We start from the raw sequence: 284,421 nt of genomic DNA, 5'->3' as shown, positions 1-284,421 counted from the left end.
TTCCACTGTCGCTCAGAAGTGGCGGTGGATTTCATGATGATGATGCTGCTGCTGCGTTTGTGTAGCGGGATGCATTTCCAAATGATTGGAGCAGCCACAGGGAAAAAAGCATTTTTCCAGGACAGTTTGTAGAGGTATATACACAGTGGACATTGGTGTGTGCGTGTACGTGTTATACGCAGTTCGATTCCCGCTCACGACCAAAACCAGTGACAATTATCTGAACTGGTCTTGGGCCTCACCTAGGTTGGCTCAGACTTAAACGAGTACCTGGTGCGGTGTGTAAACATCCGCCACCAGGGAGACAAAGGCAACCTGGCGTGGTGCTGGCCACCCGCCCTCTCGTGTGCCGTGCCGGCATTCATAGGGTGCTCTCTAACAGCACTTGCTAAATGGGGTGTCTTTGTATTTGTTATACACAGACTGCCCTGGAACAAGCAGCGAGCAGGCCGGGAAGGTGTCGGCCTGCCAAGGATGCCCCAACCAGACACTGTGTGCATCTGGCGTGACGAAGGCTCCAGATCCAGGTACCCGGAATTAATTTATACACGTCTTTTGGACAATATGTATTTGAAGGTATTATACTGAATCTGAAGCTTTTTTCCCATTGGATTTCATCATTTTAAGAATAATACTGTGTATTTTAACACTTTTTTAACTAACTTAATAGCGCCAATACGTTTAAATATATACAATATGCATTTGGTGGATATCTTGGGCAAAAATGTAATGGTGAAAGATATAATGTGTGATGTTTGTATGGATGGAGATGAGAAGATGGGTTTTTAATGAAGGTGTGAGTCATGATAATGGGGTTTTCTTTAGATCCTAGTCTTTCTTTAGATCCTAGTCTCAAACAGTGTTAGACCAGAGGACGCCAAAAGGTGAACAGCACAAAGACAATGCCACTATCAGGACATTGAGAGCTCGGGGTGAGCGTCCTCTGGTCTAACACTGTTTGAGACTCGGCTCTAAAGAAAGCTGTCTCTAGTGTGGACCAATCAGTTTCAAAGACAATGCACCATATACTGTCAGAGCATGTTTTTTGTTTGCATGTTCACCACAAGTATATGTGGTAAATGCAGACATGATTCCTTGCAAAGGTTTCAGTTTGGTGTTTTAACATCTTAACACTTGTTGTATTATATTCTTGGTTCTTTCGGTAAAGTCACGTAGAAGTGAAATAATAAAATAATTAAAATATTAAACAATAAAAATTCTCACGACGTTTCGACTGCAACACAAGCAATCATCATCAGCAATCATCATCAGGTGTGAAATCACACCTGATGATGATTGCTTGTGTTGCAGTCGAAACGTCGTGAGAATTTTGATTGTTTTATATTTAGATTATTTTATTATTTCACTTCTACGTGACTTTACCGAAAGAACCAAGAATATGAATCCCTGCAGTCACGAAAGCTTTAAATCAAAATTTAACCTGTTGTATTGCCAGAAAGGGGAAAACCCTATCATAATTAAATACTGGCAAAGGAGGTCTCAAAAGGTGTGAGTCCTTCATGGTTGTGCAGTGTTTCCTTATAATGCTGTTTCTTTATATTTGTGAATGTAATGTGAAGCAAACACAAAGACCGGATTATTTCTTTCACGAAGGAGAGGCATGTTTGGTAATAGAAGCATGCACAGGAAATTCAATATGCCAACAGAGTGACAGCAAAACCTAATTCCCTATGGTTAACAGACTCAAGCCATGATAAGCATTATAAGAATTCAAGTTTAGAACTGTAAGAAAACAAGTTTACATCACGAAGGTATCTGTCCAAAGATAAAACTGCTTCATATTTTGTAATAACTCCAGTCTGCCTAAACATAATATCTTTATCCTCCATCAGTATTTAGCCTGACTAGTGCCAAAAAGCTCAGTTGTTCATGTATCCCTGCTTAGGTTGAAACAACTTTACTGAACTCTTTAAATTCCTAATCACAGCACCATGGGGTGACCGTACAGAGGCGGGCGGGGTGGAGACTTTGCCTGATACACAAAGGACATGGGTTCAATTCGCTGCCTCGGATTACAATGTACTCTCTGGAATTTGGAGCCAATGGAGGGATTGGTGGAGTCGGCGGTGTGGTCTCCTTCACGGACGTGGAAGAGAAGTCTGGTTGTGGCATTTTGGACCATCTGGACTGTTTAAACAAATCTAATAGTACTTCACTTCCGATTAGCACCGTTGGCTACGTATGATGGGAAAGAAGTTATCCATACATACGAGAGCGTTGCAGTCATTAGTTGAGCTGTGATGAAAGCATGGATGAGGGTTTGAGCAGCGGCTCGTGCAAACATTGTATTCGTATTCTTTGGTTCTTTCGGTAAAGTCACGTAGAACAAAATAATTTACAAAAAACTACGACGTTTCGATCGCAACACAAGCAATCGTCAAGGATTTGTTGTGTCCTACCTGTCATCTACATTGTATCTCCACATAGCCACACTCTTTTTAACCTGACAAATACAGAAGACCTTTATTTTTAATGTATTATTACATTTTTTTTTAATGGTCAGAATTGGCCGTTTGGCTCTCACTACCCTGCCTGCCATCCATCGTAGCCAAGGGGATGTTTCGTGGGGGTTTTGTTGTGTATTGTGTGCCACCCCTCTCCCTGCCAATGTACCAGGTTTGCCATAACCCCCTGTGGCACCTTCGCCCAGGAGATAATGTTGTCTAGAAGGCTGCTGCCAACGTAATCACTCCAAATCACAAATGGGACCATATTAAACCTGTCATTAAGTGCATTTCCCGGCTTCCTATTGAATTGCATATCAGCTACATGATCTCTGTAAATATACAGAAATAATGTATGGCTTTTCTCTTACCATTATTGTGACCTCATTACCCTCCACGTCCTCTGTCTCTCGTCTGTCCTCTTCTCACAACGATAGGTCATTTGTCCTCCTCTTCCGTCTTCTGGTCTCCTTTGACCTTCACCTCACTGTCAGTTCAGTAGACTTGATTAACTGTGCTTCAATGAACCGCACGTGCTCAATTGCGTACGCGCACTGGTTAATCTATTTTTGACTGAGGGGTGTGGGGAGGACTCATGCATTGATGATTGACACGGGCATCTGTAACAGAACTCACCAAAGTCCTTGCTTCCTCTCTCCCTGCCAATTGGGCCTCCTCGAGCATGTCTAAGGGTTGGATGGTCTGAAGTAGGCGAAGCAACTTGTCTAGCAGGGATACTGAACTTAGTGTGCTAACTTGGGCCCCCCCAGGTTAAGGGGTATAGCGGGCTGGTTGGGAGACCCTGCAGTTTTATACAGGGGCCCCTACAAGCTGGCGAAGAGGCTCAGAAAGCTGAGGTAGGCCTCCAAAGTGGCCTACAAAGTGGTGTAATTGTCACACTTATTAAAATGAGCAGTGATGAAACACCCTTGCAAACATGATGCTCCGTCTTACGGGATTTTTCCACGTTAAATGCTTTAACCATTGAAGACGGTGACAATGGTGAGGGGCTATCGGCCCGGATCACCTGGTGCCATTGTATCCTCCCAAGTCTTCTCCTGGCACCCCCCCATCTCTGGTCGCTTCATGGTTCTCTCTTCACATGCGCGCTGTAATCCTACCTCACGCTGCCTATCAGTTGTCAATGACCAATCGTCGATTTGATTTTGTTTTGCCATTTTAATGCTTTTTTACGCGAATAAGGGCATTGATATAAATGAGCAAAGCAATTTATGACGGCTGATGAAGAAAGTAACAAGATGCAAAGCGGAAGAGGTGTCGGGCAAGGAGATGTGCTCCCTCAAAAAGGTGTTGACAGCAATGTTAGAAAACATTTTGTGAAAATTGGGATTGGAGAAATCAATATAAGTGGAGAAAAATACGAACCGTCTCAGATTTGCCGATGACAGTTGTTGTGGCAACGATTGGAAATGAATGATGGAAAGTGATTGGAGAACTTCAGAAATGAAGGCTGCAAGATTGAGCTCTAAGATAAATTCAGTGAACCCTTGTTAATTCGAGACACATGGAGCTCTGGCCTTGCCGAATTAGCCAATATTCCGAATTATGTACAATGCCTCCTGCCCTAATATAAAAATAAAAATTTGCTTTCCAATAATTATTCTCCAAAAAAAGTAACACTTACCAACAGTAACCAGATAAGAAAATACGCATTGATACGCCTGCACCAATTCTATCCTAAACTTTGGATTCGTCTCGCAGGCTAAGGGATGTATACTTCAGTCCCTTTCTATTCTTGATGTAGGTGAAGACGACATTTCTGAGAGGGTTAGCTTGCACAGAGTGCATATCAACAAGGTAAAGTCCAAAGCAACAGGTCTGCACAAATGCTCACCACGCGCGCCGCCATGAGACCAAGTCATTGTTTTGGTCGTGACGCGCGGTATCGCTCCACGCGCCATGCCGAAATTGGACCATTCGGCATGGCAATTCGGCTCATGGCGAATTACCAATATCCAGTATATGCCGAATTATCCCCAATTACGAATGATCAAATACCGAAATAACGAGGTTTATTGTATAAAAAAATAACAAAAGTCACGTACAACAAGGTTACTAAATATACGTTGGAGGGAATGACACCGAGGGAAATTGTTGGAAGGCGAATCTGGATCAGAAAAATTAATTAAATAGGTGAGCAAGAACATGAGGAAGCGCTTTTGATGTATTCAATCATTTGAAAATGAAAAGCTACGTACCACAGTGCTTGAATTAGAACGGTTTTAATGAGTGCAATGTGACCTGCCATGGCACCTCTTGCAAACATGGACACTTACTAAGCAAATGGAGTAAAACCCAAGAAGTGGTGTACGAGGAAGCACAGAGAGATTCATGCTTGGGATGACACTCGAGATTAGCACCGGCGATTAGCACGGTTGGCTAAGAGCGGTGCGAAAAAGAAGTTCAACACGAATACAAGAGACATCAAGAGAAACACGTTGATCAGAGAACGATCACAAGTGAGCGACGCCTCACTGTCAGGAAAAAAAAATGCTTGGGCAGGACACATCCCTGGAAAGATGCGTGGCGAACGGATGAAGCTGGGGAATGGAAGGACAGCGCAAGGAGGGAACACATCGACTTCATCTCTCGGTGGTCTGCTGTGGAGATGGAGCAATGAAATTGGCTCGGGTGCAGGAACTAGATTGGACCGTCGCTTCCCGAGACCGCGAGGAACGCGACGACTCGGGCATGAGGCTTTCTTCCAGAAGGTTGTAGTTCATGGCTGATGATGATGATGATAATGATCCCTGCAGCCACTCGAGGCGCTACGTTTGCCATAATGTAAAATTGTTTTCGATCCTGGAATCGAATCATAACACTGAACCGAGTAGATGTATTGAATCGTGAGGTGGGGAGAGGCGGGATCATTACAGGTCTAAGTTACATCAAACATTTGTTACCCGCGCGACAATTTCCCCAAGTGATGATGTTTGATAAATCCACAGAGCAGTGTGGAAAAGCTCAGTTCCATCATAGGAATGTGCAATTTCCACTTCCCGCTGTTGACTGCCACTCGAGATCAGTCCTGTCCAGCGTTTTAACGTCGTTACACCTGGATTATTGTGGACAGCAGGAAAGGACAATGTTGCAAATGCATAGTTGTACTGTACTACATGGCAATGTCTATGCTCGCTGTCTTCACCACCACCCCCATTGACCAGCATGGTGAAGTATGGGCAAATAACCCCCATGAACCCACGTGAAGTGGGGAGGCCCTCATTCAGCAGTGGATTGACAGAATAGCTCTACACACTAAGTACACACAACCTCCGACTTGACCTTCTGTCGGGCGGCTTCGTCCTTTCAATGTTTAATGCTGTAACATTTGTGCAGCGATGAGATATGTTTTTGTTTAAAGCGAAATTGATTTGCGGTAACGTTGCATTAGTATGCTGCACACTGGCTCAGGGTGTTGCCCAGACCACGGGTTTTTCGCCGCGCTGCGATCGGTACTCCTTTGAGCTCCACTAATGGGTTGATTGTGTGTTGTTGTTGCAGCGATTAAAGAAATAAAGGAGAGGTTGGCTTCTGTGAAGTACAAGGTGCTGGTGCTGTCGGGAAAAGGCGGCGTGGGAAAGAGCACCTTCAGCACTCAGCTGGCTCGTGGCATTGCGGAGGACAAAACCAAACAGGTGGGCAACATCTCGTTGTGCTAATGGACTTTTCACGAGCTTTTAAAAACAAAACGGGCGCTGAAGCTTTTTGCTATGGCAAGCCTTGCGGCGCTTGCCGTGGCATGTTTATCTTAATCACCTCTCAAAAAGCCTCCGTTGGCTAAAACGAATTTTGTTTTGTAGCGGGAGTCGTTTATAATACTGTTTTCGTCAACGAGTTCGGCCCTAGCAAAGTAAATAGAAAATATACTTTGAGACTCTACGTCTGTAGATGTAGGCACATGAAGGGTAACCATTCCTTTGCCGTGAAAGGTACACGATGTGTATGTATGTCGAACTTCTTTCGCGCCGTACGTAGCTAATCGGAGGTGCGGGACGTATGAAATGGAACACAGTACAGTACAACCACATCTCAAGACATTGGCCAAAAAAGAGTGTGACATGTGCATCATGTAGACAGTGATATGTAGAGTGTATATGCGAACATACTCGAGAAAAGGAGTGTAAATACTCGAGAGCTCCCTTGAGTGGTGGGGCTTCCACCAGCAGTGGCAGGAGAAGACGTGGTTATAGGCTGAAGAGTTTAGGAATGTCATTGAGCCTGGACTTGGAACAGGGGCAGGGAATATATGGCACGGGTGGCTAGGGTGTGGCATTTTCATATTGTGCAGGCAGTATTGGCTGACTGTAATGGAATATCAGACTCAGAATCCTTATTTATACTGGGGGAATCCGGATGAGTTGTGAAGCTCTTTTTTATCCCAGTAAGGTGAAATGTGTCATCCCTGGTATATGTGCAGGGCTGAGGAACGGCAAGTTGCTAATGATGGGCGTTGGTTGTTGTTCGTTGTTGGCACCCAGAAGCCTGCTGCCAAGTTGAAGGCCGAATGCCAGATGGCACTGTGGCAGAGCGATTAACAATTCCACGGCCTTGCGTTAAATGGCTACTTGCTGGTTTGACTCAGCCCATCGGCTCCTCAGGGGCAATATTACGAGCAGCACCCCTGTGAGCCGTCCACAGTAGCCATACGAAAGACGGGCTTATCTCTGCCATCGTAATGTGGATTTTCCACCACTTGCCAACAAAGATGGGCATTGCTCCACACTCTCTCGTGAGCGGGATGGAATTTTTTTTATTAATTGGAGTTGTTGATGAGTTGTTGATGAGTAGGTCGATCGCCTTGCGACATTAGGTTTCCCAGAGATCAATGCGGATAATAGGCTTATATTGCATATGCGCCTCTATAATCCCAGTGTCACTCACTCAAGCTATTTACTCTCCTTAGCCATGACAGTTTATTACACCCAATTGTGAAATGTTTCAAGTCTATTTAAAAATGCGTGTAAGCATTACTGAAGGGAATGGAATTCCTTTATTTCATTTGACTCGTACACTCTAATGAAAGTCCTGGAATTAGTTATGTATGCAAGTATGCTCGTCTGTTCTTTATGTTGGAAGAGCTGCTAATGGAAGTGAAGGTGTATTGGCTCTATATATATCATATAAATTCGTATAAACTCGAAACCAGAGCCACGTGTTTCATGATTTCCATAGTAACCGTTCTGTTGAAACATGTACTCTTCAGGTAACTTATTGCATAATCTGTAAATGCAACATCTCATAACAATTTCGAAAAGCAAAGTGTAAATCTATTCTTTTGCCCATTCTAGTCATTTGAACAATCTGCACAAAGTGACCGCAACTCATTTTCCCTGAGCATTCTTCCCTTGATTCTTTTACCGCGATCGTACATCAAAAAAGCTGACAGTATCTCCTCTAATTTGCAAATTTGTCTTGTGCAATTTGGTGCTTCAAATATGTAAATCCACCCATTGCCAACGTTACCTTGTGAAACCGTCTTCTCTGTTAATTGTTATAGCCACTCTTTTTCTTTGCCAGTGCTTCGAAAATCTCAATAAATAAATCCCCCATGTCTTGATGACATTACGGCCTTTGGCCTGGAGAAGCTCCACATTTAAACTGGCTTCCCCATTGCAATACATTGTCCGTATCGACCATATTGAAACTCCCATACCGTTCTATCGTATTGGAAATTAAATTCATTTGGAGGCAAACATTTATCTAAACGCCAATCCACTGCTGGCTGAAGGCTTTCCCATGCTGTGTCAGTCATGGACATTTGGAGGCTGTTTGACCATACTTCACCACACAGGTCATTGTGGGTTGTAAAGGGGTGCGGGGGTAGGTCCATTACCAGTTCAATGCAGTTCAGATGTCACGTTAGACATGGCCAGTGATCAAACTCGGGTGTTTGGGTGCATAGTGCAGTGTGCTAACCACTGCGCCAATGCAGTGTTCAACTCCCAACGCTGTCATCGTATGCTGTTAACTCCGTGATGAATTGGCAACTTTTTGTGCGTTTTGGGAACACCTTCTGTAATGGCAGTGAGTGCTGTTGGCCCCATTAAAGGATGTTCACTGGTGGATGTGATCGCTTTAACATATCTTCTGTAGAACCCTGTTCTCAACGTCCTCTGCAAATTAGGAGTTGTAGCTCCCAAGGGAATCTGGACTGCTTTTAAAGCTTTTCTCTATTGGCATCCAGCATGACATTTTCTATCTTTTTTATGTTGTTATCAGGTTGCACTAATTTCAGTGTTCGTTAATGGTTTTCGTTCCGAGCTATTTCCAATTAACCGTAGCGTACCTCTGGGCTTGACTCACTGGTTGGCATCGCAGTGTGTGAAGTCAGTACTTTGGAGGTTAATGATGCAAATAACCCGTAAGGGGCCATTTGAGTACAATGTCAATTTAATTTGAATTACTTCACATTTCAATCTTAAAATATTATCACATTACATATTAGGCACATAATGATTCACTCTCGTGGCCATTTGAAGAGCTGGTTGTGATTCAGGGTGTCTCAATTTGATTGAGGAATCAGTTATTATTGTCGGTTTTTATTTCCTCGTTTATATGTTATGTTTCGTTTGCCCTGTCTTGTTCACTCCATTAGCCTCCAGGTGTATTTAGCGTGCAATTTACATATATATCTCAATCCGTTCTCACACGTTCAATTTGCTGCGTTTATCATGAGCGTTTGAATCAATACACGGGTGGTTTTGCACATTCCTAGTGTGTGTGTGTCTTTTAAAACGTTGTGTTTATAGTGCTGTTATTTACAGATGCTTCAAAGGTTTATCGTGATATTAGGGTTAGTGAATTCATGATCTAATTTTGATTGATGTCATTATGCTATACAACGCAGCATGATGCGTTCTAAATCTTTCTATCTTCACACATGACAGTGAAACATTTGTAGTTCTAAGTTTTCACTTTTTTTTTCCAGAGTATTTTTTTTATAAAGGGGCGAAATTTGAATGTGAATATAAGTTTTCATTTGTTCACTGATAAACAGTACAGTATATCCATTCAAAATATTTAAAAAATGTGTTTTCAGGTTGCTCTGTTGGACATTGACATCTGCGGTCCATCTATTCCAAGAATCATGGGGCTGCAAGGCCATCAGGTGAGAAGTTCTCTCCTGCCTTCACTGTATGAGAAAGAACATTGTTGTGGACAACGGAGAGGGATCATGAATGATTCCGAGCGCACATCAACAGAGGCACCGTTGGAAAGCAAGTAATTGCAGTGAACGGCAAGGGCCGGCAATGTTTTACTCTCACCGCAGTGAGGTCTGAGACAAAAAAAACCCTGAGACGACTTGGGAGGCGTTGGAGAAAAGTGCCGGGGGTCTGGAGACTTGAATGCGGAGCGATGCCGACTAGAATGAGAAGCTTTCCAAACGTGACGGGGTGTCAACAGACTTGATGGGTCTGGCTTAGAAACTGAAAGAGGGAATATTTTACAATTACTACCCAGGGCGTGATGGCTGCCACTGGGGCCTGGATACATTCTGTTGATTTCAGGCAAAGGGGCCATCTGTGTCATCTTAGATTCATGAATTAAAACTTCGCTTTTCTGAAGTAACTCGTGCTCCCTCATATACGACAAGAGACGTTTCCCTGAGGGATGATTTGAACTGAACACTATCTAATTGTTTTGTAGAACTTTCATTGTTTTTATGTGATATTACTGTGCTTGTGATGATGGTGTTGGTAATGATATTGCTGTGGATGATGAAGGCGATGTCGAATATATATGTGTTGAATTACTCTGTAACGTAAAGGTAAGTGCGAGTGCTTATACTGCACCTTAAAGACAGAGAAGATGCGCTGGGTTGCCACTTCCTGTCCTTCTGTCTGGTGACGGCACCCAGTACCGCCATGGCTACAAACATGGCTACTGGAGAAATGGAGACACTCGTCCCCATTTCCATTTTAACAGAATAGACCATGTGACTTCCCGAATCAGTTGGGAGCCACCTTCTCGACACACTTGGGTGACTGACTCATGTTTTGGGTTGCAGTTGTGTTTTTTATTAGGCATGTTTAGTGATAAGGCCTCACGGTCCCACAATGCACCAATCTCGCTTCTGCACATGAGCTGATCTCATCCCTCCACATCCGTGGTGCTCATCCCCTGGGGTGTGTACTCCCCCAGTGCCCATTCTCTCTCCGTGATGTGTCCTGCCCATGTACACCCACTTGCTTCCCAGTCAATTAGCAGACTAATTTGCATTTGTTCTGTGATCCGAGTTTTTGCTCTTACTATATTTTTTAGGAGTGTCATTCCAGGCATGTATCTCTCTCTGCTTCTTTGTACACGTTTTTTTTAGCATGGTTGGCTACGTATGGTGCAAAAGAAGTAAAAAAAACATACATAGAAGTGCATTTTGCGAAACATGTTAAACTCGGATGATTTTGTTTTGTATAATGTAGGCAAATTTAAAACAACCCCAAGGATTGTTCCCCGATTTATGCTTCTGTTTTCTGCATTATGTTTTGGTCCATTGAGGTGCTATTTGGTGTTTTTCCATGCAAACAACACCGTGCTAGTGGTTATGAATACGCTGTGAAAGGGTGAAAAAATGTGAACATCTATGAAAAAAAACTAAATGACAGTTAAACGCTGCAAAGACAAGTTTCTGAGACACATGCACAGTAAAAAAGTGTTTTTTGATACATGTGGAAATTATTTACTGCTTTACACGTGAGAGAACATACTCCAGATTAAGAATGCGCGGCCGTGTGTGAAATGGTTGGATTTGTGAACATCTGTACAAAGCCAAAGTTACTCCATGTGCAGATGTTACACTGGGTGAGGAGGTAATTGGCCAGGGTGGATATGTGATGGTCGGATACATGACGTACTGTATAGTACTGTACTATATATATGGTACCTAATGTAATACTGCCATATATACATTATTATACCATGGTTTATGTGTGCTCTTCGTTACTTTTTTTATCCAGTTGTTAGCCTTGTATATTTTTTAAAACAAACATTTTTAATTAAAAGTCATTAACAATTTTTTGTTGTTGCCATTTTCCCCTCTACGAAATGTAGTTATTTAACAGTTATGTTATGAGTCAATTTAACACGTGGGCTTTCGCAACCAATGCAATGTGTCACGTGACAAACTTTACCAATTGGCTGTGTCGTGTGGAGGTGGGTGTACGACACGTTTACATTTTCGCGATCTAACCCACAAAACCTTATCATGTGCATCTTTATCATGTGCACCTCCGATTAGCACGGTTGGCTACGTACGGTACATACATATGAGCCGCATAACAAGGATTTTTTTTTATTTCAAAACCCCTTTAAGCAATCCCGGCAAGCATCCAGTTTGGAAATGACCTGGAAGTTATACCGCATAGCAGGCCTATGCCAAATTTCGATATTTCTACGGCATCTCTGTTATGGATGCTTCGCCGCCTGCAAATGAACGGGTGAGTGTTCACTCTGTGCGAGTGGAATGAATGAATGCCTCACAGCTGCCAAGGTGAAAACCTGACTTTGAGGGTTGGGCCTTGAAATGAGGCCCTCCGTGCGGTTGCTGCCTCAGTGCTCAGCCGTGCGTGTGGCGTTACCCTTTGTAGGCGCCCGTCCACCTGAATGACAAAAGCATTTTCCCTTGACAGTTTTCACGGCGTAAACCTATTTGAGCAGTTCATTACTTTGAATAATTTCAAAGCCGGTAAATCTCGAAGTTGTGTGATAACGTACTCCTTTTGCATTTTCATTCAGCAGCATGACAGCTTCTGTAATGGTCCTAAATGAACCGATTGTGCTTGCCCACGGGCCCCGCACAGAAGCACGGCCACAGTACAAGATGCCACTGTTGCTCGCGAGTATTCTTGTCACGCACAAGCAAAGTGGCCGTGTTTATCAGCGGAACTGCTTCGAGTAGAAGTTGCACGAGCGCTCTCTGTCCGTGTGTGTGTGTCTTCTGGCGGCATTCGCAGTACAAAGGAATTGTTGTACATGGGTTCAAATCAATGCATTGATGTAGCAAAGTGCATGAAAGTCACTCTTTGTTGATAGGGCGTAGCTTCTCTGGCATGCCGAAAAGAGCATCCAATGTAAACATACATTACGTGAGACTGCTTTGAATCATTCATTTTACTCGTTGGCAAAATATAAATCGGATAGATTATTTCATCGTCTTTGAGTCAGTATTCTGCATACTTTTGCAGCATGGCTGCTTGTAGGTTTACTTTATATATGTATACATATATAAAATCAGGCACGTCAAATTCAAATTCCAAGTGTCCTAACTGTGCTTGTATTAGTGGACATGAGTAATGGAGCTGTGTATACTGCAGGGGAAATGAAGTCTCTGTAGCAGCAGTAGAAGCAGCTGCACAAAACGGTGCGTAGGGCATTCTCCAAATTCTCTGCGGTGTCAGTTTTTGCACGGTACCAACTTCATTTTAATCGTTTGAAGCGGTTCAAAAAGACCAAAGGACCGAGTGCTATAGGATTATATTGTAGTACACGACTGAAGCCCTGCCTGGGTTGTTTTTCTTATCGCAAATGTTATGTTTGTCCTCCATTATATCTCATTTCAGAGGTTAAATGAAGACAAGTTTAATTATGTCATCCCCAAATGTGATTCTTGCAATTCTGCAATTGTTTTTGTAAACCAGTGTTATTCTCTGATATCCCATCCTCCGGTGTCATCACATATAGTAGCAGCTTCATACCAGGCCCAAACATAAATATAATATTTATACAAACCAACATTATTTTGTTTGTTGATATGTTTTAAATTATTGATGGTTTTGTTTTTCTCTCTTTTTAGGTTCATCAGAGTGGCGCGGGCTGGTCTCTTGTGGTAAGCGACTTGACAATCCACCACAAAACAACATGCAACAGATCATTGGTCGCTACTTCACAGTACACGTATAAATCAACGCACGCTTAAATAAAGAGCAGTGCATGACATGTTGGGAGCAGTGGGGGACGCATTGCTCTGAACCCTGCGAGCTGAGTTTTGATTCCCACCCATGGCTAGCATCAGGAGTGAGCTTCATCCAAACCGATCCTGGGTGCACCCCATTCACCAATTGACCAAACTACCCCCATGACGGACACGGCATGGGGAGTCTTTTCTCCAGAAAGTAGATTGACAAAGGGCTGGAAGTTATTGCAATGTTATATGCAATGTAGAATTTGTTGTAAATTAGGACACTATTTGTTATTCCACCCTTTATCGCTTGATCCGCTTATGTGTCGTCTCTAAGCTGTTAGGGCACAGATATTTCAGACTTTATTATTTAAACGCTTCCCTTCCTGGGCCCAGCAGAAGGGGGTGGTGTGATTGACGGTACCGTGTCCATTGCCACACGACTGCCTCTGCTGCAGCCCTTGTACCAGATTATGGAATTGGTCGATTCAATGGCTGACTGTCACAGTGGTAGGCAGGATCCAATTTGTGCTTCCGTGCCCATGTCAATCTGTGAAATTTCCAATCTAGCATATTCCAAAAATACTCTGTGCTTTCCTAAAGTCTGTATGGCCACAGATTGTCTAAAGTCTGTATGACCACATGTTTGGCTTATTTATTTAAACAACAAAATGTATGTTGAAGGCACTAACCCAACATTTTCTGTCCGTTATCATTTTTTTCTGGGCAGTTTTCACGAGACCATGGTATAACCAGTGTTCATGGTCTCGAGGAACAATCGGAAGAAATGTACAAAAGACACAGTTATTTTCGTGTGAGGGTTTTTTCATGGTTTTATAATTGTTATGCCAGAAAAATGTTCTTTAACTTAACTAGAATGTTTCAAAATGTTATAATACATTACCTGTATTGGTTGACTATTAAACTTGTTGTGATGGGTCATGGTTATTTTTTTATTGTCGTTTGACGATACAGTATTTTTTATTTACCTTCAGTAATTGGATTTCTCATGCATTGATCATGTCTATAAAAAGAAAGTCATGACTCGCTGTGCGCAAATCTCGGCTAACCAACGCAATTACAATCCAGCGCTGCTGTGCCAACTCTGCATTGTCATGCTGCAGCCTACAGAAAACCGCGGCGCGTGGCGTTGTAGATTCTGGAGAGAGAGCCGTCGTAACGTGGGCACGGTGAATGTTCGCCGTCGCCTCACAGCCTCCTCCAAACTGAGGATTAGCCCAGCTTCGCACCCAGAGGGTGACACAGCACTCACAGATAATCTCCGGGCCCCCCCCCGATAACACAACAAATGGGCGGTGTTTATGAGTTCACTCCCCCCGCAATACAAAAGTGGCACGCGAAGTCATCCATAAGCTTCTGCGTTGGTTGCTCCTGGCTTTGTAGCATGCGAACAACAAAAATACAAAATTCAATGTCTGATATCCTCTTTGGTGCTCTGCCTTGACAGCAGGGTCCTTGGTTGTCAACTTCTCCATCCTCCTCCGCTCCTTGCCCTCCTCTTCATTTCCACGAATGCCCCATTCCGCCAGCTCCTCCTCCACCGTCCAAATCCTTGGCCTTCCTCTCCTACTTTTCCCTTTCCAGTCTTCTATATCGTCCTTCACATAACAACAAGGAAACCCCATGCATATGCATGGCTTCTGTAACACTTTCCAAAGTATTTGTCCTTGGAAATATTGAATTTTGTTTAAAGAAGGTGTATATATGGCCCCAGGGTGGCGAAATGTTAACGGTATACAGGTGGTCGTGGGTTCGATTCCGACCCTGATGCCTGTACATTTGAAGTTTGCATGTTCTCCCCGTGGTCGTGTGGATTTTTCTCCGGGCCCTCCGGTTTTTCCCTCCACATTTAGAATCAGCATACAGAAACATGGACATTAACAATGGAAGTGGAAAGTGCAAATGATGGAAAGTGTGCAAAGTTCAAAGGAGCGTAGATAGGTGGATGTTTGGAATTACATTGAGAGACAACAACAGGACAATTTAAAGTATATTTTCAATCGGTGAGAACTCAAGAGACAAGGATAGTCTCAATTGCAAAGGGTGCCCTTGGTCACCAACATGGTAAAAGCAATAACGTAAATACAAGTACAGAGATGAAGCTAACAGAAATCGGAGCAAAAATAACCAAATAGAAATTGGAACAAAAAACAGCTGCAATACACGGAAGAAATCAAAATCTTGTACAAATGCAAACGATATTAAATAAAATAAATTGCCCTATAACACAGGTTGGCTTGGACAAATAACTTTTGAAAACCATTCCAATTAAAATTAAGTTTTAGAAACACATTTATACTGACTATACGTTTATTGCACTGGTATGTGACGTCAAATACGGCTGCAAGTGAAGTCATCACACGGAATCGACAGCTTCGCATCAAATTCTGAATTATATGGGAAAGTAAACCAGGATATTTTGGAAGCAATGACACTCCAGGTGTTTGGGCCATTAATAGAGTATTTGTTTTGTCCCGGGTACAGTCCACTTCAGTGCTCTGGGGGGCATCAACGACTTTGAGGGTTTTGGTCCTGAATAATCACCTTGTGTCGATAAGAGACTGAGTTATGGGTGTATGCATTTAAGATGAACTTCGTCCAGTGAATCTCACTCTGGAGTTGAAAAGAGCGAGGTGATAGCCAGTCTTGAAGTAGAGATGGCAGTGATGAGTGGATTAGCTCGTTTGTGAGATAAAGCATGAGGTGGAATGAAAGATAAAATTGAGCGAATCCTAGGTGATTTTCGAGGTTAATTTGTATTTGATGTGAGCATGGCCTTGGACAGACATAAAAGCAGCAGCTTCCAAAGGTTTCTACGCCGAAGATGAGAAGCAGGAATTCGTTTTCGATACAAAGTCCCCAACTTCATTTTCACATTTTTAAATTCAGATTTTCCATGAGATTTCAAGTAAAACATTTGTAACTGTTGAGAAAATTAAATGGCTGATAGCATGCATTTGAATTCCTACCGCAATAATTCTAATAATGACATAAAAAAAAAATATTTAAAAAATTATATAAAATACCGATTTTTCAGCCGTTTTGTCAATCCACTGCTGGATGAAGGCCTAACTCCACCAACTGTGTTATAGTCATGGGGATTGGTTGACCGTACTTGAACACGCTGGCCACTGCGAGTTGGTGAAGTCCAAGGGGCCATTTCATTTGTCACTGGCTGCCGATTTGGCCGCCGATGTTTGCCCGTGGCCAGCGATCGAGTTCAGATAAGGCGGCATCAGCGCAGTGCTCGATCCAACGCGCCACTGCCCTCTCAAACCTCCCCATGTCGCCTATGCTAATCATAATGGACTAAATACCTCAACCCTATAATGGATTTCTGGGTCTCCATGTGCAGCTTCATATACGCAATGCTCACCGCAGTGACTCATCACTGGACTGCGAATAGAGTAATCAGCCGTTAAATCTGTCCGCAGGCTGGTTTGTAAAAAAATGTTTTGTTACTTTGGACTTAATTTGCAGACTATGATTACGCAACCAGAATAAACACAGGTTAGGGATACCGATTCTTATATATTGTGGGCTTAAATAACGGTGTCTCTAAACAAATAAGAACTGCAGAAACACCGCGTGGAAAAACAGTTGTGAGAGGGGTAAACAACCAAACGAACGAACAAGAATCAACAAACGTAGGACAACACTGGAGCAAAGGAACCACGAAAACCCCCCGCTAGGGTTGCCACCCATCCTGTTTTCACTGAATCGTCCTCTTTTTGAAGTAGCTGTCCTGGGAAATCTGCAAGTCTTCCCGGGCACGATTAAAGGTCCCGTTGTTTTTGTTAGTTGTGTAATTATGAATGCACCACATGTAGTTCTCCTTTCTTCCGGTATTACCGGAAATCATTATTCTTTTTACCATGATATGCCGCGGATTTCCTCCCTGCCGCCCCCCCCCCCCCAGAGGTAGTAACCATAACCCTCCTAGCATTCACAAATTGTGGTTGAACCGCCATCGCATGCGGGTGAAGCGATGACCGGTAGAGGCAGGGAGGCGGGGAGAGTGGGCAGACATACGCAGTGGCTATCTCACTCAGCCCCTCCGCTTTGAGGTCGACAGGCATTTTCTATTTTGAGGTTACCAGCGAAATGCTAATTTTTTGTTCTTGCAAATATCAACACGTCCTGCAAACTCTCACGTTTAATCTTATATGTATGCACTCTGACATTTAGATGAGTTATGTAATGTGCTGCAAAATGTTGCCGTTCCCCCAACTATGGAAATGCACGTTAAAAAAATAATTGACTCTAATTGATAACTTGATTCCTTATAGTTTCAACATTGAATTCATTAAAGATAATTATTAAATGTAAAATTACATTCACGAATTGAATAAAACGATCTATTGATGCATATGTACATAGTGAATTGTAATTAAACCAATTTTATCGCAGTCTGCTAACCTGATATTATGACAGACTTGTTGAGCCATCGTTTGAAACCCGGCAGCGTCATTGCACGATGGATCACTTGCTCTGGGGCCGTCTTTGGTAAAATTAAAAATCCAGTGCATTTAAAAAAATATATTAGCAAACCAGTTGAGGCAAAATATATCCTGAAGCCTTTTTTTTCTTCCAAAGACCGATATTGAAATCTCCGTGTGAGGTGATAAAATCAGGAGTCCTTCACGGCCGTTCCGTTCTGAGCGACAGCGGCATAAACACACGCGGGAAGCGGAAAAGGAGTTGTTCTCATCCTGAAGACATTATTTGTAACCTTGGCTGGAATCCTTTGGCTTTGTGTCCATTGGACGTTTGTGCAGTGGTGCAGTGCGGATTTAATTTGTCTGGTAATGAAAATAACTTGCATTCACTTTCAACTTTTAAATGGATTCATGATACCTTCATTTGTTTTTTCCCCCCTCAATACTGTGGTGGTGGTGGTGGAGGAGATATGTTTATTAAAAAAAGGGGCATTGCAATGGTCTCTGACCTCTTCCAAATAATACATTTGGTTGTTTCCACTAATTGTGTTTTATTGGTATGACATGCGATAATTTACTCGTGCTGATAATGTACTATTAAAAATAATTAGAGTATAGATTTCGTACCTTGTATCAAAGGTCACGAGTGAGTTATGTAAATGCTAACGCTGTTCTAGAAGGGCTTCAAGTCAAAATTTGGCTCGTACGTCAAGTCAAGTCTATGCTTACAACGACAGAAATCCCCACAATTTTAACGGCGTTGTTTTAGAACCTGGGTTTAGGGAGGTTTGCATCTGGAGGTTTTGAAGGGCACTGAATCCTCACTCGACATTAGTTATTCGACAATGCTTTTTTCTTTTTGAAATAGTGTGATACTGACGCTGATGGAAAGCTGTTGCAAGCATAAACATACGACACAACGGCTGTAGAGAAGTAATTGAAATTCTTATTTAAGGAAATATATTTATTTATTTACAAACTTCATAATGTGTTTTTCCATTCGCAGTATGTTCAGGAGAATTTAGGTGTCATGTCGGTGGGGTTCCTGCTCAGCAGCCCCAATGATGCTGTGATATGGCGCGGACCAAAAAAGAATGGTATGTACAAATCTATTTGCAAGCGCATACTGTACACCGTGAGCGATTTGCAGCAATAGTTATTCATTTGATTTTTTTCCCGGCCCCTGCTCTCTTCGGCCGACGTACTATTTGGGTGGGAGGCACGCATGAGAAGCGTGTTGGGTTACGAGCACCGCACGAGTTTCCATCCACATCGGCAGGATTTTCTTTTTCAGATTCAAATTCCCAGAGGTGCTTGAGCCGATTTGATCGCACGTTAAAAAGGTCACGGTGCGTTTTGTAAGTAATTTACCGTGAGCTGTGAATTCTTCCAAATTAATTGTATCAGTGGTGATAGTCTGCACATTAAAGGCACGTTTTATCCCGGCTCTTTTTTTTTTCATTGGTTTATATTGCACGGCACGGTAGGCTGGCCGGCTGTGGTCGGTAAGGAGGAGGATGATGGAGTCAGAATGTGGATTTATTTCTTGTCGCGCGAAAAGTAAATATCGCAAGTACAAGTACATCCGCGTTCGAGTACATCTGCGTGCATAGCCATCAAGATTAAACACTATATTTACCCCCGTAGATAAAGTGTCCCCATCTTGGAAAGTGATCTACTCCCCGCAGTGGATGTTAGTGAGCCCGAAGATGAGCACACTTCATTTTTGGTAGCAGCTCTTGCACATGTGGGAGGGGGAGCGTAGTATTATCTAACAAGTATGCGAGACAGTCCAGGCAGCCAGGCACGGTGTCCCAGAATAATGCCAGGAACGAAAGCAATGCGTGCTGCCTTGCCAGCTAAATGTGCCCGATCTGAAAATAGCGGAAACGCCACGCATGCTGCAAGTCTGCTCCCTACCTATAATAAAGGGAACAGCACTTCAAATAACGCACCGCGCTAATGGCACCGTACGCGTATAAATAGCATGCCACATCGCAACGCTAGGCGTTGCGTGAAACTTATTTTAAACCTGTTGGGATTCTCCACGCTGATCAACCGAAGTTTGCATTTGAACGTTTTGTCGCGCGACTTTGTTAAGAGCGTTGTCGTGCACGTTTCAGCCTTGGCCATGACAGTCAATCTATTCAGAGAATATGAAATACCCTCCTGAAGGTGACACATTTATATGTACGTATGCGTGAAGTCTATATACAGGAGGCTTCTGTACGTACACCAATAGGTATGGTGCCGTCTTTTTTGCGATACAATTTAAACGATTGCTGCTTTCACGTCTCCGTAGAAGGCGATGCATTGCGGTCACCAAATGTGTGTCTTGTGGGCGTGTGCAGCCAATGCATACTGAGGAGTACTAAAATACTTGAGCCTACAATCGCAGATCGCTACAATGCCTACCGCATGCCTTTCCGAGCCCAGTGTTTAGAACGCCCGTGTTTTTAATGAGATTACCGCAGACAAGAACTGAACATCTCAAAAGTGAGGACGAGAGAGAGACCTGTTGGTACTAACGAAATGTATCAGGTGTCAGGACAGTTAGGGGTGTAACAACATGACGACTCACCGGTTCATTTCCATTCGTAAGCTCACGATACACCCGTTCAAATCGCGTGTATCATGAGAATCGATGTTATTTCAAATCATAGACGTATATAATGGTTTCACGTGACTCCGTCCTAGCCACTAGGTGCTGCTACATTCACTGCAATGTTAAAAATATAATCAATTATTGAATAGAATCGCGACTCTGAATCGTGACCTTGCGAGGCGAGTGAATCATTACAGTACACCCATAATATCAATGCAGGCCTTTAAGGTAGAATCGCTCCCTGATTGAGTGGTTAAATAGCGATATTAATGATACACAATTATCATGTTAATAAAGAAATGCATGTCATAATCATCAGCCCTGTGTTAAACCTACCACTGGATGAAGGCATCCCCATGCAATGTTGGTCATGGAGGAGTGGGGGGAGGTTGACCATACTTCACCATGCTGGTCAGTGTGTGCTTGTAAATTTCGGCGGCTCAGGACTGGTTCAGATGTCACTTGCTACTGATGTTTAGCCGTGACGAGGAATCAAATTCAGGTCCTCGGGTTCATAATTTAACCCCACTGCACCATCACTGTTCCATTGTACACGTATTCATAATCGCATGCTGTAAACATTTCCAATTAATCTTCTTATGGAGTAATAACTAGGCGTTTAAAACGGTAACGGAAGATAATTGAAATATGTTGGTGAGAGAGTCCTCTTTTTGGACCTGTTCCAGTTGGCATCTGCTACGTTGTCCCGGATAAGAAATCAGCTTGTTTCTGATTACGCGGAAGAAGGCTTCCGTGGAATAGAATTAAAAGTACAAAGGAATTCAACCGTGATTGGCTTCCCCCCCCTCCATTCCAGATCGCCGAGTTCTCAATGCGTTGAAAGAAGAAAAAAGCGCATTCGTGATACACACAACAATTGTGGGCACGAGTAGCTTTAAACAGTTGGGACATACATCTAATGAGGAGACGTGGCAAGAATTTAGCCGACTTTACTCACTGTGAGCCCTGGAGTCTCTCATTTGTTTGACAAGCGGATAAGCTGCTTGGCCAGGTGATTGAGCTATTGGAGTCATGGTTCACTTCAGCCAACTCTAAAGGTTTGCAGGCAGCATGCTAAGGCTCGGCCGGTGGTGCTGGCTTGGAGGGAGGCAGGGAGAAGGGCGGGTGCTGCGTTTCTGTGCCGGCCACCCGCTTGCACCAGACCTTCACCTCCCGGTTGGCACGGTTGGCTACGTAGGGTGCGAAAGAAGTTCAACATACATACAGTCCGTGGCCACAGGCAGGGCCGTCCATACATCTGACACCGTGATGTCGAAGCGCGGGGCCTGGGGCGGTCGCCCCCCTTCGCCCGTACCCAAGGGACGGATGTGCCCGCAGTAGTCGGCACGTTATCCCGGGCGGGCGCCACAAATTCCCCGCTGGGCCGCAAGCATCCTCCCTACGTGTGCTATGTGTTGCACTTCTCCCGTGAAAACTGTTAGCGATTTCTCAGCAGTGCTTTTCCCATTAACTCTGTTGGCTCTTTTAACAAATATACGCTCAATGAAAGCAGCAGTGGTTCCCGGCTTAACTTCGTTCAGTCTGTGGGTGGTGTTCACAAAGTGTTATCAATGTAGTCCATTGGCCCAGACCAAATATATTACTTGTTGGTACCAGCTGGGATGGAAACACTTGAGTTGTACCAACAGGTTTAAGTTGCCAATTAAAGTGAATTGTGCATTCACCATGTTTAATGAAGTATTTTATCACAGAATCCGCTTTTAATAGCCATATACAGAAACTGGTTTCATTAAATATTGGCCCCCTTAGATGGTGACTAAATTCCGCTCTGGCCCACGGGCCAATGAGACGGCTCGCTCCTTCGGTATGTGCGTACGTATATGTATGTATGTACGTACATACATATACCCTACATAGCCAACCGTACTAATCGGAGGTGAAGTTGGCTTTCAGGCGACCCCTCCCCTACCCTTGTGTTATCTCTGTTGTTATCTTCTGCTCTGCTGATAGGCCTCATCAAGCAGTTCCTGCGGGACGTGAACTGGGGCACCGTAGACTACCTCGTGGTGGACACTCCGCCGGGCACCTCGGATGAGCACCTGTCCATCGTCCAGTATCTGAGTGAAACGAACCTCGACGGGGCAGTGATCATCACCACGCCACAGGTTCGTGCGTACGTTACGCGCGTGGTGTTGAGCTCCTTCGCACCGTACGTAGCCGACCGTGCTAGTCGTGAACGTACACTCGTGCACAACTCTGTGTACTTTATATATCTTTTATTTCCTAAAATGTACCAGCTGTGGTGTTGCTTCAGAATTCGCAGCCAACTCTTTTTTTTATTGTAAAGTTTACGTTAAACGTGTTAAATGCAGTTTTTTTTGTAAGATCTTCGTATCAAAGTTTTATTCAACTGTAATTACGCTAAGGGTTACACTATTATTTTCACAGTGACACGTTTCAACAAAAGACATGGTATTTATATACACTGAATGTTAAGTAATGTAAAAAAATGTATTTATACCTAGGCGATAGCCCATTGACATTAAACGTTTCCTTTCACAGCACATTCTCTTTAATGGCAGCCCTGCTTTAAACAAAGATCAAAGCAGCAATTATAATCTTGATTTGAAGCTTTCGTGACTGCAGGAATCTATACTCTTTGGTTCTTTCGGTAAAGTCACGTAGATAGAGAAATAATCGATCACGACGTTTCGATCGCCACACAAGCAATCTTCTTCTTAATTCTAGATTTGAAGCTTTCATGACTGCAAGGATTCATACTCTTAGGTTTTTTCGGTAAAGTCACGTAGGTAAAAAATAAAATTACCTGCTTTTCTGCTTCTACCATTTACATAACAAAGGCTCAGTCCCATTAGCAGCAGCTGCACCTTAACAACTCTGGCACCTCCCAGCTCAACCAGTCTACATAACAAAGGCTCATTCCTAGCAGCAGCCTCAGCCGCACCAACCTTACCATAATAAAAAACTCCGATCCAGGGGCCTACCCTGGCTCTTCCCCCCTCAACCAGTATATATACAAGGTCAGGTCTCTTGGAATTTCTCTTTACTTGATACAGAAATCGTGCTGTGACGGTTCCACCTGAAGACGGAAGCTTGTGTTGCCTCCGAAACGTCGTGATTTTTTATTGTTATTTTACTTTTATTAATTTTAATTTTATTTTTTACCTACGTGACTATACCGAAAAAACCTAAGAGTATCAATCTTCTTCTCTCCCACCTGAAGACGATTGCTTGTTTGGCAATAGAAACGTCGTGATCTATTATTTTTCTACCTACGTGCCTTTACTAAAAGAACCAAAGAGTACAGCAATTATAAATCACATTTACTCAAAAGCACACCAAGTTATGTAGTACATCACATAATGTACACGGTTAACCTTGGAACACCAAAGTAGCAAACGATATTAAATTAACAGAAAACAAGATGAAATTCAACTGAAAGTACAATTCCAGTGTTCAACACGAGAGACTAGAGAGAAGACAAAGGTGGTCATGGTGCGTGACACTAATGAGGTATTGTTAGTTTGCATGAAATGTTAATCCCCAGGTGACACCTTTGTCAAGGGCAATGCAAAACCTCCTACCTGTTGAAAGCTGACATGGTCGGCATTGTTGCTGAGCGCAATGTTGTGCGCAAGATTCCTTAACCCTTTCATGTTCCGAGACTTCTACAAGTTGCAGGGTGGTGGGTCCCGTTCACCGCCGAATTCCGGAACGTGCCAGCGGTTAGCGTTCATTTTATTTAGAGAGGCGTAGCCTCCGCTGTTTTAAAGACATTGTTACCCACCGCAGATAACCATAGTGACAGGACGGCACTCTGTGATAGCTGGTGCCAAACTGTGCCACACGCCCTCATACACAGCCTTGTGGGAGCCTTGGTACAGATGAAGTTATTTTATTTTAGTTTTCCTTCCTGTTTCGTTTTCATCTTCTTGGTTCTTTCGGTAAAGTCACGTAGAACGGAAATAATAAAATAATAAAAATAAAACAATAATAAAATAAAATTCTCACGACGTTTCGGCCACAACGCAAGCAGCCGTCCTCAGGTGAAGAACAGGGCTGTCGGAAAGACAGCGTCCGAAGCTTTAAATCGAAATTTGTTTCGTTTTCATTATGTACACGTACGTCATGGGAACGGAATCTGAAGAAAAAAATGATGACGTACAGCTACACGTGCGTCATCGGAGCGGGAAATGGTTCAGAATCCTGTATTCGTTCTCTGCAATGTAGATGTTTTTGTTGTTGTTGCTGCACTAACACACCACGGAACTCCCTTACGATATAGCCGGCCAGCTGGCTAAACGGGACCATCTGTGTGGCAAATCTAAATTAAATCAACGCTTAAATGACACAAATAAACTCACCAAATGTTGTATTTGCGAGTAAATGTAAATCTTCGCGAACGTGAAGTGTCATGCGGAAACGCTGGTGCCATCGCTGTTGGACAAACATCCCATCAAATACAGCAGGAGCCTCCAGACTCAGCCTGACTCTCCGGGGTTATCATTGTTATTTTTGTCTGTTGAGTTAATACGTTACCTATCTGCAAGGGTTACGTCTTAGAGAGAGTATTTACATTCAAACTTTGACCATTGTATTATATTTTTGAGATGGTAAGATATTCGGGTACATTATATTAACAAAATAGATTAGCAGGTAATGTCTCCCTCTCACCATACATTTGTCTCTTTAAACATCAAATGTAAAGTACTGTCCCTATAATCCATTGGCTCTCGCAGCCTCCATGGAGTAAATTCAATACAAGCAAACTGGGCCGGTTTTGACATATGTCGTCTTATCAGCGGGCTTGCTTGATTCAATGCTGGTGAACTGCCAGATGTTACAGGCAAGGACTCTCTCTTGAAGATATATAGAGTTGGCCATGATGGACAACGTAACTCTTACGAGAGGTGAAATTCCAGGGCTGGGTGGAAGACCGACATGGTCTAGCTCATTTCAGGCTGTGGCTTCAGTGTATTTTTATCCCACATGACCAGAGTCAATTATCATCGGGAAGGAAATGAGAATACGTTGATTAGAGCTGGATATAAAAAAAGAGATTTTAAACACCTTGGTAACGTTTTGTCTATATGTCTTAAGGTATAGATGATTATGCAACCAAATGCCCAGATATTTTTAGGATGTGATATTTTTCAGCCGTAGGCATACACAATGTGTGTTATGTTAATTCACAGTGATTAAACCTTTAAGAGCTTTTTAGGGCTCGTGAAATTCAGTCAACTATTTTTTTTTTTAAATTTCATTTCAACTCAACACGAGCCCCGGTGCACAGCACCAGTTACAGAACAGGAAGGGGGGGGGGGTGGGGGGGGCATAATTTCTGGAAATTCTTAACACAGAACGAAACCATGTAAATCACACGCCTTGAAAGCTATTTGCCCCACACACCCCCCCATTCCTATCCATACCAATTAATCACCAAACCACACTGTTCGGAGTGGTGAGCATTAGAACTCCCCACTCCTCCATCCCCTATTCCCACCATCCTGTCCTCTCCGTCCTCCTCCTCCACCCTCCCCCTGTGCCCTCCCCTCGTTCCCCCTTTCCCACGCAAATACCTACATCTCCCCCACCGCCGCACCTCACGATAAATCAGCAGAGCAGACATTCCACTCTCCAGCACTCTTCAGCCCCACATATCCCCGTGCCCAGTTCTCTCAAATTGGAATCTGCGATCGCAGATAATCAATGAACCCAAAGGCTTTGCCGTGTTGGCATGTCCCCGCCCCGTCTTGTTTTGCTAAATAAAGTTAAAACAGAATTCAAGGTAACAATATTTTCAAACAAAACACTGCTCTATCTCACCATGTAAATAGTGTAATTTTCCTAACCTTCCATCACCACCATCATCATCAACAATTGTCTGTCCACTGCTGGAGGAAGGCCTTTCCACGTCTTCACCATCCCCTACCGTCCTGCGATGCCACAACGCATCTCACTCCTGCATATGGACAGATCTCATCGCTCCGTCTCTGCTGTGGGGTTGTCCTCTCAGGGCAATGTTCTCTACCATTCCGTCATCAGTCACATCCATCAACCATGTGACTGTTTTCCTTTTGGCGTTGTTCTCTGGTCTGCCACTGGTAAGATTAGTGTAGGCCAATCAGTTTCAAAGACAATGCAGATATTATCAGAGCATGTTTGTTTGCATGTTCACCACAAGTACGTGTGGCTATTGCAGACTTGATTCCTTGCAAAAGGTGTCTATTTGGTGTTTGAACATCTTAACACAACTATTTATTGCCAGAAAGGGTAAAACCTATTCTTATTTTTCATCGTCCCTTCTCACGACATATTCTTCCCAAGCCCTCTTACTCGCCTTGATGGTCAGTGTGATGTCCCTGACTTGCATTTGTTCCCTGCTCTAAGTGTTCCTCTTTCTGTGTCGGTGTAATTCCAAACATGAATGTCTCCATACCTTACGTGTGCACTTTTCAGCTCTTTTTCCATTTTTTTTGTAAGTCATAGCAGGTAATTTTCACCGATTGTAAACTTTAATTCCACTTGGCTGCACAATTAGCACGGGTTTTAATCCACATATCCAGTTATAGTCTCAAATTTTCAATTAAATCATAATTGTGTACTTTTCCTTTGCCGTTACTTGCGTTGAGTTGAACACCCCTGGAGTTTGCGAGGAACATTCCTTGCGTTCATTGCCCTACTTATGGCATGGTTGCAGCAATTGACATTTGACAAGGGGTCAATTGGCCACTCGTGACACTTAAGCCATTATAGGAATTGCAGTTCATCCTCCGCAAAAAAATCTGTCTGTTTACCGCTTTGAGTGAAAACCTCGCTCTCGTTGCTGATCGTTGTGTCGACAGATAAAGCCGCACATTGGCGACTTCATGCATCCGCGTTGTGTTGCGCTATCGCCATGCCACTGCTTTCTCGTAAAACTGATCCAGATTACACAACATTGTCGACAGTTGTGTTCGGTTTACTATCGAGTCTTGTTGTGATCTTGATTTGATTATGGCCGATTACATAACGGTCGGGCGTCACCCCCACACAAAATGGTTGGGGGCGTTGAATCATGAAACAAGATGGACACCCTGTACTCTGGTGAAGCAAGATGGAGGAGGCTGCCTGGTGTGCTGGGTTTGGGAGATGCTGCTCTTATCCGTGGATGACCTTGCCGTAGATTCTGGTGCAAGAGACCATCGAGGCGTGTACATTATGTTACCAGCATTGTTATTAAAATATGATAATTACTTATATTTTGCATTTTACACTTTACACAAGTATCTTATAATCCAGAGAATACAGTATGTTTACAACAAGAGCACTTGGTATATGTTGGTGCAGCATTGCCTCAACATCTCTTACAGATAATCGTGAAACTCATCTAAATTTGTTACGTAAAAAATAGATATTATTTTGGTTTCTTAACAACTTGATATAACACACAGAGGCTAAGAGTATCATGTGTCCCGATGGGCCTATGTTTCATCTCTTAGTTAAATAAAGAATACTAGATTTGCATTCTCAATTTATTTCTGACCAAGAAATGTACCAGGACGTCACGGAGACGGCGGACTCGTGCTGAACTGTGTCCTTCACTCTTCATGTTCAATTTTAATGTAAAATTTTATTGAGGGACTATTTGTTGTTGTCTTGATGTAGTCTGGGACAGTTTTTTTTGCTGTTGTTTTGCTGCCTTGCCCAAGCTTGGAAATTGATGTACTTACACAATTTTAACTTATTTATTTATTGCTATGTGCTTAACTTTCCAATAATTTGCACTCCTATCGTTTTTGTTGCATTTTTGTTGTTGTAACTTTATGTCCCGCCCCCCCTTACTGGACATATGTGAAAAAGAGCTTCATGGCCCGTCGGACTTCTCCAGGCTAAATCCAGATTCTGATTCTGATTCAGGAGGTGTCTTTGCAAGATGTGCGCAAGGAGATCAACTTCTGCAGGAAAGTGAACCTCCCAATCATCGGCGTCGTAGAGAACATGAGTGGCTTCATCTGCCCAAAGTGCAAGGTATAACTGCGTAAAACATCGCTCGGCAACACTTCGTGATATCCTGTTGAATTTGGGTATGGACGTACGAGTAACACGGGGGACGGTTTATGTACGTACCTATGTACGTTGAACTTCTCCCGCACTTTACATAGCCAACTGTGCTAATCGGGAGGTATGGGAGAAGGACGACAAACTAAACTAAACACAAGCAGTTTATATGAGCGTTATCTTGCCGCCTTCTTCAGAACGAGTCGCAGATTTTCCCGCCCAGCACGGGAGGCGCCGTGGAAATGTGCCGCAGCATGAACGTGCCTTTCCTGGCGAAGCTTCCCCTCGACCCAAGGCTAGGTGAGAATATTTTCACAACTATATTGCTTCCTTCCTTTCTACTCGAGCCAAGTCGTGTGGAGTAGGGAACCCAGCATTAAATATAGGTCGGTTTAAGATTTCCTATTCATGTTTTTTTGTTAAATACATAAATGACCAAATAAAACACATGACGAGAATCGGTTATATTTCTTCATCATCGCAATCATAAGCAAGCTGTGGTCAGTCCGCTGCTGGACGAAGACTTCCCCTAATCTGCCGGGAAATCTCTCACGGCCCTGCGATCTGAAGAATCCACCAGGCAGCTACATGTGGGCTGATTTTATCACTCCATCTCCAAGCTGGACGTGCTCTCCAGCACATTCCCTTCATTGGGTGCAACGCTTTAAATTTTCTCGCCCAGCGGCAATGTGTCTGCATACGTCCTCACATCCACGTGTTTTTCTTTATGTTTCTCAGTGTAATTTCACATTGCCAATCCACGTGTTTCAAAGCAGCTATTTTACGCTTCTTCACAGACGTCGGCATGTTGCTCTTCATTTTCAAGTTTTAGCTTTCCAAAAGCACTCGCAGTATTTTGCCGGAGCATATGGGGCAATTGGTTCAGAGTTGAGCAACGATGAAAGGCGTCTTATTCTCGAGTGGAGAATTCACACAGCCCACTGTGCCCTCAGAATATGCGCCGACCTTTTGAGTCGGCGAACAAATTATTCGCACACGGCACAGGCTATGTTTGTACTTGTTTGCTGAACAGCTGTCACATGATCCCTGCGCGAAGGGGCAATGAGGAATGGAACAGGCGGGCACACCCAGGGCCCAGAATGAATGAGGCACAGCTGCTGGCGTGTGGCAGTGTCTCCCGTAATTTGTTGGACACTGTCCCGAAGTCAGGACTCTGGACATGCCAAACCCGTAAGCGAATTAATGAACGCCTACTCAGTGGCCGATGAAGAGAGAGAGAGAGAGAATAGACAACCTTCAAGGGTTGTGGTTGTTGTTCGTGCATTTGGTCTCTCCAAATGCCGTCCGTCCTCTTCGCACAAGAGGGTCGAGTGAACTGTGCCGTGTGCCACAGCAGTACTCCTCAATCTTTCTGCACCCGCTCACTGCCGTCAACCCCCCAGGACGATCTTCACCGGCCCACCGCGCACACCAACACAATTTTTATCAATTAAAACGACCTTGAATCGTAGTATCAATACCGGTCCCGCGGAGCGCTTCCCACGGTTTTTGCAGACCCACGAGTGGCCTGCGGATCGCAGGTCTGGGAGCCACAGCACTCGCCTACGCGGCCAACACCTTTGCCTTTTTGCGTAGACCTAGGACTCGCCTACCTTTGCCTTTGTGCGTAGGCCTAGGATTTCGTTGTGATGAAGCAACGCTTTTGGATCTTGTCCGTCGGCACTGTCATATTTCGGAAATCGTTGCTTTTTTTTTTGCTGGAAAATGTATTGTTTTAATAAATGTACTGCATTGAAAAGATGCAGTTTTCCCCCAGTGGGATCTGTGTCAGCAACACCCATTGTGCATGCAAAGGCACGTTTCCCTTCCAAGGAAGAAGCAGCCCAGAAAAAAAACATTTGCCTCTTTTCCTGCAAATACCTTCCTGGGTTGCATGCTCTCGTGCAGCACGAGATTGAAGCTTTGCTAATGAGAAAGATAAAAGACCTTTCAGTTACGGACAGACAAACCATTAGGTCAGATGAGTCACTCTCGTGACATCCCTGCGACATCACCTCGTGTTTTTCTAAACTGCAATTTGATGTGACTCGAGCACTGTAATGGCACGCCTGACCTAAATCTAAAGTCCTTTTTTTCTTCTTCTCACGAATGAAGCTTCAGCCTCACGCCAATGGCTCTGCACACACACGGCGGGTGTAGGAGTGTGTGTCTACAAAGATGAGCTGTTTGCATTGCATCTTCACTCCAGGAAGCTCACGCATGTCACAGCTCAATTTTTTTACGATCAGTGACTGTGTGCGATGTTGTCAAGAGGTCATCATGACCAATGCCCGGTTGATGCCACAACACCTTGCCATCGCTTCCTTCCGCTAGATCCTGCAGTTTTAATGTCAGCACCTCTTCTTCGAGAGGATGACGGATAGGTATTGGAGTGAGATGAGTAACGGTCAACTTAGGTAACCAATCACATAACCACGAGAACAAGTTGTATTTTCTAAACTTTTTTTTCTACCAGTTGAAGTAACCTCTTAATTGAATATCAATGAAACTCACGAGTAAATCTAATAGGGAAAAGTTAACGTCCCACAGTTCCACGTCCATTCACCTTAGACTACGATGCACCATAACACGTTCAATGCGGCGGTAATTAATAATAGGTCGCGCTCGGTGTATTCTCTCTCTCTGTCGTCGCCGCTCTAGGGCGGTGCTGCGATGAGGGAAAGTCTTTTGTCACAGAGGTCCCCGACTCAGCGGCGGCGTTGGCTTTCCGAGAGATAATCCAAAGTAAGTTCGCTGCACTGGTGCAGCCGCGGGCACCCAATTTATTATTGCTTTGCACAACATCCACAACACACGTGCTTCAGTGCCTTGTCGTGGCCCTCGCCCAAATGTCCGTGGCCTCGTCCCCAACATTTTGGTGGGCCTAACCCAAACGTGACTTTTGAATTTAACGGCAGTTTTTCTTGCCTCTAAAATCGTGTCAGCCTGTGTGCATTAAGTGCAGCTTCGATTCGATATACAACGTGCGTTTGTGTTTCTGCGTCCATTTTTGTAAAGAGGTTCATGGCTATAAAGTCAAAAGCGTGGTGTAAAAATAATAAAATATTGCGAATCCAGTGACATAAATAAAAAAACGTCACTCCCTCTGCTCTTCACATTTGTTAATGCAGCTAACATTGCCCCTCTAGCATTCAATCCATCTCTTGGCACTGTAGTCAAGTACTGTATCCTTGTGCTTCCGGTCCACTTGAAAAATATAATTGCTTAAAATATAAAGGATAATCTTGAAGTTAATGATTCCTGACTTCGCCGAGCTAATTGAATAAAGTTCATGATGCGCATCATGGATTTCTCCATCAGATTTTCCCCGTGTACACGCAGTATGTAATTGGTAAAAAAAATATTCACCTTACCATGAGGACATGCATACGGGACGCGCGTAACATCCACATCGGAGTTATACAGCATGTGAGCTTTTACGTTTAAAAAAATATATATATTTCCAACTGTGTCATTCCAATTTCTATTTTTGTTTAGCTTTTTTTTAGGCAAGGGCATTATTTAAAAAAATGCATTCCAGGATGAAAATGTATGCCGGGAATTACACCGGGAGACAGAATGTGGAATACATGAATAAAAGGACAAACTCAAAACTCCCACAAGCTTTTCGTTGCCCAAACATCACCTCCATGTAATCCACCAACTCCATCTCCTATTTTTATCAATGTGTGTCATAACTCCCAGCCAGTTTAAAATAATAATAATAATAATAGAACATCATAATAAATGACGACAATAGTAATGTTCCCTGGTTTATGGAATAAAGCCTCACTGCGTCTGAAGAATCCCTTGAAGGAGAGACCAAGGATCCTTTTTATTCTCTGGGAGCAGCACAATTCCCCAATGAGCCTCTGTATACAGGCCACATATCACCTCTAAATCGTTGGGATGATCTCTCCCCGCCTCTCAGTAGCTTCCAGCTGTTCATCTGCCCCTGGCTTTGTGATAGGTGGAAATGAGGTCCCATGGGTGTGATCGTATAAATGTTGCGATGGCAATACACGGAGCCACCATGTGTCTTGCGTATTTCATACGTGAACGTAGGCACATTCCCCCTCTCTCTCACCCCCCCCTGCATCCCACTCCTTCATTATTCCCAGGCTCCATCATTCAACACAGCTCTCCATTGCGGCACCACGAGGCAATCCGATAGGATAGTTAATCCACTACCTCCACCTGCCCATTGGCCAGGTGTTGGATGATGGCGGGGGGGGGGGGGGTTGCTGATGGTAGGCGAGTGTAGGGTGTGCGTTCAGGTAGAAGGTGTAACCTTATAGGAACTACACGGTAACATCTTGCAGTCACGTTCTAGTACCGTGGCATTTATATTTATAAAACATGTAAAAATAGTTTATTGCAAGACACAGTGTAGCTTGGGTCAAATCTGACACATGTTTAGTAGGGTATTGTGGGTGGTAGGCAAGTGTGCACATCAGGGCTATAAGGATAATATATATAGCAAGTGAGTGGGTGAGAGTAGAAAACTGTGCTCTGAATAAGGAATGGAGTGGTGACGCAGTGGTGAGCCTGACCTAGAATCCTGGTAACGGATAACGTTCGTGTCGAGTGATATCAGCAGTAACGAGCGTGGCGAAGTATGGTCAAAAAACCCTCTTGACCAGTACAACGTGGGAAGAGATCTGTGAATTGATCAAGGATTAACCTATAATATGGTTATTAATCATAGATGAAGAAAATGGGGAGAGTGCTTCGTTGTGATTTGAATGAGGGAAGCCAGTAATGAACACACCCCATTGTATGGGAGCTCCAGACAGCAGAGATTAAGGAATGATCTCCCATGGTCAGGAGCTGATGGGAGGATTTGAGAGAGGACTTGGAGCGGCTTAGCATCAGAGAAAAGAGAGCGAGTTGAGATAAGATCAGAGAGTTAAGTGGGAGCATTGCCGTGGAGTAACCAGAAAATAATGGCATTGATCTTGTGGTAGATTTGGATTGGAAATCTATACGGAAACCAGTGGAATGATCTCAGAATCACGGAGAATCGGTCGTATTGACATGTGAGGAGTTTGGCAGTGTTTGCCAGGATCATCTGGCGTTTAGAGGGACTTAACGTGGAGCGTAGAGTTGGGAGTTTAGAGTAGTCGGGGTACCAGGTAAAGATTGATCAGAGGCTTTGGCGACAGCAGGGTTCGGAATGTGCCACATGGACGCACGTGAGAGATGTCTGTACGTTGAACTTCTTTTCCCAATGTACAGAGCCGACCGTGCTAATCGGGGATGAGGCGTGTGTGGGTATATGGGGCCCCGCGGAGTTGTGAGCTTGCGGTTGGAGGAACACCGCTCGCAATCGACGATGGCGCCCCAACGTAGGCCTCGGGGAGAGCTTGAGGCTCGGGTTCAGAAGTAGCACAGAGGTGGATAGACCTTATCTTAACGTAATTGATATAGCGCCTTAACCAAGGTGCTTTACAGAGAGTTAAGAACGATACAACATCTGAATGTAATGGTGGAGATGAGGTGAATCAAATAGATGAGAGGAAGCAATGGGCAAGTCTGTGATGCGTGAATTCGGTGAAAACGAAATTGATGATAGTAAACGATGATGAATGGAGTGAATGAATGGGCAATGAGTGACCGCCGCATAATGAGAATATGAAGAAGGAGCAGTAACGGCGGTGGTTATTCAGGGGAGATTAAGGGGTTGTGGGGTGAGCTAGGGAAAATAAGTTGGTTTTGAGTGAGGAAACTAGTGAGCGAAGGTGACTCTTTAATGTGGAGGGGAAGTTTTTTCCTCTTAGATTTTCTTGCCGTATAGGAATGGAGGTGAAAATGTCCCGGACGCATTTTCTTTCCTGTCAGGCCTTTGTCCAGTGACCCCCGTTTTTACAGAGGGCTGCAGGATACAAGGGTGTGAAGGGGAAAAAAAAATCGGTTTTGTTTTCATAGGAGTGAGGTCTAAACAACTGTGATTGGTGAATGGAGGCTCAACTCAAACCCGTCATTCTTCCAGCATCCATCAACATGTTTACCACCAATGTAGGAAAGTCAACAGGAGTAATTTCATCATTCTCGTCCCCCGCCACGGGAAGGTGGAATTTCCACCGCTGGCTCAAGTTGACCAATGAGAGATTAGTTAGGCTGGCCCAGTTAGTTGTTGGAGACTTGATGGAGCGATACTCGTGGAAAATATGCGAGTGGTGGGAAGGGAAGGAAGAGCCGCCACGGTGGTGTGACGTCATCTTCCTCGCCTGGTACGCAGGAGGTTGGAGGTTCCATCCCAACCCTGACTCCTGCTGCTGTATATTTGGAGTTTGCATGTTCTCCCCTTGGCTTTTTTTTCTCCGGGTCCTCCGGTTTTCCTCTCCACAATTCAGAAACATGCGTTAAGATGATTTAGATTATTTTATCGCTATTAATGTCTAGATGATGGGCCACTTTGTTGAGCTATCATTTGTGGCCAGGTCGCTTCTGAAAAATAAGTTGATACCTCAGTGGGCTTTGCCTGGCGGATGGGGATGGTTTAGTTTCGTTTGTACGTGTTTGGGTGATTTGTTTACCTTTCTTATACTCTGCACTACTATCGTGTTATAATTGGTTCTTTACCCTTCTATCTGGCAACAAAACTGACACCTTTTTACAAGGAGTCATGTTTGAATAGACCGCAATACCTGCAGTCATAAAACAAACAAAAGAACATAACTCTGATAATGTGCACTGTCCTTGAAGTTGATTGGTCCACACCCGAGACAGCTTTCCTTAGAGCCTAGTCTCACATGGGTTGGACCAGATGACGCCTTTTGGCGTCATCTGGTCCAACCCATGTGAGACTAGGCTAGACCAGATGACGCCTTTTGGCGTCATCTGGTCCAACCCATGTGAGACTAGGCTCTAAGGAAAGCTGTCTCGGGTGTGGACCAATCAACTTCAAGGACAGTGCACATTATCAGAGTTATGTTCTTTTGTTTGTTTTATGACTGCAGGTATTGCGGTCTATTCAAACATGACTCCTTGTAAAAAGGTGTCAGTTTTGTTGCCAGATAGAAGGGTAAAGAACCAATTATCATATTTTTACTGGCAAATGAGGTTCCCATAGTACTATCGTGTTTTTGTACTGATTCTTGTTGTAACCTTCTTAACCGCCCCTACTGGACATCTGTAAAAAAAAGAGCTTCATAGCTCATAGGATTCCTCCAGTATAAATAAATATTCTGATTCTGTTCGGAGGGTGATCTCACCAGGGAGGGATTAAACCGACAAACGTGTGAATTATCTCTCTTGCATTGCTTTGTGTTGCGTCGATCTGCATTGCAGATTATTGAATCCTATCGGATTTCTGCTGCGTGATGTTGCACATCGTGACCCACGTCCTGCTTGCGATATTGGCTGAGTGCATCGTGCACCGCATTGGCTTGGTGAGCCACACTCGCGACACCGAAGCGTCAGGGGATCGGGGGGGGGGGGGGCTGGAGGGGGCTGAGCCCCCCACCCCTCCCTGCTGTAGGAAGGCTCGGCGCTCCCTTAAAAAATCTTGACAGTGATTTAAAAAAAAATAGTCGGTGAAATATTTAACACCAGGGATGACAGCTTTCCCTCATGTACGATAGGTAAATGGCAGAACGTACTCTTGCTCATGTTTAACGTTTGTTTAAAGTTTGTTTAACACTGACCGTGTGCGTGCTCCCCTGAGATTCTCTATGCGTCTGCCCCCCCCCACCCCGCCTCTTTTAAAACAAGGTCACGCTGTAGGGTTGCACATCCCTGTTTACACGAAGTTCACATCGCGAAATGCAAACAGCAAAAATGGCATTAAATTTACATGTCCCATGTGACCTCCGCCGCGATTGGGATTTCACGAAAAAGTTCAAATTTTCCTTGGGATAAAAAAAAAAACCTTAGAGAATCCCGTTGAAAAACACCCTTGCGACGTTTTGCATCCTTAACCTTGCCGTGCTCTCCCTGCATCCATTAGCGCAAGGTTGTAAAGTGGATAACGCCGAGGTAAAAAAATAATAATGTCGCACGGTGGATACGGGGGAATGAACTCGGCGGGTCGGTTAATGAGGAAGGTGGAGTGACAAAATGAGGCCACGGGACAAGCAAGACAGATTACAGCCGTACAGATGCTGATTCCGTAATGGGGAGCACGCAGTTCAGTGAAGCGTATAAAATGGATGCTGATATATATTTTAAATACGTGCTCAACGCTACACACTTTGTAATTGAAGTAATATGCTCAAGTGTTACGCAAAAAAGAATGCCGTTATTTTCACTACCTTAAAGAAGCGTATTATTTCTGTTGCGATGCACAGCGACCAATTCATATTCGTCAATCGGTCAGCTAAAAGACGTGCATACGATATTTATTTGGAATTGTAACCATTAGAGCCCCCATAAAATAATTTTTGCCCAACAGTTCGCTGCAAATACGTTCAATGTAAAACTCTTTATGACTGGCAGGTGGGGTGGGGGCGTTGTTGTGCGTAAAAGAATCGTCGTGGTGGTTTCCTGCTCAAATTAGCACCGAAGCTGTGGTCATCTCCCATTTAGAGCCCTGAGCTGGGAGCGGAAATTCTACATTCCTAGAGTGTTGGCGAGTCCATCCAAAGGACAAACCACTGTTGATTTCCCCACAAAGTGGTACCGCATTGTATCGACCCCGGAGGGATGATGAGCCGAGTCCAAACCCGCAACCAGGACTTGAACTCACTGGGTTCCAATTGCGAGCCGCTCGCTGCACGCGCTGAGCCACGGAGTGCTTTTCTGGTGTGTTTATGTTTTCGTAAAATATCGTGTGCACGTCTAATTACATGCCTTATGATGTACTCCCAATTTGTGTCCATCTACGAGCGTATAAAATGTGTCCATCTAGATGGACACGCGATGAGATTCACACTATGCTGTATGTGTGCATGTGCACGGATGTTGGTGCTGGCTAAAATCCTGCTATTTTACTCGTATTGGCATTTTATACTCGAGGACTTTTGGATACCACCCAGAATCCTTTTTTTTATATGCCCATGCCCTTAATCTAACGCGCGTTGTCATGAATTCATAAATGTACGTCATCTGCTATTTTTGTTACAGCCGAGGGGTTAAAAAAAAATTCAGCCGACAGAGGGAGAAAAAAAAGAAATATTTTTAGTGGACTCTTTGCATCTATTGTCTTAAAGATTGTTCTCCGTTCATGCCCATTTTCCCCTCGATTTATATTTTTAGACCATCATAACTACGGAACCGATACGTAATTACCATACAGTGTATCAATTTTTTTTTAAGTACCCCATCACTCAAACGCCACCATTCCATCTCCGTCCTATAAACAGCCACTGCCCCTTGCCTGGTCGTCATTGGCTTTCATAAAAGGAAAAGGGAGATGTAACTGATGTTGTCATTAATATTTAAAGAGTGTTGCAGTAGGTGCCGTGTATACATAAGCCCCCTCGTGTCCCCCGGGGCATGTGTGGGAAGAACAGAAATCCATTTTACTGTACATGTCAGACGCTATTCTTGACTCACCTTTCAGCAAGACACATGCCACTTGTGTATGAAACCTTGAATAATAATGCTTATATTACCCATATATGCAAAACTAGAATTTGAACGGTTAGATGACCTATGGTAAGTTATGATTTACAGCCCTGTCAATCCACCGCTTGGACGAAAGTATCCTCATGCTGTGCTGTCACGGAGGTCGTGTGACCGCAATTAATCAAATTGTACATTTGGACGAGATGCAAGGGATGGATTCATAGGAGAGTGATGTAGTCGTGAGAGGATGGGTCGGAGACGGCCGAGGCGTTTAGACGAAATAGACGAGACATGCAAGAAATGTGTTCAGGTGACAGGAGAGAGAGAGAGATGGACTCAGAAGAAGACGGGAGGGAGAGATGTGTAGAGAAAAGCATGTGAATACTGTACGCACCATACCGTTCGATGTTTGACGGTCTAAGCCCTGACCCTCACTGACCCCTACCCCTGGTGGAGCACATGTCGGGTCGCCTACATGTGACCTTTCCACAGAGCCAAACCCGGATATGTTTCTCAGGCAGCCGAGATCGATCAAAACGGTAGTGTACCGTGAGACAGTTCAACACAGCAATTCCGGTACCAGGTCTCAGTACAAATCGATTCCCGCTGCATGTACAAACATATGCTGAATAATACAATACAATAAAACATATCTTTCATTGTCGCATTAGAATTATTATCTTTTTATACATATTAGGATTTGAATTCAAGCTGTTTGGCACACCCATATATATTTTTGATGAATATCATCCCCCTTTGGAGATCTACTGAACATCTACTGAACATCTGTGAAAAAGAGCTTTATAGCTCATCGGATTTCTCCAGTATGAATATTCAGATTATTTCGCTGCGTGGGGCCCTACGCCTTTGTCGAGTTTGCCTCTATGCCGCCAAGCGCCACGGCTGAACGCACTTCATTACAAGAGCATGTCCTGTTTCTATTTGTTTGCAATGTCTTTTATAGATATTAAATTCTGAATGGACTGCTGTGATGGTATACTTTCTTTCATAGTCTCTCCTCTTCCATTTTACTTGCGAACGAGCGAAAGCAAATACACCAGTATTGGCATCTTGATACGGAGCAGACCTGTGTAGCCATGAGGTAAGCGTTCACCCACTGAGATGCCGACCTGTTTTTTGTGACAGCTCAACACATTCGTCAACAGCACTGCCCTAAAAGTGTATAATCCGTGACGTTTCGGGCAATGGACCTTCATAGGCATGTACATGAGTTGTGTGCTTTGAACAAGGTCCATTTTAAGGCCCACGGTGTGATTGACTAATTAATGTAATTTTTTGTTATTTGTGCTTGTGCGTCACTGCCAAACAACTCGTATTTTGTCGCTGATATGTCTGTAAGCCTTTCTGCTGCAAATTGCGGTAAGATATAAAATGTGTCGCAATCCTGCGTGAGAAATCTCTGGAACACTGCATTGTATTTTAGTCCAACAGGAAAGCTGATGTCACAAATTTCGGTGCAATAACCTATCTGGTCTTTGCGCTGATGTTTGGGAGACATAAAAATGGAAATATGGTTACATTGAACATTTGTATTTAACAAATGAGAAATATAACTAGTGAAAGGGAGTCTAATAAAGAATTTGCATGCAAAATTAACGGCACACAATCTGACGTTTGTATTTATATACAGTACTTATTTTATCCAGTAAAGCTTCAGCGAGGGTTAAAACTCATTTTAGAGACAGTTTCCCTTTGGGATATTTAGCAAATTCCTTTCAATTATGCGAGTACTCTGGCATGGAGAGGAACACTGCCGTTTCAATACACAGGATATAAATATAATAAACATCGCTCAAGTACTGCAAACCTACTTGCTGTACCGCCGAATGCAAGGCAAATCACTGCCCTGCACCATCTTATCTTATTTAGATGTATATAGCGCATTGTTCCAAGGCGTTATGAAATTGTGCATACGATGATAGGGTGGCGCTATTGTTTAAATTGGCGGTGTTAGTTATGGTGACGTTGAGCAGAACAGGTGGGAGAGGTTAAGGAGAGGTTAGGGTAGGCGCCATATGCTAATAATTGGCCTTCACAGTGTAACACTAATAACATGATCATTTACAACGTTACAATGCGAAATGTATAAAAATGAATATTTGCGGGCGGGAAAATTTGCTGCGATGACGTCACCGCGCACGTCTGCGTAATGACGTCACCCACATTCCACAGCGTGGAGCTGCGTCGGTGCGTGCTGACGTCACGCACCACGCACCCCCCCCCCCATCCTCCACCCGGGATGTGCATGCGTGGGCAGTTGTGAGTTCGTATTTTGTGAAAATGAATGTTAAATTGCTCATCGTTATCGTCATCATCGGACAATGTCAGTTCACTGCTGGATGAAGGCCTCGCCATGCTGTCACCATACCTCAAGAGCCCCTGGGATGCCACAATCCAAGTTGCGCCCGCACACGAACTGACCTCATCTCAATAACAACACCAATGGCCCTTCTTCACAGCGCGCAAATTAGTCATCTCCACGGTGGTCATCCTCTCGGATGCCACCACTTCTTCGCCCAAGCACGCGTGCGTACATTCGCAGTCCGATTAGCACGGCTGGCTACGTACGGTGCGAAATAAGTTCAACATACACATCATACATACAGTCGACATGATGCGTCTAATTTGCGTTTCATCAGCGGTCCATGAATTTTCGTTCGTGCGTCTCATTGTAATTCCATGCATGCACCCCTTCACGACATATGATAAATTAACAACACCGTCTCTCACATTTTTCTGGGCATGTCTCAGTGGCTGCTTATGCCAGGGTAATGAGGAAGCTTCGCTTAGATATTCATGCCTTGGATCAGATACGTCCAAATTGGCACGAACCATTCATAGCAAAATAGGCGTTAAAAGTTTGATGATCTCAGCAGAGTCAATAAAAATTGCACACTCAAAATACTGTTCTGAAATGTTAATGGTATACCCAAATCCTGCAGATGCAGAAAATGACAGCAGGTATAAAACACAGGGCTTCACAGATAAAGCTAAATTGGTATCATTTATCTCGTTATTTACTCCGAGAGCAGTTCCCTCTGTGTCTCATTACTACGTGTTTTTTATATGGATGTCTGCTATTGGTATGGATTTAAAAATAATTTATTTAAATCTGCAACATACCAGTGTGGAGGTGATCCTTCGGGACTCTTACATTATCTTATCCTTGTGTTCTAATGTATACAGAGGCTAGGGACAATCGTAATTTAAATGAATTAATCTTTTTCAGAAAATCTGATGCATGGTTTTGGCCGATGGTAGAGAAATCTTTCTTAAACCTCGCTTGCGCCCCGTGCATGAAGTACGTTTCATTTGAAGAAAAAAAAAACTACTCTGCAATAGCCGTAGACGTTCGGTAAAAAAAACATCGACGCCCTTCTTCAGATTAAGCGCACTACGGCCAGCTACACAATGAAACACAATGTGGTATTATACTTTTTTTTAACAAGGCATGGTCATATTTTTGTGACGGCATCAACCAGCCTTGTCCCCCACACGCTGTGCTTGCTCCATCACTCTCTTCCTCAGCCTCCTCCCCCCGCTGCCCCCCCCCCCTCCTCGCCCTCCACGGCTAAACTTGTTTTTAATGGAGCCCAAGGTTAAGTTCTTACGAGCGAGCGCTCGGATTTTTCTCTTTTTTCACGGCCAAACATCCGTCCGTCCATCCGTCCGTCCGCAGACAACGCCGACATTTTCAATTGAACTGAAAAACCCCGGAGCCAGTCGCTACCGGACTGAATGCTCGGCTCGCCCAATGTCCAGTTCTCTGTCGATGTTTGGGTAAATATAGGCAATACATCACATCAACGATTAAAAGCGATTTTCAAAATCGAAAAAAATGTTTACTTAACCTTTTGCTGCTCAAAGAGGCAGAAGTTTGGTGCTGTGGATGAGGAGGGAAGGGATGGGGGGATGAGTGCATTGTAGAGGGAAGGGGGGCTCTCAGGAGCGGACCTCCCCCCAGCGTGCAGCACGTGCCCTGTGACAGCATTGTGCTGTGCAGCACGTGCCCTGTGACAGCATTGTGCTGTGCAGCACGTGTCCTGTGACAGCATTGTGCTGTGCAGCACGTGCCCTGTTACAGCATTGTGCCGTGCAGCACGTGCCCTGTGACAGCATTGTGCTGTGCAGCACGTGCCCTGTGACAGCATTGTGCCGTGCAGCACGTGCCCTGTGACAGCATTGTGCCGTACAGCACGTGCCCTGTGACAGCATTGTGCTGTGCAGCACGTGCCCTGTCACAGCATTGTGCCGTACAGCACGTGCCCTGTGACAGCATTGTGCTGTGCAGCACGTGCCCTGTGACAGCATTGTGCTGTGCAGCACGTGCCCTGTGACAGCATTGTGCTGTGCAGCACGTGCCCTGTGACAGCATTGTGCTGTGCAGCACGTGCCCTGTGACAGCATTGTGCCGTACAGCACGTGCCCTGTGACAGCATTGTGCTGTGCAGCACGTGCCCTGTCACAGCATTGTGCCGTACAGCACGTGCCCTGTGACAGCATTGTGCTGTGCAGCACGTGCCCTGTGACAGCATTGTGCTGTGCAGCACGTGCCCTGTCACAGCATTGTGCTGTGCAGCACGTGCCCTGTGACAGCATTGTGCTGTGCAGCACGTGCCCTGTCACAGCATTTTGCTGTTTTAAGCTGTAGCCGAAGAATTGCCCTCATGAAGCAGTGGGCAGGCATGCCAGCCTCTTAACGTTTGTATGCAAAATGCGCCCCTCCATATGGTTTCTGCTGCAGTTTATCTTACGATGTACATTACTATGTATATATTTTGGCCTTGCCAAATTTTTTATAAAGGGATAACTCCTAAAATTGCATTTTTTTTGTAGATTTGTGGAGTCGTGTGACTGAAAACTCGTACATTTTGCAACAATTCGCCAATTTTCGATTTTTCCCGTGGTGTATTGCGGATTATAGGATCCGCCAATCGGTTCCCCCACATCAACGACGTGGATTAAAGGAGTTGCACTCCTTCGTGACCCCACACTAGACGGACGCGGCTAATGCATTAACGCGTTCCTAGCCCACGCTAATAAGCGTGGTGAAGTAGTGAAATAAACCCCACAACCTGCATGGCGTGGGAAGCCTCTCATCCAACAGTGGATTGACAAAAGGGCTTGTACGGTCATGTCAATGCACATCGATCATATTCTTGGTTTTTGAAGGCCAGCCTGATGAGTTTGTACTGCAGTTAATTCCACCAGTTTGTAAAGAACATTCCAGAGCCCTCCTTCCTTTGTAACCAAGTCTACAGATCTGATAAGAAACAGAAAATGGCATGGCAATGATATGTAAAAAAAATCCTCAATGTACCCTTCCAGAAGAAACTATTTCCAAAATCATAATTATGGGATTTTGAATGTGTGAAATTTCCTGACCATTCCATGAGCTTTCAAAGTGAGGTTCGTGCATGTGAATCGTTTAAGATTCGATTCACATGGTTCGCCCACTCGTGCAATGGATAAGGGCACACTTGACAAGGGCATGCAATAGCAAGCATTTTCCTCGTGGCGTTCGGTTGATGCTCACGGTGTTTTAAATAGCCTTGGCTGGGCGCTGTAAAAAGTGTCCCGGATAATGTGAGGACCATTCATTGGATTTCACGTTTAAGAAAATTACGTACAATTTTTGTTAACACTATAGTTGTTCGTTTCTCATTTGTGACTCTTCAAGATATTTGTTAAGTTTTAACATTAGGTTAGTAACACTTCGTCTGTGCTCTCCAGTTGCCTGGGTGAAAAGGTGGGCCAGGTGTTGCCCAATGCTGGCCCAGCTGGCTACTTTGTTGAGCTATCATTTGTGGCCAGGCCGCTTTTGGAAAAATAAGTTAATACCTCAGTGGGCTTTGTCTGGTAGGATGGGGACGGTTTAGTTGTATTTGTTTGTTTGGTTGATTTGTTTACCTTTCCTGTACTTTCCACTACTATCATGTTCTTGTATTGTTTGATGTAACGTTCTTACCCAGTGCCCCTAATGAACATATGTGAGCTGTATAGCTCACTGAATTCCTCCAGTCTAGATACATATTCTGATTATAATGCATGAAATGAAATGAGCAGCTGAACGAGCGAGCACAGCGAATGGCCTGCACTTTGTCCATGGTCGTCCGCTGGCGTGTCCCGTCTCTGCGCCCACGCCAGCTTGGTGTTGCGGAGGTGCGATGGGTAGGATTCCCACCATGGGTGGTGGGGAGGATGAATGTTGAGAATCTTTATATAGCATGAAGCCGGTTTGTACCAGCGCGCGTCCCTCCCTACCCTCAATTTCCACGGCTGCCTCGCTGCCAGAGTATACAATAGGGCCCCGCACTTCCGATTAGCATGGTTGGTTACGTATGTACATTGAACTTCTTTCACGCCGTACATAGCCAACCGAGCTAATCGCAGATGCTACGTGTGATGCGAAAGAAGTTCAAACATATACACACACACGGGGTATTTTAAAGGTTTGTTTCCAAAATAAGGTGAACTGGCGGCCGCATGCAAGAGAGCAGAGCGTTCGTCAGTGGGTCAAACAACGGCAAAGGTCTTTTGCATCTCGTTTCACTGTAATGCGTGGCAAGAAATAGCTGGGATTATGTTGCGTTACACTTTGCGAAATATTCCTATGGCCTGCTGCTAAGCCTTATATAGGCAGTTATAAATACATGTGTGCAGCTTTATTGTAATAGAACTCAACATTTAAAGGTGTACTTGAAGAGATAGAACATTTTTTTTATCTAAATAAATCAAAATGGCTCAGTCGACAAAAGCCAGGCATAGAGTTATTTGATATTATGTTTTTCATCAATGGTAGAAAATGTTTTCCATATCGATCTGGCTAGCTTGGTTGGTCAGCTTCCAAATTGTGCGTTCTTCTATTCCCTATGATATTCGTAAACACTTAATGTAGGTGTTTAATAAGCAAACAGCTCTGGAGTAATTTAAATGAGAAATCAGTTTCGTCTCCTTTTTTTAATATATAAAGGATCGCGGCATCTGCCCACGATTGAAGTATTTAATTTCTGTGTTAGGCACTTAGCTTCTATTAATCCAACAACTGGTCCCACTTCTTTGATGATACCACTTTGTTGATGGCGACGGAATGACAGCCAGTAGGGGAAGCACCCGAGAGAGGACGCCGGCCGTAGAAAACAGAGCGTTGGGTTCAGTTTATGTACGGCAGCAAAGCGGCTCGTCATCACGTGGATCATCAGGATGGCAACAATGTGGGGAGGCCTCCATCCAACAGTGGATTGATCATGGCTGTCGATGATGTTGGTCGATGACGATATCCCAGCCACGATTTAGCTCAGTCGGTACACCAGCGTGCTCCCAGTTGAGACCACTATTGATATTCTATATTGATATTCTATCCAGTTAGGAGGTTGCTAATAATTCCATACTGGTCCACTGAATCAACAGTCATCCCATGGGGGACTGCTACACCACTGCCCCAGTGCCACCTATGGGGACGAGTCCTGTAAACAACATGTTTGAGCATGGGGACACCATTATTTTGCAAGCATCATGCATATTCATGGGGTTTTACATTTTTAGAACGTATTCAGCCCGTGTTTTTTTCAGCTGTTTTCTACTTGGCAAAGAAATTTTATTTTTTTCTGGGCAGTACACATTCTGCCCCCCCCTCCTCTCTCTGCTGACTTCCAGCTCTCTCACTCTGATCTGCAGCTGCACCAAAGCAGCCAAAGCAAGCAAGACACAAGCCAGCTCTTTCCATTCACCACACACCCAAGGATTTTTGCCATAAATAGCATTCCCATTGTGAAGCCACTTCCCCAGCCATAAAACAAATGCTGGCACGTGTCTCTTCACTCCACCAACATTCTCGCGTCAAAGATGAAGAGGAAATCAATGACATTTTTTAACACCTACAAGTGACCGTTAGAACTTAAGTAATCAACTCTGAATTATTTTGTGCAAAATGTACCCGTGCATTATATTTACCAATCTGGCAACATGAAATGTATTAAATCTATTGAATGGAATATTATTTTTTACAAACTAGACGGATACTTGCATTATCCAAACACAGATGGAATAAGTTAATTCTATACTCGGTTGATTAGCCATGAGAGTAAGTCTTTGGTACATTTTTGGAGCATATTAAAGCCGTACTTATCCAAACATTAAGCAAATAATAACAAACACCAGAGGTGCGATGGACATTGTTATGAACACATGTCATAATTGAGTGTTGTGCAACCTCAACGCATGACAATACTTTTTTATCGTCTTGTTTTTCAGAGATTCAGGAATATTGCACATCCATCAAAATGAATAACGACTGAAGCAAGAACTCTGCACCGTGTGCGAAGCCAGTGATAGCTGCTGTTGAAGACACGTGGATTTTTTTTCCCCTCACAGAAAATGTGTTTATTGCAAATGGTAACATTCCAAAATTACAAGAATGCAAATGTTTATTTTATAATCGTCACGTCTTTGAAAAATTGTTGCATAGATGCAATAAATTATTTCTGATTCTGCAGTCGCAGTTTCAAAATACATGTTAAGATTTTTTCGTTTTCCTAAGCCAACAACAAGCACATCTCAACTTGGTCAGGTAATGATATGTGGGGGTGAACAAACCAAAAACCTTGGGCTCTCAAAATCTGAGCCGTTTCACGAGCGAGTGTTTGATGTTCACGTCTGCTAGGCGAGTTCTACAGGATACTTACAGAGAAAATAAACCTGTGATATGCCAGTATGATATTTCTGAAAATTACATGCAATGCAAATAATGTAATGTACCTCTTGATTTAATTTTAAAAAACAGCATGGTCCTGCACCTAAACATTAACAATAAACATAATATACTTCCCCTCGGAATGTATCACCTCTAAATTGCGTCAATGGCACTTCATTGTTATTAATCCAACCAGGAGATTAGAGCCCCCATCTTGACGTGTTTAATTTACGAGAAAAAAGCAAATACATTTTGAGTAGCTCATTGCATTTCTATTCAAGAGAAGAAAAAAACCCCGGAATATTCTAAATGATTGACAAGTGGTATATGTTAAATTTTAATGCACCAAGATTCCCGGCTTTAATACAAATGAGAAAAAAAAATTGAAGTTCTCACAAGTGTTTGTGAAAAAGTGTTCATTGCACGATTCGTAGGATGAGACCCGATTGATGTGTCGGAATATATAGCGATTCCACCAATATTTGGTGCATGGATTAACTGCTAAATTACCACAGATTTTTGCAGATCTGTTTTAAGTTTCAATTAAATAAAAATCAGAAGGAAATTCTGTCACACCAACGTTGTGATCGAGTCAATTTGCTATCTTATAATGCGCTCCGATTAAAGATGATTCCTTACAGCGTTTATTGATTAAAGTTGTCGATGTATTTAACAGCTTCTACAAAGTTAAAGTGCACCTTTACATGAAGCTATGGAAATGCCCACAGTTGAACCCGTAAATATACACCCACGTTTACAAAGCACTGGAGCTGCCAGCCGCAGTATCAAGACCCCTCGTAAGCCCAAAGCAACACCACACCATTCTCCCACAATCACCAAGTAACACCAAACCATTCTCCCACAATCACCGTGCGGCCACCTTATGTCACTTCTCAGCATTTGGGTCCGCCGTCTTCCCAAACGCCTGTAACACAGCACAGAGTTTGTTGTCATTTCACATTCTGAAGTGAGTGAAGGAAAATTATTGTTCGATGAAGAATGGCAACAGTTCTGTTATTAAGCGTGGAGCAAATTGCAGGTAATTTACCAGGAACATAATTTAGATGAATTAGTATGGGGGTGTTTTCGCAATGTCTCTTTATGATACTTCAATTACTTTATTTAATGAGAAAATACATATTCCATGATTTTTTTTACGTGTTTTCAGTTGCTACAGGAGCGTAATTGGGTTGTCACGTAATGAAAGCAACGCCATTTAATCAATATTCTGAATCATAAATACTTCATAACCAACTTGAGCCGACTAAAAGAGTACATACAGCAACATTGAGCAAAGCGTCATCAACTTAAAGGTACAACTGAGCTCATGACCACATCACAATGACTGCCCAGCCTCATCCGATCTCAGAAGCTGAGGAGAGGGGGATTCAACACTGGTTGGTGTTTGGGTTTGGGGACCATCGGTGCATACCAGGTGTTACAGGTGAGGCAGCGGCGAGGATGTGAGGTGCCTAATAGCAGTACAGCACGGATGGATTTGATCCACTCCACTGGATTGTCTGTTGCTTGACTCCACCTGTGCGGGTCTTTGAGTCTCTCAGCCTGATACTTGTAAATGTGACTGACCAAACATCCCAATGAAGAACCTTCCTTAAAAAAAAGTCATAAGGAGGTTTTCCTTGGTAAATAATTGCCATTGTTTCACGAGTTATAAAGATGCCTCTTACCACCTCAATGTACAAACATTTCGCAGCAACGTCCATCGAAACGAGAGCACGAGCGAACCTATTCCCGAATGTAATCGTGAAGATTCATTGAATCACTTTGGGGAGGAGGAGGAGGGGGTGAATCATCAGAGGCAGTTATTTTTCCAGCAAGTTCCCCCCTCTGGCGAGAAAAAAATCTGGCAGGAAGACGGCGATGAAAAGAATTGGCCTGTTTTGCAAACAAATAGCCGCGCGGAGTTAAATCCACCCGAGGACAGATTTGTTGTGAATAACCTCCCTCGCGTAAGACAAGCCAATGGCCGGAGCGACCACTGCTCCGGTTACCGTTGAGAATTCTTCAGCCGCTGGTGTTGTGGCGTTTGCTATTTATGCCCTAATTATATATTTTTTCCTTTGGATAGTTTTCTTTGCCCCGTTCACCTATATATTTGATTCTCACAAGCACAATCGGATGCGTGTGCCGCAAGTGTAAGAATCTGTTTTATTCGATGCGTCGTCTATACGCGCTTGGACCATAACCTTGCTGATTTTACGTAAGGTCAAGTACCACCATGGTGCTCATGACACGCACAACATTGATATCACCCTGACCTATATCTCTCCCACCTGTGAAAAAGGTCAGTGCTTTGTGTTTCTGTAAGTACACAAATATTGATGGCCCTATTCTTGTGTTGCCATAAACAAATTTGGCAGGTTTTTAAGAGAAAAAAAACCTGCTAAATACCCAGATCGTGGAAAGCCATTTCCACGAAACACCGCTTGAATTTGTCCTTTCACCAACCATATAATCAGACCCGCAACTTTCCCTTTCAGCGATGGACCATGTATTCAATTATATTTTATTCGACAGCAAATGAAGATCACTTGGAGAAGTTAATCGGGTGGGAGGTAACTTCCCATTGAAGCTCGCCGTAGTTTCAAGTTAAAAAAACTGGCAGCCATCTGCCTGGGTTTGAACAGAACGGGAATGCTGCTCCAGCATTCAATGCAACCTGCTGCCCACATGCCATGCCTGTTCGCCTCGCCACACGTGGAGTGAAGAGGCTATTTTCCCATTCGACAGCGGTCTCGTCTGGATAAAAGAGGACACTGCATCCGGCTCGCTCTAAATCCAGCAGCGACATCTGGAGAGGATGACAAGGCACCCGCTATCGGGAAGCTCGGCTACACCATCTTCAACTACTGGATGTGGTGGGAGAGCTCCACTCCACATTTAGCAAGAGACTCTCTGCTTGCCTGTGAATGTGCAGGGAAATACACGTGGACCGATGGAGGACGGGAGGGAAACAGATCGGACCGAGTGGCAATAGTTGGGAGAGGCGGTGGGCCACTAATAGTTAATTGCGAGTGTATGACGTGAACATTGCAGGGCCTCGTATTAACCCGATGCATGGTTAACGTAAAGGAAGAATGGGCCTGTTACTGATAACAGCAGTCACTTCTCCTTGTCAGCACTACTCTCTGCATGATTTCTTAGCTGTTGCAGCCAACGGCACCCCTTCAAAGCCCTGGCTTACCATATCGCCATCTGCTTTTAGCCTTTTCCTTGATTGGATTTCTGACCTTTAGGCGCTCATTGCAATGAGCAAGTTGACCTTGCACGTCACCTGATGTGCTTTTATGAATGACGATGCATTCTTCCAAAAAAATGTCAAGGTATGCAATGGTTTCAGGCCTTGAGTTCCTAAAGATTACTGTACTAATAATTTGCAGTCCTTTGTCAATCCACCGCGGCATGAAGCCTTGCCCATGTCAAGGTTAGTGTAATAGTCAATATAGTGAAGAAAAAAATGTATGTACTTATAACATATAAAAGATATATACGTCAATACAAAACTAAATAATTAGTATACAAGCTATTTGCACCAGTTTTACAGCACAAAGGATTTCAGAGGTGTTTTGTTTATACATTTGAGCATACACTGCCAGGAGGGGACAATGTTGCTATGCAGTTTTACCAAATGTAGTCCTTTGCAAATATAAAAAAAATTGGACCATAACGCCGGCACACACGCCTCTTTTTTTTAGATGACATCATGGGATCCATAAAACCACTGAAGATGGCATATATTTTAATTTTACCAACGCGATGTAATATATCAGTACCAATAAAAGGTACATTTTTTTACATACTCGCAGCATGAACCAAGGCAGCCGCTGGACTCGAATCACGACCCTCTTACAGCAATCGGCAAATGTTCTACAACTTCTTTGCCCTATCACTGAAAATCCCACGTTAAATCATGTGGTTGAGTAATGGAGCGGTGATGCAGTGGTTAGCATATTGTGCTCTAAACCAAACAAGAGTTCCATTCTTGGCCACAGCTATCATCAACGGTAAGCACTATCTGAAGCTGGAGTGCCTCTCTTCACCAACCCACACTAACCGGTGTGGTGAAGTATGGTCAAACAACTCATACGCAAACGATTTGTGAAATGGCATGCGCTTTTTAAATAATTGAAAAGGCACACGTTCAAGACAAGTATTTTAATAATATACATCAAACGTGTTATCCCCATGGAGGTAAGTCCATGTGTTTAAGACGTTCCACAGCGAGATTTTGCTGCTGAATTTAAACCGAGAAACGTGACTCATCCTCGTACATGTCAAAGCCCCGCCACGATTAGATTGTTAAAAATATAACACTACATTCATACTACAGTTCAGCTCATTAAATGAATTGCCATGCTTTTCTAGCCGTAATACTATTTATTTAAAAAAAGAAAATAAAAAGGCAACCATATAACCAGTTTTTTTTTCAATGAATATATTTCCTGCACAGAAGTTAATTTTAGACGTGCAGCTTATTCAGCCACATTTCCATAACACGAGGGAGCAGTGAAGTCACCATCTACTTTCTCATCTAATTACCAGGTGGTATACCACAACAATTAGCGCGACTTCTCAATGAAAGGAGGCATTCCAAATTGGATAAGGAAAATAAAATCTCACGTGACAGTAACCGGGTGATAATGGTGTGAATGTACCGTTTTAGTTTGTACATCACAGTACGATCACATGGCCACATTTTTACTTTCATGCTGCGTCTTACTTTGGGGTAAAGCAACACATGAGAATTCGGCAATACTGAATTGTAGTGATCACATTCACGTTTATTTAATTGGTCCGAAGAAGCAAAACAACTATTATAATACAAGCAGCTTCATGTGACCGTGCAAGTTGCCAGCAAACGTCAGAAAATCCTGCCCCGATTTCAGGGGTGCCATGGTGGTGAGATGTCATCTTCCTCGTCTGGTATGCAGGAGGTTGGGGGGGGGGGGTTCAATCCCAACCCTGGCGTCTATAGATTTGGAGTGTGCACGTTCATCTCATGGTCGCATGGAAGTTTTTTCTCCGGGTCCTCCGGTTTTTCCCTCCACATTTAGAAACGTGCGTTAAAGCTATTTAGATTATTTTGCTGCTATAAATGTCCACATAAGCCACTTTGTTAAGCCATCATTTGCGGCCAGGTCGCTTTTGATCAATAAGTTAATACCTGAGTGCGCTTTGTCTAGTAGGATGGGGATTGTTTAGTTTTATTTGTGTTTTGGCGATTTGTTTACCTTTCTTGTACTTTGCATTACTATGTTTTTGTACTGTTTCTTGCCGTAACGTTGTTACCCACCCCTACTGGACATCTACCCACCCCTACTGGACCAGTGCAAATAAATATTCGGATTCTAACTCGCCAACAGCAGCCATCTTTAAAGCGAAAAACAAAGCACACCCAGAAATTTGCATAACTACACACTATTACGTTTTTTTTATTACTCAACTAATCAATATGCTTAGAATACACCGTCATTTAGTTTACTTCCCAAAACCTACAGATTTACAATTACTTTTAACAACGCAGCATTATGGCTATGCGCAAAAAGCAATCACATTTGGAATATAATTAAATATTTCCCATTGACAAAAAATGTGCTGATCGATTCAAAACACGAGGCGCCTCCTCTCATGCGTAGCTCGTCGAATAAGCTGTAACGTTAAAGCCGCACTCATTAAAGTTGTAAATCATCATTAAACCCTTGCCATCCATATCCGAATTAGCGAAACCGTTATTTATTCGTGACAGGCTGTTATAAAGCGTGTGGATAACATCTCGTTATCCACCGATAAGTACTTCCAATTATCTGCGAATTTAGAGATATGAGGAAGGTCGCGAAGAGACAAGGTGTTATCCATTTTTAAGATCAAAAAGTTCAGAAGCATTTTTGCCAAGTAAGCCAATTGAGCAATACCACTTTTTCTCAAGGCCAACTTGGCCAGTAAATATTATTTTCCAGGATAAAAACTAATCTGCAAGATGTTTCTGTTTTCTATGATGTCCGGTGAACTGTGCAACACAGCACCTGCACACCATGCACTTTCTTCACAAAATAGCCCAGTGCAATACAATCTTTGCATGCAGACTCGGCATTGTCTTTGGGTATCTACAGCCTCAATTAGATGGGGTAAAATACCTTAAATTCCATCTCAAAATAAGAAAAACTGTCCGCTGAAATCCTGTCAGTTATCTGTAATTTTCCACAGATAACTGGATTTAAGGTAAGCACTCGGATGTTTGTTTTCGGTGTTCCGTCCATTAAGACTGTAAAGTACAGTCATCTCGTCAAATGGGAGTTTGGCAGCGGCAATTGTTTTTGTAGCGTAATCCTTTATATCTAGTGCACATACATACTCCTGTAAGGCCGTGGGGCTGATGGGTTGTGTCAAAATCTCTCACCTTTCGTCTCGTGTAAATGTAGTGTGCCCATATTTGGACAACAGCACACGCGTGCACACAAATGTGATCGATTTTAACGTACGTACAAGATCACGTACACATGCGCACACAGGCAAAAACCACTAATCATGGTCTAACCAACAGTGAAGGGTAATTCTATTTGCGCTGTCTCAGCCCTCATCAAATTTACTAATATTACTGGCAAGCCGAGGTTTGGTGGCAAACGGCAATGGCCGTGTTGATCTCTTGACCTTGATATGCTGGTGTGAATACAGATGCACTACCAGCTTTTTCCACCACTGAAGTAAGAGTCAGCCTTGAATGCTCCAGGCTGCAACACATTTGAAGAAGCCAAGCAACACAATTTAAAAAATGATTGCATGATTTTCACAGAAATTCCTATACTTATTGACTTCAATGTCCAGTTACAATTAGATGCAGATAAAAGCAGTATATGCCATTGTTGGAGTGAACATGTTCATGTTTTCTGATCTTGATAACAGTAGAACCCTAAGAATTAATCAGATACAACTGGGTGGGGCTCATAAGGGACATGTGCCCATATCAAAATATCGAGTTTGCATCACTGAAATTGTAGTGATCTGAGCCACCACCCACAATTAAACCAGATACTTAATTTTACTGGTAGGAACCTCCTGGTTCCACCAGCCCACAGGGGATTATTGTGTCCGTCTGTCGTGCATCAAAAAATGGGAGGGGTAGGGCTGGGTGGAGAGGGGAGGGTGGGGAGGTTGGGGAGGGTGGGGCTGGGTGGGGGGTGGGAGGGGTGGAGCTGGGTGGGGAGAGGCTGGTCACCCCGTGGTGCCCTTATAAACCTCAACGTTTAACCTACTCACGCCGGCTTGTGCCCGCCCTCACAGTCGGCCATATTTGTGGAATACACCACGCCGTCGTTGACCCTGGCCATTGACTGAGCAACCCAATGTTCCTACCAGCTCCCTCCGCAGGAATGTGTTACGGACTCACTATGGTCACCAACTGCTGTATATGAACACCATTTGCAATTATTTTGCACTCTATTTGGACCGTCCCAGATCGTGAAAGCATATTCAGCACAGACCCAAATGAACTAACTGCTCAGCAAAAGAATGTCATCCAGTGGGTGTGGTAATACAACATGTAGGTAATACGAATGTAATTTAAAAGCCTGTGGTGTTACATCCAGGTAATATTCCAACATGAATGATGGTTACGATCTTTATTTAAATTCTGATATCCCCTACTGGGATGTGATCCTTAAAAAGATAGGAGTGCTTTACAACAATACCTCAAGCATCGTGTATCAGCGATGGACATTCAAGGGCTCAACATTCCTCCTTGTCGACAATTTCTACACGACTAGCACATATGCGCAACTTACCACTCATCTGCAATGGGCGAGGGCATATTTGCCCACCGAGGCAGAGATATGGGGGGGGGGGGATTTCGCTTAGCTGCATATTCTGCATTGAAGTTTTGCGCTTTGGGAAACTGGGCATGTTTTCAAATTTTCTAATGCGCACGTACAACTAGATATGTCAAAAATATCTAAGGACCGCTTTTGTTCACCGCCACATTCATTCTATTCTTAAGATGATAAAATCAAAGGGGCATTAAATCACCATCTTGTCTCAAGTGCCGCTGCACTTTTTTGCTGATAAAACTTTTTTGTCAGTGGCTCTTGTTCACCTGACAAACACAAGAGAAATAAGGAACACGTGTACGGGTCTTTGCAGAAGGTAAATCCATTGTGCTGCATAGACTACACAACAAACCTCATCTATTCCTCTACACAAATTGATTCTTTAATGGGGGTGGAGGAGGGCTGACAACCATTCAATGGTTCCCAAAATTAAGGAATAAATCTTTAGTTAATTTGTCTTGTGTAATGTGCTGAGGAATAAGCATCTTCATCCTCCTCCTTTGATTTTTAAGGATTCTTGCCATCTAGCGTGTTGTAAAACATCATGCATAAATTTTCTCTCACTTATGGGCTGTCTATTTTCATTTGGGGGCCTCAAGAGAAGGACCATGTCAGCGGAATGTATAGGCTTCATAGAACTAATAGCAAGAGGAAGGTTCACAGGGGCTCTATGAACTGCAGCACGTATGACTCCATGGTTTTAGCATGACTGAAGTAGCACTTCAACCACCAGGGACCAGACCCCAAGGAAATGGAGTGAAGTTGTCCAGTTTGACTTGCATTTGGGGGTTAGAACCACTAAAAAGAACTAGGATGGGAGTAAAAAGATTTCAAGCTTTGCTCAATGGATTTCTTTCAATTTCAGCACCAAGCGCTGTCAACTATGTAGACTGGATAAACTTCTAACCGGCAGAATTTCAATGAAGGGCGATGTAAACTTCTGCCTGCACTGTTGGCCTTTGAAGACTATCTTGACACCTCATTCATCAATGTTGACAGCACACATCGCTGCCAAACACCCACGAGCTTCGCTTTTTGAAAAAAACATTTAAGTAACCGGAACATTTTGATGCATGATGTTGCAGTCCGCGAGGCATGCCCAACACCTTTCATTGATTTTTTTTTCACCTTCAGTGGCCTGTTGCACTTTTGTAGTGACATAAATGGGTCATGGTGCTTATTTGGTATTCACAACTGCTCGTCATCACTCTGTACCATGTAATCTGTATGGGCCACAGAAGTATCCGTATTCAGAACATTGGTTTTTCAATACTGCCGTCATGGAGGCTGTCATTCTAAGAACATTGATATTTCATCGTAAATATCTTATGTGCAGTCAGAAAGAGTGTGCCACCTTCGGTGTTTTTCAAGACCTAGCAGCTTTTCTTAAAGAAAATTTTTCATTTTGCACATCTTATTCAAACTCCACAACTCTGTCTTGATGAGTCTTACACCTTAACCTCTGGAAGTAAGACATATATTCCAGTCCAAAATTCAAAGTAACCCCCAGAAATTCAATTATGCCAGATGGAACAAAAGAACATTTCGATCTGTTCAGAAGATATTTAAAGCTGAAAACTGATGGCTGGATGTGATTGTCCTAATGGAGGAGTTTAGAGAATTGATGGGGGTGCGTGAAAGCTCAATTAAAGGCATACGAATTCCTCACAATAATCTGAAGGGCGCATAATGCAATGTGATCAGTAATTAAAGGCATGGATGATGAAGTAAGAGTCAGAGTTTCTTGAATTGAACAAGGCTTTACAGGAACTTGGGGAGGGAGCTATTGGGAATGCGTTCCCAAGTCGAGCATTTTGAGGAAAATACATTCCTGCGGAGGGAGCTGGTAGGAACGTTGGGTTGCTCGGTCAATGGCGGCCTGGTGTATTCCGCAAATATGGCCGAATGCGAGGGCGGGCACAAGCCGGCGTGAATAGGTTAAACTTTGAGTTTTATAAGGGCACCACGGGGTGACCAGCCCCTCCCCACCCAGCCCCACCCCTCCCACCCCCCAACCAGCCACACCCAGCCCCTCCCCACCCAGCCCCACGCTCCCCACCCCCCACCCAGCCCCACCCTCCCCACCCAGCCCCTCCCCACCCTCCCCACCCCTCCCATTTTTGGATGCACGACGGACGGACACAATAATCCCCTGTGGGCTGGTGTAACCAGGAGGTTCCTACCAGTATAAGATGAACGTGTCCCTACAATATGGTGGTCGAGCACGGGTCCCGAACGTCGGTCAGTTACAACGGTTGTGTATTTGGTGATAGAAGCATAAGGGGTGACTGAACGATGGCCCAGTGAGACTGGAGTGAACCAGTAAGCACCGGGACAATCAATCGACTAATTTTACATTTGATTCTATCAATTACAGCAGGGTAATAACAAGGAGCCTCACTCACCCAAGATGACAACGGCACTAACACTGGTGCACCCATTAACACGGCGGCCAAAGCAGCCGCGTTTTTTCGGAGGTGCAGCATTTCCATAAACCGTGTGTGCCACAAGATAAACATGAATATATAAATATTGGAGCTCCGCATGTGCCCGAGTCGTGGCACCTAATCACCCCCTCGTTTCATCCCCCTCGAGTGCCCATGAAAGAGATGAGGCAGACTTTTAAAATACCATCCAGCAGCGCGCCTCTGTACATCCTCCACAGCAGGTATTTGCGAACACCTACTGTGTAGGCCTACCAACCATATGGCAGCGTTCGTTAAACTGTCACACCAAGCCCACAGCTAACCTCCTTAACACCTTGCCAATTAGTCACACTTTGAAGCCTAATTAAACTCGAATGAGACAAATATAGCCGAAAGCGACCACCCTTCCACCATCACCCCTCGCCCTCGACTTACAATTAGTGCTTTATCAACAGTGTTAACGCAACTAAAGCCAATGCCTGCAGGATATTTAAGTCTATTAATCGAAGCCTCGGTAAAGGTAATTTTTCTTAACATTGAGAGCTTCTTAACAACAGAAAAGCTAAGTTATTTTTGAACATGTTTATTTATACAATACAGTACGCACCCTTAATACTCACGGGGACACGTTCCTTGAAAATATGAAATCCGTGATTAATAAATAAAGCTTGAGGAGAATAGGGTTAGGCGGCATTAACATATACTAGGTTTAAACATACAAACTGTATTATCTATCAATTAATACATATATTGTATAGTATTATTCTTATTTAACTTACCTTTAATCATGATTAATATAAACATTTAACCCTTTCCCATTCTGAGACCACTGCAAGTTGAAGGGTGGGTGTCTCGTTCACCTCTGATCTCACAACGCACAAGCGGCTCAGCATTAATATTCTTTAAGAGAGAAGTAGCGCCTTTGTTTTTAACGACATTGTACTCACCGCAGAGAACTGTAGCGACACAACCGCACTATGATAACTGGCGCCAAACTGTGCCACATACCCTCCTGCTTGGCTTTGTGGGAACCTTGGTATCGCAAGTTATTTTATTTGTACTTCCGGTTTCGTGTTGATGATGCAAGCGTACGTCATTGGAAGGGAATCGGAAGAAAAAACTATGACGTACACATACGTACGTACACATATACGTACGTCATCGGAACGTGAAAGGGTTAAGAGCGCAAATATCAAAGAATATAAAATGTGTCAAGAGAGGCAGACAGAGGTTAGAGTGACGTCGCGTGGGCAAGGCAATTATCACGCTCCAGCGATCCACGCCGCTCCCACGCGTCACATACTTCTTGTCGGGTAGTCGCGAGATACGGCCGCGAACAATTAAAATACAACCCCTTGAATTTAAAATATCCATGACGATAAACTTGTCGTGAAATACTGAAAAGCACAATCAGAAAACCCACGAATGTAAAGGGTCAACTGTATTTGGGCTGACATTACTATGGGAGTCGGTGTGATACTTTTTTGTATTAAAAGTGAAGCATATATAATTAATAAATGCTTCAGTAGCTCTGTAAGGTGCAGATGGAGAAATATCTCAAGACTTACCCTTTGTAGAAATTGCTGGCCTAGGTATGTAGAAGCTAAGGTGGTCAAATTGCGCTTGCCTCCAAGTTTACAGCGCACATAGCCATACAAGTTGGCTCCCTGTAGGACCACTCCAAGTATCACCAATGCCTATAAAAACAGACGTGCAAGCCATGATCGTGTGCATAAAAATAATGCAAAACTAATGTATACATTGCTTATGAAACATGCATGTTCCCGTAAAGATGCTGACCCATATTTTTGCTCAACAGAGCACAGGGGACATACTTTTCACAGGCACATGTCTCTAAGTGCATGCAGTGACCTGTTTTTGTTACTTTACAAGAACATTTAATATTTCTAACCATTTTATGTTTCTAACCATTCCTAACACCCAACGCCTAAATTATGATTTACCCAACTGACAATGTGATTAACTGTCACAATTCAGGATCTGGAATTTTTTTTGTTAATGTATTATTTTTTTGTAATGTTTTTACAACCCCGTTTGTATTTTCTCACTTTTTCTGTAGTTTCAACAGTAACTATCACTCGTTTCTGTTGATACTGTGGGTGTAAGAATGTATTTTTATCAGTAAATATTTGCATATATTACGTACTAATACAAGGCATACATCTACAAAATATAAAATGTATGCGAATGTATTAGACATCACCGTAAAAAGCTAACTTTTGTACACAACTTTACTTGAAAATCCATATTTTCAGTATGGACAGTGCACCACTGTTTTAAAAGCATGTATATGTAAAACTTGTAACATGCAGCCATTACCCTTACCATCCACCTCAGCTTTAGAGAAAAGAGTGTGCTGAAGAAGAATATGGACCAGATGAGAGGAGTGATGATCAGGCCCAACCAAAATATTCTGGCTTCTGCTTCTGTCGAGTTAAGTTTGTTTCGTGAAGACGCCTGAAAAAAATAACACGAGGTACGAAACATTATTAAACTTTTAACCAAACATTGCTTCATACCTCAGGTGGTGCATCTGCCAGCCATCTCAGTCAGTGTAAATAAAGGTGTCATCCATTATTAAACGATTAGAATTCGCAGATTAAGCGAGGTTAATAACACTACACACACACCTGGTAGTGTCAATATATTATGATCAGTTTCATCTCTTTAAACCTCCACATGTCTGCTATGGCATTAATCACAGCATCCCATGGAGATGAGTCCCAGCTGTTCCTGCAGTTGTTCGCCAACATGTCATGTGTAATCGTTTTAAATGCTGCTGAATATTCAAGCTCTTTTGGTTTTTCATCATACACTTTATCTTTCAACAGAACCCCAACGTTCAACCAAGCAATTTAAACTGCTGTTTAATTTAATTACTCGATATATGATTATAACTTTATGGACACTGTATTTCAGTCTGCATTTGACACCTACATATCTTTTCATGTGAAAACAAGTGACAAAACATATGTTTTACGCAATTGGCTAGCGTATAGTTTTGAGAAACTCGTCCAAACTAAATAACGGCCCTAATGAAACAATTCACTTATTTAAATACTGGACAGCGACATGAAAGTGTAAAACTAAATTAAAAGGTGTGGCCCTTCCATTGAACATGTTAATTATGTGATTATCAATTCCTTAATATTTGGTTCATGTAAAAATGGAATGCAATGTCTATATTTAAAATAAATATATATTTGAAATACGAACATTGGCCTTCCTCCACACCGACACATCTCCCATTGGGCATCATGACAACTTGTGTACTTCAAACTATGATGTAAATGAGGCATGTACAATTTAGGTAGAGCTCAAAATGTGCCATCCAGTGAACCCATAACATTCAAAGATCAAATCCTGACCATGAACAATAACAAGACATTTTTAACAAGACTCAAAACTTTGATTCAAAGCTTTCGTGACTGCAGGGATTCATATTCTTGGTTCTTTCGGTAAAGTCACGTAGAAGGGAAATAATATTGTTTGATATTTTTACTATTTTATTATTTCCCTTCTACGTGACTATACCCAAAGAACCAAGTATAAGGCTCAAAACCTCTATTAAATAAGAAAGCTGCCGTATAAATGCTGGTTTTCAGGTTATGTTAAATGCGACCAAACCTTTCTGGCTTCAAACACCCAGTGGCCCTTTCCATCTTCATCGATCTGGTTCCACCAACGCAATCCCACCATCAATCTTCCAGTGACATTCTAGTGAAATATATATTATTTTACAATTATGTTTTGTTATGCAACATATTGCATTATTTTTTGACAGAAAGAGATCTTAATTTCAAATCAAAATGCGAGATGTATTTCGTACCTTCACAGTCCAGAAGTCGAAGGAAAGAAATAAGATGATGATGACAAAGTTGGCAATGAAACTGCCGATGAACCACTCGCAAATTAAGTAAAAGATAATTGCAGAAACACGGAAAAATAGGTGGAAAAACGTCGCCAATGGGTGTCTGAAACACATGGAAACCATCGATAGGGTTAGGGTAGAAAACTAACCCTGGGTTAATAATAACTGTCCCCGTCTTTACGAATTCCCTGTCTGTAATACAACTAAGGAAAAACAAATGTTTTGACCATTCCACTACATCAGCACTGTGGCGGTCCTCTCTAAAAAGTCCCAACGTACGGTGCGAAAGAAGTTCAACATACTGTTCATACATACAACTCCACAACTACTGCAACATCACAAAGTACTGTTTGACAATCCTCTGCGAGAAACTCTTTCTCCAAGGCCACTGCATAAGTGAACACTACCCGCACTACAGCACTGTATACAATAGTGAATAGTTGAGGCATATTATGAAGTGTTCAATTAGCTCATTAAGCCACCGATTGTAGCCAACCTACGCGCAAAAGCGCTGTGACATCGCAGGATCGTGAGTGATGGCGGTGGCTTGGGGAGGCCTTAATCCAGCAGCGGATTGACCATGGCTGGTGATATTTTAGATTGTTTAATGTCTAATAAGACGTCTCTAACACCGCTAAACGCACTCTAATGCGATGCAAAGTGGGATTCAGTCATATGCAAGATGTTCCCCTCCGAGACTGTTTAATAAAAGCTACACAACCCTGTAGTTTTAATTTATCATTGATAGAGCGCCTTCGCTCAAGTTGAGAGTTGTTTGACGGTCCTGGTCTCTAAGAATATATAGTTTTAAAATCCACCACGTAAAGCCACGAACTGCGCGAGCAAAGCCCACGCGCGGCCTAGCCCGCCTCGGGCCCCCCCGTCTCGCCTGGGCGCGCAACCCACCCGACGCGCCGCCTCGCCCGGCCAGACGCCCCCTCATCGTCGTCGCCGAACTCGAGAGCCACGTCCTCCGTGTCGTCGTCCGACGCCTTGGTGAGGAGGGAGAGATACAAAGACGTCCGCGGGTTAAGCACAGCCGCAGTGAGAGAGATAAGGAGAGAGACAGAGAGGGGAGGCACTACGGACGTACCGCTCTCATGACGCCCACGGAAATCGGCAGTCGCTCTCGGACGTGGCGATGGAGAATCGCCGCGGTGGGAATTCGATTCGACTCCCGCGATTCCTGCGATCGTCACGATTCAAAGTGATCCCAGTACACGTGGACTAACGATTTTATTAATCTATGCAAAGCGCGAGAATCGATGTCCGTTGTTGTTGTTTGCTTAGTGTGGGGCACAGGTGGAGTGAGTGCATCTGCCAGCCGTCTCAGTCAACCCATGGCACCACCTGGGTCTGTCCCGTGACCTCCCGCACCTCGCCTGGCACAGGTGGTGCATCTGCCAGTCATCTCAGTCAGTCAACCCATTGCACCACCTGGGTCTGTCCCGTGACCTCCTGCACCTCGCCTGGCACAGGTGGTGCATCTGCCAGTCATCTCAGTCAACCCATGTCACCACCTGGGTCTGTCCCGTGACCTCCTGCACCTAGCCTGGCACAGGTGGTGTATCTGCCAGTCATCTCAGTCAGTCAACTCATGGCACCACCTGGGTCTGCCCCGTGACCTCCTGCCAGCAGCGAGCCTTCGACACTTCACGTGGCCTCAAAGTGCACCTAGCATGGCACAGGTGCCGTGAAGACGTCACCGCAACTTAGTGGTGAATGGCGGTTGTTGTTGTTGTTTGTGTTGTCACCCTAAACCCTGTACCCTGACCCCGGGACATGTGGCCACCTCCTATTACCACCACTTACATAGTCTTACAGTTTTGCTGCTATAACCGTGCTATTGTTATATCTTCAAAATTATCACACAGGGTGTTTAAATAATATTTACCATCATTTAAAAATGCTATGGCTTATAATAATGTAAGAATCTACCACGACAATTCTTTTTTTTGTTTCCCAATTAAGCAAATACATTTGGTGGTGCAATTGTGTTTTGTTATTTGTAATTATAATATCTAAACAATTATGGGAAAAGGAAAAACATCACCAAGATGATGCTTCTCCAACCTCAGTAATGTCATCGCAGAAATTACTGACATCACCGCCACTTATTTGGAAAAGGCGGCTGTTGTTGTTTGTCTGACAAAACAACCGCCACCTCATCATCGCTGGTGTCACAAAGGGCAACACTGTGTATCTATGCCACTGTGGTGAGGGGAAGGCGAAGAGTGTGCTGATGCATGCTTATGAGCTGTTATCATCATAGCATGCACATGACCACCGCAGTAGCCAACGGGGACTCTGCATTTGGTACAAAGAGCTGCTGTCCCCTCCACCTTCAATAAAATAACTAAAACAAACAAAAAACACGAATATACTTTTTCTTTTTTAACCAGGTAAGGCCCGCTAAGCTATATAGCTCTCTTTCAGAAGCGACCTTGCCACAAATGATAGCTCAACGAAGTGGCTTATCGCGTGGAAATCTATGGCAGCCAAATACGCTAAACGCACCCTGATTCTAAATTTGGAAGCAAACACCCGGAGAAAAGTTTAACACGTAGGCTTTCGCGACCAATCATTTTTTAAAGGTTTTTTTTGGGTTAGATCGCGTTATTTATAAAGGTGTCATAACCCTCCACCACCCGACAACCGATGTGTTGAAGAGTGAATCAACATCATTTAAAATTTTGAGTACGACGTTTCGGAGAAAAATCCACACGACCACGGGGAGAGAGACTTGCAAGCTCCAAATATCTAGAGGGCGTCACAGGGTCGGGATCGAACCCACAACCTCCTGTATACCAAGCGAGGTAGTTAACATCTTGCAACCGTGGCATCCAAGACCTCTCAGATACTAGAGGTTTTGGGGATATGGTGAGGGATTTCGCTGGCTCAAATGCTCATGTTTTGTATTTCTGCCTTGCCGGCTGGCTCCAGTAAGATAAAAAAAAGTACGGCTCATCACTACAGCACAGTGATTGGGGATTTGCTCTCCACAAAGCTCTGCACACACTGCCACCTCTTGCTCAAGTGTCAATCTGCTGTCCGGCGTGTGGCGAGGCTGACGTCAAGCCGGGCCTGACGACCGTTTTGGATCACGCCGTTGCTGTGCGATCCGTTTATTGGTAAACGCGTTTGCCGTGACAGCTTTTATACTTTAGAAGTTACCGAACGCTCATGTGGTGGCAACATCGCTGAAATACCCTGGACTGTATATCAATGATTTAATCCGTGATGCAAACAATGTTTACTACGTATATGTGTGTAGTACTCAAATATTGAATGTCATTAATTTTTCTGTGGGTCCTCTATTGAAACAGGTTTTTATCACATCTTTGTTAAATAAAGATGACGCACACTGTAACCTGAGCAGAGAGTATGGCATCTTAAACAGGTATCGTAAGAGTGTTTTATTTTGGGGGTTGTGCAATGGTTATCACACTGTGATATGAGCCCCGGCCGGTAACCTGAGTTTGATTCTCATCCACGGCTAACAGCAGCAGCTGTGAATTCTATGATAACTGGTCTTGGTCAGCGCGGTGAAGCCAAAATCTGTATCTCTCCTGGAGGAATCCGATGAGCTTGTGAAGCTTTTTTTCATAGATGTCCAGTAAGTACGGTCATACAACCCCCATGGCTGACAAGGCGTGGGGAGGCTTTCATATCCAGCAGTCTTTTCATATCGGAGTGCCATACGCTCACTCGCCAGGAGAAAGCGGTACAGCACAGTGTGGACAAATATGATCTGTCCCTTCTGTGTCGGATGGAGTATTTTCCCACTCGCACGCGTGGCTTTTCTTTGGGTGCTTTGGATTCCTCCCACATGGATAAACATTCACATTAATTGACTGAAAACATATTCGTATCTAGATGTCTGCAGAGGTTGGGAAATTGCTCGTACCGGCTCGTTGCCTGGCTGCTTTCCAGCTTTTCTGTCGTTCATCAGCGATTGTGAGACGCACATTTGCTTGAGCGATGCTATATGAAACTAAACATCCTTAGTACTCTTAGTTTTTTCGGTAAAGTCACGTAGGTAATAAATGCAATTAATAAAAATAAATAATAATAAAAGTGATTTTATTATTATTTTACTTTTTATTAAAACTAAGAGTATGAATCCCTGCAGTCACGAAAGCGTCAAATCTAGAATAAACATCATTATATTTTTTATTGTTGTGAAACAAGACGTTGCATCACATGTCACGATCCGGTACTGCTGGAGAAAAGTGGAAAACTTTCCTCCTTGCAGAGCCATTCTGTTTGCAGTGTGTGCATCAGATATTGTCTGCACCTTACGCTGTTTTCTAGTGAGCAGAAACCAGCTTCTGCAAACACATAAATTATTCCCTCGAACATTGCAACAGAAACTGCTGCTTTTCGCCAGCAGTTGATTTATCGGTCGCAGACTGCCATCGCCTGGCATAGGAACGAGAGTATTTTTAAGATCTGAAAGGTTTATGGAACAAAAAGCTATAGTCCTGCACATAAATGTGATGGGCAACCGTAAATTCTATGTTAATAAAGACTTAATTCTGAAAGCATGAAATTTGTAAGTCTTTTTATGGTTACTGCTTGTATTTTTATTTTACTTTACAATTGTTGTATGCTGCAAAAAGAGAATAAAGCATATAATGCCTGAATTAAGATTAAAAACTCAACACATTCATCAAGAACACTACCCTAAAACATCGTCTCTTCCTTTTTTGGCCTTTAAGGGCACAGTGTTACTGATGAATGTTTTTGTCTTTTTATTTGTGCAGCATTGCCAACACTTTAAGATTATATAACTGTGGTTGTATTAATGTTTCTAGCGCCACATCAACTGCAGATGATTCATACAGTACCGTAGCAGCACAAATACTTGTTTATTAAGGTCAATGGTAGGTAGGCATCCAGCTGTACGGTACAAGAGAATGAGATTTGCACATAAACATTTTAATTGCAAGGAATGTTTTATTTCCAAAAGAATGTTCACAGTATTGCAAATACTTCGACATTGATTGGGTTTCGCACAACGTTCCGTTAAACTTGGCGTTGTTGATCTCATGCGAAATTATATATCAGAGATGTTCATGGAACCTGTTGGAAGCATGCACACCTTTTAAAATCACGTGACATAAGAGATAACCCGTCCGCCGTCTCGAGATTGATTAACGTCGCGTGCTGCCAATCACAGTGAAGACCAAACCCCAAATCTTAATTTGCAACTTTAGTGCATTCATTTGAGAACTATTTATTTAACATTTACTTAAACGAAAACAGGGGAGGGGATGGTGGCACTAATGGTCAAGCGCTCTGCGCTATCAACCCGGCGACCCGAGTTCGATTTCTGGCCACGGGTAACGTCGGTGGTGATATCTGAACTGGTCCTGCACCCCACCCCGTTTGCCAACCCACGCTAGCCAGCGTGGTGAAGTATGGTCAAACAATCCCCATGACCGACACGACGTGGGGGAGGCTTCGTGAACACTGGATTAACAAAGAGCTGTAAATTATTCTGATTGTAATAATAATTTAAAATATATATTTGTTTGATGTTATTGTGTTTTGTTTCATATCATGGAGGTTTTCCTCGCATGGCAATTGGTTTTATGCCTTTAACATAGAGAATCATTATCACTATGGTAACATATTATACTCCACAAATCCAATGTGTGCTATTTCAAAACGCTTAATGGTGCAAAATGTCAGTGTTATGGAGAACATTGAAAGCCCTTTGGAAACCCAGCATGCAATCTTAACCAAATCACTCCCTATCGGAAAAATAACTATCTTGGAATCAGTCAGTTCCCAAAATCGGTGTTTAACATAGGTCTATTCCTAACCATAAACTAACTATTATAACTATTCCCATACCAGTCAGAGTCTAAATCCCTTAATAGTTGTAAAAATCGCAATCTTGTAATATTTCAATTTAGTCATTTTTTTATTATCATTCGAGCACCAATCGGACGACAAACACTCCTACGCCTAATTCCCATGCCTCGCACTCTCAACGCAATCGCTTTGGTCAGTTTCACACGGCTGAGATGAAGCAAAGTAGAACGTTTAAGGTTTGATAATATAATATTCTAAAATCAAAGTAACATTGTGCAATAAGAAACGTCAAACTACTTCATAAAGTAGAGTAATATGCTTTGATGAAACTGCACCGTAATTCAATGCAAGCTCATTCTGATTTTGGGGAATTGTTAATTGTTCATTCGGTTTTCTAATTGTAGGAGATGTACAGTGGTTAATTAATTGACAACGTATTTTGAGCAATGTATTATGCATCATGATAATTTTTTTTTTTACCCTTTTATCTGGCAACAAAACTGACACCGTTTTTACAAGGAGTCATGTTTGCATTGACCACAATACCTGCGGTCGGAATGCAAACAAAAAACACAACTCTGATAATTTATGCACTGTCCTTAAAATTGATTGGCACACACCCGAGACAGCTTTTCTGAGAGCCTAGTCTCGGGTGTGTACCAATCAATTTCAAGGACAGTGCATACATTATCAGAGTTGTGTTTTTTGTTTGCATTCCGGCCGCAGGTATTGTGGTCAATGCAAACATGACTCCTTGTAAAAAAGGTGTCAGTTTTGTTGCCAGATAAAAGGGTAAAAAAACAATTATCATATTTTGCTACTGGCAAAGGAGGTTCCAATGGTATTATGCATCAGTTAACGTATTATCCGACTTATCGTTCCATATGTAGCCACTTATTTGTGACAAAACTGTTTTGTAATATCGGTAAAACATTACCTTCCTTCAGACACATTTTCATCTCGTTCAGTAGTATCTTCCAGAATAAATCTCTCCTCATTTTAGGGTAAGGGTTGGCAACCAAAATAACGAGAAGAGCCACATGTTTGCGAATTCGAAAAAAAACCCCATCAATATTTCAAGAGCCGCAATTCACGTGAATACGAGATGGTGGTCCTGAATAAATAACAGCCACGAAGCAGTCTTTAAAGAGCCGCATGCGGCTCCGGATTTTGCGTGTGTTCCGACTCCTGTTTTAAAGCAATTATCTTGTGGAAGACGTCTTTTCATCATATCACGGTATTCTCCACAGCGTCCACACTTTATTTCCTAACGTTATGTGCGTGTATTTGTACCCTTACGTCTTTAATTCCCGGGATGTCGTCTTTTTTTTGGGTGAGATCACGTAAATATAAATGTGTCGTTAAACCCACCAACACCCGACACAGCCAAAACGACCCCAACATTTTGGGTGCATCTTCCTTTCCAGAGCAACTCATAATCTGGCTAATACGGTAATTAAAAGCTGTATATGCACAGGTGCATAATACGTTGCCCTTTTTAAGTCCCTTGAAATGGCTATGTAGTTCCTTTCTTGTTAACGTGACGTGCAGAGATGCCACCGCACTTGGAGGCCGTCCATAAATGACGTCACGCGATTTTGGACCATTTTAGACCTCCCCCTCGTCACTCGGCGTCACAAAAAGTCAGACCCCCCCCCTCAAATATGACGTCACAAAGCTCTGCCCCCCCCCCCCCCAAAACCATATTTCCATTTGGAAAATAAAACATGCTTCAAATCGCTTTAAACTATTGTCATTGTAGTGCGTATTTAATGTGCCGCTGCACTCTGATGTTGTAGGAGAAAACGTTTATTTAAAAGTCTATTTAATTAAGTAGAACGTTGTCTATATTTATTTAAAGATGCGCATTTTGATGTGACGTCACATTTCTCAAACCCCCCTCCTCGTCACACATCGTCACAAATGTCTGACCCCCCCCCCCTAGGTGCGTGACGTCATTTATGGACGGCCCCTTGATCTCCAATGAGGATGCGTAGATTTAAATGTCGTCAATCCAGAGGCGATGATTCCAGCTCTCAAACTCAAGTCGTGCGCCGCCGCTGCAACTCAAACTCTGCCACGTACAGCCCAGCAGCCCACCTTCTGTACTGTATCACACAGGTGGGCATCACACCTCCGTGGGGTTCACCAGCCCCACGTCTTAAACTACAGGTGTGGGCCACCACTCCCGGCAGAACGTTGTGCTCTTGCTTCGTATATTTAGGTCTACATTTTAAAACAAATGCAGAGTTGTTTTAAAAAAAATATTTAAAGTTATAAATAGAGTTTCCGCAAAATATGTACGAGGTGACACTTTACAATAATTTAACAAAATATTTCAGAATATTGAGCAATGGTATATATTACTTTTCTTTCATAAAATAGCTAATAGAGTTTGAATCTGAATAACTTATTTCATAGCATGCGTTCCCTGCTTGCAACAAGCTTCTACTGCTACAGTCATGATCAGACATTGACGAATGGGGTCACATTGGGACCAAATTGGCCGTAGGAATGTTGTAAAAACAATGACAGTGCGTGCTTGAGAAATAAAAATACAAGAAATGGCATGAGTTCACTGCAAAAAAAATTACGTGTACGCTTTTGCACACTTATAGTGCCACAGTTTTAAGCCGCGTCGCGATCACCGTTAACGGCTTGAGTTCTGTCAACTGTGCCTTTTCCCATCGTGATTCAGGCCTTTTGACAGTACTCGTATTTTAGACGAGAGAGGTCTCGTGCAATGGTGGTGTCCAGAATAAGAATGCACTGTGTTTAAAAGGTTTGAAAGACAATTAATCGCCTCAAATCTCGCTATTGCTAAGGTCTTCCTGGCCATAGTAAGATGCAGTCGTACCTTGATTCAGTGTAAAATTGTTACGAATAAAGGTGATAGCCGCTTCCTGATTTTTTGCAAAAATAACTTGGAAGCTCCACGCAAAACCCACTTCATTGGGTTCTGCCTCCAATGGTTTTTCCACGTGTGGCATACATAAAAAAAATGGCGCAAAGTCTATACCTGCAAATACGCCATCCCTAAGGGCTTAAACAGTTGCTTGGGCCAACTCAGCAGCTTATTCCTCTGGAGTCGATGAAATGAGGACCACTTCGTAAGTACTGCTTGGGGGTATCAATGCTGGCAGCATCTGATTGGCTTTGCTCCCAGCCATTTTATTGTATTGCCCTGTGTAGCATAACGGATGCTCGATGCAGATGTGCAGATGTATAGCCACAGCATGTTGCCATATTCCAATCAGCAGTATCATCACCGCAGAGATGGAGCGTCGAAATCGGCTGGCGTGGAGTTGTCAAACCAACGTAACAATACATGGAGTGGAATTGGATTGGGGAGGTCTTGATCCAGCGGTAGATAGAGCATAGCTGATGACAACGAAACACATCTACACATTTTCATTAGAAAATGTGTTTTTTTTACAAATCTGTTGGTATAATACAAGGAAGTGAAATAGTTTGTTGTTACAAAAAAATGTCATGAACATCAAAACGGACACCAAATTGATGTTGGGAGAGCCTTGTTTCTTTCTATCAATCTCCCGTTTTTGCAGTGGCGATACGGGTTTTCCAATCTCAGGTGATGCAATGCAGGTGGATTAAATGATCATTGAAAAGTACAAGCAGCGTCCAAGGGTAACGCGGCAGTGGCAAAAGCAGCCACGATACCAGTTCTGGAAAGCTGCACGGACTCTGAATGTGTCCATCCGGTGGTGGAGAAACTCTGGGGGAAGCTCCTGCCAACGCGTTACACTTTCTCAATCGACCCGCACACATTTTCCTGACAATGGAAAACGCGAGGTGAGTTTCATAGCCTCCCGAACCCAGAGCTCTGTGCCGCCACTGCTGTGCGGCCGGGCTAATGTCTGATGGTGCCATTCAACTGGACAGGTCCAAGTTCAGATTTTGGATCAGGATAATGGGAGCTCCACACCGATTTTCTGCAGGGAGGCAACGATTGGCAACCCAGTCGGACAGAGCTCTCAGAAACAGAGCAAGTGTCGGCCAGCACCCAAAATCGCGAAATGAGGTTCTCAATCCAGGCCCAGAGGGCCTTGTCTGTGAGTAAGGCATGTTCGTTAGCTTCCTGTTGCCCTGTGTTTTCGACTGGAAGTTTCAGCACTCTTCTGAGACCTTGGAAGCTCTGCTCCAAATACTTGTTCTGCGGAGGGCCCATGTGCGCATAGGCAGCTTTCTCTGCAGATAAAGAATTGTTAAGAAGTCAGCACAATGCAAATACTGTTCAACTTCAAACGCCAGTTTGTGTCGCAAAATTACATCCTTTACACAAGGGGGCCAGAACTAGAGCCGAATGCACGATCGACAACAGCAGATCAATTGTTAGGCACTGCACGTCCCTGCCAACTACTGCGGCACAACTCCACTCAATGTGCAGCGGTAGAGGCGTCGCCGCTTGTTGCAGAAGTTCGCGGTTCAAATCCATAGGCAGCCCTAGTCACTACCGTGGGTATATTAGCCGTAAAAATACGCGCCGTCTGCTTCACAGTAGATGATACAAATCGCGTGGTGTCATTCGCAAAATAATGACGTAGCTAACCGTGCTAATTGGAGGTGCGGTGGAAAGACAACGAACTAAACACAAAAAGCAGTGCTAAAGAAATTCGTTTTCAATCATGGCCCCCTCCTGTAAACATTTGGCGGGACCCTCCTGAAACAGAGTCGCGAGACTCGGCGAGGCTCACCTTTGGTTAACAACCGTAAGAAAAAAAGGCGTAGTTAAAAATACGTGGCAAAAAATAATGGACGAAATACCTCACCTTTCGTCATCGGTTGCCCGTCCAAGAAAGCCAACGGGCAAACCATGAACGACACCTCCGCCACGGGGCGCCAGCGAACGAGCAGGCGGACGGACCAGGCCCCTGGTCGGAGAGGCAGCCGCAGCGGGGGTCGGTACAGGGTCACGAGCAGGTCCCCGCGCACGGGAGCGTCGTACGAAGCGGCGATCACGCCGGCGGGGTCCAGCCACACCACCGTCACGGTGACGTTAGCCCCCGGCACCCAGTGCTGCACGGCCACGGGCTGCTCCCACGGGCCCAGCAGCCCCCCGAAGTTTCTGAAAACCCTTTCCTTGGGGTCCCAGTCTGTCCCCACCTGCGGAAAACAACGTATAAGTAATTTCCCACTCAAACCAGCTCGTGACGGTGGCGCAAGTCCCCCCCATCTCAGAATCAGTTCGCAGGCTTTCCACCATCACACCGTCGTCAATAATGGCCCCTTCTGCGTAGCACATGAAGAAGGGTCATTGCCCAAAACGTCACCTAACATATATTTCCCTTTAAAGGCCACAGTGCTAATGACAAATGTGTCGAGTTTTTAGCCTTGGTGGTGAGTGTATTTTCACCTCCATCTTCTGCAGCCGGGGTAACAGAGTGGAGTTGTACACTTTGTGGTGGTTGCTTGGGTACGCCCAGGTTTCCAGAACTTCCTCGTGGCGGGAGGCTGAGTGTGACGCTCTCTGCTGCACCAAGATACCCTGGAATCGGTCGGCTGAGAAGTAAACGTGGGCAGCTGTGGGATGCCCCACTGGCTCGTAGCTGCGGACACAAGAGCAGTGAAAACAAGAGGAAATAAAAACATCTTGAAGTAAAACATAAATGTTGTCATCACATTATTATTTATTAATAAGAACTCAATAATACATAGAGTGTAAGTGTGTGTAAACGTATTCAAAGCAGCTATTGTCCGTGCTCACAGAGGTTGGTGGTCCTGAGAATTTAGCGGAAATTCCACGCACTAAATCTCCTATGGCCGACAGAGTGACCATCGTGGAGAAGGAGCAATGGGATCGCCTCACGTGCGCAAGCCAGACGGACATTGCGACATTGCGGCATTGCGGGACCGTGACGGATGCCGATGACCCCGTGGCGGCCCTCATCCAGCGTGGCTGCCGATGACGACGACGACGAGAATGATCTCACCTGCACAGGCTGCTGCCGGACCGTGGCGTTTGGTGCGCGTTTTGAGCGAGGCCGAGGCGGAAGAGGCCCTGGTAGATCGTGAGGGCGGCGTCGCCGAGCGATGCCGACGAGTCCGTCCTCTCATCGTACGCATTTTCCCAATAGGCCTGCAGAGACGGTCCGCTGGGCGGCGTCGGCCCTCCGAACAGAGCCGCGTCCAAACCCGTGAGCACCCCTTGGCTCACCACTGCCTCAAATTTACGGGCAAAAAATGTCGGGCGTGTAAGTTGCTGCGAATGCAAACAAAAGGAAAGGAAAGACACGGTGCACAAGCTTAATATTCAGCAAGTAATTAGACGAATCGTTTAAGAGTTAAAAACACGTGACACATTTGACAAGAGAATAGACCAATGTTGATTGCTGATGTAATAAAAAATAATGATGTTTAGTGCTAAATCGTGTCGTAGTTCATGCAAATTTTATCTCACAATCGCTTCGGAACCAGAGACGAGCTGGAAGGCAGCCAAGCGATGAGCCCACGCCAACAATTGCACAAAGCTCTGCAGCCCTCTACGTATGAATTTACTTTCAGCCAAAAAATAAATGTGATGGTCAAATGTGTCTGCGAATTGAGACTAAAATGTATTACTTTAATCTAGAAGGCAGCATGACACTGCTTTCTCTGCATGCTTAGAGTGCATGTACCTTTAGAAGCACATTCATTTTTTTTGTAAAGGTAATAAACACACTTTGTGATTTTAAAGGAAGCTGCAACCCATAAAACTGCTCTCAATTCTCAGATACACACCTGGGCTGCAAGCCCTGGGCTGTCTGACAAAAGCTTCGTTATTGGGATATAAAAAAGTTAAGTAATGGTCAAGCTTTGCTACTATAGCTCACTCGAAAGACGTCACCACATTGGCACTGCATCAGAATGAAGGGGGTCGACATCACGGGGGCGCAGTGCTTAAACTTGCCGCTGGGCAGACCAGGACAATGCTGGCTCGCTGAATGTCTACAATAGCTTTCCGTTTCCGAGCCACGTGTCCCTCTCCAATCACGTGGAAGATGTATGTACGTAGAACTTATTTTGCATCGTACGTAGCCAACCGTGCCGATCGGGAGGTGTGGGGAAAAAAACTTACTTTGAGATGCAGCTTCGATTATTTAGGTGGTACGAGAGATTCAAAATCCTTATCTTTGTGAGCACGGGACATCAATAGCCTCCGTCTAAATTGAATGGCACGTACCTGGAATCTTGGCAAGTCGTGCATCTTGAAATCGTTTGGGGAACAGCCACACCAGTCCACGATGTGCTTGTACTGGCACTTGCAGCCCAACTTTCTATTCCAGTTGGTCATGCGCAGGTTGTTGTCAACCAGTGTGGCACAGTGCTCGCTGTTCACCAGCAAGGTGTGGAAGAACGACTGCAGACGGCAACATAAATCACGGTGGTCGTCGTATCATTGGCTCGCACTACAGCCAACAAATAACGTTTATTCAACAGAGCTGTTGTTCGTCTATAGCGCGCACGGTGCTTCTCAAACTTTTTTGGCCCGCGAACCGCTCCGCTCAGCCGATGCAAACATTTCCGCGGACCACCCAACCCACCGACCCCTGGTGACAAAACGCATTCGCTTCTCTCTCTCAATGCCAGTAAGACAAAATGATTCATATTACTGGAACATAAACACATTTTCTTTTTTAACGCAGCTATGAGGTTTTTTTTTAGGGGAGACATTTAGATCTTAGGGTTTAGGGCAGTTTAATCAGGGTTGCTTACTTAACTTTATTTTTAAATTAAATGTCATAAGTGAAATGTTAATTAATGTTTGAAACAAAACGTATAGACATTGTCATTATTGTCCGGATCAACCTGCATGTGCATCATAGCCCCGCGGATCACCTGGAGGACTGTCGCGGACCACTGCTGGTCACTTTGAGAACCACTGGTCTCTCGCAAAATAACCACACAGAGGAGGGCGCAAGTCACCGTGCCATTGTTACCTCGAATTAAATAACAAATGTCTTAAAAGGAGTACGTGCACGAAATGTAATATGCTGTAGACGTGATCGCGCATTACCTCTGCCGGTAACAGGGCGAAAGCGTAGAACTGTTTGAGCTGAGACACCAGGCGGGATTTGGAGTGAATGATGTAGGACACAAATTGGCGGGTGACTGCAAACCAGTCCGAGCCGCCATCGATGGCAATCCCTGCCGGCATTTTGCGTTCTCCTACGCGCCACATGTGCTCATCGCATTCGTGGAACACTTTGTTTAGGCCCTGTTTTTTAATGAACCTGTGGAGCAAATCAGCAAGTTTACATGTCCGTACCTAGCCACTGAGAGTGTATGTGTGTTCTTTCAGCATGCTGTATTCTTTCAACATGAATCATAACATTTATTTACAAAACTTCATCTCTAAAATGGACATCAAACAAATATGCCACTGCTAATAAATATGTAGGTATAGCTACACTTCAATATCACATTAAATCTCTGTCATTAATATAAAGTACGTACAGACATTACAATTAACCAGTGTAAGCTCTAGATTGCTACGTAATTACATTGCAAAAAAGTATCCATCAACATGTCTTGAGAGAGAATTGGGCCTTCTTAGATTTTCTGATGACATCATCTGCAACCAATGAAATTTAATGACAGGAAATTATTCCATATTGCCAGCTATGTACATGGCCCAAGCACTTACGTGTTGTGTTTTTGTAATTTGTGCTTTTGCGCCACTGCCAATCCAGTATATCACACAACAGATTTGTTTATAATATCCACAATATTGCACATTATGAAGAAACCTAATCTTCAGTCAAAGGGCCCATTCAAATTTGTCTTGGCAACAGATGACAAAGGGATTTTAAAAAGTTTAATTAATATGTACAAAACAAGATCATACCTGGCAACCCCCTATCAGTGCCTACCGTATTACAGACCAATTCAGACCTTATTGGTCACCCCGTGCCCTTACAAATCTCAACATTCATCCTACAAAGTCCCATCACAAGGGAGAAACACAAACAAATAGACACAAACAATTGTTTGCCCATATTGAAACGTCTGTACGCCGTATGGACCTAAAAACTCAATTTCTCTATATAAGAATACGGGCAAACCGTATAGGTTGACAAGTATGCAATATACTCTACTATGTGAAGTGTAAGGTGTTTGACCAAAGGAATAGTTTTATGAATAATGATCATCAACACACTTACTTTTCAGTTTCTCGACCATGAGATTTTAGGAAATTCTTGTCTTTGTATTTGGTGAGGAAGGCGACCAGTTCATTATTGCTTCTAAAAATAATGTAAAAAAAGCAGCATAAAACATTCGTCATATTTTAAAACATAAGCAGACTGATTCAATGTATAACATTTGATATTTACACGATTTCAAATCAACGGTTGATGCGCATCATTCAGCACTGCTACAAATGCCTCCTTCACTTACTCAATGTCTGTTCATTCTCCCACAATCCACCAAGACAGTTCGTCATAGTATTTTGTTGTACTGTACTGTGTTGCCTCACCTTTTACACACGAGAGCTGAAGCTCGGGCATTTTGCCTACAGGCCGAGAGTGCTTTGTGCTGTCTACAGACTGAGATGTAACATGGATACATTTTACCCTCATAGGCCTGTTCAGCTATGGACCACAACGGGCATAGAGTGGTGGCCAGCCAACAGGAGTGGACATACTGAACTGTGGGAGAAGAGAATGCAAGTCTGTTCATGAGAAGTCAAAAGAGACTGCCTGCCATACTAGGTAGGAGGCACCATTCCCTTTTGTTCAAATGTAATTATGTCCGATACAAAAAAGAGGTTAAACTCCTATTCGCAAACCACTCGGAGAACAATGAAAGCCATCCACTGATCGTTCTACAGTTATACATTACACACTGGATTTTAATGCAGTAAACAGACCACCCGACACAGCCAATTAGCAGAGGTGGGACAAAGTCATTGTTATGCAAGTCCAAGTCGAGTCGCAAGTCATCAAATTCATGACTCGAGTCTGACTCGAGTCCAAGTCACATGACTCGAGTCCACATCTCATAGGTGGGACAAAGTCATTGTTATGCAAGTCCAAGTCGAGTCGCAAGTCATCAAATTCATGACTCGAGTCTGACTCGAGTCCAAGTCACATGACTCGAGTCCACACCTCTGCCAATTAGTAACAACATTCATATTTACAATCGTAAATGTTGTGGGTTTGCTCCCTAACACACCGGTGTGCTGGACTAGTAAGGAATTGGCATGTTTCGGTTACGTGACAAACCTGACTAATTGGTTGTGTCGAGTGGACGCGGGTTTAACGACACATTTATATTTACACACTCTAACCCATAAACCTCTATTATAGGCATAAAAACCTAAGTAAATGCACCTATACCTTACCAAGCATAATACACTGCAGGCAAGTTTCTGTATATAAACAAATGGCAAGCCTTACTGTCATCATAACTATAAACATTAATGATGTGTGCCTGGGATTCAGACTCAACATCTAAACAATCGTCGATCAGGAAAGATCTCAACGAGAAGATGTTTCACGAACCGTAGTTCTGCTCACAAAAATACAAACCTCAAGTTGATAAAAAAAAAATGTAATCACGTATCAACAAAAAAACCCTGTCCCCTATGCGCCGTATAAAGTAAACGACTCCCAAATGTGCTGGTATAGTCAGAGCACCGTAATAACGCTGGCGTCTACGGCATCCTGTGAACTAAAACTTGCGCTCGGGACAACAATGGCCTCCAGTGGACAATAAAACACACACGGTTCAAATTCTCCCTTGGGCTCAGACTCAACACATTAAGTCCCACGTGGGCTGCTCCCCTGGTTTCCCCAAGATATCTAACAATCAAATGTTGGCCTCTAAATGGGGCTGTTTTGGATTAGGCTTTTGAACCTCAAACTCTGAATGTTGTTAGCCTTGGCCTGGATTTAAACTCGGGTTGGTAATTCGCTTGTGTAACGTGAGATTGAGGTCCACCATGTCAAAGTTTACTACTACTACTACTGCATCAATGTACATTGTTCACATGAAGAAATGTGTTACACTCTTATCTTTTACAACTTTGATCGCGCTGTTTATTGCTGGCCGTTTGACATGTGGTGCCTTTTTGGCCTGTGCTCAGCATCTGTGTTTAACATATCAAAAACAAAAATCAATCCATTGATTTAAAACTGGCTTTTTGCTGGCCTCTTGACATTTCAGAGTTACATTACGCAACCACGGGACAGATGCGCGTGCGCGTGTGCCGCTCAAGACGAGACGACGCACGGCGCCGTACGAACCGAATCGGGTAGTCGGAGCCACTGAGGTTGATGAAAAAGTCCCACGGCCAGTCGTCCATGGCCATCAGATCAGACATGGCACGAAGGTACATGGTGAGGAGGCTGGCGCCCCCCCAGATGGTCGACATGCGCCAGGACGTCACGCGGACGTTCTCGTAGCGCTGGGCAAGTCCCAGCACCTGCTTGTAGAGGTAATTCGAACGCTGCAACAAACAGTAACACCTCCCGTTATGTTTCACGGAAAAATATATTTTGCGTAATTTTTTTTTACGTACAAATGTTGAACTTCTTTCGCACCATTCGTAAACCAACCGCGCTTCAAAGGACATAATTTATTTATAGCACATAAACGTGCAAATAAATAAATAAATGCTGTGCTGTGATGAAAGGTCATTACCCCAAAACGCTGTATGTAATGCCACATAGTGTTTGCGACGGTTGCGTGTTGAGAGTTTGTCACGGTAATTTGTGCTCGCGCGCCACGCTGCCAACACAGCAGCGTCGCCAACCCGTCTCTGTACCACGGAGGACAGGGGGCCGTGCATTGTGAGTGAGAGAGAGACAACAAAAAAACACCCCAGAGCAGCGCTCGGCTCGCCTTGTCCACGTGGATGTAGTAGAAGTGCGACGCGTGGTAGATCGCGCGGAACATCTGCAGCAGCTGCCGGGAGGCGCGTCCGTGCACCGCGAGCACGAAGGCGACGCGGACCAGGGATGAGGAGGCTGCCTCCCCCGCCGCTGCCGGCCTCGTCCTCTTCGCCTGGAGCGCCGCGCGAGCCGCCTCCTCCTGCAGCCACTGCACGCTGACCCCAGGCTTCTTCTCTACACGGACACCGCAGACGGGGGGACAGCACAGAGACAACACGCAGCCGTGGAGACCGCACAGAGACGGAGCGGTGAAGATAGGGGACTTCACACGGACATGGACGTGAAGACAGGGGGACATTGTGCTGGGTGGTTTAGATGTCTTGTGACCCCCAATTGATTGACCCCTAACATTTTTTTCCTTTGCATTATTCATTTATGTTTTAAATAAACCTTACTTTTAGAAAATATTGAATTTTAGAGAATGACAGGGTGGTCCAAGACATCTGGGCCACTCTGTGCACAAGAGATAACACAGCCATGAAGACAACACAGAGGCACAACTGTGAAGACAACAGAGACACAGAGCCATGAAGACTGCACAGAGACAGCGAAGAAAAGCCAAGAGACGTTCAACAAATATGAACTCATCTCATGCAGAGCGCGAACGTTCATCAACGATGTAGCCGGTGCGAATCTAACCGCTACAGACAATCCAACTAAATTGCAGTACTCTACTCGCTGAGGTTTGTACACGTATGAACAGTAACACAGTTAATCTAAAAAGAAACCAACTGGTGATGTTTCCTATTTTGCGTTACCCTCCTGAGCCCCACTGGATTTCATATTTCAAATAAGTGACATTGGGGTGGGGGGAATGGCTCAGCTACATGTGGCTGTGATTATTATCATAACGCATTAAAACAATCCGTCGATCCGGAGGGCTTTTGTGGCATTGCCGTGAGAGCCCATTTATCATTTCACGAGTTATTTTCACAGCTACGCCTACCGCAACGAGTGAAACGGCATGTTGGCAGTCCGTCGGGGGTTAGGTGACTTGCCGCACGAACGCAACATTCACATGTGGCACAGCCGAAAGCACTGTCCTGTATTTACACAAGTCTGCTCAACTTGTCACATGTGGGGCTCGGGGCAAAAACGAAAATGTTGACTCATGGCTTATGCTTCGGAACTGTATTTAAAACTTTTCACCGCCAATGCTTTGTTTCAGCTGCTACTACGACTGTGCATGGAGTTGATATACGAACAGCTTTAGAAGTTTGGGTATAAAACAAACCCGTGGACGCTAAAAAGTGAAAAATTTGAGAAAATGCACCAAATTGAACCTTAGAACCGCACCAGGCCTCATCATACTTGGCCTGATCACACCTGGCCCTGTCACCTGGCTGCGTCACACCTGGCATCACACCTGGCCACATCACACATGGCCCTGTCACCTGGCTGCATCACACCTGGCATCACACCTGGCCACATCACACATGGCCCTGTCACCTGGCTGCGTCACACCTGGCATCACACCTGGCCACATCACACATGGCCCTGTCACCTGGCTGCGTCACACCTGGCATCACACCTGGCCACATCACACATGGCCCTGTCACCTGGCTGCGTCACACCTGGCATCACACCTGGCCACATCACGCCTGGCCCTGCCACCTGGCCTCATCACACCTGTGCTCATAAAATCTGGCCTCATAAAACCTGTGCGCATCACACCTGACTGCGTCACACCTGGCCGTGTCACAGCAGGCCGCGCCAGATCGAGATGTTACACGTGCCTCTTGCTGCAGAGGCAGCGCAGCCAAACGCTGCGACTGCGGCAAGTGAGCTGCCACGGTGGAGGGCACTACGACTCCTTGACCAGTCGGGCGCAGCAGTGGCAGCATGCGCAGCGGTGGCGTGCAGCAGCCTCTCTTGCCTACCTTTAAGAGGACACGTTCGCGGCAACTCCTCGGGCATAAGACGTCGTTGTTGGTGGAGGCAGACGACAGCGGCCAGCTCCTCCTTGCACTGACGGCTCTGTGCCCGGGACATGGCCGACAGGGCGTCTGCTTCCACGATCTTGCACGGAGTGGCGGAGATTGGCTGCGGGAAAGCCTGAGACTCTTCAGTTGAAGCCTTGGTTTTAGCCCTGTTTTGTCGCAGCGAATTTCCGCCGACCATTACCGCTTTGATATTGTTCGACGTCAAGCCGCCGTGAGTCTTGATATCCTTTTGTACAAATTTCGAAGCTTTGATGCCGTGTATGCTGCCAAGGCTTTTCTGATGGTGCTGACTCCACAGCTTGCTCGAGATGTTCCCCTTGCGCGCGATGCCGTTTGCTGCTCTAGCGTTCCACAATATTTTCTTTTCAATTTCACTTTTCACTGCAATCTCATTTCCCAGGTTTTTCCACGAGGAGTACTTTGTCTCCAACGAAGACATGTTGTCTAACTGTTTAACGTTTTCTTTGATATTGCTCTTGAAACGTTCACTTGGTAGATACAAAGCGTTGTAGTCCTACAAAAACAAAATTGTTGAACTGTTACAAAACATGATAACAGCACACTTTCATGAAAGTATAAAGTTTAACGTGTTCCACATTAATATCTGAATCCTGTTCTTAGTGCCATACAATGCAACTCTGTACGTAATTTTTTAAAATTTCTATAATCGCTATCTTCCCGACCTCTGATCAGCATGGTTGGCAACGTATGGTGCCAATGAAGTCCAACGTACACACATGCGCACATACATCTTCGCGAGCATTCCAACTGCAGGAAATGGAAACACTGAGCAAAGTTTGCCTTCGCTCCCAAAAAAAAGCAATTTGGCAAGTGGAATCCTGGGATGCCAGGCTCCTCTGGCAAGCCCAAAGCACTGTGCTGTACTGGAGCGATATGCCGGAAAAAACCCATCGACGACATTGGAGACGACCCCTGGGCGGGCCCCCGGTTGACACGGACCACGCTACTCTCAGCGTGGTGGCGGGAGCGGGATATAGGATCGCCTACCGGCGTCTCGTTGGGGACCGCTACGCTCCGAGGCGTCTGCGGCCGTCTGGAACGTTCTTCCTTTCGATATTAGGAAAGCCGCTGGAGCTGTCCACTTTTAAATCTAGATTGAAAACTAATTTCTTTAGAACTGATTTTGGTATTTAGTAGTTCCCCCCCCCGCCACACCTCTGATTAGCACGGTCGGCTACGTACCGTGCGACAGAAGAATAACGTACCGTACATACATGATATGCCGGGCAGATGGGAACACCATGACAAGTGTCTCTTACAAGTCCCACCATTGCTAACTCATTCGCTGATTTTCAAAACGAGCTTAAGCCATGCAATGCCCCACCTTGAAAATCCCAATACACAACACAAATCAGTGGTCTAAATGGGGCGGGTTTATGATGGCGCGCCACACCGGCACTTGTCAAAACGGTTCATATTCCTACACCACGATGTTTCCGCAGACGGCAATGAAATGGCATTGAACATGGGCTGCAGGAAGAGTAGGTTTATAGTGGCACTTCCACATTTATATTTTGACCACATTCTAGAGTGTAATATATATACACACTGGATATTGTAAACAAGTATATTTAATCTACAGCTCTTTAAATTTCGATTTAAAGCTTTCGTGACTGCAGGGATTCATCTTCTTGGTTCTTTCGGTAAAGTCACGTAGAAGGGAAGTAATAAAATAATAAAAATAAAACATAATAAAACAATTCTCACGACGTTTCGGCCACAACGCAAGCAGCCATCCTCAGGCGAAGAATGAAACACTCCAAGCTTGGAGCGTATATTTAAGCTGGGTTAGAGGGGGGGGAGGTGGGAAGAAGAGCGCCTAAACAAAATAATTTGCATATCAAGAGGAATTCAGCATATGGAAAATGCGTAGGAGGTGGGCGGGGGGGGTTCCAAATCAATACTGTGCCCGTGCATTATGCAGGATTAGCAGCATCAAAGGGGGGGGGGGGGAAGGGGGGGAGCATTAACAAAGGAAAGGAATGTTAATAGTATGTAGCTGTAGTTACTAAACAACCACGTAAAAAACTACAGTATAAACTGCATGACAAACTAAAGCATAAACTACATAGCATCATCAGTAAACTTACTATACTCTACAATAAGCTGAGTTACTAACAGTAAGTAATACATGAAAAATTCTACGTTGTAAAAAATTATATAATATGCTTCCATCTAAACTTTATTATCTTACATCACACGCGTCTATACCGTACTATATACTTCCATAGGCAAAACCAACATTAAATTACATACTGTATTGCTATAAACCACCCTATACCTTATACATTTTTAATATAACACTATGTATTATTCTACCCACCCTAATGTGTATCAAAATGGTTTATTACGTCCTTCCAGTGATTGCTAAGCCAGAATCCATCTTCTCGGTTAAAATTGTCTCTGTGTTTGTAAATGTGGATCGCCTCATGTACGAATCTCTCATGATAGCCAGATGGCTTGCAGAGAACCTCTGTCTTGGAGAAGTCAATGTCATGTGAGCCCACTGAGTTGTAACAGTGATCTGCCACGGCTGAGGTGTTTGTCCTACAGTGTTTCAGGTCAGCTTTATGTTCACGGATGCGGTCCGAGACATGTCGTTTGGTTTCCCCAATGTAACTGCTACCACAGAGGCAACTTAGTTTGTAGACACCAGGGTACTGTATGTCTGGAACCACATCTTTTACAGACGGTACCAGATCACGGATTTTATGTACTGTGTTGAATCGGACCTGGATCTTGTGTTTAATCAGGATTTTGGAGATCTTTTTTGTGACCCCAGCAATGTAGGGTAAGGTGATGGTCTTGAAAGGCTCCTCAACAGGATCCTTCTTGGTGGTTGGAGTGATGGCTTTGCGGATTGTGTAGTCGGAGTAACCATTAGCCTTAAGAGCTTGGCGTACGTGTTTGAGTTCACTGGAAATGTGTTCATGGTCGGAGATGCATTGGGCTCTATGATATAGAGTCTTGATGAGGGAATTCTTCTGGGATGGATGGTGGTGGGAATCCGGTTTTAGATAAGCATCCGTGTGGGTGGCTTTCCTGTAGACAGAGTGGCTCATTGGTTCATCAAGGACTGAATGCTGGGGTACCCCCCCTGGTGAGACACTGCTTAACCAATACATACTTCACCTGGAATGGAACCTTCTACAAGCAAATTGAGGGCACCCCAATGGGCTCCCCCTTATCTCCGGTTGTAGCCAACATCTTCATGGAGAAATTTGAGACGGACGCCATCCAGACTGCCACTCTACGCCCGACCTTATGGAAGAGGTACGTAGACGACACTTTTGTCATCTGGCCACATGGCCGGCCTGCTCTAGACCAATTTCTCGACCATATCAATTCCATACACCCAGCCATCAGATTCACCATGGAAGTCGAAAATGATGGCAAGCTACCCTTTTTGGATGTCCTAATCAAAAGGAGACCTGATGGTTCAATGAGCCACTCTGTCTACAGGAAAGCCACCCACACGGATGCTTATCTAAAACCGGATTCCCACCACCATCCATCCCAGAAGAATTCCCTCATCAAGACTCTATATCATAGAGCCCAATGCATCTCCGACCATGAACACATTTCCAGTGAACTCAAACACGTACGCCAAGCTCTTAAGGCTAATGGTTACTCCGACTACACAATCCGCAAAGCCATCACTCCAACCACCAAGAAGGATCCTGTTGAGGAGCCTTTCAAGACCATCACCTTACCCTACATTGCTGGGGTCACAAAAAAGATCTCCAAAATCCTGATTAAACACAAGATCCAGGTCCGATTCAACACAGTACATAAAATCCGTGATCTGGTACCGTCTGTAAAAGATGTGGTTCCAGACATACAGTACCCTGGTGTCTACAAACTAAGTTGCCTCTGTGGTAGCAGTTACATTGGGGAAACCAAACGACATGTCTCGGACCGCATCCGTGAACATAAAGCTGACCTGAAACACTGTAGGACAAACACCTCAGCCGTGGCAGATCACTGTTACAACTCAGTGGGCTCACATGACATTGACTTCTCCAAGACAGAGGTTCTCTGCAAGCCATCTGGCTATCATGAGAGATTCGTACATGAGGCGATCCACATTTACAAACACAGAGACAATTTTAACCGAGAAGATGGATTCTGGCTTAGCAATCACTGGAAGGACGTAATAAACCATTTTGATACACATTAGGGTGGGTAGAATAATACATAGTGTTATATTAAAAATGTATAAGGTATAGGGTGGTTTATAGCAATACAGTATGTAATTTAATGTTGGTTTTGCCTATGGAAGTATATAGTACGGTATAGACGCGTGTGATGTAAGATAATAAAGTTTAGATGGAAGCATATTATATAATTTTTTACAACGTAGAATTTTTCATGTATTACTTACTGTTAGTAACTCAGCTTATTGTAGAGTATAGTAAGTTTACTGATGATGCTATGTAGTTTATGCTTTAGTTTGTCATGCAGTTTATACTGTAGTTTTTTACGTGGTTGTTTAGTAACTACAGCTACATACTATTAACATTCCTTTCCTTTGTTAATGCTCCCCCCCTTCCCCCCCCCCCCCTTTGATGCTGCTAATCCTGCATAATGCACGGGCACAGTATTGATTTGGAACCCCCCCCGCCCACCTCCTACGCATTTTCCATATGCTGAATTCCTCTTGATATGCAAATTATTTTGTTTAGGCGCTCTTCTTCCCACCTCCCCCCCCTCTAACCCAGCTTAAATATACGCTCCAAGCTTGGAGTGTTTCATTCTTCGCCTGAGGATGGCTGCTTGCGTTGTGGCCGAAACGTCGTGAGAATTGTTTTATTATGTTTTATTTTTATTATTTTATTACTTCCCTTCTACGTGACTTTACCGAAAGAACCAAGAAGATGACTACAGCTCTTTGTTTGGGTCATGGGGGTTATTTGACCATACTTCACCACGCTGGTCTGTGTAAGTTGGCAAAGGCGGGGAACATAGGTGTGGGAGCATAGACGTAGAGTATAACTCTAGATTTTTCTGTACTGCCCGATGTGCGTGTTTGTTAAGTGGGTCCCAAGACCAGCTCAGATATCAGTCGCCACTGAAAATAGCCATACCCGGGAATTGAACCCGGCTTGCATGGTATGCTAACTGCTGCACCACCACTCTAACCCCATGCACAACGCATTGCATACAAAATTCTCGGTGCTCATTGTTAATGTCACAATTTTTTGGTGGCAACAAGCCAGAGGCAGAACCGAGACGGGTGGTGCCGGGTTTAACGGCACCATTTATATTTACGCGATCTAACCCCAAAAAAATACCTCGTTTAAGGCCTTCTTGTGCAAGCGTGCGAAGCCGCAAGTGCGTGTTCGAGCTGCCCGTCGCTGTCACCTCATCTCGACTGTGTGGCAGAACTACGAACGTGATGATTAAGTGACCAGGATCACAGGCCTGACCCTAACCCTGTCCCTACACCCCTAATCCTAACCCTGAACCTCCACGTAAAAATAGAAAGTCTTTTAACACATACCACATCAGCCACACGGCAATTTGGAGAGTGCGTAAATTGTACGGCATTGGTTCAGCGAGGTTTGTTTCTCGAGTACAAGTTCTCTCTCTCGGCGAGGCAATGACAGCCAGCTGCTAAACCCCTAATGCTAGTTAAAATACAAGTTTGCAATGTGAACTGATTTTTATGTTTCTTCAACTACGCCATTACGCAGATGAGAGGAATGACCCAAAAGAGGTGAACGATCCATCGTATTATCTGACCCTTCGTGCTGATAAGAAGAGCGATCCATAAAGTTGCGCCAACTCATCCTATTGTCAGGACAGTACGGCTCCTTGTGGCCGTGGTTACTAATTGACGTGACGGGCACTGACAGGGTCGCGTAAGGTGGTCGTAAACAATAATTGAGACAGGGACAGACAGGCCCAGATGAGGTGAGAGAGTGTTCGGGAAATGGGGCGTGGCCGGGTCGGGGAGTGGATAAAAGGCGGCGTGGAATGGGGCTCTGGGCTGTTGTGGGAGAATCAAGAAACTGTCCTCGCCGCCGTCGTCATCTTGGAGTAGGTCGTCTTCATCATCTTGGATCGGGCACCTTGTAGTCTTGGAAGGCGAGAGTTAATATTGTCTCCGTGACTACTACGCGTCCGCTCCTGTCTAGCCAGCTGACTTCATGGGGAGCGTCGCATAGAGTCACAGAAGTTACCCAGCTGAAAATAGTCAACTCGCAGTTACTCGTTTCATTATCAGTGAGTCGGCGGACTTTATTCACAATAAATATACAGGTAACTGAACAAAACGGTGTCTCTGAGAGTTACATTACACTATTATCCTCTTAGAGGCCTGATTAAAACCGGAGGTTTGTTTGTGGGTGAACACGGATGATAGGATCCGTTGCAAACGCTCCATGCATCTGCTCAGATAAAAGGGTGTCCACTATATGGCATAGGTTAGCTAGTTACTGTGCATAAGAAGTTCAACACACATACGCAAACTCTCAATGGCACAACCATTGCGGATTTCCCAAAGAGCGGTAAAAAAAGCCTTTTTTATCGACGTAAAAAGTGATGATTGGTCACATTTTTTAATCCTTTATATTAAGTTCACTTGCTTGCGCGCTTACGACCGTGCAAATCTTTCGGTCGTTTTTTACCACACTTCCCGTGATCCAATCGAGCTGACATTTTGCCCCCAGACTCGTTGTGCGTGACAATTTATTTTCGTAAATTTTTTTTTCCAAAATTTTACACTTTTTAGGAAAAAAATAATTATATTTAATTACCAATTGCTTAATGGTGGCAGGCAATCATCTGACCCATAGGTGGTAGCCATCTCAAGCCAGAGGACGAGAGGACTTTAGCCGCCACGCATATAAAGGATTTATAGTGAAAAACTTTGTTTTTACGGGTTAATTTTTTTTTACCTCTCGCCCATCCCCATTGAGAGCCTCTACTGTAGCCTCGATCTCAGTGGGGGCCACTGCCCACGCCTCTCTGCGCTGATTAATGCGGTCGTGAGCCGCGGGACTACCTCCACTGGGGTCCCAATTAGGAGGAGAAAAAAAAACAACTTCACTCAAGAGGATACAATGTTTTCCCTTCTCATTCACTCTAACATTCATCTATTTGTTCTACCTCATTTGAAATAATCTTTTAAAACAGGTTTTATATATATTTTTTGTATATCTTACATAGTGAGTAATCTTTGTTGGGGGGTGGGGGGTGGGTGAGAATAATGGCACTTAAATATTTGAGTTGTTCCTGGAGGTTCCAGTTATTTCGCACACTCACAAAGACCCCCGTGTAGTCATTCAGACTGCTGGGGCAAGCCCTGTTAACGAGCACCACTTGGGGCCAGTTTACGCAACAATGGGGCGTTGTGGCCAGGACTGCACCCGGCTGCCTTTGTCTGCACACTGCTGGTGTTGATTGTACAGCGCACCAGGTACTCGTTTGAGGCTGAGTCGACCTCGGAGAGGCACTCGACGGGGTTCACATATCACTCGTCACTGACGTCAGGTGTGTGAGCGGGGAATTGAACTCGCACTGCCTGATCCCTGGTGCATAACGCAGTGCGCGACAATCACAGCAGTTCCCGGCGAGCTCAGAGCACGAGACTCTTAACCTCAGGGTACGTGGGTTCAAGCCCCACTTTGGGCATGCATATCGTGACACACAAAGACAAAGATCACCCGTATAGCCTTAACAGAGTTTAGGGGCAAGTGCTATTAGCGAGTAGGACCTATGAAGGCCGGCATGGCACACGAGGGGGTGGGTGGGTGGCCGGCACCACGCCCGGCCGCCTTTGTCTCCCCAGTGGCGACGCTTAAACATCGCACCAGGTACTTATTTGAGGCTGAGTCGACCTAGAGGAGGCCCAGGACCGGCCCAGAAAATCGCCACCGGTGTTGGCCGTGAGCGAGAATCGAACTCGGATCACCGGATTCTTAGCGCTAACCGCTACACCACCGCTCCCCACGGTGACACACACAGTGACACACACACACAGTGACACACACACAGTGACACACACACACACAGTGACACACACACACACAGTGACACACACACACAGTGACACACACACACACACAGTGACACACACACACGCGCGCACGTACGTGGCTACGTGGAAGCAGCTCGTCGGCGTCGGGCAGCTGCGCTCGACTGCGCCGCCCGCCCCTGCCCCCCCACGGCGTCTCCGGGTGCCCCAGCTCCTGCACGCTGCCGAACCTCCACACGGCCACGCTCTGCGCCACGAGGATGAGCAGGGTGACGGCCGCCGCCGAGCGGTACCGCCTGAGCAGCTTCACTACGCGCCGCACCACGGGGCCTCGGGTGGTGGACGGCGAGGGCGGAGAGGACAGGTGACCCGTCATCTCTCACGTCTTCTTCCTGCCTCACGGCCACTGCGGGAATTTGGCCGATGAAATGTCGAGGTTGCAGTCTCGGTGGTCGTGGTCCTTTGGGCACGCAGAAAAAACCAAAACCCACAGCGGTGGAGGGATGCGTCACGAAATACTTAGTTCACTCCTCGAGGCGGAGTGATTGACGGTGTAGGCGATATCCGTCGTTTGAGATGTTGACGCGGCTCGGTCTTTCGCCTTGATGGCAGGTGACAATCGCAGCAGTGCCCTCCAACCTCACTTTACAAATTACACAAGAAACTCCCCACAGAACATCAGGTGATGCGTCTCTTACGCAAGCGAAGGGCTATAAGCGTTGGATCTTTTTAGGGTTTTTTTAAAATAAATATCCCGGTGCTCTGAGACTGTGCAACTGGTGTCAACGCGAGCGTGGAAAACTTCTCTTCGAATTTGGCAGAATGAGCCGGCGTCAGGGAGTTAGCAGCGAGAGCCCTGCACGCGAGGCTGGGGACCTCCCCAACTCCACCTCAACTGCCGCCAGGGCAGCCAGATGCGAGCCAATGGAACTTTAGCAAGCATTAAGCAGCCGCTGGAAAGAGAGGCGAAACCCCAAGATGAACAGCATAATATTGGGGCTCACAGTGAGGTAGTGCAAACTATAGGGGTGGGTGGGTGGGGGGTGTAGGCCATTCTGGGAAGTCTCAGTTGAAATCATTGGACGTCTGTGTTGTATAAGCTTAAATGAACGTGCTGTTCGTTTCTCAGTCCGCTTATCCTGGTGACAAGCGGACTGATAGGTTTTGTGGGATTTTATTATATATAAAATATATGACATGTCTATTGAACCTCGTGGGGATTTTAGGAGATTAGTTTAGAAAGTGAAGAATAAAAATCCTAAGGGTACGGAAGCGTGCCTCTCAAAGCCTCCGCATTTGTAATTTTCACTCAATTTGGCCCTTGGCATAGTAATGAAAGAGCAGAGAGTATAACTGCTCTCCCCTAACATTCGTTCATTATTCCCAACCGATCTCAATTATCCACCACCACACCAGACCGCGTAATCCTGCATTAAACACAGGGGTGTTGGTCGTGCATTGCCCTTCCACTCTATAGCCCTCAGAACTTCTTACACAAAGTTGCAGGACATTGTGCGTTCCAAGAAAAAAGTCAAAAGTCCAACTAGCTGCATGAAAAGAAATATGTTCCCCCCCCCCCCCCCCTTTATTTATCAGCTCATGGACCTTCCAGACCAATGTTTCATAACAGAGTTTGTTTAAGCAGGCAAATGCTGGAATGGTCTTACCGTCTGGGTCTCATATCAGCAGTGAGGCTTGCTTACACACACGCCGTTATACAACACGAGTCTGCAAGGAGATTAGCTTGGTGAACTAGAAAACAAAACGTATACAGTACTGCACTTCATGCGGACAAACTTTTACGTTTTTAGTCCCTTAGACGAGCCCGCTTAAGTGAACACTGTGAGGTTATTGGTAACCAGACAGACACTATGAGTTCACTACACATGAGATCACCCATTACACAATCCTCTGAACTCAACACTGACTGCACAGAGCACTCTGACACACGCCACCAGAATGTAGTTATACATTCTTTATATATTTATAGAGCGTCTTGAGCTAAGGAGCTCTGTAAACACAGAACACGATAAGATAGCTACAAAAATGCTCAGTCAGCCCATTTAACTCGCCTGAATGTTTTGGTGTGAGTTCGCATTGAAAAGCACGCAACACAGCAGCTCACGTTGCTCATGACATTGTGAAACCAAAGAGCTCACAGGTTTCAGGCCTCACATCAACCCTTGTGGCTAGCAGCTCAACATGAGCAACACCTCAACGCAGCGTTGTTGATAATATTGCACGCACAATTATCAACAATACTAATGTACAGCCCCGCCCACTTCGTTCTGAGACCAGGACGCTTGTGCCACGCCCATTTTTAAACCTTTAAAACAGCTTGCCTTCAGTGGCCTGCCCCCCCCCACACTTTTCCTCCTGATGACGATCGCTTGTGTTGTGATCGAAACGTCGTAGTTTTTATTTTGTTTACTTTTATTTTTTCTATCTACGTGACTTTACCGAAATATCAAAGAATATGAAGTCCTGCAGCTGTGTCGGTCGTGACGGTCGTTTGACCATACTTCACCACGCCGGTCAGTGCGGGTTGATGAAGGTTGGAGAGAGCCCAGGACCGGTTCAGATATCGCTCACCACTGATATTCGCCATAGGCCAGGACACAAATCAGGTCGCTGGTTTCAGAGCGTAGGGGCCCTAACCACCGTGCCACCGCTCCCACACACGCGGCACACGTAAGGGGCACCTTTTAATTTGGCGTAAAACTATTACCAGAAATGCACCTACAAATATTGCTTAACTATAGTAAGCCTTTAATTGAGCACTTCAACTACAACGCGTATTAACTATAAATATCTATTAACAATAGCTGTTGAAAACGAGTCTTATATGGATATCAATACAACAAACCTATGAGCAACTGATGCATATTGATAGGGGATGGGGGGGCAACCTAGTGAATGCTAAATGCACAGACACACCCACAGCAGCAGACATGAGACATATTTCTTAAACGAGTCGTGTGTGTTCGTTGGCAGCCTCGGAGGGCGTGTTCGCGTTTCTTGCCCCACCCCTATCTGGGCCAGCAACGCCACAGTGGGTTCATTCTGCTTGGGCCAAACATCCCGGAATAAATTGCCATTTATGAGTTTGAAGTCACAGTGTGTTTGGAGAGTAATAAATAAACATCGGACTGTGGCGTCCTTGTGGCTCGGTCCAGCTGTGGGCACACCGAGGCGGGCAGTATTCACGACTCAAAGGGGCACTATATTTGTATAAAGACACGCTGTTAACTTATTTACTAAAACGCGTAATCGTAGTGCTTTGATATTTTTTTTACAGGTTAAGACATCCACCGGCTTTGCAGCGCGTTGCATGTTTAGGGGCTTTCTTTGATAAATAATGATATACTAAATGTGCATTTATTTTCAAATGTATACCATTCTTTGTTTTAAAAAAATGCGTTTGTGTTTTTTCCCCAGATATTTATAATATTTCCAACATTGCAAATGTGCTACCAGGCATACAAAAAAAAGTGTTTCCCGCCTTCACCAACCCCATTGACCAGCGTGGTGAAGTATGGTCAAATAACCCCCCCCCAAATGACCCGCCCAACCTGGAGAGCGGGAGGGGGGGCTTCATCCAGCAATCGATGGACAAAAGAAGCTGTACGTGTACGAACTACACTTGCAAGCCCCACAGCAAATGATCTGCAACTCAGTGGTAGAAATCGTCTCTTCAACCACGCCATCGCGAAGGCGTCACGGACACTGAGACACGTCAGCCACAATGGCAACGGTTTTGTTTTTGCAGAATGATGTGATCAAGCCCAATTGTCGAGGCACAATCGTGTTTCCTTCCACACATGTGTTGAAGCCTTCTTATCCTGGGGGGTGGGGGGGGAAACATGGAAGTTAATTGGATCCAGAGGCCACGAGTCACAGCCCAACCCTCTTACCTCTTCCCCAAAGCGCCAAGTGGGCTGCAGATTTATCGAGTCGTTGATTTACAACTATTTTGCCATAACACACAAAAAAAATGCACCGTTTAATTAGCAGAAGCGTTCATGTCATACCCTTTTAACTTGGCCTCACGAGCAGCCATAGTCCAGTTTGGAACAGTTTTCACAAAAGATTGCACTTTAGAAGAAGAAAAAACGTTCAGGAATTTAGCTGCCGGGAATTGGCTGGCTATTAGGAAATCACTTTGCCATACACGGCATCATGTAGAGTCCCATTCCATATGGCGCGGGTCCACAAGAGCTGTGTAAACAAGTTGGACATACAAGCCCGATGCTATGGGCGAGTTTCTTTCACTTACACAACATGATTTGTACATTGCGTATACACACAGACGCATGCTTAGAATTATAGCGAGAGACGGGGAGAAGAGCACGCGGGTTCAACAACGTGCGATGGCCATTGTCACTGACATCGTTCGAACTGCGAAGAAAAGTCGGCGCTGGCTTGGGCAGGGCGCGTAGCGGCTGGAAGGAGACGATGGTCAAAGTTAATTAAGGAGTGGCAGCCAACGAACGGAACGCAATCTGAAAGGCCACCCACCGTAGAGACGGAGCCATGAAATCGGATCGGATGCAGGTGCTGGGCGGATCATTCACATCGCGGGATCGTGGGAGGTGGTGGTGGCTTGGGGAGGTCTTCATCTAGCAGTGGATTGAACATGGCTGACGATTATTTGTATTCAGCAGTTTTTTTTAAATTTTTCTATCAGTCATCCTCTTATCTCTGAAGACCAGGGAATCTACAATTATTCTCTTTGTCTGTGGATCTCAAAGGAATTGTAAGACAGTTAATGATGGAAAATAAATATTTTTGTCGCTTACAATATCAACATGACACCTGGTTTGTAGATTTGTAAGGGCATTGGCCAAGCTCACTTGAGACGTGGATCTAGCCAAAATAAGAATACATAAATAAACTGTTAACATTGTCAGCTGTTATTGTAATTGCTTATTGAAACGGCGTGTTGTTGTTCATTACTTTTCAGTGAGAGAAATTATATGGAGCAATCATCGTGCGTAAAGGCAATTTGCTGTGGATCGTTACGAGCTACGTTTGCTGTGTACCTCATGCATGTGGCCAGAACCGGCCCTAGACCTTTGGGGGCCCTAAGCAAAATTTGGTTGGAGGCCCCTTTGATGTATGATTTTTTTCACCCACTAGCTAGCAGTGACTCTAGGGGGCGCTCTGCTGGCCACGGGGCCCTTTGCAATTGCAAGGGTCGCTTAGTGGCTGGGCCGGCTCTGCATGTGGCGCGTTTTGTGCTAGATCTATCACGCGCGCGTGTGTGTCTGTGCGCAAGAGAAGGACCTCCGGATTTTTTTCTTTCATACAATTTCCTTCTAAGGAGATGCGGCGGAGAACATACAAATCCTGTCTCGCTATGGCTTCACGCAGCCAGACAGCAAAGGGTGCTTGCTGATCGTTTCTCTGTTCTCAAATGTCGACAACTTATTTTCAAGCTGCTCATTAACGTCAAGGGCTCTTCATTACTCCCTGTGAAGCAGGTGCGTTTTTATGGTCGATACATCCGCGGTATTTACCAGGGCTGCCGTGCGTTCGAACTGCGAAGCTCTGCAACGATGCTTCATGTCACGTGTGTATTTTATAAAAGATGTCAATTGCAACTTAAATAGGAGTATGGGAGTAGTTTGAACGTTTCAATGTGAACTGTATAGGTATAAACCCCAGCATTCTACATTCCAAAAGTAAAACGTGATTTTCAGGATTCAGAGTTTTGTATATTCGCGTGAGCACCACATTGTGCATCTGGATCTAAGGTCTACATTGTCGCGCGGATGCAGGGATCCAGAGCTCGACAGAGAGAGGCGGTACGTTCGAAATCTGGAATGCGGATTTTGCTTCCTCCGTGTGAAAATTCAAAATAGGGTGACAGTTTTATTTTTATGCCAGATTTTAAAATTTTTGATTTCCACCCAGTACAAGTAAAAAAACGTCTTCTTGCATGAGATATATTTTTTGGGACCTGTGATGGAATTAAAATAAATGTTCCTACTGTAATGCCATTGTGTAACATCGTTTTATATTTGTTTCAAGATTCAGGAATTCCCAGACAAAACTGCTCGAATATGATGTTCCAATAATCGTGTAACAGTATTTTTTTAGCTCTCCACACGATCCAGCGAGTGCGTGGCTTCATCCACATGTAGTGTTGTTCACCAACACGAAGGCACACGCTCTGGACTGGGAGGCAACACTTTCATTTAACTTCCCTAGCGAATAACACTGATCGTAACTCGGGTTTTATATGGTACATGTTGTTTATGTCGTTTATTGTGAAAATTCGGTCACAGGTCCTATGATCACTGTTACATTGCTTTTATGGCTTTATTTTGGTGATTTCGAAAAGTTTTTTGGTTTGGCCATGTTTATTTGTTGTAGTACGGTGTTAGACTGATGGCCTTAATCTAAGTTGTCTTGTGGTTGTTGTTTGACTTGCATCCCACTGGGATTTTTGCAAACAGCGTTGGTGTACGGTGCTTTTTTCTGGAATGTTTGCAGTTTTTTTCCTGGATTTTCAGTTTACACGTAGTCACAGTCACTTTTAGCTGTTTTCTTGTTCATGTTTTTGTTTTTTGTTTGTTGCGGTTGCACCCGATTCAAGAGCCGAATGGCTCACAGGGCTATACCTAATAAATGAACTTGAACTATAGCAGGTGATGTGGCTATGTGAGTAGCGAGTTAACTCTGGACGAAGACCCGGAGACGACGAGACGCGGGACCCAGGCTTGATTCCACAGACGAGCCAAGCTCTCTCTCCCTTTATGCTCCTGGGCGTGGCCTCGCTCCGCCTTCGGCCACGCCCCCTTCGAGACCTTTCCCGGAGGATCTCGGCCGAGCATCACGTTCCCCCTATGGCTGGCTGGCTGACATGCCGTACCCACTCTGGTGCTAGAGAGAAGCTCCAGACGCACAGCTGCACTCCTGTAACAGCAGCTGGCGCGAACACAGACACCATACTCATCCTACGAGTGATCACTGAGTTGTTATTGTGGGAAGGAGACGAGACGAAAAAAAATCCCTTCCAGCTGCTACAAAAATGCAATAAAGCAGAGATTACTTCAACAAATACGTCAGACATTAATGTCCAATATCGATTAGAAGCTTTCGTGACTGCAGGAGTTCACTCTTAGGTTATTTCGGTAAAGTCACGTAGATAGGAAAATAAATACATAATAGATCACGGCGTTTTGATCGCAACAACACGCGATCGTCCTCAGCTGAAAGAGAGGCATTATATAGAGGGGGAGGGGAGGCCGCAAAGGGGCGAGAGGGTGGGGATACAATTCAAAGAGGGCTCGGGTGAAAGAGAGAAAATAAATGTGACAAGGAAGCTGAGATATCAAACTTAACAAAATTGAAAAATGTAATGCAACTCAGAGAGTCGGCTAGCACAGCAGTTAACACTTTAGCTGGTTGATCCAGTCCTTCCAAAGATTGCAAAATGTTGCATCCTCCCCCACTCCCCCCTCTATATAATGCCTTGTCACAGAGGCATGTTTCTCTTTCACCTGAGGACGATCGCTTGTTGTTTCGATCGAAACGTCGTGATGTATTCTCTATTTATTTTCCTATCTACGCGACTTTACAGAAAGAACCTAAGAGTATAATGTCAAATATGTTTGGAATAGCAATGCGCACGTTGCTTAGGATTCACAGAAAATTAAAGTTTCAATGATTTTATTTTTCACTGATGAATTTACTTTTTTGTGATATTTCATGGGATATGTTACATTGATATTTATGTACACTCTATACACAAAAGTAGTTTTTTTTAAATTTGACGTATAAGCTCACTCATCCTGCTGGAAACACAAAATTCCTGTACGTGTTGAATTCTAAATATTGAATGTAAATGTTTAACCAAGAGACAACCACGGGGTTGTGTTTACATATATGAAAATGCATTTCACTGCACTGACAACTCATAACTCACTTATCCATCACGACTGCCACCATTGCATCATCAGATGTAATATATTCTTGGTTCTTTCGGTAAAGTCACGTAGAAGGGAAATAAGAATTTTATTGTTTGATTTTTATTATTTTATTATTTCCCTTCTACGTGACTTTACCGAAAGAACCAAGAATATGAATCCCTGCAGTCACGAAAGCTTTAAATCGAAAAGATGTAATATAATTGGATTAAGCTGTGCGCTGTGGCTCGCCACTATTTGCTCGTGAATTAAAAAAAAACAATTGCAGCATTTGGTCAGTGAACTGAAGCGTTTGCTTCTGTTCTACTGTTCAGCCAGCAGTGTGTCAACCTGCAGAGCGAGTTTAACATCGTTTGGACTCTCTAAACAACAAGATTTTGACAAACTGCCACGATGGCCGTTCAGAGGTGGGGGGGGGGGTTTGGCGTGGGTTTTGTTTTGATCACTGGAGCGTGGCTCATCGCATGCAGTTTTGGGTGATGCACCACGGCCGTCACCATACAGCACGAGCAAGGAAAACACGTGCCACTATTTATGGGTCCATTGACAAAGGCAAAAAAAAACACCCGCCACATAAATCTGCTGGCCCTGATATTTAAAAGATGTTATTTATAAGGATGGTGCGCACGGCTTGCTGTTGTATGTTCCTCCAAAAAACAACGTATGCTTTGTTAATTTACGGATGGATGAAGAACTCACCATGCCGTGTCGGTCATCGGTGGTGTCGGACCATACTTCACCACGCTGGTAATGCAGTGGTCGTGGCAGAACCTTGGATTATACATAGCCGGGAATGGAATGCAGGTCACCAGGTTCATAGATGAGTATGGTAACCAGTGCACCACCTCTCATCCCATCTTCTTTTACTGCCATAATAATACAGTAGTTCTTATATTGCTTCAAAAAAAAGATTGTCTGGCTGGCACACGAGTGCGCGGTTGCGACGTCACCTCCATCCCACAGCGCCGGACCGGGTTCGTGTGTCGCGCAGGCTTGAGATCTGAGCTGCTCAGTGTTCTTTCCATGTACAAGTATCCCTTTATTTCTCCAGTCCAAAATTGAGGACGGGGGGAGGAGGAAATATCTCCCAAAGTCACAATAAATGAAACCAAAGCGTGTCAGCTTGCCCGACTCCAGGATTCCTCCAATGTAAATACATTTTGATTCTGAATATATATTTGTGCTTTGCTCATGTCATCTCAGAGTAATTGGTCAATTAATAATACATATATGCCCCGGTCTGACAGCATCAAATTCTTCCGAGTCTATAAAGGCTAAGCACAATGATCATTTAAATGCAATTCTTCTTCTCCAGAACGCGATCGTATTTAGTTAATGGCAGGAAACTTTCCATAGACGGTGCCTGCTCACTTGGTCGGTTGGTTGACCTGTTTCTCCTAATTCTGTTCCTGGTCATCTTCATGAACAATTCATGTGAGATAAGAGAATATTGCGTCTGTAAACCTTAACTGTCTTTAAGTATCATCGTTTTTATGAGTGATTTGGGCATCATGCCATCAGGAAGGTGTTAAATGACTGAACATTGAATGTTCCAACAATGGGTTCCACCTCTGATGTTCAGCCCTTTACATCCGGTCCATGAGCTTTTCCTTTTTTCACACTGTGAAGGGCAGAGTTTCCTTCAAATGTGACATCTGGAACACTCATCTTTATCTGAGAAAATGTCTTATCCCCGGATGATTTTTGTTTTGTTAGAGTCAACATTAATTAGGGAAAGGTGGGATTCTTCGTCTCTCGGGATCACATTTAGGGTTCAAGAGTTCATCAGGGAGAGTTCCCCTGTTCACAAAGCGCGTGAAGAACTACAAATTAAAGGTTGATCAATATATGCTCCAATAACCCACGATTAAGTAGACGAAAAATATATTAAAAAATTATCCAACTACTAAATAGAATAAAATGCATTACACCGTAAAAGGTGATTTTAATGCAAAAGTCAGTCAAAGATGCAGACGGGAAAATTATCAGTAAGTTTGCATAGCAGTGAGGAATTAAAAGTTGCAACATTTGATCATTCTCGGCCGACAAAAAAAACAAACATAAATTAAATGAATACCTTATCCCAAAAAGCTATTTAGGATTTTTTTCGTGAAGATGCCCAAACGGTGAAATTAAGAGCAAGACTGAGCTGGTGCTGACGGACCCCCCCCCCCCCCGCGTCGTGCTGGAGGCGTCTCTGTGCTCAACACAATCGACAGAGCAAAGCGATCACAGATGAGCGCTGTTCGGCGCCGATGCAGAGGGCGCAAAGCTAATAACACCAACGAATCTATACCAGCAGGTGGCAGATTTTGAACTCTAAAACATATTCCAATACCTGGAGAAAACAATAAAATCGTTATCACCCTTTTGAATTATGCATTTACTGGAAAAGTTATAGTGCATAGTGCAGTGAGTGGGGTGGGGGTGTTAGAAAAAGAGAAGAAACGCAACGGTCTGAAACCACAAAATATGTTGAGGAAGAGAAGTTTCAATAAGAGATGCTAACCAAATGTTTATGAAGAACGATTTCAGATTAGTGAAAATAATAAAACAATCAGAAACACAACGCTAACACATCATAGCAAGCAGTTAAGAGTATCAAAAGCCGGGAAAATGATTAATTGTAGCCCTTATGAACAGAGATGGAAGCACACATGATAGAGGATCTTAAAATGAGTTTAGAAATGTAGAGATCAATAATGAACATAGCATCAATACATAAAATGACAGCCCTTGAGAGGTGCAGTTCTCAACCTGTGGGTCACACCCCCGAGAGGGTGTAACCACCTCTTCAGGGAAGGGAGGGGGGAGGCAGGCAGCGGCATGGACACCGTGCAGGCGAAATTGTGTGTGCAGTAAACAGCACCACGTCGCATCTACAAAACAAAAAGACATTATCCCTTGTCCACTGGCACATCCGGTCCAAGCCAGCATCGGGCCTTCACAGAACGAGCGATTTTCCCCAAAAATTTACCAAGCTGAGCTTTTTGCGTTTAGTTTGTTGTCCTTCCCCAGGCACCTCCGATTAGCACGGTTGGCAATGTACGGTGCGAAAGATCAACATACATTACGTACATCCAAAGCGTGCTATGCTAGCTTGGGAAGGCATAGGAATTTGAATTGGGGCAATGGTTAGGGGCATCGATCATAACGTTCATATTGTGACGTTACTACACCTTAAGATCAATATATATCGAAAAGACAAAACCTGAATCGAGTGCGTGTGTAACGTGCAACAAGCACACAATGAACGTGTCTCGACTCGTTCGTTGTGCATGATGCGAACGGCATGACTTGGGATTCTGGCTCGGGACTGCCCCGGCATGGCTCAGTTGTGCCAGTGGTAAAAGAAAAGGTGCAATACACGACAAACAAATGCCCAAGCACCACGTTGACTCGAGGCTTGGACATGTGATCACTATCTTGTGGCCTAAGTAGCTATGTGGGAGGGGGGCAGGGACCAGTGGTGTTAATTAGGAACCATTCCAAAAAGGTTGAGAGCCTCTTGCCTTCGGGAGAATGATGGAACCACAACATGATATAATCGTAAAATGTTAGGAATTTTATGCAGATCTCTAAAGCAAAAAAGAGGATTGTGTCAATGCAAGTTTATTCGGTTTTATATAAAATTATATTAACAGGCAGATTTTTAGTAATGCCATTGTATTTTATTGAGCTGAATTATGTTAACTAAACAAAACTTTAACATTAAACAATGTTGATGAAATTTTTATTTACTTCTCACTGTAGTGCATATGTAACCAGGTGAAAACCTAGCTGCAGGTTGAGCATATGAAACGGGACAATATTTAACAAAATTAAGACTACAGTGGCCAAAACATGGCTAATTTGATGTACAGGTCATATGCATATGAACACATTGCCAATGTCGTGAAAAATTAATGGTTATGAAGATAAACATGTTAAATCCACAACAAAAGTTAAATTGGACCTATGATATAAATAAATAAGATTGTATGCACCCTTTCCAGTGTATAAAACCATAAACAGTTAACACTGCGGCAAATAAAAATCCACAATTATAGGGTCTGCAAACACACCACACACACTGAATAACTAAACTTTAATACATTATATGACATTACTAACTAGGTCAGTTCTATGGCTATATGATAGAAGAGGGTATATTGGACATATTGTAAGAGATTCTAATTTAGAAATGTGTGGGGAGGACAAAGACAATTTTGAGATGTCGAGACAATTCCCCCCCCCCTCCCCATTGTAGAGGCATGAGTGTAGAAAACCCAAATGGTCTGGGCTATGCATCTTAAACCTGGCAAATGTCTCCACCTGTGTAGTTAACATCATGTGTAGTACCACACTTCATTGAAACAAACTCTCATCATTGGTGGTAGCTAAAATGCATTTGATGCTAGATCAACCGGGTTATCACAAGGTGCTTTTCAACACCACGGGCAGGTGGTTGAGCCACCATCAGCACACCACCCAAACACACGGCTATTATAATGCCATGGTTTACTTACACAATGAAATGTAAAATGCCAATTTCTCGATCACAAATGGCACTCAATGTTAAAATTTCGAAATGGGGGCAACCTACAAAAATGTGATCCAGAGCATCTCAATTGAATAAGTTAACACATTTCCCATCACCATCCAAGGAGCATTAGATGTTACATTTTAAATGAATGTCATGATGCAAGGTTAAATATCCTGAATAAGGCTTTTCAAATTATAATTGAAAAATTAAATCCAACATGTTAAAATTTACCATGTTTTGTAAAGCAACCCATACCAGTTTAGTGGATGTACACTCAACCTGTCTTACTACCTGCATTTCATGGTTTTGTAAAAGGATCAGCAATGTGAACAACAAAAATAACTAAGCATTGAAAATTATCAGTTGAAGAATCCAATCAACCCCAGATATAATGCATGCGGTTATGACAGCTGAAGAAAATAAACAACCCATAAACATCTGCTGTCAAAAAAATTGAATAACTTTATTCAAATCTGAAAAGAATCAAGATAGATTTCTGTACACATAATTACAGTCTGGAGCAGCTTTCACCTACAGCATGGCTATATGCAGCTCTCCTCGTGTGAATCAGACCAAGTCTTGTTCTGTCAAAGCGAAGCAAAGCAGTCTGAGAAAACGAACGGCCAAATCATCCACCGGTAAAGTGTGAGGTGCAGCTGGGTAGGGCCACTGCTGTGTTTAAACAGCTGACAAACGTCCCGCACACGGAACGCCAGCACACCCTTACGACTTGCCAAAACCTTCCGGTTCATTGCAGCAATTCTGTGAAAAGGGAAACAGAGTGACATTAACATAATTAGTATTTTGTTTTTTACAACTTAAAACCCACAGCATGGCAATAAACGGCTCTCTCCACTTGTGCAAAAACTGACCAAGTCTTGTTTTGAAAAAAAGGAAGCGGTTCGGGAAAATACCTTACAAACTTCCAATTCATCAAGACTCGCCAGTTTTAGCTGCAATTTTAAACATTCTGGAGAACCTGTGGGGAATCTTAAAATACGCACCATTTATTTATCAAAGATTTCCAATTTGATCACTCAGCACTGCTTTTAAGTATTCTATCAGATTTTTATGCTAAGGTTAAAACAGAAAGACGCTATCTACTGCATCACTCCTGAGTCAAAGTAATCAAGAATGAAGCTGGCACTAGTGTTGGGTCCCGAGCACCCAATAAATCAAGGCTTGACTTTGGGTGCCTCTAGTGGTATCTCACTAGCAACGCATTTCAAATGCAATGACACCGAGTTGTTAAATATTTGGACATCTGCCTTGAAGCTAACTTTATCTGTGCTACCCATATGTGGGAATAGGGGAACTACCTCATAAACGTCCAGTTTTAGATGCCTTATTTCATACGCTTATACAGATGAAAGCATCACTTAACTCGGAATTACATAATCATCAACTATCCTTTCTACTGTTGTAAATGTTGTTGAACAAATCAACGACAAAGCACGCTTACCAGATTACAGGGAGCAGTGTGCAGAGGGTGACAGTCAGCTGAATTGGTTACATCTTCTAAGTGTATTTTCTGTATTTTTAATTGCGTATTTTGAACAAGTTCATTTGATTTGCTGTCCTGGTCACAATCGATGCCAGTAGGGCTCCATGCATTCTGGAAAAACACAGCTTCAGAATTGTTCAAGGTTTGTCTGCCGAACAGATTCTGATGGCAGCTTTCTTGGTTATCTTGGGGCTGTTCTTCTTTGTGTGGTGACGCAAAGGGGTTAAAGTCAGGCTGTACCGCTGAGTGCTGAGCAGAAAGCTCCGCTCCAAACGTAGACAGCTGTTGTGTTACTCCAAGAACTCCTCCAACTTCCACGGAGATGATCACCCAAATGACATCTACAACAAACCAGAGACACACACACACAATGAGAACATAAACATGAAATTAGGAAATACACTCATCAGAAGCTGCAACTTTTTACTATACATCTGTGAACAAAAGCTTCCAAGATAAAATAAAAATTCTGATTCTGAACTTTCAGTAGAGAGCACAATCGATACCTCTACCTTATTTCCTGTGGACCCCCAATAGTACAGAGAGAGACTTCAGCATAGATTGTGTTGTCATGACCATGGTGAAGCATTAACACTGTGGTGTCGAGTCCCCTTGCTTCAATTTTACATCCACATATTTCTTACATATTCCCATATCCTCCGCATTATACGACGAGGCATTTTTCGCCTGTATTTGAAAGCAAAGCTTGGGATGTGTCTTATCATCTGGTAGGTTGTGTGACCAGATCAATTAAACTTTATTGACACGGTTCACAAGTTTAGGTTGTGTGTTAATTTCATTCGCATCTTATAATTAGATGAATATGGTATATGTCAGGGTATGGATAATTCCAATTCTAAAAGTAATCAAATATCCTGGCTATGGGGCTCACTTTTGCCCAAGGCTTGAAACACAATTTGAATCAACCATATTTCCACAAAATGTCAGTGATGAAAGTTCCTTCTAGTTTGTGCAGTTGGCTGAAAACATCCTCGTCATTTCGTGATACAAAAATCCATCTATCTCCTGCAACATGAGTTGATTTAATTGCCCAATCTTTCCAGTGATTATACTCTCAGCTGTATTTTCAGCTATGTTCACCCCTTTGACTGCCACTCCATTATCAGTTGGCCATCGTACCTCGATGTCGAGCCTAAACCCACTTAAATGTTCTTATCAGTTAATGTCTTTAACTCGTGTATTTTCTCAGATCCATCCATGTATTCCTATTTTTTCGTCTCTCAGTGTAATTCCAAGCAGGCAGATTGAAATTCTCCCCTGACTATTCTCTTGTACTGGAATGTTTGTATTGCTTTGTCTCATTTGCAATCTCGGTCTTCAGATGATTTTTTTTATAATTATGTGTTCACTTTGTTTGACATTTGACACTTTTTTTATCTCTGTCTTCACTTTGATGTTTGTGGTTTCAGACAGCTGATTCTCACATTGCTTATTAACTTTTCCTTTTCTATTCTCGTGCTCTCCACGAGAATGCTAGTTTTTTTCCACTGTTTAAAACGATACCCTGTTAATAATTTTGTGTGGGGATATCAATCTTTTGCTTAGAATAAGTCAATATTCTCCCAGTCCTGACCGAGACATTTGATGGCAACTGCCGTACTCTTGCACACGATGTCAAAGGGTACTTCAATAACCTCTTAGCAGTGGATCATGACTCTGCAAACGCTTTACAGAAATACTGTCCAGAAGCAGAAATTTAAAGAGCAATTTGCGCACTCATCAGTGTAGCTCTCCGATGACGGCTTTTCGGGTTGTGCCGTACATATTTTGTTCGGCATGACGTGCAACATCTCCTTTCATGTGCCAAAAGCTTTTCCAGGAACTGAATATTAAATTCCAGTCGGACAACACGCCAAACACCCGTCGGACACAGCTGCACGGGCACAACCGTGAAACTCTTAAGCAGCAATATTGACTTTAAAGTGATAAGCTCACCTCCAAAGAAGAGCCCGTTGGCAGTGCACATCCTCCACTGGCCTTGGTACATGGCAGGTGGGCCAGGGCTCGTCATGTCCACACTCACGTCCGCCATGTGCTGCGGCTCCAGCGCCTGTACCGGCACACAGCTTACCGGCCCAAACTGGTGCCCGTTCACAAATTTGAGCACGACACCAGCAGGCCAACACTCCGTCCCTGCGCACGCAATGAAAAAAAGGGGCTGGTGGTTGCATTTTGCACTACCAGAAGTGCCAAGGAGAAGACTAAATGTGATGCGAATAGAAGGAAACAATGCCTCTATATGTTTTAGTTTTTGTTGCTTCTTAAAATAATAATAAAGCCTGGACCTCAGAGATGTTATTTCAGTGACACTAAGTAATTCAAATATATAGGCTACATTTTTCTTATTTTGGAAACAAAAGTTGTTGGCTAACATTAGTAAAACCAATAAAACATTAACTACATATTTCATGACTTCAGAATGTTGTCCAAGGATTATAAACATCTTTAGCATTTCAAAAATTATTAGGAATACATGCAAATTCCTAAGCCTTCAGGAGGCAAACTAGGATTCGTAGGTTTTGTGACACCGAGTCTTCGGTCACTACCCAAGTCTCAGTGTCAGACAAGGTATTTATAGAACTATTAGGTTTCACTCTAGCTTCCAAAAAGCATCCGAGCCAAAATTAAGCAAGTTTGGAATTCTTAACGAGTTACACACAGCCAAAGGGAGGACTTCTTCAGATTCTTAAGAGTCATTTGAAATTCCTAAGATTAAAAAAGCCACATGAAACTTATTGAACAAATTATTTTGGTGATCCTTGGTTGATAGTTGTGCACAAGCAGTGAACAAACTTGACGTTTTTGGCAATATCCATTTCTCATTGCACATAGAGGCCAGTGACAGAGTGGATAATACGGGTTGGAGACTGCACTGGAGACTCCACTTAACAGACTAATTAAACAAATGTTTATATTACAAGTCCAATTATAAAATGTTGCTGCCGCATTGCATTGTGGGAAAATGTGTTCTTGTGAGCACATCGTATGATCCATGTAGTAATTCATCCCGAAGCCCAATCACTATCTCATTACTTGAATGTAATTGTATTGTATTTGTACGTTACAATTATGTTGTAAATTAATACACCTTATATAGTACCTTTATTAAGATTAAAGAACATTGCTGTACAAAATCACCTATAATATATTTCTCCTGTAAGAGTAGTGTTAGACTTGAGGTCTTTTAAATACCTTATTCAGGATTATTCGGTTTCAGTTTAAGAAATCCTATACTCAACAAACCGAATCAAGGTGACCTATTGAGACTACCAAACAAAAAAAACACAATTTGAAATACCTTGTTTGAATGCTTAGACCCTGCCTGACAAAATTTGAGCATCCACCCTATGTGAATGATTAAAGATTAAGTTGGGATAGAGATTGACTCTGGGCTCACTTGGCTGTCTAAGGAGGTGATTACAGTCTTGTGCCCCACCCTCCCATGAAACTATAAAAAGATAGCCTTCTACAGTGCACTGGGGAGCTCGCAAGCTCTGACTCATGTGTTGCTGGGACCTGGGAGGAGCAAAACGACATATATGCTGTCTCTGACCCAACCAGAACAGTAGAGGTTTTAAGTTGTACTTTTGACTTGAGCGTTTGAGTGAATAAATAAAATAGATTTTGCTGAGCTTGATAGGGAATGTTTCCACCACAACATACTGACATTTAAATGACCATATGAGATAGACCTTCCTTGATCCAGGTTTTGGCATGATCAGCAGTGTTGAGAATTTCATCTCAAGCCAATGACTTTGGACACCTGTACCCTTCACTTCATCGAACTGGAATGAAATCTTGGGTTGACTTAGCACATGGCTCCGAGGCAAATGGCCAGAATTATTACGTCAGGAACAACACTGATGGTCTAGACATGTTCTGCTGGTTTGTGGGCTTCTTAAACAGTGCTTGATAGTATCCACGCTCTCTGCAAGACCTCTCAATGTCAGAAAGTAGCTGTAGCAAGGCTTGCACGCTAATCTTGGTTATTAATGAAAGAAACCAGGCTTTGTCAGTATATTGTAGCCCTCTTAAAATTGAGTAGCATTCACAGTAACCTGAACAATTGTATTGGCTTGAAGTCCACGATGTGATACTCGTGCAGAACCGTGCACTGCATGTTCACAATTACAAACAAAGCAAAGGAGCAAAGTTAATAAATGTTTTGCAGTCATGGCTAATCTTTAAATATATTTGTCAGAGGTCAGAGCTTCACTGAAAACATACGAAAAAAAAGCTAAACATTAACAAGTACAGTGCTCGTTTTTATTTTTATTTTGAGTAATGTGAAGAAGAAATCAGTGGGTGGGGTGGAAGAACTTTGGCCAGAGAATGGTGGGAAACAGGTCAGGAAGAGTAACACCACAATGCGGGGGCAGAGGAATGAGAGACTTCGTGCTGCCACTAAGTAGAGTAAGATGCTGTGGAAAGTCATGTTACATACTTTTACAATGAAAAACACTATTAGATTAAACGTTAATGTATAACTCCTGGATTGTAAATGTAACTTCTCCCTGCACAGCTTAGATAATAGGGGGGTATTCTGTATATACTAAGTGGTGACATTACGAACTGGCCATGTCACAGTGGTTACAATGAGGTCAGAAAATTGTGATTTCAATTCCTCGTCAAGGGTAACTCAGCTAATCATCTCAGTTGTCAAGATAACTTTTACCAATTAGTGATGAGCCAACAGTGGTCATGCTTTGGATAGACTGGCCCAAACCACAGGAATGTGGACATCCATAACGGCAGCATTCCAATGTGCTCCAGTCCATGAATATTTCATGTTGCCTTTCAGTTAATAATAAAATGCGTACCCAATTAAAAAAGTTACTCATGACTGCTTCTTTTATTGAGTATTGATAACTAAGGGTACCCTTATGTGCTGCGGCCTGACAGTGCACACATAATTTTTTAATCTGGCCAGAGTTGAAGCCATGCATTAGACCTCTTGTTGTCTTTCGTGATCATATGGGGGGATTAGCCAAAGACAACCGAGTTCCAGAGAAAAGTAATTCACTATGGATCTCACACAGCAATGTGTGGGTTGTCTTTGTCATTCGCCTGATGGGAGGTGAGTCAGGAGGGTCAATAGGTAAGAAGACAGGACGTAACATTACATGAGGATTGAAAACGGTCTTAAATTCCCAAGTCATCACTGCCCGTGTATTCAGTACGATGTGCATGTTGCTGTGCAAGATACCTGAGTTCTGTATTCTCCACGTCTTTGTAAAAATTGTGTTGGGAGGGATGGACTCCCCTTCGCCAATCGTGACGTCTTTGATGAACGACATGCACGGCGTCACGATGTTGGGAGTTTCAAAGTCGTAATAAGCGCCAATGGCTGCCTGGAGATTCCTGTAATAAAACAGTGTCAACAGGACACAAGAGCCCACTTTAAAATAAACCACAAAACATGTGTTCCACTCGATAATGGAATGCTCAACGTTTCAGGTAGACTTTGTAATCAGCATAATTTTCCACTTTTGTTACTGTATAATGTATGTGTTAACTTATTTTGGGCCTGGTTTTCTAATATCAATTGTCACTGGTTAAGTATTCATTTAATAATTATCATTCCAGGGTGTTTGCTGGTTTCATAAAAGGTTTTTTGTGGGTCGTGAAAGCAGAATAGACATTATTATAACGCAGACAGAGCACAAGTAACCCTGCGATCATTATTTTCACTGGACAATTTTAAGATTAAACATTCACATTAGGAAATGTGAAAGTCAAACACAAGACAAAACATATAATAAACATGTATATAATCTTCAACAAGATCTTACAGGTTAATTTAAGCAGAATAGTGACACCGCATCTGTAATTGTGTTCATCACCAGTAACTAATCTATCTTCATTTCTGATATGGCAGGGTTAATGTACAGCATTAACATATGAAGGGTAGTTATGGAGGGAAGAGAAAAAATTGGATTGGGAGGAAATAGGAAAACAGAGGAAAGAGTTGAGAGGATCTAGACAATGGCCACAAGTGGAGGTGTGGCTCTCCATACTCTGCTCTCCCTTTGTTATAACTTCCGTAATACGTTCCAGAACATGGAAATGGATTTTGTCCGGCACAAAAGACTTGAAATTGAAGCTTTATTTTTTCTAAAAAAAGATCACTCATGAGTGGCTGCTCATGGTCATGTTGGACGTCACTCACAGATCCTCGAAACCAAAGTCGCCATACATGTTTTTTACAAGTTTTTTTTTACTGTGTGGGCATCATACATTGTGTTATGCATATGTGGTTACTGCACAAAGAAGCATGGCGATACCATGCTATTGATGAAGGTTATGAGGTCAACAGTGACCAATTTTGCTAATGCTACCACTCGACCGTGCATCTGCTTGCATGTGATGCTCCAGTTGTTGTTAACTTGGTATTAGGGCTTCAAGGTTCACTATTACAGTATCCCACCATCTTGCTTTGGTCCTCTTCGTGCCCAATTTAATGCCTAGCTTTAGAAACATACTACAGGTAAATTGACTAAACCTGGCTTTAAGACAATCTCAAATTAACTCCTGTTGTGTGCCATTTATTTTTCTCTACACAACATCAATTTAAGACTGTTTTAAACAGTACATTTTCTCTCTCCTACTAAAATACCGAAACAAATTCCAAAAGTGGATGAAAAAAAAACTTGTTAGATTTATTGTTATTGCCAATGCAATGTTGCAAAAACGTTCCAAGCTTGGCAAGCGTTCATGTGTTGGACGAACGTGATTCGGTGAGAAACCACGAGAAGAGACAAAATGATTACTGTAAACTTCCTCTGTACCGCGATATTGTGGACCAAAGATGCGTTATACCACCAACTACATGGCACGAAGAATGGCATATGTGTCTGTGCCAGAATTTCCTCTTGTCTGCAAAATCATGGACCTCAGAAAGTTTAGTACTCACCTTATTTTACCTGTGGAAGCAGGCAGGGCCTCTATGCTAAAAGCAATGCTCTTCATTGCTCATAGGCGTCACATGCGGCATGTGACGCAGACATCTCCAAAGAAATTAACAATATTACATTGTTGCTGTTAAACCAGAATATATGCATATATTTTAATAAACAATCATATGCATGTTTTCTTACCCTTGCCTAAACCTGTGCACTTGGCACTTATTTTTCTTGTATCAAATTGGTGCTGTCTCAATTAGCTCCAATATTTTTTTGATTGATGAAATGTGTTAAGGCCTTATACATCCACACCACTTGACTTCATTGCCGTGGCAGACAATGCATGATTTCAAATTCACATCAACAGACCTGTCACTTTAATGCGACTCAATAAGAGTTGGTCTTTCCACTTCATCACGTGACTTTGCAGTCTGTGAAATGTGATTGTCACAGAACTGGCAAAGTCTTCTCTCATCCTAAGTTAAGCTCTTGCCTTACATCCATCCTCGAGGGATCGTAACTACATGAGAATCAAATCCCAGTCACTTTCACACCATGGGGTTGATAAAAACAGGTGCCACTCAGTGGGAAGTCAACAGTGGTCGTCCTTTGTAAAATTTATCCCGCCATGGGAATGTGGAATTGTCATCACTGGCTCAATGCTCTTAAACAGGTGGCAAGCTACGTTCGAGAGGAGACATACAATTATTTTTGCCAACAACACAAGGGGAAAACTTCAGCTCTTGATGTCACATACTTTGTAGTTGAAACACACCATCACACGCATTCCTATTGTGATGTGGCCAATTTCATAACAGGGCTTAATGGTCTCCCTTTAAAGTTATTTAAATAAAAAACTCCATCAATGTAAATTCACGCTTAGATAAGCGCGGGCCAGAGCTCACCTCATGATTACGATGGGCCAATGGTGAAAATTCGATATTTCTAGATTGAGGTGACTTACACGGCAGGTTAAAGGCGAATTTCCCACAAAGTAGAACTTCTATTTCACACACCAGATCAAGGCAACGAAGCGAGCCGTGTGCTTCGAGGACTGGTATCAGAAATATCAGATAAATCTTCATCCTCACCCATCGATAGTTAAATTTTATTGAGGGACTGTGTATATTGTCTTGGTGTGGTCTGGGACTGTTTTTGTTGTTTACTGTTTTTGTAGTTTTGCTGCCTTGCCCAAGCTTGGGAAATGGTGTACTTATGCAATTTGAACTTATACACTTAATCTATTGTATTTATTGTTGAAACTTTCTGACCCGCCTCTACCGGAAATCCGTGAAAAAAAAGCTTCGTTGCTCATCAGATTTCCTCCACAATAAATAAAGATTCTGATATGGCAAAGCCACAGCCGTGACACCACAATAGGGATCCCACACACGGGTAAAGCCGAGTGTAAACAACAACCAGAATTAGCGGTGCCGACGTCAGGAGTGGGATGACGAGGTCTTTGTGCCAACTCGATTTAAAAAAAAAAACATCACAAACCGGGGGGGGGGTGCAGTAACGCGATGGGTGTAGCAAACAAAACATTTAATTACCGAACCAACACGACGTAACCATGTAAGGCTTCGCGTCACCACGTAAACACAACAAAACACGCCGTGTCGGTCCATCAATCCCTCTGCTGGCCCCATATATCTGGCAGCGTCAGTACGCGTGTAAGCAGGGATTTAAACCTGGCTGGGGTTTCGCGTTGTTACGGCACTCATCAGCACGCCACTCATCAGCACGGCTCCCCCCCCCCCCCGTGCTCATCACTTTGTTGTGCCCGGGCAGGCCCAGGGAGACCCCCCCACCACCACCACCACCCACAATGACGTAGGGAGTAGGCCGCGTCAGGGCCAGGCCTCTCTCAAGCTCGCGACTCTCCCCTCGCGTCTCTCGCCCCGCTGAGGAGCCGAGCACGGGGGGCGACGCGAGGCGAGCACGGGGAGAAGGCGAGCGAGGCGAGCGAGGCGAGCGAGGCGGCTACGCGCGGGGATTCGCGGCGCCTGAGCGCTGTGAGTGAGGCCTAGTGCCAGGCCTAGCCTAGCCCCGCGCGTCCCCCACCCCCCTCACCAGTTGGCCATGTCCAGGAAGAAGGCGCAGCCCGCGGGGTTGAGCTGGAAGCCCAGCAGCTTCTGGAACTCGGAGATGAGCACGTCCTTGTCCGTCGTGCCCATGCAGCTAAACTTCTGCATGAGCTCCTGGTCGACATCCATATCGCAGTCCATGGCCGGCCCGTGCCGCCGCGGCCCGGCAGCACCGAGGGGCGGGGGGGACAGGGTGACGTCACCGACAGGCCGGTGGGGGGGGGGTGACGGAATGACGTTACCAAGTGGCGGGTGTACGGGAAGACGTCACCGAGGCAAGTTTTGTGGGATGACGTCCGGGCGGGGAGGGAGCGGCCATTTTTGTTTGTTGTAGTACGGACTACGGAGTTAGACTGATGGCCTTAATCTAAGTTGTCTTGTGGTTGTTTTTGTTGTTTGACGTTGCATCCCAATGGGATTTTTGCACACAGCGTTGGTGTACGGTGTTTTTCTGTAATATTTTGCTGTCTTGTATTTTCTGTTTACACATAGTCACATTAAGATGTTTTCTTGTTTTTTGTTTGTTGCGGTTGCACCCGATTCGAGAGCCGAATGGCTCACAGGGCTATACCTAATAAATGAACTTGAACTTGTTTAGCGCAGGAAAAAGCCAGGCGCGGACGTTATTCGTCGCGATGGTTACTGCGTTGTGACGTCATCCGGCAATAGATGAAAACGTCTCGCAAACGTGATCTCATCGTGCTGCGCGACTGCCCGCGTGACGTCACGCGTGGATGGGGCCGTTTGACGTCGACGCGTGCGGTGGCGTCATCACTCGGGTCGGAGAAAAGGGGCAGGGGTCGCATGTTGACGTCACCGCGCCCACAAAGGAACCACGTGACCTCACGCGCGGGGTGGGGGGCGTCACGACGCACGAGGGCGGGTCGCGTGACCCACGCCGAGGGCCAAGCTCCCATGACGCCTCGCGCGCGATCCGAGGAATCGAAGGTTCTCATTGGAAGGGCAACGCTCGATTCTTAGGCGGAACAACTTTGACTGTCAAGGTCAGCAGGTCATGGCCTATTGACCTTGACCAGCTCCCCAACCTCGCCGTGCCAGGTGTACGACACTGGTCGTATTAAGGTGGGAGCTTAACGGGGTATATATTCCAAGACTGGACATGTCCCCAAGTCGCTGCCATCCCTCCGTGTCGTGAAGCCACAATCCACATGCCACCAACTCAAGTTCGAATTCCCCTTCTGGGATCACGCTGTCACAATCCTAGAATCTTACACAAATCCAGAATAACGCTGGCATAGTGTGGAAAAATGCGTACAAAATAAATGTGTACAGAATAAACGCCTCATTCCAGACCCAAACACTGCATCTCCTGGCTTTGACAATCCTCGCAAACACTGGTGTAACCATCAACAACATCAGAACATCAACAGGCCGCTGCGTACTTCATAAATGGAAATTTTAAGACAAAATAACAGTGCAAATGTGGCAATGCAACCTAGATTATAGACCATATAGTAACACCACTGTAGTATGCCCTCCAATGGAATAGCGAAACTACTTTAACTCTCCTGAAGCCCTCGTGTCGAGCAGTCCTCGACATTGGCATTTAGCTCTTACAAATATTGCTATGCGCTAGAATATAATTTAAACACATTACGCTGACAGGTGTACATTAATACAAGTAATTTTACAAACTAACATAGGATGCTGTTAGCGTGAAGACCCGATCATGGGTTTTTGTGGCTCTAGACGGGGCTGCTGGAACCAGCATGGAGCGGAGGCTGAAGCGCAGCTATTGGAGATACTCTGGATCCAGAACCAGCAAAGCCAGAACACTGCCAACCGTTTTCGTAACTTATCTTTACAAAAAAAGGCACAATTTCCATCATGCCTAGCACGCATGTCACTTGACCACGTTGCATGAAGAATGCACTCAGTCTTGTCTAAGCCGCCACCTTGGAAGCTGAAACGTGTGGCCGTTTTGTTTGTTTAGGCCACAACTCAAAAGTTCTGATTAATAAAACACAAGGGACGTGCCATAGAGGCAGATCCTCAAGTGTAAAGGTGAACGTAAAACTCATGTGAACGTTAACTTATATCATCTTTATTTACACAAGTTACCCACGTTGTACAAAATAAACACCTTTCGATAACTAACTACATGAACAAGCAAGGCGTCAGTCAGCCAACACATCTGCATCGCCTTCACAAATCCTGCCCTTTCAAAGTCATGTAAGGCAATATTGACACGTTTTTTTCCTGCAGGGAAAACTGTAAGTCTTTTAGCGTCATCAAATATGCAGAGGGGTTTGCATTTCTGCATCAGCTGGTTCTTTATGCAGACCTGTTAGCAATAATTCTGCAGCTTTCTCCATTCCTCTTCTGGACTGCACCTAATACATGGACGAGATGAAGTCACTTAGAATTATCAAATATGCAGAGGGTTTTGTATTTCTGCAGCAGCTGGTTCTTTATGTGGACTTGTTCACGGAGGTGCTGCAGTCTTCTCTGTTGCTCCTCTGGGCTCAGGTCGATCCCTGGCATCACAGCGACAGTCTCGCGCAGCTCCTGAATCCGCGATTTCAGCCGACTCAGCTCCTGCTGCACCTCTTGGTTGTCTCTCTCCATGCTACCAAAACAACAACAAAGTACTGTATATAAACAGACGCAAAGGCTTTCAATAAATGCCTCTTCAAACCACATTCCTTCCGATCAAGACCACTTAGACGTTAACCCCCCCCCCCTACATCTATTCTCCGTTCTCAATGTCCGTGTTTCCAATCCCGCATTTTCAACGTTTTTCAACAGTTTTATTCAAAGTTTTTACTTAACTTGACTCCCCTGTGTCGTGGTCAAATCTTTTAATCTACATTTCGTCCACTTCCCGTTGTCCAATCAATCCTTAATTTTGCACACATATTCAGATCCGGTGACAATGCATGCCTGTATCAAATAATCAATTACCTCCTTTCAAGCAATTAAAATGTTTGCATGGACGGCTTATTAATTATATATTTTAGTGTAGGTCAAAAACTCCGCGGTCCCTAAACTGTGGAATCGGCTCGCACATAAAAGCAGGCGCCAACGTGTCTCAGGCGCCATTTATGTTGTTGATAACCCCGTTGTTTAAAAAAAAGATACTTTTTTTTAACACTCCACGCGACGCTTTCACGGATAAACACAGTACGATATTATTTTAAAACGTAGGCTTTCGCGGCCAAATATAATCCATAAAAAATTGTTTGCTGGGTTACATCTCGTGAATGTGTCGTTTATAACCCACCACCAACAAAGCCAGCGAGTAAGGCTTTTACTACTGTGACTTTACCCTCCAACATCCCGGGCGTGCTGAAGTAGCAACTGGCACGTTAGCGTGACAAAGCGTACTAATTGGCCGTGTCGGGTGGTGGATTTAACGACTCGTTTATATTTACGCGATCATACCCAAAAAAAACTTGCATTAAGCGCGACATTATTGTTGCTATTCTTTACGTAGAGTCCACAGTAATCTGTTACATGAGCCCCGCGGCCTACTAAAATGTGAATGCACAGCCTGCGTCGCGGCTAGCGCGCCCCCTCCCTCAAACACCGGGGCCCCGCACCTCTTCATGATGTCGTGGATTAGCGGGACGAAGGCGGTGTTCTCCTCTTTGATCTGCGTGGTCGACATCTTCGCAAGCCTCCAACCTCCTGGTCGTCGTAGTCGTCGTCGTGTCCGAAGCCACCAACGACCCCGTTCCAGATGGGGCCTGCGGGCCCCAGAACCAGCACTGAGCCTACCACGTGGGAAGAATCGATTCCCGTCTCACTAAATCTCGAGTCGATTCTTGCCGATTCGTTGCGGTGTTAGACTCGCGTAACGATCTAGGATCGATTCGCGGTGTTAATCGATGCTCGATAATCGATTAACGCGTGTTAAACAACATTGCTTTTCATACTTTTTGGGTCTTTCGGTAAAGTCACGTAGATAGAAAAATAATAGATCACGATGTTTCGATCGCAAGAGTATGAATTCCTGCAGTCACGAAAGCTTTAAATCAACAATGGTTTTGTAATATACATGTATTTTTTGTTATTGTTGAGAATTTCTCTCCAAATCTGGCTGTCTCCTGATGCCGATTGTAATTACTGGCGAAACGTCGTACTCCGATTGTAAATGTTGTGGATTTGCTCTCCAACACACAACCGGTGTGCTGTACTCGTGACGAATTGGCGACCTGGCTATCACAAATGACAGCTCAACAAAGTGGCTCATCGTCATGTCGATATTTATAGCAGCCAAATACAATAAAAAAATATATATACAGCAGGCATCGGGGTCGGGATCAAACCCACCAGCTGTCGACCCAGCGAGGTAGTTAACATCTCGCCGTCATCGTAATGTTAGTCGGGTACAATAAATTAAACATATGGGTGGGATTGTTACTTAAGACGACTAGTGGACAGTAATTAGCACACTGCATGTGGACTCCGACAACCTGAGTAAAATTCCTGGTCACGGCTATCATAAGTGGCGAGTTGCAATCCTTCAAGCCACACTTGACCGACAATGGTCAAAGCTCACGACCGACATGGAGTGGGAAGGCCTTCATCCAGCAGCACATTGCGAAACTAATTTTAAGACTCGTCTCCACCACGCTTCATTAAATTGAGCTTTGTGTATGTTTTTGCACATGAACAAACCCTAAAGCAAGATTCTAGATTTGAAGCTTTCGTGACTGCAATGATTCATATTCTCAGATTTTTTCGGTAAAGTCACGTAGGTAAAAACATTAAAATTAATGAAAGTAAAATAAAACAAAACAAAATAAAATTCATATTTACTTTCATTAATTTTAATGTTTTTACCTACGTGACTTTACCGAAAAAATCTGAGAATATAAACCTAAAGCAAGAATTATGTAACTAGCAAAGCATGCACAATATACAGATTCATCCATGTTTTGAGAATGACATGCAGATGCATTTCACAGCCTGCTGCAATGTTTTATTTACACACATGGCAAATTCTGCAGCATTAAATTAAATGCCCTCGAGTGTAGTTAACTGGTGCAGCATACCCATCCATTCCCACACCTACGTTTTAGCACGGTTGCATACCCTGTGAATCCATATGGTTTACCGGTATTCTTGCACAGGTCCATTCAGCCGTTTCAATGCGGACATTTGTTTTGTCTTTCTCCCTTGTGATGCGACTTTGTTGGGTGAACATTTGACATTTATAAGGGCAAGGGGTGACCAATAAGGTCTGAATTGGTCTCTAATAAGGCACTGATAAGGTGTTGACAGGTATGCAGTTGGCTAGTACGGTGTTAAAGAAGTTCACACATTCATACATTCCTCGTAAAACACTTTCACAGCAGCTGAAGGAACGACGTGGGACACTTATAACCATTTAATATTTTTTTGCAAACTTTAAATATAGTGCATAATACATTTTTGGTCAGTTTTTAAAACCTATGTCAAAGTTCATAAGTTGTACATAGTGACATCACTACTATGTTCCTTTTGGTCAAAATTACCACTTAAGTTTCATTGTATTTGTACATACATTACCATTGCCATTTAAAACCTCATTAATATTTGAACACAGCATTGAAAATATATTACGTTTAAAATATTAAAGGCAAGATAATTATTTTTGAATAAAATACAAAACCTACATTATGCCCTTCAATTATGTTTCTTGTAAACATCAGGGTTGGAAGAAAGTCCATTTTCAGCAGTTTCAATTTCACTGTCTTCTTGTGCAGGACTTGATGATGAAATGACATTGCAAGGTTTGCGTGCCTGTTTGAGTTTTCGATATCTTCGCATTACATATTTAGAAATGTTGACCATGAACAGCCAGGAAATGGTGTACATTCCCACACCGCTGATCTTCATCACGAGTATAGGTGTGGGGGATCGCAGCACACAGACAAGAAGGATAGTGCCAACTCCCATTCGGACGCAAAAGAACAACGTCACAAACGTGGCGTCCAGGCACAAGCCAAGGTTGGTGTCCTCATACCTGCATACACACAATGGCAACAGTTCATAAAATAACAATGAATTCCAGTGAAAATGCTTTATAAATGAATAGTACTTGTACATGTCAACGTTTCTATATGAAATTAATTTAACATTTTGCAGGCTTTGTGGAACATGTTTCTCTCTCTCGAGACACAGTTTGTGGATTACACGTTTCCTTATATGTGCTAGGCTTTTAACCTGAAGAGATAAGGAATGCCAGTTGATAAACCAGTTGGTGAAGTGGCGGCCCCAGTATCTGCTGATGTAATGCTTGAAACAGATGTTACCCATGGCTGGGAATCGAACATGCGTAGCCAGATTGATAACACAGGTTGTGAACCACTGCATCACGACTCCCCCTCAGACAAGGTACTTAGATAGACGTTCTACCTACATAACTGGTCAGTTTGTGTCCACGGACTTAGTTGGAGGCTAAGAGCTTAATCCATAACTGTCCCTAGCCAAATGTACCCCCCTGCTAACGCAACCTCTAGACTCTAAACATAGGGGGAAATTTAGTTCCACAGGAACCGTTTGGGAAAAAATGTGGAAAAAAACAACATGGCTTTCATCATTATTTTACCAACTCTTATGAAAATAATTTCACGACACTATACGTACCGTCCCATTTTACGAAGAAACCAGCGGAGTTGGAGTAGAGGGTTGGTAATTTCACTCCCAAATATAACACCGTTTGTCTCTGTTGCAGATACACCCAGGAACAGGCATCCTACCAGTCCTAAAATGCTTATTATGTGGTGTGCAAGCATTACGATGCTTTCATTTCCATATGAGACACACCACAATAAATCAAATATGAAGTATCCCAGACAAAAAGACAAGGCAAAAACTTGCAGCTCTGAATTAGGGCCACCTGAAAAAAACAAAAAATACACATGCAAGTCAGATTCCATACAGGACGTTCAAAATATTACCGTATTCTCCATATTATATAATATGTATAACAAACGTGTGCCACTGTCAATAAGTGTACAAATACGTCACATGGGAACACCTACCGGATTCTAAATTACACTATCATCTGGAGAATACAGTTACAACTGCATCATACACTTGATACAATATTCAAAATTAACAATCAATGCCACTCTTACATACCTGGTTCATTGTGAAATATTCTTAAATTCTTTACATTAATATGGCAATATGTACACACATTCCATTGGTGGTAATGCACTGTCCAAGTAAATTACATTATGTTATGTAACTGTATACTGTACTTTAAATAAAGTTAAAATAAAATGCAATCACATTTCATGGCGACTTTGTTGTTAACAATGACACATGCACGTTCATACATGATGGAAGACCCCTAGTTACAATTCACTTACTAACCCAACCCAATCTGTGATATGATGATTAATATCAGTAATGTAAAATGTCTGTGTGGCAGTGTTAATCTCTACCAGGGATCCTGAGCCAGTGATGGAAATTCCACATTTCTATGGCAAGGATACATATTTCCATAGGGCCATCGGAATTAACTTCCTACCAAGTGGTATTAATTTCACTGAGACCAGGAGGTCAGTGGGCCAAGCTGAACCCCAGATAGACATGTAAGTCAAAACCTTCCCATATTTGGCTGTCCTACTACAGCACAGCTGGAACAACTTTGTAAATGTTATGAAAGTAAAGCACACTTTGTATCGAATTTAGATGGAATCCCAAAACAAAAAAATGTGAAAAAAATCGAAATAACCATAAGCATGGCATAGTGTCTGAGGATCACAAGATAGTCCAAAGGTCTCTCAGATCTATCATTGTATTAATAAAACATCATAACAATAACAACCTCCATTCGACACTAAGTGGCGGTGACGTCACCACAGTGCTTGTGCCAGGCTATGTGCACTTTACGGCCATGTAAATATCACACATCAGTGCCCACAATATATGTAAGTTACGTGTTAAACACGGTACCATAATTGCACATATATGCAGTATTACTGAACACACGAGTTTGGATTAATAGATGATATATTGGCAACTGCATCTCGAGATACCTTAGAAAAATGTCGATGTGCATTATGGGGAAAACGGAAGTGGCTATACTTAAATGTTTTAGAGAAAAGCAGTAAGTCATTGGCAGAGGAGGGCAAGAAGGTCTTCATCCGGAGTTTGAACATGGGTAGCAAGTCAACAATGTAGAAAGTTGGTGGAGGGAGTTCAAGATTCTAGGGGTAGCAGAGGAGAAGGTGCAAGCTCACAATGAAGGATGAGAATTGGGCTTTCGACACAGCCTTGGTGGCTACTGGAGGCACATGGTGTAGAGTGGGATGAGACGGCGAGCTAGACAGGAACAGGTTCGTGAATGATCATGATGATGGCGAGTGATTTTGAAGATTTTAAAGACTGGATATGGAGCCACTGAACGTATTACAGCAGTGAGGTAATGTGGTTTTCTCACCTGGCAGTGGCATATTGGATCGTGGTGTCTGGAGGCGAGGGATTTGGAGAGGCCATAGAGGGGAATAGTTGCAGTTGTCAAGTCAGAGGGGTGGTGGAGGCATAAATGGGGGTCTCAGCAGCTGCTTGAGTGAGGAAGTAGCTGATGGTGGAGTGAGGAAGTGGCCGATGCGTTAGATGTTGTGGAGATGAAAATGTCAAAACAACTGTGATAGTAACAATGAGGTGTACATTCTAGATGACATTACACTACAACAGGACAGACACCAATGCACAAGATGCACAATATACACGATACCATAAATGTAAATGAGATGTTATACAGGTCCCATCTGTACTCTAAGAGCCAGAACATATTTAACAGACGACAGGCATACACCACAACCCTAATAAAAACCGCTACAGACAGTACAATAAAAACAAGACAGAATGAACATTCACAACGTAAAGTAGATAGGACATCCAGGAAAACCCAGGCAGGATGTACAAGCCAGATAAATAACCTTATTTTTCATTTATTTCACACTCTAATGACGTTTTAATTACTATGGTTATACATAAGTGCATACTTCCAAAAAAAATGAACCTCAACTGTTGATATGTGCATGCTTTAAAAAAAAGATGGCATCACGTCCTACCTGGATGTGTAAACGGCCAAGGGCCTGCGATGAAGCCGATGTAAGCTGACAGTGGAACGATGAGGCATCCGTGAAGTAGGGTGACGAGTCGGCAGTTCCACTCTTTGCCGTGCGATGGGTTGAGGCGGTAGAGGACAACGTAGAGCAGTGACCACCAGACGGTGCTCGCAGACACGAGGAACACTGGGAACGATGTCATGCCTCAAGCTGACGGGCAAAGTAGAAAAACAAGATCGTGTTTTTAAAACCTCAACTCGCACAGCAATTTACAAACAAATGCGAGTTTTACAACGCAAGCTTATTTTGTTTATCCAGGTGGAAACTCAACATACGAGGATGGTTTCATATGCAAGTGACATGCGGTCACCAAAATGACAAAATAGAAAAAAAACAAGCGCAACAATGAAGAAAATAGATATCTGAGCAAAAACATCCAAATTAAATTCGGAGCAAAGACAACCAAATAGAAATGCCTTTGACCATTGTGCAAACCACTTAATGTTAACTTGTTAAAAAGGGTCGTACTTGGTAGGATGGCCAAGTGGTTCAGGAGTCAGGGCAGTGAGCTTGAATCGCTGAGGGCGTGTGGTACTGTTAGGAACCTCCTGGTTACACCAGCCCACAGGGGATTATTGTGTCCGTCCGTCGTGCATCGAAAAATAGGAGGGGTGGGGCTGGGTGGAGAGGGTGGGGAGGGGCTGGGTGGGGAGGGGCTGGGTGGGGAGGGGTGGAGAGGGGCTGGTCACCCCGTGGTGCCCTTATAAAACTCAACGTTTAACCAACTCACGCCGGCTTGTGCCCACCCTCAGTCGGCCATATTTGCGGGATTACACCACGCCGCCGTTGACCCTGGCCATTGACCGAGCAACCCAACGTTCCTACCAGCTCCCTCCGCAGGAATGTGTTTAAACTGGACTGTCAAGTGCAGCACAGTTCATGGTCACCAGACACTGCATGAAGTAAGATAATATTCAATCATATAAAACTTAAATTGCGAAATATTCCAGCACTTATAATAAAAATAAATATATAAAAGTGCAGCACCCCTAGTGAGGACCAGGAGTTATTTAAACATATCTCAGGAATAGTTATATTGTATCACATTTTGTGGCTGTTTGCTACGTGGAATTATGCAATGCATTGTTTAAGTTCCGATAGGGAACTTTTGAGAAAAAAAAAAGATTTTTTTTTAAAACACATCCTACACTTCTATGGTGTTACACCAAGTTGCTCAACAGGTTTTTTTTTGTCGTTTTGCATGCAAGGGTAAATGAGCCTGCAATTTCTGCATGAAAGAATTCTCTTGCAGTCGCACACGCAGGCGGTAAAGGTGACATTTTCAAGGCCAGATTTTAAGGCCAAAGTACTGCAAGAGCCTTTTAAGTTGAGTTTTGTTTATTTCACCAGAGCTAAAGCATGACTCTCGCTGGACTGACACATGTCTCAACTCTTAAACATTGTGGAAGCTTTCATTCTTCCAGAGGTGGGACAAAGTCATTGTTATGCAAGTCCAAGTCGAGTCGCAAGTCATCAAATTCATGACTCGAGTCTGACTCGAGTCCAAGTCACATGACTCGAGTCCACATCTCATAGGTGGGACAAAGTCATTGTTATGCAAGTCCAAGTCGAGTCGCAAGTCATCAAATTCATGACTCGAGTCTGACTCGAGTCCAAGTCACATGACTCGAGTCCACACCTCTGCATTCTTCCACTTCCTCTATCAGACGTGCAGGTGAAAAGAGAGCCACCTTCCTTTATAATAATTAAAAGTTGGCGACTGAACTTGCTTAATTGTCTTTTAATACTGGAAACACTCCATGTTTAGGCTTTGTGATAATGTGTGCATCAGCCAAGCAACCTAATACTGCACTGTAAGGCGGCCAAGTGGCTTAGACTTAAGAGGGCTAATGCTGGGTTCACACAGGATGGCTTAACGTAAGTAACTGCTATTAAAGTGTCAAGTGACATCACAAGGTTGTAATGTCAACCTGGGAAAATATTCCCAAGGTTGAATTTTGCTAATCGGTAAAATAACCAGCAGCAATCGCAGCCAACGGTAAACCAACCAGGGTTTGAGGTGGTGTAAAATGGGCAGATCTAAAGGGCTCTAGAAACTTTAAAATTAGCCATCGATTAAGAATATTGCAAGTTGTATTCCCAGAGATGATTTTACAAAGTGAAGACACAAACACCACCGAACCCCAATGTGACGTTCGCCAACCTAAATAAAAGTCTAAAATCCCGTGTGAACCCAACCTAAAACCTTGCCAGAACACTGCGTTGAAATCCTGGATTACAGCTGCAAGGCGTTTGCCAACTCGTGAACAAAATAACAATACTATAATGTTACATTTGCATTTCACCTAACTTACCATATTTCCAGATTTAGTTTTTAACATTAAAATGTGCAGGCTTGCAGGCAAAATTTTACCGTTGGTTTATGCTATGCTGTACATAATACCTTTAAGTAATATCAAACGCAAAATTACATTTATCATAAAAAGAGATAATTAAGGCCAAATTATTGGTTTACACCGCAACAGTTCAAATGGGACTACAGCGTACAGAACAAAACCGCAGTTTTATACGGACGGAGCCCTGTACACACAGAGAGCTGTTTTGCGAGGAATGCGATGAGACTTGTAAAGAGGATGTGAGAGTTTATGGGGCTATATGACCCACACGAGTTTGAACCCTCGTTCAAATTCGAAACGACACTGTGGAGTTGGTGACTGGAGTTAGGGACTGGAACACGTGGTAAAGTAATGTTCAATTCGTTTCTGTCACGAAGCTTCGGACTACTGACGTGGGGTAGTTCGAGACACGACCTAGGTGTATGTATGGGCACTTAATAGATTTAAAATATATATTTACATTCGTCACTGACACTACCTTTCGAGCAAATGCCCCTTATTCATGGGGCAAAAAGGTCCACTGTCCGAAAAGCCGCCTCTTAAATATTTTCTTTTTATAGCCGTGTCATTGACAAAGGCGTTGCATTGTGTTGCTCCTGTGGAGTGCTATCAAGGCGGTATCACTAAATAGTTGACTTTAGCGATAACGTATCTGCTGCTCTGGTGCAAGTAGCAGTTTGCGCGTAACCATTCCATTCTTCAACGTCGATATTCAGTACCGAATCATTGCGTGTGGAAGAATCGATTATATGCGACGTTTAATAACAATCCTTGTGTATGCAGGACTATCTCAAACATAAGGTGAGGATAAATCACAGCACCACGGCACTGATTCGACAGGCAGCAGCAGCAGCAACAGCACGAAGGGCGGGCCAGGCTCACAGCGCACGTGGTTACAACTTGCTCCACACAGCCAAACGGGTAATGATGGGTTCGATAGTCGTCTAGGGGTGCCTTTGTGTGCGGCTATGTCCTCTCCCCATGTTCTCCACTGGGTTCTCCGGTCCCCCCCCACCCCCCCATAGCTAAAACAAATATATCGTAACAACGCAACTTGGTATTAACCAAACATTCCCTGCAAATTGCTCAATCGGCGTGGCGGAAAACATCGACAACCCCCCCCTCCTCCCCCCTTACTACAAAACAACTTGGCAGCAGCTTCCCTGAGCAGTCTCAAGCCTCGGCGAAGCCTTCCTGGGTTTTAACGAGCGAATGAAATCGCGACTCCGCGAGTGAGTTGAGTGAATGAGTGAGTGAATGAGTGAATGAGTGAGTGAATGAGTGAATGGTCTCTCGCCCAACCTATGTGGCTCATTTGCTAGACGTGAATGCTCGTACACACAACTCCCAAGACAAAGACCCCCCCCCCGTGACAGGCTATTGGAGCACCTATGGTGGTGGTGGCTGGCCAGCCCCACGCCCGACCGCCTTTGTCTCCCCCAGTGGCGATGTTTACTACACACCATCGAACCCGGATGCTCATTTGAGGCCGAGTCGACATAGGGGAGACCCAGGACAGGGTTCAGATAAACCGTGGGCGGAAATCGAACTCGGGTCGCCGGGTTCGTAGCGCAGCGTAGCGCTAACCACTGCGCCACCGCTCCCCTACAATGCCAATCAATGATAACACGCACAGATAAAGATCCCCCGTATAGCCTGTAACAGGCTGTTGGGGCAAGTGCTGTTGGCGAGGAGCAGCGCCGATTGAGGCCGGCCACTGTGGCACACGAGGGTTGTGTGTAGGCCAGCACCACGCAGGGCCGCCTTTGTCTTCCTCGTGGCGACGTTCACTACACACACACACGGGGGCGATGGCGGTCATGTGTCCCCGCGGGCTCGCCGTGTTACAGGACGCGGGCACCACAGGAAACTCGCCCCGCGGGGTACCTGCAGTTGGTGCCGGCGGCGAAACGTCGCGGACAGACAGCGCGACTCGGGCCTCAGCAGCTAGGAGCCTGGGGCGCCGTGGGGGGAGAGTGGAGCAGGTTGGACGCCGAGGCGACGAGGAGGCTGGGGAGCCGTGGGGGGAGGAGGAGGAGGACGCCGAGGCGGCAAGGAGAGCGGGAGAGCGGTCACCACAGCCCTGACGACGCCGCCGCCGCGCGATGGGGAATATAACGCGGGGCCCGGGCCGCGCCCCCACCACGCGTAACTACAGCCCCCTCCCTCCCTCCCTCCTAACCACCGCCCCCTCCCTCCTAACCACCGCCCTACCCACCTCCCTCCCCCCCTACCCACCTCCCTCTCCCCCCCTACCCACCTCCCTCTCCCCCCCTACCCACCTCCCTCTCCCCCCCTACCCACCTCCCTCTCCCCCCCTACCCACCTCCCTCTCCCCCCCTACCCACCTCCCTCTCCCCCCCTACCCACCTCCCTCTCCCCCCCTACCCACCTCCCTCTCCCCCCCTACCCACCTCCCTCTCCCCCCCTACCCACCTCCCTCTCCCCCCCTACCCACCTCCCTCTCCCCCCCTACCCACCTCCCTCTCCCCCCCTACCCACCTCCCTCTCCCCCCCTACCCACCTCCCTCTCCCCCCCTACCCACCTCCCTCTCCCCCCCTACCCACCTCCCTCTCCCCCCCTACCCACCTCCCTCTCCCCCCCTACCCACCTCCCTCTCCCCCCCTACCCACCTCCCTCTCCCCCCCTACCCACCTCCCTCTCCCCCCCTACCCACCTCCCTCTCCCCCCCTACCCACCTCCCTCTCCCCCCCTACCCACCTCCCTCTCCCCCCCTACCCACCTCCCTCTCCCCCCCTACCCACCTCCCTCTCCCCCCCTACCCACCTCCCTCTCCCCCCCTACCCACCTCCCTCTCCCCCCCTACCCACCTCCCTCTCCCCCCCTACCCACCTCCCTCTCCCCCCCTACCCACCTCCCTCTCCCCCCCTACCCACCTCCCTCTCCCCCCCTACCCACCTCCCTCTCCCCCCCTACCCACCTCCCTCTCCCCCCCTACCCACCTCCCTCTCCCCCCCTACCCACCTCCCTCTCCCCCCCTACCCACCTCCCTCTCCCCCCCTACCCACCTCCCTCTCCCCCCCTACCCACCTCCCTCTCCCCCCCTACCCACCTCCCTCTCCCCCCCTACCCACCTCCCTCTCCCCCCCTACCCACCTCCCTCTCCCCCCCTACCCACCTCCCTCTCCCCCCCTACCCACCTCCCTCTCCCCCCCTACCCACCTCCCTCTCCCCCCCTACCCACCTCCCTCTCCCCCCCTACCCACCTCTCCTACCCACCGCCCCTTCCCTGCCCTCCGCCCCCTCCCTCCCCTCCGCCCCCTCCCTCCCCTCCGCCCCCTCCCTCCCCTCACCTCCTACCAATACCCCCTCCTACCCACCCACCCCCTCCCTCCTAACCACCGCCCCCTCCCTCCCCTCCTACCCACCTCCCCGATCCTCCTTCTTCAAACCTCCACCCTCATCATCCCCCACCCCCATCATCCCCCACCCCCATCATCCCCCACCCCCATCATCCCCCACCCCCATCATCCCCAACACTCATCATCGCCCACCCTCATCATCCCCCCACCCCCATCACCCCCATCACCCCCATCATCCCCCACCCCCATCACCCCCCACCCCCATCATCCCCCACCCCCATCATCCCCCCACCCCCATCATCCCCCCACCCCCATCATCCCCCACCCCCATTATCCCCCCCTCTCCCCCCACCTTCCCATTGTACTTCCAATGCCCGAAGTGGGAGAGGAGCATTCCAGCAGCCCGGCTAGCTCAGTCGGTAGAGCATGAGACTCTTAATCTCAGGGTCGTGGGTTCGAGCCCCACGTTGGGCGCTTACTTTTTTGTGTTTATTAAGTCACTTTCAATAAAATAGTTGTTTGATGGAGATCAGGTATACATATTCTTTGGGTTTTTAAGTAAAGTCACGTAGATAGGTTCAAATTTATAAAAATAGAATAAACAAAAAACGACGACGTTTCGATCACAACACAAGCGATCGTCATCAGGAGGAAAAAAAGAGGGGTAAAGCTGCTCAAGGCAGGCTGTTTTTAAAGGGTTAAAATTGGCGTAACCCAATGGTTATTAATTTGAACCGATCTACGTGACTTTACCGAAAACCCCACAGAATATTATAACCTGCAGTCAGTAAAGCTTTAAGTAAAGATTTAGATCAAGTATTGCTAAGCAAAATGAAAAAAGAGCCGTTTTTTCGAATTCGGTAAAAAAGACTATTTCATAAGCCGCAATGCACGTGAATATGAGACAGTGGTCATCACGAACTAACGTCACGAAGCAGTCCTTACCGCGCCGCGTGCGGCTCTGGAGATGCTGGTTGCCGAACCCTGATGTTGACCGATTAACCACACATTACACTATATAACACGATTTTTGTTCTTGGGTAGTAAGTGTTATTTTCTAATTGCGTGTGCCTCAAAAGTATAGAAATGCTATTATTCCCCAAAAACTTTGCTTTTGTGACCAGGACTTTATGTGAAGGAAAGACACAAATGCACACGTTTTCTCATTGAAAATGGGAACATTTCTAAATATCACTTTTTGCTGAAATTCATGCTTTTTTGAAATATAAGGTGGGTGACATGACTCACAATCACCCCAAGTTAGACAGGGGCAGACCACAGCAGCCCGGCTAGCTCAGTCGGTAGAGCATGAGACTCTTAATCTCAGGGTCGTTGGTTCGAGCCCCACGTTGGGCGCAGAATAATTTTGTGATTTGCTTTGACTACCATTGTGCATTTCTGTGGACCAATTTAGCACGCATGATGAAAACAATCGAATTACCTTTTACTTATTGTCATGTTTTTTCTGAAATATACTGTGAGTCACTTGACTCACAATCACCCCAAGTTCGACTGGGGACACTCACCACGGAAGCCCGGCTAGCTCAGTCGGTAGAGCATGAGACTCTTAATCTCAGGGTCGTGGGTTCGAGCCCCACGTTGGGCGCATAATAATTTTGTGATTTGCTTTGACTTCCATTGTGCATTTCTGTGGACCAATTTCGCACACATGATTAAAACAATCGAAACACATTCCTGCGGAGGGAGCTGGTAGGAACGATGGGTGGCCAGGGTCAACGGCGGCGTGGTGTATTCTGCAAATATGGCCGACTGCTAGGGCGGGCACAAGCCTTAAAAAAACACGTGTGTACAGTGCCCTGTGCAGACATGTGTAGTGCTGAACTAAAGGTTTTATTTTGACCGGGCAGGGCCCACTGAGCTCTATACGATTCGGAAGTGACCTTGCCTCGAATGATGGCTCAACGAATTGGCGGATTAAATGTAGAGATTGAGTGCCGTGGCCGCCTTCCGCACCCATCCCCTCCCTCCCCACCCATCCCCTCCCCAAACTCCCCTCCTCACCCAGCCCCTCCCCACCCTCCCCTCTCCACCCAGCCCCACCCACCCTTCCCATATTTGGAATCCACGACGGTCAAAATAATCCCCTGTGGGATGGTGTAACCAGAGTTTCCTACCAGTATTACCTGTTACTTATTGTCATGTTTTGTTTTTTATACGGTGGGTGACATGACTCACAATCACCCCAAGTTAGGCAGCGATAACACACCACAGAAGCCCGGCTAGCTCAGTCGGTAGAGCATGAGACTCTTAATCTCAGGGTCGTGGGTTCGAGCCCCACGTTGGGCGCAGAATAATTTTGTGATTTGCTTTGACTACCATTGTGCATCTCTGTGGGCCAATTTCGCACACATGATGAAAACAATCGAATTACCTTTTGCTTTTGTCATGTTTTCTGAAATATACTGTGGGTCACTTGACTCACAATCACCCCAAGTTCGACTGGGGACACTTACAACAGTAGCTAGGCTAGTTCAGTCGGTCGATCTAGAGACTCTTGATCTCAGGGTCGTGGGTTTGAGCCCCATGTTGGGTGCAGAAACAACGTGTGATTCCCATGGACTTAAATTGTCCATTTATGTAGATCAATTAACTAGACAGTCTTTAAACTTACTAATTCCTTTTTGCTTAAATTCATGTTTTTTTTAAATATACGGTGGGTGACATGACTCACAATCACCCCAAGTTAGACAGGGGTCACTCACCACAGCAGCCCGGCTAGCTCAGTCGGTAGAGCATGAGACTCTTAATCTCAGGTTCGTGGGTTCGAGCCCCATGTTGGGCGCAGAATAATTTTGTGATTTGCTTTGACTACCATTGTGCATCTCTGTGGGCCAATTTCGCACACATGATGAAAACAATCGAATTACCTTTTGCTTTTTGTCATGTGTTCTGAATTATACTGTGGGTCACTTGACTCACAATCACCCCAAATTCGACTGGGGACACTTACAACAGTAGCTAGGCTAGTTCAGTCGGTCGAGCTAGAGACTCTTGATCTCAGGGTCGTGGGTTTGAGCCCCATGTTGGGTGCAGAAACAACGTGTGATTCCCATGGACTTAAATTGTCCATTTATGTAGATCAATTAACTAGACAGTCTTTAAACGTACTAATTCATTTTTGCTTAAAATCATGTTTTTTTTAAATATACGGTGGGTGACATGACTCACAATCACCCCAAGTTAGACAGGGGTCACTCACCACAGCAGCCCGGCTAGCTCAGTCGGTAGAGCATGAGACTCTTAATCTCAGGGTCGTGGGTTCGAGCCCCACGTTGGGCGCAGAATAATTTTGTGATTTGCTTTGGCTACCATTGTGCATCTCTGTGGGCCAATTTCGCACACATGATGAAAACAATCGAATTACCTTTTGCTTTTGTCATGTTTTCTGAAATATACTGTGGGTCACTTGACTCACAATCACCCCAAGTTCGACTGGGGACACTTACAACAGTAGCTAGGCTAGTTCAGTCGGTCTTGCTAGAGACTCTTGATCTCAGGGTCGTGGGTTTGAGCCCCATGTTGGGTGCAGAAACAACGTGTGATTCCCATGGACTTAAATTGTCCATTTATGTAGATCAATTAACTAGACAGTCTTTAAACTTACTAATTCCTTTTTGCTTAAATTCATGTATTTTTTAAAATATACGGTGGGTGACATGACTCACAATCACCCCAAGTTAGACAGGGGACACTCACCACAGCAGCCCGGCTAGCTCAGTCGGTAGAGCATGAGACTCTTAATCTCAGCGTCGTGGGTTCGAGCCCCACGTTGGGTGCCGAATAATTTTGTGATTTGCTTTGACTACCATTGTGCATTTCTGTGGATCAATTTAGCACGCATGATGAAAACAATCGAAACACATTCCTGCGGAGGGAGCTGGTAGGAACGATGGGTGGCCAGGGTCAACGGCGGCGTGGTGTATTCTGCAAATATGGCCGACTGTTAGGGCGGGCACAAGCCTTACAACACACGTGTGTACAGTGCCCTGTGTAGACATGTGTAGTGCTCAACTAAAGGTTTTATTTTGACCGGACAGGGCCTACTGAGCTCTATACGATTCGGAAGTGACCTTGCCTCGAATGATGGCTCAACGAATTGGCGGATTAAATGTAGAGATTGAGTGCCGTGGCCGCCTTCCGCACCCATCCCCTCCCTCCCCACCCATCCCCTCCCTCCCCACCCATCCCCTCCCTCCCCACCCATCCCCTCCCTCCCCACCCATCCCCTCCCTCCCCACCCATCCCCTCCCTCCCCACCCATCCCCTCCCCAAACTCCCCTCCTCACCCAGCCCCTCCCCACCCTCCCCTCTCCACCCAGCCCCACCCACCCTTCCCATATTTGGAATCCACGACGGACAAAATAATCCCCTGTGGGCTGGTGTAACCAGAGGTTCCTACCAGTATTACCTGTTACTTATTGTCATGTTTTTTTTTTAATGCGGTTGGTGATATGACTCACAATGACCCCAAGTTAGGCAGCGATAACACACCACAGAAGCCCGGCTAGCTCAGTCGGTAGAGCATGAGACTCTTAATCTCAGGGTCGTGGGTTCGAGCCCCACGTTGGGCGCAGAATAATTTTGTGATTTGCTTTGACTACCATTGTGCATCTCTGTGGGCCAATTTCGCACACATGATGAAAACAATCGAATTACCTTTTGCTTTTGTCATGTTTTCTGAAATATACTGTGGGTCACTTGACTCACAATCACCCCAAGTTCGACTGGGGATACTTACAACAGTAGCTGGGCTAGTTCAGTCGGTCGATCTAGAGACTCTTGATCTCAGGGTCGTGGGTTTGAGCCCCATGTTGGGTGCAGAAACAACGTGTGATTCCCATGGACTTAAATTGTCCATTTATGTAGTTCAATTAACTAGACAGTCTTTAAACTTACTAATTCCTTTTTGCTTAAATTCATGTTTTTTTAAATATACGGTGGGTGACATGACTCACAATCACCCCAAGTTAGACAGGGGACACTCACCACAGCAGCCCGGCTAGCTCAGTCGGTAGAGCATGAGACTCTTAATCTCAGGGTCGTGGGTTCGAGCCCCACGTTGGGCGCATAATAATTTTGTGATTTGCTTTGACTACCATTGTGCATTTCTGTGGACCAATTTAGCACGCATGATGAAAACAATCGAAACACATTCCTGCGGAGGGAGCTGGTAGGAACGATGGGTGGCCAGGGTCAACGGCGGCGTGGTGTATTCTGCAAATATGGCCGACTGTTAGGGCGGGCACAAGCCTTACAACACACGTGTGTACAGTGCCCTGTGCAGACATGTGTAGTGCTCAACTAAAGGTTTTATTTTAACCGGACAGGGCCCACTGAGCTCTATACGATTCGGAAGTGATCTTGCCTCGAATGATGGCTCAACGAATTGGCGGATTAAATGTAGAGATTGAGTGCCGTGGCCGCCTTCCGCACCCATCCCCTCCCTCCCCACCCATCCCCTCCCTCCCCACCCATCCCCTCCCTCCCCACCCATCCCCTCCCTCCCCACCCATCCCCTCCCTCCCCACCCATCCCCTCCCTCCCCACCCATCCCCTCCCCAAACTCCCCTCCTCACCCAGCCCCTCCCCACCCTCCCCTCTCCACCCAGCCCCACCCACCCTTCCCATATTTGGAATCCACGACGGACAAAATAATCCCCTGTGGGCTGGTGTAACCAGAGGTTCCTACCAGTATTACCTGTTACTTATTGTCATGTTTTTTTTTATGCGGTTGGTGACATGACTCACAATGACCCCAAGTTAGGCAGCGATAACACACCACAGAAGCCCGGCTAGCTCAGTCGGTAGAGCATGAGACTCTTAATCTCAGGGTCGTGGGTTCGAGCCCCACGTTGGGCGCAGAATAATTTTGTGATTTGCTTTGACTACCATTGTGCATCTCTGTGGGCCAATTTCGCACACATGATGAAAACAATCGAATTACCTTTTGCTTTTGTCATGTTTTCTGAAATATACTGTGGGTCACTTGACTCACAATCACCCCAAGTTCGACTGGGGACACTTACAACAGTAGCTGGGCTAGTTCAGTCGGTCGATCTAGAGACTCTTGATCTCAGGGTCGTGGGTTTGAGCCCCATGTTGGGTGCAGAAACAACGTGTGATTCCCATGGACTTAAATTGTCCATTTATGTAGTTCAATTAACTAGACAGTCTTTAAACTTACTAATTCCTTTTTGCTTAAATTCATGTTTTTTTTAAATATACGGTGGGTGACATGACTCACAATCACCCCAAGTTAGACAGGGAACACTCACCACAGCAGCCCGGCTAGCTCAGTCGGTAGAGCATGAGACTCTTAATCTCAGGGTCGTGGGTTCGAGCCCCACGTTGGGCGCATAATAATTTTGTGATTTGCTTTGACTACCATTGTGAATTTCTGTGGACCAATTTAGCACGCATGATGAAAACAATCGAAACACATTCCTGCGGAGGGAGCTGGTAGGAACGATGGGTGGCCAGGGTCAACGGCGGTGTGGTGTATTCTGCAAATATGGCCGACTGTTAGGGCGGGCACAAGCCTTACAACACACGTGTGTGCAGTGCCCTGTGCAGACATGTGTAGTGCTCAACTAAAGGTTTTATTTTGACCGGACAGGGCCCACTGAGCTCTATACGATTCAGAAGTGACCTTGCCTCGAATGATGGCTCAACGAATTGGCGGATTAAATGTAGAGATTGAGTGCCGTGGCCGCCTTCCGCACCCATCCCCTCCCTCCCCACCCATCCCCTCCCCAAACTCCCCTCCTCACCCAGCCCCTCCCCACCCTCCCCTCTCCACCCAGCCCCACCCACCCTTCCCATATTTGGAATCCACGACGGACAAAATAATCCCCTGTGGGCTGGTGTAACCAGAGGTTCCTACCAATATTACCTGTTACTTATTGTCAAGTTTTTTTTTAATACGGTGGGTGACATGACTCACAATCACCCCAAGTTAGGCAGCGATAATGCACCACGGAAGCCCGGCTAGCTCAGTCGGTAGAGCATGAGACTCTTAATCTCAGGGTCGTGGGTTCGAGCCCCACGTTGGGCGCAGAATAATTTTGTGATTTGCTTTGACTACCATTGTGCATCTCTGTGGGCCAATTTCGCACACATGATGAAAACAATCGAATTACCTTTTGCTTTTGTCATGTTTTCTGAAATATACTGTGGGTCACTTGACTCACAATCACCCCAAGTTCGACTGGGGACACTTACAACAGTAGCTGGGCTAGTTCAGTCGGTCGATCTAGAGACTCTTGATCTCAGGGTCGTGGGTTTGAGCCCCATGTTGGGTGCAGAAACAACGTGTGATTCCCATGGACTTAAATTGTCCATTTATGTAGTTCAATTAACTAGACAGTCTTTAAACTTACTAATTCCTTTTTGCTTAAATTCATGTTTTTTTTAAATATACGGTGGGTGACATGACTCACAATCACCCCAAGTTAGACAGGGGACACTCACCACAGCAGCCCGGCTAGCTCAGTCGGTAGAGCATGAGACTCTTAATCTCAGGGTCGTGGGTTCGAGCCCCACGTTGGGCGCATTATAATTTTGTGATTTAGCTTTGACTACCATTGTGAATTTCTGTGGACCAATTTAGCACGCATGATGAAAACAATCGAAACACATTCCTGCGGAGGGAGCTGGTAGGAACGATGGGTGGCCAGGGTCAACGGCGGTGTGGTGTATTCTGCAAATATGGCCGACTGTTAGGGCGGGCACAAGCCTTACAACACACGTGTGTGCAGTGCCCTGTGCAGACATGTGTAGTGCTCAACTAAAGGTTTTATTTTGACCGGACAGGGCCCACTGAGCTCTATACGATTCAGAAGTGACCTTGCCTCGAATGATGGCTCAACGAATTGGCGGATTAAATGTAGAGATTGAGTGCCGTGGCCGCCTTCCGCACCCATCCCCTCCCTCCCCACCCATCCCCTCCCCAAACTCCCCTCCTCACCCAGCCCCTCCCCACCCTCCCCTCTCCACCCAGCCCCACCCACCCTTCCCATATTTGGAATCCACGACGGACAAAATAATCCCCTGTGGGCTGGTGTAACCAGAGGTTCCTACCAGTATTACCTGTTACTTATTGTCAAGTTTTTTTTTAATACGGTGGGTGACATGACTCACAATCACCCCAAGTTAGGCAGCGATAACACACCACGGAAGCCCGGCTAGCTCAGTCGGTAGAGCATGAGACTCCTAATCTCAGGGTCGTGGGTTCGAGCCCCACGTTGGGCGCAGAATAATTTTGTGATTTGCTTTGACTACCATTGTGCATCTCTGTGGGCCAATTTCGCACACATGATGAAAACAATCGAATTACCTTTTGCTTTTGTCATGTTTTCAGAAATATACTGTGGGTCACTTGACTCACAATCACCCCAAGTTCGACTTGGGACACTTACAACAGTAGCTGGGCTAGTTCAGTCGGTCGATCTAGAGACTCTTGATCTCAGGGTCGTGGGTTTGAGCCCCATGTTTGGTGCAGAAACAACGTGTGATTCCCATGGACTTAAATTGTCCATTTATGTAGATCAATTAACTAGACAGTCTTTAAACTTACTAATTCCTTTTTGCTTAAATTCATGTTTTTTTTTAAATATACGGTGGGTGACATGACTCACAATCACCCCAAGTTAGACAGGGGACACTCACCACAGCAGCCCGGCTAGCTCAGTCGGTAGAGCATGAGACTCTTAATCTCAGGGTCGTGGGTTCGAGCCCCACGTTGGGCGCATAATAATTTTGTGATTTGCTTTGACTACCATTGTGCATTTCTGTGGACCAATTTAGCACGCATGATGAAAACAATCGAAACACATTCCTGCGGAGGGAGCTGGTAGGAACGATGGGTGGCCAGGGTCAACGGCGGCGTGGTGTATTCTGCAAATATGGCCGACTGTTAGGGCGGGCACAAGCCTTACAACACACGTGTGTACAGTGCCCTGTGCAGACATGTGTAGTGCTCAACTAAAGGTTTTATTTTGACCGGACAGGGCCCACTGAGCTCTATACGATTCGGAAGTGACCTTGCCTCGAATGATGGCTCAACGAATTGGCGGATTAAATGTAGAGATTGAGTGCCGTGGCCGCCTTCCGCACCCATCCCCTCCCTCCCCACCCATCCCCTCCCCAAACTCCCCTCCTCACCCAGCCCCTCCCCACCCTCCCCTCTCCACCCAGCCCCACCCACCCTTCCCATATTTGGAATCCACGACGGACAAAATAATCCCCTGTGGGCTGGTGTAACCAGAGGTTCCTACCAGTATTACCTGTTACTTATTGTCATGTTTTTTTTTTTATGCGGTTGGTGACATGACTCACAATGACCCCAAGTTAGGCAGCGATAACACACCACAGAAGCCCGGCTAGCTCAGTCGGTAGAGCATGAGACTCTTAATCTCAGGGTCGTGGGTTCGAGCCCCACGTTGGGCGCAGAATAATTTTGTGATTTGCTTTGACTACCATTGTGCATCTCTGTGGGCCAATTTCGCACACATGATGAAAACAATCGAATTACCTTTTGCTTTTGTCATGTTTTCTGAAATATACTGTGGGTCACTTGACTCACAATCACCCCAAGTTCGACTTGGGACACTTACAACAGTAGCTGGGCTAGTTCAGTCGGTCGATCTAGAGACTCTTGATCTCAGGGTCGTGGGTTTGAGCCCCATGTTTGGTGCAGAAACAACGTGTGATTCCCATGGACTTAAATTGTCCATTTATGTAGATCAATTAACTAGACAGTCTTTAAACTTACTAATTCCTTTTTGCTTAAATTCATGTTTTTTTTAAATATACGGTGGGTGACATGACTCACAATCACCCCAAGTTAGACAGGGGACACTCACCACAGCAGCCCGGCTAGCTCAGTCGGTAGAGCATGAGACTCTTAATCTCAGGGTCGTGGGTTCGAGCCCCACGTTGGGCGCATAATAATTTTGTGATTTGCTTTGACTACCATTGTGCATTTCTGTGGACCAATTTAGCACGCATGATGAAAACAATCGAAACACATTCCTGCGGAGGGAGCTGGTAGGAACGATGGGTGGCCAGGGTCAACGGCGGCGTGGTGTATTCTGCAAATATGGCCGACTGTTAGGGCGGGCACAAGCCTTACAACACACGTGTGTACAGTGCCCTGTGCAGACATGTGTAGTGCTCAACTAAAGGTTTTATTTTGACCGGACAGGGCCCACTGAGCTCTATACGATTCGGAAGTGACCTTGCCTCGAATGATGGCTCAACGAATTGGCGGATTAAATGTAGAGATTGAGTGCCGTGGCCGCCTTCCGCACCCATCCCCTCCCTCCCCACCCATCCCCTCCCTCCCCACCCATCCCCTCCCTCCCCACCCATCCCCTCCCTCCCCACCCATCCCCTCCCTCCCCACCCATCCCCTCCCTCCCCACCCATCCCCTCCCTCCCCAACCATCCCCTCCCCAAACTCCCCTCCTCACCCAGCCCCTCCCCACCCTCCCCTCTCCACCCAGCCCCACCCACCCTTCCCATATTTGGAATCCACGACGGACAAAATAATCCCCTGTGGGCTGGTGTAACCAGAGGTTCCTACCAGTATTACCTGTTACTTATTGTCAAGTTTTTTTTTAATACGGTGGGTGACATGACTCACAATGACCCCAAGTTAGGCAGCGATAACACACCACAGAAGCCCGGCTAGCTCAGTCGGTAGAGCATGAGACTCTTAATCTCAGGGTCGTGGGTTCGAGCCCCACGTTGGTCGCAGAATAATTTTGTGATTTGCTTTGACTACCATTGTGCATCTCTGTGGGCCAATTTCGCACACATGATGAAAACAATCGAATTACCTTTTGCTTTTGTCATGTTTTCAGAAATATACTGTGGGTCACTTGACTCACAATCACCCCAAGTTCGACTTGGGACACTTACAACAGTAGCTGGGCTAGTTCAGTCGGTCGATCTAGAGACTCTTGATCTCAGGGTCGTGGGTTTGAGCCCCATGTTTGGTGCAGAAACAACGTGTGATTCCCATGGACTTAAATTGTCCATTTATGTAGATCAATTAACTAGACAGTCTTTAAACTTACTAATTCCTTTTTGCTTAAATTCATGTTTTTTTTAAATATACGGTGGGTGACATGACTCACAATCACCCCAAGTTAGACAGGGGACACTCACCACAGCAGCCCGGCTAGCTCAGTCGGTAGAGCATGAGACTCTTAATCTCAGGGTCGTGGGTTCGAGCCCCACGTTGGGCGCATAATAATTTTGTGATTTGCTTTGACTACCATTGTGCATTTCTGTGGACCAATTTAGCACGCATGATGAAAACAATCGAAACACATTCCTGCGGAGGGAGCTGGTAGGAACGATGGGTGGCCAGGGTCAACGGCGGCGTGGTGTATTCTGCAAATATGGCCGACTGTTAGGGCGGGCACAAGCCTTACAACACACGTGTGTACAGTGCCCTGTGCAGACATGTGTAGTGCTCAACTAAAGGTTTTATTTTGACCGGACAGGGCCCACTGAGCTCTATACGATTCGGAAGTGACCTTGCCTCGAATGATGGCTCAACGAATTGGCGGATTAAATGTAGAGATTGAGTGCCGTGGCCGCCTTCCGCACCCATCCCCTCCCTCCCCACCCATCCCCTCCCCAAACTCCCCTCCTCACCCAGCCCCTCCCCACCCTCCCCTCTCCACCCAGCCCCACCCACCCTTCCCATATTTGGAATCCACGACGGACAAAATAATCCCCTGTGGGCTGGTGTAACCAGAGGTTCCTACCAGTATTACCTGTTACTTATTGTCATGTTTTTTTTTTATGCGGTTGGTGACATGACTCACAATGACCCCAAGTTAGGCAGCGATAACACACCACAGAAGCCCGGCTAGCTCAGTCGGTAGAGCATGAGACTCTTAATCTCAGGGTCGTGGGTTCGAGCCCCACGTTGGGCGCAGAATAATTTTGTGATTTGCTTTGACTACCATTGTGCATCTCTGTGGGCCAATTTCGCACACATGATGAAAACAATCGAATTACCTTTTGCTTTTGTCATGTTTTCTGAAATATACTGTGGGTCACTTGACTCACAATCACCCCAAGTTCGACTGGGGACACTTACAACAGTAGCTGGGCTAGTTCAGTCGGTCGATCTAGAGACTCTTGATCTCAGGGTCGTGGGTTTGAGCCCCATGTTGGGTGCAGAAACAACGTGTGATTCCCATGGACTTAAATTGTCCATTTATGTAGTTCAATTAACTAGACAGTCTTTAAACTTACTAATTCCTTTTTGCTTAAATTCATGTTTTTTTAAAATATACGGTGGGTGACATGACTCACAATCACCCCAAGTTAGACAGGGGACACTCACCACAGCAGCCCGGCTAGCTCAGTCGGTAGAGCATGAGACTCTTAATCTCAGGGTCGTGGGTTCGAGCCCCACGTTGGGCGCATAATAATTTTGTGATTTGCTTTGACTACCATTGTGCATTTCTGTGGACCAATTTAGCACGCATGATGAAAACAATCGAAACACATTCCTGCGGAGGGAGCTGGTAGGAACGATGGGTGGCCAGGGTCAACGGCGGTGTGGTGTATTCTGCAAACATGGCCGACTGTTAGGGCGGGCACAAGCCTTACAACACACGTGTGTGCAGTGCCCTGTGCAGACATGTGTAGTGCTCAACTAAAGGTTTTATTTTGACCGGACAGGGCCCACTGAGCTCTATACGATTCAGAAGTGACCTTGCCTCGAATGATGGCTCAACGAATTGGCGGATTAAATGTAGAGATTGAGTGCCGTGGCCGCCTTCCGCACCCATCCCCTCCCTCCCCACCCATCCCCTCCCCAAACTCCCCTCCTCACCCAGCCCCTCCCCACCCTCCCCTCTCCACCCAGCCCCACCCACCCTTCCCATATTTGGAATCCACGACGGACAAAATAATCCCCTGTGGGCTGGTGTAACCAGAGGTTCCTACCAGTATTACCTGTTACTTATTGTCAAGTTTTTTTTTAATACGGTGGGTGACATGACTCACAATCACCCCAAGTTAGGCAGCGATAACACACCACGGAAGCCCGGCTAGCTCAGTCGGTAGAGCATGAGACTCTTAATCTCAGGGTCGTGGGTTCGAGCCCCACGTTGGGCGCAGAATAATTTTGTGATTTGCTTTGACTACCATTGTGCATCTCTGTGGGCCAATTTCGCACACATGATGAAAACAATCGAATTACCTTTTGCTTTTGTCATGTTTTCAGAAATATACTGTGGGTCACTTGACTCACAATCACCCCAAGTTCGACTTGGGACACTTACAACAGTAGCTGGGCTAGTTCAGTCGGTCGATCTAGAGACTCTTGATCTCAGGGTCGTGGGTTTGAGCCCCATGTTTGGTGCAGAAACAACGTGTGATTCCCATGGACTTAAATTGTCCATTTATGTAGATCAATTAACTAGACAGTCTTTAAACTTACTAATTCCTTTTTGCTTAAATTCATGTTTTTTTTAAATATACGGTGGGTGACATGACTCACAATCACCCCAAGTTAGACAGGGGACACTCACCACAGCAGCCCGGCTAGCTCAGTCGGTAGAGCATGAGACTCTTAATCTCAGGGTCGTGGGTTCGAGCCCCACGTTGGGCGCATAATAATTTTGTGATTTGCTTTGACTACCATTGTGCATTTCTGTGGACCAATTTAGCACGCATGATGAAAACAATCGAAACACATTCCTGCGGAGGGAGCTGGTAGGAACGATGGGTGGCCAGGGTCAACGGCGGCGTGGTGTATTCTGCAAATATGGCCGACTGTTAGGGCGGGCACAAGCCTTACAACACACGTGTGTACAGTGCCCTGTGCAGACATGTGTAGTGCTCAACTAAAGGTTTTATTTTGACCGGACAGGGCCCACTGAGCTCTATACGATTCGGAAGTGACCTTGCCTCGAATGATGGCTCAACGAATTGGCGGATTAAATGTAGAGATTGAGTGCCGTGGCCGCCTTCCGCACCCATCCCCTCCCTCCCCACCCATCCCCTCCCTCCCCACCCATCCCCTCCCCAAACTCCCCTCCTCACCCAGCCCCTCCCCACCCTCCCCTCTCCACCCAGCCCCACCCACCCTTCCCATATTTGGAATCCACGACGGACAAAATAATCCCCTGTGGGCTGGTGTAACCAGAGGTTCCTACCAGTATTACCTGTTACTTATTGTCATGTTTTTTTTTTATGCGGTTGGTGACATGACTCACAATGACCCCAAGTTAGGCAGCGATAACACACCACAGAAGCCCGGCTAGCTCAGTCGGTAGAGCATGAGACTCTTAATCTCAGGGTCGTGGGTTCGAGCCCCACGTTGGGCGCAGAATAATTTTGTGATTTGCTTTGACTACCATTGTGCATCTCTGTGGGCCAATTTCGCACACATGATGAAAACAATCGAATTACCTTTTGCTTTTGTCATGTTTTCTGAAATATACTGTGGGTCACTTGACTCACAATCACCCCAAGTTCGACTGGGGACACTTACAACAGTAGCTGGGCTAGTTCAGTCGGTCGATCTAGAGACTCTTGATCTCAGGGTCGTGGGTTTGAGCCCCATGTTGGGTGCAGAAACAACGTGTGATTCCCATGGACTTAAATTGTCCATTTATGTAGTTCAATTAACTAGACAGTCTTTAAACTTACTAATTCCTTTTTGCTTAAATTCATGTTTTTTTTTAATATACGGTGGGTGACATGACTCACAATCACCCCAAGTTAGACAGGGGACACTCACCACAGCAGCCCGGCTAGCTCAGTCGGTAGAGCATGAGACTCTTAATCTCAGGGTCGTGGGTTCGAGCCCCACGTTGGGCGCATAATAATTTTGTGATTTGCTTTGACTACCATTGTGCATTTCTGTGGACCAATTTAGCACGCATGATGAAAACAATCGAAACACATTCCTGCGGAGGGAGCTGGTAGGAACGATGGGTGGCCAGGGTCAACGGCGGTGTGGTGTATTCTGCAAATATGGCCGACTGTTAGGGCGGGCACAAGCCTTACAACACACGTGTGTGCAGTGCCCTGTGCAGACATGTGTAGTGCTCAACTAAAGGTTTTATTTTGACCGGACAGGGCCCACTGAGCTCTATACGATTCAGAAGTGACCTTGCCTCGAATGATGGCTCAACGAATTGGCGGATTAAATGTAGAGATTGAGTGCCGTGGCCGCCTTCCGCACCCATCCCCTCCCTCCCCACCCATCCCCTCCCCAAACTCCCCTCCTCACCCAGCCCCTCCCCACCCTCCCCTCTCCACCCAGCCCCACCCACCCTTCCCATATTTGGAATCCACGACGGACAAAATAATCCCCTGTGGGCTGGTGTAACCAGAGGTTCCTACCAGTATTACCTGTTACTTATTGTCAAGTTTTTTTTTAATACGGTGGGTGACATGACTCACAATCACCCCAAGTTAGGCAGCGAAAACACACCACGGATGCCCGGCTAGCTCAGTCGGTAGAGCATGAGACTCTTAATCTCAGGGTCGTGGGTTCGAGCCCCACGTTGGGCGCAGAATAATTTTGTGATTTGCTTTGACTACCATTGTGCATCTCTGTGGGCCAATTTCGCACACATGATGAAAACAATCGAATTACCTTTTGCTTTTGTCATGTTTTCAGAAATATACTGTGGGTCACTTGACTCACAATCACCCCAAGTTCGACTTGGGACACTTACAACAGTAGCTGGGCTAGTTCAGTCGGTCGATCTAGAGACTCTTGATCTCAGGGTCGTGGGTTTGAGCCCCATGTTTGGTGCAGAAACAACGTGTGATTCCCATGGACTTAAATTGTCCATTTATGTAGATCAATTAACTAGACAGTCTTTAAACTTACTAATTCCTTTTTGCTTAAATTCATGTTTTTTTTAAATATACGGTGGGTGACATGACTCACAATCACCCCAAGTTAGACAGGGGACACTCACCACACCAGCCCGGCTAGCTCAGTCGGTAGAGCATGAGACTCTTAATCTCCGGGTCGTGGGTTCGAGCCCCACGTTGGGCGCATAATAATTTTGTGATTTGCTTTGACTACCATTGTGCATTTCTGTGGACCAATTTAGCACGCATGATGAAAACAATCGAAACACATTCCTGCGGAGGGAGCTGGTAGGAACGATGGGTGGCCAGGGTCAACGGCGGCGTGGTGTATTCTGCAAATATGGCCGACTGTTAGGGCGGGCACAAGCCTTACAACACACGTGTGTACAGTGCCCTGTGCAGACATGTGTAGTGCTCAACTAAAGGTTTTATTTTGACCGGACAGGGCCCACTGAGCTCTATACGATTCGGAAGTGACCTTGCCTCGAATGATGGCTCAACGAATTGGCGGATTAAATGTAGAGATTGAGTGCCGTGGCCGCCTTCCGCACCCATCCCCTCCCTCCCCACCCATCCCCTCCCTCCCCACCCATCCCCTCCCTCCCCACCCATCCCCTCCCTCCCCACCCATCCCCTCCCCAAACTCCCCTCCTCACCCAGCCCCTCCCCACCCTCCCCTCTCCACCCAGCCCCACCCACCCTTCCCATATTTGGAATCCACGACGGACAAAATAATCCCCTGTGGGCTGGTGTAACCAGAGTTTCCTACCAGTATTACCTGTTACTTATTGTCATGTTTTTTTTTAATACGGTGGGTGACATGACTCACAATCACCCCAAGTTAGGCAGCGATAACACACCACAGAAGCCCGGCTAGCTCAGTCGGTAGAGCATGAGACTCTTAATCTCAGGGTCGTGGGTTCGAGCACCACGTTGGGCGCTCAATAATTTTGTGATTTCCTTTGACGACTATTGTGCATTTCTGTGGACCAATTTAGCATGCATGATGAAAACAATCTAATTACCTTTTACGTATTGTCATGTTTTTTCTGAAATATACTGTGGGTCACTTGACTCACAATCACCCCAAGCTCGACTGGGGACACTTACAACAGCAGCTAGGCTAGTTCAGTCGATAGCGCATGAGACTCTTGATCTCAGGGTCGTGGGTTTGAGCCCCATTTTTGGTGCAGAAACAACGTGTGATTCCCATGGACTTAAATTGTCCATTTATGTAGATCAATTAACTAGACAGTCTTTAAACTTACTAATTCCTTTTTACTTAAATTCACGTTTTTTTTTAAATATACGGTGGGTGACATGACTCACAATCGCCTCAAGTTAGACAGGGGTCACTCACCACAGAAGCCCGGCTAGCTCAGTCGGTAGAGCATGAGACTCTTAATCTCAGGGTCGTGGGTTCGAGCCCCACGTTGGGCGCAGAATTTTTTTGTGATTTACTTTGACTACCATTGTGCATCTCTGTGGGCCAATTTCGCACACATGATGAAAACAATCGAATTACGTTTTGCTTTTTGTCATGTTTTCTGAAATATGCTGTGGGTCACTTGACTCACATTCACCCCAAGTTCGACTGGGGACACTTACAACAGTAGCTAGGCTAGTTCAGTCGGTCGAGCTAGAGACTCTTGATCTCAGGGTCGTGGGTTTGAGCCCCATTTTTGGTGCAGAAACAACGTGTGATTCCCATGGACTTAATATGTCCATTTATGTAGATCAATAAACTAGACAGGCTTTAAACTTACTAATTCCTTTTTGCATAAATTAATGTTTTTTTGAAATATACGGTGGGTGACATGACTCACAATCACCCCAAGTTAGACAGGGGTCACTCACCACAGCAGCCCGGCTAGCTCAGTCGGTAGAGCATGAGACTCTTAATCTCAGGGTCGTGGGTTCGAGCCCCACGTTGGGCGCATAATTATTTTGGATTTGGTTTGACTACCATTGTGCATTTCTGTGGACCAATTTAGCACGCATGATGAAAACAATCGAAATACATTTCTGCGGAGGGAGCTGGTAGGAACGATGGGTGGCCAGGGTCAAAGGCGGCGTGGTGTATTCTGCAAATATGGCCGACTGTTAGGGCGGGCACAAGCCTTACAACACACGTGTGTACAGTGCCCTGTGCAGACATGTGTAGTGCTCAACTAAAGGTTTTATTTTGACCGGACAGGGCCCACTGAGCTTTATACGATTCGGAAGTGACCTTGCCTCGAATGATGGCTCAACGAATTGGCGGATTAAATGTAGAGATTGAGTGCCGTGGCCGCCTTCCGCACCCATCCCCTCCCTCCCTCCCCTCCCCACCCATCCCCTCCCTCCCCACCCATCCCCTCCCTCCCCACCCATCCCCTCCCTCCCCACCCATCCCCTCCCTCCCCACCCATCCCCTCCCTCCCCACCCATCCCCTCCCCAAACTCCCCTCCTCACCCAGCCCCTCCCCACCCTCCCCTCTCCACCCAGCCCCACCCACCCTTCCCATATTTGGAATCCACGACGGACAAAATAATCCCCTGTGGGCTGGTGTAACCAGAGGTTCCTACCAGTATTACCTATTACTTATTGTCATGTTTTTTTTTTAATACGGTGGGTGACATGACTCACAATCACCCCAAGTTAGGCAGCGATAACACACCACAGAAGCCCGGCTAGCTCAGTCGGTAGAGCATGAGACTCTTTATCTCAGGGTCGTGGGTTCGAGCCCCACGTTGGGCGCTCAATAATTTTGTGATTTCCTTTGACGACTATTGTGCATTTCTGTGGACCAATTTAGCATGCATGATGAAAACAATCTAATTACCTTTTACGTATTGTCATGTTTTTTCTGAAATATACTGTGGGTCACTTGACTCTCAATCACCCCAAGCTCGACTGGGGACACTTACAACAGCAGCTAGGCTAGTTCAGTCGATAGCGCATGAGACTCTTGATCTCAGGGTCGTGGGTTTGAGCCCCATTTTTGGTGCAGAAACAACGTGTGATTCCCATGGACTTAAATTGTCCATTTATGTAGATCAATTAACTAGACAGTCTTTAAACTTACTAATTCCTTTTTACTTAAATTCACGTTTTTTTTTAATATACGGTGGGTGACATGACTCACAATCACCTCAAGTTAGACAGGGGTCACTCACCACAGAAGCCCGGCTAGCTCAGGCGGTAGAGCATGAGACTTTTAATCTCAGGGTCGTGGGTTCGAGCCCCACGTTGGGCGCAGAATTATGTTGTGATTTACTTTGACTACCATTGTGCATCTCTGTGGGCCAATTTCGCACACATGATGAAAACAATCGAATTACTTTTTGCTTTTTGTCATGTTTTCTGAAATATGCTGTGGGTCACTTGACTCACATTCACCCCAAGTTCGACTGGGGACACTTACAACAGTAGCTAGGCTAGTTCAGTCGGTCGAGCTAGAGACTCTTGATCTCAGGGTCGTGGGTTTGAGCCCCATTTTTGGTGCAGAAACAACGTGTGATTCCCATGGACTTAATATGTCCATTTATGTAGATCAATAAACTAGACAGGCTTTAAACTTACTAATTCCTTTTTGCATAAATTAATGTTTTTTTGAAATATACGGTGGGTGACATGACTCACAATCACCTCAAGTTAGACAGGGGTCACTCACCACAGCAGCCCTGCTAGCTCAGTCGGTAGAGCATGAGACTCTTAATCTCTGGGTCGTGGGTTCGAGCCCCACGTTGGGCGCTCAGCAATTTTGTTATTTCCTTTGACGACAATTGTGCATTTCTGTGGACCAATTTAGCACGCATGATGAAAACAATCGAATTACCTTTTACTTATTGTCATGTTTTCTGAAATATACTGTGGGTCACTTGACTCACAATCACCCCAAGTTCGACTGGGGACACTTACAACAGCAGCTAGGCTAGTTCAGTCGATAGAGCATGAGACTCTTGATCTCAGGGTCGTGGGTTCGAGCCCCACGTTGGGCGCTCAATAATGTTGTGATTTCCTTTGACGACTATTGTGCATTTCTGTGGATCAATTTAGCACGCATGATGAAAACAATCGAAACACATTCGTGTGGAGGGAGCTGGTAGGAACGATGGGTGGCCAGGGTCAACGGCGGCGTGGTGTATTCCGCAATTATGGCCGACTGCTAGGGCGGGCACAAGCCTTATAAACACACGTGTGTACAGTGCCCTGTGCAGACATGTGTAGTGCTCAACTAAAGGTTTTATTTTGACCGGGCAGGGCCCACTGAGCTCTATACGATTCGGAAGTGACCTTGCCTCGATTGATGGCTCAACGAATTGGCGGATTAAATGTAGAGATTGAGTGTCGTGGCCGCCTTCCGCACCCATCCCCTCCCTCCCCACCCATCCCCTCCCCTCCCCAAACTCCCCTCCTCACCCAGCCCCTCCCCACCCTCCCCTCTCCACCCAGCCCCACCCACCCTTCCCATATTTGGAATCCACGACGGACAAAATAATCCCCTGTGGGCTGGTGTAACCAGAGGTTCCTACCAGTATTGTTACTTATTGTCATGTTTTTTTTTAATACGGTGGGTGACATGACTCACAATGACCCCAAGTTAGGCAGCGATAACACACCACAGAAGCCCGGCTAGCTCAGTCGGTAGAGCATGAGACTCTTAATCTCAGGGTCGTGGGTTCGAGCCCCACGTTGGGCGCTCAATAATTTTGTGATTTCCTTTGGCGACTATTGTGCATTTCTGTGGACCAATTTAGCACGCATGATGAAAACAATCGAATTACTTTTTACTTATTGTCATGTTTTCTGAAATATACTGTGGGTCACTTGACTCACAATCATCCCAAGTTCGACTGGGGACACTTACAACAGTAGCTAGGCTAGTTCAGTCGGTAGAGCATGAGACGCTTTATCTCAGGGTCGTGGGTTTGAGCCCCACGCTGGGCGCTCAATAATTTTGTGATTTACTTTGACTACCATTGTGCATCTCTGTGGACCAACTTCGCACACATGATGAAAACAATCGAATTACCTTTTGCTTTTAGTCATGTTTTCTGAAAGTTCGACTGGGGACACTTACAACAGTAGCTAGGCTAGTTCAGTCGGTCGAGCTAGAGACTCTTGATCTCAGGGTCGTGGGTTTGAGCCCCATTTTTGGTGCAGAAACAACGTGTGATTCCCATGGACTTAAATTGTCCATTTATGTAGATCAATTAACTAGATAATCTTTAAACTTACTAATTCCGTTTTGCTTAAATTCATGTTTTTTTGAAATATACGGTGGGTGACATGACTCACAATCACCTCAAGTTAGACAGGGGTCACTCACCACAGCAGCCCGGCTAGCTCAGTCGGTAGAGCATGAGACTCTTAATCTCAGGGTCGTGGGTTCGAGCCCCACGTTGGGCGCTCAGCAATTTTGTGATTTCTATTTGACAACTATTGTGCATTTCTGTGGACCAATTTAGCACGCATGATGAAAACAATCGAATTACCTTTTACTTATTGTCATGTTTTCTGAAATATACTGTGGGTCACTTGACTCACAATCACCCCAAGTTCGACTGGGGACACTTACAACAGCAGCCCGGCTAGCTCAGTCGGTAGAGCATGAGACTCTTAATCTCAGGGTCGTGGGTTCGAGCCCCACGTTGGGCGCATAATAATTTTGTGATTTGCTTTGACTACCATTGTGCATTTCTGTGGACCAATTTAGCACGCATGATGAAAACAATCGAAACACATTCCTGCGGAGGGAGCTGGTAGGAACGATGGGTGGCCAGGGTCAACGGCGGCGTGATGTATTCCGCAAATATGGCCGACTGCTAGGGCTGGCACAAGCCTTAAAAACACACGTGTGTACAGTGCCCTGTGCAGACATGTGTAGTGCTCAACTAAAGGTTTTATTTTGACCGGGCAGGGCTCACTGAGCTCTATACGATTCGGAAGTGACCTTGCATCGAATGATGGCTCAACGAATTGGCGGATTAAATGTAGAGATTGAGTGCCGTGGCCGCCTTCCCCACCCATCCCCTCCCTCCCCACCTATCCCCTCCCCAAACTCCCCTCCTCACCCAGCCCCTCCCCACCCTCCCCTCTCCACCCAGCCCCACCCACCCTTCCCATATTTGGAATCCACGACGGACAAAATATTCCCCTGTGGGCTGGTGTAACCAGAGGTTCCTACCAGTATTACCTGTTACTTATTGTCATGTTTTTTTTTTTAATACGGTGGGTGACATGACTCACAATGACCCCAAGTTAGGCAGCGATAACACACCACAGAAGCCCGGCTATCTCAGTCGGTAGAGCATGAGACTCTTAATCTCAGGGTCGTGGGTTCGAGCCCCACGTTGGGCGCAGAATAATTTTGTGATTTGCTTTGACTACCATTGTGCATCTCTGTGGGCCAATTTCGCACACATGATGAAAACAATCGAATTACCTTTTGCTTTTGTCATGTTTTCAGAAATATACTGTGGGTCACTTGACTCACAATCACCCCAAGTTCGACTTGGGACACTTACAACAGTAGCTGGGCTAGTTCAGTCGGTCGATCTAGAGACTCTTGATCTCAGGGTCGTGGGTTTGAGCCCCATGTTTGGTGCAGAAACAACGTGTGATTCCCATGGACTTAAATTGTCCATTTATGTAGATCAATTAACTAGACAGTCTTTAAACTTACTAATTCCTTTTTGCTTAAATTCATGTTTTTTTTAAATATACGGTGGGTGACATGACTCACAATCACCCCAAGTTAGACAGGGGACTCTCACCACAGCAGCCCGGCTAGCTCAGTCGGTAGAGCATGAGACTCTTAATCTCAGGGTCGTGGGTTCGAGCCCCACGTTGGGCGCATAATAATTTTGTGATTTGCTTTGACTACCATTGTGCATTTCTGTGGACCAATTTAGCACGCATGATGAAAACAATCGAAACACATTCCTGCGGAGGGAGCTGGTAGGAACGATGGGTGGCCAGGGTCAACGGCGGCGTGGTGTATTCTGCAAATATGGCCGACTGTTAGGGCGGGCACAAGCCTTACAACACACGTGTGTACAGTGCCCTGTGCAGACATGTGTAGTGCTCAACTAAAGGTTTTATTTTGACCGGACAGGGCCCACTGAGCTCTATACGGTTCGGAAGTGACCTTGCCTCGAATGATGGCTCAACGAATTGGCGGATTAAATGTAGAGATTGAGTGCCGTGGCCGCCTTCCGCACCCATCCCCTCCCTCCCCACCCATCCCCTCCCCAAACTCCCCTCCTCACCCAGCCCCTCCCCACCCTCCCCTCTCCACCCAGCCCCACCCACCCTTCCCATATTTGGAATCCACGACGGACAAAATAATCCCCTGTGGGCTGGTGTAACCAGAGGTTCCTACCAGTATTACCTGTTACTTATTGTCAAGTTTTTTTTTAATACGGTGGGTGACATGACTCACAATCACCCCAAGTTAGGCAGCGATAATACACCACGGAAGCCCGGCTAGCTCAGTCGGTAGAGCATGAGACTCTTAATCTCAGGGTCGTGGGTTCGAGCCCCACGTTGGGCGCAGAATAATTTTGTGATTTGCTTTGACTACCATTGTGCATCTCTGTGGGCCAATTTCGCACATATGATGAAAACAATCGAATTACCTTTTGCTTTTGTCATGTTTTCAGAAATATACTGTGGGTCACTTGACTCACAATCACCCCAAGTTCGACTGGGGACACTTACAACAGTAGCTGGGCTAGTTCAGTCGGTCGATCTAGAGACTCTTGATCTCAGGGTCGTGGGTTTGAGCCCCATGTTTGGTGCAGAAACAACGTGTGATTCCCATGGACTTAAATTGTCCATTTATGTAGATCAATTAACTAGACAGTCTTTAAACTTACTAATTCCTTTTTGCTTAAATTCATGTTTTTTTTAAATATACGGTGGGTGACATGACTCACAATCACCCCAAGTTAGACAGGGGACACTCACCACAGCAGCCCGGCTAGCTCAGTCGGTAGAGCATGAGACTCTTAACCTCAGGGTCGTGGGTTCGAGCCCCACGTTGGGCGCATAATAATTTTGTGATTTGCTTTGACTACCATTGTGCATTTCTGTGGACCAATTTAGCACGCATGATGAAAACAATCGAAACACATTCCTGCGGAGGGAGCTGGTAGGAACGATGGGTGGCCAGGGTCAACGGCGGCGTGGTGTATTCTGCAAATATGGCCGACTGTTAGGGCGGGCACAAGCCTTACAACACACGTGTGTACAGTGCCCTGTGCAGACATGTGTAGTGCTCAACTAAAGGTTTTATTTTGACCGGACAGGGCCCACTGAGCTCTATACGATTCGGAAGTGACCTTGCCTCGAATGATGGCTCAACGAATTGGCGGATTAAATGTAGAGATTGAGTGCCGTGGCCGCCTTCCGCACCCATCCCCTCCCTCCCCACCTATCCCCTCTCCACCCAGCCCCACCCACCCTTCCCATATTTGGAATCCACGACGGTCAAAATAATCCCCTGTGGGATGGTGTAACCAGAGGTTCCTACCAGTATTACCTTTTACTTATTGTCATGTTTTTTTTTTAATCCGGTGGGTGACATGACTCACAATGACCCCAAGTTAGGCAGGGGTCACTCACCACAGAAGCCCGGCTAGCTCAGTCGGTAGAGCATGAGACTCTTAATCTCAGGGTCGTGGGTCCGAGCCCCACGTTGGGCGCAGAATACTTTTGTGATTTGCTTTGACTTCCATTGTGCATTTCTGTGGACCAATTTCGCACACATGATGAAAGCAATCGAATTTCCTTTTGCTTTTTATCATGTTTATGAAATATATTATTTGTCACGACTCACAATCCCCCAAAATTATACTGGGGTCACACCTCAGCAGTCCAGCTAGTTCAGTCCATAGAGCATGAGACTCTTAATCTCAGGGTCGTGGGTTCGAGCCCCACGTTGGGCGCTCAATAATTTTGTGATTTCCTTTGACTATTGTGCATTTCTGTGGACCAATTTAGCATGCATGATGAAAACAATCAAATTACCTTTTACGTATTGTCATGTTTTTTTCTGAAATATACTGTGGGTTACTTGACTCACAATCCCCCAAGTTCGACTGGGGACACTTACAACAGCAGCTAGGCTAGTTCAGTCGGTAGCGCATGAGACTCTTAATCTCAGGGTCGTGGGTTTGAGCCCACGTTGGGCTCAGAATAGTTTTTACCACCTCAATGTGAAATTGTAGTTGCTTGTGTGCATCTACATCAGCAGCTATACGATAAGAAGATGTCAGAAGTGCCGAGTGAGAGGAAGGGACTTCGACCACACCCGGAGGAGAGGTAATTTCACAGAAACACTCAAGACTGAGTTCCAACTAGTCAACACGAATCGTTTCCCGTCCTAGAATCTGTGCTGTAGTTGACACACATTGTTCAAGTGGTTAGTATGCAAATAGTTATAGTGTGAATCGTTCATTGGATATAGGTTTAAAAAATCTAAACTGGTCATTGGTGTGAATTTATATGATTTCTTGGTTAATTTATTATAGTAATCTCTGCTTGAAATGTGATTCTTCATAGTTTAAATATGTACTTTTATTATTAATATATGCATTTGTAGGTTTCCTAAAGTGTTTGATAAACATTCAGGTAACTACAGAACATTCAGTTCATATTTAATCTGTTTCTGTACTTCATCTTTATTTATCAATTAGTACATTGTTAATGCTGTATTAATCCAGCAACAATGCATTGCAACCAAATAAATTGTTTGTAAGAAAAGTGCGTCATTATTTTGTGGCGGGATGGAGTTTGGAATAGGAATCGAAAATTCAAATCGATGCCACCTATTGATAATTATTTGTGAATGGAACATGGAATTGATTCCAAAAATGGTTGGCATCGGCCATCTTTCGGTCTTGGCAGAGAATCACGTGGTTAGGGTGGGGGCGTGGGAGCGGTGGGGCGGGGGGAGGTAGGGGCGAGGCTTGCATAGGGGCGGGGCGAGGCGTGTAAAGGGGCGGGGCGGGTTCCCGCACGGGATCGTGCTGACTTCTCGCGCTGACTTCTCGCGATACTCGGAGGGGTCAGAGAGAAGAAGATGGCGCTGCTGTTAAGGTGGGTTGCGGAGTAAGCGTCGGAACTTACACTAAATATCAACAAGAACCACAGCGCACAGCCAACACGGACATCGCGACGTCTTACAGACACCACATTCGCAAATAGATCTTTGTTTCCACGGTAGTTGTGTCTCGCGTTCCGAAAGGTGACCACTATCGTGGAGACGGAGCGATTAAATGGACAGGTGCTGATCGTTGACATCGCGGGTTCGTGAGGGGCTTGAGGAGGTCTTCATCCAGCTGTAGATTGACCATGGCTGCTGCTGATAATGGTGGTGGTGGGGTGGGTGTTTGCGTATCGGAGTGGGCACTCAGAGGTCGCACATGAGAGGGACACTGTAAGGGGAGTTCCGTAGGAGAAGGGGCGAATGCGTAACAGCTCCGGGCGTCTTGATATGGGGCAGGCAGCGGTGCCACCACCATCATCATCATCACCACCACCACTATCATCACCACCACCATCATCATCACCACCATTACCACCAAAACGCGAAGTAGCCAGGCTTGAGCCGTAGGGGCTCGTGGAAGGATGCGGCCGTGAGGCGCTGACCTTGTGGGTTGTGAGAGCCGCGGGACTTGGTATGCGGACTCTGTGACGCAGTGCGGGACCTTTTTGGAAGTATTAAAGTATGGGAAAATAAGAATAGGTTTTGGTCTTTCTGGCAATGAAACAGGTTGTTAAGGTGTTCAAACACCAAACAGATGACCTTTTGCAAGGAATCATGTTTGTATTAACCACATGTACTTGTGGTGAACATGCACACAAAAAACATAATCTGATAATATGTTTGCATGTTCTTTGAGGCTGATTGATCTACACCAGAAACAGCAGAGAACAACGCCAAAAAGCGACCAGTGACCATTTAGCCACACATAAAAAAATTCGCCTATTTTATTGCCAGAAAGGATCAAGCCTATTCTTATTTCTTTCGGAACGCGGTGTTTACACACTCCGCACAGTGGAAAGGTCCCTTTGTAACCCACTGAGACCAAACGCGCTTTCACGGAAGGTGGCCCAAGCATTTGAGGTGGGAAAGCCTAAAAGGTGGTCGACTTAAATGGCCAATACAAATGAGCTGTGGTACGTCAATTTGTCACGTGAGTTGATTTTCACAGACACGTATTGCACGTTTAATTGGCCGTGTAAACTAAATCGCGACCGCTGAAAGGGTTGGTACTCCACCATGACTCACGAGCTAAGAGAGGAGGGACATCGTCTCGGGCGTTTGGGAAGGCACAGTGTGGTGCCGATATGTGTCCAATTTGTGTGACATCTGCACCACCCCCAGCTCCCCCGTGGTCGCACGATAATTCAATCGAAGGGTGCTTTGAATGAGGCTGCTTTTTTAAACCAAGGCCAGATGATGGGGTATGTAGAACTTGCCATGCACATAACGCATTTGAAAGTATTATAGTAGGCATGGCCTCCGTAGTAGTGCACTTTTTATCATATATCTTTTTACTATTAAAATACTGTAATCTAAACTTAAATTGGGGAGAGTGCACATATCTTAAAAATTGGATTTTAGAAAAGATCTGTTTTTTTCAAGTAAAAGTTTGACAACATTACATTTGGGTAGGAACACCAGGTACAATAGACAACACGAATAGCAAACACTAATTCAGTGCGTACACTGTCTCGTATGAGAGCCGTCAAACTCGTCACGAGAACATAAGCTTCCTGTATTGCACGACCCTGACAGTGGACGCGAACTGGAGCACGGGAGAGGTCATCTGGGGACAAATGTATGCACAATAATTGGTTGGGCAAGCCGAGCACGCCATTGCGTTTGGAAGGCTGCCTTTTAAATATTACAACCCAGCTGTCGTAATTAGAAGCATTTTACGTCCGTCTACAACAGCAGTTGTGTAATTGCAGTCACGTTTTGTAGTAATTGAGACATTAAAAGCCTGCTGGCTCAGAGGTAGAGCAAGCGGCTCCTTAATCGGGATGTTATAAGTACAAGCTTGTTACTTTAACACTTTTTATTTATGTCAATGTCATTTTACATTGAAATAAAATTGGCAAATATTCGTCATATTTGAAAAACATGTTGTTCATTACCCTTACACAGTATTTGTTTGTACTTCATCTTCGGGGTTATTGCACTTTAACAAAAATACGCTATCGGGTAAAAACGACTCCCAACCCATAAAGAGTCCTTGTATTTGTGTAGGACCGTGATGTCATGTGAACACCTTTAATTATTGCTTGAGATCCAGTTGTCGATTAATTGAAAGTGACAATAAAACCAGTGAGCACAATTACATCAGGTAGTGATAAAATAAATCACCGAAGTTTGTTTTACTCCTTGGCGTTGTTGCCCAATTTTCCGCATGGCTCACTGGGGGCCACTGTGCTGAGGCATGTTGCCCAATCACATACCTGTGCACTGGGCACCATGCAGTAAGTAAGGCGCCTTTATTGCTTAGACCATGTATTGAACTTACATTGAAATAACAGCAAACATGGATATGATTATGAAGCACTCTGGTTTTAAACGTGGTTTCCGTATATTCTCTTACAGACTTGCAGGGCGCCATTGCGCGCGCAAACAGCTGTCGGCGTTTCCTCTACAACCATGGTACGCACAATTTTTCATGAATCATTAAGCCACTTGAATAGTAGTTAATGTTGATTTGAAGCTTTCGTGACTGCAGGAATCCATACTCGTTGGTTCTTTTGGTAAAGTCACGTAGGTATAAAAATAAAAGCAAAAATAATACTGTATATCACGACGTTTTGATCGCAACACAAGCGGTCGTCATCAGGTGGAAAAAAATATAATCCAGCAGTGGAACTGCTGAACCAGCGAGAGAGCTGTTTCAACAATAGGTTCCTATTCATAAATAACACAATTTTATGTAAACATGGCCACCTTCACAATTGATGAATAATTGTATTTTCATGTAATTTACAGGAGGTTCAAACTAGAATGTTTTTCTGAATTTGTATTTAAACGAAAATTTGTGGACTTTTGTGTTAAAATGTAATGTATATTTGTTTTTAATCAGTTCTGTAGCCATGGCAACCTCAGCCAAGAAAGAAATGGATAAATTTTGGGATAAGAACACACAGCTTCAACGGCCGCTGTCTCCACACATCTCCATTTACAGGTAAGGAATTGTTAAATATTTTCAGTGGTGTATTATGAAAATAGGAGCCCCTGTTCACTTTTAGAACACGAGTTAAAACCATTGTTTCACGCAGTGTGAAAAAAAAATAACTTGGGAATTAAGAGTACTCATGAGTAAATCTGTGGCACTGAAGCTACAAGGAACAATGCAGGCCTAGTAAGCATGATGATGAAATGGGCTGTTATGCATTGTGCCGGGATGCAGTTTAAGAACATTTCGACATAAATCGCCAAATAATGATATGCTAAATGTTGCTATTATCGATCTGGCTCAGTGCCCCATGCTCCAATTGAGTTTCCATAGAATTGACCACATTTATTAAAATTGTTAATATATTCAGAGCTAGAGGTTGTGTTCAGTGCAGAAATGAAACAGTGACATTTACTATTCATACTAATTTTTGAAGCCTCTTGGAGAGTAATATGGATCTCCATTTTGTTAATTAGATATGTCAGGTGAAAATAATGTTGCTTTCCTCACACAACCTATCAACAAATACAGGATTGAAATTATATTGTAAATATTAACTATTTATCAACAGCAAATTCTGATGAAGCTATAAATAATTATCCATGGTGATTTATCCATTAAATTGTTATGTTGTGCATTACACTTCAGTGTTGTTTTAAAGGCATTTTGTACGTCTGTCAACAGATGGTCTGTACCAATGTTGATGTCCATCACACACCGTGGAACAGGAGTTGCTTTAAGTGCAGGTTGAGAACATTTAACGTTTTTTCCACCAACACATTATGACACTTGCACGTTGTGTTTGAACACTCGTAGTAAACCACGCGATCAGAGCAGAATTTGTCTGATGGGATTTGTATGGAAAAAAGTCTACGAAGAATTGGACAAACCAAGCATGGAATAGCACATCTTAGATGTGTTCAATAACATGTTAAAGAAGCTCAGGCAATATTTTAAAATAGAGGGATTGGTGGTCATTGCCTGCGATTTTTCAATACTTTAAATATGAGGAAAACATGATTAAAGTTATATATCACTTTGGAAAATATAGTGTATGGCATCATGTATGGCACTGTTTGTGTTTTAAGTCGCGTATAATGAAATGTTGTGGGATCACATTCATGAGCTATGCGCATACTTATTTTATGTCTGTATGTTGAACTTCTTTCGCACCGTAATTAGCTAATCGGGAGGTGCGGGGGAAGGACAACAAACTAAACACAAAAAGTAGTTCTAAAGGAATTTGTTTAAAATCTAGATTTAAGAGTAATTTTTATTGTGGTTTATTGGATGTTGATGTAATACCTTGGAATTTTCTATGCTCTATTCCAATCATGGAGAAAAAAAGTCCACGTAGAAAATACATACATATTTTGATACTTATAATGTTCCAAATTTGCATTTACACAATAAGCATATGCTTATTGAACTCTCAATATGTATGTTACCACTCAAAGATGTTGCTAACTTTGAGGCTCCAATAAAAATTTCTATTGTGTGTGTGTGTGCACGCAGGTGTGTCAGCATTTGCCTTGGCTGCATTGCTTTTTCCTGGAGACTTTGCCACGAAACTAGAATTTGTGAAAAACCTGGAGGTTAACAGCACGTTGATCTACATGGGAAAATTTATAATTGCCTGGCCTTTTATGTACCACAGCTGGAATGGAATCAGACATCTGGTAAGTTGGCTATCTAGAGAGGTGAAATGGTTAGGCATTGTCATACCATTGTTTTTTGTTTAGAAATCTTTTTCATGCAAAAAGACACTTCATTGTCAGGCACAAGAAGGAATCCAAAAAAATGAATGCGTCTGGCACTGCCTTGTAAATCAACATAAGGTTTAAGCAATGGGCTTTGTTCAATGTCACTCTTTAGTCACTCTTTGTAAAATATAAACTTATGACATGGTGTTTATTTTAATTATATGGTGGTGTAATGACGCATGGTGAGAGTTTTTATAGTAGTCTTGGAACCTTGTCGTTGAACATTAATTAAAAAAATTGATATTTTTAATAGTTGACGAGCAATATTTTTGTGATGGTTTATATAAAATGTGCACATATATAATGTACCTTTACCAAGTATAGGTGTTGATAAGTCACACACAGCTTGTGTGATAGATACATGACTCAGTTTGTATTGATTATAACATTCCAGTTTTCAATAATACATATTGTATGTGACTTCGTTTTTTTAAACAGGCCTGGGATGCTGGAAAAGGATTTAAGATACCACAAGTCTCGCAGAGTGGATACTTCGTGCTGGCACTGACGTTCATCACAGCAGGAATTGTGGCTGCCTTATAAACCATGATTCACCCAAACATTATTAACTAAAACATGTATCTGCAGAATGTTATTACATTGGTCATATTTTGCTAATTCACACAAGACAGTGGGATACTTTTGGACACAGCACTGTAATTGCATATAACGACTTGGTGATATGAAGATAAGACTGAAAGATGTTTTATCTCAATTTACTTTTCTGGACTTTTTCAGGACATCTAAAATTCTCTCCAATACCTAATGTTGCCACACTTTCTGTTTAAAACTATGATAGTAGAATGGCTATTAAACAAAGTTATAAACTTAAATTAATGTATTTCAAAGTGTCAACGTGTCTTTAAAAAGGTTGTTTGAATATAGACCGGAACATGACAATTTGGGACACACCATCCTTTTGACAAGACGCTTCAAGGTGATTGAAATCCTCACCAATATTAATCTTTTCCCACTATTAGTTGTGCATGGTTACATACAACCCTTGAGGGGAGGTGGGGGGACAAGGTGAACGTATACATTCTAAGCTCCGTTTACAATTTGCCCCAAAGACCCCTGCATTATTTTAGGGTTATAGGTTAGTAAATAAAACACTTTTTTTCAAATGTATTCCCCTGCAAATATCTCCGCACCTCCGATTATCAAGGTTGGCTACGTACGGTGCGAAAGAAGTTCAACATACACATTTGGCCCAGCAGTGCTGAAATAGTGATAGCAATTTGCACTGCAATAACATGGCAAGCCATCCCAAGGACGCTCCACAAGCGACAGACACATTTGACATTAGTTCTCAGTTCATGGCGATGGTAAATGTGTCAGTTGTGGCCACTCAAGAGGAGAGTTTTGCACGCGTTTTTCAACGACGGCAGCGACTTGGCCGCTTGTGCGTGCAGTGACAACGGCAAAGGGGCGGTCGCCAAACATCGTTCTCGTTGTGGGAACGCGCGGGTCACGGTATAGAGCGGACCCCGGGGCGACGTCTGGACTCATTGGCGGACACTGGGTACGCGGATGTCTGCTCGGTAATTTGCCTGCGGGGGTGGGTGTGGAGCTGATCCAATGCAGTGTCTTGTTGGTACGCAGCCCAAGTTGGAACCTGACACGCTGCCGGACCCGCAAACCAATGGTAGCTTTGTGCAGAGATCGCGTATCGTGGTCAAGCTTCTGGCTGCCGTAGATCATGACTGGAGACCGAAGCGGTGTTGGAAGGTTGCCCCAGGTCAAGGAGACGGTTGCGGTAGGCAACTCCGTAGACTACGAAAGCTTTTTATTTCAGGCTTCATGGCTCTAGAAGCTGGTGCTTTCACAATGTTAAACATTTAGCTCCTCTCAAATATTGACTTTCGTGACTGCAGGGATTAATATTCTATGGTTCTTTCGGTAAAGTCACGTAGAACCATAGAATATCCTCAAATGCTTGCGCACGTAGAAGTCATGGAGCTAACCGGTACATGTCAGATGGTTTGACAATTTACCTTCACCAAAATGTCACAACGCAACGTTCCACAGCACATAGCGAGCTGAAGGCGGTTGTGTAGCTGTGATGTCAACTCACGCAGGAGTTGCCACTTCTCAATAGGAATGCAGGTGATCTACAGTTACGAATAAAATTATTGCAAAACACGCAAGCTGTGAAAATGTGTTTAAACGACATTTTCTTGACATGTTAAAACTACTTTCCATTGATGTGACAGTAGAATTGAGCACAATACAACATGCAGGTTTATTTCGCTTTATGCGGTTTTTTTTGCGTATATGCGGATATCATGCGGTTTGAATTCACTCATGCGGCTGTGCGGTTGTGTGTACTGTCAGCCTGTCAGGGGTGGCCCGTCCATTTAGTCAAAATAGGCGGTCGCCTCGGGCGCCATATTCGAGGAAAAAATACAAATAAAATAACGAATGTCATTCTTTAAGTTCCCGTGCGCGTACAGAGGGAATATGAATAATAATTAGTATCTCAACATTTCTGATAATATATTGGTTGGACAGACAAAGCGAAGAATTATGCCTCAGGAAAATACGCTTAATAAAACATTACACGCAAAATCGGGGCAACATTTTCCCAGTTTACCAAAATAACCTTGGCCGAGATCTGCCTTTGGGAGTGGGTCACCGCTGTGTGCTCTGCTGTATGCGTGGCTTGGCAGGCAGCCGTCTCGTGCAGTTTTGCTTCGTGTGCCCTTTTTTTTTATTGGAACGCATCTACGAACACAAAGCGAGGGAAAGATTTATTTATATACTGGACGTAAATATTAGAAGATACAAAAAACTACATTGTTTTATGTATGGTATTGCATTGCCAACGATTACCATATGCATTTGTACTTTAACTCCTTATCATATGTTAATGTTTAACCCTAGAGCAGAATACATCTGTAGCACAACCTTGACTGCCTTATCAAAGGTGGTGTTGTAAATTAGAGATTGCAAGTTAGAAACTCGGCAGAAACTTTTATTTTTAAGTGTCATGCTGCTTGCTCTTTCTATCATAACAGTGGTCTAACATGCATACTCCGAAGTGCCAAACATGACTGGATTACAATGACGGAATAAGATTTGGCATATCATTACCAAATGAGTTTAAGAGGTGCAGTCCAACATCTTACTCGAGAGCACCTTGTCTAGCGGTTATTTGGCCTACTATCCCGTGCTGGCCAGCACATCTTGGAATTGGTGGGGAGTCACCACACTTTGCCCCGACACACGTGCAGCCTGCCGATCGACAATTGGGAGAAAATCCATTGCCAAGATAAAGTCTGAACACTTGCTCATCGTGCACTGCCATGAGTCCAGTCAATCACGAATTCGCACGCCACCAACACTGGGCTTGCGAACCTCGGCGCCATTGTACACAGAGGACGGGTGACATCCTAAAAGAACGTAAGCAAGCCAACGTCAATACAGCTGAGAGAATCGCCCTCCAGCTACAGGGAGAATCGCCCTCTCTCGTCCTTCGCCTCCAGGGTGCATGGTAGCGAGCCAGATCTCCCAATTATACTGGTAGGAACCTCCTGGTTACACTAGCCCACAGGGGATTATTGTATCCGTCGTGCAGGAAGGGGCTGGGTGGGGAGGGGCTGGTCACCCCGTGGTGCCCTTATAAAACTCAACGTTTAACCTACTCACGCCGGCATGTGCCCGCCCTCACAGTCGGCCATATTTGCGGAATACACCACGCCGCCGTTGACCCTGGCCATTGACCGAGCAACCCAACGTTCCTACCAGCTTCCTCCGCAGGAATGTGTTTGATCACCCAAATGCCTCCCGAACAAGTCGGGACGTCGAACTGGCCGTGTCTGCTGCGAACAGAACGTTTTGCCTTCAAGCCGCTCTCATAAAGAGGCTGGCTTTCCAGCGCCAACAGAAAACTGTTAAAGCAGACATTGACCTCTACACCCGCATCTGACACCATTGGACGTCACGACCCATTGCAACTTAAAGGTCGCCAAATTAATCAGATAATGCTGTTCTACTGTAAACATAATCGACTCTATGGTGAGCAACTGCAATGCTCAGGATACACCTCACTGGTAAGAAACCAGACGCAAATATCAGAATCTCTTATTTATGCCGTACTGGAGGAAGCTTGATTTGAAGTTTTCGTGACTGCAGGAATCCATGCTCTGGTTCTTTCGGAAAAGTCACGTAGGGGGCCGTCCATAAATGACGTCACGCGATTTTGGACGATTTTTGACCCCCCCCCCCTCGTCACACGGCGTCACAAAAAGTCAATATGACGTCACAAAGCTCTGCCCCCGCCCCCCCAAAACCATATTTTCATTTTGAAAATAAAACATGCTTCAAATCGCTTTAAACTATTGTCATTGTAGTGCGTATTTAATGTGGCACTGCACTCTGATGTTGTAGGTGAAAGCTTTTATAAAAAAAAGTCTATTTAATTAAGTAGAACGGGTTGTCGATATTTATTGAAAGTTGCGCATTATGATGTGACGTCACATTTCTCAACCCCCCCCCCCCCCTCGTCACACATCGTGACAAATGTCTGACCCCCCCCCCCTAGTTGCGTGACGTCATTTATGGACACGGCCCCTAGGTATAAAATAAAATAAACCACGACGTTTCGATCGCAACACAAGCAGTCCCTCCTCACGGCTAGGAATTAGCAGCGTCACTGATTTAATGTATTCCCCGTCGTTTGACCTGCCACGCGGGGTGATAGGAATCGAGCCCAGTGTGCGAACCGTCACACCACTGCGGAATTTCCCTCCGTTTCTTATTGACAATACGAGTTCGCATTGCGTCCGCATGCAAAGCTAAAGTGGTCATGTTAATTCCTGACCGCGTCTACATTTGTATGTACGGTATATGTTGCACTTCTTTCGCACCGTACATAGCCAACCGTGCTAATCGGGAAGAACTGGGGAAGGACATCAAACGAAATACAAAAAGCTATTCTAAATAAATTAGTTTTCAATCTAGATTATTTAACAATGCACAGCTCCAGTGGCTTCATCATAGTGGCAGGAAGAGCGTTCCAGACGGCCACAGAAGCGCACATTTGCTGCAAATTCGGTACCCGGTTTGTTCCGCTCTTATTTGCAGGGGCGGCCCGAGACGAGCTGCCAGCAACTGGCGCCCCAAGGCGAACCATGCAATAGGCGCCCCCAAACCCCAAGCGAAGATTTAGGCTGAGCTTTTATTTTTGGGAAACATTTTGCCCCTATTTTCCGTTTAATGTGTTTTAAGCGTGTGTTTTTAACAAAAGCATAAATATTCGTTTTGTCTGTCCAAACATTCTCAGAAATGTTGATAAATTGATTATAATTCTAGATTTGAAGCTTTCGTGACTGCAATGATTCATATTCTTAGGTTTTTTCGGTAAGGTCACGTAGGTAAAACATCAAAATTAATAAATTAATAGTGATCTTTATTTTATTTTTATTATTTTTTATGTTTTACCTACGTGACTTTACCGAAAAAACCTAAGAATATTGATTATAATTCATATTCCCTCTGTGTACGCGCACGGGAATTGAAGTAATGACGTCTTCGTTATTTTATTTGTATCTTTTATTTATATATTTTCCCCTAGCAATTCGGCGCCCCACTTAACTTGGCGCCCTGGCCTAGTTCGCCTGCATGCACGAGCTGCCCCTTCATATTTGTTAATTCGTGGTTATCGCGCGATGCAAAATACAACTGAAGGATGACGCATTTTTTTTTCACTTACACACAACCCCGCTAAAATCGGTGATCGATAAGGCCGGACGCCCTTTGCCTGCCACGAGTTCAAGGATGGATGGTGGCTACACAGGGCAGGTGTCAATTACGGGGTCCTGAGGTGGGTGGCTGGGGGGGATGTACGTGCGGGCATTGGGGAGTGACGCAACTTGCTGGTCAAAGAGCAGAGGCGAACAAAAAGCCATCGGATCGGCGCTGGCCGGGGCTGAGAGCTCCTGAGATCTGGGGCATCATCAGCTGCTGCTGCTGCTGCTGCTACTCCGTCACCATGTCTCCGGCGCTCATCCTCGTCGCTGCCTTGCTCCTCTCGGTGCTGTTCGTGTTTGTGAGAACACGCAGGAGGTAAGACAAAGGTGCATTTTACAGTTACTGGCGGATGTGCATTCCGTGTCTGCGTGGAGTCCGTACCGTAAGTCATTCGCATGCATGCAGTGTGTACTGTCATTCGCATGCGTGATTATGTACTGCGTTTTTCTTCGCGATTTCGGGGTCCCTGACCCTCTAAAATGCAGCGAGTTGGCATCGTGTTGAGCACAGGTGGTGCATCTGTCAGTCATCTCGGTCAGTCAACCCATGGCAGCTAAGAAGGCGGTACAGCAAATGTGGACTCCATCCGTTCCATCTGTATGGTGTAGGTTATTGCTCCCTCGTTTGTCACTCGTTGAGGGGCACCGCCGATTTTTCTCCGGGTCCTCCGGGGTTTTCCCCTCCACATTTTAGAAACATGCATTTAGAGCAGGGGTGGGGAACCTTTTTTCTGCCAAGGGCCATTTGCATATTTATGACATCGTTCGCGGGCCGTACAAAATTATTTAAACAAAAAAATTAGCCCGTTATATTTGATCAAACATTTAATTAACTCACCTCTAATGTGATGGCTGGAACTGCTTTTCTTTGGTGAGGCGTGTGATGTTAGCAGGGTATCGATGATGTTGCTACTCGAAACTGCCTTTCCAGGTTTGCTCCTAGATTTATTGACTTTCGAGTCCCGCCTGCGGTTGCCTTGGCAGGGCCACACCAAATGATTTTGCGGGCCTTACACAGCCCGCGGGCCGGACTTTCCCCACCCCTGATTTAAAGCATTACAAATGTTCACACGATCAGCCACTTCGTTGAGCTATCATTGGTGGCCAGGTCGCTTCTGAAAACGAGCTATATTGCTCCATGGACCTTACCTAGTTAGAAAAAAATATTTGTAAATAAACTTGCCAACCATCTCAATTTAGGGCCATGGAGATTTGGAAATTGTTGGCGCCAGTTGTTCTGGCTGCCTTCCCACTTGTCCGAGGATTCTCACGCCTCTGAATCTCTTGAAACACGTTGCGCCTTACAAATGCTGAACTTTAATTTATAGAAGAGATACTCTACATATTTTATTAATTTTGTGTAATGGTTTTTTTTTATCGCCATGTGAGCACAAATGACAATGTTGATGGCGCGATGCAATGATATGCACATTTTGCAAAAAGCGATGCCAATGAAGGGAATATTTCTTGTCCGTGTGCTCTGTGCAACAGGAAAGATGGTGAGCCGACATTGGAGAATGGGTGGATCCCTCATCTCGGGTGTGCTTTGGATTTTGGAAGGAATCCTTTGGAGTTTTTACGACTTCGGAGGAAAAAATATGGAGATATATTCACTTGCAAAATTGCAGGAGATTACTTCCACTTCATTGCAGATCCATTTTCTTATAATTCCATGACTAGAGCGGGTAGACACTTGGACTCGAAGAAGCTGCAGTATGAAACAGCTGCAAAGGTGAGTTATCACGAAATATGACCAAACATAACCATAATCTATTTTTACACATAGGCTTTCACGATCGATATTATTATCCCGTACCTCCTCCGATTAGGGGCCGTCCATAAATGACGTCACGCACCTGGGGGGGGGGGGGGAGGGGTCAGACATTTGTGACGATGTGTGACGAGGGGGGGGGTTGAGAAATGTGACGTCACATCAAAATGCGTTCTACTTAATTAAATATACTTTTTTAAGAAATATTTTCTCCTACAACATCAAAGTGCAGCGCCACATTAAATACGCACTACAATGACAATAGTCTAAAGCGATTTGAAGCATGTTTTATTTTCAAAATGGAAATATGGTTTGGGGGGGGGGGGCAGAGCTTTGTGACGTCATATTGGAGGGGGGGTCAGACTTTTTGTGACGCCGTGTGACGAGGGGGGGGGGTCAAAAATCTTCCAAAATCGCGTGACGTCATTTATGGACGGCCCCTAACCCCCTATCAGTGCCCCCCTTATTACAGACCAATTCAGACCTTATTGGTCACCCCGTGCCCTTGTAAATCTCCACGTTCATCCTACAAAGTCCCATCACAAGGGAGAAACACAAACAAATTGACAAAAACTTTTGCCCCTATTGAAACGGCTGTACGCCGTATGGACCTGAAAACTCAATGTCCCTGTACAAGAATACGGGGTAAACGGTATGGGTTGACAGGATATGGGTTCGTCACCAGGAGCTCGAGATCTGTTGAGTGTTTGTTTATGTTACGTATACGATGTGGCTTTCGGACCCAATATAAACATGAAAATTGTAGTACAAGTCTATAGAGCAGCACGCCAAGCACGGTGATTCGCAGAGGTGGGACAAAGTCATTGTTATGCAAGTCCAAGTCGAGTCGCAAGTCATCAAATTCATGACTCGAGTCTGACTCGAGTCCAAGTCACATGACTCGAGTCCACATCTCATAGGTGGGACAAAGTCATTGTTATGCAAGTCCAAGTCGAGTCGCAAGTCATCAAATTCATGACTCGAGTCTGACTCGAGTCCAAGTCACATGACTCGAGTCCACACCTCTGGTGATTCGTCATGGATCTCATCGGACGCAGTGCGATCCATCAGAGCTATTACCATCGATTGCCACTGCAGGTTAAATACATTAAATACTAGCGCCATCTATTGATCGAAGTTCATATTTGTTTTGTCCATAATAGATGTTTTTGGGTTAGATCGCGTAAATGTGTCGTTAAACCCGCCACCACCCGACACGGCGAATTAGTCAGGATTGTCATGTAAACAGAACATGGCAATTTGTTACTAGTACAGCACTCCGGTTTGTTGAAGAGTAAACCCACAATGTTTACATTTCTTTGTGTTACGTATGAATTCTTAAGTCGGATTTTTTTTATTGCCTTTTTAGCGATAACGAAAATTGTTGTCTACGTCCGTTAATGTTGAGAGTTGTGAATGGATGGAAAGGGGGATTGGATGGAATGGCTGAATGAACGAAGACCGTTATACACATGCGGGGCCTCCTTCACACACGTGTGTGCGTAAAGTGTAGTTGTTTTCAACTAATACTTCATTGATATATTCCATTTCATTTCAACAAAGATGTTCAGATACAGCGAACACACTCCCCTCGAATGTCATAGGTGGCGGTATCAGTTGTTGTTCTTTCTCTGTATTTGTTGTTGTTGTTACATTTGGCGTGTGGTGTTCCTGTGTAGGTTTTTGCCTATCGAAATATGGATCCCAAGTTTGGTTTCACCGATGAAGACTTGCATCAGACATTCCATAAAACTCTCCAGGGTGACGCCCTGGATCCAGTGACTGAAAGCATGATGGAGAACCTGCGAGAAGCCATATCCAACAACGAAGACGTGAAACCGAACCTCGAGTGGAAAGAGGATAAACTGTTTTCGTTCTGTTCTAGGATAATGTTTGAAGCTGGATACCTCACTCTATTTGGAAAGGAAACACAGGCGTGCGGTGTCAACAAAACATCTACTCTCTCAAACACATTGGAGCAGTTTAAAAAGTTTGACAAAATTTTCCCTCCCTTGGTAGCCGGAGTCCCCATTCGTCTCTTGAGGAGCGGTTACAAAGCCAGAGAAATACTTACCGACATTCATCGGCAAGACAAGTTAAAACAGAGGGAAAACATGTCCGCCTTAGTTTCACTTCGAATTCTCTTGAACGACACCGTTTCCAGATATGAGGAAGTGGAGAAGGCAGGGACACATGTTGCCATGTTATGGGCGTCTCAAGCCAACTCACTGCCGGCTGCTTTCTGGAGCCTGTATTACGTCTTAAGGTCACCTCTAACATCAATTGCATTCATTTTACTGCACACATTTTTTTGTTATTGTTGCCATATACTGTGAGCGAAAATGAACAATTGCGTTATTTTTGAGAACTAATTCGGTTGAGCAAGGTTGCCCCAGATCGCCGATGAAATCTGTTTGGGTCAGAATGTGAGCCGTGCGCTTTACACGGGGACGTTAAAGATCCCCTGGCATCATCCACAATCGTAGCCCATCGTCTGCCGGCGTCCGGGTCCAGATTTGACAAATTAGAAAATGACCCCGCGAGTTCATCATTTGGGATTACATACAAATGCATTCATCATCGCCCTCCCCCTACTCGCAGACTCTAATGCCCCAGGTAACTCTTGGCATATTACACTATCGTGGTCTCTTAAGTTCTCATCTTGTTAAACAAAGTGAGCTTGAACTTCGAGAATGTATAGATAAGGCGGTGCCCCTGTCAGATTACGGTAGGGGAATTATAGAATGAGTTAACGATGAACACAGATTCTCAATGCTTGCAGGCTATGATGTGTGCCTTGTCACACACGTTTCATGTTGAACAATGTACCCATTGTCAACAGCAATAGTAAGACAGAACACACGCCAACTTGTGTTTGAGTTACATCGCTCGAGCACGGACAATAGTTTGAGTTAATTAATCTCAGAATCTCCACGACGGAAGCAAAGGTGACATGCTGAGATGCACAGAAATCTCCGGGCTCGTCGTTGATGTGATTCGAAATTGGGATACTAGGAGGCATGAGGGCCTTTGTTGTAATCTTTATAGTTGGTTAGCTCTATATTCTGAAATGTTTTAAATTATTAATTGAACCGAAGATCAGATATCTAATGTCATTGCTCTATAGTCCACCACATTAATAAACGAGTGTATGTGAGTCAGCCATTCAAATATAATTTCCTACCTCGCTTAGCAAAGAATAAACTAACATATAATGGAGTAATTATAGCTAAAACAATGGTTGAATGTTATACAATGCTTGAATTTTATTCCTAGCCTTGGACTTTAATCTGGCAAATAATCAGTAAGAAGGTCAGGGTTCTTCCATAAGGTAACTAAATTACTTTCTTATTGCATAGCTTGGTGTTACAATGAGACAATCTGGTATGTTGTGTGTGCTTGTAATTCAGCACTGCTCGATACATTAATAATTGTACTACATTTCTGATTTTGTTAAAGGTCTCCTGAAGCTCTGAAAGCTCTAAGGAGTGAAATTCAGAAGCTGATTCAAGACACAAAGCAGTCCACCGGCCTCAACGGGAAACTTTGCTTGACTCGTGAAGAAATTGACAGTTTGCCAATCTTGAGTGAGTACGACACTTATTTCACTTTTGTAGCAAAATTATTTTAATTAATTTAGAAGTTTTTTAAGAATGTTTTTATTATTACGCTTGTTTACACTGGAAAGCCTCATTGAGTATCGTGGCTGTTTGTCCAGGAGGGTCCTGCCAATGGCTTTAATAATAATGGAGTTATGTGCGTTTCTTTGAAATGTACAGACAGCTCCATCAAAGAGGCCCTCAGACTGTCAAGCGCATCCCTCCACTTCAGGATTGCTAAGGAAGACTTTGATTTGGTCATGGACTCCGGGGAAGCGTACCACATTCGAAAGGGAGACGGCATCGCTGTGTACCCACCTCTGATCCACTTTGATCCAAATATTTATGAACAACCAGAGGTATGTATGTATACAGTACATGTGATTCACAGCGCATTCAATGGAAGGTCTTTATCACAATTCTTGCTGAATGGGGCAAACAATGAGATACGATACAATTTATATTTATATATCTCGAACTTTTAACATGCGAGCAATATGTCGATGAAGAGGGATGGAAACAAGAATGGCGTGTAAGCTATCGATATAAGAGATGGAGTAATACAACTCAACACCAGCAATAAAGATAAAGATGGAGGAACGCAGAGATAAAATACAACGAAAAGATGACAACAGCAGAAGTGACATTCAACAACAACAACAAAAAGGCTGATAATTGTTTTTTTACCCTTTTATCTGGCAACAAAACTGACACCTTTTTTTACAAGGAGTCATGTTTGCATAGACCACAATACCTGCAGTCGTAATGCAACCAAAAAACACAACTCTGATAATGTATGCACTGTCCTTGAAGTTGGTTGGTCCACACCCGAGACAGCTTTCCTTAGAGCCTAATCTCACATGGTGTTGGACCAGATGACGCCAAAAGGCACACAACTCAAAGACAATGCACCATCAGAGTATGAGAGCTGAGGGTAAGATACAATAGAGACGCAAAGGACGCAACAACAGATTATAGGTACAAGTGTGAGACAAGACTGAGAGACAAGTTCAAATCAGAGACATAATGAGCGTGGAGAAAACGGATAATTCAGAGAGGTGAGAGTAGACAGGGAAAACTAAAATCTGAATAGGCAACGGTGGGGAAATGTCACAATAATAACTATATAGGTGTGAGAAGACAAGAGCGACAATTGAAGGCACAATTACTGGGAGACAGGTGACATAGAAATCAAAGAACAGAAAGATGGGGGGGGGGGATAAGAGATCAGTTATTTTGAAAGATAGACACCGAGGGGCTGGAGTGAGAAGAGAGAGTGAGGTGTCACCGTATCGTCGTGGAGGGAGAGACGGTGATGTTGTGGTCACAACGCTCTCTCCAGCAAGGGGAACTGGTTCCTGTTCTGTGTAGGGGAAATCATATTCCACTGGGCAGAACATTAACCCTGTGAAAACCAGACGGTTTTTTTTCACCTTTGAGGTTTTGGGATATAGTGTTCTGTGGAACACCCAGCAGATTGCTGAACAAACATTTCACCAGCATTTGACAAAAACACAACGCCATATATCCTGTGCAAGCCAGTTGTATGTCTAACCATTGCAAATAGATTGTGACCGTGTGAGCAAGTATCTGATCATGACATTTTCTTTCACCTAGGAGTTCATATTTAATCGGTTCCTTGATGAAAATGGACACGAAAAAACATCCTTCTACCTTGGAGAAAGAAAAATCAAGAACTACTGGTTACCCTTTGGCTCTGGTGTTGCGCAGTGCCCAGGTCGCTACTTTGCAGTTAATGAAGTAAAGCAGTTCATGATTGTTATGCTTACCTACTACGATTTACACCTTCTTGATCCCGAGAGCAAAGTACCACCTCCCGATAAGACACGTGCTGGTATTGGAATCATACATCCCGCATCGGAGGTCATGTTCAAATATAAACAACTACAGCCTTAAATAAATACATAATCCCTATAGAGCAGTGTTATTCACTCATTATTATCAAAGGGGGTGCCACTTTTGCCGATAAAACACCATCAGTGTGAGGGCCACCACACATTTGAAACCATTGGGGTTTGACAGCAACACGATGATGATGGGGTGTGTCAGAGGCAATGAAGAACACTGCTATAGAGTTAACACAAGTCCAGTGTATCTCAAATGCTCTATGCCACAAACATTTCTATATTTACAACAATGGTAGATAGGGAACCTACAGTCCATGGGCCATATCCGTGCCCTATTAATATCACTGTAAGCATCTTAGCTGGACTAATCGGGTTCTAAAGGGGGATGGGGTATTTTGTTTAACCTAGAAACACATTTGCTTCTAATATTACCATGCTCAGTCATTCCTGTCACTACGAGGACTCTAATGCATCATCCGCACAGCTCATCTTACTTCGATGCCTGGGGTATCTCTTGTGCCAACTCCATTAGTGGTGTTCGTGAATTGTCACGCACAGTCTAAAATAACGCGGAAGATAAAAATACAACCTTGACGACCACCTGTCCTAACACCAAGTCATTCTGATGTCTCACTTTCTATCGGTACACAGGCCTGGGTCCCATCATATACACGTTTTTTGGCAGCTGACTTATCTTACTTGGGATTCCATAGCAACCCAGAGTCATAGGCTTGCTTAAAATACAAGATCATCTCCATACTCGGACGTCTTATCGTAATGATTTTAAATCCACACCGATTGTACATTCCATCATGCAAGCCCACACACAGACCGAGCTGCAGATGGCGCTACTGCACTGATGTCTTTAAAGATCGGCTGCAGCAAACGTGACCCGCAGCTCAAATAAACCCAGACACCCTGAATAACATTAATACTATAATTCGTGTACGTGGTGAAGATACCTATGCTTTTCCCCCTCGATTTTGTTTAATTTAAGTGGTATATGAGAACAACAGTAGTTAGCAGAGGTACATTCAAATCATTACAATTCTTGCTTGTGTTAGTTCTCTTTGAAGCCGTTTTTTTAGTTATACAGTATAGATAACCGAAATCCTTGTGCTGTAAAAATGAATTGAGCAGTGAGTATGGAGTGAAATATAACCGTTATTGCTTTTATGCAGTTGTTATAATTTGTGTCGTTAATTGGTCTCTATGTGCATTTCGATTGATAAAGTCAGTCTGGTTTAGTCCTAACACTGTGACCCAACATTTCTATTGATGCAGTTAAATAAATGACACGCACGCCTTTATCGTACCGTATAGCAATGCAAGATCGAAGAATTATTGTGTCTTGTGCCAGATGTTTCATCACCTATTTGAATGATATGCACTGTAATTTGCAGTCTTGCATACTTCCTTCTGCATAGTCACGTCGAGAAAATCCAATTTTGCATCCAGTATTTGTGTAAAATCACGGATTGAAAGGTATTTTTTGTAAACACATTTAATATATTAATTTTCTTAAAATCACAATCAGCTACGCATAAGTTTCTAGTCTAAACACTACAGTGGTCCGCAACAGAGAGAACTGGAGATGGTACGGCAGGTAGGAATGAACAATTATTAAAAAAATGTGAATAGTTTTACCCTTTCTGGCAACAAAACAGGTGTTAAGCTGTTCAAACGCCAAATAGAAACCATTTGCAATGAATGGAGTCTGCATGAACCACACGTACTTGTGGCGAACATGCGCACGGACATATAACATACGCATTGTCTTTGAAACTGTCTCACCAGTGTCAGAGCAGAGAACGTCAAGAGGCGGACAAGTACACAAACAAGGCACTATCAGAGAGCATCCCTAGCTCGGGGTAAGCGTCTGCCTTTTTGCGTTCTCTGGTCTGAAACTGGTTAGACTGGGCCCCAAAGAAGGCTGCCTCTGGTGTGGGCCAATCAGTTTCAAAGACAATGCGTTTCTGGGCAAATCGCATGTTTGTTTGCATGTTCACCGCAAGTACGCGTGCTTAATGCAGACATTCCTTGCAAATGTGTTTTGTTTTTGGTGTTTGAACATCTTAGCACCTGTTTTATTTCCATGAAGGGTAAAATCTTCTTGGTTCTTTCGGTAATCACGTAGAAGGGAAATAATAAAATAATAAAAATAAAGCAATAAAATAATTCTCACGACGTTTCGGCCACAACGCAAGCAGCCGTCCTCAGGTGAAGAACAGATCTGTTGGAAAGACAGCGTCTGAAGAACAGGTCTGTCTTTCCGACAGAATGGCAAAAAGGAATTAACAAGCTTCTGGAATTGTTACATTGATTTTAAAAATAGAATGAGTTCCAAAGCGGGGGCAAACAAAAACACATTGGATATGCCCCGTGGTGTAATGAGGCAGCCGCGTGCAGTTTGAGAGGAGTCAGCCAAGAATGTAGATCACATTTTAGAAAACGGAGGTGGAGGCAACGACTGTTGATCGTAGCAGTAGAAGAGAGACCAGGGGATCACAATGTGCTTGATCTCTGCGATCGTTTTAACGAAGCATTTATCTTGAGATTGGATTGTTATGATGTTTATGGTGGAGATTGACCTCGCTTTATGCGGGTTCGGTTTGTGCAATTTTGCATATACGTGGCGAACCTCTTTCTACCGAAACTTCGCTGTGTTATGCGGGTTGAATGCACTCATATGCAGCTATGCGGTCGGAGGTGGGACGACATTGCTTGGATAAATGTTTGCATATTCGGAGTGTGTGACTTTTGAAAATGCGCTATTTTAAAATCCTTTATATTACGTTCGCTTGCTTGCTTGCGTGCTTGCGTGCTTGCTTACGACCGTGCAAATCTTTCGGTCGTTTTTTAACCCACTTCCCGTGATCCAATCGAGCTGACATTTTCCACACAGACTCGTTGTGCTTGACAATTAATTTTCGTGAAATTTTTTTTCCAAAATTTGACAGTGTTTAGGGAATTTTTTAAAAATATTTAATTACCAATTGCTTAATGCTGGCAGACAATCATCTGACCCATAGGTGGCAGCCATCTCAAGCCAGAGGACGAGAGGACTCTAGCCGCCACGCATATAAAGGATTTAGAGTGAAAAACTTTGTTTTTACGGGTTAATTTTTTAACAAATTTTACTGTGTGAATGTATTTCCAATTTTTTGTCGCATGTGCGGTATGGGTCGTGTAATTTTATGCTGATCCTGGACTAAAGCAATGATCTCAAAATATAGTGTTTTGCGGAGTTATGTTCAGTCATGAATTCTATACATACTGTATTGCTGCACAACATATGCATCCATTCAAGTTAGTCTGACAGTGTTAATTGCGTTTCATTGGTTATTAAAATACTCATTATTCGTTTGTACAATGGTCACATTTAAAGGTAATTTCATTATACAGTACATGTATTGCCTTAAGAGTAGACAGTTTATTGAAATCATATCAAGGTGGTCTCACTACAGAACAAATTATGAATATTCTTTGAACTTTACTTCCTTGGCTTGTGTTGATGTAATTATGCATTTATCACATTCTTGCAGCGTCATAAATGTTATCATCACCCAATACAATCTAACTTGGATGTTTATATCGTGTCTCAGTGTGACGACATCTCAAGACTGCATAGAAGCAGTGGATATATTAGATTTACAGAAAATTAGTCGATCGTAGGAAGAGAGAAAAAAGATATCGAACCTGTATGTATGTTGAACTTCTTTCACACAGTACGTAGCCAACCGTGCTAATCGAAGGTGCGATATAACCTGGGCACGAAGAGAGGGACAGGAGGTCGACCAGCACGGACTTTGGTGGGGTGGGGGGCAGGAGCTGAGAGCAGAGGAGAATGAGCGACCTCCCCCCTACTGGCGGGGTTCAACAGAAGGTCCTGGGTCGGTTGTCTGCGGAGAGAGAGTGACTCGAAGAGGGCTTCGAGTACCGCACCAGTAACGCCACCTATTGCCCAGTCTCACGCAGTGACCAGACACACTCCCAGCTTGGGTCAAACTCGGACAGGTGACAAACCAACAACACCCCCCAAAAAACACCGCTGATGTTAGCCGTGGCCAGAAATCGAACTCAGGTCGCTGGGTACTCCACCCCACGAACCAACTCCCCCCACGAATCCAGCCCTCTTCACGAGACTACGTATTTTCCCCCCTTTTGGACCTTGACTTGAACAAAATAAAGGTCCCACGATAAATGCTCGACCTGCCCACATTCCATCGCGACGATATCACAACCACAGAGTCTGCTTCACCTAAACCTGACGGTGTCAGCCTGGAGGGGGTGGGTGGGTGGTTGGTTGTTTGGAACCCGCGTGTTCAATTTGCCCCGGCACGAACACCAAAATCCCATGACATTCTCCTCCCCCGTCTGCCATCAGCTTCGTTGCCAATCTCCGCCACCGTTTGCTTGTTCGCGTGACCTCTAGACTCGATATCAAGAGTTGGGCAAACGTCAAAAGCGTGGAGCCAGCGGCGACGCGACGCAGTGTTGCTGCTGGTAGTAGTGGTAGTTGGTGGTGTTTTTGTTGGTGGTGGTGGTTGTGTTGGTGGTTGTTGGCTGTTGTTTGGAAGTTCGTTCGCCGTGCTGGTTGGCTTGACCGGCAGAGTTACGCAGCGTTGTACTTGATTCGGAGCTCAAAAGAAATTGGAGGAGATAGCGAAATTTAAAAATACACCTTTAACTCAAGTTTATTTTTAAAAGTGCGGATAATACGGCTTAATTATATAGCTTTTCTCTCTTTAAAAAAAAACACGAAGGCTGAGAGTATATTCGAGCCCCACGTTTTTTTTGTCTCGATTGAAAGGGATGCGGTTGTACCGGAAAAACGAGTTTTAAATACACGCCTTGTGCAACTCGCGGAGAGAAACGTTGCGGGCTTCGTCAAGAAGTCCAGGAAAGTGATGCTTAAGGAGAAGTCGCCTTTTACGATTGGTGTTTTATCGTGTAAAATATGCAATGGTTTTAACAGCGCGGTGACTGAACGCGACACAGACGACGACATTCTTTCTGTTGGAGGTGAGTGGACTTGCACACTACACGGGCATCTGAATTGAACTTCTAAAAGCCACCGGGTTTTTTTGGTTGTGTGGTTGTGTGTGTGTGGTTGAGAGTTCAGAATGGAACGTGGCGGTGAAACACACGCTTGCAACAGTGGTCTCGGCAAGTTTCACAATGAGCAAATTGTACGTTGATTTATTGTTCCTCTCCAACTGTTGGTTTCAAGTTAACAAATCGCTAGATCGAAGGCCGTTGCTGGCAACGTTTCAGGTTACCACGATGTCGCGTGTGCATTTTACTCTACTATTCATTTATCTGAATCGCTTTTTTTCCCCGAAATCTCAACAGTCCTTAGCTGGACAAAAAAATGTTCCGAGCACAGTTAGTAGTATGTACTCTTTAATACAAAAACAAAGCTCTTCTTGGCAAATGCGTGACGGTAGTGTGATTAGTGCAGAAACTGTGTTAGTCACAGCAGTGGTGTGTGCGAGTCATTATTAAACCTGTTAACACAAGTCACGGAATGGTCTCAAGTGAAGAAGATGAGAAGTGAAAGTACCATGAAGGGAGATTGTAGGAGCACAGTATTGCAGTGTGTATCACAAGTAAACCGTGGCGCCATGGGTATTGTGCATTGCCTGGAGATTGCGGTGAGTACTTTGTAGAGAGACTTGTGCGTGTGGAATGAGAGACCTGCCACTACCTGCCTCTCTTCACACATGTAGCAGTGGAATGGACGGGCGAGGATTTACGGTATTCATATACCGTAAAATACGTTTTTAAATACTAAAGAAACTAAGGCCCACTGAGCTACATTAGCTGTTTTTTTTCAGAAGCGACCTGGCCACAAATGATTGCTCAGCGAAGAGGCTTATTGGGTGGAACTTTTAAAGCGGCCAAATAATCTAAACGCGCGATGTTGATTCTAAACGTGGAGGGGAGGACCCATAGGGAAAAAAAATCCAGAGACACCGCACACTTCCTCAAATATACAGCGGGCGGTCAGGGTCGAGGTCGAACCCACGACCTCCTGTAGACCAGGCGAGGCGGTCAACATCTCCCAGCCACGGCGGCCGACTGAATATCCCCATCGACTGCAGCAGCATTTGTTTAAGAAAGTCGCAACCTGGACCTCCAGTTTTGATTTCACCCAGTCTCATCAGTAGGGTCGTGTAAGTCTGTTAAACAAATGTTACTTACTGCGTGACCTTCAAGTTTTAGTAACGTTCAAGCAACGTACGAACTTTTGTAGTCTGTGTTTACCAGTCGTGATTACAGCTTCAGCTGACTGCATTAAAACCACCAGAGATACAACACAAGGGCATGCCAGTGGACACGATGGGAGGGGTGGTACGTTTCAAGCCACATGCCATATCAATAAAAACACACACAATTACAACAGCTGTTTATAATATAATAATAGTCCAGTGCCGCAACGCCCCCCGACTCCCTGGAATCTCGATCCACGCTTTCACAACCCGAGGGTTTGGGTCCCCTCGGGCATCCAGATCGTCGTTTCCTCTCCACGCCGAAATGCGTTCATGATTTTAACAACCCATTTTGCCCGATAATATTGGTTACAGCACTACAAACGGGATATGCAACGAGTGCCATGTGAATATGCCTGCAAAGGCAATTGGTGGCTGTGCACGTTTGTAATCTCGCATCGTGGAGGCGACGAGGGTTTATGGATCACACACAGATGTTCCTGTGGGCGTCGAGGAAGTTGCCATAAGCTTGGCTCGCCAAGGGAAGGCAGTACAACAGCTTGGCTAATACGCCATCAGCTGTTCATTATATCCGTGCGGGGATAGCGTGTTGCACCCTCGCGCAATGCGTGGGTTGTACCCTCCCGCGTGAATAACGAACACAACTCCGAATCGGTGGGCAGAAAACATCGTGAAATAAAAACCCTTTCCCTAAAAAGAGTCTTACGACTCGGTGTGACTTTCCTCGCATAAATGAGTAAATAGTTATGATTTACACGTCATATATTAACCCGTATCTTCACCGCACTTTTCCCACCACGGCAGCATCGGTGCCCGTAGCCGGATTCTCAGCGGGTCGGACTGAGCTGGTGAGTGCCGGGCACAACAGCCCCACTGCGTCTCTCTCTCTCTCTCTCGTGTGGTCTCAACTTCTTGTCTTAAATTCACTCTGTTGTCCTTCTGTGGACGAACACAATAGGGACATCTGTGGGGGAAAGCGCTTCACGGCTCATCGGATTCTTCCAGTATAAATACATATTCTGAAAACATATCCTGGCACACCGGCATGTTGTCAATACTTTATCTGCGAACACCGGAACACGTGCAGTGATTGTTGTTGTTGTCTGTGATGTGGAGCTGTCAACTCATGCGGGTTACCCCGCATTCTTGTGCAGGGGAATTGAGTTGTCACGCTCATACGGCGTACAAACACAATGTTGCGTCTATTTGTTTGTGTTGCTCCCTTGTGATGATCACGGGACTTTGTAGGATGAACGTCGACATTTAAAAGGGGCACGGGGTGAGCAATTAGGTCTGAATTGATCTGTAATAAGGCAGCCACTGATAAGGTAGGATGGTGATATATTATTTGTCTCCTTTAATCCACCCCGTTTTGGGGGGGGGAGGGTATTAAAACGTTTTATTTGAATACAATGAGCTCGTGATTTGCATACACTTGGCATGCATTAGCATACTCTGCATTAGCATCACCAAAAATAGACGAACCGGTCGCGCGGAAGGAGTTTGATTCGCGTTCTTGTCACTCATTTTCGCTACGCGTCCACCCACGAACCTCGATCCCTGTGACCACCGCGACAAACAACAACCACAGGTACCATCAGGTTCCAAGTCTCACGGCGCCAACTTCACGGCGTGTTTATACGCAACATTTAAACTCGAATTGCGCATCTGTGTGTGTGTGTGGGATGTGCATGGTCCGTGGGGAAGAACGACGCCGTGCTTGCATGTCATCATCATCATCTGGCGCCTGGGGTCATTTGCGGTCGCGATGGATTAGTCCGTGATGGAGCGCGCAATGAGTGTTGCACGTACGACGCCCTGCGTTGACGACGGGATGATGATGCTGCTGCTGCTGTTGTTGTTGTTACATGTCGGGTAGAAGTTGTCTTGTGATCGACATGTTAAACGTTGTTGTGAAACAACAACAACAGCAGCAGCAGTATTAGTCGCTCGCCTGCTGGAGACTAATGTCGATTTATTTTGGCTGTTTGCGAACCGTTTTCAGTTGGGCGGCCGAAAAAGTTTTGTTTTGGTGTTTATCTTTGACGACCGTGCACCGCTTGTGAAGGTATTTGATTCTTTATCAGTACTTTATTGTTATTATACGTGTCGTTGTACTGTAATAGTGTCAGTATTAGTGTAAGTCATTAAAAAAGGCCGGTTGTGAAGACTGTAAGGTCACTTCCACTGTAGTGACCCACAAGTTGTTAAAATTACTGGTTGCCGAGGTAATTATTTTGTTTTCTTAAACTTATACTGTAGTCTTAGTATTATTAGTGTGCTTCTGTATTGCATTTACAAGTGCTGTACAGTGTCTGCCCTTTGTGGAGAATGTCATTTTCTAATTTGCCAACAGTTCAATTCTGTCAGCAAACCACTGTTGACTTTACAAAATGGGACATTTGCCAGTATCAACGTATGAAAAAATAACATGTTTTATCAATCTTGATTTGAAGCTTTCGTGACTGCAGGGATCCATACTCTATGGTTCTTTCGGTAAATTCACGTAGGTAGAAAATTCATAGATCATGACGTGGAACAAACACAGCAGTTTGTTTCACCTGATGACGGTTACTTGTGTTGCGATCGAAACGTCGTGATCTATTAATGTTGTACCTACGTGACTTTAACGAAAGAAACAATCAGTATGAATAGGTTTTATCCTTTCTAGCCATGATAAAACAGCTGTTAAGATGTTCAAACACCAAATAGATAACTTTTTTTGCAAGCAATCAAGTTCGCATGTTCTCAAACACCAGACATAAACTTTTTTGCAAGCAATGATAACAATTATAAACCGGCCTTCTTTAGGCTGTCTCTGATGTACGTTAGGCTGTACTCTGTAGGCTGTCTCTGGTGTTTACTTGAGATTGTGCACCGAATTACAGGCAAGAACTCAATTCACCCACCACCCTATTGCAACACGATGTTGCCCCCACGCCAAACCCCATCTCGACCGTTGCTGTGGGTGTTTCAGTTATTCAAAGACGACAATAACAACAACAACTTGTGTTTACTTTAATTCAACAATGTTGAACATGTAGTTGCGGGCCTTAATTGTGTTGGGGGTAAAAGAGGTTTCGTACAGTGTCATGTTTTTGAAGGTACCAACAGCACAGACTATATATTACACATCTCCTGTGCACATTCACATCCAAAATTTGCAAGCATATGTTAGAATCCTTGGTATTCTGCCCGTGACGACTTTACTGCCCCACGTTGTAAGTGATTGGAGTGCCCCTGAACTGATGTCCAATTGACTCTTTGCCGTGGTCTAAACTTTCAGAATTGTAAGTTACCCGATGGGTTTTTTTTTCTGCGGAAAATTGTACATTCTGGATGTTTAACTTTCCACATTGTTTACATTTCAACAACTACATAATTCACTCTCACCGAGCACGTTTATACCGACAACAGCTTAGTTGTGCCTATCTTGCATGTCGCAACACGCAAACCACCTTCCTTGAAGCAGAGGTGGGACAAAGTCATTGTTATGCAAGTCCAAGTCGAGTCGCAAGTCATCAAATTCATGACTCGAGTCTGACTCGAGTCCAAGTCACATGACTCGAGTCCACATCTCATAGGTGGGACAAAGTCATTGTTATGCAAGTCCAAGTCGAGTCGCAAGTCATCAAATTCATGACTCGAGTCTGACTCGAGTCCAAGTCACATGACTCGAGTCCACACCTCTGCCTTGAAGTATTACACACTGTGGGTTCATCGTGCAACCCTCTATGGCGTTTCTTTGTCAAATGTCCCACAACTATTCTTTGAACGGCTTTTAATCTACGCGCGCCCCTCGACCCTTTCATATGGCGTGACGTTTGTTGCTGCGTTTGATTACTCGTATACGTGTGATTTTCCGACAATATATTTAATACGCTTATATCCTCAATTCTCGACAACGTATTAAAGAATTTATTTCATGTAACCGCAATAATCGACAACGTGAAATCATCAGATGAAGGGTTATAAAGATGCTGCGTTTCAATGTTTTATATTTTCTACTGCTTGTGCCGACTGAATCTACAATGATACACCATGCATCTATTCAATATATGTTCAGTTCGGGTTTGAAAGTGTGAGTGATTAGATTGTTCGGGTCTGCCTGACACAGACGACGTGAAGCTAAATATCACATGCCATTCGTGGCTGTGTTTGATTAGCCATAATATTTGATATGTTGCCAAAATATTTGACAAACGTATTCCATATCCTCAGTTGTTGACAACATATTACGTTATTTAATATTTTTTTCTGATCAATAATGAGCTACTAAATAAGTTTATAAACGATATTGTTTAAAATAAAAGTATATAAAGAATCAAATGGTGACAATCACCATGCCATAATGTGGAATGTTGAATCCATCTATATATTTCCATGATTTCCACTTTGTTTACAACACAAAATACGTAGTTGGCTACTTTTTAACATGGAGTTTGAAGGTGATGAAAGTTTTTCTGCACTGTTAACACAATAATCCCAATCTGCCATCAGTGTAATCTGAGGTTTTTGAATTGACGGAGCGTTACTGGTGCTATCCTGCCCGCGGGGACCAACTGGTCTGGATGGTTTTGTCCAAATGCACCCAGTATTGTCCAGTGATAGCAATGATGCATGTATTATTTTTACCTGAAGAGAGACATGCCTGTGCACTGACCGCATAGAGTACACGTGTACACCAAGGTCATGACTAAGCCTTTGCTTGAAGTGTAATCTTGGCAGGTAAGTCTCATGCACACAGAGGCAGTGACAATATTGTAACTTATTACTCAGGGAGAATATTCACTTTTACATTGATGTTACTGAAGAAAAGTGATTACAAATAAATATCCATTAAACGTAAGGATTAATACACCATTGTATGTGTTTTGATCAATGTTGCCTATCGTTCCAAAATGCCAAGTGACCAGCAACAAACGGCATTATTGATAGTATAAAGAGATAAGAGTTGACAAATTATATGAGCTTGGCTAGAAGTGCACAATCCCCGACACTATCAAATGCGTTCGGAATGCCAAGGCCTGTGACCACAGGCTGTGATCATAAGCGCCAAAACGTACGAGGCTTGAGCTGCGAGTAGAGATATCCATGAGGTAACCTGTATAACGAGCTTGACGGAATCCATACCAGTGATCACTCGGACGATAGTGACTCCACGTGGTGGAGGAGCTGATTATTAATGATGGATTCCATCACTTCCCATAGTAATGGGGTGAAGGTGATGGGGCGATAATTACTACTGCAAGATGGGTCGCTCTTTTGAGACTGGCAGGACTCAAGGTGATGGTCCACGTTCTTGGTACCATGTGGGTGCTGATTGACAGCTTGAAGAGCAAGTTGTGGAGCCACGCGTGTTGAGCGCAGTGCCCGGTGTGCCATGAGGACCACAGGCCCCAGACCTATTAGGTTTGGAGAGTACTCGACGTACATCATTCATTGTGAAAGCCTCGTTGTTTCATACGATTCGTATAAGGAATCACTAAATGCGGCATTTATTTTAGTCGTAGATTCAAATTAGATGCAAAATAGGAGCCAAAGAGATTGGCCTTGTCTTTTGTGTCAAGACTTACAGACTCCGATTCATCACTTGGTGATGGGAAATGAAGTTTTGCAGAGATTGTTTGAAGTAGCTTTTGGAAAGCAACCGGAATAGACAAGAACCAACTGAACAGGATGCAAGTTTTTTGTATTTTCCTTGTAGCTTTGTATGTCACAAAGAGGTGAAGGAAACGCGGAGAGAAGTTAGTGTTTTCTAACCTCGTAAGTTATTCACGTGAAATGTTGCATTGCGTGTTAAAATAACTGACACCTGTTTATCCTTGTTTTTTTTTTGTGCAGTTTGAAAATGTCGAGCGTGGGGACCCTGGTGGCTGGCAGCACGGTCCTGTGGTTGTTCATCTATTTGGTGCTGTGTCGAATATTTTCAACGCGAAGTACCGAGTGGAACTGTCGACTGATCACCCTCCTACATGGAAGCATAATAGCCATGCTCTCGGGATATGTGAGCTTCATAGCGGGGCCTTCGCCATTCACACATCCAGGTACACGGTGTCAGTTGGTGTTTGCAAGAATAATGTTGGTCTACTGCACAGTTCGTCTAATTCAGATTTTTCAAAATACTGTGACCCCCTTTTTCCCAAGTATGTTCCAATTGTGCTATTGGCATCATGTCACGAGATAGACACCCATTCGCATCCCAGCAGCTAGCAGTGAATCAGTTTGTGTCAGAGAACAGCCTCGGAATAGCGACTTCTGAAGTTACTTTAAGAGCCTATTTTATGCACAGTATGGGCACACCTTTAATGTGCCCTGCAATAAGTATTTGTTGCGTGTCAATCAACGTGAAATGTTTAAGTTACACAGCTTGAACTTAGCCAAATTAAAGATCTCAACGTTGCTGCCTCAACGTTCTGACCTTTGAAACGGTGACCTCGGTAGATCGAATTCTATAAGCACACACTGTAGTTAAAATGTTTGACTTGCATATCATGCTCTTTAAAGATATTGTTTGAAAAGACACATTGTCTTTTAGGTTTTATATACTGTACTACATTTACATTTTTTTACATTTTTAGACAAGTATTAACTCTTAACATTTTATAGGCAAGACTTTCATCAATACTTTGATAAAAATAAAAACATAGTATATGCAAGATGGATGGTGGCCAAAAGAAATTAGAAGTAATCTGATTTTTCACTTAAGAATGTTTCACTTATGGTGGTACCCTCTTATTCAACAACTGATACCACTGGAGATAGGTGAGCAGGTCGGTCAGCTCCTTTCGCTCCTGGTTAAAGTATGTACAACATGAATACCTTATCAGTGTTATGGCACTAGCCCATCCATGATCAACAGTAACCTGCTAAACAAACCTTTCCAGGAGGGTTCTGTTTAAAAAATATATTTTTCCAGTTTCCTGCTTCCTTATTTCATGAAAATGGATTGTAAATGATACGTAACTTCCTCCACCTACTGCCCCATCATCAACCGCATAATTTTCACTTCTCAACTCTTATCATCTTCACTTGAACCATTCTGTGACTGTGTTCACACGTTTATTTCTGCTTCCTCTAAGCTCACAGACGTTCTATTGAGCCATCTTTTACCTATCCCGGCCATCATACCCATTCGAACAATTCTACTCCACTGGCCGAACGCAACCTCCCCTAAAAAACCATGAAGTCCCCCTTGCTGAGAAAAAACTCTGTGCTTGAAACTTTGCCCTGGGCTGGGCACGAGGTACGAAGTCCGGCAACCCATAACTTTGTAATCGGCAGGGTAAGGGGGTTGAGGGCAAGGAGACAGCTATCTGTGTCTCTCTGCCCCTTTCTCTACGTGCCTCTGTGTCTGTCTCCATGTCTCTGTCTCTGAGTGCCTCAATATGTGTGCTTGTCTCCAAGCCCATGTCTGAATCTCTCGTTTCTCTCTGTGCCTCCAATGTCTCTTTATTTCTCTGCTTTTCTGTGCCACCCATCTTGTACTCTCTCTCACTCTCAGCGTCTCACATTTTTTTTGTCTCGCTCGGGGTCTCTCTGCCACCGTCACTCTGTGTCTTCGGCCCCTTTTCTCTATGTACGTATTTATCTGACTTTCCTTGTGTCTGCGTCTTCATGTCTCTGCCTTGCATGTGGGGTCATGCCCAGATTCGTCTCTAATCCCAGGGGCTGCACACACCGTTCTTGCATTAGCTCTGTTATTAACCCTCCTTAACCTTTAAAACATATCCCTGTCTACATTTATATGCGTGATGGAGTCCATTTATAGGTGTAGGGGAATCCTTTCTCTTTCTAGAGTTCCCTTTCCTAAATGACACTCGTTATAGTATTTTAGTAAGATTCAAATGAATGCCTAAAATTCCTGTTTCACTCGGTACAAAATGATCATTCGTTTTTCCAGACCCTGGAGGGAGGCTGTAGAGGATGGGCAGGAGTGTGAGAGAAACAAGATTAGGGTGAGGGGATGTGTTCACGCACTTGCTTTCCCCATAGTCGTGTTTAGTCTGAAGGCTCCCGTGTGGATGTTGCTGCGTGTGGTGGCTCACTGCAAAGCAATCAAGCACTCTGGCGGCAGGGTTAGTGAGTCGCAGCAGGGGCTGCAGTTTCCCGGCAAGTTATCTGGAATTTCAGTGTTCTCCCATATGTGTGGATGTTATTCATGCACTCCAGCTTTCACTCACGCACACGTGCAAAAAACATAAAATTGCTGTGTTGTTATGATTATTGTAGAAACGTCTCGGCAATTTTTATGTTGAGCTTGTTATTCGCGTAACTAGGTAAACCCCTCAATAGATTAATGTTTGTTTCCTTCACTTGTGATTTTAATAGAGCCGAAATTCAATCCATAGTTAAAATATATATTATGATTGAAACTTCAAGAATGTATAAATAATGTATTTAAATTAAAATATTGGTGATAATACATTTTCAGGAATACATTTTGCGTTTAACCCTCCATATTGTACTGACGGTAATATTCTATGGGGAAGAGTGGTGTTGCTGTTCTTAGCCTTTTGCACCATGAAGCCGGAAACATGGTTCGATTCCTGGCCACACGTAACATCAGTGATGACTGTTGAACCGGTCTTGACTTCTATACCCCTTCACCAATCCGACTGACCAGTGTGGTGAAGTATGTCTCCCATAGAGGCCTTCATCAAGCAGCGGATATGACAGTGCTGTGAACTTTTTTTGTATCTTTACAGGTGGACCTAATACAGAGCTACAAGTCTCTACGTTGTCTCTGTGCCTCGGGTATTTTCTCTTTGACATCGTCTGGTGCTTATTATATAGCATTCAGAGTCGTGTCATCATTGCTCACCACATAATAAGCATTTGCGGACTGACAATATCCCTCGCTCTGGGAGTGTGCGCAACTGAGACAAATATAGTTGTCTTCGTGACCGAGATCACCAACCCTATCCTGCAGTTGCGCTGGTTTCTACGGCAAGAAGGAAGGTACGTTCGTGATAAGGTATCATATCCACAGGAAGTTCACCTCGTTATCACGAGGTGGGACTACTATATTACGAGACATCTCCTTTACCAGTGGCACAATATAGTAATAGGTTTTTACCCTTTCAACTGGTACAGTTTTTGTACCAGTTGAAAGGGTAAAAACCTATTGCTATGAGGTGGGGCTACTGAAACAGGCTTGATAAAGAGAGTCACTAACCTCATTGTAGGTGCGGCAATCTTGAGCCGCAGGCCACTTCAGCCAACTGCAAATTGTTTGGTTTGCATCCTTGAGAAATGTGTGTAAAAAGAATGTAATCCAGAGCCTGACCAACTAGCACAGAGTCGGCAGCCTACGCCTCCAGAGCCGCATGCGACTCTTTCAGGCCTGCTTCGTGACGCTACTTATTAGGCACCAACGTCTCGCATTCACATGCTTAGCAGTTATTTAAATATTGAGTTTTTTTCGTACTTAATTAAAAACAAATACTGTTCTTGTTATTTTGGTTGTCGACCCCTGAACTAGCATAATGTGATACAAAAACAAACGCACGCACAGTCTGGTAGAGGCTACATCGGGGGTCCCCCCCTTGTCTTTGTACAGGTACGACGGAGCGACCATTGGCGTCCTCCTGGACATGGTGTTTGTGCTGTTGTTTATCTGCATGCGCATCGGACTGGGCACCATGCTGCTTTTCAGCATAATTCCTTCTCGACGCTCTTTGCTGCTCGTTAAGATCGGCGGAGTGGGCATCTACGTAATCTCTTGGCTTTTCCTGATTGATATTTTGAAGTTTGTCTTCAGAAAATACATCAAAAAGCAAACCTTGACGGAATGATAGTGATGTCTCTAGAAAGCAGCGTGGCCTTTTTGTATTTTGGTGAAGGTTATTAAATGCATCTTGGATATTTTTTTACTGTATATTATTTGAAAGGTAAAAGTGTTTGCATTTTTTTTTTTAAATCATTGTCTGAAATTCACAAATATGGATGAAATGTTGCTGCCTGCGTGTAACGTTTGCAATATGTATTGCTACTACCGCCGTTTGCACCATAAACTTGTGTAACCAGCGTTTCCGAATGTTGTGTTAAGAGCATATATACAGGGGCCCAAAAGGTAGTCTACCAAGCTATACACATTACATATTACTCTTTACATGTTTACTGCTGTTTGGTCAAAAATGCTCACGCAAAAGTCATGAACATCAACCGCATTCTCCAATGTCGAAACACAAGTTCCTTGTATCAATAGCTGCAGTAAAACCTCTCGAAACCAGACTTAATTGGGGGACAATCTTTCCGATTTGGGGGAAATTTTCCGGCACGTAAAATAAAAGGGGAAAAAATGGTGCGCGTGCATTTTAACTTCACTCGCATTTAACCACAACTCGTAATTTAATGAACGGCTAGTAACCATTCACTACATATTTACGCTTGAATAACAAGAATACACTACCTTGCTATTTAATTCGAGTCGCTTACCATCACCACGAAGCAGACGTGGATGGACAAGGTGCAGTGGTGGATGTGGAAGGTGACAGAGTTAATTGTGACAGACGTTTGATTTGAAGCATTTATTTCGTTCATTTTTAAGATAAATGTTTAATGAATGTGTGGAGCGGGGGGGGGGGGGAGAGAGAAGAACACAAGTTCGCCTAATTCCGTACAACGGATGAGTCCAGCACGTGCCACACGCGCATGCCGTCTCCTGTCGCACGCGGCTTGATGAGTGCTCCAGTTTTTTTGTTATTTATATATTTATCATTATTTATTTACTTCAGGTAGCCTCGACTTAACGATGGTGTCGTTTCTGCAACAATGCGGGCACAATTTTGACGCATTCCCCAGACAGTCACATCTGGCACTTTGAGCTCCTGATAAATATGGTGGGGATTTGGATCACACCAATAACATACCAAGAATTACCTTACAAAGTGTCCATAAAATGCCGTAACAAGTTACACTTTATCTTGGTAAACTAGTTCTTGGGCTACTCTGTATTTTAAACCGTTTCGATGGCATTGGAAAGCGTGTTGATGGAGAGGCTAGAGTTGGGCTTGACTGTAAACAAATTCAAAGTACTTCATTACAATGAGTAGTGCTCCGGCCTGCACGACTCCAACCCTGGAGCGACTCCGGTCGCCTGGCTCCAGCTCTCGTCTGGCTCCAGCTTTGGCCTGCATCAAGCTCTGGCCTGACTGCAGCTCTGGCCTAGCTCCAGCCTAGCTCCAGCTCTGGTAGCTTGGTTCCAGCTCTGGCCTGGATCCAGCTTTGGCCTGACAGCAGCTCCGGGTTGGCTCCAGCTACGGCCTGGATCCAGCTCCAGGTTGGTACCAGCTTGGATCCAGCTTTGGCCTGACTGCAGCTCTGGTCTGACTCTAGTTCTGGCAGCTTGGCTCCAGCTCCAGGCTGGCTCCAGAGCTAAAGGAGACCCCCAGCTGTAGCTGCCCCCGCTCCAGCAGCCCCTCTCCTCCAGCGCCAGAACAGCTCTGCGCTACTGCTGCAGTTCCAGACACTTTTACCGGACCCCAGATACGAAGCCACAAAAAACCCAATAAACAGTCGTATGTGTTTTTCTTTCTTGACAGGAAACAGCATCATCATGTTTTTTTTATTACAAAAATATAGTCCAATCAGGTGAATGCGTGTTTTAAATTAAAAAGAAGCATATAACATCTGGTTTTAAAATTACAACCAAGATTGTATGGGTGCAATGATTGATATATTGATTACTATTAATTCCTGGTGCTGCAAATACATGCATTGAATCGCATATTTAATAAATGATTATTTTCATGTACAGTATACACATGAAATGCTCCTGTCACTATTCAGCGAACACGCAAAACAGTCGTACAAACAAGACGAGCAAAATGTGTGCCATATCACTGTTCTCTGCGTACGCTGAAATCGCACGATTTTTTTGCCGTGGCATGAAAGCGGTGTTCTGAAACTTCACAGCATTCTCTGTGACGTCGGTGTGCTCCGTTCTGACGTCGCAGTGTTGAGCGTGCCGCGTGTTCTGTGCTCTGTGATGATCGCAGCATGCTCTGATCTCACAGCAATCGCAGCCTCTGCTCTTTGACGTCACAGCTCGCTGTGCTCATTTTACGTCACAACGCGTGCGGTGACGTCACAGGCTTCTCTGCTGCGACACCAAAGCATGCTCTCTTGTACTCTTTGGTTTTTTCGGTAAAGTCACGTAGGTAAAAAATAAAATAAATGAAAACAACTAAATTAAATTATGACGTTTCGGGCACAACACAAGCTTGAGCGGTTGTGCTTTCGCTACGTTGTCCCCAGCTGAAGAAGGACGCTTGTGTTGCGCCCGAAACGTCGTGATTTAATTTAGTTTTCATTTATTTTCTTTTTTACCTACATGACTTTACCGAAAAAACATGCGCTCTTATCTTTGACATCGGCACGCTCTGTTAATTGTGGCATCTGTGGTACCCCAACCAGCCCAGCGTGGTGAAGTACGGTCAAAACACCTCTCGTGACCCACGTGGCATGGGAAAGGCCTTCATCCGACAGTGGATTGACAGAGAGGCTCTGCCACAGCCAGTTACCCCTTTATTTACATAGAGCATATACAAATAGAACAAAAAAAACCTTTATTGATGACTGACCGGGATCAAAATGATGACACGTCAGATGGGAGTGGGTGCGAGTACTTTTTGAAAACTGAACTTGATCAATTAAAATAAACGTAACAATTTGCCCAAAAAATACTGTTTTAATCAGTTTGTAATAACTGCTATGCCATGTATTAGAAATGAACGTTAACAAAGAAAATGGAACAACACTAAAAAGTGTGATAGAAGTATACAGAAACGCGTGCTGGGAATTACGCAGAGACAGAAGAGCACGTGGAGTAGAAAAAATACACGGTGACATTGATTTAAGAAACGTAATTGGGCTTGGGCAAAAAGAGATATGTCGTTAACAGGAACGGTGGCTGCTGGTGGAGAATCAACACCGAGTTGCAGTCACAGGAGGAAACGTACGCGAGAGGAGATGTCGCGATGAAATCAGTTTGCGTGTAGGTGCATTGTTACTAATGTATGTTAAACTTCTTTTGCACCGTACGTAAGCCGATCATCCCAATCGGAGGTGCAGGGGACGGACAACAAAGAAAATACAAAGTAGTTTGAGGCATTCGTCCAGCAGTGGATTGATCATGCTGATGAAGACGATCAAAATAGCTTAACAATAAAAAATAAGTTCCAGCCCTCTTGTGTCTTTGTTGGGTAGCACGTGGTAATCGATGAGCCCTGTTCAGTTTGAATTTTCCCACGTGCCAATCCTGTCCAAGCATTGCGAAAATTGCATTTGGTTTGATTATCGATTCTGAACGGAGCGACATTGGCTAAGTAATGGGTGCAATGACAAATGTAAGTTGGCAAAAAAGTCCGAACCCGATTATCAATATATCGATAATAGTTAAACAATACTCATATGGTGAGCTCGAAGAATCGTTTTTGATGAATGAGTGCAACGTAATCACAGTGGTTTCAGGAAAACCCTGGATTGTCCTCTTTCGGCGACATAAACACATTTTTTTGCTTGTTTGTTGAATGGGAATTTTTCTTGCCACTCCAATTTGCAATTGTTTCATACACAAGGGTGTTAAAAATACAACATGTATTTTAAAACGCAAAACGATACAGTGAATGGTTTACATTCATAATGTGTGTAGTGCGAAAGTTTTACAGTTTGAAGTCGATTTTAAACGTGAACAATCGGCTACATTCACGTTTGTGTGCACAAAACATTCCAGTCGTTTTCGCATGCAAATGCAAAATATAACATTGGAGAATAAAGGGAGCCATCCCAGGCTTTTAATTTGCCACATTGGTGGGATACCTGTGCTCTGGTAACACTTGGGCCTCACAGCAAGAAAGTCATCTGCTCGATTCCCAGCTCGGGCAAATAAAGTATTTTTTATTTTTTATTAAACACGTGGCGCTTTTCTGGCACAAATCTGCCAGTCAAAGCTCCATCACACTCAGTACTGTACTCGTCAGCATGAGGATAGAACATTCCAGTACAATGCGAAAAATGTACTATCCACAGCTTAAAATATTTCAAAAACGCATGTTGTAGCTGCTGTGTGGAGTTTGTTCTGGATGGGTCTCCTCTGATAAAAACAAACCGATACAACGGGTACAGTATTGGCCAAACATTCCATTGCTGAAAAATGATTTGTCACTCAATTGACATTGCATTGAAGAACATCACCTCATGAGTGTCGGTGAGGCTTTTCTGAGGAAACAAGTGAAATAATAAATAATACGTGCTGTTATTTAGTGCTCTGACCTCTGTGAAAATAAAAGTGAAAATTATACGAGCAGCCTTTTACGGAGTAAATATTTAATTCACATTGCATTTTTCTGAGAAACAAATTATTATTCAGTATGTTCAATGTCAAAGGAATGGTATATTATTGTGCGGTACATTTATGTCCTCAAACTTGTGATTTTAAATAAAAACAAATTGCGGTGTTTAAAATTGTCTCCGTTATTGCTATAGTTTTGTGGATTTGGTTTTGTATGAACGTTCACGTGATACTTCAACTGTGCAGTAAGACATACTGTAGTCATTGTTGTGTCATCACCCATTGTCTACCCAACTGCCGGATGAAGGCAGTCCATACCATCCCTCGTGGTCCTGCTAATTAATATCCGTCCTGTGCATCCATCTTCACGGCGGTGGTCTTCTCGGCCGCATTCCGTTCACGTGACATCGTAACGCGTTAAAGACATGCGTATTCTTTACGCTCACTTCAAACTGAATTTGTTTCATAAAAAAATAAACAAAAATACTGAAATAGGTTACACACATACTGTTCACACCTGGGATATTTCTTAAAAGTCAATGAGAGTGACTTTCATTCTGACATTTTCATTATAGACAAACTGGCACCACCAGAGGAATGTGGAATATCTCCCACTGGTTCAGGGCCAGCATTGGAGATAAGTGCAATGCCAAAGATCGTTTGAGCAATTGAGATACAGTACCTGGTCTTTGGAATGGTTGATGGCCACAGTAATGATAATTATACAGAACAGTATTTCATTCCATAATGTTTAGCTCCATATTATACGGATTATATAGTGCATGGAGTATAGCAGTTTTTTTAAATATTTCATATTAAAAAAGACATGTATATTAATATAAAAAACAGTTGCATTTCATCACACCTGCCATATTCTTCAGAAATGTGTGCAATATATGTTGTTATATATACACACAGGTATTTTTTTCTAAAAACGTCTCGTAAAGCACCTCTGTGCATTAGCAAGAACAACAAACTCTGACCCAGAAAATCAGCGCTGAATTTAATTGTATCCTGCCACTTACCTACCTCAGTTGTTGAGGTTGTACCACAAATACATCTCATTTCTAATGGGCAAACGTTTTCTCTAATGGATGCCGCGGTGGCGAGATGATAACTACCTCGCCGGGTATACATGAGGTTGTGGGTTCGATCGCGACTCGGATGCCAGTATATTTGGAGTTTGCATGGTCTCCCCATGATCGCGTGGATTTTTCTACGGGTCCTCCGGTTTTTCCCTTCACATTTTGAATCAACATGTGTTTAGAGTATTTGGATGCTACACATTTCTACACGATGAGCCACTTCGTTGAGCTATCATATGTGATAACCAGGTCGTTTCCGAAAAATAGCTATATAGCTCAGTGGGCCGTACCTGGTAAAATAAAAACAGGGTTTAATTTATTTATAGGTTTTATTTGGCCATGAATGTGTTCACATTTTCCCCACCCGTAAACTTTTAAAGTTTGTTTTCTAATGTCCCCAACAAATCCTTGATAGGATTTGTTCTCTGTCATTTTATTTCACCAGGTGACAACGCAGAAGCGACTAGCATCGTCTCATTCGCAGGAGTGAGCTTGGCACACACGCAGTGATCATACGTGAGCGGTTGCATCATTGAATATACCGTGGCATTAAATGCACCTAAAACCCCAAAGGAGACTGCTCTATAATATGCCACCCAGTTTGACCGCAGCTCATTAACAATCTTCATGATTATACATCCACGCTTGGTGGTCACACAGGGCGGAGCTTCGAGCCCACAAGCCCTGGCCACTGGGCACGGCCAAAATCTCGCGAAGCAATAAGAGCTCACTCTTAGTCGTAACATTGTGTCGGATGCCGCGTAGCCGAATAAATATGGGTTTTTTAAATGTTTTACTATTAGCGCACGTCTTGGTATACTTCTGCTCTGGACAGCCACCTCTGGTGAGTGATTTTTCTATAATGACTTTAATATTTTATTGCGTTTATAGAACTATCATTTATTGCATTCAGATATCGCTTGGTACAAATGTGTTAACATACATTCGAGTACAATTTTATGTTGAACGTATAGCTTAATGAGCTAAGTTTTAGTCTTCATTCGATGTCATTTTCAAATTTGGCTTTATTCATTCATATTTCCCTATCAATACACTTTAGACAATTCTGAGCATTTTACGGTCAATGGTAAAAAAAATAACCTCTACTTTCTTGTAAATGGAAGAATTGTACTTGTTACGCTTAAAATGTTTTATTGAGTGAGAAAAAGAGGCGTGCAAAGGTTCACATTTGCGTTTGCTTATAAAGGTAACTTTATTGTACCGTGTGATTATAACCGAAAAATTAGTTGTAGAAAATGGGCATTTCGACCCCTGCCACACAAGAGGACACTGCCTGGCTTTCACGAGCTCTGCGGGCAGGTGGGGAGAGTGGGTGGAGGGGACTAAACCAATATTTGACTTCTTCTTTGACTTGCAGGCACGGACGCCAAGCCCAGGCCAGGGTCCTGTGGGCACCCGGGGGCCTTCAGGGTCCCCGGGATCTCCTGGCCGTGATGGAAACGATGTAAGTTGTTGCTTTTCGATGAGTTATTCGTGGCTTTACCTCGGTGAATGTCGCCCAAACGTATCGTTAAGCCACAGATATGTGCCTCTTGCTTGGAAATGCTGTGATGGTATGAATGAGTTTTTGTGGAAAGGTTCATTGAAGAGTAGTTGCTGGAGTTCACTCAGCGAGTTCTCCGTGTAATTTTCACTTAAGTTGATATTAAATAGGATATTCATTAAATATGCTTCACTGAAACAGCAACTGGATACTTCTTAAATATATATGTTGAAATATCTCATTCTGTTTATTAAATGTATTTATTGTGCTGTAGCCGAGCCTACATTTTCGGCATAGAGTGACATTTGTACGTCACGAGTCCATGAAATATAGTAGTGATGTATATATATTTTTGCTACACAATCTGACTCTTAAGTGTACATCTGTGACTGAGTTTGTAGACCAATCCGTTAAGTTAATAATGCTGTTTCATTTACGATTGCAGAGAAATACGGAGTGTTAATAAAGGTATCATCACGATGATAATTAGATAGAAGTTTAAGCCAAGTCCATAAAACCACACACACAGTGGAATTAATATTTTAGTCGTACAAGTCTCATCCCATTAATCCTCAGCGTGTCGGCCATGCCGACACATCTCGTATTGAGATTTTAGAGAGCCAAAAGTGCTATTAGATAACATTATTATTATGTCCAGGTGAAGATCATTTAAACTTTTCTATTTGAAAACTTATGCATGCAAGGAAAATGTTGCCAAAGATTCCAAAATAGTTCCAATGTTGTGCAATTATACACATTGAATCATAGTTCTTCACATCTATATTACAGCTTTACAAAAAACAAAGACGTTTGAAGTATGCATGTTCTCCCCGTGGTCGCAGTTTTTCCCTCCATATTTAGAAACATGCGTTTAAAGTACATGGCTGCTATAAATTTGCACACGATAAGCCACTTCGTTGAGCTATCATATGTGGCCAGGTCTCTTCTGAAAAAGAACTATGTAGCTCAGTGGGCCTTACCTGGTGAAATAAAAAAATAGTTGAAAATAGTTTTGCCTTACATGATGAACACTATCCAACGCAATTATATTACGATAGCTGGAATTAATTTTGAAAGAAGGCAAGGGAAATGACAATTTTGGCCCCAGTTTGGCCCAACAGCCTTGGGTGTTTCCATCGAAGCATGAGTAGCCTAAAAACGTGTTGAACAAATCAACGTCCGTTAGCCACACAGGTCGTGAAGGTACGATTTTTCTACTTAGAAATTTGGATTCTTAAAATGTATTTATAATAGAATTAGTTTTATGCTGAGTGGCTGCTGCTGCTGTGTCCTGTGCAGCGCTTTGATATCCCTGATGAAAAGCCGCTATATAAATGGAACTATTAGTACTGGACTTGCGTGCTCGTGCTTACAGGTCACGAGTGGAGTGATACCGAGCACAATACGAGAGCACAAATTCATAGCCACCAAGAGAAGTGATGACACAAACTTAGAATGGATTTAATTTGTCTGCATTCCACTTCCTGTGGCTGGCCATACTGCCAGTTCCCTGCCCCTGTTGATTCCATGCAGAATCTCTTTTTTCCTTTACCTGTGGCTCATAATAAAGATGTTTTTGGGTTAGATCGCATAAGTATAAACGTGTCGTTAACCGGCCACCACCCGACACAGCCAACCAGTAAGGTTTATCACGTAAACAAAACGTGCCAATTAGTTACATTTACAATTTGAGCACTGTGACATTTCGCTGGTAATTACATTTAGCATCATCGGGCGATTTTGCCGCAATTGTGGCTGGCCGTGTCTTTGTTCGCACATTAGCCAAGTCTTTGTATTATGGTGCAGCATCTTCATTTTAAACCTTTAGCATACTGTGGTCCATTTTCTTTCTGCGGCGTTCAAAAAATCCTGGAAAAAATCTCATTCAAATTATCATTGCTGTGCATGGTCCCCTCATTTGTACAGCATCTTGAGATGCAGCCACATTTAGATCCTTTGTAAGTCCAAATTATTCTGCAATGTACAGGGTGTTTCAAAAGAATGGACCCAATTTCAAAGCAGTATATTTCACGATGGCAACATGTTATAATTACACAAAAAGTTACAAACGTTTAATGAGTTATCAAATTTTACTAACCATTTTATAAATGCTCTATGTGCCCTCCACCTGCTGTACGGACAACATCGAGACGATAGTTGAATTCGTCCCAAACGCCTCTCAAAGTGTCTTCTTTCACTGCCGTGATTCTGTTTTGAGGTCATCCAGATTAGTCGCTAATGGTGGCACAAAAACACGGTCTTTGACGTATCCCCACAAGAAAAAGTCGCAGGGTGTGGTGATGTCTGGGGATCTTGGGGGCCAAGAGTGTAGCGCCAAGTCTTGGGGTCCGTGCGACCTATCCAACGTTGAGGCAGCGTGTCACTTAGAAAACGTCGAACCTGCAGGTGCCAATGTGGCGGTGCTCCATCTTGCTGAAAAATTAAGTCGTCGGAATCTTCATCAAGTTGTGGAAAGAGCCATTTCTGCAGCATTTCGAGATACGCTTGCCCCGTAATTATGTTTCCCTCGAAAAAGAAAGGGCCATAAACCTTTTTTTGAGAAACAGCACAAAACGGGTTTACTTTCAGGGAATTACGCTCATGCTCTACAGTTTCGTGTGGATTCTCTAATCCCCATATGCGCACATTGTGACGGTTAACTTTACCGCTTAGATGAAACGTTTCTTCATTAATAAAAATCAAACGCGGTAAAAAGCTGTCATCCTTCATGTTCTGTAATATCGCATCACAAAATTATCCACGCTTTCCTTCCTCACCTGCACGAAGAGCCTGTACCATTTGCAACCGGTATGGCCTCATGATTAAACGTCGCCTTAACACACGCCAGACAGTCTTATGAGGGATCGCAAAGGACTTGCGAGGACTACGCAGAAAACTCTCTTGAATTCTTCTCACGATTTCCTCTGAGGTGCCTGGTCGCCCTGTGCTCTTCCCCTTACATAAGCAGCCTGTTTCCTCAAATTGTCGGTACCAACGACGAATGCTCTATGAACTGCAGAACGCAAAACGCCTTGTGTTGCAGGGTCGCCATCTTGCGAATGACTGAGGCTAGGGGCTGTTTGTGCGCTGGGAGAGGCATCTAGCGGTAATCATTTGAAACTCTATGCCCCGCCTTTTCAAGTGGTAAGAGTTTCATTCATGGGCGGTTCGTGGTTGCAGAGATATAGCGATTTCAAATTGGATCCATAATTTTGAAACACCCTGTATAATTGAACTGAAGTGTTTGTACTGTGTCAAAAGCTTTCCGTGCAATGAAATGGATTTAGTGGTCCGTGGGAATGTGCACTTCATCGTGAACCCTAAAGCCAGAGCAGTCTCGCATGAAAAAATACAAATAAAGGCAGAGCTCAGCTCACCTTGTCTCTGAAAAGGGGAGCGAGGCCATGCGCTTTGAAGAAAGGCCATTTTCCTGAAATGTTCGGTATTATATATTTATTATATTGACGAACGTTTGGAGGCTTTTCTTGTTAATTGTGCCTGTGCACCACTGTCAACGCAGCATCGCCTAATAATTAGTTGAATACGTGTATTTATTATTGCCACTGAATACGGGAAAGAGTTATGGTGCTGGCTTTTTGCAAGTGAAAACTGCTTTCTGCCTTTTCGAGTGGGGCATGGATGGACCACAGGGTGGCCGAGTAGGATAAGTATGAGCAAAAAGTAGTTAATTAGCAAATAACCTGCCGTTAAATGGACAGATGCACTATGCTGTTTTCCAAAAAAACACGAATGAGAAAAAAAGTAACACTTGACAAACTTGTCAGTGAAATGAAATATATAGACTTGCAGTTGTAATACATTTTAATTCAAGATTAAATAATAATAATTGACAGCCTTTGGCAATGCCCTTTTTTGCAGCCAGAAATATTTTTGTAAACGTAAAAATCCTGCAGTGTGGGCATGTGCAAATGAGGAATGATGATGGTGGTTGAGTTTTTGTTATGTTAATTGCACAGATTCTACCATAGCCTAACTGGAACCCAAGGCCTTGTTTTCATGACCAGTGTTAAGCCGACATATCCCATGATACGAAATCCCTGTATTTTCAACATCTCTAAACCTGCGCCTGTGCTAACATATGCAGACTGCGCTGAAACCCGCACATCCATTATTTTTTTTTATATTGAACCAATATGAACGATCACATCAGAGGGCACATACAAATACGAATAAGAGTAGGTTAAATAAGGTGTGCCAGGTTCATTTTCTAACCCAGGCAAAATATGGAGAGCGAGGGAGAGAAGGGGGTGGGGGTGGAGGAAAAAGGTGGACACTCAGCCATTCTTTAAAAGTGAGTTGGATCACTTTGCAGATTGTTAACATATTCGTCAGGTAAAAGTACACAACGCACAATGCTACTAAATGTCCCAGTTTCACCGTGGCAGTATCGATAAAAAAAAGTCTGTAATTTTCACGAAGCTCCTGTGAAAATATGGATTTTGTCCCAGTTTTAGACTGTATGGCTTCATGATACGTTTAAACAAGATGGAAACGTGCTCTGTGTGTCCAAAGAGCTTTCAGATTATACATGTTCCTGAATAAAAGCATTGCGGTCATCTTGTCAAAGGCAAAGTTGTGATTATGTGTCTGTTCAAGCTTGAAATTTGCCATGTGGGTACTTTCCAGACTGTACACCATGCAAAAATTATTCAAATACACTTTTGTGTTTTTTTTTTTGGGGGGGGGGGGGGAGCCTCAATAATTTGCACGGCAAGTGAGCTGTGACGTCAAATCTGTCACGTGACCCGCGCATGTGGCTGCGTAACGCATTGTAGTGTAGCGGGTAGCGCGCTGCGCTACGAACCCGGCGACCCGAGTTCGATTCCCGCTCACGGCCACCACTGGTGACGATTATTTTAACCTGAGCTTCCCCTAGGTCGACTCAGCCTCAAACGAGTAACTGCTGTGGTGTGTGAACATCGCCACTGGGGAGACAAAGGCGGGCCGGGCGTGGTGAATCCAAGTCCCGGGCAAAGCCGGGTAGTTAAAGCTAGTCTATTATAAATTGAGCAAATGCGACCAACGGGCAGCAGTGAGACAAAGAGACAACTCTAGACCGGTTTTGACCTTTAGGAACTGTGGTTGTTTGTAAAATTATTTAGGCTGACAGTTGTTTGTTCACACAGTTCACGGTTGTCGTATGTTGTTGCAAACCTTTGCTTTTCCCATCCTGCACTGTTTCTCTTGTGATGGGTTTTCTCATCGTTTATAGATTTGAATTCATGCACGACTCACGATATGAGCAAAGGGACAGTTCATAGCTGGGTTAGTAGGCCCGGTTGGCTGCAGGTCAAGCGGGGCCTGTGGGCAAGTGGGCAGGGTCAGTGGCAAAAAGAGCAAAGGGGAGGCCACTTCATCGTGTAGGGGTGGAGCTAGTTGTCGAGTGGGCGTGGTCATGTAAAAGTGGGCGGGGCTGATGGGGGTGGGGGGCTACCAGCTCCACCCCCAAAAAAGTGGTAGCCTTACAATACACCTTTATTAAAGTAATATACTTTAAAACACTTTGTGAAACTGTACTCTGTAATCACAACCCAACAGACCTTCCTTTAATCTTCCTGCCCAGTGAAAGTCCACCCTTCCTATGTCAAAGTCACTGAGCAGCAGAGGAAGGTGAAATAGATAGGGAAGGGCAGTGTGAGTAGAACGTGAAGGGATGAAGCCACATATATGTATGTTGAACTTCTTTTGCACCGTACACTTCCAACTACCTCTTTTCCACTGGGACATCGGCGTCGGTGCTGAGCTAGAGGCCATCGCGGGTCAGGGAGGTCAGGAGCTGCAGGTGGTTTTTCCACTGCAGAAGTCAAGCCGTGCCGCTGATGTCGCACGCAATGTGCGACGTTGAGTCTCTCGCAGAAGACAAGGAGAAACCGTTTGAGTTGACTCACACACAGATATACACATTCCCAGATCATAATCAGAATATTTATTATAAGAATAGGGTTTCCCCTTTTTTCTGGCTACAAAACAGGTGTTAAGATGTTAAAACATAAAACTTAAACCTTTTGCAAGGAATCATGTCTGCATTAAGGGGCCGTCCATAAACGACGTCACGCGATTTTGGCCGATTTTTGACTTCCCCTTCTCCCCTCGTCACACGGCGTCACAAAAAGTCAGACCCCCCCCCCCCCCCTCAAATATGACGTCACAAAGCTCTGCCCCCCCCCCCTCAAACCATATTTCCATTTTGAAAATAAAACATGCTTCAAATCACTTTAAACTATTGTCATTGTCGTGCGTATTTAATGTGACGTTGCACTCTGATGTTGTAGGAGAAAACACGTATTTAATAGGAGGCGTTATAAATCTGAAATTTTGCATAAAATTTACTTGAAAATATTCAACGTCTAACTAAAACTGCAGATGTTCATAATATTATATTGAAATTCTCTTATAATTATAACATTTTAAAAGTAATTATAACTATAAAAAAAATACTTGTAGTAGAACGAAGCAAAATGGAGAGTACAATTATAACAGTCACATGTTCATTGCACAGAATGAAAAGCCCTGGTAGAATCATTAGAATGTAAATGTTTAATAACAATAATTCAACAAATTACAACATTTATGCTTCTCCATTTTCCCATGGAGAAGCAAAATGCTCCTTCATGGAATAAATAAAAGGTTACCTTAGTAAATTTAAGTAATCAAATAGTTAATAATGAAAATGTATCAAAATTAGTGTTGCTATAACAATTATATTTAATTAAGTAGAACGTGTTGTTTCTATTTATTTAAAGTTGCGCATTTTGATGTGACGTCACATTTCTCAAACCCCCCTCCCCCCCAAGGTGCGTGACGTCATTTATGGGCGGCCCCTAACCACATATATTTGTGGTGAAGATACAAACAAAAAACATGCTCTGACAGTATGTGCATTGTCTTTGAAACTGATTGGTCCACACCAGAGACCGCTTTCTTTAGAGCCTAGTCTCAAACAGTGTTAGACCAGAGGACGCCAAAAGGCGACCACCTATTCTTATATTTTGATACTGGCAAAGGAGGTCCCATGATGAAGAATATTTATTATTTCATATCTATACACACACACTCACAAAGTGATATATATACACACACACAGACAGGACGCCATATTGTTCATACTCCTTATTAGTCCTGTCCCTGGTCCTACTTGGCCCCGAGCCAGATCCAGATGTCTTGTGAAGCCATTGCATCACGGTGTGGTATCTAAGTGCCATCACATTGGATTAAAAAAAAAATCACACCTGGCCTTTGGCATAATACGGTGACGTCATGTTCACGCACGCGCGTGATGACGTCACTGTGATTACGTTTTCGTATTCACAGCCCGTGACAGCGGTGAGAGAGGCAGCGGCAGTGGCGCGTCTCGTGAGCACGTGCTGCCTTAGACCGGTCTCGTGAATTCCAGCACTCGCAATAATCCTGGGATGGTTTGGTGAGCAATCTGTCAGGGGTAGCCGCCTGAATGTTGTTACTCAGCAATGAAAGCTGGCTTAGTCGAAGCAGGTGGGTTATATATTGTTTTAAAATTAAGTTTCCTTTTTTACAATTTACAGGATTTAGCTGTTGAAGTTTGTCTTGAGAAGATTTACCCTCACTACCCTGATGTCTTGCCACTGGTCCTATGGATTACAACGGTGCAATGCACCTATTATGTATACAAATTCATGGTTATCTCAGGTTACGGAGCAAAAGATCATGAAATCACGAATGTCCTTGTAGTAAGGCTTTCACTTGTTTTTAATGTCTTTATTGTAGACTCTGTGTACTGTGTGTACATTAACATCATCAAGCGGTTACCAATGTGTCATTAATGATTACATCTGTTTCTTTAGGGTCTGAGAGGACTTCCTGGGGCACCTGGACAAACTGTAAGACCGATCCCGGTTTCATTTTCAGCACCCAGCCTCCCGTAGACACCTTTTTTATCACGACGTGCCATAATCGTGCCTCGATATACACACACCACATTGCGTTGCGTCCTGATGGTGATGGCGAGGCAATGCGCGTTCTGTTTGTTTGTGTTTGTCGCGGCACCAGGGAGAGAAAGGAAACCCTGGCCCATCGGGAGTCGTGGGAAAACCTGGCCCCCCCGGCATTCCCGGTAGCGACGTGAGTGCTGCCGCTGCTGCTGCTCCTCCTCCCGACATGCAACACAACTTGGGATTGTGTAAAACATTTTTCAGATGGTGTTTTTGTTGTTGTGACCCGACTTGCACCACCACCAAAAGTGTCCTCTCAGCTCATCCTCCGCGGCGTTGTGAGAAGAGGAATTCACTCGGGAATCTCGCCGAGAGAGCGAGAACAGTGCAATGCGCGTCGCGTGTCAGAGCATAACTCCGGAGGAGTTGCCTTGTTATCCTTTACACATCTTCTTGGTTCTTTCGGTAAAGTCACGTAGAAGGGAAGTAATAAAATAATAAAAATAAAACATAATAAAATAATTTTCACGACGTTTCGGCCACAACGTCGTGAGAATTATTTTATTATGTTTTATTTTTATTATTTTATTACTTCCCTTCTACGTGACTTTACCGAAAGAACCAAGAAGATGAATCCCTGCAGTCACGAAAGCTTTAAATCGAAATGTATCCTTTACACAGTAGGGGGTGCACTATACACATGCATTCTACGATAAGATTGCCACGGGCCCACTAACCCAGCTAGCTGATATTTGTCTAAATTGAAATTCAGCCAAAGCGCCGAATCAAATTGGGCACGGTGGGTCGGTCTCTTTTTGTGCAGTCAATGATGACCAAGCTGAGACTCTGAACTTGAGCAGTGGCAGCTCAGAGGATTTATCTACAGAGAACTTTCATGACGTCAACATTGTCTGTCACGGGAGCTCGATACTCACAGCTAAAATGTTCCCATGCTCAAGTCTTTGTTTAGAGTCTGCTCAGCCAATTCAACGATATCAAGTTGATAAAAACGAGTGCCGCTTTGTGGGAAATCAATCACCATCTCATGGAGAGACTTACCCCGCTTCTCGGAATGTGGAGATTCCTCCACTCGGCTCAGGGCTGCTGGCGCAGAGGAGCGCTGCCCCGTTGTTCGCTTACATCGCTTTTCTTTAATTCCTCATTGTGTACAACACTTGCCACGTGAACTGTGATTCATATTCTTGGTTCTTTCGGTAAAGTCACGTAGAAGGGAAATAATAAAAATAATATAAATATATATTATTTTAAAGTCACGTAGAAGGGAAATAATAAAAAATAATAAGAACCAAGAATATGAATCCCTGCAGTCACGAAAGCTTTAAATTAAAAGTTAACCGTGATGTTGAACAGTCATTTAACTGCGAATGAATGAACGAACGAAGCTTGATAAAATAATTGTAGGCACGCTGAAACGTTGATGTTCATTTCAGGTTGCATTGTTCTCGTTGTACCGTATTCGTGCTAATTTGCAAGTCCGAGCCTTTGTTTTGAAACGGTAGAGTACGATGTACGTTTATTCACGTAGATTTTTTTTCCCGTGTTTATAGGGAATTGTAGGTCCTTCTGGTGACATTGGACCTTCAGGGAACCTGGGACAAAAGGTACTGTAATCCTGATGTAGAAAATCTCATTCTTGAAATATGTCATTTTGTGTGTGTGTGTCTGTATAGGGCACGGTCCAAAACACTTTCGACTGCATCACTTCCACACTGCCACTGAATGCAAGCGCACACAGCGCCAAACCCCACCTCCTTGTACCTCGGTCAGCACACAGCGGGCCCAGACAACAAGCCACTTGCCCCTCCACCTGGTGCTTACACTTTCAAGTAGGCTTTAGAAGTGTAACGGTGCATCGATTAATCAGTTACAATCAAACGGAGTTACGTTGACGCTGATGGAAGATGAAAAATCTGTCGAAATGAGACGGAAAAAAACCCACATCAATTCACAGAGGAGCAGTTCAGATGTCACTCTCCGCTGTCGTTCGCCACGGCCACTGCACCACCACTCCACCCTAACACATGAATGGCTGTGCTTTAGAGGCAGTCTTTGAATGTTTGGTCTCTGATTATTGACTTATTTTACCTGCAGGGAAACCAAGGACCGCCGGGTCCCCCTGGGCCATCGGTGAGTAGAGTAAATTATACATTCTGGATTTTCAGCCGCACGGGCACTTGTGCTTATGTAATTACGTAAATAATTATACATGTCATTATATATGCAGTGTAATGCGCATATACATTTGTGCGTTGTCATGAAGGCACGGGTCCTTATTGACTCTTGTGATTTTGTTGTTTTAATCCAGGGACAACTACTGGGCGGTCCCGCGGTATGTACCATCGTCGTCTTCTCTCCGTGACGTTGTCGTATTGTTTGGTTTAATGAAGTGTACAAACTCGGATGCATTCGCTGGTTGAGTCAAACAATGGAGGTTCATCTCAAAACGTAAAATTGGTTCAGCAGTCCCTTGTTTAAAATAAACGCTGATCAACATACTAAGCCATTGAATTAATAATAGTTTAGTCATTTGTCAATCCGTGGGCATTACCATGTTGAGTCAGTCATGGAGGTTGTTTGACCACGTGGCCCAGTGTGGGTTGGTGAAGGGAGGGCCCAGAACCGGTTCAGATATCACTCACCACTGATATCAGCCAAGGCCAGTTGGACTGAGGTCACTGGGTTCATAGGGCAGTGCATTAACCTATCTGCCACCTCTCCCCAATAAGACATATTGAATACCTTTGTCAAAATTAAACTGCACATGCTTGTAAAGTGAAAGGGCTTTAGAGGTACAGTGGCAACCAGGTCATTTCCACAGCTGCATACAGGTTTTAGCCTTATTCGAGATCATCAGCACAGCATACTGTCATGTTTTGTTTCATCTCCACAGTGCATCTAATTGGCTGCATTATATAAGCCAGCTTGCACTCGTTTTGTTGTGGTCTCTGTAATTACACAGGAATCCAGTACACCCAGCGAATGCAGGGCTGATGTAATGGTGATATAATTCTCCCACCTATACAACCCGTTCTGCCAGAACAAAATGTAAATAAGCTCATCAATTATACATCTTTATTGTAACCTGGTACAAAGTTGTGCAATGCACGCTTTTATCTCATAAATAGCAGGTAAAGTGTTGCCACGCAAGAGCTTTAAGGAAATTCAAGGCGTAGGGAAGTTTGACCAGTTTCTCAGCGAGTGTTGTTACCTGTGGAACTAAACCAGGATTACAGAGTAAACCTACACTTCTGTGGCAATCACTCTCAAAGCTGCCCATGAGACCCAGAAGATAAAAACTGGTCAAAGAGTTTGTTGATTAAACAAATGCTGCTGGTTACGTAATGTTGGCCTAGAAATCCGATTGGCTGATGGACACATACTGTACATGTTTATAACTATGTGGGGGCAAAAAAGAGAGTTATACTTATCATGTACAGTATAATAATGGAAGATCAAGCTCCATCACCTATTATATACTGTATATACAGGAGATCCCTCTACTTACGAACATTCGACTTGCGAACTTTCAGAGATACGAACAAACCTGTCTGTATGTCCAGGTGCCTGTTCGGACCGAGAGTCGTAAGTACAACCACCGTGCAATAGATGGCGGTGGTGGCATCTACATCTGCCGAACATGAAGAACCAGTGGCATCTACATCTACGGGAGATTATACAACTTTTAAAGCCATTCCCCATGTTTAGTGTAAATGCCGTTCAACATATTTGGAATCGACAGGAGTAAAGTTGGACTTACGAACAAATCGACTTACAAACAGACCTCTGGAACCTAACTCGTTCGTAAGTAGAGGAGTCCCTGTATATTTTCCTTTTAAGGCACTTTTAAGGCACATGTGTTGAGTTGTCCGCACAGATGGGTAAATTTGCGGTGCTGGCCTCGTCTGGATGTCTCCTGGCTCAGCCAGGCTGGGAGTATGACATAATTTGACAAAATGTAAAAAGATCCACCGGTCTCTTGCCTTCCAAACCTCGTGACTTTCGTACAGTAGCCTACTTTTACGTATCATTCATGCGTCCAAGTTTTAAAATTTTACTTAAACGACGTGCCGCACAATCATAATCAGAATCTTTACTTATGAAACTGGAGGAATCCGATGAGTTGTAAAGCTCTTTTTCCAGTTGGGGCGGGTCAGAAAGTTCCAACAACAAACAATACACAAACACGATGGGAGTGCAAAGTATAAGGAAGGTTATATTCTTAGGTTTTTTCGGTAAAGTCACGTAGGTAAAACATCAAAATTAATGAAAATAAAATAAAAACAAAAATCACGACGTTTCGGAGGCAACACAAGTCTCCGTCATCAGGTCGGACCGTCACAGCCAGATTAGCTGCATCAAGTGAGGCAATGATTCAAGATGTAATCCCTTAAAAGCGAGTTGAGGGGGGAGGAGAGGGAGGGGGGAGCTCATCAGAATATGGTAGCCAATGAATAGAACGTATCGGGAGGGAGGGGGGGCGGGGCCAAAAGGGTGGGCGACGGCGTGGAAGCGATTGTGCGCAAGCGACAAACTACTGCACACGCCAACACAATGGACAGAGAGGGGGAGGGGAGGTCTGATACACATGATAGACAAAAGAACGAAAATGCCCATGTTTATACCAATGCTGGCTAAACAATGAAGAGAGTACTGTTAAAAAATAACTGGGGATGTTAACACTCGGTAAAGTAAAGTAAAATAATGCCTGTCAGGTAAGATGGTCCAAAAAATTGTAATTAAGTCTTTTTTGCGTGGTTGATAACATCTTTCCAATGATTACTAAGTTTGTACCCATCATCACGGTTGAAATTATGTCTGTGTTTGTATATTTGTATGGCTTCGTGTACAAACCTTTGATGGTAGCCGGGAGGAAGGTATAAGGAAGGTTAGCAAATCAATACAACCACGGCCCGAATTAAATCACCGTTAGCTACGCCTGCTCATCGGTGAGGCTTGTAATTGAGTTCCATCTGTGACTGTTGCAGGGCATCCCAGGGAAAAAAGGAATCTTAGGAGGAGTTGGTCTTCCTGGAGCTCCCGTAAGTGGATTGTGGGGAATGACATCCCCTATCACTGTGACACTCATTACACACACAAAGCTGCTTGCCACAAATGAACCACCACAACACCTCACTGATCTCGTCAAGGAGCATAAATCGTCATCACGCAAACTCCGGTCATCCTCGCAGCAGTAGCGGCTCTTGGTTAGCCACTGAACAAAGACGCTTACCACTGCATTGCGCTCTTTCAGATGCGCCCCTGCGGCCGTCTGGAACGCTCCTCCGATATTAGGAGGCCACTAGAGCTATGCACTTTAAAAATCTCGGTTGAAAACTAATTTCTCTCGAGCTGCCTTTTGTGTTCAGTTTGTCGTCCTTCCTCCGCACCTCCGATTATCACGGTTGACTACGTACGGTGCGAAAGAAGTTGAACATGCACACGTACACGCAGTCACGTGGCATGCGAGTGTCCATACCTAGACTCCAGGCAGTTGCGTAATGATTGAGTGTGTAGGCGGTGGGGGGGGGGCATTTAACTCCTTGCACCCGGAGCCCGAGGCGACCACTGACTCGAGGAACGCAAACGTGTCGTTACTTGATTCGTTTTGTTGTACTTTTTAGAACGTAAACTCTAATTAATTTGACCCTTTAGAGAGGTATAAACATTGCAATAATGTTACGCAACAATTTCGGAAACTCCGGAACAGAGTAGAACGTGTTTTTGACGGTTTTGGTAAGTTTTCTGAATGTACGCGCTTCAGCGGAACAACTTAATGTGGTGGTCATCAGGTAAGTTACAGGCCTTTATGGACCTCGATGCAGGTGATGCCAAACCTCTATCAGTCGGTTCAAACGTTGAGATATTTAGTCATAAGCAGCTTAATTACTAAGATTAAGTGGAACAATCAGAAATGTGTACCAGATCATGGCTGTAAACGATTGCCACCCGGTGTGATTCTAATAACAAACGAAAATAAAGTTGTTACCTACGGGCCAACGAGATAATATAAATTCCTCAACCATAACATGAATGCAGAGATGAGCATTAACGCATTTTCCAGTGGTTGTCATTCTAACATTGGAATGTCTTCAAATGCAGGGGAACAGTGGGCCTACAGGCCTGCCCGGACCACCAGGGCCACCAGGCCTGGAGGTGAGTTTACAACATTTTTCCAAGTCTCTCATAAAACAACAATAAAGGCAAATGACGAACTTGTTCACGCGTAAAACATCTACAAAAGCCGAACGGTGCATGCCAACGGACACGTGGTTCTGTGACCACGCGGGATAGTGGCTCACGAAAAAATATAGATGTACGAAGCAAATAAATTAATGTATTGGTGGTTATTGGGCAAACACATTCCTGCGGAGAGAGCTGGTAGGAACGTTGGGTTGCTCGGTCAATGGCCAGGGTCAACGGCGTCGTGGTGTATTCCGCAAATATGGCCGACTGTGAGGGCGGGCACAAGCCGGCGTGAGTAGGTTAAACGTTGAGTTTTATAAGGGCACCACGGGGTGACCAGCCCCTCCCCACCCAGCCCCACTCCTCCCACCCCCCAACTCAGCCCCACCCTCCCCACCCAGCCCCTCCCCACCCTCCCCACCCAGCCCCTCCCCATCCTCCCCACCCAGCCCCTCCTCACCCAGCCCCATCCTCCCCACCCAGCCCCTCCCCACCCTCCCACCCCCCACCCAGCCCCACCCTCCCACCCCCCACCCAGCCCCACCCTCCCTCCCCACCCAGCCCCTCCCCACCCAGCCCCTCCCTGCACGACGGACGAACGGACACAATAATCCCCTGTGGGCTGGTGGAACCAGGTGGTTCCTACCAGTATAATGTTGGGTTTCCCTTAAACTTTAAAGCAAATAACCCGGTGTTTCCACGAGGTGGCGTTGATAACATTCGAGCGTGGGGCTGTCGAAGTCCGTGATTTCAGATACAATCTCTTCATTTTCTTTGCTCTGCTACATGCGGAATATCGTCACTCTCTTAGGGTGTAGTTTTATCGATTGATTATTGGTAAAGATTAAAACCGTATATTATAAAACATTTCATAAAGTAGTTATCTTTGGACAGCTCCAAAATGCATATCAACAATCATGTTTGGCACCAGACACATTTAGCGTACTCTTGTGAAGTATTGTTGTTGATCCTTCACATCTCTCTGTTTTGTAACTAATAAATATGGATGGGCTTACATTTATTTACTTTGAAAGGCTAATATGAGAAGTTGTAAATATATAGTTTGACAATTGTATCACATTTGTCCTCATTTTCATTCATATTTAAACAAGTTTTCCCTCAAAACACTCATGACTTGGCCAATATCACCTTTCACATACAGAGAACCGCAGAGCTTGGGCGGGGGAGTTTGGCGCCCAGATTTTTCCGCTCGTTTGTGGTTCCTCCCTGCGCCACTCAGTTGTTCTCTGTATGTGAGAGTGAGCAAATACTGTGCAGCACATTGGAAGTGGATATTATTATTATTCAAAATTGCACGTTTATTCACACCTACATTCCAAAATATTAAATATTGTTTTGTGATGTTTTGAGGTCTTGGAAATGGTAATGGGGCAATATCGAAAAAAAAAGTTTTTCTCATTTCAAAATATTGTTGAGTGGTGTCACATTTCTAACGAGCGATATTGGAAATGGTCATCAATATTTAATGCCAGTCTCGATCTCAAATATTAATATTGGCTGTCCTCCCAGGATTGAATTCTGAAATGTTTATGCTCCCAGAAAAAAGAAGGCACAGCTTTGAGCATTGCCATATTGCAATTGTCAGCGTTGTGCTCCAGTCTTATCAGCTGAGCCTCCAGGCACTGAAATGCCTATGTGCGTAGAAATGCGTTCTGAAACGTTAGCCACCAAACCTTCGGACGACTGTTTTGGGCCCGGAGAGCCATGCGGGACAACCACGAAAACCTTGCAGGAGTAACTTCAGCTCTTCACCAATACGGTCATCTTCCCGTTATTTACAAAGGGAGCCTCTGGCATTGTAGTGAATGAACAAAGTGTGTGTGAGTAAAGTCACATGTTGGTGGCCGGCACTGAAGCACATGTGCGCTGTATGTTGTTATTGTTGTCTTACGCCGCGGTTTCGATAGGGTCTTCCTGGAATCATGAGTGCAGATGGCAATGCAGAGATTGAGGTGAGATCTGTTTCATGATTTATTTTAGTTGCTACGTGAATTTATTTGTTATTTTAATTACTGAGTAAGCCATATAATCTCATGCTCATTGTTTTTCCCCGTTTACAGTTTTAGAATTTTTGCCATCCCTGTTGAATTGAAGCAGGCAAAATTTTTCTGATTTACGTTCACTGCTCGGAAAGTTGCATACCCGGTGGCCGAGGAGAGTGGTGGGTAACTGGCTTCATGAATCTAACCACACAGAAACTGCCTTCCCCATGCAAGTCAATGAAGCCTTCTTCACTGGGGCACTGCAGTGCAAAAATGGCCCAGCTGCTCACCCACTCTGCCTGTGGTCTGCACAGAGTGTGCAACTTTTAACGAATGCACGATTAAAAAACGGCTCGCCACATACATTTGTATCGTGGCTGTTTTTAGCAACATTTATATCAACCAATATTTTTGAAAAGGATTTTATTTTTCAATGAGAAACATACGTACATACTTATCCGCAGTAAACATGCCAACATTTGGTCAAAGATGGCACGTGGTTGGAACCATTGAACCAACGTTGGCCCGACGTTCGTGCCTGAAAACTATCACATGGAAGCAAGCCGTTCTCCGTGTGACGATGAACACACAAAAGTGATGGGATGGCCGAGCACTTATTGTAGAATCCACAAGAATGAATATGTATTCATTTGAATATGTATTATCCATGATGTGATTCTGTTTCTGCATTGTTTTGTAATTTTTGCTAACGTTGATCATTCTCCCCCAAGTGCGTAGCTTCATGTCACCCTTCACTACCGGGTCCAGGTGGCGTCATGGGTCCCAAGGTAAAGCAACCAAAACTATTCCGTGCAGAACAGCGACAACATATATTGGTTTTCTTTGTTTATTTCAGTAAAGTCACGTAGATAGAAAAATAATAATAATAATAATAAAAAGAAAGTGAATACAAATAAAATTAAAAAAAAATTAAAAAAACACTAATGTAGACTGTAGCCTGGTTCTAAATCGGAGTGAGTGTACTGGCAGTCAATAATGTAGACTGTAGCCTAATTTTTAACCTCAGTGAGCGTACTGGCAGTCTATAATGTAGACTGTAGCCTGGTTCTTAACCTCGGTGAGTGTACTGGCAGTCTATAATGTAGACTGTACCTGAATGAAATAAAAATTAAATAAAAACAAAAACCACAACGTTTTGATTGCAACACAAGCGGTCGTCATCAGGAAAAAGCGGGGTGAGCCTCTAAAGGCAAACTGTTTATAAAGGTTTAGAGATGGGCGTAGCCCAAGTGTGTCAGCAGCATGGGCGGGGCAGCGGATGTTAATGTAGGAAACAACTCGGCAGTTAGTGGGTGTCCACCAAAAGGGCCTCCAGGAAATCATTGCACCTCACTCCACACACCCACACTGCTGACGGTGGAGGTTGACAAGAAAACACAAATCAAGTCATAACCCAAAGTGGTTGATGACACCTTTCCAATGATTGCTGAGTTTATAACCATCCTCTCGGTTGAAATTGTGTCTGTATATATGGATGGCTTTATGACCTAATCTTTGTTGATAGCCAGTAGGCTTGCAAAGTACTATTATCTTTCGATTTCGTGTGAGCCAGCCTTGTTAAAACAATGATTGGCCACGGCAGAAGTATTGGTCCTGCCGTGTTTTAAATCTGCCTTATGCTCACAAACACGGTCCGAGACATGTCGCATAGTTTCCCCAATGTAACTGCTGCCGCAGACACAGCTTAGTTTGTAGATGCCGGGATATTGCATGTCAGGAATCTTGTCCTTCACAGATGGGATCAGATCACGAATTTTATGTACTGTGTTAAATCAGACCTGGATCATGTGCTTGTTCATGATTTAGGAAATCTTTTTGGTTACCCCTATGTATGGCAAGGTGATGGCTTTGATTGGATCCTCAAATGGCTCCTTCCCCACTGTTGGGGTGATGGCTTTGCAGATTGTGTAGTCAGAATATCCATTCGCCTTGGTGGGAATCAGGTTTTAGGTAGGCGTCAGTATCGGTTACTTTCTTCTAGACAGAATGGCTCATTGAGCCATCTGGTCTCTTTTTGATTAGGACATCTAAGAAAGGTAGCTTGCCATCCTTTTCTACCTCCATGGTGAATTTGATGGCTGGGTGTATGGAATTTATGTATTTGAGGAATTGGTTCAGAGCCGGTCGGCCATGTGGCCAGATGACAAACGTGTCATCCATGTACCTCTTTCACAAGGACGGGCGTAGAGTGGATGCCAGGATGGCATCTGTCACAAATTTTTCCATGAAAACATTGGCTACAACCAGAGATAAGGGAGAACCCATTGGGGTGCCTTCAGTTTGTTTTTAGAATGTTCCACCCCAGGTGAAGTATGTATTGGTGAGGCAGTGTCTCACCAGGGCCAGTACATCAGCATTCAATCCTTGTTGGACCAAATCTTCAATGATTGCAATGGCATCGGGCACAGGAACTTTGGTGAACAAAGAAACTACATCGAAACTAACGAGCAAATCACCTTGGGACAGTGAGATGTATTTCATTGATGATACCAGGTGAGCTGAGTTAAGTACAGAAGAGGTGGTCTTACCAGTGAATGGCTATAAGGTCTGAGACAGATATCGGGCCAGTTTGTAGGTGGGTGAGCCAATGGTGGAGACGATGGGACGAAGGGGTGTACCTTCTTTATGGATTTTTGGTAAGCCATATAGTCTGGGTGGTCTAGCAGCAGAAGGTTTTAAGGAAAACCGTTTGGTTTGTTTAATTAATGAAGCTGAATCAGTGATGATTCTGTTTTTGTAACGAGGCTGTTGGTGGGATCTCATTTAATTGTTGTGCAGCTACCATCATTAGGTAGGTCCTGAATTTTGTTGTTGTACACGGTTTTGTCCATGATGACCGTTGATGACCGTGGCATTGCCCTTGTCTGCTGAGAGGATGACGATATCATCCCTCTTTTTCAATTGAGATAACTCAAAACACTCATCCTTACTGATGTTGCTGACTGGTATCTTAACGCTTTTGAGGGTTGCAGCGATTTGAGATCTTGTCACGTCTGCAGTGATGTGTCCCAAACCCTTAAGGGCTACATCGACCTGGGCAATAATGTCATCCACTGGTATGTGTTTGGGGGTGACTGCGAAGTTCATCCCTTTAGCCAAAACCGACTTTAGACCATCTCTAAACCTTTATAAAACAGTTTGCCTTTTGAGGCTAACCCCCCTTTTTCCTGATGACGACCGCTTGTGTTGCCATCGAAACATCGTTACCCACCTAGCGCGGATCATTCTGTTGTCATGTCGTCCAAGCGCAGCGAGGATGAATGTGCAGAAGAAACAAAACTTTAAAAAATTGATTAGCGCATCGTGTAGAGCTCATCGAGAGGAATAGATTGCCGTGTCGTTCACCTTCAACAGACATAAAATTACGTCGCAACGCAGTTTATGCGAGAGCCGGGGGCTTATGGAACCCCGGGGTCCCGCCATGAGGTTAAATTACCCAAGCTTTGTAGTCTTCTATAGTTTAGGATGTTTTCAGCCGATTAGTGAGTGTTCACACATGTGGGAGGAAACCCCGAGAAAACCCACGCCTGCGAGGGGGCGACGTTCTATCCCATCGTTCGCACTCTGCTGCACCACCTTTTCCTCGACGCCCACCGGAAAGGCGTTTCGCGACATTTGTGCGAGCCAACAACCCTCACTGCCTCCACAGTGCTGGATTACAGGCCACGTGCGTAGCCACCACCGCCCGTCTACAGACGACAGAGTCACGGAGTCTGCCGCACGCGCTATCACGATCCCTCCGGTCTCACGCAGCCACTGGGCCAGCGTTCTTCACTAATTTTCAGAGGGGGACCACTTTCGCTGAAAAGACTTAATCAGTGTGAGGGCCGCCACACATTTGAAACCATTGGGGGTTTGACAGCACGATGGGGTGTTGTCACATTTGTGTATTGTCGGGGGCCGCACTAGAGGCCACCAGGGGCTGCCAGTAGCTCGTAGGCCTCGCAATGAAGAACACTACACCAGGCAATTTCACCGTGTGAACGGCAAAGAATACTGACAATCACATTCAGCATCTGCTTTGCCTCAATAGTTAAGCTTCTGCCGCTGCTGCTTACGTCTCCGTTTTTGTGTCTTCTTGCCAAGGGTCATAAAGGTGAAAGGGGAGAGTTGGGCGTGCCAGGCAAGCAAGGTCACAAGGTAAGGTTCGCAAGGTCACAAGGTGAGCTTACAAGGTGAGAGGTTCGTAATGTCCCTTGCAGCTTGTCAGCTTCACGCTGTGGTTTCAGTGGGAAAGTGGTGAAAGGTTACGTGGCTTCATAACGCGTGCAGACTGCTATTATATAAAAAACAAAGCAAACAGAGGTACCACATTCAGCTTGGTCAACCAGGGTATGAGTTTGTTGGCGTTGAACGTTGAAGCATCTGCCTCCATATTTATCATTATTATATTGTACAATACGGACTGCGTAGATTAGAGGGCTTGGGCCGGTGAACGACGTCGTTAAAACTACGAAGGGAAGTCAAGTGGGCTTGGTGCGGGACGCGTCCAAGAGGGCGCCCGCCGGGGAGATGGAGCGAGGAAATCAGTTTGGTGTCCAGATACCGTGTGGAATCGTTACATCGCAAGATCGTGAGAGACGGCGGAAGTGGCTTGAGGAGGCCTTCATACAGCAGTGGAATGAGCATGGCTGAAGATGACGAGGATACAGTCTTGGTTTTATAAAACAACACAAAGCGTGCACCTCTAGACTCGACGGTCGCGATTGGATATTGCACGAGGGTGAGGGTTTAAAACATTTATATATTAATATGCATTCAAATGAGAATATATATTTTAAGTGTATTTTCAGACACTGATAGACTAAACTATAGGGAAATGCCACAAGGAGACAACTTTCCATCACACGGATCATCACCATCGTTTATAATTTATGCTGTGGCTCCCATCTCTGAATCTCCCACAATAAAGGGAGCGTTTAATATTGGTAGTGATTTGGCGAAGACATTCACAGGCCTTTACACTGTCAAATTTATAGATGACTAGCAGTAGTACCCGGCGTTGCCCGGGTGAAAAATATATTTCTTAATAACCTTACATATATACACACCCTCACCACTCACCACTCACCCTCACCATTCACCCTCACCACTCATCCTCACCAATCACACCTTCACCAATCACCACTCACCCTCAACACTCACCCTCACCACTCACCCTCACCATTCACCCTCACCACTCTCCCTCACCACTCATCCTCACCAATAACACCCTCACCACTCTCCCTCACCACTCTCCGTCACCACTCATCGTCACCAATCACACCCTCACCAATCACCACTCACCACTCACCCTCAACACTCACCCTCACCACTCACCCTCACCATTCACCCTCACCACTCTCCCTCACCACTCTCCCTGACCACTCATCCTCACCAATCACACCCTCACCAATCACCACTCACCACTCACCCTCAACACTCACCCTCACCACTCACCCTCACCACTCACCCTCAGCACTCAACCTCCCCTCACCACTCACTAATCACCACTCACAATCGCCACTCACAACCGCCCTCACCATTATATTTTTGCCCCAGTCAACGCCGGATATTTCCCATTCGTAGCAGTTTATATCAACTCTATAAGCAACTTATATTTAACAGGAAGCGCGATCCTAAAGTAATTTACAACCTTCGATTAGTCCTTTGTGCGATTAAAAGAATCGATTCCTGGCATGTTGGGGGTTTACATTTTGAATGATAGAGTTTCATTTTCATTGTTATTTTATTTTTAAATTTTTTCAGGAGTTTTTAATTACATTTTTGCCCCGGTCAACGCCGGATATTTCCCGTTCGTAGCAGTTTATATTGACTTTAACCAACTTATAGTAAACGGGAATCGTCCGAATCTAAAGGAATCTACAACCTTTGATTCCTTTGCGCATTTCAGAGAATCGATTCTTGGCGCGTCGGGTTTAAAAGTAATTACACAGTTGTTTTTTCATTGGTATGTAATGTTTGAAAGTTTTCATAAGATTTTAAATGTATTTTCCCCCCGGGCAACGCTGGGTATATCGAGTTTATACCACAAATGCGTGCGCATATTTTTAACGGGAATTAAAAATGGCGTCCACCCGGCAGCGAATGCGTCGCTACCCGTTGCCAGGGGCAACCGCCGTCCAATGAAACTGCGTATGGTCCGGCGACACACAGACACACACACAGACAGACAGATTTGCGATTTTATATATATAGATGGTTCATAATAAAGTCCGATATATAGTAATTAAAACATACACCAGTTCAGGGTCTGTGCAGACAGGGTATTCTGTCCCGGGAATTTAACTCTTGACACATGTACAATACTTTTGGGGGCCCGTACTGTGATGCATGTACAATCTGAATCTGAATATTTATTACTGGAGGAATCCGATGAGCTATAAAGCTCTTTTTCACAGATGTCCAGTAGGGGCAGGTCAGAACAGTACAACAACACGATAAAGAGTGCAAAGTATAGGTAAGGTAAACAAATCACTTTAAAAAATACAAACAAAACTTAACTACTTTATTTTAACAGGTAAAGCCCACTGAGCTATGAGTTGTTTTTGCAGAGGCGACCTGGCCACAAATGATAGCCCGACGAAGTGGCTTATCGCGTGGAAATGTCGAGCAGCCAAATAATCTAAACTCTTGTGTGGGCTCCTATAGAGAGGTGAGGTCCCTACGGAGGTGGGCAGGGTGAACGCGTGTAAACACGGCACTGTGACGACGGATGGTCAAGGAAGGGCGATCGAACATATGCGGTGCAAGTGACTCTTCGTACTTTAACCAATCTTTGCACAGGGAGAAGAAGGACTGCAGGGAGAAACGGGCCCACCTGGGGACTCGGGCAGCCAGGTTGGTTCATGAATAAAGATTCACATATCTATTGGTGCGACAATGTGAAATGAACTGTAGCAATTAAAATACTTTCTCACCCGCATGTAAATTATTTGACTCGACACAAATTATTAAAATTAATAGAATATGATGACGTCATGGAAGTCACTCACTGTAAGACATTCAACGAGTTGTGAGTGCAGGAATGTCCATTTTGATTCCACCCTTCTTGGTCATGGAATTTAGTCAAACTTTCTAATCTGAGGAACAGACAGTTTGGAGGAACGTTTAAAATACTCCATGACATTTGCAAGAGCTGAATATGACACATCGTTGTTTGCTATCGTCATGGCGAAATCCAAAATACTGTGATTCATTCATAATTATTTGGATTCTGCTTTTTTTGAACATTTGCATAGGTAATACATCTTTGTACAGTATTAGATTGTTATCACTCTGGGTCGAACTCACACAAGAGTATAATTCTTTTCACAAAGACATGGTGATGTGTGCTAATAATACACACTTTTCTGTACAAAATGTGATTAAGTAAAACCTTTTGCATATATTTTTTTAAGTGGCCATTTCTCATGTACATTGTATATTGTCGCATCATATCATTGTAAATATATTCATGTCTCTTTCAATTAAAGGGGCTTCCTGGCCTTCAAGGAGTGACCGGTATGGTGGGCGCTAAAGGCGACACAGTAAGTACCCAGCACATTCCTCCACGCACGCAGATTCGCGATGTTGAACAAGATTAATGGTGTTCGCACAAGATCCATGGTAGCGAGATGTTAACTACCTCGCCTGGTATACAGGAGGCCGTGGGTTTGATCCCGGCCCTGACACCTGTTGTAGATTTGGAGTTTGCATGCTCTCCCTGTAGTCGCGTGGATTTTTCTCCGGTTTTTCCATACACATTTATAATCATGCATTTTGAGTATTTGGCTGCTATACATTTTCACGCGATATGCCACTTCGTTGGGATATCATTTGTGGCTGGGTCTCTTCTGAAAAAGAGCTGTATATCTCAGTGGGCCTCACCTGGTAAAATAAACAAATAGTTGAGCAGGTGGCGGTGGTAATCTCTTCCTTCCCTGTTGGTCATGAAACAGAGCTCCATGAAAATGTTGGCCAAACATTGGAGAATAACATAATTGAAACACATTTAAAAGGTCTTAAAGTACCTTGGCTCCCTCTCTCCAGCACTTAAAACCATCCGGGCTTCTATCCCCATATTTACCGTGAACTCCTCACTTGTCTGGCATTTGACCCAGAGACACGGGAACTCCTTACTCCACAATTTCTCAAATTGACCATCGCCCCCCACCCCCTCCTCACTGACAGCTGACAGTCCCAAACACCCAGTTGAAACAAAATAAAATTGAACTTCTATTATCCGTCAACTAAATTATGAGAGCCTATCAGAAGGCCTGAATCAAACAATTACAGAAAGTGGACCCCTCCCCCAGATGTGGGGGTAAAAAGTTTATCCAACAGGTTTCCAAACATTGTTGATCCTCGCCCCCCAAAAAATGTCACCCCCCCCCCCCCCCGAAAGAGAAATGTATATTGTAGGCATACATGCCTACACACCCTACATAAAATAGAGTCAGTAGTACGGTACCTGCACACATGGGGGGGGGGGGGGGGTAAGAAAAGGACATCGGTGGGGGCGGCGGGCGAGGTGCGAAGCTTGGAGAAGCCCTCTGCAGGTGAGTTAAACAAAGTCTCCTGACTTCAAAGTTCCCACCTCACAAAAAATTGCCTTCCCCATGCAAGTCAACGAAGCCTTCTTCACTGGGGGCACTGCAGTGCAAATTTCCCGGCTGCTCCCCACCCTGCCTGGGGTTTGGATTCCGTGTGCAGCTTTACGAATGCAGGTTCGATTAACAACTGACTATGTACAATTGTATCACGGGCTGTTTTCTTTATAGTAGTATCAACCCATATACGGTACTTTAAAAATGTTTTTTCTTCATGTACATATTTCATAAATGTTTATGTAAAATAGAAACACGTGCAAATAAATGTATGATTGTGTCCTTAGGGTCTTCGAGGAAAGGATGGAAAACAAGGTGTCGTGGGCATTGCTGGACCTTCGGTAAATCCTCTTGACAATTCTCAACCTCCAAATGTATGTCCACCTCCTTTGATGATGACATACAGGTCCCGACCCCCCCTTCTGGGATCGTGCCGCCGTCACCATCGAAGAATCTGACAACTGAGATCCAGAAGAAACGCCACCGTGCGAACACAATGCGGACGTTCAGAATAAACACCTCGTTCGGGACACAAGCGTCGCGCAGCTGCCATTGACATTCCTGGAAGACACTGGGGTGCTATTAACAGCACATCTCCTTCTTAAGTGGAAAATTAAAGACTCAAGCCACAGTGCGACCATGGCGACGCAAACAGAACTATGGACCCTGTAGTAAACGACCGTGGTCTCTGTTCTCCTTCATTGGAGGCGGAACGGCAAAACCACATGAAGCCATCACGTGGCTCGCAGGCATCGACATTGGCCTTTAGCTCCTGAACGTATTGCCGTAGACAAGAGTGGAATAGAATGACATATACACACACCGACCTTGTTCAAGACGAGATATGATTCTGTAAAAAAAAAAAAGGTGTGCCAGTCAGCCTCTAGTGGTACTTTTAATTGTGGTAGTCGGAATATTTTTTCCGAGCCGCATTAGCAATCCAGAGATGCGATACTTTCCATTTGTTGACGTCAATAAAGTTGCGTTTTATTACTGCTTAAAAGCCAATGAAGCGGCGCTCATTTCCTGTGATGTAAATTCCACGTTCCCATGGCGGAGGCCACCGGATGACCACTGTTGACCTTGCTCAAAGTGGTAGAGTCCTAATTTTATCAGCTGCGGAGGGATGATTAGCTGAGCCGACCCACCATAGGAATGTGACTTCACAATCCATCATATGCGTGTTATCCCTTTACAATCTTCAACTGAATGTAATGTGCTACTTTATAATATGCTCATACATTTCACTCTTTTTTTTACAAACTTCAGGGTGATGCAGGGCCCAGGGGTGTCACTGGAAAGCCTGGAATTAAAGGAGACACAGTGAGTACACTCTAGTTTGGTTTCCATTTTATATCATCTTGTTGTTTCTGTAGAACACAATTTTCATGCCGATACCATCAGCTGAATTAATGCGCAGGCTTTCGCAACCTATGTTATGCTTCGTAATTTATTTTTTGGGTCAGATCGCGTGAATAAAAATGTGTGTCGTAAACCCTCCTTCACCCGACACAGCCAACTAATAACATTTCCACGTGAACAAAAGTGCCAAATTGTTACTGCTCCAGCAGCACTACAAGTAATGTTGGAAAGCGATATCACAACATTTAACAATTGGGTAGCACGACGTTTCACTGATGGTTACAACCATCATCGCTACTGCCTGATGACCCTGGTTCCGCACCTCCGATATGGATGGTTGGCTACGCACGGTGTGAAAGAAGTTCAACATACATACACAACTACCAAAATGATGCAAAATGTCAACTTTTCATAAAGCTTTGCTTATTAGCAATGCAAATACACCACACACACATATGGGATTTACGTCATCGCTTCCCATAATACCGTGCTTTGGTTTAAAATGTGCATCTGTCCTTAATAATGTTCAAGTAATGGCTACGTCTTTTAGTTTGTTGCGATTCTTGTACACGTGTGTATCCGTGTGTGAGTTTTGCCGGTCGTTTAGGGGTGCGTCCTGTGTTTGTTGTTGTTTACCAGGGTCTACCCGGTCCTCGGGGAAAGTTCGGGTATCCAGGACCAAAAGGAGACCTGGTGAGTAGATATCGTTCATTCATTCGAGCCTATTTTTAGAGGTGGGCAAAAAGACCCTTCCAAATGTATTGTAAATACCAAATACAAAATGTCTACTTCAGAAAATACATTTGTGGCCTTAAAAGGAAAATATATCATAGGTTCCTAAGGATTCTAAATAGTATTGTTCAATTCGGGATGTACCCAGGATGAAGGCCTCCCCATGCCACGTTGGTCATGGTGGTTGTTTGACCGTACATACTTCACCACGTTGGTCATGGTGGTTGTTTGACCGTACATACTTCACCATGTTGGTCATGGTGGTGTTGGTGAAGATGGTCAGTGATGGGACTAAGTGATGATATGGGCGTAACTGATTCAGCTGCTGATGTTAGCCATAGCCGGGAATCAAAGTTAGGTTGCTAGGTTCATTGTGCAGTGCGCTAACCAACTTTGCCAACACCAATTCCCCCATTCTTCATATGCGCGGTTTAAAAACAAGTGTATTGTTGTCGAATTTAAATATTGGGATCAAATGCCATGAACTTGCATTGTTTTTCAGGGCCTTGGAGGGGTCAATGGCCGTGATGGGATTGCAGGACTCCCTGGCAAAAAGGTAACAAACCAGGAGCTCTGTCATACCTCCCTTTTAAACATTAAAAAAACTCCTCCAGTGAAATAACATAAATTATTGAAACCTCTGCAAATTATACTGTCACTAGTGAATCCAGGAAAACCTCACCGAGTCTCAAGACTATTTTCCTGCATTGGGATGTTTGGCCAATGCCACGAGTTGAGTGTTTTGCTGGTCGCGTGAAGCAGCGCTCAAAGGAAACACTCTGCAAAAGATGGACTCGTGAAGCCACTTGCTGTGCCACCATCTCATGGCCAACTCGTGGCCAGCGCAGGTGTTGGGAGCTTTGCAACCACCCACACGCTCCATCTAACCTTTCACCGTGCTGGTCAATGCTGGTTGGAGATTGAGGGGGCTCAGATGGGGTTCACATATCATCACTCGCTGCTGATATCACCACCTCCAATTGTGTTTAAATGAAAAATAAAAGCTTGACAATTTGACTGAAACATATTATTTGGGTCTTTCGGTAAAGTCACGTAGATAGGTTCAAAGAAAAAAAGAAAATAACAAAAAACTATGATGAAGCGGTCGTCACCCCCGCCCCTCCCCCCCCTTTTTCCTGATGACGACCGCTTGTGTTGCGATCGAAACGTCATAGTTTTTGTTATTTTCTTTGAACCTATCTACGTGACTTTACCGAAAGACCCAAAGAATATGAATTCCTGCAGTCACGAAAGCTTTAAGTCTTGACTGAACCATTTTTGTTCACTTACATATAAAATATGCTAATGACGACAGAAGAGTCTGTAACTTTACACACCTATTGTCGATGCATTCCCCATGTCCAGGGTGACCCCGGGAAGCCAGGAAGCGTTGGAGAGGTTGGGATCCCGGGCGTTCCGGTGAGCATTCCTTGTGATCACACAACTGTGTGTGTGTGAAATAACACATTCCTGCGGAGGGAGCTGGTAGGAACGTTGGGTTGCTCGGTCAATGGCCAGGGTCAACGGCGGCGTGGTGTATTCCGCAAATATGCCCGCCTGTGAGGGCAGGCACAAGCCGGCGTGAGTAGGTTAAACGTTGAGTTTTATAAGGGCATCATGGGGTGGCTAGCCCCTCCCCACCCTGCCCCATCCCTCCCACCCCCCACCCAGCCCCACCTCCCCACCCATCCCCTCCCCACCCCACCCAGCCCTTCCCCACCCTTCCCTCTCCACCCAGCCCCACCCCTCCCATTTTTGGATGCACGACGGACGGATGGACAGAATAATCCCCTGTGGGCTGGTGTAACCAGGAGGTTCCTACCAGTATAATATATACCAATGTGTCAATCCACTATTCGATGAAGACCTGCCTACATCATAGGGTTATATATTCACGATGCTGGTCAGTGTGGGCTGGTGATTAGGGGTACCCAGGACCAGTCTAGGTGACATTAACCACCGGTGTTTGCCATGGCAGGGGATCGAACTCAGGTTACGAGGTTCGAAGTGCAGTGCGCTTATATCTGTGGCACTGTGAATGATTACTCTCAGTTTGACAGCTTTGCTTATTTACGGCATTTAAAAGCAATATCCTTATATGGCAGATACATTAAGGAGGGAATCAGTGTCTCATCCTCATGTTTAGACTGGAGATGGCAAGCCACTGCAAAGGGAATTGTTTGTCAGACTATTCCAGGCATAAATAAAATGTACAATGCACGAGGAGGAAATATATAATTGACATTGTGATTTCTCTGATTGGAGGTCCTAGTCAGACCTCTGGCAGGGGGTTTAAGAAATATTCACAAATTACTATTTGTTCATTCATGTTCACAGAATATTATGGTAATATCTTCGCTAAAAAATTATATGTTTTACTTTCAGGGCTCACCTGGCTCTTCTGGAGCAAAAGGGGAACAAGGCGGAAAGGTAATTATATTTTTATTATCAACAATAAAAGCAGTAGGAATATTAATGTTGATGTTGTCTGCCAGCCGAGTCGTCTTTGAAAAATCGCTTCTTAGCTCATTGGGCTCTCCTTACTCAGTGTGAAATAAAACTTCTGATTCTGATTCTTCTGACACGTGAATACACACAGTCCAAATATGTGCACTTGTAGACGCCACGCAGACAAACATTTAAGCACAGAGCCGTTGTCCTTCCCTCGCACCTCCCGATTAGCACGGTTGGCTACGCACACGGTGCGAAAGAAGTTCAAAATACAAACATACAAAACACTTTCCCAACGAGGATGTTGTTGGATGGATTTTATTGAACTCGGGCGATGATCATAGCACTGGCGCTGGGGTGGAAAAAAATCATTTTGCGCATTTTGACATGAAACGTAATGCAGTTAGCAATGAAAAGAAAGAGATTCCATGGAGGTTGCTCCCGGATCGTAGCAAATTGTTTCCTGCGACCGCTGGCAAGTTCACCAACGTTTGTCCACTCTTACTAAATTCAGTCATTTTAGATGAAGTGTGTGCATTCATCTCTAACGAGCTGCAGAGATGTACCCCGAATTAAACAAAGGTATAATGAACCCGTTAGTGTTGCGTGCCATACGTATTCGTAATAATTACCATGATCTACCCATGAAAGCCACACTAAGTCTTCATATTATTTTTAAAGAGCATCAAGAAGCAAAAAGTGTTGGGATGTTTCGCTTTTACCATTACTGATATTTTGGCTTTTGGGAGGAAACTGGAGAAACCCCACGCACTCACTCACATCCCTGCCCTGAGACAATCAATAGGCAAACAAAGTCGATGATACGCTGAGTGGACTGCACCAAGCACTGCTGTACTGCCATCTCCTGGCTCCTCGCAGCCCTTGCAGCCCCACGCCTCCTACAACACGTTGCCACGTACCAAGGGCCACCCAAACCAACCAGGCCCGAGCCTTCTTAGGGGCGGAGATCGGACGAGGCTACTGGGCGCAGTCAGGATGATTTAACCGCGGTCGCGTTGTAACTCTTTTTGTTGTTCTGTGCTGCATTTGTTCCTGCTTGTCTGTTGCCCGTTCTCAAACAGGGCGAACAAGGAATATCAGGAGCTCTGGGGCCAGCTGGCCCACAAGGGAAATCGGTAATGATTCCGCTCATCTGTTTGTCGCGTATTTGTCACGCCTGGCCCAGAGTTCATATTTGTTTTGTCCAAGCCACGTGCTGCCACTTCATGATAATGGTCTGTTACACGATAAAACAAATGGAATGTTGAAGTCGTCATGAACCGAAAATGTTATTGGCATGTGGTGTTTGGTGAATTACTCTGCGGATAGTGTCACGTATCTGTAGTTTAATGTACAAAAACCCAAACTTCTCGAAAAAAGGAATTTATGTTGAAAAACAATATAGGTTTTAAAATGGCACAGGAATTCGGAAATGTATTTTGCAGAATCAAAAAGTACAATCATCTTCAAGTCTTAAGAAATAGACCATCACATGACATTTCACATATGAAGGAGTGAGGGTAGACGGTGCTCCAGTAGAGGTGTGGAAGAGGAGGGGTGATGAGGCCAATGCACTCGCCCTCAACAGGGTGACCCACATGCTCCGGTGATCAATGTGTAAAACCATCTTTGGTCCAGGTGGTGGTTTATGGCCTCAAAATTTGGTAGATGACTGGTCCAGATTTATTATAGATCTAGACTTGAATGTCTACTCTGCCTTGACAAGGCGAGCAGAGTCAAGCCACCTCGTGTCTACAGCTTCTATGGCAGAGTGGATCAGGTGCTGATCTGCCAATTGTGGGCATCTACACGATATATCTCTGCCCACCACAGCTTTCAATTTGAGGTAATTTACTCTAAGATCTTACACCCTTAGCAAAGGGGACAAGTGATACATCGGCAGCATGCACGGAGGACCGCTCTCCTTCTAAATCGTCGCCACTGTTAATAATGTAAGAGTTTGTGAATTGTGGGGTCCACCAGATGAAGGCTGAGACGACGCCACTCTTTATTTTCCCACACGAGCTCACGGCCTCGTGCGACCACTCGACTCCAAATCTCACCAGGAAGCGCCCCGATCGCCCCGCCTCCTCCTGTGACGTCACCACTCCCCTCCCCTCCTGGGTGTTCCCTCTCTCTCACGCCCCGCCTTCTCTTTCTTTTCGTCTGTGACGTCATCTTTAACAATAACCTGAGATTCCTTGGCTATTTCTACCCCCGGATCGCGTTAGTATTAACACTGCAATGGTAAGGTTTGATGGGTGGTGATTTAATAAAAAATGACCCCCTCCCCCACCTCAACTTTTCTGCCTGTTGATTGACCAATTGCATTGCTCTTTCAAAGTTCACTCAAAAAGCCCAAAGGTCAGAGCCATTCCCCTATTTGCGGTGGATACTTGTGAGCAGAGAGAAAAAAAAAATCGTAAGTTTGTACTTGTTCAAATCTCCATTACCGTACGAGACACGGTAAATGTGAGACGTCGCCTGCTCTGTTAACGCGGGCTGGGTGTGATGAGTGGGGTGACACTCATGGGTGCTGGGTGTGATGATGAGTGGGATGACACTCACGGGTGCCATGTCGCTCGTCAGGGGGACAAAGGACCTCCCGGAAAAGGTGGACTTATGGGATCAGATGGACCACCGGTACGTTTGAACATTTTATATTTCTTTTTATATATATAAAAGTGCTATTATAGTTTAATTAATGAGTGTGGTCATGGACATGTGAGTTAAGTGAACAAGTGGGTGAGTCAGCGAGCGAGTAAATGCACCGAGTCTTGAAACGTGTTCCTGGGCTGAGCAAGTGCCAGTTGAATGAGCTAGCTGAGCCCATGAGCTGTGGATGAGTGAGGAGTCTGTAAGCGTGAGTAATTGTCTTTGTAGAGTTTTCTCCATTATTAAGTTGCTTTATGATTTATTATGTTTTGATTTAACATTAATTCGAGTTATTTGTTTCTGTACTTCATAACATTGCAAAGTGGGATATTCAGAATTCCATCTTGTAAGTAACACATTGCAGTAATTGTGGACTGGATTTTGTCTGGAATGAAGGGTTTGCCTGTACCGTCGATAGGAGTGAAATGTAATGCATTGCCACTCATTCAGCTACCATGCATGAACCCCGGGGTGATGTTGTCAAACCAATCATCTGTCCAGGAAGCCAATCACGTTTATCCATAACCTAATCCAAAGTCAGGGTTGAACGCTCCAGGATGAATAGTCACACCAAATGTGCATGTTTTGTGTGCACGGTTGTATTTGTTGTGACATCGCCATAGTTGTGTTGTTAATGCCGCTGCGTTTGCTTTACAAGGGTGTTGCAGGGAAGCGTGGTATGAGAGGTCATATCGGAGTACATGGAATAGTGGTGAGTACAAAGTGTTTTACTGACAAGTAGAATTTACATTTGATCAATTGCGTTTGCTGTTCACACGTAAGAATATGTTCATGCACGGTATATTGTAAACCTGATTTTACAGTATTTTAGCTATTTCCGGTAAAGACGCTTGATTTTCTGTGTGTCCTCAATGTGTACTACGTAAATGATAAAGAGGTGATGAAGTCGAGCACGTTTGAGTTTGCAGAGCTACAGTATTCAACACTGCAATATTAGACGTGTTCAACAGTTCCCTAATGGGTGATTGTTGACTGCTGACCCCTTGCAGAAAATTGTGATCTTTGGAATGTTTCTGGAATCCACTGAAAGTAGTCCCAGAGGCGGAGGTGTGGAAAGTGGAGTTGAGAAGGGACACAACCCCGATGCCATCATATATGATGATGATAATGATGATTAGATTACCGTAATTCTGGCCATGATCCTTGTGATGTGGCACTGAATTTCCAACAAATCATTTTAAAACGAAGCAATAGTTCAAATGTTAAGAGTGGTGCCGGTGTGTGCCACTTTGATTTTCATTGGTTCAAATATTAATAATCATGACGATGTGCGCTCGGAAGGTTGCTCCTTTTTTCTGCTGGCCCCACAGTCTGGAATTCCCACCCTGACTCAACCTGCACTGCTGATTCCTTCCTCTGTTTAAGTCCAGGCTTGAGATTTTCCTCTTTTCTTCTGCCTATGGCTGACTGCCTCTCTCTGCTCACTCTCTGTGAGTTGTGTCTTACCATACTGTCAGCTTCTTTGCCTCTCTGCCTTGTAGCATTCTTAGTCTGCTAAACTGTCGTCTGGAAGAGGAGGCCTCCAACATACCCTCTAGAAGAGGGGCTCTCTAGAGCTTCCTCCCACTCTCTTGGCCCTTCTCAAAGAAGTGACATGAACAAGACATTGCAGGGCTGCACCTTTGCCTTTTTTAAATGCTGCTTAATTTTTTTAGGGTTCAAAAGGTAATCCTGGCTTCCAAGGTCTTCCTGGGACATCAGGACTGCCTGGAATTAAAGGAGAAAAGGTGGGGGAAAAACAGCCTGTGACACGCGAGTTCACTGTCAAAAAAGATTGTGAAAGCTCCTTTAACGAGAGGCAATGTCTGACAACAGGAGGGGAGACCCAAGACAATCTGTGTTGACACGTCACAATGCATCATTTTATCGCTGCAATACGATGCTGTGCAATATTGTTTTTGCATGCGTGTTCCATATTGAATAATGCACTACAGAAGGGAACAAAGTGCACTCCATAATCTAGAGAATTCTGAATAAAAACTCCCATCACAACTTCCAATTTGAGGTCGTTTACTGGATCGTGTTACTGCCCTAACACCTCCGGTTAGGACGGTTGGCTACATACGGTGGGAAAGAAGTTCAACATACATATCAATGATTCATGTTCTTGATAAAGTAGTTACAAACCAGCCTGAATTATACCTGTATTCATGAACATGTACCAATTTAAACATTGCAAAAGCCTCTGCTTCAACATATTGAAAACAATAATAATGTTGTTTGTTCATGTGCTAGTTTATTTGGCCTTGGCAATATCGGATACTTCGTATTTTATCATCAGGGATTGATTCACACGTTTAAACCATGATTAGTAACATAATTCAACTTTTTAAAGTGTCACATTTTCCACATATTAATGATTGTATTGTTTTTATTATTTACAGGGCTTAACGGGAATAGTTGGAGAAAAGGGAGCCGCTGTAAGTGCATTGTTTTTTTTATATTTATAAAGCATGTTTATAATGTCCCATGAAAGCGTGCACATGTCACAGGATATTTTACTGCAGGGCCGCTGTGAGGCGGTTGATGGACTGGGTCCTGCACCACCAAATGCCCCCCCCCCCACTCTTTGACACCGCCCCGGTTTCAGAATCAGAATATTTATTTATAACGGAGGAGGAATCTGATGAGCTATAAGGCTCCTTTTCACATGTCCAGCAGGGCCGGGTCAGAACGTTACAATATCAAAAAGTACACAAAAACACGATAGGAGTGCAAAGCATTGGAAAGGAAAACAAATCACTTGCCCTCCTCAGGGGTGAATCCACTACCCTCCCCTCCCCATCCGAGTGGAGCGGCCCCGAATCACTGTCTTGGTTTATTCGCTTGTCATATTGAATCTTTAAGGGGGTTCACTTCACTTTCACGCAGTTGGTGGTTTTTGTTTGACAAGAATAAGAATGAGTGATGCTTGTCCCTGAACGTGAAGAGTCAACTCATTGCACAGCAATAAAAACCACATTAATGCGATGCTAATAGCATGAATTTAATATTATTGCGTCACTACTCCCCTCAGATAACATCTTTTAGTCTTCAAAGTGATGAAAAATATTAATGTGCTTGAGAATTAAATGATGATTTATCCCTGGGTAAGACAATGATGAACTGTCTTGTAGAGTGGTGTACAATGGTGACCTTTTACGAGTGTGTATAACAGATGAACCTTATGGCGGTACCATAGTAGCCCGGCTCTCGCATAATGTCCGTGATGCAGTCATGTTTAGTCTGTTGATGGTCGGCGATGCGGCAATCGACTCGTCTCGACGAGCTGTACACGATGCACCACTACGGTGCGTACGAGCGTTCAGGGTTTCGGCGCAATCGTCCTCGTTGCGTTTCGACATCGCAGAGTGGCACTGATTTCGGATTGGTACCCCAGTCGTAGAGTGAAGTACACCCCTGCGAAAAAGTGTCCCAGAAATAAAATATTAAATTGCCTCGTCCATTATGTATTATTTGGCACCCTGGGGTAGGGGCCATCCGTTTAGTACGGACACAAAAATCTGTCAAAACTTGAACCCTTCCCCCTGCCTGTACGCACGCGTACTTTTTACACCCCCCCCCTACCTGCGTATGTTCGCTTGACGCAATCCCCCCCCTGAATCCTATAGAACGGCGGATATTTAATCGACGCAGAAACGATCAAAGATTAATAATATGAACGTGTTTAAGCAAACAGATGGTCCACCGCCGGACTATCTAACTCATTTGAAGGCCAATGTAGACTAATTATTATCGAGGCTTCACCCCCCCCCCCCCCCCCGTTTCCTATGCGTACGTACATTTTCAGTAGACCGCCCCATACGCAAGCATACGCATTTGGGTTAACCTCCCCTCCCCCCTCCATGCGTACGTACTAAATGGATGGCCCCGTACCGCCATAAGGATCAGATAGCCCGCTTAAATCAGGAGCGCTAACAACATATATACCTTCTACCTCTTGATGGGGAAAATGTACACAATATGTATATGCAACGTAAGATGTTTAAAATGTTAATTGTGCATTATAATTGAGAAGTACATGTTTAATGAGTATTCCTTGCAATATCGTCCTATTCACTGGAAATGTCTTTTCTCTCTCTAGGGTATTCCAGGGATCGATGGTTATGAAGGAATCAACGGTGATGTGGTAAGATACCTTTTTCATGCAACAGTTAAAATGCTACGTACGGTAACAGTTGCTCTTGGCGAAACGTACATTTTCTCGTACGACGCGTAAACTGAATGTATTCGTGCAGCATAAATGAACAAGTTAATTGTTTCGTGTGTAAATGCTTACTCCGAGCGCTCATTACTCTGATAGTGCGTTGTCTTTGAACTGTGCGCCTTTTGGTGTCATCTGGTCGAACACCATATGAGACTAGGCTCTAAGAAAAGCTGTCTCTGGTGTGGACCAATCAGTTTCAAGGACAATGCATAAATTATCAGAGTATTGTTTTTGGTTGCATTTGACTGCAAGTATTGTGGTTAATGTTAATAAGATTCCTTGCAAAAGGTGTCAGTTTTGTTGCCAGAAACAAAGGGGAAAAACCCTATTAGTAAGTTCATTGATGTCAGAGCAAAACACAAACAGGCGCAACAACAAAATGTCGTCCTGTGCCACGCTCCCCAGGCGGGTTGGTTAGAGATCTCCCACTCATAGTTGCGGTCAAGGGGCATCCCGCTCCATCACCCCACCGGAGGCGATAGAATCAGTGCCACTCTGGGGGAAGTCGAGAGTTGCCGTTCCACGCGGAGACTGGGCCCCGCGGTGGGAATGTGAAACTTACACGAGCAGCTCCGGGACACCGGTTGCACTTTAAAACACTTTGGGCGCGAGTCGCGTGCTGGGTGGAGGAAGCGCTTTGTGCCCTTTTGCTCTCGGTCCAACCAAGACGGAGCACTGGGGGTCAGGCTTCGGTGTCTCTCTGCTCAAGCGTGAATTGTACCCTCCGATCTGTGCTCTTACATTATTTCAGAATTGTATTCATATCTTGATTTAAAGCTTTCGTGACTGCAGGGATTCATATTCTTGGTTCTTTCGGTAAAGTCACGTAGAAGGGAAATAATAAAATAATATAAATATAAAACAATAAAAATGTTCACGACGTTTCTACGTGACTTTACCAAAAGAACCAAGAATATGCATTTATATCGCTTCACAAATTTTGATTTGTATTATTTTTATTCCTACATATATAAACGTGTGTATTGTGTTCTGTCCCAGGGGCCTCAAGGTGAATCAGGCCCCAAAGGAGATGTGAGTTATTGATGATTGCATCTTATGCATTTAAAAATTGTATTTACAATTATGCCACTGTCATATTTCATCATCAGACTGCAGGTTTTAGGAAAGGCTTTTCTACCATTGATCACGCAGATACTTTCTACATGAGTTGGTGAAAGACAAGTGAATATGAATTACGATGCCAAGGCATTATTGACTGTGAATAAGCATTTGGGGCCATGTAAATTATTGTGGTCATCCAAACTTATTGTGTATGATAAGCTGTCTTCATACGTTGAGGATATGAAGTGAGCAGGCCACCACGCCTGAAATATTTTTGGCCATAAAATGCCTTGCCACATAAGCAATGCGGTGCTGTATATGGACCATTCATTTACGTGATCCTTTAGGAATTGTTTGTATTTGCACATGTCGTTACATGTGACATTATTCGTCTCTTGACGATGACGGATAACGGGGCACCAACCATGCAACAGAAATATTTTCAGCCCAAAGTAAACGTGCCCGTCTTCATGTCAGGCATTAACCTAATGCATAACACGCAATGTGTCTTCATTTTTTTCATCTCGGTGAACGTTTTTAACGGCACGTTTGCCCCTCCTCGAATTAAAACGCCCTTGCAAAAAACACACGACAAAAAAATAATCGCCCGACGCATCGTTTGTGCTTGGACAGACGGGACCTGCGGGAAAAACCGGGGACCGCGGCGGCGAGGGCCCCCGTGGAGAAGTGGGCAAGGAGGGGGCCTTGGGGCTTCCGGGCCCGCTGGGCCAGCAGGGCGAGACGGGGCTGCCGGGGAGCACGGGGAAGGAGGGCGAGCCTGTAAGAGCATCGAGCGCCACTCGCCGCACTTCCCGTCGCTCCCGCCATGATCGTTACGACTTGTTTATTACGGTTGCTCTGCGCACCGCGCGGGGAGAAACTCACCTCTCTTTCTATCGCAGGGAAAGGAGGCAACAAATGAACACATACAGGACGTGTGCATGAGGGTGATGCAAGGTTGGTATACGTGGCTCTATAGAGTACAGTATCAATCCGGTGAAATAAAGCGGGCACCGGTTACATATACAAACTCTGAAAAATGGAAAGTCTCACTTCTCTTTAATGATGTTTACAAATTTAAGAACTATTTATTTGTATTTCACGTCCATTTTTTAGGTAGTCTCCAAAGCACCATTCAGTCAGATAATTTTAACCACACGTAACTATAACACGGGGCGGAGTGGCGGCGCAGTGATTGGTACAATACGCACGTACAATGAAGCTGGTCACCTGAGTTCAATTCCCAGCTGCAGCCCACATCAGTGGGGAGTGATATCTGAACCAGCCCTGAGCACCCCCGAAGCCTTCACCAACCCTCACTGGCCGGCCTGGTGAAAAGTGGTCAAACAACCCCTTGACAAATACATCATGGAATTAGGTTACACATGTCTACAATCCCTGATTGAAGTACATGACAATACAACTTACATTTATAAAACGTCCAAGTAGAAATGTATCCTAAGATGCTGTACACACAGGAATACATTAGTATCATTAGATCAATCGGAAAAGGAGTCATTTAAATTGTAAGATAAAAGAGGGAATTTATGGACAAGAGGGGACTGGGAAAAGAAGACTTTCTTGGCTGCCATTCGGTTACTATCCTTGACCATCTGCCATCATCTATTCTAGTGACGTGTCCTGCCCAAGCACAAATATATTTACATAGAAGGAAACAGTCAAAGGTGGATATTAAAAAAGGAAATCAGAATCAGAATATGTATTTTTACTGGAGGAATCCGATGAGCTATAAAGTTATTTTTGCACAGATGTCCAGTAGGGGCACGTGGTCAGAACGTAATAGCAACAAAACTATACAAAAACACAATCGGAGTGCAAAATATAGGAAAGGTAATCAAATCACTTAAAAAATATATATATACAAAATAAAACTAAACTATTTTGAAACGTGTATCTTTCAGAACAACTTGCCCAGCTGGCTTCTGGCATACCTCGCCGTGATCCCGGAGCCATGGGGGTTATGGGCCCTCCTGGGCTACCGGGGCCCCAAGGACTACCAGGCCCCAATGGTGTCATGGGCCACGAAGGTATCCGTGGCCTGCCCGGGCTTGAGGGCTCTCAGGGCCCCATTGGAAACAAAGGAGCCAGAGGTTCGTTCTTTGTTATATATAATGCATATTTTTTTAAATCCTCCTACGATTTATTGCATTCAAGACCACCGCTCACGAGGAAATGACTTGCACTGATCTTCATGTGTATACGCAGAGAATCCGAAATATTAGTGGGCATTTGTAAGTCATGCAGAAAAATGTACAATATTCAGCTGTAAAGATTTACTAAATGGCAGCATGCTGGATGAACCTTGCCACTGGATACTGTGAGCTAGGCCTCCGAGGTATCTCATGGCAACCACCAGTCAACCCCGGTAAGACTGCGGCGACACTTGGCGAGTAAGGTGTACAGTATTAGGTTATACGAAGTTATAGTTGGAATCGGAAGCTTATTTGTGTCCTGTTTGTGGTGCTAACCAGATCATCGAGGTTGTTAGACATTCTGATCCTACCACTGCCTGGCAGGATAAGATGTTTTCACAAGACAATAATTAAAGTGTTCTCTCATTCTTAAAGGCACAAATACACTATCTAATCTCTTCGAAATAATGTTATGTTGATTTATACCAACTTGTATCTTTATATAAGGGAAATGTATCTCTTCACACTCTACTATAGCTGTTCATCACATAATTAATCAGTTATATCTATGGGACCCTTTTGGCAATATCAAGATATTGAACATCTTAATGTCTGTATGGATTCCAGAAAGGGTAAAGCCTTTTTTATTTTACATTAAATATGTTCATTACAGCCTCACGCATTCCCAATGTCAGCATGTGTAAATTGTTCCAGCAGGTTTACAAGATGCAATGTTATTTCACTCGCACATCTGGAACAAAAATTATTTTGGGGGTTTTGGTTAAACGTGTGATTAGATATCTGCTGTTTGCTGCTGCTGCAGGAATTCATGGAGAAAAGGGAAACCAAGGTGATGAAGGTTATGGGCCGAAAGGTCTCCTTGGAAATATCGGACTACCAGGTACGAACGCTACACAGAAACCTCCTCTTTTTCTAAGACAAAAAACCTCAGGAAGGAATCGAGTCGGCTACTCAGATTATCTCTCCATGAGCTGCTGCTGCTACTCTGTGCCTTTTTAATTGTACCAAGAGTGGCGACCGTAGCATGTTCAACTCTCGTTGCATAGGTTCACGGTTCAAATTCAGTGGCCGCCCTGATGAATAATGTGGTTGTTTTAGTATCCCCAAAAATGCACGCCGTCTGATTTACTGTGGACATTACAGATCCTGTGACGTTACTCACAAGATCAGGCCATTGTGTGTTAGCGTCACGGTCATAATTTGCCAAATGTAAAAAAAATCCTGAAAATTACTCAATTGAGATCATACACATAAATTACCGCAACTGTGAAAACTGGGCAAGACCCTCCTGAAAAAGAGTCATGAGACTCAGTGAGGCTTTCTCAGGTAAACAAACATAATAATAATAGCATAAGTATAAAATAGGATGTCAGAGGAACATATCTTTTGGGATATATGGGTATAAGATTGGTTGTCTCTAGAGCTCTCCCAAATGAAGGGCCAGCAGTGCCTTGAGGGAGAACTTTCAGGGCTGCACCTTTATATACACAGTATCGTACTTGACCCGTACACAGCAATTTTCTTTTCAGTTTGTTGATTACCACATCCCCTCTCCATCATCCCATCGCGTGTTGCAGGCAGAGAAGGCTCTCCCAGCTATGGCCGCGATGGTTTGGATGGCCCCAAGGGCCTCCCTGGACCCTCTGGCCGACAGGGACGACCTGGTTCTCCAGGGCCTCCAGGATCTCCAGGCTACTGTGACCCAGCCTGCCATGGACCCATTGCTTTCCAAGGGCCGGCTTCTGATGTAAAAGGACCATGAGTAAAACAAATAATAATAATGATGATGATACAATCTTTGACAGCAGTTATACATCGTTTAAATGGTCAACATAATGAATGTGGTACTTCAATTTCTACATTTGTGGAACATTTTTTGTGAGTAAATGAAAGCCAGAAAATAGTTGTTGTAACTTTGCTCCTAAAGTGACAATTCAAAAACAACTGTGTATTTTTTTGTTTGTATTCTATGTCGTTAGAATGCCCATTCTTGCTCTGTGGCATAAAAAGAAATACATTTTCTGGAATAAAAGCGGCGATATTGCAACTGCCCATACTACTTGAAGGTGCATGATAAAAGTGGAAATGGAGCAAGTGCTGGTATTTCGTTCAGGGTGTCTTTAATTTTTGGTTAAGTTTGGAAAGATCGCTTAATTTGCAGGAGAGTACAATAATAGCGAGGCCAAGTTTGTAACCATATTGAAAAGGTGACTTTTTATCATTTACATAAACCAATAACCTCACCTGTGTGAGGTCCTGACAAGTGAAAGATGGTGGCATCCGCAAGCCTTGGGATTCCACTTTGAAAGTGCACTTTTCTCAATAATACTTCAAACCTGTTGTTTGGGCTAGAAGGCCCAATGCATGCAACCTCGGTGCCTGTACCGCTTATGGTGTGGAGCAGTCAATAGCAAAACAAGGAAAATGACTTTTAATAAATTAATCATCATACAGAAGACTATTCTGAAAAGCAAGTCATGTTTTCGTATTTTGTGATGTGTTTATTTTGACTTCTCTGTTAAATCACGACACCAAATGTTTTTTTGTAAATGACTTTCAAGATGTGATGCTATAAATTGTATTTTCACCTGGATTACCTTCTGTTTTTTTTGTCAGCAGCTTCTCAGTGTTAACTGAATTATCTTGGCTGTGTTCTCCCATGTTACAAATCTTAAGGCTAAAAATATCCGGACACCCTGCATCTGTTAAACTATACCACAGATTTAGCAATTCACCATTTAAAATTGCCACCATACGTGCATTCACGCATTGAAGACTCACATTCATTCATAATCACCCCCGTTTGAAAACTTTGCAAGCATTTACAATAATTCAATTACAATTAATACCTTCAGGAAAACAAAACAATGTTAAATTCAGTACCAAACAAGTGTTGTGTCTGTTTTATTGACAACCATCGCAGAACATGGCTTGAATACCACTATCTTTTGGGAAAATTCCAAAACTGGTCACTCATTTATATTGTAACTGCTAAATGCTATGTAAGATCAAAAGAGAATAATTGTCTTTAGATGGTGTATTTCTGTACGTAAAAAAATACAGTAAACAACCCGACACTTTACCATCCACTGTAATTATAATATTGTACAAAGAGCTTAATGTTGTTATCAGCTGACTTGAAGCGTATTGTGTTATTTTTAAGCTTTTCAGAATCATTACTATCTTAGACATTACATTTCCTGTTCCGGATATCAGTTGTTCTGATTAATGCTTGATGAGGTTTATACTCGTCACAAATCTGTCATGGCAAGAGTGCTCATGTAATTGCACCGAGTCGTAACAACATGAACACTGATTGGCTGTTCTAGCAAGGATATCACAAGTTGGCAATAAACAATACAGAATTACGTTATAAATAATGTCTGCAAAACTAAACCTGATTTGTTGAGCCGAGTTTTATTTTGACATAGGGTACACTTTGGTTGATACGTTTTTTTTGGTAATGTAAAATAAGTTTCATTTAATCGGATTTTACACGTCTAAAAAATAAATGCATTGTAGTTTGATGAAAACAATAATGATCGTTGTCTGCATTGTGTGCATGATTTTCATGGCTGGATACAAACACCATGCAAAAATATAGTATTCGTTTATGGCCTTATCTATGAATGCATGTTTGGAGAAATGTCAAGAAGTAAACAAACGCATTGCTTTTGAAACGAATCTACTTTTATTTTTAGTGCAGCAATAATTTACATTGCTCTTCACTTTGTCTCATTTATGGAGGGTTAGCTATTATAATTCGTTGAGAACCCAATGAAATAATTGCTCATGAGCGTTAACCATTTTTGGACTTGCGCACGTGATTGATCTGTGTGTGACAGGCCCTGAATTGCATTACATTTAACAATTTATGGGTTAAATGTATGCATTACGCTCCTCACTGTTTTGTTAATATCTTGGAGGGTGTGTAATGTATTTATATTACAGATATTGAAGCATCACATCTCATTGATTCACCTGTGAACTGCAGCAAAGCCTCGGTGTGATGTCGCATTACTGCAGGTGTTAAACCTGATTCACTTTAAGGTAAACATCGATACGATTGCGCTAATACATACATTATTTTGTGATACTACATTGACAGTGGTGCACAAGCAAACATCTTTTTAGAAGTTAGTCTGCTAATGAGACAGAAGGTGAAACCGTGCGAGAGTTTCCACGCTTAAACAAACCCTGCTCGATACCATTGGTCTGGAAAGCCAATAGGTGGATGGGCTGATCAAATACGCTGTATTTACATGTGGAGATGGAACGGAGTAACAATTTTATGTCCTATATTACTCACCCCACTCGGGGAGCTGCGGTAGTTTAATGGTTGCGTCTGGGTTAGATCGCGTAAACATAAATGTGTCGTTCACCCACCACCACCCGACACAGCCAATCAGTACGGGTTGTCACGTGCACAAAACGTGCCAATTAGCCATCGGTGTGATTCTATTCTATTTAGGATTTATATAGCACCCTTTCCTAATGGTCGCGAAAGCTAGTGTGTTTAATTGGTTGCATCGGTGTGAATAGAAGGGTGCCTTTATCAAATCGCCCCAATGTGTCCACTCAGCAGTCGAAATGAGTACACCACGACAGAAGGGCCACAAGGGTAAGACGATGGGCAGCTCTGGTCAAGTGTGGGGTCTCCGACACATTTTTCCAATGTATTTGTTAACTCGCGTGTTGCCGCTGGTATCCACTGGGGTGAATTTGCGGTGCGCTACCCCGCCAGTAAGATGTGCTTGTGTCGCGTTCTCTCCCAGCCACGACGGCTCTAGGGATGGCCCTCCGTACACTACATTATTGTGTTCCGACTTAAGAACCGTTATGATCCTCACTGCTCTACTGATGCCGCCCCCCCCCCTCCGTACACTACATTATTGTGTTCTGACTTACGAACAGGGCTCGGGAATGGAACCCGTACGTAAGTTGAGGGCTGCCCGTACAGGGGTTCGTTTCACGATTAACACGACAATTTTTTTCTTTACTCCGTAATTATATTTCACATTACATTATGCACGTCGTAATTGTGATTTGATGTACGGTACAAATGTAGATTGATTAAAATACATAAAGCTGCAGTTCACTTAACAACATCCTGCCATTTGTATCTCATACATGTGTAGTGACTGACTCAGAAACACTAAGAGTAGGAGGCACTCTGTTTATTAACAGGGCCTGACAGTAACACTTAATAACTACGGCTCCCAGTCAGGACAGCTGGTAGACTGCCTGACTAACAACGCCGAGACGGCGAAGACGGAGACGATAATGAAGACTCCAGCAGCAGCACGACGGAGATCCCACTCCAAACGACAGCCCCAAGCTCCCCTCCCGGGGCCTCTCTTATACTGCCAGCGTGGCCTGGCTCCGCCCCCAGCCACGCCTCCTTCTGGAACCTACCAACGGGTTCTCAATGTGACCCTTCCGTGACCTTTCCCCTACATCCCTCTCTGGGCTATCACGTGGCCTGTCAGTCAGGGCTGCTGTAAGCTGCAGATCCTCTTCCCTGCCAGCAGCCGGCGCTATGCTGCCACGTGACCGATTCTATGTCACTACACTTACATTTTGATTTAAAGCTTTCGTGACTGCAGGAATTCATATTCTTGGTTCTTTCGGTAAAGTCACGTAGAAGGGAAATAATAAAATAACATAAATATAAAACAATAAAAATTCTCACGACGTTTCGACTGCAACACAAGCAATCATCATCAGGTGTGAAATCCACAACACACTTGTTACAATGGATGCAAGCTAGAATGCTTATTAAATGTCGTACTTCATTTTAAGGGCCATTGTTCGACACATCGCTTATATATTTTCTTTACAAGGCCACAATGTGACTGACTAATGTATCGAGATTTTTCTAGTTACTTTGTTAGAGTCACCGCTTCACTGAAAGATACGTCAGTAAAACGAAAATAGCTTGCAACTCTTTCTGCATTGGAATCCTGCATTCCTGCACACGCACAGCTAACATGAATAAACTGCTTTCTGTGAAAATGCTCTTACACTTCAGCAATTGCGGATTATATTGATTATTTGAAGTTAGCCGGACACTTTCATAGCCGCGAAGGATCTCCCGCCAATTCGTCCGGCTTCGAAAGGTGGTTTACTGTACATCGAATCGATTCCTTCGACTCTCCGCACAAAACTTGAACCATCGCTTCCTTATTTCCAACGATTCATTCATTTGCGCAAACGTGGTAATCGAGCCGTGGAATCGCGTGCGTAACGGAATCGCGTCGGGTCGATTCCTATATCGCGCTGTGAGTTGCCGGTGTGGATGCTGGGCCTCGTTATAGCGCGGGTCGCGCCGTCACCGCCGTCGCCGCTGCTGCTGCTGCTGGGCCGTGAAGGACGACGAGGAGGAGGAGGAGGCCACGGCCGCTGCTGGACACGCTGCCTCATGGCCTCACGGGCGGGCAGGGCGCCCGGGCACGTCCCGGCGGGCGGCCTGGAGCGCGGCGTCAAGCGGGCTCTGTGCGTGGCCGAGAAGAACGACGCGGCCAAAGGCATCGCCGACATCATGTCCCGCGGCGGGTTCACGCGGGTGGGTGAACTTGCATGTCTCTCTGCAACAAACTCGAGAGCGAGATCGACCAAACGCACAACAGCAGCAGTAGCTGCAGCTGTTGTTGTTGTTGTTGTGCTCGGGTCACACACCGCGCGGCCTGCTAAGTAGCTGTGCACCAAAAAAGTTATTTATCCCGTGGTAGGGAAAACATTGGAGACACTTGGTCTAACATAGCCTACTGACTGGACTGTGCCGGCAGTCTTGGCGTCGGTAAGAATCGCCTACAAGTTCAGCTGATTAGTTAAAAGCGAAAATACTGCCCCCTTCCATGGGGGATGTGAAATTGGTTTTACATTTGTTTTTTTCCCCTCGCCAATGAGATGGGGTGACCTGCTTGGTGAAATAAAGTTGACTCAATGTTTATACAGATTCTACGACTCTTCCTTTCAGAGGGAAGGGCTGTCGAAGTTCAACAAGATATACGAGTACAACTACTCATTTAGTGGACAGGTAAGTGTTTATATTAATATAAAAGTGTCACTATCCTGAGACAAACCTTGGGGCAGTTCCAGTGATGCTCCTTATTTTCAATATAACTTTATTTGAAGTGGAAAATATACATACCTGTCAACCCCTTATCAGTGCCCTACCTTATTACGGACCAATTCAGACATTATTGGTCACCCCGTGCCCTTATAAATCTCAACGTTCATCCTACAAAGTTCCATCATAAGGGAGAAACACAAACAAATAGACACTAATGTTTTTCCCCAGCTGTACACCGTATGGACCTGCAAACTCAATTTCCCTGGACAAGAATATGGCTAAACCGTATATGGGTTTGACAGGTATGAAATATATGAATTAAAAACTTCTCAGCCATGAGCGAACCTGCCTCTCGGTGGTTAGCCGTTTATGTAGGTTCGTGGTTGAATTAATCAGACTTTAAAAAAATATCTCGAATTATTGTATGGTATGACCTTGTAGGTAATGACATTCACGGACAAGAGTGGTAACTCTCCTTGTATCGCGTGTGATGATATTTGCAGGCAGTGTTGTGACCTCTTAAAACGTGTCATGAATGACGAGTGCTTATTAAATACAACGCCGAATGTTAATCAACAAAATGTTGAAAAACACAAGCGACTTGAACCCTAATTGTGCAATAATATCTCCCGGACGCAGGAAGTCGCTCGTCTTATTTCTCCTGACAGTCTCTGTGGAAGATATTGCTGATCAAAGTACCGTATACCAGTGGTTTCTTGCATGTTATTTGGCAATGGCATTAGTGATGTGTCTTATGACATGCGATTATTTGCACCAAGAAGCACACAAAGAGCAACTGGTCGACAAAGTTGTGGATTACTGGTGGGGTGGAGGAGGGCTGCGTCAACAGAACTGGACAGTGCTGTTGTTTTACCTTGTCACTCGAATGAAATAATTGTACTTGTCTTTACAATAACTAAAATAAAACTATACATGTATTCTTTTTTATATAATATGAGTTTACAATCTCAAACAATGCACAGTTTTAAATACAAATATATTTTTTGAGTGATTTCTGTCATTGTGCTTCACAGCAGAATGTCAATGTTGTCATGACCTCAGTGTCTGGACATTTATTGGGGTTGGAATTCATTGCAGGTTTCAGAAACTGGTGAGTCAAATGTTGTACATTTAATAATCTATAATTAACCAAACAATCAGTCTTACGGCTTGTTTTGACTTTTTTACCATTCATTGTTGCATATATTTTTGGTTCAAATTTGCAAACCACTTAGATTGTTCCATTCGTAATATTTGAAAGCAAAAAGAAAATCACCAGTTATATTTTTACTTTTCGTCACATTACATTTCATGTTAGTTTGGGTTCTTGTAAATCTGCACTTGATTGAAAAAACAAACGAATCGACCGTGGAATGTTCAATTGCAATGAGCGTTTCACTTGGACTTAACATGCTGTGTCACTTAACAGGCGAGGCTGTCACCCTGTGGATCTCTTTGATGCCGAAATTGAAAAAATTTGTCCAGACGACTTTGTTACCATCAAGGTTTGTCTTGAATTTTATTTTTTCTTGTGGTGTAAATTTAAAACCAAGCCTGTGGTACAAAGTGTGAACGCACTTGGGGGCCGTCCATAAATTACGTCACGCACCTAGGGGGGGTGGGGGGTCAGACATTTGTGGCGATGTGTGACGAGGGGGGGGGGGTGAGAAATGTGACGTAACATCAAAATGCACAACTTTAAATAAATATAGACAACACGTTCTACTTAATTAAATATACTTTGTTTTATAAATGTTTTCTCCTACAACATCAGAGTGCAGCGCCACATTAAATACGCACTACAATGACAATAGTTAAAAGCGATTTGAAGCATGTTTTATTTTCAAAATGTAAATATGGTTTTGGGGGGGGGGCAGAGCTTTGTGACGTCATATTTTAGGGGGGGTCTGACTTTTTGTGACGCCGTGTGACGAGGGGGGGGGTCAAAAATCATCCAAAATCGCGTGATGTCATTTATGGACGGCCCCTTGCTCGCCTTGGGTTGTCTCGGCGCTGAGAGGAAGTGCACGTTCGTAGGCTGGGGACTGACGGTTGCACCACATCACTACACACGTGTAAGACCAGTACTGTACTGTATAAGATCATTATTATTGCAATCCAAAGACATATTTTCCCTTATCTGCAATTTGTATTACTGATTGGGATTCCTAAATGCTCTTTGACAATTTGGTCAACTGTGGCACCTGTTAAAATCTTTGCATACAGTTATTGCTAATTTGCTGAAATAATATTTTTCCTGCAATATCATTTGAATGTCTTAATGTACACATGTTTACACAAAAATGTGTTAGGCACATTTTAGTATTTGCACTGTTGCATTTTAATGTACTGTATATTGAAGCACACTTTATCTTCTACATACAGTTATTTGTTACATCCGCAGAATTGTTCGAAATGTTTGTTAATAATTTACCATCGGTCTTCATTAAATTAGACTTTTTCCTACGTCCTTTATTCTGGTTGTAAATAAATGTCACTGAATTGTTACTACCTGTAAGCAAAAGCAATGTTGCTGGTGTGTGTGTGTATTTATTCCTTGATCTTCCATTAGAGAACATTGGAAAGAGAAGTGAGGCAATGCCAAGCTTTGATTATTTGGACGGATTGTGACAGAGAGGGAGAGAACATTGGTTTTGAAATAATCGATGTCTGCAAAGCAGGTATGTATATCGCAGCAAAAATCTGAAGACAAATTACTGGAATAGAAAATGCTTTGATATTTTAATTGATGTAAGAACACCCAGCTTACCCTCATCATACCTACTATAATCACCCAGGAATGTCTGTCCTTAACGCTCGTGACGTCACTCCACATGGACCAGCCCCCCTCAATAATCATGCGCAAGTGACGTCACTCCACATCGAACAGCCCCCCTTATTAATAATCATAAGGTGACGTCCTGCAAATGGACACCCCCCCCCCTATTCATAATAATTAGCGGCTGATGACACTCCACATGGGGGGCCGAGGTGCCACCTCCCCCCTCCTCGGCGTCAACTTATAACCGTTACTAAAAAGGCAGAACCCTCACGTCACGTGATCTCTGTAACGCTATTGAGACATAGAAGTAAAAAGGACGTCATGATGAACGAGGGATTATAACCTTAAAATGTCACCGCGCCCTTACAAATTGCACACGCATTAATACAATGAATATCACGTCGTGGTCTGCTTTTCGCTTGCAAGTTTCAGATTTACTGCAATACACCCGTCCTTGGACGGGCAAAAGGTGTGTTGATATTAAAGGTCCTAGTTTGTCTATTTTCACAGAGTTATTGCATTCCAGTAGTGGCTAATCTGAGTCACTTTGCATGAACAACTAAAACTTAACTCCCCACACAAATGCATTATCAGTTGAAGGCTTATGGTAGACAACCATAGCCTAATAGACTTTTTAACTGCTTGTTTGAAACCTGGGTTCACAAATAGTGGCACACCTCAGAAACAATGGTACAAGAGAAGAAGATCAACACATCAACCTGTGGCAGTTAAAACTTTGACTGCCTCTTGAATAGCTGAGAGTCGTGATTACCAGTGGGAAAATCTTGTTACGTCCTGCTGGGCCACTGAACGAATACCACTGCGACCACTCTTCGTACTCCTCTTCCTCAGTCTGCTCGTTCTTTGCTTAGCGTGAGACAAGTAACAGGGTTGCGTTTAGGTTTAGTCTTTGCATTCAAGTACTAATTGACGGATTGAATACATTGTTTGGACATTATCAAAATACGTTATCTGTTGTAGAGCCGAATTACCCTTCGCATCATTTGTAAGACAGTTTGATTGTTTTGTGTGCCAAAATTCACATTCAGTAGAATGACACATGGTGCATAGTACCGTAGTTGGCACCCGTTGTCACTGATGATGACAATCCTCACCTTCATGGATGTGCACCTTGAAAAAAATCCAACGTGGAAGGTCAAACACAAATTTTGGTGAATGGTCAAGCACAAGAACAATTATAAAATGTTCGTCATTAACCTTGGAAAATCTGTTGTCTTCTTTTCAGTGAAGCCAAACTTGCAAGTTTTCCGAGCAAGATTTTCTGAGATTACTCAACAGTCGATTCACAACGCATGTAGAAACCTGACACTGCCCGACGCGAACACGAGCAAAGCTGTGGATGTTCGTCAGGAGCTGGATCTGCGTATAGGTAAGTGACGTTGACATTATTATCACGTGGTCATTTATAACTACTATATTGTATGTATGTATGTTGAACTTTTTTTCGCATCATACGTAGACAACCATGATAATTGTTGCTGATGGGGCATTTCAGAAGTTATCGTAACATAAATAATAATAGGCAGGATAATATGGAAGTGGCATAATGGGCTAAATTTGGTCTTCATGGAAATAACAGGGTTAGGAAAACTGCTATATTGTGGTGCCCCAACTCTGAAGTAGCTCAGTATTTTGAGATATATAAGAATATTGCATTTGTTCTTTGCATTGATACATTTTTAAGATGCTGATACTTGACATTTACAATTTGTATTGTTTTAATGATGAAACATTTTAATTTGTGTTTTTGGTAAGCAATTGTATTGTTTTTGTCTCTTAGGTGCAGCCTTCACAAGATTTCAGACGCTGCGGTTACAAAAGATTTTTCCAGCATCTCTTGCTCACCAACTGGTCAGCTATGGAAGTTGCCAGTTTCCAACACTTGGTTTTGTTGTAGAAAGATTCAAATCAATTCAAGCATTCATTCCAGAAGCCTTCCATCAGATTAAGGGTAAGAAATGTTTTGTTTTTGCAGGGTAGAACACAGGAATGGTTTACAGAGTTCCTTTCTTTCACCTTCATCACTGAAAACAGTGTTAGACCTTCAAGGGAATAGTCTTATAGTGGTAAAACAGTGTGCTCTACTTCTCTTTATCTCTGGTCAAATGCTGGATTTGCAGATCGGTGATAATTGGCATCTGAACATGGCCTGGGCCACCCCAAATTGGGTGCCTAAAAATGTGATTTGGAGATCTGTCTGAATCTCTTCACTGAGGTAGAGGCAGCCACACCTGGTACTGGCTGCAACCACTCCTATTTTGTGAAGACTTATTGTATTATAAGGCACTACTTCCCCTTTATTTAAAAGCACAAGTTCCAGTGTATATTTTAATCTGACAGGTTGTGTGTGATCAGATTTGAATACTTGTTTGATATTGAGGTGGAACATTTTATAATCTTGAGAATATGGTATTAACTTGAGATCATTGATGGTATAACCACGTTGTTTTTCTTCAACATGGTGTGATATGCTATTTTATCCCCAAGGAGTTTCCTAAATAGGTTTTGATTGTAAAGTTATGGTTACCTTACAAAGGTCTTAATCACACTATAAGTATTCTATGGGAACCTCATTTGCCAGTAAAAATATGATAATTGGTTTTTTACCCTTCTATCTGGCAACAGTTTTGCTGCCAGATAGAAGGGTAAAAAAACAATTACTATAAGTATTCATATTTATTGTGTTTTCCATAATATAAAAAAGCATACTAAACTTGACCAGGATAATTGTAACTTTTGTAGAACATAAGTGTATATCCAGAGCAAATCAATAATCTTTTATAAATGTAATTGTAAATTCTGCCTTGTTAATATGTTGTGAATTTCCCATTTAGTTACACACCAGAATGAGGATGGACTGGTGGAGTTTCATTGGAAGAGAAACCGACTGTTTAACCACACTGCTTGTCTCATTCTCTACCAGTTGTGTATTGAGGTGAGAGTTTATACCTTTAAATTTAAAACAACAAAAATATTTAAATCCATTTGCCGGTGTCTAACATATATTGTAACTTACGTTTTAGAATCCCACTGCTGAAGTTTTACATGTGACATGCAAGCCGAAGAGCAAGTGGAGGCCACAGCCTTTGGACACAGTGGTACGTATTGCAACCTGAGCACATGCAGTATATGAATAAAATACGATTAAAACAATGTTTGTTACATGAATACAGGTGATACAGGAGAACCGCTTTCAGCCAACACAGACTTTTCCTTTGGTGTACAGCTGTATTATAAATGATAGTATCCCCACCAGAGGATGAGAATCATCAACTTAAAAAAGAACACGTGTTTTAATTGGTCTTGTTGAAGTGTGAAATGTAATATATTTTGTGACGTTATCTGATACTCAATTACAACACACTTTTGGAAAACATTACCTCCCAGCCTTTGGCTGAAGAATTGCTACAGACATGAGACATCTTCATTACCTCGGTTTAATTGAGGTGATGAGAAAAGATGATTGAGACTGCAGAAAAAAATCACAAGATGAAAATTAGCATAATATTCATAACACCAACAGTCCTAGGTTGAAATGAGAGAAATGGTTAGGGAGGAAATACATTTTTAAGTCACAGTAGAATACAAAAATTTATCAGAAAATCTGATCGTGAAGAGAAAATAATTGATATATTAACATACACACAGGCATAAATCATAACTTGTGATTATCCAATTAAAAACACTGAATAAAATAGCTTTCATTGTCACGACTCAAACTTATATAAAGAGACAACTTTACCCACATGCAGATTGACTTCTACGACTGACTTCCCAAAATACTTGTGCATAAATTAGATTTTTCTTCATAAGTAGCCTTTTTCTGATCTCATTTATTTTTCACAATGAGAGGCTGCCGCTTCGCCTTCGCAGCTTCTGTAAACTTGAAGAGGCTTCTTCCACATTTTCATAAAATTGAGAGCTTTACCTTGCATGCCTATACTGCTATACAGGAATTATGCAAATGTTTCTAATCAGCATTGTAGATATGCCAATTATTTCACAACTATTCCTGAGAGTAGTATATCCATTAATATAAAAAATAACGCAATTATGAATACCATATATATTTGTAATAAAATACAATTGTGAGAAATGAACGTGTCTTTGTATATTGTCATTTTATTCAGGAAATGGAGAAACTGGCATCTCGAAAGCTGAAAATCAATGCGAAAGAAACTATGAAGATTGCTGAAAAGCTTTACACCAAAGGGTAACATTTTTTGTATATTGACGATGGTTAACCAATTAGTATTCATAGACTATAGTTAATTGAATACGTATAGATGATTGTGAATGAGTGACTGATGTAAATTCGAATTATGTTCTGGAACAGCTAGAGTCTTCTGGGGGGACAGGTGGCACAGTGGTATGTGTGTGGTGTGGTAAGAACGACGCTGAAGCCAGTCGTGTAGGGTCTGACGCTGAACTGTTTATTAAGGGCTCGCGCCTAACTCGGGGGAAGGGGTTAACACAAAGTTATTACTAATTCCCCAGGGAAAGGGTACTGGGAGTTCCCTACACCCTACCAGGCTATCAGGCTCTTCCCACAGCACTGACCGAGGGTTCATCCAACTCAGCCAGCCGGGTAAAGCAGCCCTTTAGCCTGGCTCTCAATCCCTCTATCCCTGAGCCCCCTACTCCCCTACCGCTCGCTCTCCTAGCTCCCCGCGAAGACCCCGTCTACGTCACGGGTCTTCCCTCAAATACCCCGGGAGGCATGACGTCACTTTTCCTTGACGGCATTCCCCCTGAGGCGAGTGTGACCCGACGTCAGCACTCCACCCCTCAACATCTGTACCGTGCTGGTGAATCTCGATACCTAAGTTTGACTCTGGCCATGGTTAACATTTTGCGGAGGTCCTCTTGCCAGCAGTGGAATGAGAAGCAACTGCAAGGAGAGAAAGCATGTTTTGTTTTAAATGGATGTAATTTAAATTATAGTCTGCATATTGTCATTCACTGTATATTTTTTTACTGCAGGTTCATTAGCTACCCACGAACAGAAACCAACGTTTTCCCAAAAGGCATGAACCTTGCCGCGTTAGTTGAGATGCAGACACACGATCGAAACTGGGGTGCATTTGCCCAAAGGCTCCTTGAAGCTGGGCCAAATCCAAGAAATGGCACAAAGTCTGATCAAGCCCATCCTCCTATCCACCCAACTAAATACACTGCAGAACTGAATGTAAGTACGTGATGTGCCTGTCAGTGCATATGATTGTCAAAGGGCATCATGATCCAATTTTTTCCAATGTTGAAAAAATCCTGCAAATTACTCAATTGTGATGAATAAACAGCAATACTCGCCCTTTACTGACAGACTTAATCTCCCAGGTCACTCTTGCAAATGAAACTCATCCTGGTATCTTGAGTTCTCTCGTGGTTAAACAAAATAAACTTGAAACTACTTGAAACATAAAGTGCTGCCTCTGAATCAAATAGCCCTGCCATCCATGCCTCAGCATGGCAGTGGCGCCATCAGTTTCATCTGAAGAGTGGCATAATGATGTCTAATTACATTACTAGTTCGACTACTAATGTGTCTGTTTTTTTATTCAATTAGGGGAATGATCAGCGCTTATATGAATTCATTGTTCGTCATTTCCTGGCCTGTTGCTCCCAAGATGCACAAGGACAGGAAACCACAGTGGAAATTGAAATTGCTGGAGAGAGGTTTTTTGCAAATGGACTCATGATCACAGCTCGGAATTATCTGGATGTTTATCCTTATGACAAATGGAATGCTAAGGTAATAATATAGAACTAGCTGTTTTAACTAACAGCGTTACCCATAATGCATTGTGTCGACAACATTTTTTAATTTTGCTTTTAATGTAAATGAGTATACAGTAATACATGTTTGATTATTAAAGAGTTACTCTAATAATAGGTAACTATTCGTATGCCTATTAAACATTTCTTTATCAGGAAAACCAATGTAAAGTTGTTTTTAAGTGTATCGTGCAGTCTCTTATTTACGAATGTGTTCGAGATTTTTGTTATTTGTGCTTGTGCACCACTACCATTGCAGCATCACTAAATTATTTGTTTTACTTCTATAACAAAATTTGTTGCCAAAGCATTAGCACATTTGGTATGTTATTAGACAACCATATAAGAGAGTTGACAATTTCACATTAGGTTGACTGGAGCAATGAACAAGTTTGGTTAAACACTGATCCCATCCCTTCATGCTACAATAAGAATCTCAAAGTAATATTTTATCACTGAATTTTTTTTTACACGTTATTCACAAATGTCTTTTTTTGTTTTACATGTTTAGGTCATCCCTGTTTACACTACAGGAGTGAAATTCCAACCCAGCAATATTGAAATGACGGACGGGGAAACCAGTCCCCCGCAGCTTTTGTCTGAAGCTGATTTAATTTCCCTCATGGAAAAACATGGAATTGGTTAGTTGCATGTACAGTGCCAGTTCTAAGTACACTTAACTGATTAAACTTGCATCCACAATGCTGGATTAAAGGTGTGCGTGACCAGCAAACAAAGTATATTGAGGGTTAAAATATCCATATTTGTCAAAGACTTTTCTTTAAAAACATGTTTTTAAGCTAACCTTGAAAAAGCATATGAACGTTGGTTAAATTTAGTAAAAAAAACAGTCATGACTTATACCTAATCAGTGTTAATTAAAGTCGCATATGCTGATTTAGTTTTGTATGGTCATTGTTACAGGTACAGATGCCACGCATGCAGATCACATTGAAACCATCAAGTCCAGAATGTACGTTGGGCTGACGCCTGCACAAAGATTTCTGCCAGGAGAGCTTGGAATGGGGTTGGTGGAAGGTCCGGATTTCAAATTCTACATGATTCATGTTGTGCTGTATTGACTTTGTACGTGCTACAGTCACATATCAGTGGGCATCTCATATCCACGATGGGGAAACACATGTGATTTTTGACGTGAATCGCTCTTTATATAGAAAAGCACCACCTAGTGTTGGAGTAAGAGAGGCCCATTGAAATAATTGTGGTATAATTTTTCAAGGCTATTCAATGAGATGTGATGGTCAATTTACAATCTGTAATATGGTAACATTTCTACGTTTCATTCCTAGGCTATGATGCAATGGGGTATGAAATGTCCAAGCCAGACCTTCGTGCCGAGCTGGAAGCTGACCTTAAGCTAATATGTGAAGGGAAAAAGAACAACACCACAGTTTTGCAACAGCAAATCCAAAAGTATAAGCAGGTGTTTTTGGAAGCTGTTTCCAAAGCTGAAAAGTAAGTGTCACCCTTCATACTTGCAACACAAAACTGCCAGCTCCTTGCCAAGCCAAGTTGGCTCCAGTAAAACATGTGGCTTTATTCAATAGACAACAGTTTGTGTATTGTATGTAGCGATGGACAAATCTAGGAGTTGTGTTCATACCCAGTAATGTTTTAGCACCCCCTTGCTCCGTTTACCAACCCAGCTGATCCAGAGCTGCTGGGAACTGAGGCCCATGGTTTAGGTTCATCAGTCATTGCCGAGAATTCGGCCATACAGTAAAACCTTGGATTGCGAGCATAATTCGTACCGGAAACGTGTTTGTAATCCAAAGCACTCGTATATCAAAGCACTTGTATATCAGTTGTGATCACGTGACGCTCGGCAGACAAAGCGTATACGTACTACTCGTATTGCAAGACCTCGCTCGTTTATCAAATTAATATTTATTAAAAAATTTTGCTCGTCTTGCAAAACATTCGCAGACCAAGTTACTCGCAATCCAAGGTTTTATTGTACTTCACCGCGCTCGTCAGCGCAAGTTGAAGGGAACACATTTTGTCTCGCCAGACATCTAGTCTAACTGCTCGGGCTATAAGCCACTCATTCCTCTATGCCTCCGGTAAGGCAGTGCTGTGTTGAAGAGGAGCAGACTGGTACCACATCTAAACGTTTTCGTTGAATTGTAGGTTGGATGAAGCCCTGTCATGTTACCTTGGAGAGCCTCAACAGTCTATTGCGAATGAAGAAACTATTCCCAGGAGATTAGAACCTGTGAGAAAGTGCCCGCAGTGTAAAAGCAACATGGTGCTGAAGCAAACCAAGGATGGCAAGTGAGTACTTGAGTGCTGCATTTATACTGGTAGGAACGAAGTGGACCAGACCACCAATAGATTAATGTGTCCGTCCGTCCGCGTTTGTCCGTCCGTCCGTCCGCGTTTGTCCGTCCGTCCGCGTTTGTCCGTCCGTCCGTCCGCGTTTGTCCGTCCGTCCGTCCATGTATCAACATCGCCCCCTACTGCAAACACTTGGCATGACCCTGTCCGACAAGATGGCCGCCCGCTCCCCCTGCGATATGTGAATTAAACAAGATGGCCGTCGCTTCCGGCGCATCACGGCAAACTTTAAACTTCGCTTCAAAATTACTTTACTGAAACGCAGCACGTTTATTTAAAAAATTACGTTACTGAAACGCTGCACGCTTTTTTAACACAGAGACAAGAAACATTTATTAACACAGAGACGAGATACATTTAATCGCCTTATTTGTGCACGAAAAGCACGGCACGAGGCCTAGTGCGGCAGGCTTCGTGAGGCCTAGTGCGGCAGGCTTATTAACACAGAGATGAAACGCAGCACGTTTATTTTAAAACAATTATTTTACTGAAACGCAGCACGTTTTTTTAACACAGAGACAAGAAACAATTATTAACACAGAGACGAGATACATTTAATCGCCTTATTTGTGCACGAAAAGCACGGCACGAGGCCTAGTGCGGCAGGCTTCGTGAGGCCTAGTGCGGCAGGCTTATTAACACAGAGATGAAACGCAGCACGTTTATTTAAAAACAATTATTTTACTGAAACGCAACACGTTTTTATAACACAGAGACAAGAAACATTTATTAACACAGAGACGAGATACATTTAATCGCCTTATTTGTGCACGAAAAGCACGGCACGAGGCCTAGTGCGGCAGGCTTCGTGAGGCCTAGTGCAGCAGGCTTATTAACACAGAGATGAAACGCAGCACGTTTATTGTTGTTGTTGTGCATATTGGCAGTGGTACCTGACTCGGCTGAATCTGCAGCCTGGCAGCGGCAGAGCAGAGGCAGCGAGAGGCCTCGTCGCTGCTGCTATTCACTCGCTTATAGTTCTACCGTGTTCACTACATCTGTCGTGTTCACTACATCTGCTGTGTTCACTACATCTCTGCCGTGTTCACTATCATCTCTACATCTCTGTCGTGTTCACTATCATCTCTACATCTCTGTCGTGTTCACTACATCTCTGTCGTGTTCACTATCATCTCTACATCTCTGTCGTGTTCACTATATCTCTGTCGTGTTCACTATCATCTCTACATCTCTGTCGTGTTCACTACATCTCTGCTGTGTTCACCACATCTCTGCCGTGTTCACCACATCTCTGCCGTGTTCACTACATCTCTGCCGTGTTCACTACATCTCTGCCGTATTCACTACATCTGCTGTGTTCACTACATCTCTGCCGTGTTCACTATCATCTCTACATCTCTGTCGTGTTCACTATATCTCTGTCGTGTTCACTATTATCTCTACATCTCTGTCGTGTTCACCACATCTCTGCCGTGTTCACCACATCTCTGCCGTGTTCACCACATCTCTGTCGTGTTCACTACATCGTATTCACACGCAAGTATTTCTACTTGTGCTGCAATCTTTGATTATTTAGCTGCTGGCTGCATGTTTGGTGGCGATGCTACCGTTATAGCAGCACCAACTGCGGTTGGTTCTGGGTCCATGGAAACGACGCTTTTCACTGCGAGTTTGTAAAGGGTTCCAGCAGCAAATGCGGTCTCTGTTTCAGCAAGCATCTTTTCAACGTGGCGTCCAGACAACCATTGGGGTCTTCAAAGTCGTGGTTGTTTTCGGTATCCATGTCGTGCGCGCGAATAAAAACTCGAAGTGCCAAACAAACACTGCTCAATGTAGTACTGTTATATGAATATGCCAAACGCCCGTTTATTCAACTCTATGTAGACGACATAAAATGCACCAAGGTGCCGTTTATTCCCTCTATTTTATTTCACCTTTATACTAGTAAATGCATTCGAGTTTCCCCATCTAAGGTCAATTAATCTCAGATGTGATCGTTTGGAAATGAAAGACTACGAGTCTTTAAATCTCACAGCGTTTCTTGTCAAAACAAACACTTTTAATTAACGTTACACTAGAATACAGTAATTTTTTCTTTAACTCCTCTATACCCGGTCGATATCCCTGTACCGGTACTAAGTATTATTCCTACCAGCCCACCCCGCAGGGTCCTGTTTTTCCTTGCCGTTGCTGCTGCTGCTGCTGTATACCAATATTTGATACTGCTATTTAAATGTCCTTTTGGCATACTATATTTAATATATATCCAGGTATGAACTTTGTTTTGTAGCAAAACAAAGTATGGACCCTACTTTTACTGCATTCCTAGTTATTTTGTTTTCTTGGAATAGTTTACAGTTACAACTTTTGACTCTCACTGCTCACTGGAATCGTTTGACCATTTCTCTACACATTTCAATCACTTTCTTCAAGTCTCATCTAGTTTACATATTTGACCTTTATCTGCCAGTACATATAGTAGGCATGCAACTATGCATTGATTAAAATGTATTCTTATGGTCACATTGCATGTTTAACAATAATTTAACGTGCCCCTTAGTGCCCTTAAGAGGTTTCACATTCACCACAATGTTAAAACAAACATTATATTCGTGAGATGTGGGTGTGTGCAGGGTTATTTGGTCACAGGTATATGAACTATAGCTTTGTGTTTTGAATGTGAATTATGTATATGTCACATTCGTGTTACTGTGTTTTGTATTATGTATTTGTGTGTATTAAGTATGCATTTATAGATACATATATTCTTTATGGTTGGAGAATTAGCCCATTGGTTAGTGCATTGGACTACAAACCTGTCGATCTGAGTTCGAAGCCTAAGATCAGTGGAGTGCTGGGGGTGGGGGGATGGAAGGTGGAGGGGGAATGCAGCCCATATTGTTTATATTTACAAAATAACCTTTGATTTCTAACTTCCCTGCAATGTTTTAACAGGTTCATGTTGACCTGCCTGGGTTTTCCAAACTGTAGAGCAGCAGTCTTTTTTCCTGATTTTGTTTTAGAAGCAACCAGAGATGAGAGCATCTGTCAGTTTTGCCAGCCAAATGCAATACACAGGTAAGTGGGTTACATATCGATCGTAATTTAATTTGTCCACCGTTGGTTCAGCAGGTACTGTATTCTTTGCGCTGTGCCTTTTATGGTTGAGCTATATACTTAACTCGTTTTTTTATTATGCTCAGCGGTGACCACGTGGCTTGGGGGATAGTGCATTGAGCAAGGACCACTGGAATTCTGGGTTCAAATCCAGGCAGAAATGATTAAATCAAGTTCAATGAGTTGATGGTGTCATCCTGGTCACCACTGACTTTCAGAAAAGCTTCACGTTAAATACTTTTTTGCATGATAATTCCGCAAGCACACTTTCCTCCGGCCAAAACCCGGCACGCGCAAAGTTATTGTTTATAAGAAAAAAGCTGCGTTTTTGGAGCAAAATGTTTTACCTTTCAATCAATAATATGATTGTAATTAATCATTTATGTATGGAACATTGATTGCCATAGTTACACGTGAAAATTATTACGTGATGTTAAGGTTTTAAATATGTAAACAGTGTGATTTCATGAAAGTTAACATTTGAACAATGCATATAGTTTATTTTACATGAATAATATGTAATATTTTTTTAGCACCTTCTGTTGAATGTCATGGACTAAACAGAATTGAGGACTTGATCTTGCGTTGTCGCATTAGTATTACATTGTCTAATATTCAGGGATCAGTTGCTTAACTTGTGTGGTCGTCTAGTGCAATGTCAAGGATATTGAAGCGTTAAATGAAATTATAAAAATTGTGTATTCATTCATGAAATGTGTGTTTTCATTTTAGGATAAAATTTAAGTTCAAGAAAAACTCTGTAATTCCTTGCACACCTTTGGATTATGTTGGATGCGTTGGTGGCTGTGATGATGTCATAAACGACATAGCGGATTTAAAATACCTGCGTCCTGTTACAACTCCCAACCAGTCCCGTCAAAGTCAACCCTCCGCTTCAGTTGCGCGGCAAAGGGGAACATGCCAGCCGTCAAACGCATACGTACAACGGCCACCACAGCAGGCACCTCCACCTATGGCCATGTTACAAATTCCTCCTGGCAGAAACGAAGAAAATGCTGTCGTCTGCAACTGTGGAATTGAGGCTACCCTTCTTACCGTCAAAAAGGAAGGCATCAACAAGGGGCGAATGTTCTACAAGTGTCCGACAGGTGTATGCAACTTTTTCCTTTGGGCAGATCAACAAGACAGTGGATACAGATCTGCACAGAGCAACCAAGGTTCTTTTCATTCAAGCACAGTACCTCGCGGAGGCCACGATGAAGTGATGTGCTCTTGTAACAATCCAGCCGTAATGCGCACTATCGTAAAAGACGGACCGAACAAGGGTCGCCAGTTTTACACTTGCTCCAAACCTAGAGATGAGCAATGTGGATTTTTCCTGTGGATGGCTGATGAACCCTCAAATTCAGGTATGTATATTCACGTGTTTTTTCCCCCAAATTAGAGCTACTAATAGAGTAATAGCCATGCTATACTATTCGCATGGATAATGAGGATCTTGTGTTCATATTGTATGCTTTATTATTAAAACGGATCTTAATTTTGTTCTATTTACCATTTGAAATGAACTAAAGTTGAAATTTATTGGATAAATTAGTTAATACTTTGGTGGCGTATAGTATTAACACAATTTTTTTTACATCACAATGAATTACACAATACCACCATACAAATCTTGTATATTTTAATCTTTACACTTATTGATATGTAATTATTAGGGTTCCGGTGGTGAGCACACTGCTATATGAAGCCAGTAATCTTGAGTTCGATATTTGGCCATGGTTGATGTCCATGGTGAGGGATATCTGACCCGGCACAGCCTTTCACCACCCCGCACTGACCAATGTGGCAAAGCATGATCAACTCCCATGACTGACGGTGTGGGAATACCTTCATCTGACAGTGGATTGACACAGGGATGTAATTTATTCTATATATAAAAAAAAATTCTAATGAAGATAATGCATTAGTTTTATTTACATTTTTTTTATTAAGCATTTGTAGTTGATTAAATGTGTGAAATTGATCGTTATTGTGCAATGCGTACAGTAATGTAACAACAATAATATATTAAGGTTTCATATTTTGACGCTTAACCTATGACAATACCATGTTTGTATATAAGCAAATCATTGTTTTCATCCTTTGTTGCTTTCTACTGACAGACTAAGCAGTAGTAATTGTGACTTTGCTTTCGCAGCTCATTCCGTTGCAAGACCTCCACTGCGGCCTGACAATGCAAGACCCACGTCAAACAATAGAACAGCTGGCGAGGATACCACAGTGAGAGCCAAGAGAACTTGTGGAATCTGCCATCAACCTGGACACAGAAGGACAACTTGTCCTATGAACAAATGATTGTTTCAGGAGAGTAAAATTACGAAACCAGTACATCCCCTTTGTCAGTCCATTGCTGGATGAGGGCCTCCCAACATTGTGTGGGCCTTGGGGGTTATTTGACCACACTGGTCAATGCCGGTTGCTGAAGACGGAAGTAAAATGACCGCTGCTTAGAAGTACAGTACAACAATGGACTTTGCTCCGCATCTGCCTACAAACTACGTTTTGGTTGTCCATGCTCTATCCAGTTTCACCCCTTCTTTTGAGATCTGGCAAGACCAGGCTCAACTCGGCTGATTTGGTCAGACATTAAATAACGAAAGTGTTTGTTATATTTACGTGTTAAATACTGCCAGTTAATCTGATTTATGCATCATTTCAGGTATTCTTGAAAATGTTTTATAGTGCTTTACTGTATATTCCAATTCAGCAAGAACTTAAAAAAAACTGAAAAAGGGAAAGCATGACACTTGTACAATTTACATTTTTGTATATTATATATTCCGAGATAAATTCAACCAAAAAGTACATGATGTAATATACGGTGTGTTTTGCAATTGTTTTACACCATGAGTGTTTGTTGTATTAAAAATGGTAATATGAACCAAATATCGTATGTTGTGAGTAAATGTTAAATATGAATGCAGTATCAGATCATGAGGCAGTGTTTTAAAATATAGTGGGATATCCACTCGCGTAATTTAGAGAACACAATGTAATTCAAATATTTTGTTTACGTTTGCGTGCTTTCTATTGTTTAACGTTTTTGCCCTGATTTATATCTGCTTCGTGTATTACTTTGATCTTTGCCATTGTCATGGTGGTGACCCCCAGTTCACTTGCAAATGATCCACTATCCTGGTCGCTTCGAGTTCCCACCCGGTGTTCCTTCCACATTTATAAACACGCATTACATTATTTTTCTGCTTTAAATTTCCACGTGATAAACCACTTTTCGATTTAAAGCTTTCGTGACTGCAGGGATTAATCTTCTTGGTTCTTTCGGTAAAGTCACGTAGAAGGGAAATAATAAAATAAAACATAAAATAAACACGACGTTTCGGCCACAACACAAGCAGCCGTCCTCAGGTGAAGAAACAGCTGTCGGAAAGAGCGCTCTTGGACAGCGTTGTCTTTCCGACAGCTGTTTCTTCACCTGAGGACGGCTGCTTGTGTTGTGGCCGAAACGTCGTGATCATTTTATTATGTTTTTATTTTATTAGTTCCCTTCTACGTGACTTTACCGAAAGAACCACGACAAATCACTTTGTTGAGCTATCATTTGTGGTGAGGTCGCTTCTGAAAAATAAGCGAATAGCTCAATGGGCTTTACCTGGTGAGATTAAGCAACGTTTCGTTTTGTTTGTATTGTATTTTAAAAGTGATTTTATTTACCTATACTTTGCACTCCTATCGTGTTTTGTATTGTTGTACCGGTTCTGACCCCGTTCCCCTTCGGAACATCTGTGAAAAAGAGTTGAATAGCTCATCGGATTCCTCCAGTATAAGTACATATTCTGATTCTCACCTGGTAAGAAAAAAATGCTTGAATTTTTTAAAATAATTTGTTTACCTTTCCTATACTTTTCACATATGTTGGGGTTTTTTTTTATTCTTGTAACGTTCTGACCTCGTGCCCCTTCTGAACATCTGTGAAAAAGCTTGGTAGCTCATCGGATTCCTCCAATACAAATGTAAATATTCAGATCGTCCCCTTGAAAGTGGACCACGTGGTTCGCCGCGGACCCTTACGGCGGTGAAAATTACCGCGGTACCTCCGGCCTCCCACAATCCCCCGCACCCGCTCAGCCGCTGTAGAGAAGCTGCAATGTCGGCCGCGCTGGTGCGTCGCGGCCTGGAGCTGCTGCAGGCTGAGGACGACGCGGCCCCGCGGGTCACCACGGCGTCGCGCAAGGGTGAGGAAGGGAGCCTTTCTCCCCCCCCCCGCGCGGCCTTCTCATTCTCGGACGAGAAGGCCACGGGGCCTACGCTGCGCCTGAGCAGTGCCACCCACGTGGCCTGTTACAGGGTGGTCCGGATGTCTTGTGACCCACATTTAATTATCTGGACTTAATTATTTTTTTAAATCTAAGGGTTATCTAAAACAGAAATTAATATTCAAAGGAAAAACATGTTAGCGGTCAAATTTTTTGGGGGGGTGGATTAAACATTTGGACCATCCTGTACATGTGGGGCCATGCTGTGTTGGTACTGGATTCGGCATCGTGTTGTGTGCGGCTGTGGGTACCGCTCCAATCGTTTGCTACAATGTAACCATATGGGGAGGCTTTGGTTGGCAGTGCTTAAATAGTGGGGTCTATTTTTGTAACCGCTTCGATTAAGGATTCCCCACGCCATCGTCATAAGCGGTTATTGTCTCTCAACCTCTGGATGCGTGTACAGTACAACTATGCACTATTTTCTTAAAAATGTACATTTCAATAGAACTGCGGGTACTTTATGATACGATGCCTTAAGTATTGTATATAATCCATACAGCTTAAGGCACAGCACTCCATGACGAACAAGCAGTGTCCGTTATGAAGCATCTCCGATTAACAGGGTTGGGATGGTGCGCATTCCTCCTGCCACCAGGTATAGAAATTCTTCCATATTTCGTCAGTATGGGGGCAAGTTTGAGGACGGCTACTGTTGGCTAAAAGTTTATTACAAAGGTGGTTAGGGGAGTGGATAATTTTTAGAAGTGTATTCAGGATCTTGCGGATCTTAAATGTGAATTTCCTGGCAAGCCCTTTCGTATACAACACTAACTTTTGAAGAATGTTATGTTTGTTTTGGTGTGTGTGGTTTTTTTTAGGAAAAACGAAGTCTGCTGAACATTCAGTTCAAAGCATTGCAAAGAAAAGCAAAACCAATAAGAAACTACAAAAGAAACGGATGCGTAACCAACCAACAGTAAAAAATAAAAGTGTAAAATCTGCCATCGGTAAGTTTGCATTATATTGTCATGACAATCACGTTTCCTGTGAATGGGGATTGCAAAAGTTGTGATAGGATTGCAAATGTGGAATATAATCTAATGTGGGTTTCTATACATCAGTAGCAATATTACACTTGGAACAATATGGCAATTGACAGCCTAGATTTGAGGTTTTCGTGACCGCAAGGATTCATACTCTTTGGTTTTGTCGGTACCGTCACAGCAAAATGACTTTAATTTTTTACCTACGTGACTTTACCGAAAAAAAACAAAGTATAATTGACTCCGCTCGCTGTTGTCACGTGCCCATAATCCGATGGAGTAGAGGTGTCGTCGGTATAATGTGCTGGATGTTTGGATGTGCGATTTTCTACTGCATGAAACGTACATAACTTTGCAAACGTTAATGTGATACTTTGTTTTTTTTGTAGAGGAATATAAACGCAAACAAAATGCCAATCCCTATAAAACGAATTTGCAGTACCTGCTGAAGAACCAGTCATCTTCTACAAAAAAAATTACACAAAAGGTACTCGCCAGGGCTCTAGAATGTTCACATTGTGGGCAAGTGACCGACACATTTAATGAATGCATTTTAAGGAGTCATCAATAACAACGGAGGTTGTGTTATTTAAATAACGCATTTATTTTACTTGGCTTTAGTTTTATTTCTCAGTGAAGCCAATTGAAAATTAGCCTTAAGATGCTGTTTTTGGTTTAAAACCTGGCTTGCAAATGTGACGGAATAAGGTGGGAGAAATGCCTCATGTAAAAATTAGATTTTCTTTAATAAAAAAATTAAAAATAATTATTTAGAACTCAATTGGCGTATCCAATGCTATCACGGTTGCTCACTATACCTGATTTATTTCGTTATTAAAGGTAAAGGATATGCTTAAGCCCAGCCACACGTCGGTCACTGCATGTTAATGATGGACACAATGTTCTATTTGTTCTTCTTGGACCACCTAAACACATGAATAAAGAATACAATTTTAAATACTGTATACTGAACAGCACGCAAGTTAAATCATCCATGAAATATTCAGCTGCTGTCAGTAATTTGTGGTGAATGTTTGATTAGTAATCCTACCGTTATTTTTTCCCAGATTTTACAATTCAAATAACCCAAAATAAGCAAAAGTTAATGTGCCTCATATGCAGACTGAGATGGTTATGCATTGTTACGATTGTCACTGGTTTTATGTATTTGAATGGATTGTGTTTTTACAGAATACATTTTGTTAATTCAAAGAAATCGCTTCACCGCTATGCAAACAATATTATACATTTTTGTATTTTATAGATCCTGGCGCAAAACCGAGGAAGAAAAGCCAAAGACAAACCTGTAGATGGGAAGAAGCCTACAATTAAGAAGAGTCTCTTTTCTGATGCATTATTCAGGACGTTTCAAAAGGAATATTTTGGCAAATAAATGTGTTTTTGTTAGATTTGTTTTCTCCCTCTCTTGGTATTGGACATTCAGTACCCGAGTTATTGTTTCATGCATTCCCAATAATAAATAAAGGACAAAGCAATCTAGAATGTTCCACTTGTTTTGAGTATACTCAAAATAGATGAAAGCTGCAACACCATTCCCTGGTATATCCAACAATATATGGCCCAGAAGTTTGAACCCCCCTCTTATAATGAAAACCACTCGATGGATCATATGTAATAAGTTTATCAGTTTTTATTAAAATGATAAAATATTTTTGAAATGTCGAATACATGTTTTAATAAATTGTAAATATCGATGTTTTTTTGTTTCCAGCAAATTCTTCGGTGATTCTCTGTCCTGCAGTTCCTCCTACCGAGTTCAAAAGCTATTCCCCCCCCCTCATGCCAACAGGGAGCATGCCTCTGAAGAGTAGGTCACCAAATCAATGGTAGAGGTTAATTTAAAATGTGAAGTGAAAACCTAGCTAAATTCCATATTTTGTCTCGTCCATATTGTATGATGAATAGTCGAGCAGTGTACAGTATTTAAAATGTAAACAATTATAACTTGGGGATTGTAAAGTTACTCGTGGAATTGTGAACGATTTTTTTTATTACACGACTTGAGTCCATATTCTGGAACATTTACAAATGACAACCACTTTAAGACCACTCTTAAAATGCGTAAGCAAAACCAGGGACGGTGTACATGGTGCCAATGTTTGGCACCCTGGCGTATTGCTTTTATTGAGATATTGGAAGCAATTTATTCTTTAACATAAATTCCATAGTGCGAGTGACATCGGGCTATATATTTTTGTTCATTTTCCTTCAGCGCTGTATAGTACTTTAGCTTTTAAAAAAAAATTGGTGACCCCGAGATCACTCCTGCAAATGGCGATGAGATGTTAACTACCTCGCCTGGTATGCAGGAGCTCGTGGGTTCGATGTCGACCCTGACGCCTGCTGTTGTATATTTGGAGTTTGCGTGTCTCCCCGTGGTCGCGTGGATTTTTTTCCTCCGGGTCCGGGTGTTCCCTCCACATGTAGAATAAGCAACCTGAGTTTAAAATCGTTTTTTGGCTGCTATACTTTATACACGATAAGCCCACTTCGTTTAGCAATCATTTGTGGCCAGGTCGCTTCTGAAAAAAAGAGCTAATATAGCTCGGTGAGCCTTACCTTGGTAAAGTAAAACATTGTTTAGTATTTGGCTGCTGCTATACATGTCCACACGATGACGTCACGCGATTGTGGACGATTTTTGACCCCACCCTCGTCACGGCATCACAAAAAGTCAGTCCCCCCCCCTCAAATATGACGTCACAAAGCTCTGCCCCCCTCCCTAAAACCATATTTCCATTTTGAAAATAAAACATGCTTCAAATCGCTTTAAACTATTGTCATTGTAGTGCGTATTTAATGTGCTCTGCACTCTGATGTAGGAGAAAACCTTTATACTGGTAGGCACGAAGTGAACCAGCCTACAATAGATTGTATCGTCCGATGTCCGATTACGTGAAGCAACATCGCCCCCTACTGCAAACACTTGGCAGGACCCTACAAAAACCTTTAGACTCAGTGACGCTTTCCTGGCTAAACAAGTGTAACATTCCCTTATAATTCCCTGAGATAGCTTTTAATTAAAACATTTAAATTACAAATTAACTCACAGCGGCCTAAAGCCTACAGCTAGGCCTAAAGCCTACAGCTAGGCCTAAAGCCTAGAACTAGGCCTCAAACTCTTCCTTCGTATCGTACCCCCGCGTGTGTGAAAGGGAGTTAATGTTTAACAATGTTACATTCCCTGATGTTTTTAAATAGAAACATTTACATTTAAAGCTTTTACATTAATAATTAAAACATTTAAATTAAAAATTAACTCACAGCGGCCTAAAGCCTACAGCTAGGCCTAAAGCCTAGAACTAGGCATCAAACTCTCCCTTCGTATCGTCCGATTAGGTGAAGCAACATCGCCCCCTGCTGCAAACACTTGGCAGGACCCTAGAAAAACCTTTAGACTCAGTGAGGCTTTCCTGGCTAAACAAGTGTAATAATACATTGTTTATATTCTTTGGTTATTCGTTCCTACCAGCCCACCCCGCAGGGACCTGTTTAAAAAGTCTATTTAATTAACTAGAACGTGTTGTCTATATTTATTAAAAGTTGTGCATTTTGACGTGACGTCCCATTTCTCACCCCCCCCCCCCCCAGGTGCTTGACGTCATTTATGGACGGCCCTTAGTTAAAAAAAACAGGTTTATTTAGTTTCTCGTGAGATTCATACTCGCCTCTCTCTCTCGAGTTCTTCTTCCCTGCTGACATTCAAAATTTACTTTTCAACTTCTGTTTCGCCTGCGGGCCGCAATACAAAAAATCCTTTCACCCATTGCAGAGACCGCGAATCGATTCGTGCCGACTAATCGCTGAATCGATGCAGTCCCAACCGCGCCGCGCGAGGTTCCACAACTGGTCATCGATTCCAATCCGATTCTTTTCGGTGGCGAAATTCTTTTGGAATCACGCGGGCACGGCGGATGGCGTTCGTGAATAGTGAACGCCGCCGCGACTACACCCATCATCCCATACCGGGGTGGGGGGAGCGCGTCATTTCTGCTGCGTTTACAACGCAATCAAGACACGTTGAGGAATCGATTCGTGCGGTGGCAGTATCGCTCTCTCGATTCTGGATCGCCCGTGGAGGCTGCACTGTCATGGCTTCGTCCGCGCTCTTCGTCTGCCTCGGTGAGGAAGGAGGAGAGGGTTGAGGAGGAACAACGCGGGGAGGGGAGGTCTCGCGTACACGGCGCTCGCCTTTACACACTCGCCTTGCCCTACACCGCGCGTCTGCACTACGCCCGGTGCCCCAGCTGTAGTCGAAGGCGAGGTGGGTGGGTGGGTGGCGAGGGGAGCCCCCGGTGGCAGCTCTCCCTACGTTAATGGCGCGCCGGGCGGGTTGCTCCTCCCGGTTGGCTTCTTGTCGCTGCTCCCCGAGCCCCCGGGGTGACGGAGGAGTGTGACGATGGTGGAGTGAGGGAGGAGTGTGAGAGAGGAGTGTGACGATGGTGGAGTGAGGGAGGGGTGAGGTAGTGATGGAGGAGTGTGAGGGAGTTGTCTTGAGGTGGTTGATCTGGAGGAGAGTGAATGGTGGAGTGGAGCACGAGGCCCTGGGGATGGCCTTCTGTTGCTCGCGAGCTGGGACAGCTCCGTTCCAAGTGGTCGTGGCACCCGCACCTCCGTACGGCGCGAAAGAAGTTCACACCGTACATGCACCACCAGTCAACGTCGTTTACACAAGCCAAATGTCAGGATGTGTGAGTGCCTGCGGTGTCATGGTGTGGGGAGCGGTGGTGTAGTGGTTAGCGCTACGAACTTGGAGACGCGGGTTCGATTCCCGCTGATGGCCAACACCAGTGACGATTATCTAAACCGGTCCTGGGCCTCCCCTAGGTCGACTCACAAAGGCGGCCGGGCGTGGTTGCTGGCCCACCCACCCCCTCGTGTGCCGTGCCGGCCTTCATAGGCGTTCGCGAACAGCGCTTGGCCCAACACTCTGTTAAGGCTACACGGGGGATCTTTGTCTTTGATGTCATCAGTGGCCAGCTGTGTGCATGGCTGCCTGCCCCTAGTGGTGAGTGAGCCACGTTCGTGCTGCACGTAGGCATGCTCTTGACGGGCGTGGGTTCTTACTTTTCGTCACGACCTTTACAATCGCCAAACCGGTTTAGGGACAACATAACAGCCTATAGATTTGTTTAACTTAAAATAATGTAACCCAGACGAGTACTGCATCATCATTTTGAGAAACAAAAAAAACAAGTTTTTTTAAAACATTGCTTTTGCCACTTCTGAATTATAACTCGTGTTGCACAGTTATTGAAGTCGACTAGATTTGTGTGATTTGATACCGGGTTATAGTCACCAAGCTTCCTGGTCATTTACAGCTGTCTTAATACAGTGAGCGATGCACATTGCCTGCAACTTGAGCCCTTCAGTTTCTGCCGCATCAGGCACGCCAAACTTGGGCACACCCTTGCAGCATATCACCCTTCCAGGGTTGTATAAACATTCATGGACCTGCATCGCACTGAATCTTGACTTAAAGCTTTCGTGACTGCAGGAATTCATATTCAAAGTCACGTAGATAATCTACTTGACTTTACCGAAAGACCCAAAGAATATGTATCGCACTGCTTTGTGGTTTTGAATAGAGCTTAATAACACTGTAAAATTGCTCACGTGCATCCCAATGTTAATGGCAAACGTTGTGCTTTCACTGCAGGTAACATCTGTCGCTCGCCTATTGCGGAAGCCGTGTTCCGCAAGATGGTAACAGAGCAAGGGGTTGCCGACCAGGTATGTTTCCGTAATATGTCATTACCTATCGTAGGTGCCTCCTGATGAGAGTAATTGTGAAATAAATAGGTGGACGGCAGCAGGATGGAGAGATTTTTTGGGAAACCAAACTGAATATGAAGCAACATGCCACAATATTTCTAAAATTGTTTAGACTCTGTGTATATTCTCTGCTATGACATGGATCGTATACATAGGAATATTGAACAAAAGTCTAATACCGTGCCAAAAAAGCATGCAGATATGCGTGCTTAGAATTAAAATTAAAGAAAGGAGCATGTGCAAGTTAAGAGACATCATTGACTGTTAACAAAATCAAAGCAAGTGAGTGGGCTTGAGCAGGACATGTTGCTAATATGATCTCCTCTACTGGAGCCCTTCAATTACTGACTCATGGCACTGCTGGTGGAAGAGCCTCCAGTAGAGGAAGCTCCAGGGGGTATTCTATCCACTCCGTGCTTCTGACCACACTTGGAGTAGGTGGGCATACCCACACTTTACCCCATACCGTGCGATCTCCCAATTAACTATGGTGTACCTCCATAATAGAGGTTTTTTGGATTAGATCGCTAACATATATAAATGTGTCTTATTCTTTGGGTCTTTCGGTAAAGCCACGTAGAAAAAAAAATGTCACGATGTTTCGATCCCAACACAAGCAATCGTCATAATTTTTCACCTGATGACGATTGCTTGTGTTGCGATCGAAACGTCGTGATATTTTTATTATTTTTTCTATCTACGTGGCTTTACCGAAAGACCCAAAGAATATGAATTCCTGCAGTCATGAAAGCTTTAAGTCAAGATATAAATGTGTCGTTGAAACCCGCCACCACCCGACACAGCCAACTAGTAAGGGTTGTCACTAGTACAGCACACTGGTGTGTTGGAGAGCCAAGCCACAGCATTTACAATCTGAGTACGACGTTTCGCCAGTAATTACAACTAGCTTCATCTGGTGAAACGTCGTACTCAGATTGTAAATGCTGTGACTTGGCACTCCAACACACCGGTGTGCTGTACTAGTGACGAATTGGCCACGTTCTGTTTATGTGACAACCCTTATTAGTTGGCTGTGTCGGGTGGTGGCGGGTTTTAACGACACATTTATATATTTATGCGATCTAACCCCAAAAACCTCTGTTATGGATGATATTGGTCGCGAAAGCCTATGTGTTAAACTATGGTGTAACTATTCTGCTTCGGGGGGGGACAGGCATGGCGGAATTTATCAAACATGCCACGTCGTTTTAACTGCCGTTGCCGGGAGATGGAGGAGAACCAGCGAGCGTGAGCACCGTTTGGGTCCAGTGTGCTGACCATTTACACTCCGGCAATTTTCTTCTGTTCTCAATTAAAAAACCTGAACATGTGTTTGGTGCTCTGGATATTTCTATACGTGCATTAACCTGTTTTTCTACCTTTTTATATTTCAGTTACCAGTAATGCAAAAATATGAATTTAACTACCCGATTTGAAGCGGATGACAGTGGCAGCCAAAGCATTCTTAGGGTTTCAAGAGGAAAGCTTAAAGAAACATGAGTTAAGGGGTTTATTGTTAGTGTCAGCACTTCTGCCTTATCCCCTATCCACCACAAACACTTGTTTTGGTTTCCCCTCCCCAGATTTATTTAAGCTATTCCAAGAAAATTAATTGATTTAAAAAAGCAGAATGTAGTCGTTTTTTTTGGCAAAAATCAGTGTTAACCTTTTCAACTTCTTGTATTGTCCTACACTGTCATCTGCATTTAAGATGAATAAGCCATTCATAACACCTTAAGTGAGGAGTGCAATGTTTAAAATAAAAATTATGCCAGTTTATGCGGTGGTTGTAAAAGGAAGGCTTGTATATTTGTGGCTTTACAAAATTTTCTGTAATTTCCTTTTCACTTTATTTCCACCTCACGTGGTACTTATTATGCAGTGGCATATTGACAGTGCTGGAACCTACGGGCATGAAGCAGGGAGCCCAGCAGACTATCGCTCACAAGCCTGCCTAAGAAAGCACAAGTTATCCACAAACCACATTGCTCGAGAGGTATAGTCTCCCATCTCCCATCAGCTCACTGTGAACTGTCTGTGTGTGGTTCGCTCTATCTCTCTCCACCCACTCTCCCCACCCACTCTCCCCCCTCTAACGACCGTCATGCAGTGGAGGATAGACAGTGCTGCAACAAGTGACTGGAACATTGGAAGCTCCCCTGACTCACGAGCCCTTGCCTGCTTGAGTAAGCACGATGTAAATGTCAACCACCACGCCCGGCAGGTGCGAAATAAGGGGCTTGGTGCCACGATGTCTATTAACTATATCAAACACTCTAAGGAGAATGTTGCATGTGAAATGGCACTAAAGGCAAAAGTAACTTTTCCGTAAAGATTGTGTAACAAAGTCATTTAAATCCAAACTTTAAGTTAGGAGCTTGGGAAAATACCTGAATATTTAACATTAACTTAAGTAATTACAAATGATATATAAGTAACCATAAGCATAATCATATTCATGACTAAAATATATTGCAAAACATTCAAACTGTAATCGTTAGGTCACATGATTGTGGAGAACATGATACTTTTTGCCATGACATTGAGGGATCTTGAAAGATTTACATCCAAAATATGTATTTACTTCTCAGATTTCGAATTACAGTACTTGATTTACATCTCATAATAAGTTGGGAAATGTTATTGCATGGGTTTTGTTCCTTGTTTGGTTTTTACTTTTATTCATAGCATCTGAAACTGCGTTAAACCTTAGATATTACATTTAAATTGGCAGGTGTGCCATTTTATAACAAGATGTGATGTCTTAAGCACTCCCCCCTCTTGCTATTACTCCCACTCATGCCACTTCATACTCAATTATTTCTTCCCTTCTCTTTCCTCACCCTTCACAGTTTAAATATCACACAGTGATCTCCATTTTTTGAGACAGATGATCACACCTTCAGGTTTATAGGCGGTGATTGAAATGACAAAAAAAAATGTCTCTTTTGTTCTGTGATTTCATCATTTGTTAGACTTTCTCTGCAGGTACCTTGTTTGTAAATAAAGTGATTGGGAGTACATTACTGACAGTGAACTAACTGTTTTTTTTTAAGTTGTTTGATGATGAACTAATGAATCTTTTTGTGTGTCTGTTTTAGATAACAAAGGATGACTTCAAAACATTTGATTACATATTTTGTATGGACGAAAGCAATCTCAGGTTCGTTTAAACAAATCTGGGCTCCAAAATGTTATGTTTCTCCTTGCCTCCCCTATGTCGACTCGGCCTCAAATGAGTACCTGATACGATGTGTAAAACAACTCCACTGGGGAGACAAAGGCAGGCCGGCCGTGGTGCTGGGCGCCCACCTCCTCGTGTGTCGTACCTGCCTTCATAGGTGCTCGCTAAGAGCACTTGCCCCAACATTCCGTTGAAGGCTATACAGGGGATCTTTGTCTTTGTGCGAACCTGTGAAATATTGATTTCGCACTCAATGTTTTGTTTATATCCAGAGGCATTTTAACTTTTATTCTCTTCTGCTTATGAGAGTCGATCCCCCCCCCCCTGCCACTTGGTCACTGTTGCTGGAGTCACTGGCATTAACAGCATTCATACATATTGCAAAATAGCACTTGAATGTCTTGTTCATAGATGCTTGGTGGCTCAGACTTCCCGGGAAAAATATTTTGAGTATACAGCCATAGCCAGAGGTTGTCTTGACATGTTCACAAACAACTGTACAAAACTACAAAACATTTTAGGGATTTAAATTTTACCTCTCCTAGGGCTGAAGAATTATTAATCACGTGTGTGCAGAACAACTAGCTCATGGACACAACTCAAGTCCACAACTCAGTTATTGTGATATGGCCCTTTGTATGCTTTCAGATGATAGCCTATTATGATATTACTTGTGTATTATTGCTCAGTTTTGAAAGTGCTTTACGGTAATTCACTCAGTATAAATGAAAATCGAGGTTTGAAAAAGATGCATTGTTTTAACTTTGCAGCATTATTTGTTTCGTGTTTGAAGTTGTTGAATGGGATGTAATCTTGAAGATATATAATCTTATACATTTAAAATATACATTTATACTCTTGCTTGTTGACTCGCGTATTTGATAACGACAACCATACATTGTGTAAATGTTTGGCATTTGGATAACAGTGTATCGGTAATATTTAAGGGTGGGAAGAAGTACACTTCAAATTGATGACGGTATGTGTGTGTTTTTTTTAACAGAGATCTGCAGCGATCTGCTAAGAACGTGAGCAACTGCAAGGCCAACATAGATTTGTTGGGGAAGTTTGACCCTCAGAAGCAACTCATCATCAAGGACCCCTACTATGTAAGCGGTGAATGCGTGGTGCCAACGAGTGATGTGTTGTTGTTAGGCAGCACGCGGCACCACAACATCTCCATAAGATAAACGTAAACGAAATGCATCGTGCTGTATCGCTGGTTTCTCAAAGCATCATGTTCTGTGAACAAAAGATGCATAAAATGTCCTGTTTGTGTATATATTGCGGTAAAAAAATCGGAATGTTGACTGGTTTCATTGACTCCATGTTACGCGTAGACGCGACTATCCGTGCTTTCGATGACCAGACACGGGAGCAAGTGCGCATGCACAGCACGTTTATTTTTAACTGCGTGAGATTCGCGATTGTGTGATCCCGTCCTCGCCTAATCCTTCACTCTCCCCGTGATGGTTCTCCCACCCTCCCTCGTCTCTCTCCACCCTCGCCCCCCACACTCCTCCACCCGCAACGCATCGCCCCAGCTTCTTTCCCCCATTCTCATTGGGTGGTCTTATTTGCTTTAAATACATTCCAAGCATCACTTATGTGATTCACTAAGAATATATACTGTTCGTTGTAACTTTTTGCCGCGTAAAAGTGTTAAGAGATGATACCGAGGCCCATGTTTACCTAACTTTTAATGTGTCTGTCTATTGCAGTGTTTTATGGCTAATTATGTGAAATGAATTTTTTTTATGTGTTACTTATGTTTGTGCGACTCATTGATCACGATAAATGCATAGTAATGGCTTCTTGCAACAGTTTAACGGTAAACTTAACCACATGATATTTACCAAAAATGAAATGTAAGAAGATGTGGCTATCATTTTGCAAATAAATAATGCAAAGTGTCAGCGTTGTTGTGAACTATAAAGGCTGATTATTCTTTGTCATTCTCTCAGGGTGGCGATGAAGGGTTTGAGGAAGTGTACCAGCAATGTTTACGCTGCTGCAAGGCCTTTCTCAGCTCCGTGGCTTAGGAGTTGCACCAGCAGCAACACCACACGCACACACACATTTCCTTGCTCTACGTAATTTAACGGAAACAACTAATATGTAAATCTGTGCTTTCAAACGATTTGATTCTCATATTTAATGATGTTGCAAGGTGTTACCGAGTCCATGGATATGCATTGTTTTCTGGTGAAACTTTTTTGGTTAAATTGGTTAAACTGTGTCCATAATAGAAAATTAAGTGAGCTTGGGTAGTCCACATCACGAAAAGGGACGATGGCCAAACCTCCAGAACAATGGAAGCCAATGTCAGGGAACACACCCGATTTTATTACATGCAACATTTGCATTTAAAACAATCCATAACTACATGTGCAAGCTTCTCAGTGTGGGGCAGAATAGGGATACTATTTGAGTTTTTTTTAACACAGCATCTTCTTTGCAGACAACCCAATGTAAACACCTTCATATGCCCCCCTGCAATTTTGTCCACTAAACACATTTGGCTTGCAGCAGCTCCCTTAAGTTGTCCACGGTTTCCAGTGCAAAAATCTCTTTCTCCACTGGGAATCCTATCTTTATTGCTTAAAAAACAACAACACTTGGTACATTCATATATGAACAAACTGTCATAACATTTGCTTATAATAAGCTTAAATCAAAATGCATATTTTACTACAATATGCTGAATAAAAGTATTTCAACTGAAAACGTGCAAAGCAGTCTGGGTATTTCCAAGATGGCGGGTCAACATTGCCCCTTGTGCTGCAAGAAAATGGCGTGGTGCAGTTACTGGGGAACTTTGAAAGATTAAGTTGGCTTCGGCAGGAAACATCGCTAAGAAGAGGAATAACTCATGGCTAAAAGTAAATACCGTAACAGAGGAAGCCAAATATAGGGTAGTCTATTAAAATGTTGTCTTGATACTGGTAAAAAAGGTCTCGTATAGCATACCTCACTTCACACAATCACCACACAGACGCATTGTTGATTGGAGCGTGAACATGTTTATGAGTAAAGATATATAACAGCACACACTAACGTGGCAATACTGAAATAACAGCAGTCTATTACAAAATACTGTACTCTGGCATTTATACAGTGGAATCATAAGTTTACACGCACACATGTTTTACTTGTGCGACAATTCACAAAGCAATTATCTCAGCCCATTTATTTTGTTGCACAGGTGACCGCGCGAGGTCTTAAAAGATGGCTCTGCTATTGTGATCTTCATTTTGAGATGTTTTCTGATATAAGGGAAAGCATTGGATTATAGAGATCTCGGTAGACCTGCCAAAAGTGAGAGGAGCAGCAAGCAGGCTGTTGGCAGAGGGAATTTCCCGATGCTGCCAAAGAGAATCCCACTGGCACAGCTTACAATTACGTGACTCCGACGTTTACAGTTGTGGTTGTGATTGATGTGTAACAAAAAATAAAATTGGGCCCTAGAAATTCAAAACATAGTTGCCATTGAAATATATTTTATGCATTTTTCCGAAAATATAAGTTATGCGTTCGGTTAAAAGTGAAATGAAAGCATACGCAATATTGGGGTAGCGGTATGGGCCTCGGATGCATGCAGCAGCAGCAACCATATGACAATTTTTGTTGCTATGATCTTTAATGTTTGTTTAATGTTCACCAATATATTAAAGCACATTAAGGATCAATCATCGCAACAAATGTCATGTCGCGGCATCACACGTGGGCATTGTTGTGAGTGTGACGGTCCGAGCGGTCAGCGCGCCAGGCAGTGTGGACTCATCGCAAGTCGCGTGAGAAGTCTCGCACAACGCTTGTAATCTGAGATCAGGGTTGTGCAAAAAACACAAATCGCAGTCATTTAAAAGTTATCTTGAGCAACAAGCGGAGACACGGAAATAACGTGTGTGCATTTATGGCACATTTTGGTGATGGACAGGAGGTTTCTGAATACTGCATATTACAATTGTTCATGAAACGTGTTATTATTTAATCAAAATCTGCCACCAATTACACCCCACCTGCACTATTGGAGGCTTGGTCCTAGGGCCCAATCATGGCTTATTCGGAACCATCCAGTGTGGCAGAGAGATTCTCCGTGGGATGACCACTTGACTTATAACAAATTTGTACTCGCTGCATTGAACCCAAATGGATTTCAGACGAATGGAAACCTCCACTGGGATTTGAACTCGGAGCCTTCCAGCTATGAGTCGAGTGTTGTGACCAATGCCATTCAGCCAGAGAATCGTTTATATGAAAAGTCAAAGTGGGTTTGTGTTTAAATCGCCATGGGGTGGTTCTGAGTCAATCCATCGGAATACCACGAAAGTAATATATTAAATGTTTTGATTTAAAGCTTTTGTGACTGCAGGGATTCATATTCTTGGTTCTTTCGGTAAAGTAAAGTAAAAGGGAAATAAAAAATATATAAAACAAAAAAATTCTCATGACGTTCTGACTGCAACACAAGCAATCATCAGGTGTGAAATCTACAGCAAGAAAATGTCGTGATAATTGTATTGTTTCATATTTTTATTATTTTATTATTTCTCTTCTACGTGACTTTACCGAAAGAACCAAGAATATAATATATTACATTTTCTCTTCTTGGTTCTTTCGGTAAAGTCACGTAGAAGGGAAGTAATAAAATAATAAAAATAAAACATAATAAAACAATTCTCACGACGTTTCGGCCACAACGCAAGCAGCCATCCTCAGGCGAAGAATGAAACACCCCAAGCTTGGAGCGTATATTTAAGCTGGGTTAGAGGGGGGGGAGGTGGGAAGAAGAGCGCCTAAACAAAATAATTTGCATATCAAGAGGAATTCAGCATATGGAAAATGCGTAGGAGGTGGGCGGGGGGGGTTCCAAATCAATACTATGCCCGTGCATTATGCAGGATTAGCAGCATCAAAGGGGGGGGGGGAAGGGGGGGAGCATTAACAAAGGAAAGGAATGTTAATAGTATGTAGCTGTAGTTACTAAACAACCACGTAAAAAACTACAGTATAAACTGCATGACAAACTAAAGTATAAACTACATAGCATCATCAGTAAACTTACTATACTCTACAATAAGCTGAGTTACTAACAGTAAGTAATACATGAAAAATTCTACGTTGTAAAAAATTATATAATATGCTTCCATCTAAACTTTATTCTCTTACATCACACGCGTCTATACCGTACTATATACTTCCATAGGCAAAACCAACATTAAATTACATACTGTATTGCTATAAACCACCCTATACCTTATACATTTTTAATATAACACTATGTATTATTCTACCCACCCTAATGTGTATCAAAATGGTTTATTACGTCCTTCCAGTGATTGCTAAGCCAGAATCCATCTTCTCGGTTAAAATTGTCTCTGTGTTTGTAAATGTGGATCGCCTCATGTACGAATCTCTCATGATAGCCAGATGGCTTGCAGAGAACCTCTGTCTTGGAGAAGTCAATGTCATGTGAGCCCACTGAGTTGTAACAGTGATCTGCCACGGCTGAGGTGTTTGTCCTACAGTGTTTCAGGTCAGCTTTATGTTCACGGATGCGGTCCGAGACATGTCGTTTGGTTTCCCCAATGTAACTGCTACCACAGAGGCAACTTAGTTTGTAGACACCAGGGTACTGTATGTCTGGAACCACATCTTTTACAGACGGTACCAGATCACGGATTTTATGTACTGTGTTGAATCGGACCTGGATCTTGTGTTTAATCAGGATTTTGGAGATCTTTTTTGTGACCCCAGCAATGTAGGGTAAGGTGATGGTCTTGAAAGGCTCCTCAACAGGATCTTTCTTGGTGGTTGGAGTGATGGCTTTGCGGATTGTGTAGTCGGAGTAACCATTAGCCTTAAGAGCTTGGCGTACGTGTTTGAGTTCACTGGAAATGTGTTCATGGTCGGAGATGCATTGGGCTCTATGATATAGAGTCTTGATGAGAGAATTCTTCTGGGATGGATGGTGGTGGGAATCCGGTTTTAGATAAGCATCCGTGTGGGTGGCTTTCCTGTAGACAGAGTGGCTCATTGAACCATCAGGTCTCCTTTTGATTAGGACATCCAAAAAGGGTAGCTTGCCATCATTTTCGACTTCCATGGTGAATCTGATGGCTGGGTGTATGGAATTGATATGGTCGAGAAATTGGTCTAGAGCAGGCCGGCCATGTGGCCAGATGACAAAAGTGTCGTCTACGTACCTCTTCCATAAGGTCGGGCGTAGAGTCGCAGTCTGGATGGCGTCCGTCTCAAATTTCTCCATGAAGATGTTGGCTACAACCGGAGATAAGGGGGAGCCCATTGGGGTGCCCTCAATTTGCTTGTAGAAGGTTCCATTCCAGGTGAAGTATGTGTTGGTTAAGCAGTGTCTCACCAGGGGGGGTACCCCAGCATTCAGTCCTTGATGAACCAAGTCTTCAATGATTGCGATGGTGTCAGGCACAGGCACCTTGGTGAACAAGGAAACCACATCAAAACTGACAAGCAGGTCGTCTGGGGACAGGGCAATCCCCTTGATTGTTGATACCAGGTCAGTAGAGTTTAGTACTGCAGAGGTGGTTTTTCCAGTGAAAGGCCGTAGGATTTCGGACAAAAAACGAGCCAGTTTGTAAGTCGGGGAGTTGATAGTAGAGACAATGGGACGAAGAGGTGTATCTTCTTTATCTCGACCATATCAATTCCATACACCCAGCCATCAGATTCACCATGGAAGTCGAAAATGATGGCAAGCTACCCTTTTTGGATGTCCTAATCAAAAGGAGACCTGATGGTTCAATGAGCCACTCTGTCTACAGGAAAGCCACCCACACGGATGCTTATCTAAAACCGGATTCCCACCACCATCCATCCCAGAAGAATTCTCTCATCAAGACTCTATATCATAGAGCCCAATGCATCTCCGACCATGAACACATTTCCAGTGAACTCAAACACGTACGCCAAGCTCTTAAGGCTAATGGTTACTCCGACTACACAATCCGCAAAGCCATCACTCCAACCACCAAGAAAGATCCTGTTGAGGAGCCTTTCAAGACCATCACCTTACCCTACATTGCTGGGGTCACAAAAAAGATCTCCAAAATCCTGATTAAACACAAGATCCAGGTCCGATTCAACACAGTACATAAAATCCGTGATCTGGTACCGTCTGTAAAAGATGTGGTTCCAGACATACAGTACCCTGGTGTCTACAAACTAAGTTGCCTCTGTGGTAGCAGTTACATTGGGGAAACCAAACGACATGTCTCGGACCGCATCCGTGAACATAAAGCTGACCTGAAACACTGTAGGACAAACACCTCAGCCGTGGCAGATCACTGTTACAACTCAGTGGGCTCACATGACATTGACTTCTCCAAGACAGAGGTTCTCTGCAAGCCATCTGGCTATCATGAGAGATTCGTACATGAGGCGATCCACATTTACAAACACAGAGACAATTTTAACCGAGAAGATGGATTCTGGCTTAGCAATCACTGGAAGGACGTAATAAACCATTTTGATACACATTAGGGTGGGTAGAATAATACATAGTGTTATATTAAAAATGTATAAGGTATAGGGTGGTTTATAGCAATACAGTATGTAATTTAATGTTGGTTTTGCCTATGGAAGTATATAGTACGGTATAGACGCGTGTGATGTAAGAGAATAAAGTTTAGATGGAAGCATATTATATAATTTTTTACAACGTAGAATTTTTCATGTATTACTTACTGTTAGTAACTCAGCTTATTGTAGAGTATAGTAAGTTTACTGATGATGCTATGTAGTTTATACTTTAGTTTGTCATGCAGTTTATACTGTAGTTTTTTACGTGGTTGTTTAGTAACTACAGCTACATACTATTAACATTCCTTTCCTTTGTTAATGCTCCCCCCCTTCCCCCCCCCCCCTTTGATGCTGCTAATCCTGCATAATGCACGGGCATAGTATTGATTTGGAACCCCCCCCGCCCACCTCCTACGCATTTTCCATATGCTGAATTCCTCTTGATATGCAAATTATTTTGTTTAGGCGCTCTTCTTCCCACCTCCCCCCCCTCTAACCCAGCTTAAATATACGCTCCAAGCTTGGGGTGTTTCATTCTTCGCCTGAGGATGGCTGCTTGCGTTGTGGCCGAAACGTCGTGAGAATTGTTTTATTATGTTTTATTTTTATTATTTTATTACTTCCCTTCTACGTGACTTTACCGAAAGAACCAAGAAGATGAATCCCTGCAGTCACGAAAGCTTTAAATCGAAATTTACATTTTCTCATTTAAAAAAATTAAATACGTTCCAAACCATACCAACGTATTTCAAACGTTCTAATGCACGTTTACTCGTTTTTTTTGTTCACAATTGCACAAAAGAGGCTGGGTGCAGACTTCCTTACTTACACGCTGGTGTCATACAGTCCCTGGTGTTGTAATACAGCCGGCGAAAGTGCTTGCTGCATTCAGCGGGAAGTGATGCGCCTGCAAACAAACGATCTGACATCACTCTCGAAAACACTCAACACGTCAATGAAACTCGCAGCCGTCTTCATTCCCAACAATTACGTTTCGCAACACTTGGGCGCCTCTTCCCACGATGCAACGACTTTATTCTTGACCGTGTAATTGTTTGCACCAAACCAAACTTAAAACCCCAACGCGTAATGCTGTTGGCGAATACTGCAGCGCCTCTTGATGGAAGATGCTCGCACGCCATTCGCACTTGGCCCGTGTCCAAAGAATAACGTGAGCCAACTGTGTCAATTTCGCACGAGGTGCAGTCAAGCTGTAGACACAATGCACCCTGGCTGGCTACGATTCAAGACCCACGGCGCTGTTAAATGTATGGCGGAGCAATTTACGTGGCCAAACACACCGCGTCTCGGGCTCTATTTTCAGGTAATTGTGCTCGCCGCATAATATTTTGGTGAATGGAGTCAGACCTGCCCGTCAGAAACTCACAGATAAATGTATCACGATGGGAGGAAGGTGGGACCAAAATGGCTTTGTCCTTGCGATGCCCAATTCACGTCAAACTAAGTTAAGGCCGGGGATACTTGTGTCACATATGTTTATATTTAAGCATCGCTGATTTAATTCGATAAACGCAGCGATGCGACTCGTGCGTGTTCGCGCTGCACAACTCCGCATCCTTGAAATTCCACAAACCCCGCTGGCGCATCGCTCCCAGCAGGCAATGGGCGGCGAATCGATGGCTCTGGACGCAACGCTGCGGTGTTTAACGACGACGTTCGCGATGGCTCGCTGTGCAAGGCACGAGAGAAGGCAGAAGAAGAAGAAGATTGGGGGAGTGATGAGAGAGAGAGAGCGAACATTGGGGGGCAGCGAGAGCTGAACATGGGCAGAGGCGGTGAGAGGGATGGAGAGGCATGAAGGGCATCACTCGTCAAATGTGTCGTTAAACCCGCCACCACCCGACACAGACAATTAGTAAGGGTGGTCACGTGAACAAAACATGCCAATTAGTTACTAGTTCAGCACACCGGTGTGTTGGAGAGTAAAACCCACAACATTTACAAGTACTCAAATTGTAATAGCAACGTAACATTAAGCAGTATTAACCCCCCATCAGCGTCACAACGACTGAACACGTTCGTCAACAACACTGCCGCCTTAAAAGGGAAAATATAATATGCGACGTTTCGGGCAACGGCCCCTTTTTCATGGCACATGAATAGGCCCGAGTAGGACAGTGGAGGTGACGCAAGGGCTGATGCGCAGGGTAAAATGTAAACTGGTACCATATTCTTTCTAGATTTGAAGTTTTCGTGAGTGCAAGGATCCATACTTTTCTAAAGTATACTTAAGCGGTTGTGTTTGTCCCCACCTGAAGACGGACGCTTGTGTTGCGCCCGAAACGTCGTGATTTAATTTAGTTTTTTTCATTTTAATTTATTTTATGTTTTACCTACGTGACTTTACCGAAAAAACAAAAAGTATGGTACCATATGCAATAAGGGATTCCTCTACTCCCGAACATTCGACTTACGAACTTTCAGAGATACGAACAACCTGTCTGTATGTCCAGTTGCATGACCGCTGCGCAATAGATGGCGGTGGTGGCATCTACATCTGCAGAACGTGAAGAACCAGTGGCATCTACATCTACAGGAGATTATGCAACGTTTTAAGCAATTCCCCGTGTTTAGTGTACATGCCGTACAACATGTTTGGAATGGACAGGAGTAAAGTTGGACTTACGAACAAATCGAGCCCCTGTATATGCTTTGTCTACACCAGAGACAGCCTTAAAGAAGGCATATATTATCAGAGCATGTTTTATTTGCATGTTCACCACAAATACGCGTGGTTAATGTAGACTTGATTCCTTGTAAAATTGTATATATTTTGTGTTTAAGCATCTTAAAACCTCCTGTTTTATTGCCAGAAAGAGTTAAACCTATTCTTAATTTTCCTACTTTGACACTGCCAAAAAGGTCCCATGATGGTGCCGTATTGACGGACAATGAACGAATCTCTTCGTCGTCTCCTTGGCCCAGCTGAATGACCTACACGAATTCTCATCAGCCACGTGCAAATGTTTACATGTCAGTGCATGTGACTCCCCTTTTAGAATGACAACATTATATCAATAACCGCGAAAATTGTGCTTGACATATATATAATGCTGTTACGCTTGTTTGGAAATGTACCGTTTCTGTAGTAAATTATCACTCAATATGTGGTTTGTCTTCAGCTGCAAGCTTGCATTTTTAACTTTCTCACTATCGGATCAATATCTACAGTGTTACCGTGGGCATGCATCACTTGGACACGGCTATAAACCCTGCTGTCCCTCAAGGCTCGGGGTTTGTCTCCAATACTTTTTCTTCTGTCAATCAATAATTTATTATCTCACTCCAGCAGTCTTACCCGCAGTATGCAGCTCCATTCATCTCGCAGGGGACTTCCACAGCACAGCGTAAATATCATAGATCACACGCTGCTCAGTGTGTTTAGACATCTCCATTGATTATTACCACTGGTTTACAAATAACCCAAGCATACAGCAATGGTAATCTGGTTACCTTTCTCAACAACAAAAAACAAGGTCATCGTTTGTTAAAACAAAAACAAAAAGGCGGAATCCTGCTTCCTAAGATGATTTTAAAGCGTTGATATCTGCGGAAATCAAGGGGACAGCAAATGCAGCGTTCCCAATTGCAGACGAAGCTGGGTTTCTGAGAATGCCGTGTGGGAGACGAGCCGAGTAATTCGTGTCCCTGCCACTGCAGCAGCAACAACAAGGCATTCTTGATGCTGTGGGTGCCCCGTGCTGGTGAAACCCAAAGACTCACAATCGCGCATCGGAACCACCGACGGTTGATATTCAAATTAAAAGCGAGAGATCATGATGATCCACTTTAATGTTACATGCGAGCAACTGGCACTCCTGATCTCCAGCTTCAGATGGCCGAGAGGAATAACTTGGTCGTAAGAGAGCAGACCAAATATGATTTTTTGTACTCCCGAGTTTCTTGTGAAAAAAAAAACTACGACGGTTCTGATTGTGCCATCTTCGAAAGCAATCAGGATGTCACGAGGCAAAAAAAAACATTCAGAACTCTCGTAAGCAGTGCATCAATTATGTGCTAGATTATGGTCCGTGGAAATAAATCTTTATCAATTCAATTGACAATTGATCCACATTAGGGGGCAGTACTTACCCCCCCCCCCCCCCATTTGCCCTGCTAAGTGGCACGGTAGTCAGCCGGTTATTTTTTTAAATTGGTAAATCTGATCTCTGTGCCACGGCTGCCTTTTTGAAGTAAAAACGTCTACCAAGGGGACAATCAATCTGTAATTGCAATATTCCACTGCACCCCGTTCCTATTTACCATGAACCCACGCACAAAATGTGCCAAAAATCGCAAAGAAAACGGAGCAAATGTCTCCCAAATCAGTGCACATTTTTAAAAAATCTCTCCGATGTGATAACTATTTCTTCAGGAACTGAATTCAATTGCTGGAGAAACTCTCAGCACGTGGAGCGAAACGTCGAACATCGGTACGACCCGAAAACAAGGGGGCAGGGGGGGGGAGCCCCTACAGCGCAACCGCGAACTCGTGCTCAGCATTTTCAAACCACCGAGTCGGGCAGCCCCGGTGCAGGCCTGGATCGTGCTCATAAATCATGAAACGTGAGCAACAAGTGATGGAGGTGGGAATGGGGAAAAGGATCTCGCCCCAGGTGTCACTGAGATTCTCGTAGTCATAACAACTCCAAAAAAATAGCTGATCACGTTCAACTTCGCAGAGAGCAAGAGACGCGAACCTACTTGTGTAACTTTCCTTCTCCAAGAAAAGCTGTGCCACCCTCGCCTCCAAGGGCGCCTGCCATCCCTGGACGCTCCTCCTGGCCCCGAGCCTCGGCAGTTGGACGAAGCTCTCGCTGTGCCCCACCAAGTCGCTGGTGGCGGCCTGCCGATAGCGGTGAGCATCCCACGCCACGTGCTGGTGGCCTCTTGCCATCGTCACCAGGAGGAGACATTTCAGCAAAGAGTGCAGCCTGAAAAGCCCCATAGCTGAAAGCGAATGGGAGATTGCACAAAGTGATCTAAAGCAGGCATCGAAGAGGGTGGGGTGGGGGCATTTTAGGCGCTAGCCACCTCCAACACACAAGAGTGAAAGAAAAGGTTGATGTTGATACATTCTGCATCCTCAGAATATTTATTTATATTGGAGGATTCCGATGAGCTATGAAGCAATCTCTTTTGCACAGCTATCGCTTAGTTTCACAGATGCCCAGAAAATGTTGAGACCAGGCCTCATACGATATCCATCTAATCAAAACTACTCGCTTATAATCCTTTACAAAAAGAATGTATCTGACCAACAAACGTGATTTTGAAAATCTAATGAGTTTGACAGGATGGTTGTACAAAAATCGCAAGCAGCGTTGTGTTGTTGCGTAGTTTGAGTTTTCTATGAAGCAGTACAGCGCACTAAATCTATAAAATATATTCCGAGTCGGTGAGAGGTCCAAGATTGGAAATCTTTAAGGTTGTGATCTTTGCGATAATAATTGTTTCTCGTTGAACGCATCTAACGAAATGTTTTTGTTAAATGTACCACATGGACAAATGAATAACGTGTTCACGCCTTAAATTGTAGCATCTTTATTTTAAAGGTATTAAATACCTCGCTGTCGGCATTCCTCACCTACACCTTTAAATTACGACGTATAATAATGTAGGGTACATAATAAACTAACAAAAGTGTTTGATAATTTTGAATGCAACGATTTACCTTTCTTATGGCCGCAGAAGACGGTCGTCCTGCTTGTCTTCCCCCGTGGAATGTGGACTAATGAGCTGCTAGCCTCAACTCGAGTATAACCTAACCATCTTGTCCAATTTATATTCCACGCCGTGGCCACGGCACCTTTTCATTTTAATACGTGCCATCAGTTCGTGGTGGGTGGTGAATGACACGAGTAAACTTCTTAACATTTCCGTGCGCTCTCAATTTGGCTCTTGAAGAGACTCAAACCATCGCGCGTTCACTCTCCACCGGCAGAGGTGGAGGCTGCGCGTGGCGGCCGTGATTCAGTCGGCGTATTCAGCTGTGCATATTTGAAATCATGGTCAGCAAAAACATGCAAGCGCACGTGTTGCTCACACTTATTAGTCCGTATAATAAGGGCATACATATATATATACGTGCATACGTACAATTGGCGTTACAGGTGAGAAGATTTGCCAGTGGCCAATGAGCGAGAATTGTTTAATGTTTCTGCGCATAAGATTCCTGTACAATTGTCATGAGTGAATAAGCCAGGATATATGTTACTTTGTTTGTGTGTGTATATACATATCTTTCAAGTTGTGATCATTCCTGCCACTACGAGGTCCCAACAGACCTGGACTGTGCAACCTTAGCATTCAGGATCATAATCTAATCCTCAGCGCTTGGAAAATGGGAATCATTGAGGGACTAAAGAAAAGCTCATCAAGCGCTTGCTTGGTCCTATTGCCAGCAGCATGAAAAACAGAAATACCGAATCATAACAACAATTGTACCGTTTTAATAATTGGCTTGGTAAACCACGCACAAAATCCAGATTCCTGTCGACCTGTGTCAGATAGAATATGCGGCCAAGTATGGTGAGTGAGCACTCACTAAGTGTGCTCTGGCCCAGTGGATACGAACAAAATGCTCAGTGACTTTGTCTTCACATTGCTGATGTTCGCACGAGACAATAGTTGATTGCAGGGAGGCCCAGTACTGGCTCGGATACAACTTTTCTACCGATGTGCATGACCGGGAGCCAAAACCAAGTCGGTCGGCATGGTCTAAATCGCAATGCCCCTGCTCCCACAAACCCACACGCAACCTGGATGCATACTCAGTGATATACGCATGAACAAGTCATGCGCCAAGGGCTTATGGCAGAAAGCAGCCCTCACTATTAATTATAATTATCCAACTTCTTGGGATGTGTTTCATACTTCTATACTGTTAAGGTCAAATAAACCGCGAAATACTTTGTTTAAGCTAAACAAAATATTTCTGCTGCACTCAATGGATCATTTTAGATCACGACAGTGTAGGATATTGGATATCCTTTCTCAATCTTTCCGCCCCAGTGTTTTACCCACCTCTACTCGAGCCTTCATATGTTAAATGCCATGCGGTGATATTTCCCATTTGGAAGGCAGGATACAATTAGTGGAAACAAATTAAGAAATGTTCAGTGGACACCTTGTGGCTATCTGCCCATGGATTGTGATGATGACTATGACACTTTAGTCTGGGTGTGGAACGTGTTCCCGTATCATGAACTATCGTATTAAAGTGTGTACCATAAAATAAAAAAAATTCTCCAACTCTTAAACTACGTTTTCAAACAATTTGATAACCTTTGTGGTGAACCGTAGTAATTCACACAAACCAGACTCCGTCATTAATCGAACACTTGTTCATAAATAATGTGTATGTTCATCACGAGAATTGAGCGCCTTCGCTTGCTTTGGTTACATGGACATTTCATCAGCGGTGTCAACCCAGCATGTCTTCCAGCATGGCAAAGCTGCAGGCAAACCCATTGTGCTTTGACCCAGGAGCCCATGTGCCCTCCGAGGGGCTCGTACTACAATAAAAATAAATGCAGGTCTGTTCCACAATAAGTCAACGTTGTCACAGGATGAATAGTTGGATTGTGTTATTCGATATTAAACTACACTTTTTTTTATTCACGAGTATTATTATTAAATATTAGTTACAAAAAATAGATTCCACCCCTTTGTCAAACCACTGTTGGGTCTGAAGGCCTCCCCATACTACGTCTGTCATGGGGATTGTTTGACCATACTTCACCACGCTGGTCATTGCAGGTTGGTGAAGGTGGGCGGAGGGGCAGGGGGACAAACCCGGTTCAGCTATCACTCGCCACTGATGTTAGTCGTGGCCAGGAATATAACTCAGTCGTAGTGCAGTGATCACCACTTGGCCACCGCTGCACCCTTGCGCAGGTGTGAGCTGGGTAAAAACGATATCTCTGTGCGCCGATATCATCTCATTGTCGTTGGTTTTCATGATGGTTGCCCATTGGTTTTTGTTCTCTGACCTGCAGTAGTTTTATGTCCCCGGCTTGTCTTCTTAATGCTTAAAGTGCACTCGCGTTCGTACAGTATTCTCCTTCTTAAAGATTAGATGCCCTGCTCCTCATTGCCATGGTTGTCCAATATACATTTTTTGGGGGGGATCGAATTTTGTCTCTGGAGGAGCCATATCCTCCACGCTGCCGTGCAAGATATGGCGAGTAACAAACCCTGGTAGGATTTGATGTCCCGAATCGGCCGTTTAAACAATGGGGCAAGATTCCCAACCCTCCGCACTCCGCCTCTGTCCACGTGGCAGCATTAATTGCTACGGCCACGCCGCAGGGACGTGCGGTCAGGGGAGGCAGGGGAGGCCACAGCCTCACCTGGCATACACCAATGAAAATAGCTGTGACGAAAAGTAAAAAAATATATAAAATAAAAGAAAGATTTTTTTCTACTGATCTGTTATAAATGTCATTTCTGTATGATTCCAGTCATCACAGAGAGATAGTAACAGGCACGCGCTTGTTGCCCACGTTCCATCCAGTGTCTGAGGGGTTGCGCAATCAGAGGGGAGGCTGAGCTCGTCGCTGCCTCCTCGCCTCTCGTCTCTCCCTGCATTCGCAGCGGAGCTCCGCAAATTTGTCGATTTTGACTACAAAAACGATTGGAATCATACAGAAACGACATAACACAAATCAGCGTGGAAAATCGTATTTTTTAAATTTTATTATTTTTTACTTTTCGTAACAGCCATTTTCATTGGAGTATGGCAGGTGAGGCTGTGCCTCCCCTGCCTCCCCTGACCGCACGTCCCTGAGCTACAGTAAAGTGTGAGTGCTCCCACAGTTTCCAGGACGTCTGGCCAGCGTGGAAGAGTAGACC

At 44.0% G+C, this 284,421-nt stretch overlaps 13 protein-coding genes, 1 long non-coding RNA gene and 43 other non-coding genes across 67 annotated transcripts in view; 51 read left to right on the top strand and 6 right to left on the bottom strand.

The window, feature by feature from the left end:
- Positions 1–47,269, top strand: part of NUBP1 (NUBP iron-sulfur cluster assembly factor 1, cytosolic) — a 51,661-nt gene extending 4,392 nt beyond the window's left edge. Inside the window, exons 2-11 of the mRNA XM_078594058.1 lie at positions 423–527; positions 5,988–6,121; positions 9,526–9,594; positions 13,276–13,308; positions 18,847–18,937; positions 22,417–22,571; positions 28,327–28,437; positions 28,665–28,767; positions 31,129–31,212; positions 46,252–47,269. Coding sequence (XP_078450184.1) covers positions 423–527; positions 5,988–6,121; positions 9,526–9,594; positions 13,276–13,308; positions 18,847–18,937; positions 22,417–22,571; positions 28,327–28,437; positions 28,665–28,767; positions 31,129–31,212; positions 46,252–46,295 — 929 coding nt within the window. The 3' untranslated portion in view covers positions 46,296–47,269. The remainder of the gene's footprint in view (positions 1–422; positions 528–5,987; positions 6,122–9,525; positions 9,595–13,275; positions 13,309–18,846; positions 18,938–22,416; positions 22,572–28,326; positions 28,438–28,664; positions 28,768–31,128; positions 31,213–46,251) is intronic.
- LOC144718650 (Golgi apparatus membrane protein TVP23 homolog B-like) lies at positions 46,354–62,041 on the bottom strand. 2 transcript variants are annotated; one of them, XM_078594060.1, is made up of 7 exons: positions 61,943–62,041; positions 61,756–61,841; positions 60,808–60,952; positions 60,606–60,695; positions 59,304–59,435; positions 58,526–58,654; positions 46,354–47,615 (listed from the first exon to the last, which is right to left on the bottom strand). In XM_078594060.1, the coding sequence occupies exons 1-7, from the start codon at positions 61,949–61,951 to the stop codon at positions 47,577–47,579; spliced, it is 630 nt and encodes a 209-aa protein (XP_078450186.1). In that variant the 5' UTR covers positions 61,952–62,041; the 3' UTR covers positions 46,354–47,576. The 2 variants fall into 2 exon arrangements, with proteins under 2 accessions (XP_078450186.1, XP_078450185.1); XM_078594059.1 differs by lacking the exon at positions 46,354–47,615 and adding an exon at positions 53,259–53,439.
- Positions 62,042–68,597: 6,556 nt separating this feature from the next.
- On the bottom strand, positions 68,598–89,471 carry LOC144718648 (xylosyltransferase 1-like). The gene is made up of 11 exons (XM_078594057.1): positions 88,630–89,471; positions 80,447–81,023; positions 78,517–78,740; positions 77,919–78,121; positions 75,834–75,914; positions 74,687–74,903; positions 73,853–74,029; positions 72,624–72,892; positions 72,047–72,239; positions 71,463–71,796; positions 68,598–70,881 (listed from the first exon to the last, which is right to left on the bottom strand). The coding sequence occupies exons 1-11, from the start codon at positions 88,885–88,887 to the stop codon at positions 70,544–70,546; spliced, it is 2,871 nt and encodes a 956-aa protein (XP_078450183.1). The 5' UTR covers positions 88,888–89,471; the 3' UTR covers positions 68,598–70,543.
- An 11,941-nt stretch (positions 89,472–101,412) lies between these two features.
- On the bottom strand, positions 101,413–111,691 carry ILRUN (inflammation and lipid regulator with UBA-like and NBR1-like domains). Of its 2 annotated transcripts, none has more exons than XM_078594051.1 (5): positions 111,471–111,691; positions 107,702–107,856; positions 104,431–104,628; positions 102,433–102,815; positions 101,413–101,732 (listed from the first exon to the last, which is right to left on the bottom strand). In XM_078594051.1, exons 1-5 carry the CDS (start codon positions 111,623–111,625, stop codon positions 101,694–101,696), a joined length of 930 nt encoding a protein of 309 aa, XP_078450177.1. In that variant the 5' UTR covers positions 111,626–111,691; the 3' UTR covers positions 101,413–101,693. The 2 variants fall into 2 exon arrangements, with proteins under 2 accessions (XP_078450177.1, XP_078450178.1); XM_078594052.1 differs by having other exon boundaries at positions 102,715–102,815.
- A 1,836-nt stretch (positions 111,692–113,527) lies between these two features.
- MED9 (mediator complex subunit 9) lies at positions 113,528–115,246 on the bottom strand. Its single transcript, XM_078594056.1, has 2 exons — positions 115,048–115,246; positions 113,528–114,074 (listed from the first exon to the last, which is right to left on the bottom strand). The coding sequence occupies exons 1-2, from the start codon at positions 115,113–115,115 to the stop codon at positions 113,861–113,863; spliced, it is 282 nt and encodes a 93-aa protein (XP_078450182.1). The 5' UTR covers positions 115,116–115,246; the 3' UTR covers positions 113,528–113,860.
- Positions 115,247–116,825: 1,579 nt separating this feature from the next.
- LOC144718646 (TLC domain-containing protein 5-like) lies at positions 116,826–125,044 on the bottom strand. Of its 2 annotated transcripts, none has more exons than XM_078594053.1 (4): positions 124,827–125,044; positions 120,526–120,732; positions 118,082–118,334; positions 116,826–117,458 (listed from the first exon to the last, which is right to left on the bottom strand). In XM_078594053.1, the coding sequence occupies exons 2-4, from the start codon at positions 120,722–120,724 to the stop codon at positions 117,119–117,121; spliced, it is 792 nt and encodes a 263-aa protein (XP_078450179.1). In that variant the 5' UTR covers positions 120,725–120,732; positions 124,827–125,044; the 3' UTR covers positions 116,826–117,118. The 2 variants fall into 2 exon arrangements, with proteins under 2 accessions (XP_078450179.1, XP_078450181.1); XM_078594055.1 differs by lacking the exon at positions 124,827–125,044 and adding an exon at positions 121,051–121,173.
- A 1,620-nt stretch (positions 125,045–126,664) lies between these two features.
- Positions 126,665–126,737, top strand: TRNAK-CUU (transfer RNA lysine (anticodon CUU)). The gene has a single exon. It is a non-coding gene; the product is annotated as a tRNA-Lys (tRNA).
- An 809-nt stretch (positions 126,738–127,546) lies between these two features.
- Positions 127,547–127,619, top strand: TRNAK-CUU (transfer RNA lysine (anticodon CUU)). The gene has a single exon. It is a non-coding gene; the product is annotated as a tRNA-Lys (tRNA).
- A 177-nt stretch (positions 127,620–127,796) lies between these two features.
- On the top strand, positions 127,797–127,869 carry TRNAK-CUU (transfer RNA lysine (anticodon CUU)). The gene has a single exon. It is a non-coding gene; the product is annotated as a tRNA-Lys (tRNA).
- Positions 127,870–128,497: 628 nt separating this feature from the next.
- Positions 128,498–128,570, top strand: TRNAK-CUU (transfer RNA lysine (anticodon CUU)). The gene has a single exon. It is a non-coding gene; the product is annotated as a tRNA-Lys (tRNA).
- Positions 128,571–128,993: 423 nt separating this feature from the next.
- TRNAK-CUU (transfer RNA lysine (anticodon CUU)) lies at positions 128,994–129,066 on the top strand. Its single transcript has one exon. It is a non-coding gene; the product is annotated as a tRNA-Lys (tRNA).
- A 424-nt stretch (positions 129,067–129,490) lies between these two features.
- Positions 129,491–129,563, top strand: TRNAK-CUU (transfer RNA lysine (anticodon CUU)). Its single transcript has one exon. It is a non-coding gene; the product is annotated as a tRNA-Lys (tRNA).
- A 424-nt stretch (positions 129,564–129,987) lies between these two features.
- TRNAK-CUU (transfer RNA lysine (anticodon CUU)) lies at positions 129,988–130,060 on the top strand. The gene has a single exon. It is a non-coding gene; the product is annotated as a tRNA-Lys (tRNA).
- Positions 130,061–130,782: 722 nt separating this feature from the next.
- TRNAK-CUU (transfer RNA lysine (anticodon CUU)) lies at positions 130,783–130,855 on the top strand. Its single transcript has one exon. It is a non-coding gene; the product is annotated as a tRNA-Lys (tRNA).
- A 422-nt stretch (positions 130,856–131,277) lies between these two features.
- On the top strand, positions 131,278–131,350 carry TRNAK-CUU (transfer RNA lysine (anticodon CUU)). Its single transcript has one exon. It is a non-coding gene; the product is annotated as a tRNA-Lys (tRNA).
- A 720-nt stretch (positions 131,351–132,070) lies between these two features.
- Positions 132,071–132,143, top strand: TRNAK-CUU (transfer RNA lysine (anticodon CUU)). Its single transcript has one exon. It is a non-coding gene; the product is annotated as a tRNA-Lys (tRNA).
- Positions 132,144–132,566: 423 nt separating this feature from the next.
- Positions 132,567–132,639, top strand: TRNAK-CUU (transfer RNA lysine (anticodon CUU)). The gene has a single exon. It is a non-coding gene; the product is annotated as a tRNA-Lys (tRNA).
- Positions 132,640–133,265: 626 nt separating this feature from the next.
- TRNAK-CUU (transfer RNA lysine (anticodon CUU)) lies at positions 133,266–133,338 on the top strand. Its single transcript has one exon. It is a non-coding gene; the product is annotated as a tRNA-Lys (tRNA).
- A 423-nt stretch (positions 133,339–133,761) lies between these two features.
- On the top strand, positions 133,762–133,834 carry TRNAK-CUU (transfer RNA lysine (anticodon CUU)). The gene has a single exon. It is a non-coding gene; the product is annotated as a tRNA-Lys (tRNA).
- Positions 133,835–134,461: 627 nt separating this feature from the next.
- TRNAR-CCU (transfer RNA arginine (anticodon CCU)) lies at positions 134,462–134,534 on the top strand. Its single transcript has one exon. It is a non-coding gene; the product is annotated as a tRNA-Arg (tRNA).
- A 424-nt stretch (positions 134,535–134,958) lies between these two features.
- TRNAK-CUU (transfer RNA lysine (anticodon CUU)) lies at positions 134,959–135,031 on the top strand. Its single transcript has one exon. It is a non-coding gene; the product is annotated as a tRNA-Lys (tRNA).
- A 627-nt stretch (positions 135,032–135,658) lies between these two features.
- TRNAK-CUU (transfer RNA lysine (anticodon CUU)) lies at positions 135,659–135,731 on the top strand. Its single transcript has one exon. It is a non-coding gene; the product is annotated as a tRNA-Lys (tRNA).
- Positions 135,732–136,154: 423 nt separating this feature from the next.
- On the top strand, positions 136,155–136,227 carry TRNAK-CUU (transfer RNA lysine (anticodon CUU)). Its single transcript has one exon. It is a non-coding gene; the product is annotated as a tRNA-Lys (tRNA).
- Positions 136,228–136,967: 740 nt separating this feature from the next.
- TRNAK-CUU (transfer RNA lysine (anticodon CUU)) lies at positions 136,968–137,042 on the top strand. Its single transcript has one exon. It is a non-coding gene; the product is annotated as a tRNA-Lys (tRNA).
- Positions 137,043–137,463: 421 nt separating this feature from the next.
- On the top strand, positions 137,464–137,536 carry TRNAK-CUU (transfer RNA lysine (anticodon CUU)). The gene has a single exon. It is a non-coding gene; the product is annotated as a tRNA-Lys (tRNA).
- A 626-nt stretch (positions 137,537–138,162) lies between these two features.
- Positions 138,163–138,235, top strand: TRNAK-CUU (transfer RNA lysine (anticodon CUU)). Its single transcript has one exon. It is a non-coding gene; the product is annotated as a tRNA-Lys (tRNA).
- Positions 138,236–138,658: 423 nt separating this feature from the next.
- On the top strand, positions 138,659–138,731 carry TRNAK-CUU (transfer RNA lysine (anticodon CUU)). Its single transcript has one exon. It is a non-coding gene; the product is annotated as a tRNA-Lys (tRNA).
- A 626-nt stretch (positions 138,732–139,357) lies between these two features.
- On the top strand, positions 139,358–139,430 carry TRNAK-CUU (transfer RNA lysine (anticodon CUU)). The gene has a single exon. It is a non-coding gene; the product is annotated as a tRNA-Lys (tRNA).
- Positions 139,431–139,853: 423 nt separating this feature from the next.
- Positions 139,854–139,926, top strand: TRNAK-CUU (transfer RNA lysine (anticodon CUU)). The gene has a single exon. It is a non-coding gene; the product is annotated as a tRNA-Lys (tRNA).
- Positions 139,927–140,571: 645 nt separating this feature from the next.
- TRNAK-CUU (transfer RNA lysine (anticodon CUU)) lies at positions 140,572–140,644 on the top strand. The gene has a single exon. It is a non-coding gene; the product is annotated as a tRNA-Lys (tRNA).
- Positions 140,645–141,067: 423 nt separating this feature from the next.
- TRNAK-CUU (transfer RNA lysine (anticodon CUU)) lies at positions 141,068–141,140 on the top strand. The gene has a single exon. It is a non-coding gene; the product is annotated as a tRNA-Lys (tRNA).
- Positions 141,141–141,766: 626 nt separating this feature from the next.
- TRNAK-CUU (transfer RNA lysine (anticodon CUU)) lies at positions 141,767–141,839 on the top strand. Its single transcript has one exon. It is a non-coding gene; the product is annotated as a tRNA-Lys (tRNA).
- Positions 141,840–142,262: 423 nt separating this feature from the next.
- Positions 142,263–142,335, top strand: TRNAK-CUU (transfer RNA lysine (anticodon CUU)). The gene has a single exon. It is a non-coding gene; the product is annotated as a tRNA-Lys (tRNA).
- A 683-nt stretch (positions 142,336–143,018) lies between these two features.
- On the top strand, positions 143,019–143,091 carry TRNAK-CUU (transfer RNA lysine (anticodon CUU)). The gene has a single exon. It is a non-coding gene; the product is annotated as a tRNA-Lys (tRNA).
- A 427-nt stretch (positions 143,092–143,518) lies between these two features.
- TRNAK-CUU (transfer RNA lysine (anticodon CUU)) lies at positions 143,519–143,591 on the top strand. Its single transcript has one exon. It is a non-coding gene; the product is annotated as a tRNA-Lys (tRNA).
- A 424-nt stretch (positions 143,592–144,015) lies between these two features.
- On the top strand, positions 144,016–144,088 carry TRNAK-CUU (transfer RNA lysine (anticodon CUU)). The gene has a single exon. It is a non-coding gene; the product is annotated as a tRNA-Lys (tRNA).
- A 730-nt stretch (positions 144,089–144,818) lies between these two features.
- TRNAK-CUU (transfer RNA lysine (anticodon CUU)) lies at positions 144,819–144,891 on the top strand. Its single transcript has one exon. It is a non-coding gene; the product is annotated as a tRNA-Lys (tRNA).
- Positions 144,892–145,317: 426 nt separating this feature from the next.
- On the top strand, positions 145,318–145,390 carry TRNAK-UUU (transfer RNA lysine (anticodon UUU)). The gene has a single exon. It is a non-coding gene; the product is annotated as a tRNA-Lys (tRNA).
- Positions 145,391–145,814: 424 nt separating this feature from the next.
- On the top strand, positions 145,815–145,887 carry TRNAK-CUU (transfer RNA lysine (anticodon CUU)). Its single transcript has one exon. It is a non-coding gene; the product is annotated as a tRNA-Lys (tRNA).
- A 175-nt stretch (positions 145,888–146,062) lies between these two features.
- On the top strand, positions 146,063–146,135 carry TRNAK-CUU (transfer RNA lysine (anticodon CUU)). Its single transcript has one exon. It is a non-coding gene; the product is annotated as a tRNA-Lys (tRNA).
- A 628-nt stretch (positions 146,136–146,763) lies between these two features.
- On the top strand, positions 146,764–146,836 carry TRNAK-CUU (transfer RNA lysine (anticodon CUU)). The gene has a single exon. It is a non-coding gene; the product is annotated as a tRNA-Lys (tRNA).
- Positions 146,837–147,473: 637 nt separating this feature from the next.
- TRNAK-CUU (transfer RNA lysine (anticodon CUU)) lies at positions 147,474–147,546 on the top strand. Its single transcript has one exon. It is a non-coding gene; the product is annotated as a tRNA-Lys (tRNA).
- Positions 147,547–147,722: 176 nt separating this feature from the next.
- On the top strand, positions 147,723–147,795 carry TRNAK-CUU (transfer RNA lysine (anticodon CUU)). The gene has a single exon. It is a non-coding gene; the product is annotated as a tRNA-Lys (tRNA).
- Positions 147,796–148,424: 629 nt separating this feature from the next.
- Positions 148,425–148,497, top strand: TRNAK-CUU (transfer RNA lysine (anticodon CUU)). The gene has a single exon. It is a non-coding gene; the product is annotated as a tRNA-Lys (tRNA).
- A 423-nt stretch (positions 148,498–148,920) lies between these two features.
- TRNAK-CUU (transfer RNA lysine (anticodon CUU)) lies at positions 148,921–148,993 on the top strand. The gene has a single exon. It is a non-coding gene; the product is annotated as a tRNA-Lys (tRNA).
- A 626-nt stretch (positions 148,994–149,619) lies between these two features.
- TRNAK-CUU (transfer RNA lysine (anticodon CUU)) lies at positions 149,620–149,692 on the top strand. The gene has a single exon. It is a non-coding gene; the product is annotated as a tRNA-Lys (tRNA).
- A 423-nt stretch (positions 149,693–150,115) lies between these two features.
- TRNAK-CUU (transfer RNA lysine (anticodon CUU)) lies at positions 150,116–150,188 on the top strand. The gene has a single exon. It is a non-coding gene; the product is annotated as a tRNA-Lys (tRNA).
- A 584-nt stretch (positions 150,189–150,772) lies between these two features.
- On the top strand, positions 150,773–150,845 carry TRNAK-CUU (transfer RNA lysine (anticodon CUU)). Its single transcript has one exon. It is a non-coding gene; the product is annotated as a tRNA-Lys (tRNA).
- A 170-nt stretch (positions 150,846–151,015) lies between these two features.
- TRNAK-CUU (transfer RNA lysine (anticodon CUU)) lies at positions 151,016–151,088 on the top strand. The gene has a single exon. It is a non-coding gene; the product is annotated as a tRNA-Lys (tRNA).
- Positions 151,089–152,123: 1,035 nt separating this feature from the next.
- SDHC (succinate dehydrogenase complex subunit C) lies at positions 152,124–157,955 on the top strand. The gene is made up of 6 exons (XM_078594043.1): positions 152,124–152,241; positions 154,772–154,828; positions 155,259–155,360; positions 156,036–156,097; positions 156,867–157,030; positions 157,553–157,955. Exons 1-6 carry the CDS (start codon positions 152,225–152,227, stop codon positions 157,655–157,657), a joined length of 507 nt encoding a protein of 168 aa, XP_078450169.1. The 5' UTR covers positions 152,124–152,224; the 3' UTR covers positions 157,658–157,955.
- Positions 157,956–162,989: 5,034 nt separating this feature from the next.
- LOC144718642 (cytochrome P450 7A1-like) lies at positions 162,990–173,694 on the top strand. Of its 3 annotated transcripts, none has more exons than XM_078594046.1 (7): positions 162,990–163,180; positions 164,356–164,596; positions 166,315–166,901; positions 168,095–168,222; positions 168,415–168,593; positions 169,852–169,972; positions 171,900–173,694. In XM_078594046.1, the coding sequence occupies exons 1-7, from the start codon at positions 163,107–163,109 to the stop codon at positions 171,965–171,967; spliced, it is 1,398 nt and encodes a 465-aa protein (XP_078450172.1). In that variant the 5' UTR covers positions 162,990–163,106; the 3' UTR covers positions 171,968–173,694. The 3 variants fall into 3 exon arrangements, with proteins under 3 accessions (XP_078450172.1, XP_078450171.1, XP_078450170.1); XM_078594045.1 differs by having other exon boundaries at positions 169,852–169,995; XM_078594044.1 differs by having other exon boundaries at positions 169,852–173,694.
- Positions 173,695–173,957: 263 nt separating this feature from the next.
- On the top strand, positions 173,958–190,807 carry LOC144718643 (TLC domain-containing protein 5-like). 4 transcript variants are annotated; one of them, XM_078594050.1, is made up of 6 exons: positions 173,958–175,127; positions 177,143–177,186; positions 178,344–178,406; positions 182,183–182,385; positions 185,047–185,299; positions 185,901–190,807. In XM_078594050.1, exons 1-5 carry the CDS (start codon positions 175,013–175,015, stop codon positions 185,054–185,056), a joined length of 435 nt encoding a protein of 144 aa, XP_078450176.1. In that variant the 5' UTR covers positions 173,958–175,012; the 3' UTR covers positions 185,057–185,299; positions 185,901–190,807. The 4 variants fall into 4 exon arrangements, with proteins under 4 accessions (XP_078450176.1, XP_078450174.1, XP_078450173.1 ...); XM_078594047.1 differs by lacking the exon at positions 178,344–178,406 and having other exon boundaries at positions 174,413–175,127; XM_078594048.1 differs by lacking the exons at positions 177,143–177,186; positions 178,344–178,406 and having other exon boundaries at positions 174,412–175,127.
- A 1,548-nt stretch (positions 190,808–192,355) lies between these two features.
- On the top strand, positions 192,356–235,224 carry LOC144718640 (uncharacterized). Its single transcript, XM_078594042.1, has 32 exons — positions 192,356–192,563; positions 193,098–193,184; positions 201,065–201,100; positions 201,270–201,341; positions 202,720–202,773; positions 203,264–203,299; positions 203,478–203,501; positions 206,158–206,211; positions 207,272–207,325; positions 209,284–209,328; positions 210,090–210,146; positions 213,466–213,519; positions 216,166–216,219; positions 216,855–216,908; positions 218,255–218,308; positions 219,237–219,290; positions 219,969–220,022; positions 220,564–220,617; positions 221,427–221,480; positions 222,447–222,491; positions 223,595–223,648; positions 225,102–225,155; positions 225,826–225,879; positions 226,844–226,915; positions 227,573–227,608; positions 229,273–229,317; positions 230,395–230,427; positions 231,091–231,237; positions 231,360–231,414; positions 232,380–232,568; positions 233,434–233,511; positions 234,209–235,224. The coding sequence occupies exons 1-32, from the start codon at positions 192,474–192,476 to the stop codon at positions 234,391–234,393; spliced, it is 2,088 nt and encodes a 695-aa protein (XP_078450168.1). The 5' UTR covers positions 192,356–192,473; the 3' UTR covers positions 234,394–235,224.
- A 3,648-nt stretch (positions 235,225–238,872) lies between these two features.
- Positions 238,873–256,630, top strand: TOP3A (DNA topoisomerase III alpha). Of its 2 annotated transcripts, none has more exons than XM_078594040.1 (19): positions 238,873–239,196; positions 239,611–239,670; positions 240,744–240,817; positions 241,136–241,211; positions 242,279–242,387; positions 243,735–243,878; positions 244,290–244,460; positions 245,344–245,444; positions 245,533–245,607; positions 246,640–246,722; positions 247,493–247,697; positions 248,076–248,261; positions 248,796–248,925; positions 249,209–249,322; positions 249,595–249,760; positions 250,436–250,579; positions 253,559–253,681; positions 254,453–255,090; positions 255,882–256,630. In XM_078594040.1, the coding sequence occupies exons 1-19, from the start codon at positions 238,930–238,932 to the stop codon at positions 256,037–256,039; spliced, it is 3,024 nt and encodes a 1,007-aa protein (XP_078450166.1). In that variant the 5' UTR covers positions 238,873–238,929; the 3' UTR covers positions 256,040–256,630. The 2 variants fall into 2 exon arrangements, with proteins under 2 accessions (XP_078450166.1, XP_078450165.1); XM_078594039.1 differs by having other exon boundaries at positions 240,741–240,817.
- Positions 241,039–245,086, bottom strand: LOC144718639 (uncharacterized). The gene is made up of 3 exons (XR_013585468.1): positions 243,563–245,086; positions 243,261–243,355; positions 241,039–241,315 (listed from the first exon to the last, which is right to left on the bottom strand). It is a non-coding gene; the product is annotated as an uncharacterized LOC144718639 (long non-coding RNA).
- Positions 256,631–257,750: 1,120 nt separating the features above from the next.
- RPS19BP1 (ribosomal protein S19 binding protein 1) lies at positions 257,751–260,719 on the top strand. Its single transcript, XM_078594038.1, has 4 exons — positions 257,751–257,937; positions 258,840–258,968; positions 259,394–259,491; positions 260,269–260,719. Exons 1-4 carry the CDS (start codon positions 257,850–257,852, stop codon positions 260,395–260,397), a joined length of 444 nt encoding a protein of 147 aa, XP_078450164.1. The 5' UTR covers positions 257,751–257,849; the 3' UTR covers positions 260,398–260,719.
- Positions 260,720–262,900: 2,181 nt separating this feature from the next.
- Positions 262,901–270,711, top strand: ACP1 (acid phosphatase 1). 2 transcript variants are annotated; one of them, XM_078594037.1, is made up of 6 exons: positions 262,901–263,147; positions 264,685–264,758; positions 266,683–266,796; positions 267,902–267,963; positions 268,988–269,093; positions 269,949–270,711. In XM_078594037.1, the coding sequence occupies exons 1-6, from the start codon at positions 262,940–262,942 to the stop codon at positions 270,024–270,026; spliced, it is 642 nt and encodes a 213-aa protein (XP_078450163.1). In that variant the 5' UTR covers positions 262,901–262,939; the 3' UTR covers positions 270,027–270,711. The 2 variants fall into 2 exon arrangements, with proteins under 2 accessions (XP_078450163.1, XP_078450162.1); XM_078594036.1 differs by lacking the exon at positions 266,683–266,796 and adding an exon at positions 266,911–267,024 and having other exon boundaries at positions 262,910–263,147.
- The last annotated feature ends 13,710 nt before the right edge of the window (positions 270,712–284,421 follow it).

Source organism: Lampetra planeri, chromosome 5 (assembly GCF_965212315.1).
Source record: "Lampetra planeri chromosome 5, kcLamPlan1.2.h2, whole genome shotgun sequence".
Taxonomy (NCBI): Eukaryota; Metazoa; Chordata; class Hyperoartia; order Petromyzontiformes; family Petromyzontidae; genus Lampetra; species Lampetra planeri.
Note: the sequence above shows the minus strand (reverse complement) of the source record. Positions and strands in the feature narration are given on the sequence as shown.

Bases quoted from the DNA above. Each gene is read 5' to 3' on its own strand.
- LOC144718642 (XM_078594044.1), top strand. From the start codon at position 163,107: ATGTCTCCGGCGCTCATCCTCGTCGCTGCCTTGCTCCTCTCGGTGCTG. The intron at 163,181-164,355 runs GTAAGACAAAGG...TCTGTGCAACAG, and splicing joins TTTGTGAGAACACGCAGGAG to GAAAGATGGTGAGCCGACAT. The intron at 168,223-168,414 runs GTGAGTACGACA...TGAAATGTACAG, and splicing joins TGACAGTTTGCCAATCTTGA to ACAGCTCCATCAAAGAGGCC.
- ILRUN (XM_078594051.1), bottom strand. From the start codon at position 111,625: ATGGACTGCGATATGGATGTCGACCAGGAGCTCATGCAGAAGTTTAGC. The intron at 104,629-107,701 runs GTATCTTGCACA...TTGCGTGCGCAG, and splicing joins GTGGAGAATACAGAACTCAG to GGACGGAGTGTTGGCCTGCT. The intron at 101,733-102,432 runs GTAAGCGTGCTT...CCCTTTTCACAG, and splicing joins ACACTGCTCCCTGTAATCTG to AATTGCTGCAATGAACCGGA.
- RPS19BP1 (XM_078594038.1), top strand. From the start codon at position 257,850: ATGTCGGCCGCGCTGGTGCGTCGCGGCCTGGAGCTGCTGCAGGCTGAG. The intron at 258,969-259,393 runs GTAAGTTTGCAT...TTTTTTTTGTAG, and splicing joins AAGTGTAAAATCTGCCATCG to AGGAATATAAACGCAAACAA. The intron at 259,492-260,268 runs GTACTCGCCAGG...TGTATTTTATAG, and splicing joins CAAAAAAAATTACACAAAAG to ATCCTGGCGCAAAACCGAGG.
- TOP3A (XM_078594039.1), top strand. From the start codon at position 238,930: ATGCTGGGCCTCGTTATAGCGCGGGTCGCGCCGTCACCGCCGTCGCCG. The intron at 241,212-242,278 runs GTTTGTCTTGAA...ATCTTCCATTAG, and splicing joins ACGACTTTGTTACCATCAAG to AGAACATTGGAAAGAGAAGT. The intron at 255,091-255,881 runs GTATGTATATTC...TTGCTTTCGCAG, and splicing joins TGATGAACCCTCAAATTCAG to CTCATTCCGTTGCAAGACCT.
- LOC144718650 (XM_078594059.1), bottom strand. The intron at 59,436-60,605 runs GTTTGGTCGCAT...TATTTTTTTCAG, and splicing joins GGGTGTTTGAAGCCAGAAAG to GCGTCTTCACGAAACAAACT. The intron at 53,440-58,525 runs GTAAGTCTTGAG...AATGTGTTGCAG, and splicing joins GCCAGCAATTTCTACAAAGG to CCTGGAGCATTCAAGGCTGA.
- ACP1 (XM_078594037.1), top strand. From the start codon at position 262,940: ATGGCGTTCGTGAATAGTGAACGCCGCCGCGACTACACCCATCATCCC. The intron at 264,759-266,682 runs GTATGTTTCCGT...CTTATTATGCAG, and splicing joins AGCAAGGGGTTGCCGACCAG to TGGCATATTGACAGTGCTGG. The intron at 266,797-267,901 runs GTATAGTCTCCC...TGTCTGTTTTAG, and splicing joins CAAACCACATTGCTCGAGAG to ATAACAAAGGATGACTTCAA.
- LOC144718648 (XM_078594057.1), bottom strand. From the start codon at position 88,887: ATGACGGGTCACCTGTCCTCTCCGCCCTCGCCGTCCACCACCCGAGGC. The intron at 75,915-77,918 runs GTTCGTACGGCG...CATTATTTTTAG, and splicing joins GGCTCCGACTACCCGATTCG to AAGCAATAATGAACTGGTCG. The intron at 71,797-72,046 runs GTGAAAATACAC...TGTTTTCCGCAG, and splicing joins CCCGGCTGCAGAAGATGGAG to GTGGGGACAGACTGGGACCC.
- LOC144718646 (XM_078594053.1), bottom strand. From the start codon at position 120,724: ATGACATCGTTCCCAGTGTTCCTCGTGTCTGCGAGCACCGTCTGGTGG. The intron at 118,335-120,525 runs GTAGGACGTGAT...TGTTTTTTTCAG, and splicing joins TTGGCCGTTTACACATCCAG to GTGGCCCTAATTCAGAGCTG. The intron at 117,459-118,081 runs GTACGTATAGTG...GTGTGTATGCAG, and splicing joins TTTCTTCGTAAAATGGGACG to GTATGAGGACACCAACCTTG.
- LOC144718643 (XM_078594048.1), top strand. From the start codon at position 182,190: ATGTCGAGCGTGGGGACCCTGGTGGCTGGCAGCACGGTCCTGTGGTTG. The intron at 182,386-185,046 runs GTACACGGTGTC...GTATCTTTACAG, and splicing joins TTCGCCATTCACACATCCAG to GTGGACCTAATACAGAGCTA. The intron at 185,300-185,900 runs GTACGTTCGTGA...GTCTTTGTACAG, and splicing joins TTTCTACGGCAAGAAGGAAG to GTACGACGGAGCGACCATTG.
- MED9 (XM_078594056.1), bottom strand. From the start codon at position 115,115: ATGTCGACCACGCAGATCAAAGAGGAGAACACCGCCTTCGTCCCGCTA. The intron at 114,075-115,047 runs GTGCGGGGCCCC...TTGTTTTGGTAG, and splicing joins ATCCACGACATCATGAAGAG to CATGGAGAGAGACAACCAAG.
- LOC144718640 (XM_078594042.1), top strand. From the start codon at position 192,474: ATGCCGCGTAGCCGAATAAATATGGGTTTTTTAAATGTTTTACTATTA. The intron at 213,520-216,165 runs GTAAGGTTCGCA...ATCTTTGCACAG, and splicing joins CAGGCAAGCAAGGTCACAAG to GGAGAAGAAGGACTGCAGGG. The intron at 226,916-227,572 runs GTGGGGGAAAAA...TATTATTTACAG, and splicing joins CTGGAATTAAAGGAGAAAAG to GGCTTAACGGGAATAGTTGG.
- SDHC (XM_078594043.1), top strand. The intron at 156,098-156,866 runs GTTGAGAACATT...GTGTGCACGCAG, and splicing joins AGGAGTTGCTTTAAGTGCAG to GTGTGTCAGCATTTGCCTTG. The intron at 157,031-157,552 runs GTAAGTTGGCTA...TTTTTTAAACAG, and splicing joins GGAATGGAATCAGACATCTG to GCCTGGGATGCTGGAAAAGG.